The following is a 224,120-nucleotide window of genomic DNA, read 5'->3' as shown; positions in this document are numbered from 1 at the left end:
CAGGGGGGTGTCATACAAGGCTCCAGCCTGCCCCATCCTGCAGCCTGCTCCTCTCACAGTGTGCTGTGGAGGTAAATCCACAGTTACTGCAGGGAAAAACCCAGGAGGAGACAAATGTGGTGGCAAAGGAGCAAAAAAGGGGTTCTGTGGATGCATTGTTGAAACAGATGGGAATTTCCTGCAGCAGGAGCAGAGCCCAGGCAGCGGAGGGTAGGGAAGGCTCCTGCGCGATGGCTCACGCTGCCCACCAGCTGTGTGGGCTGAGCAGGGGACCAGGATGCCCATTGACTCCTTATGGCACTTTCAGTGACTCATTTGTCCAAGGAAGCAGCACACCCACAGCAGCTGAAGCAGCCTGTCCTCCTCCCCAGGCTGCTCTGGCACAGCAGGGCCAGCCGGCCCCTTCTGCCTGGGGATGAGAGGCTGGCAGCAGCCCAGAGCACTCGGCTCATCCTGTGCCTCGTTTCATCTGGGGGAAGAAACGCGCTGTCAGAGACCTTGCACTGCTCTTTCTGCACTGCCTGACAGCCCAGCCTGCAGCCTGAGCCTGCCCCTCGCTGAGCAGGGTCGGTGTCCCCCCGTGCTGCCCCAGAGCAGCCTGGCACAGGGCACCAGCCAGCCGTGGCACCGGTGGGAGCTGCACCATCCGCTTCGTGTCCCTCGTGTCCCTTTCACTCTGGCTGAGCTCGGCTTTCCCACAGCTCTGGCAGCTCTCACACTGTGCTGGCAGCGTCTGTCACAGCCCATCCATGTCACCCACCAGCCTCTCGCTGCCCCCCCTGCCTCATCCCTGCCTGTAGAGCTGCCTCCCGTGCTGGTGCTGCTGCCTGGGCTCCCTTCACTGCCTGACCCTGTCTGGCAGGACAGTGCCAGGAGCTGGGGTATCTCCTGAATTCCCACCATCCTGCTCTCAGGAGGAGTGAGGGGCACTGGGGTGGCCTGCTGAGACTCAGGCTGGCCTCATCCTCCTCTGCTGATGGCTCCAAACAGGGCAACTCCTCCTGCCTCTCCCTGGAGGCTGCTCAGTCTGGGTGCATCTCTTCCTTTCTCTGATTTAGCTGCCTCGTCCCTGAGACGTGCCATGATCACCAGAGCAGGCCCCGATCCTCCTGCACCAGCAGAGCTGGCCAAGGCAGCGAGCAGTGGAGGGAGACGCTTTGGATCTGCAGCACTGCTGAGCAAGGACTTGCTGTTCCCCAAGCAGCTGTTGCTGGCAGGGATGTCCATGGGCATCTCCTGGCTCGTGACTCCCAGCCTGCCAGGCTGGCTCTGTCTGTCCCTGGGCCTCCATCTCACAGCACGCCCTCCTCCCTTGTCACCAGCTGTCCTCTGAGCATCCCCCACAGTGAGCGGCCACCCCTGTGCCCAGCTCCTGCAGCCCTGGCTGGGCACGAGTGGTGGGAAGGGGCTGGTGCTCAGCTCCTGGCACCCCCTGAGCACAGGCACTGCTGTTAGAGCAGAAACCCCTCTGCAGGTGTTCCCCCCTTCCAGAGCAAAGCCACCCTCAGCACTTTGGGGAGTTGGGGGCTCAGTGGGGCTGGATGGTGGGGGGTGGGCAGCAGGCACTGGTGCACCCCCAGCCCTGTGCAGACACTGCTCTGCTGCTCCTCAGTGCTCAGCACTGTCTCCCTGAGCAGGAGATGCTTCAGCTCCAGCCGGTGCTATAAATAAAACCACATTCTTTTATCCCGCCAAATAGGTTCTCATTGATTTTACCTATTCCTCCTGCTCCCCCCTGAATCCCTCTGGAATGTGAACTCAGCTGTGGAGGAGCTTGGGGAGCTGCCAGCCCGGCTGGGGAAATGCCACCCCCTCCAGCCCCTCTTCCTGGGAATAGCTGCTCTCCCCTGCTTCTCTCTCCCTGAACAGGCAGCACCACTGGAGGAGAGCAGACGAAGCTCCCTGGTGGAAGTTTGCCGGCTGATTATTTATTAATGTCCTGACAGTGCAATCGCCAGCAGCCAGGCAGCCCCTGAGCCCCAGGAGAAGGATGAGGAGGAGGATGGAGAGCTCTGCTGCTGGGGCTTTCTTGTCCAGGAGCTCGGGGTGGGCTGACACCGCTTCAGAGTCGGGCTGCTTTGGTTACCCACGGCTGAGATAAAGGGGGCCCATCCCAGAGACCCTGGGAAGTGCTCAGGGCTGGTCCCAGGGCAGCCCCCGGTCCCTTGTGGCTGGTGGCAGCTGTGGGGCTCAGCCTCCCGCAGAACAGGCAGTGTTTGGATGCTGACTTGCTGCAAGCAGCTCCTCTGCACACAGGAGCTCCCCGTGCAGGGATAGCAACAGAAATAATGCAGCAAATCACAGCTCGCACAGCCTCCCTGGCACTTGAAAGCATCTCGAGAGCTTAAAAAGCTGCAAGATGCTCTCATTCCCATCCTCTCCCTGCCCCTGTGCTTTGGGCCCCCCTTGCAGAGGACGGGGGGAGCATCAATTTCCCCGGCAACGGGGCCCGGGTCGGGCTGGGCGGGCGCTGCCCGCACGGTGCGGGAGGCAGGGCAGCCTCGTGCTGCCCGAGCGGGGCTCCGGCTGACTCATCGCCATGCAGTATGCAATTACCACGGCAAGTGCAGGCCCCTGCTGTTCCGCACAGGTATCTGTGTCAGCCAGGGCTATTTCCAGCTCTCCCCGCACTCCCGGCTCCGGCGAGAGGTAAGAACACAGCCGCCTCGCTCCTCCGCCTGCCACAGGGACGGGCACGAGTTTCCCAGGAGCGGCGAGCCGGGGAGGGTTGGGGATGGCATCCCAACAGCCCGAACTGCACAACTGGGGGAGGACAGAGAGCTGTGCCACTCGGTGCCCACGCGTTCCGTGGTGCTGCGGGCGCAGGCTCGGGCTGGGAGCGGCCCGGGGCTGGCAGCCGTGGGACCAGGCAGGCAGGATTTAGGGCTGTCATTGTCAGCGGTGCTGGTGGCGCTGGAAAAGGAGCAGCAGGGATGGGATAAAGCACAGTTTGAGCAGCGCTCTGGCCTGGAAAGGCAGGGCAGGGATAAAGGGAATGCAGCAGTGAGCAGCAGCGCCTTTCCCTGGAGGGGCAGTACCCGGGAGCTCCGCGGGGCAGCGGCTCTGCCTCCCCGCCTGCACACCGAGTGCCTGCCGTCCCCACCAAGCTGTTGAGCCAAACCGCTCTCAGAGTGAGATTTTTGGATTCCCAAAATGTTTTGATTTTGCTCGCTGCATTTCCTGCTGGTTGCCGTGAGCTGGGAGTGCGGAAAGCTCCGGTGCTGGGCACATCCTGGACAAGCTCTGAGCAAGGATGCAGCCCTCCAGCCACAAACCTCGATTGTGGCAGGGGGTTTACAGCTGGGGCTGTCCCAGCAAGGCAGGAGCTGCAGCCCAGTCCCCATGGCCATGAGCAGAGGCAGCTGTGCCATCACCCCAGTGCTCAGACTGGGAAGGACTGGTGTCCCTTCCTGGGGAGCCTGGGCGGGATGAGTCTGCCCAGGGGGAGCAAGCCCAGCCTTGCACAGCCTTTGGGGGTTTTCCCGAGGTGCTGGAGGTTTGCTCACCTTCATCTGGAGGCTGCAGAGTGGGAGAAGCCTCCAGATGTGCTGCAGATGTGCCTGGCATGGGGCTGCCCAGGGTGGTGACACGATGGATGTGTGACATCCCCGGAGCCCCAGGGTGGGGGCTGTGTGTCAGGGAACATTCTGTGTCCATTCTCACACTGAGCTGTGTTCCCCACCCAGCTGGGCTCAGGTGGCCGGGCCTGCTGGGGGCAGGTGTGGGAGATAATGGAAAATGAAGGGATGGATACATCCAAGGGGCTGAGGGGGCTCTGTGCCTCAGCATCCCTTTGGCCTTTGCCTGACCTGTGCCCACCAAAGCCCAGACTGGGAGGGGGTGAGGCCACAGCCAGACCTGTGCCCAGCGTGGGCTGTGCCCCTGCTCAGGTGCCAGGCTGAGAACAGCACCCAGCACCTTCATCCTTCCCACACCCATCAGCAGAGCCCGCAGCACTGGAGGACTGCTACAGTATTTCACTGGAAATATCACATTAATCATCCTCAGCACCGCCTCCCTGGCCTTTGTCACAGTTTGGTGCCCCAGCACCAGCTTTAAAAGCATTATTTATTTTTAATAAAAGCTGATCTGAAGAGCGGCGTTGGCGGGATGATAAAAATAAAAATGCAGTGGTTGTCACAACTGTCAGCATCCCTGGGAATGGGGCCTGGCAGTGCCCGGCTGCCTTCCCCTCCAGCCCGGGTGGCTGCGCAGGGAGGGAGGAAGCGGCCAGCAGCACGTGCCTTGGGCAGCCTCTGTGCCAGGAAAACAGCTCCAGCTCCTTATTCTAACACACAGGTGCACTTCTCCAGTGTATTTGTAATTTTCTGAATGTTTAGTAACTTTAATTTCATTTACTGCATGAATAAATGAGCAAATAGGACATATATAAATGTGGGGAAGTAAATTAGCTTAAGTCGCTTCATTAAAAGAACTGTGTGTTATTAAAACATCTGTGTTGCAACATGCTGATATCACATTAGCAACAGGAATAAGAAATCCTGTTTATCCCTACAAAACTAGATTTTCAGGGCATGGATCTGGCAGCGTGCACCAGGGCTGAGGCTTTAAACCACAGTGCCTGGCAGCATCTCCATTTCCCCAGGGAGCCGTGGAGAGTCACGAGGCAGCATTCCGTGTCCAGGCTCCAGGGACAGAATTCCGTGTCCAGGCTCCAGGGACAGAATTCCGTGTCCCAGGCTGCAGGGGCAGCATTCCGTGTCCCAGGCTGCAGGGACAGAATTCCGTGTCCCAGGCTCCAGGGGCAGAATTCCGTGTCCAGGCTGCAGGGACAGAATTCCGTGTCCCAGGCTGCAGGGCGAGCTGAGAGCTTCATCCCTTGGCTGTCCCTAGAAAAGTCTGCCTGTCCTGCCCAGTCCCACGGCGGGGTCCGTCAGGCAGGGGGAGAGGGAAGTGTGCAGGAATTGTGCAGGAGTTGTGCAGGAATTGTGCAGGAAGGATGCAGGAAGGATGCAGGAAGCACACCTCACTCACTTCCTGACCATCTCTTCTCTTTCCATCACTTTTCCTTCTGGCAGACGGGAACAAAGCTCGGCTGGAGGCGCTGGGAAGAGCCCACCCCAGCTGCTGCACATCCCTGCTGCTGGCTCTGCCTTCACAGGTTTCTCTGCAGAGCAGGGTCAGGGTGCTGCACAGGGCTCCTCTCAAGCTCGGGTTTCTCCCTGGCTTTTCCAAAGGAGCTCCATGTGCAGAGCCCCGTGAGCAGCAGGGTTTGAATGCTGCCTGGCCGAGGCAGAGCATGGCCATGGCTGGGACAAAACAAAACCAGCATTCACGGGCGGTCATTTAAATTCCCAGCAGCGGTTCCCTCCCAGCACACTCAGGTCTGCCCTCCTTTGCTGTCCCCGGGCACTTCCAGGGACGTTTTCCTGTGTGGAAGGGGAACAAGTTCACCCATGGCCAGCATCCCTGTTCCTCCTGCTGATGAAAATAAGCCCTGGTGGGGTGGCACTGCCTGGTCCAGTGGTCACGGAGGGCCAGCCGGGTGCTGCTCCCTGGCAGGACACCCCACGGTCACCCCCAGCCCTGCCCCGTGGGTCCCCAGCCACCTCCCTGGCTCCAGCTCATCCCCAATCCCTGCCTGAGCCCCTGAGGCCGAGCAGGGCTGTGGGGGCGGCTGCCCAGCCTGTCCAGCACCTCCCCAAGGGGAAGGGAACCCCCGGAGAACCCTCTGGGCTGGGGCTGCGGGCCAGGCGCAGCCACAGCCGCACAAGCAGGGCCTGAGCGCTGCCCCGGGCGCGGCTCTCAGGAGGATGAAATTGCTGGGGCACGGGTTTGGTCTGGCTGGGCTCACCCCAGGCCTGCCTGGCCGTGGGGCAGGCAGGGGCACGCCGTGCACGGTGCAGGAGCCAGCGCACTGCAGTTCCCAGAGCAGCTGAAACGCTGCCTGCAGCCCCGGCACGGCTGTGAGCACAAACGAGTTTAGTGGCCTCAATTTAATTCCCATTTGGACACGGTGAGGAAAAAATATATAAAAAGAGGGAGAGGAGCAGAATCGGTGCTGGGATGGGGATGGTGAGCCACAGACACGTGGGAGGCACCAAGTGCCCAGGGATGAGCCCTGGGGAAAAGGGGGCTGTGCTGGCAGCAGGGATGGGTGGCACAGGGACAGCAGAAGGTTGTCACTCCCACTGGATGTGCCCAGTTGAGCTTGGAGCCACAAGCACGGGGTCCCCCATGCCAGGAAATCCATGGACTGCCAGGACAGTGCCCTGTCTCCTTCCTCTCCTCACTCGGGGTGCCCCTGGGGCTGGAGCAGACCCAGCCAAGGGAAGGCTGGCACAGGGAAGGTGCCACTTCAAGCCCTCGGGAGCCAGGGCTCTGATTTCAAACAATAAAGTGAGGTTTTCATCTGTATTTGCTTAGCGAGGTAATGACTTTATTTCTGATTTGATGCTTTTGTCCCCGATGACTCAGGCACGAAAAGGGAGAGCTGATAAGAGCGAAGAGGCCCGGCCAGAGGGATGCTGGTGGCTGCTCTGTGCCTGGCATTCCCCACCTGGATCCCTTCCAGGGGATTCCAGAAATGCTGTCAGCTCTGGGAGCTGGACTGTGGGCACGGGGAGGGCAGCAGCTCGAGGAGATGAAAGCAGCAGCAGCCAGCCCTGATAAGAGCTGGGCTCTGCCCTGTTATGGCTGTGGGGAAGGCACTAAGAGCAGCACAAGGTATTCCATACTTGGCCTGACCTGCCTGGATCACACTCTACCTCTGGCCTCATCCTCTTGGGGAGAAACAAACCTCTGTGGTGGGGAGGAGAGGAGTTATGCCCCCTCCCTGGCATCCCTTATGCCCACCCCACATCCCTGGGTGACTGCTGGGGCCTGGCAGGCAGCAGGGAATGCCCATCCTTGGAGGATTTAATCACTCCCAGAGCAACCCAGCTCCATTTCTCCATCACAAGAAACAAACTGATGTGTTTTGCCTGAGGGAACTGCTTTAGATTGGGAGAGCAATCCCAACTCCAGTGCATCCTGTTCCCCCCAGCCTGAACAAGAAGCTGGGAAAAAGACACATTTTCTTTTTTGAGGAGGAGGTTTCTCCTCTCCCCCATCACTTGTTCCAAGTTTGCCAGTCCCACAGAGACATGAGCAGAGCTCTGTGCAGCTGCAGGGTTAACATCTCAGCTCTTCCAAATAAATAGAAAATGACCCAGTTTCTTTATTTTCCTCTTTTCCCAAAGTCCAAACACCCAAAAATGAGATGGTAAGTGGAAGCCACAAATAGATTTCATGTATCCTGGCAGAGCTGGGAGATGAAAGCCGGGAAAACAGCTCCTGCCTCCCCTGCTCAGACCTGGGAATGGTGCAGCACATCTTGCCAGGGGTTAGTTTCCCTGGGTCAGCAGAGCAGAAGAGGCTTTGGGTCTGATCCCAGCTCAAATCCTCATCCCTGGAGGACCAGGCTCTTCCCAAGCTCTCCCCAGTGCTGCTCCCATCTGCCTTGTTCCAAGCACTAAGGTGAGTGGCAGAACGTGCCCAGCCTTCAACTATTCCTATCACGTCCCATCTGGAGACAGAAATCTGCCTGCTGGCTTTACAATTAAAATTGAAATGATTTGATTATGGGGCTTCATTAGTAAAAACAAACACCAGGCAGCCTCCCTCCCTCCCTCCCTCTCCCCCCACGTCCCCGCCCAGCCGTTCCTCCCCGGGGCTGTTTTAGGTAAATCCCAGCCGGGGATGCGGTCGGGCTCACAAAAGGGTTTGTGTCTGCAGCTTGTAGCTCCTGTGGGGAGCAGCCTAGAAGAGGCAGATTTCAGACCCACAAACCTCCTCCTTTGGGCAGGGATGAAGGAACAGCCCCAATGGCTTGATGGGCTGCATGGAATGCCTGGCACAGCGAGGCCTGGAGGGGAGCAGGATGTGTTCCAGCCCCTCTGGATGCTCGTAGACCTTACCAAGGCGTTCCTGACTGGACTCCATCCCCTTCGCTCCGTGGGTCTTTGCAATGGGGGCGTTTGCACCTCCACACCCCCCTGGCCTTGGCATTGCTCGCTCCGTTTCCCTTCCCTGCAGCTGGCACATCCCATGGGGAGGGCTGAGCAGGCACAGCAGGCACGGAGCAGGCACGGAGCAGGCTGCCCATGGTGTGTGCAGATGCTCCAGTCCCTAAAGCATTGGCAGTTCTGGGGGAAGTAATTCAATTAACACTGGGGCGTTGGGAACAGGCTGTGCAGGCTGGGAGAGGAGGAATGCCAATGAAGGAGGGCTCGGGAATGCTGCTGGGTTAGGGTGCACTCCCCTGGCTGCTCCTGGGGACTGGCTTTCTCCAGCAGGACAGGACAAGGGGAATGGCTTCAAACTGACAGAGAACAGGGTTGGGTCAGATATCAGGAAAAAACTGAAGTGTCACCAAGCCAGTGGCACTAACGGCATTGCTGTCCAACCCGGGCTTGCCTTGTGGGCTGAATCTTTAACCAGATCAAGGGTTTAACTTTATCAGTAGCTGGAAGAACGTGGCACCACTTCCCTGGGGCAAAGTATCTTGAGCCCTGCAGAAATCCCTTTTCCTGGGCCTCACTCTGCAGCTCCTTTGGCATGGGGACCCGTGGGACCCTCTGGAGCAGGGAGCACCCTGTGCCCTATGCCAGACCTGGGCTCCTTTTCCTCCAAAAATCAGCTGCTTTTTCCTCCAAAATCACGATTTGCACAGCCCTGAGGAGCTGGCACGTCCCATGGCAGGGTGTGTACCTGGTCATGGATTGCCCTCCTGGTGGGCAGTGCAGGAGGGAAGCCACCACCAGAGCAGAGGCTTCTGTGTCCCCTCAGGAGAGCCCTCCCCAAATCCCCCTGCCAGCCCCACCAGCTCCTAACCCTGGAAGAGCTTGCACATCCCCTGCCCAGAGCAGGATGATTGATTATTGTTATTAGAGGTGGAGAACAGTTTCTGTGCACAGCCAGGTGCCTCAGGAGCAATTTGTCACCCACCGGCGAGGGGGCCGGGCTGTCCCTCTGTCCCTGCCGAGGTGGAAGCTCTCTGCAGCCTCGGGAGGGTCCGAGGCGGCTCCGGCACGGCCGGATGCAGCCCTATCTGATGGGCAAGGGCAGGGCTTTGGCAGCGGCACAGCCCCAGGGCAGGGCTCCGACCTGAGCTGATCCCGCAGCCCCGGGGGCGTCCCCCGGGGTAAGGAGGAGGGAGGGCAGCCCCCGGCAGGGACCCAGCCCCACGGCAGGGATCCATCCCATAGCAGGGATCCATCCCACCCCATAGCAGGGAACCATCCCACCCCATGGCAGGGATCCAACCCATCCCATAGCAGGGATCCATCCCACTCCATAGCAGGGATCCATCCCATAGCAGGGATCCATCCGACCCCATAGCAGGGACTCATCCCACCCCATAGCAGGGATCCATCCCACCCCATAGCACGGATCCATCCCACCCCCTGGCAGGGATCCATCCCACCCCATAGCAGGGATCCATCCCAGCCCCACAGTAGGGATCCATCCCACAGCAGGGATCCATCCTGCCCCATAGCAGGGATCCATCCCCACAGCAGGGATCCATCCCACCCCACAGCAGGGATCCATCCCATCCCCTGGCAGGGATCCAGCCCCTCTGCAGGGCTCCCCCACCCCGGTGCTGCCCCCTCAGCAGTTCGTGCTGTCCCACAGAGCAGGGGCCGAGGGGCAGGGAGGGGACACTGGGGAGCACCCGCAGCCCCCGGCACAGGGGTCCCGGGCAGCCCCCGGCACAGGGGTCCCGGGCAGCCCCCGGCACAGGGGTCCGGGCCCGGCCCGGGGCTCAGCTGGCACAGCGGGCACGGCGGCAGGCGGCGCGGGCGGCGAGGGGGGGCCGTAATGACGGTCCAGCTCAGCAGAGGTAGCAGAGCATGAAAGCAATTTCACACTTTATTAGACAATTCAGGTGCCAGCTGCATCAGCCTGGAGCCAGCGCTGCTGCTCACACCTCCCCTCCTGCTCCGCAGCCCCAGGCTGGCTCTGCGGGGGGCTCAGCCCTTCCTCGGGCCACGCTGCTCCTGCCTGGCACACGAGGGGCCAGCAAGGGTGGCCGGGGGCTCGGGCTGCCCCTCGTGGGCCACCTTGCTCATACACGTGGGCAGGGAACATTGCAGCACAGGCTGGCTGTGCTGGGAGCCAGCTCAGCCTGGCAGTGTGGGGAACTCGAGCTCCGTGCCTAAAGCCACTCGGGTTGGCTGTGCCCTTCAGCCCAGGGCAGCCACCCTGCTCCTCCTGGCCCCCCTCTCCGACCCTTTTTGCCCTCTCCCTTTCTGCACCCCGTGGTGAGGGGATGGGTCCGGGATTGGGAGCCTGGGCTTGGGGCTTGGCATCTGCTTTTTCTCAAACCTCCCTACTCCGGGGGTGTCCCCGCAGAGCCGATGGGCACATGGACACCTGGGCACTCTGCCGTCCTCCTGCCATCCCGGGATCTCACCTGGGATGTGTTTTGTGGCCCCGCCGTGTCCCCAGGGAGCAGCAGCCACGCAGAGCAGAGCCGGAGCTGCCCCGTCCTGGGCTGGCACCCGTGCCTTGGGGACACAGCCGTGCGCTGTCACACCCCGCGGGTGGACAACATCCAAATGCCTGCACGTCCAGGATATGAATCAGCCCGGACAGGAGCGCAGCAGCCGCTCCGGGACAAGCGGAGCTGCCCCGGAGGCTGCTCCGGCAGCCGGGCAGCACCGGTGCCAAATTCCCCGCGGGCCGGCGGGCAGGTCGCAGGCAGCAGCGGCTGCCTGGCTCCGCTGCCACCTCCAGATCAGCCCTGGGCACGGCAAACCCCTGGCCTGGCATTCATTCCCCCGCTTGCTCACTCTGTTTCCCCCGTGCCAAGCCGTGGCACAGTGGCACTGGGCCAGGGCCGTGCCTAACCTTGACCTGCCCTGCCAGCAGCAGCCGGCGCTGCCCGGCTGTCCCCCCGTGCCCCAGGCACAGGCATGTTCCACCGGGCCAGCCAGAGCATTCTTCCCGGGAGAGCCTGTCCTTGACGGGCTATTTAAAGGCACACTTGTGCCCTTTATCCCCCCTCATGTTTAGGCTGGAAGAGCCCCGTGCCTGCCCGTGACTCCAAGCGGGCACTTCCAGGCTCGGGGCAGCAGCAGTGCCAGAGTTTGGGTGAATTCATGGGAGAAAGGAGGGATGCAGGCACACACATCCTGCAGGCAGCCTGTCCTGGGGACAGTCCCCCTGGGAAAGGTGCCCTGGCCATCGAGGCTGGCAGCAGGGCTGGGGGGGGCCCAGCTCACCCCGTGGGATCCAAAGACTGCAGAAGCCACATTTCCCTCTTCCTGGCAGGAACCACCTGCTGCTGGATGTCCCCAGATCTCCTTCCAGTGGGAAGGTCGGGGCCAAACCAGCAGCAGCGCCAGCACCCCTTGTGCCACCGTCACCCTTAACCCTCTGAAGGGTCTCAGGCACCGAGGGCTGTGCAGCAGGACCTGCCATGGCCTGGCACAGGGCTGGCTGCTTGTGCACCCCACTGAGCTGGCAGGAAGGTGACTCGGGAGGGAAACCCGACCTGGAGTGGTTTGATCAGGGATAGAAAAATCCAGAGGAGCCATCTGCAGGGAGCTGGAGGAGTGAGCCCTGTGGCTGCGGGGCCTGGGCTGGGTGGGCAAGCACAGACACACAGCCTGTGCTCAATGACCCTCGTCCCCCAGCCTGCTCATTTTCCCTCTCTTAGGAACCCACCAGAATTCCCCAGGCTGGGAGCATCCCCAGGATGTGTCCCCAGCTCTGGCACTGCTGTCCCCTCCCAGGTTTTGTGCAGCTGAGCATTTCCTCGGGGCTTTCAATGGCACCTGGGCAGAGGTGGCTGCCCCCAGCCAGGTACGATGGAGGGTCAGCCCCACTGTGCCTCAAACCAGACCCCAGCCCCACACGTGGGGTGCACAGGGCGGTGCCTGGGGCCCGTCCCCACCTGCCTGGCACCTGCTCAGGGTTGGGTGAGGTCGTGCCAGCCCTGCCTCGCTGCCCAGCCCGCAGCCACGGCCGCACTGGGGCCCGCGGGGAGCCCGTGGGTGGCCGGGCTGCTGCTGCCAGGGCAGAGCAGGGCAGGGCAGGGCCCGGCGTGCCAGCGCTCCCCAGCCGGCATGGGCACCTTTGATGTGGGCAGCGCCAGGAGCCCAGGGCAGCCGGGGCGACGCCAGCCGGGTGCCCGCTGCCCGCGGTGGGTGGGTGATGGGGCAGTGTGCTCTGCCAGTCCCGGGGGGCTCCCCGAATCCCCTCTGGCACCGTGGCAGGGCTGCCGTGGGCACGGCTGCCCACCTCAGCTCCATCAGCATCTCCTAACAGTGCAGCCACGGGGAAACTGAGGCACGGAGCTGGGATAGCTCGGGAATGGTGGGAGGGAGGCCGTCTCCGTGCTCAGACCTCAGGAACAACACGGATTGATTCTCCCAAAAGTGTGTCAACCCGCCGGGGATCTCTGCGGGTCGCAGGGGGACGGGGGGCCCCGGGAGTGGCGCTCTCCGTCCCTCTGGGCGGTGCTGAGCCCCAGGGCTGTGTCCCCGCAGTCCCCGGGCTGTGTCCCCGCAGTCCCCGGGCTGTGTCCTCGCAGTCCCGCACCAGCGCTCCCAGTACGGGCCGAGCGGGCACTGGGAGCTGGCGCGGGGCTCCCTCTGGCGGCCGCAGCGCAGCGCTGCCAAAGGTGCGCCGTGCCCGAGGGCTCCGGTGCCCAGATAGCCAAATTCTCAGGTACTCAGGTGCTCAAAGTGCCCAGGTGCTCAGTGCCCAAGTGCCCAAGTGCCCAAAGTGTTCAGGTGCTCAGTGCCCAGGTGTCCAAGTGCCCAAAGTGCCCAGGTGCTCAGTGCCCAAGTGCCCAAAGTGTTCAGGTGCTCAGTGTCCAGGTGTCCAAGTGCCCAAAGTGCCCAGGTGCTCAGTGCCCAAGTGCCCAAAGTGTTCAGGTGCTCAGTGCCCAAAGTGCCCAAGTGCCCAAAGTGCCCAGGTGCTCACTGCCCAGGTGCCCAGGTGCCCCATGCCTGGCTGAGGACCCCTCTGCAGTTCTGCTCCTCTGCTGCTCAGTCCTGCTCTAACCAGGGACGACGCTGCCTCACCACCCCCAGGACACATTTGCCACGTGCAGGGGTTTCAGTAAACCCCTGGATAACTGCAGCCACCTGCCCTCACTCCCTGCTGCTGCTTTGCTTTGTGCCAACACACACACGGGGCCCGGCACCCTCACACCTCCCGTCAAAAGGCGCCTCCCGAGTGCCATCCTCGTGCCCACGTCCCTGGGCCGTGTCCCCCAGGTGCCTCCCACCACCTTCCCAGCCGGGGGCTGCCTCCCTCCAGCATCTCCTGCGGGGTGCCCTCGGTGCCACGCTGGCTGCTGCCACTCCGTGCCCTCAGTGCGGGCTGGCCACGCTCACACGGGCAGGCTCCAGCCCGCGGGGTCCTGCACGGGCACGGTCACCAGGTAGCTGGAGGGCACATAGCCCCTCTGGCCGTTCACCTCCACCAGGCTCCACTCCGTGCTCCCCTTCTTGTCGTGGGGCTCCAGCAGCAGCACGGGCTGCCCTGCCTGCAGGGTCACCTCCTGCGGGCTCCTGGCTGCGAAGGAGAAGCCGGCGACCACCTGGGGAAGGCAGGGAAGGAAGGAGGGAGGAGGCCCTTGCTGGAGCTGGGAGTCAGCAGGGGAAGGATGTGGCAGGACAGGCAGTTCTGAGATATCTGAAATCACATCTCGAGGCAGATGCACTGCTCGGTCCTCAGGTTTATCACGAGGAGCGTCTCCTGCTATTTGGGCCATTGTGAGGGCTGCATTTGGACAGCCCCAGCAGTGCCACGGACGGAGGGGCTGGGGACCCACCAAGGACAGTGCTCTTGCCCTGCCCACCCTGGTGCCAGCAGGGAGGACACCTGGAAAAGCAGGTCCACCTTCCCACCCACACAAGGACGAGCAGGGAGCCGCTGGGGTTGCTAGAAATGGCCCCGGGGGTGTCCCCCACTCTCACCTGGAAGGTTGGGGTGAAGGTGGCCACCTGTGGCCTGGGAGCTTCAGGGAATTGATAGGAATGTCTCCTTTTCTCTGTGCCACTGTCCAGGGTCAGCAGCTGCAGCTCAGGCTGCTGGACTTGTGCTGGGCTGTAGGGCCGGAGTTTGGCAGCAGGAACAAACCCTCGGGGACCTGCAGGACACGGACACACACAGATCACGGGCCCTGCTGCCTGGCACACGCAGGGCTGGCTGCAGGAGGCAGGAGTGACATTTTGGCTGCTGTCTGGCACAGCACACCAGCCCTGCTCCAGCTAGGGGATATCCAGGAGAAATCCCTGTCAAAAAAGGAATCCCACATATTTCTGTGTGCATGGATTCTCCTTTCCCAGCCACGACACTTCACCAGTGCTCCCCTGGAGAATCAGTCAGGGCACCTGAACCTCAGAGCTGATGGCAAAGCTGAGGTGGCCCTGGGCTGAGCACAGCCTGAAGGGAGCACCCAGGAGACCACGGCTGCTGTTTCACCCAGGGGAAGGCAGTGACTCAGGTGAGTCTGAGGCCAGGGTGAGGAGAGGCTGCCCACGGTGCTCACAGTACCTCCAGCATCCACCAGCCACCTGCTGGTGTTGCCCTTGGTGTCAGCGCCCTGCAGCAGAGCCACGATCTGCCCCCTCAGCAAGGTCAGGTCCAAGTCTCTGCTGCCACTGATGTTGCTGGTGACCTGGTAAAGCTTGTCTGGGCCGTGCTTGCTCACCAGGGAAAGGACCTTCCTCTCCTCAGCAGGGGTCAGAGGCTGTGGGGAGCACGAGACACAGCATGAGACACAGGGCACTGAGGCCCTGCAGGTACTCCTGCTCTCCTTTCTGCAGGATCACAGCCCAGCTTAAGAGGAGAAACTCCTTCACACTCCCTGCTCCACCCCCAGCTTTGGGGATGAGTGTCCAGAAGCAGCAGAGCTGAGCTCTTTCATCCCTGGTTATCCCCAGCCAGCTGCTCTCAGGGGCTTGGGGGAAACGCTGTGGCAACCCCTGGGCCATGTTCTGAGCCATCCTCCCCCAGCAAGAGATTCTGTGCACGGGGGAGCCACAGTCCAATCTCTCTCTATTTATCCAGCTGGCCTAAGACGTGCCCTGCCCTGCCCAGCCCCTACCTGTGTGCCAGGGCTGGGGGTGACGGTCTCAAAGGCCTGGCAGAAGGCACGGAGCTGAGCACCCGACTGCTGCAGGGCATCCTCCACCACCTTCCAGAAGCTGGGCAGGGGCATGTGGCCGTGGGGCAGCTGTGGAGACACACTGGGATCAGGGAGGGCCCCGGGAGAGGGAGAGCTCTGGGTAGGGGCAGAAAGGAAGCAAGAGGAAGAAAAGGGGTGAGGAAGCAAGAGACCAGACCTGACCACTAAATGCACCTTGCCCAGGGGATCAAAGCTCTCTGGCTTTGAGCTGCACCTTGTTCTCCTGCTGGTCCTGGCTCAGGCCAGGGCTGTCCTCCACCCCAGGGCTTTTGACAGCCCTCACTCTCAGTATTTACAAACATCAGGCTCGGAGTCCCGAGCAGTGAGGAGTTGTGGGAGGTATCTCCCAGGGGATGGGGCTGGGGGAGGCTGAGGAAGGAGCTGCCTCTCTCCTCCCTGCCTTCCTGGCACGGGGCTCTCAGGAGCTCTGAGTTCACACTGATCTCTCAGACAGCAGCACATCAATAAATCACCAGCAGTGTCCACAAACACAAAGCAGGACAGTTTCTGACAGTGCTGAAGAGAAAATTTGGCTTTCCCCAGGCAGGAAGGAAGGGAGATCCTTACAGACCCTTACAAATGTGTGTCTGCAAGGGCAGCTGGGCCACAGCAAACCTTCAGTGCCCTGCTGTCTGAGAGACCTCCCAAACCTGGAGGAGGCAGTTCTAGCTCAGCTCATGTGCCTGAGGGGTCCCACTCACCTGCTCCAGCTCCTTTTCTGCATGGTGCAGCACCTGGGCAGCCAAGTCCAGCTGCAGGGCACTGAAGGAGCGCAGGATCTGCCCCAGGAGCTGCACGGACACCTGGTTGAACCGGGGGAGCTCGGCCACCAGCAGGTCATTGATGGCCAGGTAGGTGTTCATGGCTGCCTCCTCATCGTAGCTGACGCTGCCCACCTCGCTCTTCCTCTCCTGGATCTCCTCGTAGTCCAGCAGCTTGTCCAGGCGCTTCTTGACCAGCTGCTGGGGCCCCTCCAGCATGTCTGAGAGGCTGCAGAGGGGCTGCCACACCAGCCTGTCCACACGCTGCCTCTGGGAGGTGAGAGAGCCCCGGCTGCCACGCGGGCCCCAGAGAGGAGCAGCTGCCAGCTCAGGGGCAGGGGAGAGGCCTGGGGAGCTGTGGAGGGGTTTGTGAGCAGTGGGGAGCTCCTGGGACATCTTTCCCTGAGGGCACACGGGATGCCAACCAGCTCAAACCCCTGGGAGGGAGCAGTCCACAATTCCAAACCTGTGCCCCATGGAAACAGCCGGGCAGGACCCTGGAATGGCTCAGGGCAGTCTCAGCTGTGTCTGTCCCATTTAAGGGCCCTCTGCCCTGCCTCGGGGTGTTCTGCTCCCCTCCCCATCTCCCTGGATGCACTTCAGACAGACCCTGCAGCTCATGCCAGCCCTGGATGGGCTCAGGAGCTGTGCTCTTGCCGTGTCTCTGTCCCTGCCCTCCCTTCTTCCCTGGAGCTGCTCCCTCACTTCATCTCTCAGGCACTGCAGGTGGATCTCGTGGCTTGCTCCTGGCTCTGCTGGGCTCTGGGGGACTGTGAGGGCCCTGGGGTGCCCTGGCAGGAGGTGGGAGGGCTGAAGGAGGCGTGCAGGGAAGGAGCACTCACAAACTCTGGGAACACGGTGCCCTGCAGGAGCTCTGCCAGGCGGCGCTGCTGCTGGGCAGGTCCCTCGTCCATCTGCAGCTCCCACTGCTGTGGGGTGGGCAGCAGGAACGCCTGCAAGGGAGGAAGCACCACACTCCTTTCCTCGTCCCCAATAACCCTGTGTGGGCCCAGCCCTTGTCAGTCTTTTCCTGCAAGGTCTTTCCAGCCCAGGAATTGCTGCTGAACCTTGGCCACTTCCCGAGGTTTCCCTGATAATGCCGTGTCTGGGGATTGCATGTTCTGCCAGCGCTCAGACTTTCATTTTCCTCAGATGCCCCAAGGGATTTCCATGAGAAAATCGTAGCAGCTGCTGACCCAGGTGATTTCAGAAGGGCAATTTGTTGTCAGGCCTGATCTGGGGACGTTTCTGCCTTATACACGTTATTAAAGCAAGAATTCCCAGGCTGAACAACACCCGGCCCTTTCAATCATTTAAGACCTTGAAATAATGATAACTTTAAGGACAGATTATTCTCAAGTGACACCAGCTCAGACAGTGTTGTCAAAGCCTCAGCTTTGCTTTAAACCCTGGACCTGAGCAATCCTTGGATGTTGTGCAACTCCCTGACACAACAGCTCAGCTGCAAATCCCTGAACATCCCCAACAGCTCCTGGTTTGCACAGGGCTTGAAAGAATTCCACAATCCCAAGGAACAGCTGCCAACCCCTGGCCAGTGGTCAAGGTTTTACCTCTAAATGGCCCAGGTAGGATGCCATGTTCTCCTTCAGCGCGGCCACACTGGATGCCACACACTGGAACTTCTCTTCCAGGTCGTCATATTCCTTGTCCTCGGTCTGCAAGGAGAGAGGCAGCTGGTCACCAGCATGGCAGGGCTGATGCCCATCACTGGGGGCTGAAACAGCAGCCAGGCACCTGCCCGGAGCTCACAGGGCTGGGACAGGCAGAGCAGACTCTGGGGGGCTCCATGAATCTGGAAAGGTGCAGGCAGCAGCAAGGGCTCTTGGTGTGGTGGTGGTGGTGGGGAACACTGGGGTGTTTTTCCTGTTGCTGGGGGGACCCAAGGGTCCTGTAGGTCCTTTGAGGGCTGAGTGCTGCCCTGCAATGCTCTGGGCTGGGGGCTGAGGTGTGTCCCTGCCTCCCTGCTATCCCACTGGTCCTTGGGATGATGGAGGAGCAGGAGGCAGCAAAGGCCCTGTGCTGCTACCGAGGCACTTCAGGAGCAGCAAAACGCCCCAGAAAGGACCCAAGGAGGGGCAGCAGGTCTGGGGGTGAGGGCAGGGGGTGAGGGCTGCCCACCTTGGCCACGATGCCGGCCTCGTGCAGGAGCAGGCGGCTGAGGCGCGTGGTTTTCTTGGCGATGGAGTGGGTGTTGAGGCGTGCCAGGCGCTCCCGCAGCGTCAGGTGCTCGGCCTTGTTGTACTTGGTGGCTGCCTCGGGGGTGGGAGGGCACAAAAATGGGGGAAAAACCATCAGAAGAGGAGACTTGGTGGCTGAGCGTGCAACGAAGTTGAGCAGCACGAGGGGCTGAGCAACAGGATAAGCACAAGCCACATCAAAGGAGGAAAGGACTAGGAAAAGCAAAAAGAAGGGTGAGCTCCCATCCACGGGGAGCCTGATTTCTCCTATCCCAAGGGCAGCACTGTTATTCCCTGTTCCCCAGCCCTAGGAATGTGGACAGACTGGTTTTGTCCCCAGCCCCCCCCATGCCACCCTGCTCCTGCAGCCTTCGGGTCTTGCCCAGAGTGGCCTTTACAGCACCAGAGCAGCTCCAGGAGCTGCCTGCACAGAGTCTGCAGCTCCACCGGGCAGGACTGAGTGGAGGGCAGGAGAGCTTTGAAGTGACTGAAGTGGGGATTAGGGCCCAGGAGGCCGCTGGGGCTGGGCTGGGTGCTGTGTCCCCACCTGCACCAAGCCCTGGGCACTCACCCACTTCCCGGCGCCGTTTGTACTCGTTGATGTTGGCATTGACCTGGGCCATGGCACGAGCCGCTGCCTGCAGGGCTGAGTGCGCCCTGGCACTGCTCGGGGTGTTCTCCAGGATCTTCCCCAGCAGCAGAGGGTATTTGGTGACCCTCTGCACGGGCATCACCAGGAAGAAGCTGAGGTCTGAGGCGCCCGTGTGAGGCCTGATGGAGAGGGGAGTTGCTCAGGGTTGGAGGGCAGGGCTGCCTTCCTGCCCTGCTGCTTTCCAAGGCTCCTCTGGCAGTGTTTTGGGGAGAGCAGCCCAGATGCTGCGGGGCATTTCTGGCTGTGAACCCCATCTCCCCTCCAGCTGCAGGGGGACTCTGTCCCTGCCAGCCCCGAGGGCAGTGCCAGTCCTGGGTGGGTGTCCTGCCTCCCTGAACAGAGCTGGGCTTGTCCAGCCCTGGGACACGGGGTCAGAGCTTGCTCCGTGGGCAGCAGGGAGGGAGCTGTTGGCAGTGTCTCCCTTCCCACCCACAGCGAGGGCATCTCTCTTTTGGGAATCACATCGCCTGTGCCCTAAGCAGAAAATGCCAGGAGCTCCTCCACTGCCACTCCTGCTTCTCCTGGCTCTGACAGTGTTTGTGACCCCCTGATAGCCCAGGAGGGGGCTGGCATGTCCCCCAGGGCCAGCCTGTGCCTCTCTGGTCAATCTGGGGATTGGGGACGCAGCTGCTGTGGATGTCAGCCATCCCTTATTTTGGGATCCACCATAAAAGATTGTGAACCAAGGGTCCAGGACAGGCTGCCAGGGATTACACCAGGAAATGCCACAAAGGTGGTGGCCGTGAAATGACACCCAGCCTGGTGACACAGGTCCATGCAGGCAGCTTGTCCAGAGAGGAGAAGGGCAAAGTCAGGATGTGAAACAGGGACAGGGGGGCGGTGGCTCAGCAGCAGGGACCTACACGGTGGCATTCAGGGTGTCCAGGATCTCCTCCTGCAGCCGGGGGTCCCTGCGGTAGCTCTCCACCAGCTGCAGGGCGTGGTCGTAGCTGGCACAGTAGGTCTTGTAGACAGTCTCCATCTCTTCCTTGAACTCCTGGAACAGGGTGCCTGGGGAAGGAGAGTGGGGCTGGAGAGGAGGCTCCTTTCCCATGGGCTCAGAGAAGGCAGGGGTTTCTCCCCAGCCTGCTGCAAGGGTGAAGCCAGGGGAGCAATGCCAAGCGTGCCAGGGCAGGGCTCTGCCCCCCGGGCACCCTGCTAAGCTGGGCCTGGTGCTGTCCCCATCGCTGTCTGCAGGCTGGGCAGCTCAGCCTTGCCAGGAGCAGGAGGTGTCAGGGCAGGGGTGGGCACGGGGCAGCCACTGGCACTGCCCCACTTACTGATGCAGAGCAGCTGCTCCTGCCCCTGGCCCACCGTGGCCTCCAGGCCCTCCAGGAACCTCCTGGAGACATGCAGGACATCGTCGATGTTGGAGAAGAGTCCTTCCAGGTCCAGCTCAGGCAGCTGAAGGGAACAGAGATGTCCCCGGCTAAGCCAGACAGATCAGAGATGGAACAGGGGGTTTAGAGGCACTGCTGCTGACCTTCTCTCTGCCCCATGGGACACCCCCATGGGAGCTGGAGTGATGCCCTGCTTGAGGAGGCTTTGGGAATGCTGAGAGCTGTCTGGGCTCCCGAGCAGGGCAGGGTTAAAGTCAGTTAAAGTGGCTGTGCTGGGTCAGAGCCAGTGTGCATCCAACCCCAGAGTGTGGCTGGCAGGGGGAGCACAGGAAGGTGCAAGGAGCACCTGCACTGACTTGGGCATCTCACGGCTCTGGCCAGATTCCCCCTCCAGGCCCCAGCCCGGGCAGGGGGAGGTGCCCGTGTCACCTGCTTCCCCTGGAGGTGTGCCCGGATGTCCCACACGCAGAGCTGGAGGTTGTGGACGTAGCTGGCCTCGGTGGTGATGAGCTCCTCCACGGCCAGGCGCTGGCTCAACTCCATCTTGTCACAGGGCATCACCTCATAGACGGCCTCCTCTGCCTCAGCTGCATCCTCAGCCTCAGCTGCATCCTCAGCGCCGGGCTCTGCACTCGCCATCTCAGCAGGGCACTGCAGGGGTGGCAAGGGCAGCCCTGGGACTGCTGCTCTGTGCCCAACCCAGCTCAGTGCCCGAGCTCCCTCCCCTGTGCCACAGCACATCCCCAGGGACACTCAACCCATCTGCATTTACCAGCACACTCCAAAACCAAGAAGTGCTGCGGGGCAGGAGCAGGCTGGCTGCAGACAGCCACGTGTGGCAGGCAGGGACCTGCCACACACACGTGCCCACACTCCGGTGACCACGTGTGGGGCTGGGGTGCAGGCAAGGGGGCCAGTGGGGGCCTGGCAGCTGCCACCCAGCACTGGGACTATGTAGGGACCCGTCCCCACGGGCAGAGCAGGGTTTGCCACCTCCCCTCCAGCTCCTTGCTGCCAGGGCCAGTTGTTCCCTCCCTGCCTTGGCTGTCGGTGCCTGGCACCTCGCCTGGAATTGAAAGGTCCTGTTCAAAGCACAAAGAGAGGTTCTGCAGTGCTGGAACAAGAGATGTTTCTGTGACAGCAAGAGCTGCTTTAAAAGCCACTGGGACGAGGGGAGAAGTGGGCAGAGCTGCTGATGCCTCTGCCAGATGCACTGGAGGCCCCTGGCACGCAATGCCAGGCCCTGCGTGGCACAGCACGCTCCCTTCTCCTCTCTGCCGTGGAAAATCCCAGCTGATTCCTGACGTCTGCTTCTCAGGAAACACGCTCTGCTCTGACTGATAGCAGGGAGGACGAGCAGCATCACAAACAGTGCTGGGCTCCTGGCAGGAAGGCCTTGAGAGAGAGAGGTGTGGCACAGCCCACAGCGGCACAGCTGGGCTGGATCCAGACCCCGGCCGGGGCAGGAATGCTGCCAGGCCTCCCGCCTGCCTGCGGAGGAGGAGAGGAGCCAAGGCACGGCAGAGGTGGCCCGGCAGGGTAAAAGCCAGATGGCACAAGCAGCGGCACAGACTTTGCCCTGCCCTACCTGCCCAGCCAGTGCCAACCTCCGCAGGCAAACTCCAACATGCCCAGTGCCCACGTCGGAGGCTGCAGCCCCCCTGCCTGTCCCCACGGGCTCCAGGTGACAAGGGGCTGCTGCAGCTGCGAGCCGTGGGCAGCTGTCCCCTCCTGGCACACGCCCAGCGCTGTGCTGGAGGAGAGCTGGGCCTGGCACAGCGAGCAAGGAGAGATGGCATCGCACCTCCACCTGCCCGGCAGGGCTGCGTCACCCTGCGGGCTGTCATCCCCGCCCCCGGCTGCCTCCCCTCCTGTGGCGTGGCATTGGCTGTGATGGGACACGGGGAGGTGGAGACTTTTCTGCACCCCTCTGGGAGCTTCCGAGGTGTCCAGGCAAGATTGCCACCAAGGACTGTCGGGCAAACCCAGTGTCCTCTGCCTGGCGTGACAGCAAAACCCCAGTTCAGCGGAGGCAGGTGGACAGCCCCGATCTGAGACAGCCCCTGAGCCCTGGAGGGGTGCCCTGCAGCTCAGGACATGCCAATATTGGGGTGTCCCTGGCCCCTGCAGGGCATCCCCCGAGCACAAAGCTGCTCTGGGGGGTTCCCCCAGGCTGCGGAAACCTCACTGCCTCCCCCCACCCCTGGCCGGAGACCTCCGTGGGACAAGGGAACACTGCAAAACTAAACCGCGGGATTTCTGGGCAGCGTCGGAGCAGGCAGACAGCGCAGGAGCAGGTTTCGTTTTCCCAGCCCCCTCCTGCCAGGCAGCTTCCCGCATTTGAGCTGTCACTGCTGCCTCGGCGGCTACCAGCATCCCTGTCCATAACGGAGGGTCTCCGGGCATTCCTGTCCTTAAGGGGGGGCTCCGGACATCCCTGTCCATAACTCGGGGCTTCGGGCATCCCTGTCCCCAAGGGGGTCCCGGGTATTCCTCTCTCCAAGGGGGTCTACGAGTATCCCTGTCCGTAACGCGGACACCGGCCCGGCTCTCCCCGCCACCCGCGCACAGAGGTCGCCGGCTCCGGGCCCGCGGCTCCCACCGCGCCCCAGGAGTGTCACCCCCTCTCCTCAGCCAGCCCAGCCTGCCCCTGCCCCCCGAAAGCCCCGCCGCGGCTCTCACCTGCCGAGCGGGCGGGGTTGCGCAGGTCGCCGTGCCCGGCCGCGCCGCCGCTCCTGCGGGCGGTGACAACGCGGCCGCACCGGGCGGGCAGGGGGATCCCGGGCAGGGGATGATCCCGGGCAGGGGATGATCCCGAGCGGGGGATGATCCCAGCAGGGCTGAGCCCGCCCAGGGGGCCCGGCCCCGCCGGTCCCGGCCGCGGCAGGCGCAGGCGGTCGGTGGCAGCCGAGCGGGGCGGTCCCTGCGCACGCCCGCCGGGAGGGGGAGGCTGGCGGCCGGCCCGGCTGGCACCGGCTGGCCCCGAGCGCACCGCCCCCGCCCGCACCGGCACCGGCACCGGGCTCCCGCCCGCCAGAACAGCCGATCCCACAGTCTGCATCGGCCCCCGGTGCCGCCCTCCCTGTGTGCCCCGTCCATCCGACCCCCGGTGCGCTGTGCCCGCAGCAGCTGCGGGTGGAGGGCAGGGGACACCCCGGGAGGGCAGGGGACACCCCGGGAGGGCAGGGGACACCTCGGGAGGACAGGGGACACCCCGCCCCTGGCCACCAATAACAGGGACAGGTCCCCCATGTCTCCCGGGCATTGTTGTGGCTCCGATGTGCGGCCCCAGGGGTGCCCCGGTGGTGCCACAGCCCGTCCCCAAACGCACAGGGCTCCCGCCGTGTTGTGCCAAGGTCAGGCGCGTCCCCGGCACTGCCCCTCTGCTCTGCCGTCCCCTACCAGCTGCTCGGCCTCGGGAATGGGGGCAGAGAAAACAGAAATGAAAATAGAACCGAGGAAGAGGTTGCCAAGATTAGGGCATGGGGAACCAGCGGCTACTTGACATGAAGTTGTTTTTTTTCTTCTTGGTGAGGTGTTTACGTCCTTATAAACAAGCTATTGAGAAGAGAGAGGCTGAGGGCTGATCCCTTGTCCTGACCACAGGGAGGGGATGGCAGCACCGGGGTTTTTCCAGGCTGACCCACAGTGCAGAAAGTGTCGCTATGAAAAGGACTCTGAGTTTTTCAGTGACTCATGCAGGACAAGGCAGTGTCTGTCACTGGATCCAAAACTCCCCACGGGCCAGGACAATCTCTCTGGCACTTCCAGCCCTTCCCTCTGGGTCCATTTGGGGGACCCTTTCTGATATGGGCTGGACAGGCAGCACAGGGACCCACATGCACCTGCTCCACTGGCTCCCAGCCAGTGCTGGTGCCACAAAGGCCATCCCGTCCCCCTGCCTGCATCCCAGATGTCCTTCCTCCCTCGCAGGTGGCAGCAGTCCTTGCCCAGGTGCTTTTTTCAGCAGCAAGAGTTCCTTTGGGCTGGCATTGCTTGATGCCAGGAGTTCTCAGCTCCATCCTCGGGCAGGAGCTCTCACTGCTGTGTCCAACAAAGCCATCGGGACACATCACAGCTGCTGTGCTCCCCTCAGCACATCGTGGGTGATGCAGGACAGGAACCACGAGGGAATCCCGACAGGACAGAGCTCCCTCCTCCCCCAGCATCTTCATCTCACCGGGCAGCACCAACTTCCCCGGCCAGCTCACACCACGGGTGTTCCCTCAGGCATATTTCCCATTCCATTCCGGTTTTTCAGAGGCTGGCTAGCCTGGCTCCAGCGAGTTCCTTGCAGGATGGGCTTGTCCTCCTTCCTGACAGCTCCTTCCCTCAGCACAAGCTGTTTCCTTCCTGCCCTGCTGCTGGCACCGCACACCTCCTGCCCAGCACACACACCTCCCTCACCTGGGTGGCCCGGGGAGCGCAGGGTGACAGCGCTGTCACCGCTCCAGGGCTGCCCAGGGGGTGTGACAGTGGGCTGGCTGCCCTGGCCCGGCTCTCCTTACACGGGGAAAACAAACAGGCGCCGGCTGGTCCGGCACGAGTGTTTGTGTGCAGGGCTGTGCTCAGGTGAAGCCGGGCTGCCCCTGGCACCGCGCTGGGTGTGCGCCCACCCTGCCCACACCAACCTGGCGAGCTGTGGCAGGAGTGGGATCTCCCGTGGGTGGGATCCCGTGTGGGACCGGCTTCTCCTACAGCACAGCCAGCTTTGTGCAACCCCATTGCACAACTGCTGCTCACGGAGCAGGGTGAGCCACCTCCACAGCATTGCCCAGCCCTCTCCGTACCCCTGCCACAGCAGGAGTGCTCTGCCAGCCCTTCTCTGGCAGTATTTAAGAAAAAACCCAACCCATGGGGCTGGTGGGAGTAGATCCCCCGTAACACTCCTTGTGTGATGAGCTCAGCCTCAGTCCCGGGGCTGGGGCAGCTCCTGATGATGGTTCTGTGTTCTGGCCCAGAACAGGACATGGTGAAAGCCTCAGGACGGGAGGCAGGGACATCTGGCAGCCCAGCAGCCAGCAGAAGGTGTCACCTCACCCTGGAAAGGGGTTATTTCCACCCTACATCTCACCCTGAACTTGCTGGCTCCTGCAAAGCCTTCTGCTGTTCTGCCTTTTCCCAGCTACTCCAAACATCGACGCTCAGGATATCGGGATGAAAGCTAAAGCCATCAGGGGGCTCTCTGGGAACGCTCCAGACAGGCTGTGAGTTAAACAGGGCTTGCTCAGAAAATAAACACAGCTCCCAGCCATGCAAAGCACCAAAGTTCAGGCTAATAACAGCAGGCAGGGGGGCTCGTCTCCCAGCAGCACGTTTGTACAGGAAAGTTACATTTCCTCTATTTAATCTCTTCCATTCTTACTGTTCTTTGGATTTCTTTCCCATCTAGGAAGGAGCTGGTGACCACAGGATGGAAAGGAAAACACGGGGAGAAAAACAGCAGCTCAAGAATGTGCTGCCAGGTGAGTCCTAATCACAAAACTTCCTCCCACACGGCAGGGCTTGGAAGTGGACTTTGCCTGCAGCCCCGCTGTCTGTGCTGTGCAGCTCCAGCCACTGGAAAGGAGGAAAAAAGCCTGTGAAATTAAATGTTTTCATTCTGCTGAGCTTGCCACCAGCATGAGCAGCTCCTGAAGAACCACAGGGCTGTCATTCCTTCCCCTTCCTTCTTCCCTTTCCAGCTAATGTGCTTAAGAGGGAAGGAGGGCTGTGCCTGCCTGCTCAGGATAATCCCATCCAGGTACTCAGCCAGGGCTCCCAGGCAGGTGGAAGTGGTGTCAGCTTCAGGGTCAGGATGGAGCTGCAGGCTCCAGCCACATGCCTGCACCACGAGGCAGAGCACAGCCTAAAAATAAGCAGATAGGATTTGATCTAGGCAGAATAAATGAAGAGTCAGCTCTTTATTGCCAAGAGGGTTATTTATGGGCCTTGCAGAGGCCTCCTTCATGGAGGAGGCTTCAGCCCCTCTTGGCCACTCTGAGCCACAGCAGCCCAAGCCTCTTGGATCTGTGGGTTTGTGGCTGAAGCTTTACATCCACCAGCCTCCGTGGTCCTGCCCTCTCCCCTCTGCTGCCCTGCCTTGCTTTTCCTACCCCAAGATCTCCATTTCTCTGCCAGGGCTGGTGACTCTGGGCCTCTCACCCATTTGTCACAAATCCCAGTAAGCCAGCTGAGCCAGCTGCTGGTGACAACAGCTCGGGGAAAGCCAGAGGCTGGTGAGAGGGCACTGAATTCTGAGATATTCGTATTTCTGCCCTGACAGAGGGTCCTGCTCTCTCAGGACCAGCATGGAGAACGCAGAGGTGTGCACAGTTCAAGGGCACCCGAGCTGGAGTGCAGAGGTGTCTGCAGCATCCTGCAGCTCTGGGAGGAAGGACAGATGTCTCCAGGCCAGTCCAGCCCCAGACAGGGCCACCCACACCCCGTCACAGTGCCAGTGACAACACTCCCTGCCCAAAGCACCCCACAGGACACCCCACCGAGCCCCTTCTGCCTGCAGCAGGGAGGCAGCAAGACATGAGAGAAGTAAGAAGAGTTCAGAAGATTCTGGTGGCTTCTGCTGCTTACTCATTTCCACTGATCCAGTACTGATCTCCTCCCTGCCTGACTTTGTGGGATTTCTGCTCCTGCCGCGTCATCACCACCACCCACCCGTGGAGCTGGAACTCCACGTGAGCCCCTCCTCCTCCTCCTCCTCCTCCTCCCTGTGGGCACCCCCGGGCACCCCCTGCCCATGGCCACTGCCACCCTCCTGTGTGAGGTGAGGGCACGAGAAGCCAAGCAGAGGGGCATCCCCTCCAGAGTCACCTTCCCCTTTGGGACACCTCTGGAGTCCCACCAGCTCCTCCAGGCAAAATCCCTGCAGGAGTGGTTGTTCTGGAGCTGCAGCAGCCTGCGCAGGAGGAGCTGCAGGGGCTGACTTCTCTTGCTGCAGGCAGAAAAGAGGGGTGCAGGGAGGCGAGAGCCCCTTCAGGCTGCTGAGCCAGTCCCTGCCCCTTCTCCCCATCCCTTTTTCCACTGGTGCACACAGGAACTGTGCCATGGCAGGGCTCGAGTCTCTGCCACAGGCACGAGTAACAGCTGCCCCTTGAGAGGAGCACTGGGTGCTCATTTCAGTGCTGGGGCAGAACCCCAGCCCAGGGGGCTCAGCTGGGTCCCACAGCACGCTGAGGACACCTAAAGCAAAGACCTGGCAGGTCACCAGCTCCAGGCTCTGCTGGGCAGCCCTGAGCTTTGTGCTACAGGCTGGGGAAGTTCATGGCCAAGAGCTTTTTCATGGGAGCAGCCAATGTCTGGCTCCCCCTTCATTTTGGGAGAAATTATCACCAGAGGCTTCGGAGAGCTTGGACTGGTGGGGCTGCCAGATGCCAGGGCTGAGAAAACAGGGAGATGTGGCTGAACAAAGAAGGGATGAAAAGATGTGGAGGTGAAAGAAGAGCTCCAGAGGCCCCTGAGCCTCAGCAGCAGCAGAGGGGCTGCAGGGCCAGCTCATGGTGTTGCCCACACATCCTCCTCTCCCCACCACGTCACATCAGAGCAGGGAGGATGTTTTACTGAGGAGGAGTTTGTTGTGGAAAAACCCCAGCAGCTCATGCCGTGGAATATAAAATGATGGCCAGGAATCGCAGTTCTGATGGTGCTGAGGTCTGGCAGCTCAGCCTGATTCCAGGTACAGCCCAGAGCCCCCCACGCCTGTGGGGCTGTCCCAGCTCTGGCAGTGTGGAGCTCCCTGCCACAGTGGCAGTGCCTGCCCAAGGTTGCTCTGCCTGCCCACTGAAGGCAGAGCTCCCCTGTGTGTCAGCAGCCATTGCTTCATGCTCTTCCCCCAGCCTCAGGATGGCTGCAGTGTCAGAGGGAGGTCTCCATTATTAATGTGTCTCCATTATTAATGAGATTCCAGCTCCTGCAGCCCTGACTCACCAGCCCACGCCCCAGCTCCGGGCCGTGCTGGTGAGAGCCACCAGCCAGGACACCCTGTGCCAGGCCTGGCTCCTGCTCCTGGCCAAGGGGGAGCACGGGGCCATCCTGCAAGGACTGGGGAAGGAAACCTGGTTTGTGAGATGTCCTCCCACCAGAGCCCCTCAGGGACACAGGAGGGAGAGAGGAAAAACCTGCCAGGCAGAGCAGTTGTTACAGGCAGGAAAGGAAGGACTGGAATAAAGGGTTTGTTTTCACAGCTAAGGGGTGTTACCTGTGGGGAGCCATTGAGTGTGTCCACAAATTATCTGGAAAAGGGCCGGGCCAGCACAGTGACCATGTTTGGCACCAGCACCGAGCTCTTTGGAGCTGCTGTGTCCATGTCCCCGAGCAGGGGACTGCAAGGCAGCCAAGGGAACTCAGGAAAAGGCAGGGAAAACACACAAAAACCAGTCCTAACAGTGGCAGCCCAGTGATAGACTCTGACTGGTGCACCTCCTCCCAGGAAGGGAATCTTTGGGGTTGTGCTAAATGATGGTTCCAAAGTGCCTGGAGCAGAGAAAGCAGAAAACTGAATGTTGGAAAAGAGCAAGGAAGAAGCAGAGGATGAGAAAGGAAGCACTGGCACTGTGGATGTGCCCACGCTGAGGATGCTGCCTGCAGCTCTCTCCATTTCCTTGTCTCCAGAGGGATGTGGAGAGGCCCAGAGAAGGGAAGCAGGACTGCCCCAAGCTCTGCAGCAGCCCCTGCACGAGGAATGGCACGGAGAAGGGATGAGGCAGGGGGTGTGATGCAGACTGCCCTGCCCTGGGAGGCGTGTGAGGGCAGGGAGGGTGATTACTCACGGCTCTGCCCCTGCAGGAGCACAGGCTCCAAACAAAACTACCTGGAGGGAAGCCTGGGACAAGGAAAAGGAAGTGGTTCTTGGTGCAATGTATGGCTAAACCATGGAGCTCCTCGCCACAGGATGTGACAGACGCAAAGCGTTTCAACAGGAACTGGATGAATTCATGGAAGAAAAATCCTTTGGGTTATTAAAGACAAAGAGCCACCACCTCTTGCTTAAGGCTGGAGGTCTTGGGGGAGCCTAGGGGATGTTCTTGGGACAGGAACACTGCAAACATCTGCTGTGAGCCAGGGTGTGGGTGAGCTGTCCCACGGCTCTCACGTGTTGTCCTGAGAGGGAAGCAGAGGTCAGGAGCTCCCCGGGAACAGGGCACACCACGTCCTCACCCCAGGAATGCTGTCACCTGCAGCAGGTCCACCCTTATGTGAACACTGAGCACCCCTTCCTTCCCTTCTGGACTGACCCTTTTTTTTTGTCTCTCTGCAGAAGGGAAGCAGATCCCACATGTCTGAATTTTCCTGAGAAGTTTCAAAGTGAAAAACCTCCTCAGGTGGGATCCCAGTCCCAGGAGTGTGGCTCCACCAGCTCAGGGAATGTGGGGAGACACTGTTCGGTCACCACACACTCTGTCCCTCTGGAGGCAGGGTCACAGGACACCTTGGGACACCACAGGCCCTGCCTCACTTAGGAGAGACGTGATGAGTCTTGGGCCTGAGTCACACGAGATTCTGATCTGCTCCCCAGGTACTAGTGGGGTTTGGAGTGGGCCAGCAGCACCTCATGGGGGTGAGGTGTCCTTGCTGGGTGACATTTCTGTGCCAGGCATCAGCCACCACCTCACAGCCCCACAGGAGCTGCTCAGGAAGGAGTGTGGGTATGAGAGCTCATGCAGTACAAATAATTCTGTCTGTATTTCCAGCCAGTCTCGGTGCCATGAGACCAGCACAGGGCAGTGACCAGCAGAGCTGTGCTCTCATCATGAAGCCACTCTGCAGCCAGATCTGGTCCCTCCAGCTCTGGGACCAGCCCTGCCAGGACCTGCAGAGGACGATGCAGAGGGAGCCTGTGCCATGTGTGCTGGGGCTGCAGTCGGTGCAGAGCAGAAGGGAGGGTCATCCTGGGCTGGTGCTGCTCCCAGATTTGATTCCAGGTGTTTGTAGAGCACCCTGCTCTTCAAGGCACCCAGCTGCTTCCCAGGGCTGTCCCTCTCAGCAGCAGGTCAGGCCATGAGCTGTGTGTCACAGAGCCCCAGCCTGGCTGTCCCCACAGGGTCTCAGAGCCACGCAGCTCTGGGGCTGGAGCTGGATGTCCATGAGACCCCGCAGAGCCACTCCTGGGGTGTCCACAGGGACAGGACTGCCAAGCATGGCCCTGCTGAGTGCTGTGTGCTGTTCATTAGTGCTGAAATTCGCTGAGGGGCCATCAGTGACTTGTCAGGGCTCATTCCCAGGTGCATCCAAGCAGGACAGCCCCGTTCCCTCCTCATCTGCTTGCTCTGCTCCTCAAGCCCTCAGGTGGGACCCACAAGTCCCGGCTGCTGCTGCAGAGGGGTCATGGGGCAGGGCCCTGTGCTGATTGATTCATTAGTGATATTTCCAGTGCTGTGCTGACAATAACATGTGATGAGCCTTTCCCCTTATCTGGCACTTTCCACCCTGTGCTCTTCACAAACGCAAATGAACCGGAGCTCGTGATGATCTCTGGAGGAGGGGAGGGGAAAAAATTCAGGCATAATCAAACAGCATCTCTCAGCCCATTGTTGGGCTTTTTTTAATCTCAGCAAGCATCAGCTTTTGAATGACCTGAAAAGCTCATCCATTGAGTAGAGATGATGTTCAGGCAGGAAGGAACTTGCTTTAAAAAACAAGTGGGAAATGTAATGTCCTGACAGGGGAGCCCAGCCTCTGCTCCAGCTCCATGTAACTTCTCCCCCAGTGTGTAAAGAGATCCAGAGCACCCCAAAAAGAAGATGATGGGGCCACACAGAGTGTGCTCAGCTGGCTCCTGCCACTGGAGAGCAGCAATGTCCAGCAAGCACAGCCAGAGCCTGCGCTGGGACCAGCTCAGACACTGCACTGGCTGCTTTTGTTCTTCTTATCCTCCCTGCCATCCTAAACCACAGCACACGACATGTATAGAACCCATATTCCCTAAAATGGTTCAAGAAATTGCACTTAGGAGGATGATTTACTCCCAGGTGAATCAGCTGTCATCCAGCAGCTGAATTATTTTGTGTCAGAGCAGACTCACCTCAGCGATTTGAACCTGACTGATTTAAGCAGCCACAGAGGAAATGTGCCTTGGCTGCTAAACACCAGAACTCTGCACACCAGCAGGGTAATTAATTCAAAAGCACCAGAGAAGCTGCTGCTGAAGGCTTCTCCACAGCACTTGACATGCAGTGAATCAGCTGTGCTGCCATTTCCATCTTTTTGGGTCCATGACTTTTTTTTCAGACTCTCTTTCCTCACCTCCCAGTGCATCCTCTCAAGCACTCAAAGCAATTTCAGCCCTGACATCACTGGAAAGTTTGGGCCTCAGCTCCACATACTCTGAAAGTCTTCCAGGGAACAAGTTCATTGGTGAAGCTTCAGCTGTGCACTAACAACATTCCTGTGAATCATCCAAATTGCTTGAAAATCCCCCTTTTCCTCCAGTACTTTTTTTTAAAAAGATCCTCTCTCCAAACAGCCAAGAATGTCCCAGACTGCAGAATTCCCCTCTGGCTTCTTTTACAGGCTTGGAAGTGGCACTGTTGGCTCCTGGACACCTTCTCCCTGGACACAGACACCTTTGGTTCACCTTTGTGTGCCACTGTCCCTGCCTGCTCCAGGCTCTGTCCCAAAGCCCTGTACCATCTCCAGGGCGTGTTGTGTCCTTTCCCTGCTGCAGGATGAGCAAGGCACAATGGCTGTGGGTGCTGGGATCTGCCTGGAGACACGATAAGGGCAAATATAAAGATTTGGCATTAGTGGGGGAGCCTTGTCCCAGCCTTGTCCCCAGTGAGTCCCCTGCAGCAGTGCTGGAGATGAAATCCCACAATTTCATGGCTGCTCACATCCCTGCTGAGGCAAAAAGGCATCGCCTGTGCTGGCTGTAACTACAGGGGCTGACAACTTTCTGAGGGTTGCGTGCAAACACTTAAAGCAGATGCCCTTGCCAAAAATAATGGTGCCTCTTGCCTCGTGCCAGCTCTGGCGTTGAAGCTCTGCACTGAGATCCAGCCTGGCAAAGGCTGCCAGTGTCAGACTGTTCCGGAAAAACGGAGTTATTTTCAACCTGGAGCAGTTCCCTGGGCTGGCTCCCCACAGCCCTGTGCCAGTGCAGGGGAGGGCAGGGACTGGTGGCTCTGGCAGGGGTGGCCAGCAGCGCCTCTTCGGGTGCCCTCGGCGTGGGTGGGTGTCAGGCAGGACGCAGCCCATGGAATGTGGAGGGACTGGATCCCTCCTGCCACCCTGCCACGTCCTGGTGAGCCCCACGTCACCCAGCAAGGGCCACCCGAGGGCCAGCAGGGTTTGCCAGATGGGTGGCAGAGCCACCTGTCCTCGGGCAGGAGTGCCCCAAGGTGAGCTGCCCCACGCAGGGGCCCAGAACAAACCTGCTTTGGTTCCTGCTGGCACAAGCTGCTCCTCTCCAGCCGTTTTCCCAAACACCATAAGCTCTGCTAAAAATAGCTGCAAGGGGATGAGCTGAGGTCAGCTCAAAGCTGGAGGCAGGGGCTGGGCAGGGAGGGCACAGGTCCCTGTGTGAAGGACACGCTGCTGCTGTGAGGTGAGGGCAGGTGCCAGAGCAAAGAGGATGTCCCAGCCCAGGACCTGCTGGGACTGCACACCTCTGACCACGTCTGACTGACACACACAGCCCTCCGTCATGCCAGAAGCTCACTTGCTCCTCCTGGCAAAGAGCAAAGGGATTCTGAGGTGATTTTGGCAGCCCTGGACTCATCACTACCCACTGGTTGTGTCTTGGTTCCATCTGCACCTGGGTTTTGCTCACTTACAGGGAAAAAGGGGTAAAATTGTCTTGGGGTCTCCATATCTCTGAGACAATAAACACTTCAGAGAGCAGATCAGAGCTCGGGCTGAAGATGAGGGCTGCTCACACTGGAGCCTTGCTCATGCAGCAGGACTTCTGGCCTGGCTTTGGAGAGGGAAGAGAGAGGATTTATTCCTTTCACTCTCTCAAGTGATGCAGACACAAAGATATTTTCATTGTCTCTGTGGCTCTGAAAGATGTGAAAAATAATAATGGACAGGAGGTTGGTGTTCTCCCTGTGAGCAGGGAATTCACAGATTCTCCTGCTCTCTCCTGGTGTCTGCAGAGCTCCTTTCCAGGCACTGGGAGAAGTTCCTTCAGTTTTCCAGCTGACACCTCCCGTCTGTTGTTCTGCCATGTCACTGCCAGCCTGGGACAACCCTTGCACTGTCCCCTGGAGCTGCTTCAGGGTCACCAACCTGGCAGAACATTAACCCAGAGAAGGGACCAGGAGAAACCATTTGGAAAATTTTCTGTAGATTTGGAGGGCTGAGTTGACCACGCTGACCTGCCAGAGCTGGGCAGTGAGAGGGGGCAGTAGGAGGGAAAGAGGATGAAGAAGAGAGACAACCCTGTATGAGCAGCAGTGAGACCCTGGGTCAGCTCAGCCTGAAATTCCCCTCCCAACTTACATTTTCACTGCTATTTAATTGGAGTTTGAAATCCAATCAAGGAGCTATCATCCACACACAGCGCTGTCCCCTGGACACAGGGCTGTCCCCTGGACAAGGAGCTATCACTCACACACAGCGCTGTCCCCTGGACACAGGGCTATCCCCTGGACACAGAGCTGTCCCCAGGACACAGCGCTGTCCCCTGGACACAGAGCTGTCCCCAGGACACAGCGCTGTCCCCTGGACACAGAGCTGTCCCCAGGACACAGCGCTGTCCCCTGGACACAGAGATGTCCCCTGGACACAAGGCTGTCCCCTGGACACAGCGCTGTCCCTAGGACACAGAGCTGTCCCCGGCAGGCAGGAGGTGGCAGCATTGCCCAGCCCAGCAGATCCTGCTCTCCTGCATACCCAGGCACGGGGCTCTTGCCGGGGCCAGGAGCTCCAGACCTGTTTTTCCAGCTCCTCCAAGGATACGTGACTCAAGCCAAACGCCTCCCAAGCGCTCCGATCCCATCCCGAGCAACCATTAAACACAACCCCAAAGGACAGAGGCACATCAGCCCTGAGCTGTCTGCAGATCACAGGGGGCACCTGAGGACACGGGGCTCTGCTTGCAGGAATGGGTGTGATGTTCCAAGATACCTCATTTGCCCTTGGAGCTCCAGCCCCCTGAAGGAGCGTGTGATGCATCCCAGATCCCCCACACGAGATCCACAATCCCTGTGAGTGACAGGAGTGCTGAGATTCTTGCCTGCACAAATGCTCCCTGACAGAGCCGAGGTGGGAATGAGTTGGAGGCCAGCTCGTTCTCGGAGCATCCTTTCCCTTCTGGTGCATCTGGCTGATTTTGAGTCATTTGCATTTCAATCTTTTCATCAGAGACGCAGGGAAAGCTGTAGTAAAACCTTGGATTTAAGCTCCCTGAAACACAAGGGGAACTTGGAGATGATATTTGCCATGCAGGGCATTGCTGAGTGCCAATCTTCCCTCTCCAATCCTCCTGGTCTCTCACTGTGGAGTCATCTGGAGCTCACTGAGTCCACCACAGGAAGAAAAACTCAGGAAAATCACAGATTTCCCTTCCTGCCTCACAGCCAGATGGACACAAGCCAGGGCTCTTTTGCACTAGTGCAGGCAGAAAGTGTTTTTACCAAGCTAGAAAGCAACATGATGAGTACAGGAAGAGCTTCTTCCACCGTGTGGATGCTGTTCTTTGAGAGAACTCCTCCACCTTCATATCCTACTGTTATATCCTAACCTGGACCTCTCAATCACACTTTTCTCTAACGCAGTCAGCTATTAAAAAAAAAAAAAATCCATGCATAGACAGATCTTGAAATCCATATTTTCATTATTTCCTTGGCTTTGGGTGCACCAGGCAAGCTGGGAAGCAGTTTCTGCCTGCCTGTCTTCAAAGCAGACACCCTGAGTAGGCTTTCCTTCTACTTCCATGAGCTACATTACCGGAGGAGCTTTCTCTCTCCTGCAGACTGAATCATTTCCCAAATGCAGCCCTGCACGGCAGAAGACGCCGCTGTGACAGGGAGTGACGATGAGTCACCGGGAATTCACAGTTTGGTGTTCCTGCAAAGGGAAAACTCACAGCGCCAGGGAGCGAGGGGGAAAGGCAGGAGATTTCACTTTTGCCAGGCGGAGAGGAGCAGCCCCTGGAGCACGAGCTGGGGCAGGGTGACCCTGGCCAGGATGGAGCCGGGTGCAGGGGACACGTGAAGGTGGAGACCGCAGGGATGTGGAGTGCTGGGTGGTTCTGGTGGCCGTGTCCTTGTCAGGGGGGCACGGGCTGCTCCTGGCGCCTCACCTGGAGCGGACACCTGGGCCCAGGGTGAGGGCTGAGGGTGGGCTGTGGAGCAGGGACAGGTGATGGAGCACGGTGTGTGCAGGAGTGTGAGCAGCTCGTGCCCGCCGTGAGCAGCTCATGCCCACTGTGAGCAGCTCAAGCTTACCGTGAGCAGCTCGAGCCCACCGTGAGCAGCTCGAGCCCACCGTGAGCAGCTCGTGCCCACCGTGAGCAGCTCGAGCCCACCGTGAGCAGCTCGAGCTCACCGTGAGCAGCTCGTGCCCACCGTGAGCAGCTCAAGCTCACCGTGAGCAGCTCGTGCCCACCGTGAGCAGCTCGAGCCCACCGTGAGCAGCTCGAGCTCACCGTGAGCAGCTCGTGCCCACCGTGAGCAGCTCAAGCTCACCGTGAGCAGCTCAGGACCGCCGTGAGCAGCTCGGGCCCACCGTGAGCAGCTCAGGACCGCCGTGAGCAGCTCGAGCCCACTGTGAGCAGCTCGTACCCGCCGTGAGCAGCTCGTGCCCGCCGTGAGCAGCTCAGGCACCCCGTAAGCAGCTCGGGCCCACCGTGAGCAGCTCGGGCCTGCCATGCCCCTGCGGATGTGGGGAAGGAGGCCATGGATTTCAGAGAATCACGGATTTATTAGGGATGAAAGGGACCTCTGGAGCTGGTCCAGTCCTGGAAGGGGGCCACGGGAATGCATCCAGGTGGGTCTGGGATGTCTCCAGAGTGGGACTGCACAGCACCCCTGGGCAACTGTTGCAGCACTTTGCCTCAGTGGTGGAAATTATCACAACATGCCAGGATCATTGGGGTTAGAATACATCTCCCAAATCATCCATCCCAACCTGTGACCGACCCCCACCTCGTAACCCAGACCAAAGCACTGAGTGCCCCATCCACCCTTTCCTTAAACACCTCCAAGGAACGAAGTTGTTGTGTATTTATTTATCCACAAACCAGCCCGTTAATGTACACAGAGGTTAGGGCCTGGGCTTTGAGAAGAGCCTGGGAACAGCACCAGATGTGGGGTGGCATCTCAGTGGTGGCTGACCCAGCTCCAGCCCCTGTCCCTGTCGGGGACCCCCCGGTGCCTCAGGGCCCAGGGCTGTGTGGGCACCGCAAAGAAACCCTGGCCCCACCCCCGCCCGCTGCTGCCGCCGCCTGCCCCTTTAAGAGCGAGTGAGGGCACGTCCGCTTCCTCCGCCCTCTTCCGCCCGGACTGGCATAAAGGCGCTGTACGCATGCTCACGCCCGCAGAACACCCAATCACCGCCCCCGGCTGGAGGGCGGGGCGACGAGCGAGGGCGGTGATTGGCGCAGCGTCGCGAGGGGCGTGGTCGGCCCGGCAGCGCCCCGCCCCGCTCCCAGCGCGCCCCGCGCGGTGAAGAAGCGGCGGCCGCGCGCCGGGGGCATTTTGTGTCGGCGGCGGCGGCTCAGGCACAAGATGGCGGCGGCGGCCGAGTGAGCGGCCGGCGGCCGCCGCGACCCCGCGAGTCCCCCCCCCTTTCCCCTCCCTGCTCTCACAAGCACTTCGGGGGTCGCTTCTCCTGTTTCTGGAGCGCGCCGAGAGCCGGGGAGCGGCGCAGAGCCGCGCAGGGGGGGCGCCCGTCCGAGGGCCCCGGCTGGAGCTGAGCTCGGGGACCGTCCTTGGCTGCGCCGCTCTCCCCCCGTCCAGCCCCTTTCCCCTCCTCGGGGGCGGCCGTAGAGGCCTCGTTGTCCCGCCGAGCCGGCCGGGAGGGCCCGAGAGCCGCCCCTCGCCATGGCGAGCAGCAGCGGCTCCAAGGCCGAGTTCATTGTCGGAGGCAAATACAAGCTGGTGCGGAAGATCGGGTCGGGCTCCTTCGGGGACATCTATTTGGCGATCAACATCACCAACGGGGAGGTAAGGGCCGCTCGCAGTCCCCCCTCAGCTCCCCGGGGGGCGCCGGGCTCCAGGCAGCGCCGCTCCGAGCCCCACCTGCCCCGGGCTGTGCCCTCCGTGTCCCCGGGGTGGGATCTTCCTTTCCCCCTCTTTTCCCTCTTCAGAGCCTTCATTCTCCTCCTTTCCCCCGAGGGTCTTCATCCCCCCCTCCCCACCGAGGGTCTTCCTCGCTGCCCCTTCCACAGCAGAGCCCTGCTGTCCTGGGCTCCCTCACCCAGCACTTGGGAGAGGAGAAAAGAGGAGGAAACCATTGTGGGAAAACGTATTTAAACATATTTGTGTTTTGTGAGCGGCCAAAGTCGTCGTCCCTCGGCCGCCATTCATCTCCTCCTCTGCCTCAGCTGGGGAACACTTTGTATCTCGTTTCATCAACACTAATAGAAACAAAGAAGATCCCCCTGTTTTTCCAGCTTTTCCTTTGGTTTTTTTTTTCTTTTCTTCCTCCCCCTCACGGCTCTGAGCTGTAAAGAAGAAACACCCACGTATGTTCTTCCTCACTTAAGTGGTTCTGAAGACTCCACATCTCTAGCTCAAATACACGACCCGGGATGGATATTTACGTACAAATCACCGCGATGTGGATTTTATTCGAAGATGCGACAAAATGCAGCGCGTCCAGCTGGGAAATAAATAAATATAATACCCGAAAGCGTTTGCATCGGGGGTGTGTGGGGGATGTGGAGGTGCTGTGCCCCTCAAAGCTCGGTGCAGCCCTGACTCCCTGTTCCCTCTCACTGCAGGAAGTTGCTGTGAAGTTGGAGTCTCAGAAGGCTCGGCACCCCCAGCTGCTCTATGAAAGCAAACTCTACAAGATCCTGCAGGGAGGAGTTGGCATCCCACATATACGGTAGGACTCGGCCGTGTGTGCCAGTGGCGTTTCTGTACGCATGGCATGACTTTTTGTCATGCTTATTACTAGATATTGGCAGCTGTTTTATACTTCTTAGTGTGAGGCAGGGCACCACCGTGAAAAGAAATTTATCCGTGCAGGGCTGATAAAGGGGGAGATGCTCCGTTCCAAGCTCTCCAACTCGCTGGGTTCCTCTGGCAGGCCTCCTGTCTTTATAGAGAGCAAGACACCCAGTGAGAAATTCTTGTGGCCCTTCGAACAAAGTGTGAGGAGGCTGTTTCTCCGAGAGGCAGAGAGTTGGGAGCCGGCCCTAGAAATGGCTGCTTTCTTTTGTTGCCTCTCTCTCTCTCTCTTTTTTTTTTTTTTTTTTTTTTTTCAACATGTCTTCCTGCTCCGCTCAGAAAATGGCGGCTGGACGTGATTAACCCTCCCCCTTCTCCTGGTGGGACAAGGGACGTGCTCGGGCTTGTGCCTTTTTCCTTTCATAGTTACGAGCCGCCAGCCTTGAGACTGCGGAGAACCTGGAGCAGGAATGAAATGGCAGCAGCTCCTTTCTGCTGCCCGCAACAGATGCGTCACCAGGCTTTGCTTACGGGATTAATCCCTCCCAGTGCCTCATTATGCGGCTCCTTGCTTCGTATTCCAGCTGAAACTTTCGGCAGGGTTTCAGAATTTCCTGACCTGGAAGAAAAACGCTGGTGCAGGACTCCTGAAGGGGTTATTCCTCCTGGGATTATCGAGGTGTTACCCTGGGGTAGTGCCCAGCTCTGGAATCTGGGCATCAAAGAGTTACATGAAACTTCAGTTTGCTCCAGCCAGACTTTTTACAAGTTGTTTCCTTTTTTGAAACTTTGTTAATAACTGTTTATAAAGTTAGTGGGGTTTTTTTGCCTTGACACAATGGCATAAAGGGTTTTTGTTCCTTGAGCTGCACAAACTATTTCAGTTTAGGTTCTGTGTCAAACTGTGGATTCTATTTAATTTAACCCTTCCTGACTTTGTACAGGTTCAATAATGACATTTAGTGTCTGCTTTAAAGTTCTCAGGATGACATAGCCAGGATTCTGTATTAATTTGGACACAGCCTAGTACAAATCTGCATTTCTGAGGTTAATAGCTCCCTCCTCCTTCCCCCCAAACACGACTGGCTGTGATCCTGAATGTGAGCTGGAGGAGACAGTGTTGTCCTGGCCATCTGTCCTCATTCACTCCAGCCTTTTGCAGGGATACCATCAGCATACCTGAATTAAATACTTGCAGCTTCAGCAGAGTTGCTGGTGTGAAAACAGATGCAGCCTTTCTTTGAGAATACAGTTTCCTTCTTTTCTGGAATGTGGCTGCCTTTATTTCACAACTGAAAGAACAGGAATTGCATTTTGGAAAGCTTTCACTGTATAGCTGCATGCTAAAACAGGGATAACTGGGAAAACAGCCAGAGCAGGCAGATATCAGGTGTTTCATCACAGAACTGGAAAAGCAGGCATTCTTGAACTACTTTTTTGAAAAGTAAATGAGTGAGTGGTGCTATAATGAGGCCCAAGTCGCAAATTTTTGGCTTTTCCACTGAGATACTGTTTAATTTCTTGTATTTGGTTAAAATGCCCTGAGAAATACTGATGATGAGAAACTTGCCTCTAGCTTCAACTACAACTGTCCTCTGTATTTGATGTTCTTATACCCCCTAAAAATAATGCAAGGTTACAAAAAAAGTTGAGAATAGATAAATGAGGGAACACTCAACACATTGATTCATACACTCATTGTGCTAAAGATGTGAGATTATTGGATAATGTCAGTGCTTTCAGGTCCTCACAATGTTAATCTTTGTAGTATTTTTCTAGAAAAGTGTCTTTTTGGAAATACTCCTTTTCTTTTCAGAAGCAGCATTTATTGTAAATCTGTTTTTATGTTGCAGATGCTCCTTGAGAGCTCTGGGCTGTTGGTATTGGTTTGGTGATGCTTGAGAAAATCTAAACCAGCATTCTTAGATTTATTTTCTTTTAAGAGGAAGCTGAGTAGGGGACAAATATTAAAATGTTCTGTGATTAGTAGAAGTAGAATCCATGGTGCTCTGAATCCAAGTCAATACTTAGGTCACTTTGCATGTGTCATTGATAATCCATGTGCCACCATTGTGTTATAATAATATGCTGTCACATTGGAATAAGCTGTTCCTGGCTCAGTGTATTCACAAGGATGAATCAAGCTGAAGGAAAGTCAATACATTTGGAAAAAATTCTGTAATGTGACACCTTTAAACAACAGCAGCACAAGAATTTGATAGGAAGTGAAGGGATCATGCCAAGATTTCCCCATTGCCATGCTTTATAAAACTCAGTCCACATCTTGGACACATCAACGCGAAAATTTGTGTTCCTCATTTGAGAGTCAGGGACTTTTGCTCTATTTATCACCTACTTAAGTGATGCACTGGCCAAGATCAACTTCCTGGAAGTTGTGTGATGTGACTTTGCCTCTCTCAGTGGTCTCTGCTGCGGTTCTGTGACTCAGAGCTGAGATAATAAATGAACTCTGCATTGCTCATTCACTGGGGCTCTTGTTTCTGACGCGAGTTCAGCCTGTAGATGTGATTGCAACTTGGAATTACCAGAACACATGTCCTGAGTGTTACTGAAGTTACCTAGAACCAAGCAGTTCTTTTTACAGCCTTTAAGCTTGGTTTGAGGGATTTTCTGGCTCATTGCAAGAAACTAATGAGGAAAAATCTCAATTTTGGGTTCAAGAGTTTAATATTTCTGTGGGGTCAACAGTGAGCCTTCACCTGTCAGGGAGGTTGCACAAGGGGCCTTGGTGCTTAATTCCACTGTAATAGAAGATATTATTTGCACAGAAAATAGCAAAAAAATGAGATTGGTGAGACTGAATTGGAGAGTCTATTCTCTAAATATTCTAAACCCTTTTAAATCTCTAAATTTGCTGCTTATTGTTTCCTGGAAGTGCAGCAAAGTTTCTGAAATTACCCCTAAAGTTTCACAAAACCTTCGTTAATACTCCAAAAATTTTTTAAGCTGTGTTTTCTTCTCGATGTCCAAATTTTGCTTAATTATTACCTTAATTTTTCCCAAAAGGCTCTTGAACCAAGCTTAACATTGTGCCAGTCTGCTGTGCCTTTAGGACACAATGGCCAGGCCCCAGCATTCTGCTGGGCTTATTCTCATTGTTCTCCCTCGTCAGCTGCCCTTTGCTTTTTTTCCTTTCTTTTTCAGTGACAAAGCATTTTGAGCTGTAATCTTGTTAACTGGGCACTGATCCTATTAGTTGGGACTATCCACCTTTATTCCCCAATTGCTGCTGCTGCCTTGGAGGAATGCAGCAGAGAATTTTTGATTTTTTGGGTGTTTGTCCACAGTGTAACTCTGGTAAAGCTTTATTCACAAAAGCAATTATTCAAATTACCTGGGACAGCCACTCTTGATTTTTTTTGCCATTTATGGTGTTCATCAACTATTGGTTGTATCCTTGATGAAAATCAGCTGTTTGTAAGCTTAAAAACAAAAAGTTACTGACTTAGTGTTTTTTAGTTCTTTTTTTTTTTTTTGCAAAGTTCTCTTGCAAACTGAATAAGTCAGTCTCTACATTTTTCATTTTCTGAATTTTTCAATGCAGTACTTGCAAATATTTTGATGCTGAGAAGTTCATAGAGAAATTTGCAGTTGAGTTTTCTGGAAAAAATTAAAATATTTTACAATATTTGTGGTTCTGGTTGATTACTGCCATGTTGCTGGATAATTATTAACAACAGTCTGCCCTTATAAATCTTCATTAAATGCTACCTGTAATGGAAAAATGTGGTCAAGGTTGGTAATCTAAGAGTTATCACAACCAAATTTGCCTTGAGCGTTTAAAATGGTGATTTTTTTTTAGCAGTGGTTAAAAAGCTGTAAACACACCTCTCAAACACCTTCATTTTTAACTTTCTCAGTAACTTCCTGCAACATAAAACCCCTCAACCAGCCACCAAAAAAATCCAGACTACCATGAAAAAAACAGAAAAACACTCACTAAACCCACAAGAAACCCCCCTCCCCCCTCAAAAAAAATTCTATCAATAAATCCAACTATTAATTAACTCTGTTATTAGTTAGTCTGCATATTGAAGGGTAGAACCATCTGATAGGTGAGCAGAAGCCTCTTCTTGTGCCTCTAAATAAAATGGAAGATAATATTTGAAATGAATACCTATGGTTCCTTTATTAAGAAAATAAATATATTGCAATAACATTTATTTTCTGTTTTCCACCAGTCTAAACTCTTGTTTTAGTTGGTCTTTGTGGACTCTGTCAAAGCAGCCAGGAGAGACCACAGTTTGAATTTTTTCTCCCTGCCTTAACTCAGTTTTTGGAGTTTGAGGCCAGTGTTGCTGTTGTTTGAAACCAATGAGCAGGGATAATATTAAAATACTCTTTTTCTCAGTGATGTTTGCTGTCCCCAGTGTGGATTAAGGGTTCACCTTCTCACTGCCTTCTGCAGGGGAAACTCAACTCCTGACTTCCTCGCAGGTGTTAATGGAGTTTATTCAGCAGCCCAGCAGAACAGGGAGGCAGCTGCGTGTTTGCAGCATCACACTGGACAGCTGAAACCACCTCCTTGCTGAGGGGATGAGTTGTGCTGGCATCCCTCATGTATTGCTCTCAGAACTGTACAAAAAGTGATCCAGAATTTTATTTATAGAGTGGAGCCAGCTCCGTAGCGTAGGGTGTTCATGGCTGTTTCTTTATTTAGTACTTGGGTGGCCTAATTCATGCTCTCCATGGCAACTAACGTTAGGTGACATCTGCTAAATATTGCACTTCAGGATTTCAGTCATGCCACATTATGTGAAGTTCATTTATATTACTCCTAGCTGGCTAACAGTTAAGTGCTTTTCCAGATTCAGGGGAGAAGAAGCAGAAATATAAAATATGACAATTTAGAGATGAATCTGTGATGGATTACCTTTCTCTTATGCGTTGCTTCAGTGTCTGTAAGACTCAGTGCATTTTTACAGGCATAATTCACTTTCCAATTTGTCTGCACTGTCATTATTTGTCAGGAGCTGTCTGTGCTGAGCACACGGGAGCAGAAGGGTCTGAATCAGTCAGGTGCAATGTGACAACTCCCTAGGCCAGCAGGGCAGTGCCCATGCTTGTGTTACTGCACAGAGACAGCCAGAGAGCTTCTGTGCCTGAAGATAATGCTTGTACCCACAGGCTGTCAACTGCCAGTTGGTTTTTCTCTGATTTTTGTTAATAAAGTTTTCCTTTTCCCCTTCTCGCATCCTCCTGTATCTATAAGGAATAATTGCAGAATTCCATAACTGCCTTGCTGAACTGCTTGAGTAAATGATTGCACACAGGTCACAATCCTCCCATCTTTCCTGAAGTCTCTTTCCTGCCCTTGTTGGGATTTGGAGTTCCTTTCCTGAGCTGGTGACAGGGCTTGCAGCAGTGATCCCAATTCACAGGTTCTGTGTAGAACAGCTGCACTTTTCCTGGTTAGGATAACTTGGTATTTGTCAGGGATATCAGAACTATGGCATTACAGGGAGGTCAGTGTTTTCTCTTCAGTCTCATCATCTGACTAATGCCCCGTTCAGAGACTTTTGTGTAAATGACTTGGGGCTGGCAGGATTGGAATGCAGTTCCAGAGTGTTCACCAGATCAGTGCCTTTTGGATTTCTGTGGGATATCTGAGTCCTTTGTGTCCATGAGGCCTTCCAGACTTGCATATTCCCCTTCATGTGCCTGCTGACTTGTCAAATGTACTAATTAGGTGATCTCAGGTAATTATGTTAGCAAGCTCTTTCCAGCTTACTTTCTCACCTTACATTTTGTTCTAACAGCTTTTGTATCCACCTTAGTTCTGACAATCCATTTCTGTCACGAGAACTCTTTTTCACTTGTTGCTTGAAAACCCAAGTGCTGGGAACTTAATTACATAGGATTACACAGAGTAATCATAGGGTCACACACCATCATTTATGAAAGTGGCAAAAGTTTATGTAATGCCAAAGAAGTCAGAATCACCCTTTTTGTAATGGGTGTATAAACGTTTCTGGAAATGTAAAGGTTTGAGTTGAAATATTCCAGTGTTGGAAGAATTGTCCTTCCCTGCAGTGAGGCACCAGGAGATGTTTTTGTCTGACAAAAGCCCAGCCTCCTGTAGCTCTGTTGGTAATTCCAGGTTGCCAGAGCCCCTGTGGGAATAGTCAGTGATGGAGCTGACAGAAGCCTTTAGTGGAGGATGAGTTACCTGGGAAGGCAGGTGTTGATTGAGGAGAGCTTTTATTAAGTTGGAACAAAATGGTTTGTCTGATGATGGGTACAGGTTTTTTGTGACATTGAGCTCATGTTCTGGTTTTTTGTATAAGCTGTAGGCAAAGTGAGGTGCTTTTATTTCCTTCAGAATTCTGAGATATGGGATTTCTTTACCAGTGCTTTACAGCTGTCATCTACTAATTTCAGTAATTTCCTTCATCTTGATCTGAATTTTGTTGTTGTTGTTGGCTTTTTTTTTTTTTTTTTTTTTGGTAATGTGAATCTTCTGAATTCTTTTATTTCTCACACATTTTGGGTACTTGTGCCGGGTTTGTTACCTTGTAATTTATAATTGCCACTGTGTGAAGCTTCTGGTTATTGACTGGAATTTTGTGAGTGACCCAGCAGTGTGAAACTGGGCTGGAATTTCATGGCCTGTGTGTGATTCTGTTAGCCCTTCACCCCCTTTCTCTGCTAGTTGATCTAGTTCTGCTTGACCCTTTCAAAGGAAGATGTGAAAAAATACTATTAATAACCAAATGAAATGTTTTCTTAGGTAAAACAAATAAAAAATGCAAACAAAACCAAACAAACTATTAACAAGCACTTCCTCAAACATTTCTTTTGTCCTTGACATTATTTACAAAACATGCAGTTGCTGAAATAGAAATTATTGATTTTTTGAAAGATGCAGCTCTGAAAAGGCAAAAGGATTTTAAGTTTGGCTAGAGCTGACTGCAGTGTTTGCCACCAAGTACTAGATATGCATCAAGACTTCACTTCCTTGTCTCAAGGTTAGTCAAGAGAATTTAAAAACCCACCCCATGTCAGTCAAGTAAACATCCACTTGTCATATGACCTGACATCATACCTGCTTCACTGGGGATTATTTAGAATTTAAACACTTTCAAACCCCTGTGTGCTGTGACTGAGATGTTCCCACAGAGCTCAGAGACTGAAATCCAAGATGTTAGAAAATTTCAGCGTTGTGTTTGTGCTGGGGTTGTAGATGGGGCTCTCAAACCACATGATTTGGAAACTTGGTGACGTGGCCAGTGTTGGTCTTTCACAGACAAGTCCCTGAAGTCAAATTAAGGTCACTGTGCTCAGCCTTTAACCATGCTCTGATAGAAAGCTTCATAAAAGAGCTTTACTTTATTCTGACTAATGGGAGTCGTTTGATTATGTAGCTTAAAGCAGATGAGGGAAAGGGGAATGATGAAGCATTTTCCTGCCTGCGAGCTCGGGCACACCTTGAAGTTTAAGTAGGTTTGTGACATTTGTATCAGATGTTTGTGTGACACTGCCTGTTCAAGGGTAAACTCAACTATTCCTCATGATTCTGTCCTGTTAATGTTTTGTGTAAGGAGGTAACACACACTAAGAATCAATTAGAGAAAGACTAGGAGAACTTTCTCTAGTAAATTAGCTTCTTTTCTTGAAATAATACATTATATGTAACTAAATCAGAGTAATTACCCACCCAGAATGGCTCTCAAGTAGTTCAGTCTCTTGATCCCACTTGTCACTCCCCTCCAAAACCCTCCCTTACTTAAAATGTGTTGCTTCCTCAACTTTATTGTGAGGGGAAGGACTTTAGGGGTGCTGACAGAAGTCCATGGATGTCTCAGACATGTGGGCACACTTGTATTCTGAGATGCCAGTGTCACCTAATAATTGCCCAGGGCTTCGTATGGATCATTCCTTCATATTGGTACATAATTCCAAATTTCTCTGCTGATGCAGTGCCAGAACTTGTGAAGATCTCTTTTTGGGACACCAGCCTTTATATATCCTAATATCCATGTTTTCCTAAGAAAAACCAAGACTTCTAATGTTCTTTCATTCAGAGCTGCCAGTAGTAGCAGCTCCTACACCTTGAATGGACATGATGTTGCTTTGCTTCTTAATCCCATTTTCCCTGGAAATGTTCCAAGGGGAGTGAAAACTTCCTTGGAGTGTTAGCAAAGTAAATAAAACACACTGGTACCTTGGAAGAAGTTCCAGTAGTGAAATGAATTGGTGTCACAGTCTTCAGTGAGGAATTACAGGCAGGTGAACGTGAGAATGAAATATTAAGAGGTTCTGCCTTATTTCTTTGTCTTGGAGAATTGAATGTGCTTTCCACCAGTGCAGAATGGTCAGGAAATGAGAATTTTCTTGTTCATATGTAGAAATAGGCCAAGCAGGGGTTGTGCAATCATCCTGAATTACTGCACTTACTCAGCAGACAGATCCCTGTGGAGGAACAAAAAGGTTTTTAAAACGAACCTTCCAGGGTGGGCTTCCTTTGCATCAGCTTCACCTTGTCTGTGAGGCTGTGACTAAATTTTCTCTGCTCCAGTGAAGGCTGATCTTTGATCCTTTTCCCTTCCACTGCATCTCTTGGGCACTGAACCATTGCTGTGCTGAACCATTACACTCAGCGTCTCAATTAGAATTCCATCCCTTGAAGAAAATAGTACTTTATCTAGATCTTCATTTACCCCTGAGAACTCTTCATTTCAGCCCATTACTCTAGTTTGTGTTTTTTTTTATTTTCACAACAAACCTAAATTTCATAGGACAGAATGCCTGGGCAGGTAATTTGCTCCAATTTTCATTACTTTAGGTGACCATAATGTCTCATTTTCACTGTGACCCCTGGAGTTGTTTACAGAGCTGTTCTGTTGGTATTTCATCTGAATGGTTGCTCTCAAAATACATATTTTCTGCATCCCATCTGGATGCAGGGAATGAATAAAGGACTTAGACTGATCTGTAAATCAAGGAGTGTGAGCCACAGCTCATAAATAACTTTTATCAGATTTATAACAATGCAGGAATGAGGGGCATGGTTTCTCCTAGAATCCAGACAGTGGGAAGGTACAGGCCAGTAGTTCCTGAAACAAATCCAAATATAGAATCTTTTCTCTCTGGCTTTGTAAACATTTTATTTTACTACCCCAGCTAAGCTAAGCTTGGAATCCTGTGAGTAGCTAGGAATTTGTTGACTTTATCAGTGGTAACCATTTTCCAGACAGCCATGCATGGGTGTACTGGAGTCATTGCCTAAAGTGGAAATACAATGTCTGTTCAGATATTTAAGCCCCATCTGCTGCTTTAGCTGAATCTTGAGTTGTTTTTTTTTATTCTGCATGCTCTTCTTACGAGGCACATCCTTGGGGTACCTTGTCTATGCCACTGTTGTTGGGAACTTGAAGGGAATTCTCCCTGGAGTGCTGGCAGTAGGTCCTTGATGTAAGGACCAGGAGCTTAGAAAAGGCAAAATTGCAGCCTTCTGATCAAACAGGTGTCATGTCAGCTTCAAAACAGTTTTTCACACAGAGCTGTCACTTGTCTGTAGTTATCTGGGACGAGCAGAAGGACTGGAGAGGAGAATATTGCAGCCCTGGCTCTGAGGTGTGGAGATTCACAGCTGAGATGTGCAGGGGTCCAGGTGTGCTCAGGAGCTCAGGTGGGGAGACACCACCCCCAGCTGCAGATGCGATAAAGCAGGGCTGTGATGGAAATGTTGAACATGGATTGGAAAGGAAAATATCCATGGAAGGACTTCTGCTTGTTCTCACAGCATTGTTAGCCTTTACTTTTGCCCAAAATTGATGTATTAGGCCCTTAAAGATTACTATCACAGTATAGCTGCAATTAATATTTTGTTAGGTTTCTACTTTTGCTTTTCTGACACTTAAGTACTTCTTTCTCTAGGATATTAAAAGTCTGATAAAGAGCCTTTATGTTCAACTTAATTGGACAATAGAACTTGATTGTCATTTTTTAAATTGAGAAATAAATTAAAATGTGTATGAGTGAGCTGCTTTGGTCTGGTGCAGAGAAGTCAGAACTGAAAACAAAGCCTAAAGCATGTCAAGATGGTTTTGTGAAGTGAAATGATGCAGGAACAATGAGAGTAAGGTGTCCTGCAGAGGAATTTCAGTCCAGGTCTTGTACACACCCCTCAGTGTAAGGACACTGCTGTTTTGGTTGCATTTTCATTCTGCTGTTTGGTATTTTGGTTGTTGAAGAGGAGTAGTGTTTTCTCTTCAGGGAAAATTGCCAACTTGCGTGTTCTGGTTTGTGCTCAGACTTTTGTTTCCAGGAAAAATAAGATATTACCAGCATTAATTCCTCATTAGCTTTCAAGATGGAACATTAGTCAGCAGCGTGCCCTTGCATCTGAGAGCACTGAGGGTATCCTGGGCTGCATCGGGATTGCTGCTAATGCTGGATCATTTCCTTTCTTGCAGGTGGTATGGTCAAGAAAAGGACTACAATGTTCTAGTCATGGATCTTCTGGGGCCCAGCCTGGAAGACCTCTTCAACTTCTGTTCTCGCAGGTTTACGATGAAAACAGTACTTATGCTAGCAGACCAGGTACGTGCACACCTTGTGGGAGCAGCTCCAGAGCCCTGAGGGATGCTCTGCACAGTGGGTTAAATAATTGATGCAGTGTTTTATACACAAAGTGAACACTTGACCTAAATAAGGACAAAGTAATGGTGGTTTCTGTGTGCTCTGCCCTGCAAAATGCACTGCAGCTGCCATCTCCTTTGTGCTGCTGCTTTAAGGGCAACTTCATTAAAATATTCACACTAAATTGGGTGGATTCACTGCCAGTATCACCACTGGGGTTGTGGTAGGGGGGCTGAAACACTCTCCAGTTGTGATGTGATTGAATGGGACCAGTGGTGACAGCGTGCAAGTCTGTCCCTGTGCTCTCACACCCTCCTGTAGCCTCCAGGACCAGACAGTGAGCTAATAATAGCTGCCTTGCTTCTTTGGTCCTCACAGACACTTCTTAAAGCTGTGAGTGGAGATGCCACTCTACCTCCAACATAATCAAGGCCTCTAAAGCTCTCTGAAGTCTTTTTTTATAGCAGTTGATACTTTTCCAACTTGGTCATGAGAACCCAGCATTTGAAGTGAGCAGCCATATTTATTTCTTGCTGCTTAATAAATGGCTTGATTGTGCTGCCTTCAGCTCCTTGAAAAGCAGTGAGGGTTTTTCAAGTTGAATTTTTCAGTGGTAGTTGAAATTTCATCTAATATTACGTAATTGATATCAGTACCAAGTTGTCACTTAGCCAGATGCTCGTAGAATCCCAGGCTCCTGGCCAAGGAAGCTCAAGGCATTTGTCTGGAGACAAGGTCAGCTGTCCCTGTTCTCAGCTGCCCTGAGAGGGTGATGTGCTTGCTTTAGAGAGCCATTTGCTCACTCAGCCAGAGGCTGGGTGTGACAGCATCTCTGGGGAGTCCACAAGGGCTTTGTGCAGTATTCCTGTGGATGATAAACATTAATTAGCTGGGAAACAGGCAGAAATGGGGGATATCAGTGCTCAGAAGTGGCTTTTAGGGCACAGTCCAGCTGTCAGGGGTGTGATGGAACAAGCTCAGCTCAAGCCTGCAAGAGGAGCATTTGAGGAGCTGCAGAGCTGTGCCACGTAACCACGGGCTGTGATCTCACCCACAGGAAATGGGCTGGCCCTGTGTGATGACACAGATGTGCCAGGGTTTCTCCATGTCTCCAGATATTCTGAAATGGGTTGGCCCTGTGTGATGACACAGATGTGCCAGGGTTTCTCCATGTCTCCAGATATTCTGGCATCAGGGTAGCCCAGATCTGACAGGATGGGCCACCATCAAGTTGTGACTTGCTCCATGAAAACTGTTACCTGGAAAAGGGATGTTTGATGAATGAATAACCAAATGAATGAGTAACTGGGACAGGGGGAGGGAATGAGCTTTAAAATTGGCTTGTGGTAGCTATAAAATCTTGAAGTAATGAAAAAAAAATTACTTTTTAATAGAATGCTGTAGTTAGAAACATGAACTTAAATAGCCGGGAAATGTTCAGGTGTTTAATCTGCCAGGTTCTGACCAAGATTATGGAGTTTTAACATGGAAAAAAGATATTCAGACAGCATTTTAGAAAATTTGTTTTCATTAAGCAAATGCATCAACTGAAGTGGTAGAGGAAAGTAACACTAAAAATTCGTGCTTTCACTGAAGGTTTAATGAAATGTTTTTGCTCTCTTTGAAATCTTACATGTTGCTGGTTTTTTCTTACAGATGATCAGTAGAATTGAATATGTGCACACAAAGAATTTTATACACAGAGACATTAAACCAGATAACTTCCTAATGGGTATTGGGCGTCACTGTAATAAGGTTAGTCCAAAGCTCTTTGTTTCCAAGCTGCAGAGGGAATGCCTGTGTGATTTGTTTCCAGCTGCACAACTTGTGTAAAATGCATTGCTCAAACTGCTATTTTGGATGCTGAACCACAGTTCTTGGGTGTGAGAACTTGGTTTTCTTGGTGTCCGCTTGTAAATGCTGTGGGTCTCTGACCCGCCCCCGGAGACGTACTTGATTGCAAGATGATTTCTAGACTTGCAACAAGGTTATAAAGTAACCCTAGAGAATACTTTACTTCTCTCAAGATGTCTGTTGTCCTAGCATTTTATTCCTCTGTGATCAAAGTCAAATCCTGCCTTTGGCTTTGGGGCTGAGTTCCTAGGATGAAACCAACGTGTGCCAACGTGGGAGCTCCTGACCTGCCATCAGCAGGGCATTAAATCTTGCAGTGACAGACTGCTAAAGTCTCTTCAGCCATCAGAATTGTGGATAAGACCAAGAGCCAACATGCAGATGCCTTTAGAAATAAAAGAAATGATGGAATTATGTGGATGGAAAACTGTTAAGCTGTAGAGTACCTGCTGTACAACAAAAAAAATTGTCTCCCTTTACTTTGTGGGGGGAAAAAAAGCTGGGGGTGGGTGGGGGGTGGGCTGAGGTTGTTACACTTTTTGGGAAGGGTAAACATAGTCAGAAGTGCATGTTTCCTGCCTAGAAGGCAACTTTTTCATTTTATTTTTAGTTTTCTTGAGTGAAATATGCTTAATCCTGCAATTTGTATGTCGAGCTCGGGCAGACAGGCAGCATTGGCAATGCATTAAGCATGCTACTGATTAGAAATTAACTTCAGGACAAATGTACGTGATCAAGCTGTTTATTGGAAGCAAGATTCCCACTTATCTTCTCTAGAGGCCATCCCAGGATGTCTCATCTGGTTAGGCACTACCAGTAATCAAAATGTTTACCTTTGTTTGCCTGTATGAATGCCAACTTCAAGGCCATGAGCATTAGAAGGGGAAAGCTTGGATAATGTGAGATAACAGCTCTTGTCTGAAGAGGTGCAATGCACTGAGTGTTTAGAGACAACCATTGTTGGAAAAGCTTGTAATTCCAGCTGAAAGGCAGTCTTTTATGTAATCCTGTTGCTGTTAAACTTTGTTTGTTCCCAAGTTTCATACTTTCACTCTGTACAGCTCTATTTTTCTCTGCTGTGTTGAGCAGTTTAGGCTCCTTAATTTTCTGGCATGACTCAAAGTAGAACTTGAAAACTTTTATTTTGGTTTTTCCTAGTTTTAGTTTCTGATTTCCAATTGTTCTTTTTGGGCCATTTTTCTATACTTTTGCACAGTCATGCTAGGTTGGCATTGCTGCACTCCAGTTCATCTTGGTGTGGATTAATGGCCTAGAAATTGCTGCTGTGCTTACTTTAGAGGAGGAACACATTAGATTTGCATCAACTGAAATGAAAGACAAAATTGCCTACAAACCATTTGATTTTTTCTCCATTAGTTAGGAAGCCATTCAATGCTGTGGTGGTAAAACACTGTGGGCATGGGCTTCACTTACGTGTCAGGGGAGGTAGTTCCTGACCCAAGTGCAAATTATTAGTTTTACATGAGCAAAATGTGGAATGGGTTCCTTCAGTTGGAATCAAGTGCTTTGTCTAGGAAACACATGCCACCATGCAGTATTTAATGTTTCTTTTTGTAACCAAGTGTAGTTTTGGGGTTTTTAGACATGACTCTACACAGTTCAAAGAAAATCAGCCACAAAGATTAGAACAGCATGGTAATCTTGTTCCAGTAGCTTCCTGTCAGTTATATTTTAAAAAAAAATTGATTTTTTTTCCAAATTTTAAATTGGTGATTGGGAGAAATTTTGCTCCCACCTTAAAAGATGAATTTCCAGCTCTGCTAGAAATAAGCCCTGCATGCTTATGAAAGTAAACTTTAAGGTGACTAAATGCCTTCTACCTCTTCCTTACTGAAGATTTACTTTTTCTAAATGTCTTTTGGGGGAAGGGCAGTTTGTGGAACCAAAGGCTGCTTTTGTAAGCAAAAACTTGAATTTCCTTTTTTAATAGAGCCAAATGTCACCATTGCTATCCCTGGTTAAGGCAGTGCCATTTTGGAGCGGCTCACAGTTGAAATTTACCTTGTCCCATCTGTCAAATTTTCTCCTTGCAAAAAAAAAAAATAATACCATAATAAATAATCAAACTATTACTCAAAAAAAAAAAAAAAAGATGGCAAGATAGCAGTTTTTTTGAAAAGTACAGTGCTTGGTGGAAGAAGGATGGCATTTGGCTACCCTGTTCTTTCTCGAACGCCTCGGTGTTGCCTGTCTGCGCCGGCCAATGTTACAATGTAAGCAAGACTGTTTGATGCACTGCCACCCTCTATTGTTTGTTCAGTGTTTAGAATCTCCAGTGGGGAAGAGGAAAAGAAGCATGACTGTTAGTACTTCTCAGGACCCATCTTTCTCAGGATTAAACCAGGTCTGAACTGTCTCCTATTCCAACCTCAACCCCAAATTCATGTGCTTTATTTTTGTTTTGGTTATTTTTTTTTTTCCGTTTGGTTTGGTTTCTTTTTTGTTTTTATTTCGTTTTTTCTGGAGAATGTAGACCTTGCAAAAGCACCTCTTATGTTGGCATTATTCAGACATACTTGGCAAACATGTAACATTACTAAGATGTTTCCCTGTGGCGCTTGTTTAAATTGTGGAATTATTTCTAAACTTTGATAGGGATAAATGTACGTGCTTGATTTCAGGTGCAGGTTTTATGTGTGCTTTTTCCAACTCAGAAGGCAATCTCCCAAAAATGTGGTGAAGGATAGACATGAAATAGCAGGGCTCCTGCTTGCCTTGCTGGGGCTTCCTGCAGTTCCTGTGGATGCATGTGGAGAAGTTCTGTTATCACTTCTGCCAGACTCCTCCCCGTGCAGTTTCTGTTCAAAATCACCCTAAATGTATAATGAAGACTTAATATTTTCATCCATTGTGCTTAAAAGCTGAAATTACTCCAACAAGCTGTGTCTTGGAGAAGCAGGAGCTTTATCTTGTAGTGTCTAACATTGTATTTCTGACTCTTGAAGAGAAGATGAATTGCAGAGAGAGGAAAACATTTGCCAGTTGGTAGCAGGACAGCTGGAAATTGCTGAATATGAATCACTGCTCAGGAGCTCGGCCATTGGTCCACAGCTTTCCATAACAGTCTCCATGGATTGCATCCCAGGCGGGTTCCTGCTGTACACAGGCTGACAGGCTTCTGTTGTCTGCTTCTGAAACTTTCTTATCAGAGGCACAGCCTTTGATCTACTTCTCTAGTTGCTCTTGGCAAAAATCGTGCCCTACTTCTCCAGTTTCCTGCTGATAGTGCAACAAACAGAGTGAAGGTGGTGTGAGGTTATCTGGGAATGTGTTCCTGAGGGCTGGCACCGGGACGTTCTGTGCTCATCCAAACTGGGCTGTGTCTCCCAGCCTGATTCTTTCCAGGAGGGACTCACTCCCTTGCCTTCAGCCCATCCACAGGGAAATACAGACTGATCCTGAGCTAGGGAACAGAGCAAACTTCCCCAGGGAAGCTGCTGCTCTAAAATAATAGCCAGTTACAGGTCTGTGTTGTGGACCAAATCAGAAAATGAGGGATTGCACTCCAGCTCAGGCTTTGCTTCTAGGAAAGTTGCAGCATAGCAATCACGTAAAGCTTTATATTATCTGCTTTGGGATTCAATATCAAATATTTCCTAGCATATCCAATGATTTCCTGGTAGCTAGGGAACAGATCCATGCTCACAGAGTAGCTGCCTGTAGTGGGTGCAGCCAGCCAAGACCCACACCTTGCTGAGCTGTCTGAGCAGTGGGGTTGATTTAAAAACTTGGGTTTATGTCCCTTGCTCCAGGCATTCTGGGCTTTCAGGGACACTTTCACCTGAACAGCAAATGTGGCACTGCAGTGCTTTGTGTTTGCATATAAATCATGGCAGGACTTCAGCCCCAGGTTTTCTCCTCTGACACCAGTAGTTTAAGAGGATTTTAGCTTTGCTTTTTCCTGTCTAAGTTACTGTAGTTGGTAAATCTTCTTGAATCAGAATTCTGAACCATAGCTACTCTGCAGTTCAGAGACTTTCAGTATCTTGGATACTTCATATGGAGTTGAATTTCCTGGTTCACAGCACTTCCAGTGTGCCATTTCAGCCTTGGTTGTATTGTAGTCTCCAGTTTGCTTTTAAAGCTGCATCTTCAGCTCTGGAATCAGCTTTAAAGTGACGATGAGTTGGTTTTTACTGAGACTTTATCAAACTTGAAATGTCTTCTTTCCATCACATTCTGCCCCCACCCAAGTTACTTTTGCAGCATTGATCAGTCTGTAGGGATTGCAGTCCTTGATCCTGTAGCGTTAATCCAGTGTTGGAATCAGGATTTGTAGCCTGAAGTCTGAGTGCTAGAATTTAAAAAGTTCTTTACGTACTTCTTTCTGCCTGGGCTGTTTTTTGCCTAGTCCTGAAATCTTGCCCAGGAAGGTTCAGCCTGGCTGACTCTTTGTAGGTGGGCTGGCTGGCAGCACTCTGATTACCACACACTAATTTTACCACACATTCAGGTTGCTAAATACCCAATTATTGACAAGCTTGGTTATTAGAAACCCACATTGGATCTATTCCTTGGCTCCAGCGTCCCGGCTGGGTTAAAACCAGCGAGTTTTTCCTGCTGCTGTGGCAGTGTTCTGGGAACCTTCAAATGAGCCAAGAACAAGCTGTCTTGTTTTGTGGGGAAGGTTTTGGCCTTGTGCTCTGCAGAATGGCCACTGTTCTTTGAGACAGGAGGTTGCAGGATGTGTCTCCTGTGTTAAGCTGCCATTAACTCCGTGTGTGTGACCTGCTCTGGTGCCAGTGGGGTTTGGGATGTGCTTTCACCATCTTCCTCCCTCAGCTGTGCACTGCAGTCATCAGATACAGCAGTGATAGAAAATAGTGGTAGAACTAAGCTCCAGGGCTGAGTAGCACCATCTAATCCATCATTCCAGGGGGTTGAGAAAAGGCTTGAACTAATTCACCATTGAGTTTTTAACTGACTAGTTAAAGCTGGTTGCGCCTCCGCACTGTTACTTTGCTTCTTTTAACTGTAGGCTGTTACATTGTCTGGGTGTCTTAAAAACATAGCTAATGCCTAGTGAAAGAAGTTGGGAATTTGGGGAATTGGATTGGAATCTAACCTATTTTCATTTTTCTTGAAGTTATTCCTTATTGACTTTGGTTTGGCCAAAAAGTACCGGGACAACAGGACAAGGCAACACATACCCTACAGAGAAGACAAAAATCTCACTGGCACAGCTCGATATGCCAGCATCAATGCACACCTTGGCATTGAGCAGAGGTGAGTACAGCGTTCTGGAGGGTGCAGGGTGATCTTTGGAAACTTCTGAGCTCATTTTATGTGAAAAGTGTATCCATCCCTTTGCAAGTGTTGTTGCTTTTGGCTGCCCGTGCAAGGATAGGGGGAAAAATCCGAGCACCTAATTTGCTTCTTGAAGAGACTGTGTGTCTTGCAGACATCAGGTGGATGCTCTGCATATTATTTTGGCTTTTTAAAGGCTAAGCCTTACTTTGATGTGGGTCTGTCAGAGGCCCTTCACACATAAAATGGTGCACTTTGCTGATGTGTTGGTACCTGTTGGCACCACTTTTGACTGGCTTGAGAGGCCTTTCTCTAAGCAGGAGAAAAAAAGCTGGTGTCTGGCCTGTTTTCTCACTCTCTTCAAGATAGTAAACCATTATTTCTCCTTTTGCCTGCAGACAAGACTTAAATACCTTCAGTCACACTGTATTTTAGTTTCTGGTGTAGTGATGTCTGTAGGTATGTACACATGTGTGTGGATATATTTATATATTTGGGCTTTGCTTAATCAACAAACACATTTTTATCTTCTGGATCAAAGGCATTTTGTTCCTACAGAATCCTAGCATTTTCCAGTGCAGAGAGCACTTCAGGTTGTTTGGGAGTGTTAGGTACTCAGGGGATATCAAGGGATGCCTCTCTTCCTTACACTTGTACTTAAATATTGTAGTGAATAACTGCAGACTCTGGCTTTACCTCTCTTGGATAGTTAAAGCTTCCAGGAATGTCTGTGCCTCTGACCTTTGTGTTAACCAGGATGGCAATGACAGAATTTCTCGTGGTCAGCTTCAGCAGAACATGTAACCCACAAATGATTCTTTAAAACGCTCCATGTTTCCTTTTTCTACTTTAATTTCCTTAAGGTTCCTTCAGGGTATTTTATTGTCTGGCAGTGTCATTATTTAAGCCAGCTTGGCATGTGGCTCAGGGAGGTAAATGACAGGTGTCACTTGTGAAGTAAATGCATTTCATTGATCCCAAGCAGTTCTGGTGAGGGAATATCTCTGCTTGACCTGAGAGTGAAGGAGGGATCTGCAAATGATGTTGCTTTTGAATTTAGTTGGACACCAGAAATTGAATTTAGTTGGATTTTACACCATTTCTGCTGGTAGTGGGAATTCTGTTATAATTAGAAATGTAGGTTGGTGCTTGCTAAAAGCTGCTAAACTGTCTAGGTCAAGCCAGCAGTGAGGCAAAGAAGTAATGCATTCCTGTAATCAAGAGAAACCAGTTCTGGAGCTTATGGCAGAATATTTCAACCTCTAGTCCTGTACTTTTAACTGTTACAGAACATGTTTTCCTACAGGTAATGACAGCTGTGCTCAAGGAGCTGTTTGCAATGTTATTTATTTTAATAATGGAGAGGATTGTCCTGTTTTCCAAATCCTGAAAACTACTATCAATATATTGTAATAATGTACCCATTATAGATTTACAGAACTAAATGTTTCCTACTGCAAGATCTTGACATTAAACATTAAAACAATGAGCTGGGTGGGGGATGGATACTCTTAATCCCTTTATGCATCTGAATTTATCGCTGCCTTCTCAGAAAACAGAATTTCATGTCATGGCCCTGTACAGGTTCACTGAATGCTGTTGGTGATTAAAATCTGCAGTTGTAATAGAATTAGCAAGTTTTGCAGGCTGGAATCTGGGCTCAGTATCATTTTTCAGCCCTTTGTCTGTGGTTTCATGTTGCAGCTGAGATGATCTCAGAGGTAGCTGCTGCTGAGGGGAGGGAACCAATCCTCTCTTCCCTGGGCACGGCAGAGCTTTTCTGGCCTTGTGCTAAAAGCTTTAGAGAGCCAAGCTGATTTTCCCCTGGGATAGCTTTTCCTTTGTTCCCCCAAGGGTCACAGAGCTGCTCCACGAGGGAGGGGCTGTTCTGGTCATATTGGCTGGGCTAGAACACAAAACATAGAACACAAAACATCACCAACTTCTTTCTTCTCCTACCAAGATGTGCAGATAGATCAGGTTACAGCCTGTTCCCACTTCTGGGGAGCTGTTTTCCCTCACCTTTGTGTGTAATCCTGTTTGCTATACCACTGTCAGCCTTTTGATCCCTGGTTGGGGTAGGAGGTGTAGAGTCAGTCCTGCCACCCTTTAAATCCTTCTCTGGGTGGCAGAGCAGCAGCAAAACCCAGCAGGTTGTCTCCAAAAGGGAGCAGGGAGGAGAAAAAGAAGTTATTTTTCTGCCTCATATTAAATAGATGTCAGCTGCAGAAGGGCAGTCAGAGGAAAAATCTGATTTTACCACAGCTGGGAAGAGGCAACTTTGCCAAGAGGAAAAAAAAAATCCTGGATTGTGTTTTCCACTCCAGTGAACTGTGCTGGTCTTGGTGCTCAGGAAAGCTGGGAGCAAAGTACAGTGGTGTTCATGTGGCCAGAGTGGGGATGTGGAACATGTGCAGGGCAGAAAGCATTTGAAGCCTTTTGTACAAGTCCTCAGTGAAGTCTGTGGCTGGATCACTTTGGAGTTCTCCAGCTGCCTTGGAACAGACTTCTGTGGGAAGAAGGCAGAGGCACCTCTCAGACTGATTCATGCTCCCTTATAAATATTGCTGCCTTTTAAAATCAGAGACAGCCCAGGGGTTTTGACAGAAGGGAAGGAGGAAAGAAGCAATGCCCTTCAGGGGCCAGGTGGTCGGGATCGACCCTGACTGAGCCAAGGTTCAGGGAAAAAATTTACTGACATGATGTTACAGCTTTATTGACCTCATTAACCTCATTCTCTCTTACAATACATTCCATGGTTCCTACAGGAAAATCTTCAGTTTCTACCCACACTGCTTAATAAGGCAGGAAAGACATTTCATGTTTCTTTTTTTTTTCTTTTAATTTTCCAAAGTTTTTTGTTTCAGTGTAACTGCAGATTGAAACTTAGAACACACAGTACCTACAAAGTATTCCTTGCTTAAAAAATAGGACCTCTTCCTATCTTAAGGTTCTCTTAGGGTTTATTTCTGAATTATTTTTTTAATTTAAAGTTTTGAATGCTAGCACTGTGGAATTAAGTAAGAAATGCGGGAATTTGTAATTCCTTGTGTTTTTCCTCCTGCAGCCGTCGGGATGACATGGAGTCTCTAGGCTATGTATTGATGTACTTTAACAGAACCAGTCTGCCTTGGCAAGGATTAAAGGTAGGTTATGATGCTTTTTTCTTCCCTCCCCCACCCTTTTAATATTTTGTTTCATGTTTGGGTATCATGCATCTGCCTGTCAGGTGGGTTTATATAATGTTTAGCCTCAGTTGCACAAAGCAGCTTTTCCCAAAGCTCGATATTTATAGACTGTGGATTCTGCCTCTTACGCAGCAGGCAAAATGTGCATTGTTGGACTCTCTTAATATTTATGCTAAACAATAGCTGACATCATCTTTGCCAGTTATTGTCCTCTTGCAGGCCGAGGCCCCTTTGGGAAATAGAAAATAACATTGTTAGTGGCTTTTTGAATTGCTAGAGAGAGGGTGGAAATAATCTCTTGCCTGGCAAGTTCAGTCTCAGTGGTATCTTCAGTCCAGATTATGGCACAACTAAATAATTATTAACTGCAGCAGGCTTGTTCAGGATTTCCATGTATGGGAGCCAGCTACAAACGTGGCAGACATTTATTTCACTTATTTAGACTCCAGTGATTGGTTTCCATGTTTTAATTGTTTTTCTTCCTCTGTGTGAGAGTTGTGTAATTCCAATGGTGTTGCAGCTGCACAGTTTCTGAAAAGGCAGCAGCTTGTGGGCCACTGGAACTCTTCAGCTGCAGATGAATGTAAGGGGTGCTGAAGCAGCCCTGAATGGGGCACTGAGTGGGAATTAATACAACTTTGGCAAATGTAGCTGCAAGTCTGGTGTGGTTAATGGACAAAAGCAGCAGCTAGAACTACACGAGCTGTGCCATGTGATGGAAGCATTAGACTGCGACAAATGGTATTAAACTGTGGCCAAATCTTAATACCAGATTGACCTTCATTCTCTTTGCAATAAGTGTGTGGGACTTGGAGATTTCACATAAAATACTTACGGTTGACCAAAGGATTTTTGTCATTTTTTTTTTACTGCTGTCCTTGTTAATCCAGTGTTGCACAATATCTCTTATATTGTGACCTACATGTTCCACAGGCTGCAACAAAGAAGCAAAAGTATGAAAAGATTAGTGAAAAGAAAATGTCCACTCCTGTTGAGGTTTTGTGTAAGGTAAGAGTTTCCAAATGATGTCACACTGTGAAATGGAAATTCTTTTCTTGTTTGGTTTGTTGTTGTTTTTTTCCTGAGCTTGAGCCAATATATTAAATAGCCTCACATGGCATTTGCTGCTGAATAATGCTGCTTTGGCAGGCACTGGGTGCCTTGTGTTTGGCCACCCAGCAAGACTGGGAATTGTGTGTACAGGGCAGCATTTGCTGCTGTTCCTTGGCAAAGTTCATGCCACCATCATTCAGGTCTTGCTGACTGTTGGCTGTGCAAGCTCCCAGCTCCCTTACGTGAGGCTTGTTCAGTTCTTCAACATTTACAGTGCAAGACTGACATCAGCAGTAAATAAGTAACCAAGGTGGAGCTGGCTGGTTTGCCCACACGCTCCTCCTGTCTCTCCAGGAGGGTTCCATTTGTCTGCCCCAACTCAGGTATTTGCTGTAGTGGAATTGGATGCAAGTGATCTTGGTTTTTCCAAGGTTTTCCTTTGAGTCTTAGGATTCCTCTCACGCTGCGGCATCCTCTTAACAAAGATCCTTGAGAACACTGCAGGGTTTGTGCACCTCAGATAGCAGCACCAAGGATTGCACTTTCTAGTCCTACACATCTCTATCCCAGAGTCCGACAGCATCTCCCAAGCTGTGAATTGTTCATGGAATGGTTTGGGTTGGAAGAGAACTTAAAAATCATCCAGTTCCAACCCTCCACCAGTCCAGGTTGCTCAGAGCTAATTCTGTACTCTGTGTACACCATCCAGTCCTTGAACTTCCAGGGATGTCACACCCTGTGACTGTTTTACAGCACTGTTCTGTCTGCTCTTACCTATTACATGTAGCCTTTCATACAGCATTAAATGTTTAAAAATGTAAAGCAGAAAATATTGAGAAGAGGTTTTCATGATTTGAGTTTTCACACTTAATGCTTGTTAACTGACCTTGTCTCTACTATGTTCAAGCAGACTATCAAGGAAACAAGAGAGAATCTGTTACCAGATAATTATCATTATTTTAGAGACTTAGTCAATAAGAACAGGCTTTAATTAGGATGAACAATATGCTTTATAAATAAGTTAAATGTTAAAGGTTCTGGTAGCAGAGAGCTTATGATTGCAAACCATGCATGAGGTAACAGTTCTGGGGAGGAATGTGTACCTGAGCCAATCCACATTCTGAAATACAGAATAAATGAACAACTAGGGGCAAAGTGGAATTAATTCATACATCTTCAACCAGTTCTCCTCTGTTGTTAGAGAGAGATGTACATCTTTTTGCCTTTGTTAGAAGGTTTTTGCTGCAAGCCATGGCTTGATTAACACTGTTGATTTACAGGGGTTCCCTGCAGAATTTGCCATGTATCTGAACTACTGTCGTGGCCTGCGCTTTGAAGAGGCACCAGATTACATGTATCTGAGGCAATTATTCCGTATTCTTTTCAGGTCAGTCTCCAAGTGGAAAAGTACAGAAACTTCTCAGGGATCCAGTTGGGAACTGCTCTGTGGGACTGGCACTGCAGAGAGCAGCTCCTGTGTGTGTGGTGTAGGGAGTTCTTCTGGGACTTCCTTTCATTTCAGAGCTTCAAAAGCTGTTTAAAGGGCCTGAAAATTATTGTTCGATGTTAAACATGAAGGGAAAAGATTCTCTTGTTTTTGCCTTGTGTGATGTGACCACAGGGTTTAGCCCATGCTTCAGGTTCTGTTGCAAGTACCTTGACCCCTTGGTGTAGAAGTCTTTGAAGCTTTTTATGTTTGGAGATTGATGCTGGGCCCAGCAGTGGTTCCCGGGAGAGAAATTGCAGTGGAGGAGAAGAGTGCTGCTCCTTTGAGCTCATTAGAGCAACTGGAACATAAATTCCACCCTGTGCAGTGAGCAGCACCTGTCAAAAGAAGGGCTGCTACTGATCTCTCGAGTCTCCCCCCAGGTTTCTGGAATCCAAAGAATTCCTATTCAATGATGTACAATACTGCAGTCTCTCCTTGAAATTATATTATTATTAACAAAAAAAAAAAAAAGGCTCAGTGCAGGCTGTGGGTGAGCTGGGCTGGGAGGAAGTGCTGCTTGCACGAGTGCAGACTTTTGTGTAAGCAGTGAGTAAATGCTGCTGGCTGGCATTTGGGCTTGCTGCAAGAATCCCTTTAAGTTAGTAATACTTAGCATTTCTATACCATTCATAATCTCTAAAGCAGCTTAGAGAAGGAGCTATCCCCTAGCTGTGGGATTTGAGGCAGAGCTTGGTGCTAGCTCTGATGTGTTACAGCAGAACATTTCCCTCTTTTGCAGGACCTTGAACCACCAGTATGACTACACATTCGACTGGACAATGTTAAAGCAGAAAGCAGCACAGCAGGCAGCCTCTTCCAGTGGGCAGGGGCAGCAGGCCCAAACCCCCACAGGCAAGCAAACTGACAAATCCAAGAGTAACATGAAAGGTTAGTAGCCAAGAACCAAGTGACGTTACAGGAAAAACAAAAATTCCACGAATTTGGACAACGGCAGCAATTCCAAGTGTTAGATCAAGGAGGTGGTTTAAAAACTACATTTGGCTCTTAAATTCAAAAGCAAAACCAAAAGACGTCCTTGGAGAATTTGACTACTAACTTTATACCAAAATGTCCTTGTTATTCATATCATTTCTTCTGGGGATGTTGGGTCATTTTTTAACCACTGCATCTTTTGCTCCCGCATTAACCACTTTCCAAAAACAAGAAACTGACTTGGTGTTGGGAATGTGACATTTTTATTTATTTTGATTTATATATATACATATATATATGTCCTTATATATGTATAAATATATAATGCAATCCAAAATCCTAGACCTAACACTTCTTAAGGGATAATTCTCATTGACTAGGCAAGGATCTAGAGACTTTGGGTTCTGCTCTGTGGCAGCTGGTACAGTGCTGTGGGTTTGCTTCTGTTCTGTATGCCTCAAACACTGGGAACAGAAAATTGTGACTGCTCTGGCTTTCTCCAGTGGGTTTACATTGAGACATTTGGTCCAGAGTTCAACGAAGGGACCAGTGAGCTCAAAATGCCTTGTCTAAATCAAGCAGCAACCCCAAACTGCTGTGGATTGCCAACTCACAATTTTCTGAAGTATCTGGGTGCTCTGGGGTGGGGCTTCAGGTTTCCTGATGGGTTTTTGTGATGTTTCTAGGTTATGGTTTCAAAGGGAAATGTTGTGACATGTTCAAATGTAATTGTGTAATAACTGAAAACTGAGTTCTGAAAAGACACATCCATTTTTTTCCCACATGGTCTAGAAGCTTTTAAAATACTTTTTATTTTGTGATGTAAATGTGCTGGTGTGAGTCTGGTAAGTCCTTAGAATGAAACTGCCACATCTGTGCATTTTTAAGCCAGTTTTGCCATGAAACCAATTCCTCCAGCTGAGCTGAGGATAAAATTCAAACTAATGAGATTGTGTCACTGAGAATAGAGAAGCAAGGTTTAAATTCTGTAGTGAGGCATTGCTGCTCTTCAGTACCTCTTGTCTGTCATTTTTATATGTATAAAATTATATACTTAGCTAACATGACAATCGTGGAAATCAAATAAATGCAGAAGTGTTTACAATAAACTTAAAAATTGTTCTTCATGTATTGTGGCAGCATTCAAACCTTCGCAGGTGTCTTTAGTCAAAATAGCTGTCAAAAAACCACATTTCATCCAGAATAAATGAAGTAGTAAAATACCTGCTGCTTTTCCCAAGATTGAAGTGGTTCTTGAAAAAACCCCAAATTCATAGATGCCATTAAATGTCAGATTTTTGGCATAAAGAGTGGCTGGATCTGACTCAGGCTGGAAACCAGTTCCTTCAGCTGCTACACCAGTAGCAGACTGGGTGATTAACACCTGGGCTTGGATTGCTTCCTGAAATAGAGAAGCTCTGACTGAAGTTCAGAACCCAGCCCAGTTTGGGTGTGGGGAGGTTGGCTGTTGGAGCAGAAGATAATTCGAGCAGAAATGCACATTCCTCAGAAGAGCTCATGCTCAAAGTGAAGGCAGTGATGATCTGTACGTGGAACCTGCCCTGAAAATCAAGTTGTGAGCTGGTGAAACACAGTTTTGCTGAAGTGTTCTGAGGTTTAATGTGCTGCTCTCATGGATCAGGCAGTCTCTGCCCAAGTGCTGTGTGTGAAGAAAGAAAAAGTCATTAAAGTGATTATCTGCCTGCACCTTGAAGAGAAGCTTCAGTGCCAGAGAGCAGGGCTGAGCTCACTGCCAGGCACAGGGAGCAGGGAAGCTTTGCTGTGGAGCCTTAGACCATTTCTATTCACTGATTTGCATTCCTCATCACATTGTCCTTTGGTAGAGACCCCTTGCTAGAGCTCAGATGAAATTCCTCGTGTTTTAGCACAATTTCTTTGGGTTTTTTGGGGAATGAGTCTGCTCTTCCCTCCCTGTCACCAAGAAAGGCTTGTGACCTTTGGATCTATCAGTCTGTAATGGCAGCAGAGCATTAAAGCAGTACTTGGCAGACATCTGAAGACTTCAGAGGCTTCATCTCTTCATCAAAGTACAGATTTCCAGATTCCTAAAATCCTACAAGTTTGTTTTTTTTTTGTGGGAAGATTCTGCCTATGAATGAAGACCATTTTGAACCCAGCTAAGCTGATGGAGGAGGCTGTATGGTTTGGATGCCCTGTCACATAGGAGAACATGAAATACCTGGTTATTTCTCCTGGAGTTCAGTTAAATTCTTGTGTAGTTGCTGTAGCAAAGCCTGTGTGGAAGTGGCTTAAAAGCCTTCCTGGTATCAAATGTTACCCCTCTGGTAACCATATCCATTGAACTGGAGTCCTGCAAACAGCAATGTACAGGTGCAGCTTTTTATAAAGGGCTGTTGAAGATGTGCATCTGGGCAGGGTGGGCCAGAGAAGTGCAGACTCAGATTGTTTGTCCAGTGAGCTCATTACAGATATTCCTGACTTCCTTAACTCAGATCCATGTTAAATCATCAATGAATCCTAGAGTTTATCCAGGCTAAATGTTCTGCTTGGTTCCAGAATAACCTGTTCTGTCCACGGCCTTTTTTTCTCTTCAGTTTTTTTTCCCCTGCCCCTCTCTGGAACTCTGTGCAGTGTCTTTTGTAACAGCCAGATCAGCTGGTTTGGAACTTGGGAGAGGTGAACTGTTCCAGCAGACAGAGCTCTGCTGACTCGGGGAACTTGGGCTGGCTCTCTTTTGCCAGTGCAGCAGTTGTTCAGGTGTGATTTGTGACTGTGCTTACACTCAGCTTCCCTCAGTCATAAAAGTGACTCAAGCACTCAATCTGCAGGATAAAGTTTACCAGTTCCATTTGGGAGAGGTGTTTTTAATTCCTGGCAGTGGAGATTCTGCCAGGCAGTCAGCAGGTCCATTAATACTTGCCTGTGGTCGTGGCAGCATTGCTCAGAACAGAATGAGGCTTCTCTGCTTGAGAATTAGAATTATTGGCAACTGAATACTTCTCACTTGTCTGGAGAAATGGAGAATACACAAAGTTTGGGCATTTCAAATCGAGGAGGTTTTTAGGGAATTACTCAACAGTTGCTGCTCCCCTGTCAATCCCATGTTCAGCCATGGTAATAATAAAGCAATTTGAGGATCCCTCACACAGCACAGAGATTTTTCAGAGGTTTGGGCAACACCTCAGAGGGACAAGGAGTGATGATCTGGCCCTGCATGGAGTGAAGATCTGTGGAAGAGGTGCCACCATGAGCTCCCCAGCGTGTTCCTCATACCAGCAGTGCTCTGTGTGCTCTGAGTGTGCCCATCCTACCTGACAGCTGTGGCTGGGCTGTGTCTTAACAGGACTTTCAAGGGACATTTTGAGTTGAATCCAGTTCCCTGTTGCACTCTGTAGCCATAGCTGGACATTCTCCTGCCCATATTACCTCGGGTTTGAGGAGTTCTAATAGCAGCAGATCATTTAGTTGGATGTCCTTTGTTCTCAGGTTCAGGCTCCCATTTCTTGTGAAATCTTCAGACTTCTGAAGCAATGAGTTGATCTATTTCTTTCCACACTCTTCCTTTGTTGACTTTGTTTTGGCTGCTTTGACGGAGAAAGTGGTTCAAAAGATGAATCAGTGTTCTCTGCTGAACACACTCGATGGAAAAAACAACATAATTTTTGGTTGTGTGCATCAAGTAAGGATTAGGAAACTCGGGAGTCACAGGGCTTTCTGTGGGAATTTGCACTCAAGTGGGAATGGCTGTCTTGATTCTGGTGCAGGATTCATTTTTTTAATATGACCAGTGTAGATAAAGAGGATTGTCCTCCAGTGCATTAACACTGGGTTTGAAACAAGATGTTGAACCTCGTTGCTATGACCTGTAGCCAGTTCTGGAGAAGTTTAAGCCATTTTCTGGGTGCTCTCCAGATACATTTTGGACAGAAAGTCAGACTAGTAAGACTTGTTTGCACTTGCTTCTCTCTGGATGACAGCACAAGCTCTAGCTGAGGTCAGCTCTGTCTGTATTTCACCGAGAAGAGATTTCTGTTGCAAAACCTCGGAGCTGTTGCTGTGATGAACTCACCCATGGCCAGAGCCGTCCTGTCTGGAGGGCATCCAGAACGGAAACTCGCTCGGCGAAGCCGCCTTGGGCTGGGGCTCCTGTCCCTGTGCAGGGCACAGCTCTGCCCCCCGAGTCACAGAAAGGAGCACGCAGGGAGGACAGGCTTAGTTTGCAGTTACTGCTTCCTGGAGATGTGTGTGAATTCCTGTTCTCTCCCTATCCATCCCCCAGTGTCATCTGGAATACCGAACATGAACAGAACTGCTGTGTGTGCACCACCTCCTGTCATGTGAGCCCGCACTTGTCCTTGCAGAGACTGGGCTGTGCTGCTTCCCCAGTGCCTGTCACAGGTTGTGCCTGCTGTTGTGGCTGCCCAGAGCGTGCTGCTGTGGCTTTGTGGTGGCACCAGTCACTGTAGGGTGAGGTGTCCCCTGCCTGTCCGTGTGACACTGCCGTACTGCGTCTCTGGAGAGCACCCTGCAGTCAGATGACAGCTTGACATTCAGGGATATAAACATGAGCCACTGCAGACAAGCAGAAAACAATCCTATGAAATTACATCCTGTTTCCTAGTGGCAATAACACAGCTTGTTTTCAAACTGCTGGGCTGGATCCCTGCTGGAGGAATGTGGCATCCAGCTGGTGCATTAAGCCCATTCCCAGTGCAGCAGTAGGTGTGAGTGAGAGGTGTGTGAGCTCCAGAGTTGTTGCAAATGCTGGTTACCTTTGGAAATGGACACCAGGAACTCTGCAATTCTCAGATGGAGCAGCATTTTCCCCTTTGAATGACCATAACTGCTGGTTAATTCTCCTCCTGTGAAGGCTGTTGCTCGTTTCCATCCCGTATCAGTAAGTTTCCCCTTGTGTTTATCTTGCAGGTTTCTGAGCATGACGAGGATGGGACAAAGCAGAGCAGATCGGAGCAGGACTTGTCACTCCCCAAATCCTAGAAATTTTAGTTCATACACTTGCCAGTGGCTGTGGGCAACCATTTCCTTGGTGTAAAGAACTTAATATCAGTATAAACTGGCTCTGGGCAGTGTCAGTGATGCTGCACTTTGAGTTGTAGCAGCTGTAATTGTGAATATTACTGAGATAGTGAAACATGGTGTCCAGTTTTCTATTGCATTTTTTTCAAGTGGAAAAGTTAACTAATGGTTGACACACAAGTGGAGAAAATTGTGCATATGCCAATTTTTGTTACCTTTTTACTTTGAACTACACTGCTTATGAGATCTCATTGTTTTGGAAGAATGGCATGAACAGTCTTCGGCAACAGTTGTGATAATTGTAAATGCTCACAATTGTGCACTCTTTTCTGGTTATTCCTCCCTGGGTTTTGAAAGTTGTACACTTAAAACATTCTTAAAGTTGTTGGCTTCTATGTGCAACATACCAAGCCAGCTGACATGGTAGTAACCAAAGATTCCAGTTTTTAAGCATATGAAAGACTCTGCCTGCTTACCTGTGCTAGAAATAACAGCATCTAAAGTGAAGACTTAAGAGAAACTTAGCGACTACTAGATAATCTTTAGGACTCTGCATTAACTCTATAATGTTCTTGGTATAAAAGGAAAAACAGCATATTTGTCACGAAATTTAGTTAACATCTTACAACTGAACCTGTATGTAAGTTGCTTAGATAAATGTAATCACTGTAAACATCTATATGATCTGGGATTTTGTTTTTATTTTGAAGCGGGAGCTTTTTTGTTTACAAGTTCATTAAAAACTAAAAACTGTTTCTGTAAGGAAATGAGATTTTTTTAATTTGCCTTGTTAATTCAGTTTAAGAAATTTCCATTACCCTGTTTTTAAACCAAGTTTTAAGGCCATTTGTTAAGCAAAAGAAGTCATATTTCTTTCTAAATCATTTTAGATTTAGTGTTGTAACTCTTCCTCATTTTGTTTTTAAATAAATTTTGTATTTTTTCCTTGAGGGGGAAGGGGCAGTCTTGCATTTTTATAACCTGTTGTTTGAGACCAGCCCTCTATAATAAGATTGGAATTTTTTAAAATGAAATGGCATCTTTTGCAGACCCGGGATTGGCAGCCTCCGAGCATTGCCGTGTCCTGCCTCGGCTGGACTGGCTTGTGATTGCTGCTTTGGAGAAAAAATTGGAATGGTTTGAAAAAAAATTGGATGGTTTGAAACCAAGGCATTTTCTTTCAAGTTCTTGTGAAGTGGATATGACCAGATTTCCTCTTGTTCTTGGGGGCAGCCTCGCACCATGCAGAGTTCACATTGGTTACTGCCCCAGGCTGTCTTCCTTCTCACTCCTATTCTAGCCCAGCTGAAAGAAAGAAATACTTTTATTGCTGGTAATTCTTTAACAGTGTAATTTATTCCTTTATAGCATGTCAGAATAAATTAAAAAAAATGTCTGAAAATGCTGCCAGATGCCTATTGTGTAAATGTTGTCTGTATGTTTGCTTTTTAGACAGTTTGCATGCATGGAGCAGAGTTCCTGCTCACAGGCCATCTTTTTTACTGTTGGAAAAGATCTCTCTTTCCTTTTGGAAACCATTTCTTCAGGATCATAAGACACTGTGCACTCCTGGAATGGTGATGATGCAGATCAAGGCTCCCCTGTACTCTGTCCAAGAAGAATCTGCCCTGAAATGTTAAACTTTAGGTGGAGAACACTGCGTGCTAAAAAAAATAATAAACACAGGGGTAGATAATGTGGGAGGACAGGGAGGCAGAGAGGCTGCTGGGCTTCAGAGATAGCAGAGCACACTGGGGAACTCGTGAGGCACAGCAGGCTCTGCTCCCTGCCAGGTGCAAGAGGAAATTCAGCTCCTTCTGGCCAGGATGGTTTTCCAAACTCCTCAGTATTGCCCCATCCAAATAAGGATGGTTTTCAAGCAATGCCTCCTATGAAAACAAGTCTGTTTGTAAGAGCTGGTATCTAGAGCACTGTGAGATGTCCTTATCCATGATTTCTGCTGTCTAGGCAACGTGTCTGACAACACGTGTTGGCAGGAGGGAAAGAAGCATCAATGAAATGCCTTCTTGGCAGCTGTTCTTGGAGAGGCTGCTCGGAATTGTTGTGGCATCGCTTTTCATGCTCTGACATGAGATACTTGCTGAAAAGTTGGAGAAAATAATTTGGTTTCAGGAGAATAAATTATTTTCTCTGTTGGTTAAATTTGCTCGTGACTTTGAGGGGGTTCTAGAAACAACTGCTTTTGAGCTCTGTAAGAGAGAATAAATACATCTAGGGTGTCAAAATGCATTGGTTTGTAGTTTGGGAGCTGGAAGTGCTGCAAGACTGAGCCTGGAGCTCAGTCAGCCTTGCAGATGTGTGGGAACAGGATTTATTTCTGCACAGGAGCATGGGCCAAGTGTTTTGCATCAACAGCCTGTGCCAGATGTGCTGGCCAGGGCATGAGATACCCACCAAACACCCGTGTGCTCTCCCTGGTTGGTAACAAAGACTTCAGCCTGAAGGATTAGAACCCTGTGGATCCTGATCCTGCTTGCACCTCTGCAAACGTTCTGTGTTGAGAGAGATTCACCTGCAAAGTCCAAACCTCTGCGTGCAGTCCCAGGCCCTTGATAAGGAATCTTCGTTTGGACAAGAGGCCGTAAAGCTCAAGATCTGCAGCCTCGTGCCCTCTGGAAAGTGCCAGAATTCGGGTAATGACATTAGGCTGTGACAACAGCTCCTTAGTCATCTCACTAAGCTGCGTCCAGGGTTTCAAAGCAATTTATTAACCTCCTTACAACGACTCTGAGAGGCTTCCTAAGGCCACCTTTTAAAGGATTGCTTAATTGGGAGCACGGAGTGCTCATGTGCAGAGTACTGCTTCATTATTTTTAACCTATTTAAGCCATTCCTTGTTAGAAGCAGTTGAGAGCCTTTTTCTCTTTGCCATAAAAGCTCTGAAAAGAGACAGCTCTGGCTCTGCCAGCGTCACTCCTTGGCTGCTCCTCTGTGTGGTGTTGGTAACAAGTGACAAACACAACCCCTGGCTGTGTTAAAAACATTTGATGTGTCTGGTGGGTCTGGAGCCTGTCCAGCGTGTGCCACACTTTTTTTTTTTTTTTTTCTGATTTCTGTGCAGTTCTGTCTTTCTGGGGGTTATTTTTCAAGTGTTGCAGTGTTGTGCCTGTTCCCTCCTGGCTTTCTCAGGTGTTTTTTGTTGGGAACCTGTCCCTGCTTTGTGCTGGGATTTTCCTGAGCTGTGGTGCTTCAGTCCAGCCCCGCTGCTCTGACCCACACCTCGGGCTGGCTGCCTCCGAGCAGCCCCTCCCACGTGGAATCTTCCTGCCATCCCAAGTTGGCTTTTTGCACGAGGCTTTAATTTCTCTTGACAGCGTTCTCCAATTTAGAAGATTTGTTGCTTAGCCAGCTCCATCAGCCCCATCTGCTCCTGCCGTAATTGCAGTGAAATCACGATGATTTCACATCAGCCTGATGTTGTAACACACCGGTGAGCACAGGCAGAAAGGAGAAGTGGCCTGGCAGGAAGAGCTGTCTGCTCCGAGCACTGATGCCTCTGCAAGGATGACACAGAGGAAGTGCCCACCCTCCTAATGGGGCCTGAGTGGAAGGACTGCGTCCCTAATGTGGAAATGGCTCTTTAATGTGATCCTTGTTAGCAGGAACGGGGCTGTCTGTGAGGAATTGACTCGTGCTGGGCCACAGCCGCCTCAATGAACCCTTCCAAACACACCAGCTCCCTGTCCCTCTCTTTACCTGTACCACAGCGAGCTCAGCTGCTTTGCAAAGCTCAGTACTAAAGGTGTAAAATCCATTACTTTGAGATGCTAATGTGACTTTTTCACATTACGTGAGATGTTCTTCGATGTAGGCAGTGCTGGATTTTGGTAGCTGGAAATCGGGAGGAGCCAGGGAATCTTCTCACACCAGACTCGGGTTGATTGGGTTTTCAGGTTTTTGTGTTGATAAATTACTGAATGTTGATGCAGCTCCTGTCTCAGAGATGAGCTTGGTGTTTTGGTATCAGTGACTGCTCCTGAAGTACCCGAGCACGCTCAGCCCTCCCCATTCTGCCTTCCCTCCCCCAAAGCCTTTTGTTCCTGTTGATAACGTGGGTTGTTTTTTTGTAAACACAGCTGATTAACTGCATTTCTTTCCCCGTCTGAGTTTGCAGGAAGGCATCGATGTGCCTGGCTGCAGGAGAAGCTCTTCCAGAGCTGTGTGTGCACCAGCATATCCCAGGAGCTCCAGGGCTCCCCGTGTTCCCTGTCCCCACCCTTGCAATAACACCCAGCCTTGGGCTGTTTTGCAGGTGGCAGACTTTGAACTTCTTCTGAATGGAAGCAATTTGAGCTGGTAGGGAGGCTTTGAAGGAGTGTACGTGTTGTCCTACAGGGTGGACTGGCTTGCGAGCTTCCCTGCTGCTCTCCGAGCCCCTGCCTGCATGATGAATCCAGGCCTTCGCTTTACAGCCCTCTGCGTGCCCAGGGCAGGGGCCTGACTTGGCACAATCCTGTGCCTGGCAGAGGTGGGGCAGGGAACCTGTGTGACTCAGCTTTGTGGGACTTCATGAGCCACCAGAGCAGGGCCACGAGGACCAAATCCTCCCTGCCCCTTCCTCCTACCTCGGGCGAGTCCCTGGTGTCGCTGTGGCCAAAGCAGTGCACTGGGACCGTTCCAAATGAAACCATCGTGTGTTAACTGGGAACCTCCAGGGCCGGGCCCTCTGTGTGTGATTCTCCTGAGCTGCTGCACTTCCTTCTCACGGGTTTTTTAACTGCTGCTCAGCTCTGTGGGTGAATTAAAGGTCCTTGAGCCCGTCTCTGGTGGCTGCAAGGATTTCACAAATCCAAGGGGGCACAGGAGCAGCCCGGGGCTGGCAGCTGGCTCTGGTGTTGAGCAGCCAGACCAAGCTGGGTGGCCGTGGGCAGGACTTTGCCCAGATGGGGCAGAGAGCAGCAGGGAGCGTTTTCCTGCCTTGGCAGCTGCAGCCAGGCAGTGGAGGAGGAGAGCAGAGAGGTAAAGCCAGAAACTGGTGCAAGTCCTTTGAGCTGAGAAAAACCACTTAGGCAGCAAATAGAATCATTCTCATGTGCCGACAGCTTCCCCCCGGCACAGCCCTGCCTCGTGCTGAGCTCTGGGTTCCTCCTCCTCCTCCTCCTCTCCAGATGGAGCTGGGCCAGGGCTGTTTGTGCCACTGGGTCAGGGTCACCTGGAGAGGCAGAGCCTGTGGGCAGCTCCAGGAGGGTGGGCACGGAGGGTCGGGGTGTTGATGCCCCTGCAGGGCTGGCATTCATAGTGCCACTCACCCCTGGAACAGCAGACACAGCCAGAAATCCCTGCTGACACACCCTGCAAGTGCCTGCCTGCCTTCCCAGACCCCCTTTTCTTTGGGGAGGAAAGGGGAGGAGCAGGCTGTGGCCATTCTTTCCTTCCCAAGCCCCCTTTCTTTGGGGAGGAAAAGTGCAGAATGTGGCCATTCTTCCCCAGGAGGTGTTTGCTGCTGGCTTTCATTCGGGTTTGTGCTGTTTGTTCCTGGGGAGCTGGGGAGGGAGGAGAACCCTGCCAGAGTTGCACCCCTGGGAAGGTGGAGCTGTGCTGACGCCGTTCCCAGCCAGCCTGAAGCTGCTCGCAAATCCCATAAACTGATTATGGGTGTTAAGTCCCTGCTCAGTGACCTTTCTCCCTCTCACTGACAGCTTTTAACATCGTGCCCCTCCCCGAGGTGCTGGGGGGGTTTGGGGACAGCAGGGTGGGTTTGAGGCGGGCATGGTCTGAGCTTTGCGTGCCAGCTCTGCCAGCCACTCCCCAGGAGATGCAGCACGGCCTTGGCAGCTTGATGCTGATTGGAAGTGGCTTGTTTGTGCTTCCCAACATGCAAACAGCTCGTGGGGTCCGAGCTGGCTGTGCTCAGCCTTCCCCAGTGTGAAGCTGCTGGCGGGGGCTGTCAGCTGTCCCCACTCCTGTCGTGCCTCCCGAAATCGCAGCTCCTGGCAGGGCGGGGCAGGAGCCCGCGGTGGCCGTGCAGGGGTGGGGTGATGGCACTGGACAGACTGGCTCAGCTGTGGCTGGCAGCTCTGCCTGGGCTGTTCCAAGGAGGAGCTGATCCTGTGAGACAGGGAGCACCTGGGTGTCCGTGAGGCACAGGGCGTTTCCCTGTGTTTCCCTGTGTTTCCATGTGTTTCCATATGTTCCATGTGTTCCCATGTATTTTCATGTATTTCCATGTGTGTATTCCCATGTGTTCCCATGTGTCCTCATGTTTCCCTGTGTTCCCATTATTTCCCTGTGTTCCCACATATTTCCATGTGTTCCCATGTGTTCCCATGTGTTCCCATGTGTCCCAATGTGTTCCAATGTGTCCCCATGTGTCCCCATGTGTCCATGGCCTCCCCAGGGTGGGGAGCAGGGGCAGGAAGCAGTTGCTCTGACACAAGCCCCCTCCCAGTGCCCAGATCATGCAGGAACCCCCCTGTCCCTCTCTCCTGGAGCCTTGTGTCTCCCTTGGGAAGTGCCGGGGGAGCTGCCTCGTCCCTGTCCCTGGTGAGGGAAGGTCTGGCACCCCCTGCCCTGCTGATGCCGGGGTTCAGGCTGTGCAAGCAGAGCCAGCAGGGTCCTCCTGTCCCTCTCATGCTCAGCAGGTTGCTGGGTGACAGATAAACACAGCACAGGCAGTGCCAGGGGGGCTGGGTGCCCTTCACCCCTGCCTGGAACCAGGGCACAGCTGTGCCCAGCAGGGCTCAGGTGGCACTGAGGGACCTGCCTGCCACAATTTGGGACCCACTGCTGACCCCCTGTGTGCTCCCTGTGGCTTCTTTCTGACCCCAGCCTTCATTTTGGCTGCTGGGGCAGCTGCTGAGGCTCCCTGGGGCTGGCCAGAGGGTCCCAGAGCTGCAGCATCCCCGTGGCCACGGTGCATCTCAATCACCTCGTTCCTGCTGCTTCCTTCCAACCTGGAAATTCAGGATTCTGCAGCAAGCAGGGCACAAAAGGCCTCTGTGGCTGTTCCTCAGCTTCCTCCCAGGGGGGAGCCTGTGAGGATCTGGGCTGTGTGGGGAGCAGTGGGACTCACCCCAGTGCTGGCTGGGTCTCTGGCGGGTTGTGGGAGAGGAAAGCAGCGCTGGGAGCAGTCCTGCTGCTCGAAATAACTTCCCAGCTGCTGGTGTTTGTTAACGCGGCCGAGCCGAGGTCCTGCAGGAATGTGAGGTACTCCCGGATCAGTGTCGCAAGGGGAGCTTTGTGGGATGGGAAGGAATCCCAAGTGCCAGGATACACTTTCCAGGAAAGAAGTGTTTATGCCCAAACCCCACGTCTGGAAGGTCAGGGCAGCCTCCTCTGTGGCTCTCTGGCTGCTTTTATTTTTGCTGTGGTAACAGAGCTGGGGTTGGAGTCCTGCTCTGAGCCTTTCTGGGAGCTAAAGGCTGAGCCAGCTCTCGCACTGCTCTGCACTGCTGGTCACTGGAGGGTGAGCCCTGCTCCAGACACCTGCATATCTGCTCTGGAGAGGATTCAGAGGTGCTGGCAAAGCCCAGAGCTCCGTCCCACCTGCACCCTGCTCCCCCCTGCCCCCTTGGGTCCTCACCTTGGTGTGGAGGAGCAGCAGGGAGCACCCCTATGTGGGGACAGCTGCTCTGGAGGTGGCACTGAGGGTGGCACTGGGGGTGGCACTGACAGCTCTGTCTGCCCCCAGCCTGCAGGGCAGCGTGCCCAGGGGAGTGGAAAGCTGGGCATGGTTCATCTTGACCCTGCACACATCCCTGTGTGCCAGCACCTCTGGGAAAAGCCCTGATTGTGCTAAACCTCCCCAGGGATGATCCCAGGTGAACACGAAGCACCCTGGGGTCACCCCGGGCCCGTGACAGCCCATGGAGTGTGCCCAAAGCAGGACAGCTGCTGAGGAACCTGTCAGATCCTTTTTCCCCCATGGAAATGTTCTCTGTGGTGCTTTGAGTGCAGAGGGGGCTTGGAGGGGCAGCTGTGCCAGGCTGGGGTGGTGCTGGAGCTGCTGCAGGGATTCAAGAGCTCCTGAAGGAGCCAGGAGTGGTCTGGCAGCACGGGCAGAGCGTGGCAGGACCAGGCCAGGGCTTGCACCCTCTTGGAGTGTGCCAGGTGAGCTGAGGGCCTGCCTGCAGAGCCTGTGGCTGCAATTCGGGGTGCAGGCAAGTGCCTGTGGTGCTCTGCACATCAGTTTGAAATATTGGTTTCACATCTGGATAGCACAGCTCAGCTTGGCTGCCCTCTCCAACCCACCCATCCAGTTCCTGGGCCCCTCTGCCCAGCTCCAGCAATAACAGCGCTTTCCTTTCAGCTGGGCAGGGAATGAGCTGCCCCCTCCTTCAGCTCCCATCAGGAGGAAGCGTGACACATCCCCAGCGTCTCGCCCGGCTCTGGTAGCTGCATCAGGAGGTGTTGCTGATGGAAGCTGAGCGCGGTGTGGGAAGCGCCTTTGGCTCCAAGCACACGAGCTGCCAGCCCAGCTCCTTCCTGCAGAGCCTGCAGGTGCAGCGTCAGCTCCTGCCGGGGTTGGGCAGGGACAGGCGGCTTTCCCAGGCTCGGCAGAGGGGAGGGAGGCTGCCAGCCCCGGGGGGCAGAGCTCTGCAGGCACAGATACGCCTCTGACTTGCACGTCCTGTCAGATAAGCTCTTCTCCTCTCAGCGTGCTCCCTGGGCACGGCCAATGCCTCCTTCCCAAAGCTGCCAGGGAGCTGAGGCACGGCTCAGGATCAGCAGGATCTCAGCAGGACAACACGTGCTCTGCTCTGCCGCCACCTGAGCACTGAGAGCCCTGGCAGGAGAGGGGCTGGGAGCCCCCAGGCCCTGCTGGCCCACCCTGAGCCTCTCTCCTGTCCCTCCACCTGCCCTCGGGTCCTCAGGGCTGGCTGGAAATGTCCCCTGCCTGGTGGGCTTGGGAAGGAATGTGCAGCCTGAGGTTCTTTCCAGATTGGGCTTCTCCTTCCCAGCAATAAAAACTTTTAGGGCAGTTTTTAAAACACTCTGAGCTGTCTTCTCTGTCCCGAGTGACTCTGGAGCTGCTGGGCTCAGGCTCTTTTGTGCCACCCCCAAGCAGCCGGTCCCAGCTCCTCCATCCCACTTAGCCCAGATTTTCTTCTAAATAGGTCACTCGTTAATTGAGGGCAAGTACAAAGTTGCTCTGTTTCTCCTTGTTCTGCGAGGCTGGCCAGACCCACTTCAGGAGCTGCCAGACCTGGGGCAAGGCTGGGTGCTGGAATCCTCGTGGACTCAGGGGCTGACGTGTGCAGGGCAGGTTGGGGCTGACTCTCCCTCCGAGGCCGTGTGAAAGCCCAGCCCTGGCTTGTTTGCAGGAGGAGAGGCCAGTAAAGTGTGGGCTGTGGCTGCTGGGAGGCAGGGAGGGAGCAGTGCCGGGGTGGCAGGGTGGGTTTGTACCCTCCATGGTGCAGGGAACAGGCCCCGTGCGTGTTCCTGCCCCCAGAACTGCTCGGGCTGGCTGCTGGTGCCAGCCCCGGCGCTGGGGAGGTGACCCCGGGGTGCAGAGCCCAGCAAGGACTCAGTGCTGGGGACAGGGGACAGTGTGAGCTCTGTGCAGACCCCAGGGGTGCCCCCGCTGCAAGGGGATCCCACAGGGCCCATCCCAGCAGCTCCCTGCTCCTGCCCCGTGCAGCCTCTGTCTCCCAGCTCTTGCCTTGGGTGTGCTTAGCTTGCCCTGCTCGTTTCCATGCAGACCTGTGAGGATGGAGCCAGCTGCAGCCTCTGGTTCCCAGGAACACCGACCAAAGTCCAGCTGGGAGCACAGGCACAGCCAGCTGGAGTCTTGCTGCTGCCCAGGGAGGATCTGGTGGAGCAGGACGAGGTGTGGCACTGGGTCCCACCACCTTGGCCATGGCACTGCCCTGCTCTGGATGGGCCTGTGCTGGTTTACCCTGCACAGGAGATTGTCCCCAGCCCCGGGGTGCGGTTAATTCATCCCCAGGACCCGGTGGAAGGACTGGGGCTGCTCCCCCAGGGCAGGAGGAGATAACTCCAGAGCCAGGCCCGTGGCGCCGAGGTGCAGCCCTGCCTTGAGTCAATATTGGCGACGACAGCCCGCGGGCACTGTCACCAGCACAGCAGGGCCCTCTGCTGTGTCCCTGCCAAGGCAGGGCCAGCCCCAGCAGCACCCAAACCCCCGGGGCCGAGGGAAGGAGGGAACACGGTGGGAAAGCGCCCTGTGCTCCCCGGCAGGTCCTGCCTCCCCCGGCTGCACCAGGAGCGGGGCCGGGCGAGCAGGTTTGGGGCTGGAGCTGCTGACAGAGGGGTTTGGGAGCGGGGTGGGCGGGCAGGGCTGTGCCTGCCCCGGGACGGGCCGGGCACGGCTCTGGGCACGGCTCTGGGCACGGCTCCGGGCACCCTGGGGCTGTGCTGGGGGCTCCCACTGCCACCCTTCATGCTGGGTATGTGGGGCTGGTGAGGGGGATGCTGGCAGTGCCCAAAGTGTCTCTGCTGTGCCCAAAACACCTCTGCAGTGCCCAGAGCGCCTCTGCTGTGCCCAGAGCTCCTCTGCAGTGCCCAGAGCGCCTCTGCAGTGCCCAGAGCACCTCTGCAGTGCCCAAAACACCTCTGCTGTGCCCAGAGCTCCTCTGCTGTGCCCAGAGCGCCTCTGCAGTGCCCAAAACACCTCTGCAGTGCCCAGAGCTCCTCTGCAGTGCCCAGAGCGCCTCTGCAGTGCCCAGAGTACCTCTGCTGTGCCCAGATCACCTCTGCAGTGCCCAGAGCGCCTCTGCAGTGCCCAGAGCACCTCTGCAGTGCCCAGAGCTCCTCTGCTGTGCTCAGCCAGGCGGGGTTTGGCACGGCGGGCACTGGGGTGCGCCGGGCAGGGCTGGGACACGACCTGCCGCTGCTGACTCAGCAGGGTGGCGGCTGCCAGCCCGGGCTGGGTGGCTGCGGGTGCTGGGCAGGCTGAGCCCCTGGGCAGGGACAGCCCGAGCCCCTGGGCAGGGACAGCCCTGCCACGCTGCTCCCTGCTCCAGGGCTCCTGGGGGCCATGGCTGCCCCTTCCTCTCCCCCTGCAGCTTCCCACACCCATGCCATGCCATGCCAGGCCATGCCGTGCCATGCCATGCCATGCCATGCCATGCCATGCCATGCCGTGCCACCCCACCCCATCCCCCTGGAGCAGCCAGGACGGCTCCTCCCTGCAGGGCTGGCTTTGAGGGGCAGCTCCCGAGCTGGTCCCTGGGTGCTGTGAGACCCTCGGGGCCCCCACCCTGCTTGGATGGAGCTGGCCAAGCCCCATTCCCGTGTTTCCAGCAGAGCTCGGGGAGCCGGGGCTGGGTGTGATGGGCCCCGGGGGGGCTGTGGGGAGCAGGGAGGAGCAGGGACCCTCGGGACAGCCCTGGGGACGCAGCTGGGCCCTGGGCTGTGTGTGTGTGCACGCTGTGCTCCAGCCCTGCTGAACCCGTGCAAAACCTGTTCTCCAGTTTTGTGTTTGCAAAAAGCCCTGATCCAGGAGCCTTTCCCCAGCCCAGGGGTGCCCTGGCTTGAACTGGGGTGCTCCAAACCATTCTGGGGCCCAGAGTGACACCCAGAGCTGGGCACTCGGGGCTGGCACCTGGGCACGGCCACACCATCCTCAGAGAGAGGGAGTGAGCTGCCCTGCTGGGGACACCCGTGGGTGCCAGTGCCACCCAAAGGCTGCCACAGCAGCCCCTGGTTTAAAATGCCCTGCAGGGCACTGCCAGTCCCCCGGAGCCCCGAGCCCGGGGCCAGCGCGGGACACACTTGGGGATTATTTTTAAGCCGATTGCTGCCGCTGACGAAGGGCTGAGGTACTGGGCTGTGGGTCACGGGGGGAGCGTGGCCACCGTGGGGCTGGCACTGCCCCCGGGCCGGGGGGAGGTCCTGGCCCTTGCCCAGTCCCTTTGGGTTTGCCAAACACCGCCCTGAGAGCCTCTGGGAGTGAGGGGAACCATCCCCTGCCCCGACACCCAGAGCCCCCTGGGCATCCACAGGGACAAACCTCCCTGCCTGGCACAGGGAGGGCTCTCAGGGATATTTTTTTCTAGGAGATGTATTTTCTAAGAGATAAAGTTTTGGAGGGATGTGGCCCACAGGAGATGGAGAGAGCGCAGGGAAGCACAAGCAGGCAGTCCTGGGGCAGAGGAGGATTTATGACCACTGAATTTCTGCAAAATTGGGGGCGGCTTGAGAGCACCAAAGGCTTTCAGGCACCTGGGAGCCACTCCAGCACCCACCACCCTTTATTAAAATCCCAGTGTTTCCCTGCAGAGCCTGCAGGGAGGCATTGCCAGGCAGCCCTGAGTGTGGGGCAAGCTCGGGACGTTTATAAGGGAAAAAACTGCCCAAAAAAGGGAGCGTGGCAGCTCGGCCTCCCCTCCTGGTGCTTTGCAGAGAGCAGGGAGCTTGTGGAGCTCATCCTGCAGGGAGCAGGGAGGCGAGGAATGAGCAGGGAAGCGGCCCCGCTCTGCCGCTGCTGCCACCTCCCTCCTGCGTGCCCGGGGCGCTGCCAGCGGCGGCTGCTCCCAGGTGGTGCCGGTTTTGCCGGCTGAGTCAGGACCGCTCCCTTCCCTTCCCGGCACGGCACGGCACGGCACGGCAGCCCCCGGCACGGGGGTGACCCCCGGGCCAGCCGGGGGGGGGGTGAGGGATTCAGCAGGCTCAGCGTTCCCCAGCCATTCTGTGCCAACCGCGGGGAAACTGAGGCAGGCAGAGTGCGGAGCCTGTGGCGGGTGCCAGGCTGGCATCGTGCCCGGGGCATCCTCACCCACTCCATGCTGGGGTGGAGCGGGGCCCTGGCTGGGTTGTTCTGGAGGCAGGACAGCTGTGCGTGCCTCAGTTTCCCTGGCAGGTGGCGGGGGAGCTGTGGGTAATCCCCACGCTTGGAGCTGGAAAATTCCACGGGAATCACCCGGCTGGGAGCTGAGCCCCAGCCCTGCCTTGGTGACTGGAACCAGACTGGAACCAGGCTGGAACCAAACTGGAACATCCCTGCAGAGGCTTGGGCAGCTGGTTCACAGGCAAGCTCTGGGCCATCAGGAATTCTCCAATTAAAGAGATTTTCTGGCCAGAAATTACTGATATTGTCCAAACCTAAATCTCTCTCAGGGACAGGGTAAACCTGGATGAGTTTTCTGGCCGAAAAAAAAAGTGGGGGGAAAGAGCGAAGGAAACAATCAAAGCTCCCTGAGCTGGCATTTCCTGAACTAAGTGCCATATTTTTTTAATTTGGGTGTGTGAGAGCCATGGCCTTCCCTCCTGCCCCGGCATGTCCTGCAAGCCCCTAACAACCAAAATCAAAACAAATGCTTGGAAAGTGTTGAAACGGAGTGGTCGGAGCCATGGCAAACCAGCAGTGCTGTCACGGGGGGGAGCGGGGCTGGATTTCAGCTTTCCTTTTCCACAGAGCTTTTGTGATTTCCACTTTTCCTTCTTGTGTGGGGCAGGAAGGACTTTCCCCATCACTGCCTTCCCTTGGCTGGGTTTGGGGTGTTCTCCTGGGGTTCTCCTTGCCCATCCCAGGCACCCCAAACCCCACTGTGTGCCCGTCCCACCTCCCCAGATGAGCTTCCAGATCCTGCGTGGGGCATGTGGGGGGTCCTGGCCTCTTGTCACTGTCCCCCAGCTTGGGGACAGGGGGACAGCTCTGCTGCTGCCAGGGGTGGGGGAACCCCTGTGGGGCAGCCCGGGGGGCTCCAAGCTGGGAACTGGGGAGTGTGGGATGGACTGGGATGGACTGGGATGGGATGGGATGGGGATGGGATTTGGGATGGGATGGGATGGGATGGGATGGGATGGGATGGGATGGGATGGGATGGGATGGGATGGGATGGGATGGGATGGGATGGGATGGGATGGGATGGGATGGGACGGGGTGGGACGGGATGGGATGGGACGGGGTGGGATGGGACTGGGATGGGATGGGATGGGATGGGATGGGATGGGATGGGATGGGATGGGATGGGATGGGATGGGATGGGATTTGGGATGGGATGGGATGGGATGGGATGGGATGGGATGGGATGGGATGGGATGGGACGGGGTGGGACGGGATGGGATGGGACGGGGTGGGATGGGACTGGGATGGGATGGGATGGGATGGGATGGGATGGGATGGGATGGGATGGGATGGGATGGGATGGGATGGGATGGGGTGGGATGGGATGGGATGGGATGGGGTGGGATGGGATGGGATGGGATTTGGGATGGGCAGGGCAGGGCTGGCTCTGCCGCTCCCATCAGCCCAGCAGTGCCCCCTGCCGGCCCGCCCGGCTGCTGCCTGCACCTGCCCGTACCCGCACCTGCCTGCACGGCCAGGGCAGGCTCAGGGTGGACAGCAGCAGGAATTTCCCCATGGAAAGGGAGCTCAGGCCTTGGCACTGCCCAGGGAAGTTTGGAGTGCCCATCCCTGGAGTGTCCAGGAAGGGCTGGAGGTGGCACTGAGTGCTCTGGGCTGTGCCCCACAGGTGGTTCCTGTCCCTCCTTGGTGCCCCACACTGTGCTGGCACCACCCCTCGGCTCCCGCCCTGCTCCCAGCCCCAAAGCACCGGCCGGGACAGAGTCACTGGGGAGTGGAGACCTTTATTGAGCCTGGGAGGCCCGGGCAGGGCAGGGGCAGTGTGAGGCCACCTGCCCCTGAGCCAGCCCACCTGGCCGTGAGTGGTGACCCACAGGGACACCCACAGGGACACCCACAGGGACATCCATCACCCCCGTGTGGATCTCCAGGGGCTCCCCCTCCCCTCCTGCCCCTCCCCATGGCCCTGTACCTCCATTCCCAGCTCCTCCGCAGGCTGTGGCTCTGGGATGGGCTGCCCAGCCGTGGCCCCAAGAACAGTATTTCCAGGAATCCCCAACCTAGTGCCTAAGGGATTCCTGGGAAAACTGGACCCTGAGGACACGGCACCCCAGGCTGTGCCAGCCCCGTGTCCTTGCCGCTGTCCACGCTCCGAGTGTGGCTGATGGGGGAGAGCCACCGCCGTGTCCCTGCTGTGCCCCCACCCCTCCCATCTCCGTGGGACCCCTCCCTCTGGTGCCCAGCGCCAGGCTGGGGGTCCTGAGCAGACACAGGGGTCCCTCTGCTGCACAGAAAAACCTCCCCAGCTTCCTCTCCCTCCTTGGGAGCTTTGGGATGAGCCCTTTTCCTGCAGCCTGGGCTGAGCTCTCCGTGTGTCACCTGTGCCAGCGGGTGGGGGGTCCCCAGGTGCGCAGTTCCTCCCTTCCCGAGCTACAGTGCTTCATCTCAGACTCCCAATTGACCAGAGATGCAGCACTGCACCTTGGGCTGGGAGACATGGACGTGTCCGTGGTCCCCGTCGCTGCGTGGCCGTGGGTGGGAACACGGCCAGGCTGTGTCCGGGTGCTGGCAGAGGTGTCCCCAGCCTCCAGGGCTGTGTGTCCTGTCCCCAGCGTGATGGCAGGACAGGCCTGGGCTGGGTAGCTCAGCCTGGCCCCGGCTCTGCAGGGACACACAGGGACAGGGGATGGGTACGTGGTGGGGCTGCAGCTAAATCCCAGATGTGTCTCCCCAGAGAGCTGGTGCAGAGCTGGGCAGGAGGGTGAGGGTGATGGGGGGTGAACAGGATGGTGTGGGGCTGTGGGGGACACACAGCACCTCCCTCCCCACCCCACCCTGGGGATGAGGAGTGTGTGAAAGCTCCTGCTGTCCCTCCCCACCCGTGCCCCTGTCCCTGTCCCCAGGGGAGCCTGCAGCTGGGCCAGCACCTCGGCTCCCCATGCTCAGACCTTGGCCTGATCCATTCCCAGGCTGGCAGAGCCCAGCCCAGCCCTTCCCACTGGCAGAACCCAGGGGCTGTGGGATGGGAGCTCCTTGGATCTCGTCCCTTGTGTCTGGACAGGCTTCAGCCCACCTGGCCTGGAGAGTGAAGATCCGGGGGGAAGCAGGAGGCGAGGGAGGATGGAGGGAGCGGCCGAGCCCAAAAATATCTTTCTCAGGCGAACACTAACATCCTGAGCAGGGCTGAGGCTGATAAACAGACCATCTATCACAGCCCCAGCAGCCCCAGCAGCCTGATGAGAAGCAGATGCTGCATCTCTGCTGGGAGCCCCTGCATCCGGCCCGGCCCCCCGGCCACGCGCACCCAGCTGGGACCCGAGCAGGAACCACTGGGCCGGGCTCCCCCGCTGCTGCCCCTTGTTCTCTGGGGGGAAAGAGGGCAGGAAAGAGCCCTGTGGAGCCCCAAGATTGCAGCATCCATTGCTCAGGAACAAGGGTTTGGGTTGTCTCTGTACCAGCCACGGCCAGGCCAGCCCTGAGCCCTGGCCAAGTGTGACAACAGCCACAGGCACCCAGAAGCAGGGGAGGTGCTGCAGGGACCCTGCTGCCTTTGCAGAGCCTCTGCCTGGCCCCCTGCTCCTCCCCAGGAAGAGGCTGCTGTGCCTTCTGCAGAAGGGATGTGCAGCACTGCAGAGTGCCCTGGGATCCACGTACTGGGATTCAGCCCCTGGGAGCCCATCCCTGGGATCCATCCTCTGGGATTGAGCCCCTGGGATCCATCCTCTGGGATCCAGTCCCTGGGATCCATCCTCTGGGATCCAGCCCCTGGAAGCCCGTCCCTGGGATCTGTCCTCTGGGATCCCTCCTCTGGGATCCAGTCCCCTTTGCATGACTGGGCAGGGGAAAAGAAGCCCAAGGAAAAGAAGCCCAGAGAAGGGCCCGTGGCAGTGCCCGTGTGGCAGGTGGTGGCACATCAGCTCTGCCCATCTCTCTTGGTGGCCATCTCGAGGGCTGTATCATCCTCTCGTGTGTTCAGCAGCTTCCAAAGCCCAGGGACAGCCACAGCTGAGCCTGTAAAACACAGAGGAGGGAATCAGCAGGGCGGTGAAGAGCTGAGTGTGGAGCTTTTGGGTCCTGTCCTGGGCAGATGCTGTGGGGCCCCTTTGGGTGCTCAGCACCCCCTGGGCCCGAGGACAGCAATGCCAACAGCTCTGTGCACGTAACAAACCCTACAACAGTCACTCAAAGTCCTCCCTTTGTTGCTCAAAGCCCTGAGAGCCCAAAGCCCACAGGTGTGGGACGTTTCCTCTCCTAGGAGTGGCTTCCAGGTCCGCCAGGTGTGCGGGGAGCCCTGCACCGGGCCTGGGGAAGGCCCTGTCCTCGCCTGGTGGGAAAAGACAGGACAAAGCCGGCTCTGCCCCGTGGTGCAGGGCTGGGAGAGCTCAGCCGCCGTCCCCGGGGAGGTGCTGGCGGGGGAGAAACGCCGAGAAAGCCGTGAGGAATGCGCCGGGCTGCGCATCCAGCCGGGATGGAGGCAAAACATCTGCACAGCTCGCCCAGCCCTGCCCGAGAGAGGCTCTCAGGGCAGGCAGACACCCCAGTCCTGCCTTCAGTGTCCCCAAAACGGGGCCAACCCCAGCACCGCGGGGCCGGCCCTGGCCCCCATGATTCCACTCATGGTTTTCTCCCAAATCCCACTCGCGGTTTTCTCCCAAATCACCGAGGACAGACCACTGCCACCAGCACGCCACTGGTCACCACACTCACACTGCTGCTGGGCTACCTCCCCGTGGGGACACCAGTGTCCCCTGAGCCAGCAGAGCCACAGCCCCAGGCTGCTGCTCTCCCTCGAGCGGTGTGAGCGCCGCATGGATTCGGAAGGCTCTGGAATGGCTGGATCGAGGTCCTGCCAGCACCGGGGATCCCCCAGCCACTGCCACATCCCCCTGTTCATGGGGGCATGGGGGCATGGCCAGGAGAGTCCCCTGGCACCTTCCATGGCCACAGCAGCTCTGCTGGCACTGCCCACGCCCCGAGCCGCCGCTCACCTCCAGCCTCGCCTGTCCCAAGCTGTGTCCCCATGTGTCCCCTGCTGCTGCTGCTGATGCCCGAGGAGGAGGAGTGGGCGAGTGCTCCGAGAGCTCCGTGGCCACCCCGAGCTGCTCCCGGCAGTGCTGGGCTGAGTCAGAGCTCGGCCCTCCCCGTGGTTACAACACAGCGCCCTTTCCCCTCTCCAGGCAGGCCTCTGCTGCAGGAAATGTCCTTTTTTAATAGCACTTGGGATTTGTTCCTCCTTGAAATTCCCCAGCCCTGCGAGGCCGAGCTGGGGCTCCTCAGGGACGCCTGAGCCCCCTGGCCAGGAGGGTTCTGCTGTGAGCAGCTCCCCACTCTCTGGAGGGTGGAAGGCACTGGGTGATGCTCCATCCCATCCAGGCCCCCAAAATCCTGATCTCCACCAGCCAGCAGAACCCCAAACCTGCCCCAAGCTTTAATCCATCAGCTTCCCAAACAGCCCTGATGCCACCACCAAGGTAAATCTTGCCCAGGAACCCCCTCAGATGCCCCTCCTGGTTGCTGAGGACTGGGGTCATGTAGGAGAACATGCCCTTGCTGGAAGGACTCACTCAGCTCCAGAAATTTAAGGGGCTGAGCCCAGCAGCAGCTCCTGCTGCCTGTTGGGTCCCTGCAGGCAGCGCTCACACGGGGATGCTGCTCCCTGGCACTCTGCAGCACGAGCTGGTGGCAGGACGGCTCCAAAGCTCCTTCCCACCGGGGCCTTCCAACTCTCCCAGCATCTCCATCCCGTCCCCCACAGACCACGGTGGCCTCTGTGGAGGAGAGGTGCCTCCTCTCTCCCTTCCTCCCTCCCTCCCTCGCCAGCACTGGTATTAAATCAAAGGTTTATGAGAAAATGGAGGGGCCAGGGGAGATCCTAATCTGGTCACAGGCTGATTAACCCCGAGTTCAGGCTGAGGTCCTGATGCTCGGCTATAAATAGCTCTGCCTTCCCTTTCCCATCCTCCTGCCGGGGCTGCGTGCCTGGCCTTTTATGGTCAAAAAGGCAGATTTGGAGCCCGAGCAGCCCCCATCTCCCCCCATCTCCCTTGCTGGGGACGAGCCAAGGGGGCCCAGGGGGATGCTGCTCCTGCTCGCTGGGCTTTGCTGGGATGAATTACAGTGCCAAGAACAAAGGAGCAGGTCTGGGGGGCTGCGAGCAGGGGATGGGTGCAGAGGGGGGAGCGCATCTGCTCCGGGGGGCCAGAGCGAGGGAGAGATCACCGAGTTTGGTCTCTGCAGAGCTGGGGTCCTGCACACTGCTCTGCTGGTGGTGGCATGGCATGGCATGGCATGGCATGGCATGGCACGGCATGGCACGGCACGGCACGGCACGGCATGGCATGGCATGGCATGGCATGGCATGGCATGGCATGGCATGGCATGGCATGGCATGGCATGGCATGGCATGGCATGGCATGGCATGGCATGGCTGTAGGGAGCCCAGGGACAAACGAGGCCTCTGCCACCTCCCTGTTTGTCACCCCAGGGAAGGGCAGAGACCCCACTGTCCCCGCCTGGCCGCCACGGTGCCCAGTTCTGCCACGCAGAACCTGCTGGTGCCAGTGCTGTGCTGAGGGGCTGAGGCCCTCCAGCCACAGATCCTGGCCTGGGGGTGAGGAGTCTCCAGAAGGGGACGAGCAGCAGAACAGGGACTCATGGCTGGAAGAAGCCCTGGAAGCCACGGAGGAGCCCGGGCACACAGGAGCCTGGTCACTGCCATTCCCACGGCCTCAGCTCTTCCCCGCTGCTGCCGGATCACCATGTCCCCAACCCCGGCTGCTTTCCTGTCCCCGAGCTGCTCCCTGTCCCCAGCCCAGCCCTGGAAGGTTTTGGGGCATGGGGATGGCACCGGGGCCAGGGCTGGCCCTGGGGTACGGGAGCGTGGGAGCCCAGCCCGGCACCAGCCTTCCCCCTTTGTTTACACGTCACATTCCCGGCTGCAGGAAGTGGTGCAGGGGTGAAGTCCCAGAGGGGACAGGCCAGCACGTCACCGCCCTCCAGCCCGCTCTGGGAAGGGCTGGTGGGAACCCAGAGCACTGCAGGGAGAGCTCCCCATGGATGCTGTTCCCAGCAGTGCGGGGAGGCTGCTCCAGCATCCTCCTCCAGCATCCTCCTCGCTCCCGGCTCTGCTCCTCACCCCGCCCGTGCAGGGCTCCTGATGGATCCCTGGCATGGTGGGCGTGCAGGAGCTCCCAGAACCTGGAGCTGGAGCGGGCAGGGAGCTCCTCCTCGGGCACAGGCACAGCCTTGGGTGCTCCTTCAGCTGCCACAACTTCAGCTGCTTCTCCGAGTTCTGTCACCTTATCTCTGCAGGTTGTAATTCACATCCCTCCCACAGGCTCCCAGCTCTCCCAGCCCTGCTTGCTGTCCAGCCATCTAAACAATAAAAGACAATGAAACAAAGTGCCCTAAATGGCTGAAGTTCTCAGCACTCAGGAGATGGGATATGGAAAAACAGGGAGCATAAAACCAGGACTGGTGTAAAAGGCATTGTTCCCCTGCAGAGCCTCCAGTAGGAATTGTGGGGCTGGAGACGGGAAAGAATCAAAATGAAATTTAAAAAATAAGGTGGGAAAAGGAGAGGGAAAAAACAAAAGACAAATCTGCAGTGAGGGATCCCAGTTGAAAAGGCCAAGCTGGGAGAGAGACACTGTCCCAGGTACCAGTGGCCACCGAGCTGGTCCCACAGTGAGATCAGGGTGACCTGCTGGAGCATCTGCCCCACATGTGGCACATCAGACCCCACAGCCCCGTCCCCAGGCCTGGCTGCTGCCATCCCCTGTGCACGGGGAGCTGCTCATCCCAACAGTTCAGCCCAGGGAGAGGCGGTGCTGCCCACAGCCCTGTGCTGCCACCAAGGCAGGGGTGTCCCGGCAGAGTGGGGACACCTGCTCAGGGCAAAGACAACAGCACCAGCCCCCAGAGATCCTGCTGGCCCAGACTGGGAAGCCTCCAGCACATCCCAGTCCCTGTCACCACACTCTGGCACTGTCACAGCCCATCCCAACACAGACCCAGGCAGGGCCGAGCCCCCTGAGACCCACTGGGGCAGGTGGCACTGGTGCCCTGCAGGGCTGGCAGAGCCTGGGCAGCCCCAGGACCCCCTGCACCTTCATCCCCTGCAGCTCCAGCGCTGCTCAGGCCAGGTTTCAGTGATGGTAGGACAGGGAAGATGCTCAGGCAGAAGGGCTGAGATGAGCCCTGGGAACACACACAGGCCCGGGCAGGAAAAGGGGTTTGGGATCCAGGGGCAGTGAGCACCCCCAGCACCCACCGGCCTTCAGCCACAGGATGTGAGCTGGGCTTCACCCGCCCCGCCTGGAGCCCTCCCTGGGCAGGATCTGCTCCCATCGCCTCCTCCGTGCTCCCAGCCAAGGGCAGGGCACGGTGAAACAGCCCCAGAGCTCACATTTCAGCCTCTGGCCTCATTGCTGAGCTGTGGCTGCCTCTGCCCCGCACAGCCTCCGCTGCTGGGGCTGTCCTGGGACAGCCGGGTCCCCAGCCTGGCACAGCCCCGTCCCCAGCCTGGCACAGCCCCTGCGCTGCCCGTGCTCCTGTCTGTGCCATGGCACTGCCAGCACCCTGTCATGGCACTGCCAGCACCCTGCCACGGCACTGCCAGCACCCTGCCACTGCATGGCACAGCACCCTGCCACGCCATGGCACTGCCAGCACCCTGCCATGGCACAGCACATCACCCTGCCACAGCCAGAGCTGTCACTGACCAGCAGACAGCAGTGCCGTGGGCTGAGGGACAAACTCACACCCGCCCTGCTCTGCAGGAGCCACTGCAGGATGATCCAGCAGGCACCGAGCACTGGCTCTTCCCACAGCCCCAGGAGAGGAGCAGGATGCCAGGGAGCAGCAAAGGCAGGTTACCCGGGCTCTGTGGAGGAGCAAGCCTCGGAAAAGCCTGGCCAGGGACAAGGGTAGTTGTTGGACAGAAAAGGAGAGCAGGAGGGGAAAAAAAGGGCTCTAAATCATCTGCAGACTCTCTCTTGACAAGTGTGGAGGGAAATGCCACTCCATCCAGCAGCCACCCAGAGCTGCAGCCTGTCTAGACACAGCCTTTCCCAAATTCCTGCTGATAACTGCTTGGGAAATCTTTGGCAGAGGCATCAACTTGTGTTTGTTGGAAGTTGACTTCTCTCCCACCGGCTGGCGGTGGGGAGACAATTCCAATGTCCTTTGGGGGGCTCCCTGGATGGTGCCCAGGGTCTGGGGAGGCAGGCTGGGCACAGGCAGGGTAGCTCTGTGCCAGGGACATTGCCACTGGGATGGGGACACAGCTCATGTCCCACCAGTGCCTCCCCAACCCCATGTGCAGCATCCCGGTGCCAGGATGCTGCAACTTCCCCAGGAGCAGCCAGCAACAGCAGGAAGCTCCTGAGGAGCAGCAGAGTGGGGACAGACGGTGGCCACGGCTGCCCTGACAGGCACTGCCACTGTCACTGTCACTGTCGCTGTCACTGTCACTGTCCCATTGCAGAGGGACACAGAGCCCATACACAACCTGTACCCCCAGCGATGGCACCCTGTCCTTGTGCTGGACCTGAGTAACCCCTGGCAGTTGTCCCTGCAGAGGAAGGAGGCAGGAGGACGTGGCACCTTGCTGCCACTGGGCACAGTGTCCCCAGGTGACCCACTGGGAGGGGACAGCTCCTGCTGCTGCTTTGGGAGCAGAGCAAGAGCACAGAGCCAGCCATCAGCCCCACAGAGGCAGCCCTGAGGGACGGGGCAGCACCCGGGGAGCCTTTGCAAGGCTGTCAGCCCTGCTGGCCATCACCTGTGCCCTCCCTGTGCCCTCCCCTGCACCAGGACAGGGCTCAGCTGCAGACCCCACACGGTCACACGCTGTGCAGCCACCACTGCAGCCCTGGGGGTTCGAGGATGCAGCCACCATTCCCCAGGAGAGCCGTGGAGCAGGGGAAGTGCCCCAGGCTGAGATAACACCCGCGGGGCCGGCTGGGGCCATTCCCGGAGGATGGAGAGGGGCAGAGCACAGGCTGGGTGGCCCCGGGGTCCCAAAGCCACGGGCAGCAGGATGCTCCAGCTCTGTGAGTGTGCTTGGACGGCGGCTCCAACACCCCTGAGCCTCAGGCACTGAGCCCCAGCCCCGTTCCCTCTCCAGCTCGTTTTCCCAAAAGTGACACAGCACAGGGGCCGGAGGAGCCAGGCAGGGTTCCCTGTCCCCGCTGTGTGAGGAGCCGACACGCCCAGGCTCACCTCCGGCTCCCCGATTTTACCATCCTGAACATCCACAGAGCAGAAAGCAATTCCTTCCCCATCCCCACCTCTGAAAAGCTGGGCGAGCCCCACCGAGCCCAGCAGCAGGACGGAGCTACAGGGACAGATTTTGGGGCACCCCTTTGCCCAGATTCCCCTGACCCTGAGGAGGCTTCGGCCACTCCTTGCCAGCTCAACGCCCGGCACATTTCCCTGCTCGTGGCTGTGCTCCGCTCACCTCCCGGGCTGCAACCCCGAAGCTGCTGAGCTGAGCATCCCGGGATGAGCACCCTGGGCTGAGCATCCCGGGATGAGCACCCCGGGCTGGGCTGGCACAGGGGATGCTGGAGGAGCTGTGCTCCCCGCCGCTGGCACGGACAGCGGGCACAGCCGGAGCTCCACACCGCCAGCACCAACCTCCCCATCCCCGCTGCCCCACGCACCCACCCGTGCCCCCTCCCGCTCCCTCCACCCGTGCCCCCCTACCTGCCACCCCACAGCCGCCCTGGGGCACCGTGGGGACACGGCCACGTGCCTGCCACCTCCTCCCGGCGCATCGTCACCCGCCACTGGCACCACGGCCACGCCGCGAGGGCCTTTTTGAAGCGGCCGGCATGGGAGCCCTGGGTGCAGAACTGCTCGCAGGCTCCTCAGAAGCTGGAAAAACCTTTTTGTTTTTACCTTATATGAGCTGTCGGGGGAGGCCAGGCCGCGGCGGGCAGCGCTGTCAGGGGCGCCGTGGGGATCCATTGGCTGGGGGGCCGTCACGTGGGGCCCGCGCCGCCACCGCCGCCGCGAGGCCCAGTGTTGCTTTTACCCCCTAAGGAAGGGCCGCTTGACAATTTTCATATTTCTTCTAAATTTGGAGATTTCAGACAATGCTGGGAGGCTTGGCTCGGGCTGCCAGAGGCCCATGTGGAAGTCATTAAGGAGGAGAGGGGGAGCGGAGGGAAGGAGGGCTGGGGGAAGCGAGGGGGAGGAGAGCGGCCAGGGCTGCCAGCGGCGCTCCTGGGAACCCAGGACGTCCCGGCCGGAGAAAGTTGTTTGGAATAACTCACTTCCTCCCGGCATTGTGCACGGGGGGAATGAGCATCCCACAGCCCCTGGGGAGGGGGTCCGGCAGGGCTGGGTGGCCGCGGGGAGCCGGGCGGTGTTGGCCGGCCGAGGAAGCGGAGATGCTCCCTGGCCTGGCTGGTGACTGCCATGACTTTGAAAAGCTCCATCTGGCCTGGGAAAAAGGCATAGCAGCAGCCCTGGGGCTCTGCTGGGAGACCGGGGTGAGGTCCCTGAGTGTCCCCAGGGTGGGGCTGGCTGTGCCTTTGCCGTGGGTCTGTGTGGGAGCCATGGCAGCGGTGCTGGGAGCACCGTGAGGCCGGGCATGGCCTCCAGCCGGCTCTGGGGCCCCGCAGTGAGCAGCAGCTGGGATGGGGAACACCCGGCACAAAGCACCCTCATCCTCTGCCCCCTGAGCCCCCGGCGTGGCAGGGAAGGGGTTTGTCCCTGCCCCGCACACCGCAGCTCTGCCGGGCGACACAGGGCTGTGCTGGGCAGGGAATGCAGCACGGAGCTCAGCTCTGGAGCAGCAGGACAGCCTCTGCCACATGGAATAACCGAGGGAGAGGCAGGGAGCACCGGGAGACACCGCCAGCTTCAGCTTTCCGAGGTGGTGGCATTCCCTGAGGGGAGCACAGAGGTGGGCTGGGGCTCTCGTGTCCATCAGAGTCCTGGCTTGTGGGAAGGGGGCTGGTCCTGAGCCGTGCACAGGCACAGGGGTTGCTCTAACCTCGGTGGGGACAAGGGTGGAGTGAGAGCCTGGCAGGGCAGGACTTCCACCAGAAACACATCCCAGAGGGGGTTCCTACCATCCTGGGACCCCTGAGCCTGTTGGGACAGCCCCAAAGCCAGGGACAAGGCCTCTCTGCCATCATGCCAGGCTTTGTACAGGGATGGTGTGGAGTGCCTGGCATCCCTGAGGCTCCCCCCGGACTTAGGGACCAGCTCAGCACCAGAGCCTGCTGCAGGAGCTGAACATCCCCTCAGCACTGCTGCGTGTGTCCTGGGGATATCCCTCATCCCAGAGGGAGCTGCCCTGCCAGCTGCAGGAGAGGAGAAGCAGGGAATGAGCCTGTGCTGGATGAGGCACCGGGAAACTGCCCAGCAGCTGCCAGGGGAGCAGGGATGGCAGCAGCAGTGCCTGGATCTGCCAGCAGCATGCCCAGGCCTGGCAGGGAGAGGCAGCTGGTGGCCTCCAAGGAGCCAGAGCCACCAGCCAGGTACCTGGCCAGGAAAATGAAGCACTTCCCAGGGGCTGCTCAGGAAGAAAAACCCAATCCTTCTTTGGATTGCTGCACACACAGAGATGCAGCTGCCCCTGGCAGCACAAGCTTTGGCTTTGCCCCAGGAGCAGCCAGCTCCCAGCAGGGCTGCCCGCTGTCACCAGGGCAGAGACGAGCCCGGGCTCACTGAGCTGCGATGGGAACTGCACAGAGCACAGCCCAAGCAGGACAGCCCCTTCCCCTGCTGCAGACAGCCTTGGGACACGGCACTGAGCTGGGACAGCACCTGTGGGACGTCCCCAGGACACGCTGGGGCTCTCCCTGGGCACAGACCCTCCCTCACTGCTTCCAGTCCCCAAATGCCTCACTGCCCCCGGTTTAATCCCCATCCCATGCCCTGGGAGCCCACAGGGAGATCTCCCAGCCCTCTCACTCCCCTCTCGCCCTGTTCTCGGGGGGCTGGCTTCAAGTGAGGCACAACCAAGGGCTGCCATTAAACAAACACTATAATTAGAAACCAGGTTCCCTAAATGAAGTGAAAAATGTAACGTTAGCCTCTGTTTGTTCGCTGGATGCTGCGCTCTTGTTCCATGACCCAGAGGGGTCGTGCCCTGTGGTTTCTGAGAAGCCTTAATAAGGTAATGTTTAGGAGGTTACTATCTTTACAGCTCTTGTCTTATTACAACTCCATAAGAAAAACATTTGGGGCAAAGCAGGATTCCTTGGCGCTGGTTTGTTTTTGTTACTCCTTCACTAAGATGCTGCCCAGCCATCCTTCCTCACCACAGATTCAGTTTCAGTATCTCCACAAAAGTGACATTTTTTTCCCACCTCCCGGTGACCTCCAGCCTCTGTGGCTGGGTGTAAGGGCAGGGGTCAGGTGGCAGTGGCACTCTGTCCAGGCAGGTGGGGTGCTGGCTGCACACGGGGTGATGCCACAGGGCAGTGATGGAAAGGGAGCCCCTGGGCTGCTCCCACCTTCCCAAGAGCCTGGGACGTGGTAGGAGAAACCGTTCTACAAGCCCTGTTAACAACATCCAAACACACCAAATTTAGAACCTTTTCATCTGCTGCCTCACATCAGGGGGGCTGCTGGAGGGCAGGAGGGCATTTCTCAGCCCGTATTTCATTACAGCCCCTGCCTCCCTCAGCCCTTGCAGGAGCAGGACAGTGATTCATGGGCGAGCTGGGCTGCAGCAGCTCTGAAGGTGACCTTCAGGACTGGCCAGGGCTGCCCTGTAAATCCCTTCCCTCCCTGACTGCAGCACACAGGAGCAGGGCAGGAGATTTTCTGCTCTGCCTTCAAGCCCCCAGTTCCCTCCTGGTGATGATTCCCCAGCAGTTTGGGGGTCCCTGCATGGGATCCCTTGCCCAGGGACACAGAGAGCAGTTTGGTTTGATCACAGCTCTCCAGGACAGACGTCAGTGCCACTGCCCTTCGCCTTGCCCAGGGAACTGGGAACTTGGACTCCTGCCCACAGGAAAAAGCCACCAAAGCCCTTCAAATGAGAGGCTTTCTCCTCACAGCCCCAGAGGGCACTGCTGCCCGGGCAGCACGGCCCTGGGGACATCCTCCAGCCCCCTGGCCTTGCAGGGAAGGTGCGGGGCTGGCTCCAGGCTGCTCCATGTGTCCCACACGGGGCTGAAGGACCAGCCCTTCCCACAGTCTAGGATGCAGAGGGCACCCTGACAGGACTGTCTCCCCTTTGCAATCCAGCACAAAATGAAACCACCCCTCCAAAGCACTCAAGGGTTGGTGTCCAACTGTCTTAGGCTTCAGGGGGAAGGAAAATAGAATTATTTGGAAAGCCAGCATTGCTCCCCCATGCTCTGTACTGGTGGGCAGGGGGACACAGGCTGAGGCCAGAGCTGGAAAAAGTCCGAGGGCAAAACCAGGGGTCACGGAGGGAGCAGGGCACGGGGCCAGGCAGGATGAGGGGACACATGGCCAGGTGGTGCCTCAGTGGTCCCTGCAGCCTCCCAGCCTGGAGGAGACCGTGGTTCTGTCCCCCTCTGTCCTGTGGCGCTGTGCCGGGCAGGGACGGAAGGAAGCGGCTGTTCCCAGCCCGGGGAGCGGCAGGGCAGGCTTTTTCCATCAGGTGCTCTGTCTCCAGCAGCAGGAGGCGAAAGAAAACAAAAGGCACGAGAGGAGCGGGACAGGAGGAACCTGCGCGTCTGGATCGTGTAAGCAGCGACGTGCTGTAAACGCGGGGCGGGTGATGGATGTGCCGGAGGGGCCGCGCAGGATGTGCCGGACGCGCATCTTCCCCCGCCCCGCCCGCCCGGCGCTGCCGGCACCGCTGGCCCCGCGCCTCCGCTCCCCCCGGAGCCTCCTGCCCCGGGTGCCGCTGTCCCCCCGGAGCCTCCTGCCCCGGGTGCCGCTGTCCCCGCAGCCCCAGAGCAGAGCCCGGCTCAGCTCTGCCTCCCGACGCCCAAGTCTGGCTGCTGCGGGATGCAAAGGGCGATTTCCAGCCAGCCCCGAGCATCGTCCAGCTCCCCGCCCGGGCAGGCAGAAGCGCCGCCGGGAGAGCTGGATTAGGGCTGTATAAATAATATTGTGCAGTGATGCAGAGCCCGGGCCAGCGAGACCTCGGGCTGTCACCCCTCCTGCCTGCGGCACCCTGGCACCACAGCCGGGCAAATCCCCCTCCCTTCCTCCCTCTGGAAAACCCGTCCTGCCAGGATGAGGGCTTTGGGGACAATGGGGACACAGAAGAGGATGGGTCCTTGTCCCACAACAGCTGCTGGGGGGAGAGCACCCATCCCTCTCGATGCCAGCTACAAATTCCTGTCCAGCCGTGCCGTGTCTCTGTGTTTATGCAATGGCAGGAGCCGGCAGAATTAAGCACTTTTTGTTTTTCCCTTTTTTGAGAATGGGGAGTTTTAATTCCCACCAAACAATGTTCTTTTTCCAGCAAGCTTAAAATAAGCCTTTTTGGCTCGGGTGTCTCTGGAGCCGTTGTGCAAATAAGGATGTGAGCTCCGTGCTGTGGCTGGGCCAGCACCACCTGCCAGGGGGGTTTTGGGGGGACATGGGAGGCCCCCGGGCCTGACCCTCCTCCCACCACGGCACAGGGCTGGCTCTGGCCAGGACGGCTGGCTGGAGCTTTCCTTTGATGAGTGGAAAATGTTGCTCACACAGAGATAGGGATGAGGCCGTGCTGGAGCCTCCTGCCAGAGCCGCCTGTCTGGCCCCGGCGTGGGTGTGTGCTCAGGTGTGCTGGGGCCTCACACACCCGTGAGGAGCTGGGGTCTGGAGCAGCCTGGTGCCCAGAGAAGTGGCCGTGCCCTGCAGAGTGGCACCAGCAGTGATGCTGCCCATCTCCCACTGCAGATGGAGGGGACTGCAGACCCCACACAGCAGCTCCCACCCCACCTACGGGGACATTCCTGCTTGTGGGAAACTGCACTAAGATATTTTCTGCCAGCGTGGGGCTGTGGCCTGACTTCCCCTCATTCCCTTACCTGCAGTCCCTGTGGTGTGCTCTGCCACACGATCCCTGCCCAGCACATCCCTGCTGCCAAGCACGGGCATGGCATGACACGAGTGCCTGCATCTCCTGGGCTGGGGTGGGTTCCATGAGCGTTATCTGGCAAATAAGCACCTGGGTTTGCTCAGGGCAGGTGCAGCTGATCTGCACAGCCTCTCCTGCCCCATTTGAATCCTTGTTCCCCATCCCCAGGCCCTGCTCTCCACCCAAATTTCCCATGGCAGTGTGGCAAAGTGGTGACAGCAGCAGAGGTGAGCACGTACAAAACCCAAGCACCTCTCCTGTCCCCTGTGGGTAACACAGAGGGGTTTCCAGCACTCCAAGCCCAGCACACCCCACTCACTCAGGGGTGGCACTGCAGCCAGGACGGGCACACGGAGCCCTCCTGTCCCTCTGGAGGCAGAGCTGGCCATGACCCAGCCTCCCCATCCCAGCCCCTTCCCTCGGGCGAGGCCGGTGGGGAAAAGCCTCCCGCGCCCGCCCCCGCCTCCCCCAGCTTATCAAATTTGGCCATGTCTGAAAAGGCCTGGTTTCCTTTTCACCAAAAAAGATCAAAACTGGGTAATTGGCTGCCGGCACAGATGCCTCGGCGCCTCTCTCATGTGTAAACAGCATTGCCGAGCGCTGACACAACGCAGGCGGCCGCGGCACACGCAGGCGCCCCGGGGCTCCCACCGGCCCTGCCGGGGCTGCCACGACACGGGGTGAAGTCGCTGGGTGCAAGCAGGGGTTGGCTCAGCACCCCAAGAAATGCTGGCGGCCAAAGGCCGGGTGCTGCCATACACCTGAAGCACAGGCAGGTGGTTGTGGGCTCCTCTGGCAGGTCCTGAGGTGACAAACGGGACACTCTGTGCTCAGGTCTCAGCCCAGGGGACAGCAAAGCTCTGAAACGCGGTGCTGGGCTGTCCTTGTGGGCTGGGGTGGGTGAGAGCAGCCAGGCTGTTCCCTGCTGCATCCCGGAGCTGGCAGGAGGAGGGGGACAGTGTGAATTGGGGGTGCAGAGACCTTTACCCTATTTGTGGGGTTTTCTAGAGGCCCAGTTCATGGACTGGGAAAAGGAGGTGGAAATTTCCCTCCGCCCTACAAAGCTCAAGAGCATCCAAACCCCTGGGGATACACAGTGAGGCGGGAGGAGCGGGGAAAGCAACATCAGTGCTGCCAGCAAAGGAGCGGGGCAGAGCTGCTGCCCCGGAGCGCGGGGAACAGGCCGGGCACCCGCTGAGGCTGCAGGGGACGAGAGAGGGATGCACGGAGGGATGGAGGGCGGGATGGAGGGGCGGAGGGATGCAGGGAGGGATGGAGGGAGGGATGGAGGGGCGGAGGGATGCGCGGAGGGATGGAGGGGCGGAGGGATGCAGGGAGGGATGGAGGGGCGGAGGGATGGATGGGCGGAGGGATGCAGACGGGAAGGACGGAGGGCTGCGAGCGGTTGGGTGGCGGACAGCACCATCGCGTGGCCCTTGACCGCAGGGACAGCGACAGCCCAGAGCAGCGGTGTAGTGCCAGCCCCTGTCCCCTGGACGGGGAATTACAGCCAGCACCCCCGTGCCTCGGTTTCCCCCACCGCAGCACCCTGCACAGCGGTGCCTGGCCCCGGAAAGCCAGGGCAGCACCCACCCACACCCAGCACGCCACAGACCCACGGGCGGCTGTGGGCACAGCTGCTGTGTCCCCACGGCAGGAGCTGGAGGACGGCAGAAGGGGAAGGGTTTGGGGACAGACAGACCAGGGGTACAGGGATGCCATCATCTCACTGCTGGCCAGAAGGGTTTGGGGGCTCCTGGGGACAGCAGAGCTGCTGGTGGTAGCACATGGTAGCCCCAGGTCACCTGCTCACCTTGCAGGACACAGCCACCCCTGCTCCTCCTGTGAGCCCCTGCTCCACCAGCCCAGCAGCCGTGTCCCTGCGGCCCTGTCAGGGCTGTGACCGTGCTGGTGACCCCACCAGAGCCCAAACTCCCTCAGACCATGTTATTGCCAAGAGAACCCCTCAGGGCTGCCCGGTCCAGAGGGGACTCGCCACTGACCACAGCGGCCACTGCCAGCGGAGCCAGCGCCCGGGGCGGCGACGGGTGGCCGAGTCCCAGACCACGCTGGCCCCCTGCCCTGTCTGCTCCGAGGCTCCCTGGCACCTTGGGGACCGGACACACCTCTGGCAGGGCACAGCTGGGGGCTGGGGCTTTCCCTTTTTAGCTGCCCAGCTTGCAGGGACCGGCCACACTGCAGGACAGCGGCCGGCACCCTCGGCGGCCATGGAGCGGGCTCCAAACCTGGTAAGGTGCCTCCCCGGCAGCTCAGGGCTTGCTCCTCATTTTGCTTCTCTACTAGAATTATTTGCATGCTTGTTTACCTGGGGCTGTTTGCTTTGGAGGTGCCTGCTGTGGCCAGCCATCGCTCCCATGCCTGGCAGGGTGAGGATGCAGCAGCCTGGGAGAGCAGAGCCACGCCAGTCCGGCCGGACAGTCCGGCACCGGCTGGGAGAACAGCCCTGGCCGAGCCCTCCCTGCCCCAGGGCGCTGCACACCCACGGGCAGGGGCTGGGGCTGCCTGGGCCACTGCAGGGACACGAATAGCAGGGAGCAGCACTACAGAAAGCAACTTTGTTCCCTGCTGGGCAGCCTGCCGGGTGGCAGCACACGGCTGCTCGGCCCGGCGAGGCCAGAGGGAGAAGGGAAGGAAAAAAGCATCTTTTCTCTCTCACCGTCCTCAGAGCACAGAGGGAGGGAGAGGAGGGCTTGGATAAAGATCCCATTCTTGACTGTCTCATCTCTGTAAGGCTCCTTTTAAACCAGAGGCTGTCCAGGTACAGCCTGAGCTGGGTCCCTCCCAGCAGCTGCCTCAGGGTGGGCAGGGAGGGCACCGGGCACAGCTCGGGCAGCACAGGCAGGGGCACTTTGGGCAACACAAATTGCCAGCTGCAAGCAGGGTGAGGGGCAGCCACACACATCAGCTCATCGTGACCGTGTGCCCACCATCCCTGCAAGCCGCCCTCAGGTGTTCCTCACCTGCAGGCCAGCACTGCCTTTGGGCATCGAATGTGCCATCTCAAAGTCAGTGTGGTCCTGCCATCATCTGGTGACCCCTGGGAGGAGGGAGAGCTCCCCTTCCATGGCAGTCCTGCAGCCCAAGCAGCCACTCACCATCCTCCTTCTTCCTCAGCTTCTCCTCTGCATCTTCACCTTCGCCATGGTCCTGGTTCCCGAAGCCAAGGACCAGAGCAAGGCAGCCAAGGGCAGGAGAAGGGGCCTGGCACGGCCACCAACAGCTCCCCCTGCGCTGGCCTGGGCCCCGGAGGAGCCCTACAGCAGCATGGCAGAGTACGAGCTCAGCATCCAGGACATGGTGCGCCAGCTGAGGAACGGCTCCGAGCCCGGGGACACCAAGTGCCAGGTGAACCTGAGGCTCTGGAGGTCCAACCGCAGGAGCCTGTCCCCCTGGGCCTACAGGTGAGCTCGGGGCAGGCAAGGTGGCTCCGTGCCAGCACAGGGCTGTGGTGGGGGCTGTGGCAGGACGTGATGCAGAACCCATTCCACCCCGGCCACCCACTGCTCCCATCACCACTTCTGCAGCCTTGTCCCGCTTTCCTCCCGCTCCAGGATAAACCACGATGCCGCACGGATCCCAGCAGACCTCCCCGAGGCGCGGTGCCTCTGCACGGGCTGCATCAACCCCTTCACCATGCAGGAGGACCGCACCATGGCCAGCATCCCCATCTACAGCCGCCTGCCCGTGCGCCGCCTGCTCTGCCCGGGCCCGCCCGAGGCGGGGCACAGGCCCCCGGGCAAGAAGCAGTGCCACAAGAAGTATCAGATGGTGATGGAGACCATCGCCGTGGGCTGCACCTGCATCTTCTGAGGCTGCAAAGCCACCCCCCTGCAGCTCCCCGTGGGCACCTAAGCTTGCTCTCGCTTCCCGAGCTTGCCCAGCCCTTTGGGAGAGGCCACCTGGCTGGGCATCGGGGGGAGGGGAGGTCCCTGTGCAAGAGCTCCTCAAAACTCCCCTGCAGGCTCCGGCAGGCTCAGCCCCAGCAGCCGCTCTGGGGACACCCAGGGCAGAGGCAGCCCCTGCGAGTCACCCAGCCCCAGACATCGCCTGCCCCCAGGGAGGAGCTCGGCTGTGGGCTGGGGGAGACAGGGAGGCAGCTGCCCATGGTGCCTCTGGCTGGGCAGGATCGGGATCAGGATCAGGATCAGGATCAGGATCAGGATCAGGATCAGGATCAGGATCAGGTTCAGGATCAGGTTCAGGACCAGGATCAGGATCAGGATCAGGATCAGGATCAGGCCTCCTCCCTTCCCAAAGTCCCCACTTCTCTTTGTTGGCTCCGTTGCTGCAACAGCCCCAGCAACACCCAGCCCTCCCATCCTCCCCAGCCCTCCCTCAAGTCCCTCTGTGCCAGGCCGGGCAGTCCAAGGAGCGGGACGAGCTGCTGGTGGTCTGGGCAGCTTCTGAGGTCTCAATAAAGCGCATTGCTGGCCCTGGTCTGAGCTGCCCCTGCCTTGGCCCCTCACGCTGCCCCCCTGCCCTGCCCAGTTCTCCCACTGAGGCTCTTCTGCCCCCCAAACATGCGGACACCCCCAGAAACACAGAGCACCCGGCAGGAGCTGTGACAGCCCTCGCTGTGTCCCTGGGGCACAGGAGCAGGGTGAGGCTCCAGCCACGGGAGAGGCCGTGGGATCTCCAGCCCTACCTGGGAGTTTCCCAAGGGCAAAGCCAGGAAGGCGGGAGAGACTGGTGGGAGCTGGGAAGCTCGGGAGGGACCCATCTGCTGCCAATGCCAGCCAACCTCACCCCTGAAAGCCCCCAAGACCACTCCCAAACACAGTGACCCTTTTTCAGGAGAAGGCACAGGCTCCTTTCCAGCAGAGCCTGAGGTGATGGAACAGGGAAACTGAGGCACACAGCACAGACACAGCGACACTGGGCAGGAACTGTATTCCTGAAGGCCTTCAAGTCACCGGGACACAGCCTGTCCCTTGTCCCCCAGCCCCCCAGGCCTCCCCCCAAGGCAATAAATACTCCCCAGGCTACCACACACCAAAGCTCCTGGCCCACCACCCCTGACAGGCGTCACAGCTCCGTCTTCACCTTGTGCATCAAGTCCTTCTGGTCGATCTTCTCCAGCTCCTGATGCCAGCGGTTGTAGGCCAGCAGGGCCACGTTTTTGGCAGCCACGGCCACCATCTCCATGGAGCTGGCCACCCACTCCACGCCGCTGAGGTAGAAGAGGTTCTCGTGGAGCACGATGGGCGGCAGCGCCTTGGCGGCGTCGTAGCGGGGGTACGTCTGCCACTCCGTCACCTGCACCGAGTAGTAGGACCTGAAGAGGGTCTTCAGCTGGTGCTTGTCCAGCGGCTGCGGGGACAGGACGCGCCACACCGCCGCCTCCTGCGGCTGCTTGCGCCGGAACGCCGCCGAGATGTTGACGGGGCAGATGTTGTCCATGGCGTGGAAGAAGAGGTCGGGGGTGTCGGTGGTGAGGACGCTGGTGAAAGGGAACAGCTTGGGGTCGGGGAAGCCAAAGTAGGAGGAGTTGAGGTAGCCGTGCACCACGGAGGTGACGGAGGGCTGGAAGGCTCCGGGGAGGTCGGCCACGGGCGGGTCGAAGTTGTCGAAGGTGAAGTTGCTCCTGCCGGGCTGCAGCGGGGTCGTCACCACCACCATGTCGTAGAAAGCCGAGCCTTGGCCTTCGGTGCTCTCGTAGTGGACCTGGTACAGGGCTCTGCCCTCTGAAAAGAGACAGGGCACAGTCAGGAGCAGCCCTGAGGCCCAGCTGGTGCTGCTCTGACCCCCTTTGTTCCAGCCTGACCTCCATCCATCCCCTGAGCAGCACACACCGGTGCTGACCACAGCACCTGATGGTTATGGGTGAGGTGCTGATGCCTTAGGGTGGCAGAAAGGCTTCATTAAGACTCTGGGAAAATGTTTCCAGAGAAGCCCAGCCTAGTGGGGGCAAAGAGGACTGGGGGAACACAGCCCACATCCCAGGCCCCTGATATTCTTCTGCTGTGGTAGAAGGGGGAGCAAGCCTGCAACGAGGATGGTGCCACAGCAGGACCTGATGGACCTCAGGAGGGAGGAAGGGCAACCTCAGGGCTGAGGTTGGTGCTGCAGGGTCCCCACTGGATCAAAGGGAGAAGGACAGACCCTCAGGCCCTCTCCCAAATGCCTCACCAGGACCAGGATGCCCTCCAGCCACAGCATTCCCACGCTGCCACCACCAACCTCCCACCCTGGCGCCCCCAGAGCCAGGCTCACCCGAGCTGTGCAGGGAGATGCCCGTCACCCTGGCTGAGATGACATTGGCTTTGGTCAGCTTCAGCAGACCCGAACACACCAGCTTATTCCCTCCTTCCACCGCCCACGTGCTGCCCTGGGCTCCCGCCAGCGACATGGCCCCTGCAGAGAGGAAGACGAGGGTAGCTCCATGTCCCAGCTGCAGAGGGGACACCGAGGGGTGTCACAGAGCAAGAGGGGGTGGCTTCACCTGCGAAGGCGGGCACCAGCACGGACTGGCCGTAGCTGGAGCGCAGCACGGCGGCGATGACATCGTCCACGAAGCGCTGGGTGACGCCCACCTCCAGCAGGGACTCTGCCACCGAGCGCTGGGTCATGTTGACGAAGGCCTCGCCGCCCAGCGAGCGCAGCAGCTCCTCCAGGCTGGAGAAGGCGTAGCCGTGTGCCTGGTACTTGTAAATCCTGCAGGGGACACGAGCGGGGGTGACGCCCTGGTGCCAGGGAAGCCCCCCCGGCCTCGCAGGCTCTCCTACCTCATGAACTTCTCCATCACCTCCTCCACCCACATCTGCAGGCGCAGGAAGCTGATGCCATAGTGCCACCAGAGGCGGAAGAGGTTGAGCAGGTACCAGTCGGTCTCCTCCAGGACGAAGTGCTCCCCGCTGAAGATGGCGCTTTTCCCGGCCACCTCGCGCCGGTGCTTGAGGCCTGCGGGAGCAGAGGCACGGCGTGGCTGCCCCTCCCTGGGGCTGGCTGCCTCCTGGGAAAGGCCAGCGCTGGACACGTGCCAGCCCCAGGGAGAGATGGGCAAAGATGCTCTTGGAGGAGCAGCAGGAATGGGAGAGCCCAAGGTTCCCAGCCACATCACACTGGGCCATCTCACAGAGCTGCTTCTACTGGGACACACTGGTAGGAGTTTGTGAACAACCCCCAACATTAATTCCACCACCTGATGGTGACCACTCCATCCCTTTCTCTCTCCAGGGCACAACAGGGTGCACGGACAGCAAGAGGATCACCTCACACCTGGGGTGCCAATGGGGACTGGCAGAAACCCTCCCCACTACCCCAGGCAGCGAGGGAGGCCATGCAAGCGCTGGGACGCCCAGTCTCACCCAGGATCTTGACGAAGTCCTGCATGTGGAGGCTGAGGGCGTGGATGGAGGCTCCGCGGCTCTCATACTGCTGCTTGTTGACGGTGACGGTGGCCAGGCGCCCACCCACGCCCGCCGCCTCGTACACGTCCAGCTGCACCTGCGGCCCGAAGTGCTGCTGCAGGAAGTACGCGGAGGCCGAGCCCCCCAGCCCGGCGCCCACCACGGCTGCGGGCGAGAGCGGCGAGAGGCCGGGTCAGCGGCGCCTCGGGGGCGCGGGGGTCCCGCGGTGCCCGCGGTGGGGATGCGCGGGGATGTGCAGGGATGCGGGTGCAGGGGTGTCCAGCCCCTCCAGCGCGCAGGGATGCGGACCGCTGTGTGCCGGCCCCGGCGGGGCAGGGAGGCGGCCCGGTGCCTCCCTGGATGCCCCGGATGCCCGCCCCATCCCACCCCCCGCGTACCGATGGAGCGCGGCGCGGCGCGGGCGGCGGCCGCGGCCGGGAGCGCGGCCAGGAGCGCGGCCAGGGCCGGCAGCAGCGGCAGCGGCAGCGGCAGCGCGGCGGGCGGCGGGGCCATGGCGCGGAGAGCGGCGCCGGCAGCGCCCGCCCCGGCCCGCCCCTCCCGCAGGCTCGGCCCCCGCGCCCCCCGCCCCGCCCCGAGCCCGGCGCGGGCGGGGGAGGCGGCACCGGCCCCGGGCACCGCGGGGCGGGGAGCGGGCACGGGGAGCCTGGCACACTGCCGGCATCCCCCTGCCGGCATCCCCCTGCCAGCGTCCCCTGCCAGCATCCCCCTGCCGGCATCCCCCTGCCAGGATCCCCTACCAACATCCCCCTGCCAGCAACCCCTGCCGGTATCCCCTGCCAGCGTCCCCTGCCAGCATCCCCCTGCCAGCATCCCCTGCCGGTATCCCCTGCCGGCATCCCCCGCCCTCCGCTCCTCACACAGCCCGCAGCTGCCCTGTCAGGGCAGTTTTCCATGCGCTCCGTGCGCGCACGGGCGATGCTCACAGGGCTCGGTGCCCGGCTGAAGGGAGCAGGCTGGGCCCTGCCTGCCTCATGCGCCCGTGCAAGGGCGCTTCAAGCTTTCCGTTCGGATTTTGTGCCCTGGGCAAAACAAGGTGCCTGGCAGCGAGCGGTTTGTGCCAAGGGCATCCCACGGGAGCCCGCTGCTGCTCGGGTTACAAAGGATAGCTGAGCAAAAACTCCCGAACAGGTTGGACATGTAATTACAGACCCAGAGCCTGCTCCAACCCAGCGCTGGCTCCTTCCCAAGGAACAGAATTTTCTTTGAGAATCCCTCACTTTCTCTCCGGGAAACACAACACAAGCACAGGCCCCTTCCTTTCCCCAGCCAGGAACCACTTCAGGCTTCCTGCACGGGGAGCACGTACAACCCTGAACCTCAAATGTGAATACCTGGGGTGGGCACAGACAAAAATGACCCTTGCTCTGCTCCCCCTCACAACGGGCAGGATCCCACCGGGATGGGGAGACCACGATCCCAAGCAGCTCAAATCGCAGCACACAAATATCTTTGCAGCACGTCTCGGGTTTTAACAAGCTCTTACTTAACCAGCCTGATTTCCCCGGGGCTGTGGGCGACAAGGAATCTGCTGTGCACACAGCAGGGCTCCCAGGCAGGTCAGCACCGCTCCCAGTCCCCGCCCTGCTTGCAGGAATTCTGGAATATCATGCCATAAGGAAAATGCTCTGCCCCAAGCTCGAGGCTTTTCTGCACGTGGTGGTTTGAGAGCTCCCAACTCTCACTGATGCTGCAGAGAAAAACCAGCAGAGCCAGAAATTGCCTGTTGCAGCAGCAGGATTTCCTGGGCTGGGGTGGTTACACTAAACAATGCCCGTGCATTTTGGCAGGATGAGGAAAAGCCCCTCTAATGGGCCATCAACCCCTGCATCAGGCTGGCAGATCTCTAGCAGGGAAATATTGATCTCACCCCCATAAAGGCTATTTGTAAATGCTCTTTTGCAAATGCTTTTGATTGCAGGGAGAAGTGCCCGGGGGCATCCAGAGCTCTGTGAGAACAAGGCCCACCCACACAGCACCAAGTGTCACAGCAAAAGCAGGAATGGAGGCCCAGCTATTTTTGCAGAGAATGAGATCTGTTATAAACACACCCTTACAGAGAAAGCCTCGTCTTTTCCCCCACAAATCCCTGAAATCACAGCCTGCCTGTGGGTACCACAGTGCAAATGCACCCTGTAAATTAACCCACCCTACCTGCACTGCTGCACAATCCGCTGGGGCAAACAGGCAGCAGAGCCAGGCAAAGACAAACCCAGATATCCAGATCTCAGCTGCAGGCAGAGCTCTGCTGAACCAACCACCACCACAGGCTGGCAGAAAACATTTCTCCAGAGTCATCCAGGAACAGACACAGCAGAAGGTGTGGAAATACCCCGGGCTGACACACCTGGGCAGGTATCAGTGCAGGAATCGCTGGCACCAACTCTCTGCGTGCGTTTCTGGGAGTCCTCCTGAAGCATCGTTAATAAAATGTTCAGTGAAATGCTGCTGTGGCCTTTTCACAGACAATGGGATCAGGAACAGCAAGAAACCTTCCAGTGTGCAGTCCCAGCTGGCTGGAGTTGGAATGAGCAGCAGTTTGGGGCAGGGAAAAAGGCAAGAGTCACTGCAATTCTTCGGTTTTATTAGCAAATGGACAGAATCTGGACATGTAAAGGAAATCAGCCCTTTCCAACATCAACTCAAATGTCGTTGTCAATTCCTTGCACAGCTCCCACACATCTCTGTCTTTCATACAGTCAGAACCTTTGGGTAAACAGAGAGCACAAAAACACACAAAAAATACAATATATACATGTTTTCCTCCCACCTAAATAGCCTTAAGGTTTTTGGAGATTAGCAACGCTTTGTTCGTTTGACTTTGCAAGTAATATCAAAACACCTCGAGTTTTAAAATAAAAAAATACTACAATATTCACAATAGAAAACTTAAATACTTTTTTTTTTTTTAATTAAGGGACAGCTAAGAGCTGTTGAGTGATCACAGCTCTTCCAACAGAAGCTCTGCTGCTGAAGCACTGGGAAGTTAAGGTTCACAAAGCAACATCCATTTCACTCCACGCTGCTCCTGGTCAGAGTTCAGATCTTGCCATGCTCAGGACAGTGCCACTGGAGACTTGTCCAGGTGTGGAAATGACCAAAAGGTACAGGACACTTCCTCTCCTCTGCTATTCCTGCCCTGCTGATGTATTTCTGTGTTTTTTATTAAACAGCCACTGGATAGAGTGACTGCAGAGGAGCAGCTCATGGGTCAGTCCCCTCCCTGCAGGAGTTACAGAAACAGGGCAGAAAAGGCAGCAAGAACCAAGGGGAAATTCAACCCACCCTTCCACAATCTCACCTAGGACAAAAAAAATCATTAAATGTGCTCGAAAGGCAAGAGAATCAAACTTTACCTGGGAAATCTGGATTCTCTGATGGAATCCAGGCTTGGTTATTTCATTTTCACCTCACCTTTCCAAGGAAGCAGAAACTGGGGCAAACAACAGCAACAGGATTTATCTCTTTGGTAACATCTGTGAAAGAGTCTCTCAGCATTGGCTCCAATTCACAGGAATCATAAAACCTGGTAGGATCCTGTAGAGTTTTGGAGGTTTCACTGGGAGAAGAACTTGCCCCAGATTAAACAGAGGCTCTGTGAGGGTGGGAAGGACTGCACAGGAACTGGATCCCTCAAATTCCTGCTGCAGCCACACTGCAGTGCCTCAGTGAGAGCTGACCCCAGACAGACAAGCTGAATAAATCATCCCTCAGTACAGACAGAAGGTCTGGAGTGCATTTTAGGGTATTTCCTTAAGGCAGAAGTGGGTGAGTACTGGCTGAGGAGACAGGCAGAGTTGGCAAACCCAAGTTGGACTGAGTGGCTGTAACATTTTTTTTCATTTTCATTTTTTTCATTTTTTTCATTTTCAGAGTCCAGTGGCTCTGTGGGTGAGTTTAAAGAGGATTTGGATCCCATCACTCGTGGTCACACCCAGCTGCAGCCTCTCTGTGACAGCAAACTGTGCTGTGTAAAATGCCTGTGCTTCTGTTTGGTTCCTTACAAGTGAGGTTTCACTTTCAAAGTTGGTTCCAGCTCTTCCCTCATGCTGCAAGACTCAGCTGATACAGCAGGGGCTGAAGAGGCAGCAGAGACCCCACTGCTCCTTCCAGCTGAGGACATGGGTTCCTCACTTCTGAGGAAGAACAGCCAGATTTGCAGTGCCACATTTCATATTTGACCCGTTCTGCTCTGGAGAAACAGCGTACCCTGGTGACCTGCCCAGCACAACAATGAACAGGGAGTCCTGTTTATCTCTGAAACTTCCGAAAGCATCAGAATAATGCAAGACACTGAACAAGTTTTGTCCATGAGCTAAAGCTGCCAGAAGTGCTGTTTCAGGGCTGAAATCTCCAGCACCTCCCTCAGAACCTACTGCTCAGAGGCAGAAACCCACACTCCAGAAAGGATCCACTACAGAACCACAGCTGCCACGAGAAAAGGTCGCAAGGAGCAGGGTAGAAATGTGCAGATTGATTAAATTTCTGGGATGCCAACCCACTGACTGCACACAGTCTCCCCAGGTGAAGGACTGACAATATTAAAGGCTGTGACAATCTTGAGGTCCACTACAAAAAGGTTTTTCAGCTGAAGCCTGCAAAGGAATGGGAGAAGAATAAATTTTCTTCCAAATCAGGGATGGCTCCACTCTAACTAAAGCGGTTTTGGAAGTGCATTTGTTAGGTTATGGAACCAATTCCAGAAAGTAAAAAGGAAGGAATGAACAAATCAGTAAGAAACAATGTGGAAACCAACCATTCCTGGTTTTGTGGCTTATCTGTTCTGTCATTTGACTGCTTGCTGCTCTGCCAAGGGTTAAATTCTGATCCTCCTCAGTGACTGCATCCTTTCAGCTGAGATAAATGAACTCCCAGGCAATAGGGCCAGTGGGAAATACATATGTGCTGTGACAACAACATGCCTCCAACCAGGAGGACAGCTCGAGGTCAGCTTTCACTTCCTCAGCCTTCTGCTTCTCTTGCTTTCTTGTCACTGCTGCTAAAATTGGTTCAAGGGCACTTGAGACTTTGGAGAAGATTTTTCTCCTTGCGTCAAACCCCAAAAGGTTTAATATTTACCAGGATCATTGAATGTGGATTGGAAGTTGGTGTAATCTGAGGATCTCTACTAGAGAGCTGAGAAAATAGAACAGTCCAGATTTCCTGCTTAAGGGCACAGCTCCATTTTGCCAGCAGCTACAACAAAGAGCACATAGTTTATCATGCTTGAAAGCTGCACAAATACCCACCAGGGAAGAGAAATTACTCTCCTCTAAAACATACATTTGGGCTGGAGATTAAGAGATGTGAGGACAGTTTTCTGGCTCCACCACAAATCACCATTCCCTGTTTTACCTTTGGGAACAAAGAGTCAAGCTGGAATTGTACCTGAAGAAGGAATATTAACATTAGTCTGACCTAACAACTGAATTCTTTTTAAACCCTCATCTCTATTCAACCCTAGTACGACAGAGATTCCATGAATTCCAGATTGTTTTCCTGAAGCAACATAAGAAAAAGCTGCCCCTAAATGTCATTTCAAGTGATCATCTTCACCCCATCCGCGGGGTCTGGGGACAAGGGAAGACATCAAATGCAGGTGATAATAATACTCATCCCTCTGGACTTCTCCCAGTGCTTTGCACATGAAAAGCCTCACCACATCCTTGTGAGGTAGGTCAGTATTATTACAGTCCCTTAATACAGCTATGGAAAGTGAGGCAGAGAAGTTCCTTTCCTGGAGGACACTGCAGGAGTCTCCCTCAGAGACGGAACAGAGATTCAGGAAGAGAATTTCCCTTTCTCTCCGTATCTCCTCTCTTCCCCACACAAACCTTCATGTAGAAATAAGCAGAGAAAGCACAAATATTCTGACAAACAGCAGGACTCCTACTGCTACTCCACGGACTCCAAGAAGGATCATTAAATACCCAGGTACCTCAGAACGAACGGCGACACCGCCGCGCCCGCCAGCCCGAAGCCATCACACGACACAAACCCAGCTCAATAAATAAGTAAACACGCGAAGCTGTGACTGTCCCCAGCTCAGGAAGGTCCCAGGTGGGGCAGGTGAGGCCACGTCACTCCTGTGCCTCCACGGCCACGCCGACCAGCGCGTGCCTGATGGTGCGGCCGTGCAGTTTGTAGCCGTCCTGCGTGACCAGCGCCACCGTGCCCGGCTGCATGCCCTCGGCCGGCACGTGGCAGATGATCTCGTGGTCGTAGGGGTCGTACCTGCCCCCAACAGGGTTCATCTTGTGCAGGCCGTGCTTGGCAAAGACGCTCTGCAGCTTGGCCTCGATGAGAGACAGCCCCTCGTAGATCTTCTTCAGGGCGGGGTTGGGGTCGCTGGGCTCCGCGTGGCCCGCGGCGCTCTCGGCTGTTTTCTCCAGGATGTCTGCCACCTCCACCAGGTCCCTGCAGAAACTCTGGATCCCTGCGGGAAGGAGACGAAGGGCAGCTTGTAGAACATGCAGAGCTCCAGTAGCAAGGACAGACAAAGTCACAGTGGTTTGGAGGCACCTTTAAAGCTGCTCATTGATTAGAAGTTAATTTAGCGAGACCAGGCGGTGTCTTCTGATTCCTGGAACCAAAGCTTCAGCACTAAGAGACTAATCTAAATCTAATCTAAAGACTGCCAAAACCAAGGGATAAGCAGAAAATGCACATCCATACCACAAACATATATATATGTGGTATTCCTGACAAAGCAGAGCATTATTGTCTCACTCCAAACAGTTTTTTGCAACTGAGATTTGTCATTTAGGACTCTGCTCCAAACCCCCCGCTCCAGTCCCACTGAGATGATTTTGTCACACAAATGCCCATTCCACAGGGAACAAACACAATGAGGAGAAGCAAAAACAATGCACAGCTATTCTAAAGTACAAAATCCCCAATTCATTCATAGCTTAAAACCATTGGGAAAGGACTCGACCAAAACGGTCCTTGGGTTGGTCATGAAAAGCCAGGCAGGTCTTGTCATTAGAAAAATGGAGTAAGACTGGCTGCATTTCCAGCAGTGGTTTTTTAGCACAGTGCAGAAATTCCAGGAAAAGCAGCCTCCCTCAGTTACATAAATGTCATAACTCCCTGCCTGGAATGACACATTAGGGAAACAGAGAAAATGAGGCAATAGTCAGGTGCTGTCTGCAGCTGTACATGTGAACAGGCACAGAACAAAGGGAGAGGAAGGAGATGCAGCAGAGGAGCAGACAGGAGCCCAGCAATTACCACTCATTTCACGGAATCAGAGTCATTCAAGCTGCTCAAGACCTCTAAGATCATCAAGTCAGCACTGCCAAGGCCACCACTGTCACCGAGTTTTTTCAACACCTCCAGGGATGGTGTCCCCACCTCTTCCCTGGGCAGCCTGTGCCACTGCTTGGCAACGCTCTCAGTGAAGAAATTTCTCCTCAAATCCAATCTAAACCTCCCTGGCACAACTTGAGGCTGTTTCCTCTTGTCTTACCTCTCATCAGTTGGGAAAAGAGACTAATCCCACCTTGCTACGACATCCTTTCAGATTTTCCTCTTACCTACAGATCTCCAAGTCTCACTCAGTGAGCAATTTCTAATAAAGAACTTATTTTTTCTTCATGCTACATATAAAATCCCAAGAGCTCAAAAAACCCTCTCAAAATCAACCATCCTGTTGTTGATTATCCCCAAACTCAGCAGCCATTTTACAGCATCATGGGTGGAAGGTAAGAAAATCCAGCAGCTCTAATTTCAAGGCTGCTAGAATTAACTAACAATAAACCTCTTGAGATTCATGCATTATGGAGAAAAAGTTTTTCATTCTCAGAGATGGTTCTGGCAATGCCTGAACAGCACTTTCTTCCCCCTTCACCTGCTTCTGCTGCCAAAGCTACAAATCCAGCTCGTTTCACTGATACTAAAATATTTCTTTTAGAGGTTTTAAACATCTAATCTCGATATTGACAACTACTGCTCCAGGCTGCATCTACCTCCAGTGAACTGAAGCAGAGGAGGCTGTTAATCTAGTAAAGGAGATCACAACCTGATGACACAGCTGGGTATAAAATACACCCTGCCAGAGCCAATCCTCAGCACACAGCAGAGCCTGCATTTTCAACCAACTCAGCAGAACTAAACTCAGCTGCACTGACTGGGACTATTAAAAAAAAATAGTCAAAATTCTGTGGTTCTGTGGGTAAACCTGATAGGACAGGACACAGCTGGACACAGAGAAAAAATAGTGATTAAACCCAGATATCAAGAGTCCAGGCCAAACATCAGAGCAGGCTTTAAAATAAATGAGGGAGGGCAGGACAGGGGGACAGAAAAGCTGCTGATCAGCATTTTCTGCTCAGGCAGGCAGGCCAGTGCAGTAAACACAGCTCCTCTGCTTACCAAAGAGTTTGGCATCTTCCACAAACTTCTGTGTTCTCCTCCGCACGTTCTCGGAATCTGCCAAAGCTTTCCGGTACCGCTCCTGTAACCACAGAGGGGACACATCAAACCAGGGGGAAAATCCTTTCCTGACACTGGAAACCCCTCAGAAACACTTTGAAAAAGAGAAGGTTGTGCTAGACTCCTGCATTTTCATACACAGCCAAGCCCTTCTACATTAACCAATAACTGCAACTCCCTCAGAAGACCCAAGGAAGGCCAAAAATGCCCTGGGCACTGAATGGGTGAATTCAGCTGCACAGCCACTGTCAGGCTGCTGCTGAGATCCTCCTTTCTCCAGCAGGCAGCTCTGTGACAGCTGATTCCTCACTCAGTGCAGGATTCTCAGGGTGATTATCTCCAGAACAGCCCAGTGCTGTGGGATTTAATCCCCCTCTCAGTCACGTGTGTTCTTCAATATAGAACCTGATTCCCACCACACACAGACACTTAAAGGACTTCCCTTCTTGGCTAATCTGGATCCAGTGTGACATAAAGCTATTAAGGAGTGTCCAAAGGAAGGGCATGAGGATGATGAAATGCCTGGAGGGGCCACGGAGGAGCAGCTGAGGCACTGGGATTGTGCATCTGGAGGAGACTGAGGGGAGATTTTTGGGGTCTGCAGCTCCAATCTCTGCTCTCTGTGACAGGGACAGCTCCCAGGGCAGGGCTGGAGCTGTACCAGGGCAGGTTTAGGTTGGATTTTGGGGAAGGTTCTTCCCCAGAGATGCTGGGCACTGCCCAGGCTCCCCAGGGAATGGGCACAGCCCCAGAGCTCCAGGAGAGCTCGGACAGCGCTGCCAGGGGTGCCCAGGGTGGGATTGTTGGGGGTCTGTGCAGGGCCAGGGGCTGGGCTGGATGATCCTGTGGGAACTCAGGATATTCCATGGTTCTGTGCCAACCCGTGACACTGATGAGCACGAAGCTGCTGCCACAAGGCTGTGGAAGAAGTAATCAGCTCCAACACACAGCTTTTCCTGCCAGGACCCCACCATCAGTGCTGACAGATGGTGCTCTGGGGAGGGCAGGCTGGAATTTCACCCTCTCACACTCAGGGCACAGCTGCTCTGGAGCTCTGTGTGTGTCACAGCATTTAGGGAAAAATCCAGGGCTGGAACCCACACCAAGCCAAGGAGACTGAAGCAATGGCAGCCAGCACACTCACAGTTAAATCTCGGACTTGCTCCTCCAATTTGATGGCTTTGTGCTCCAGGGCACAGTCAGAGAGGGGGTGCTTGGCCTCGTCACTGGGGTCCTCTGGGCCACACTCGTCTCCTGTACTTCTCTGCTGAGCTGCAGCGCTGAAAGCACAGGGGGACCCTCTGAAATGCAAACTAGGGACAAAGAAACAAAGTTGAGTAACTTCAGGGTCAACGAGAATTCAAGATTAGTGTCGTTATTAAAAGCAGGCTCTCTTAGAAGAAACACACAGAATTCACACAATTTTAATTCTTTCAGTTCTTTCCAGAAAACACAGACAACTGGCAAAGAAACACAAAGAGGTGTTTTTAAATTCTTTTATTTTAGACTAACATGGCACACAGAGGCTTTACACCACGTCTTTGGCATACCTTGAAAAGAGTCAGATTTTCACAGAAACACAGAATAAATGAGGTTGGAAAACACCTTCAAGACCATCAAGTCCAACCTGTGCCCAATCCCCACCTTGTCACCAGCCCAGAACCCTGAGTGCCACATCCAGTCATTCCTTGAACACTTCCACCACCTCCCTGGTCTTTTCCAACATAAATAATTCTGTGGTTCCCTGATTGTGTTTCACTCATTCCTGCCAGCATGAGTCTCATCTCCACCTCCCTCTCACACCTTACACCAGAACAAAACAGAATTTACTTCCAAACCAGCTCCATTCTGGAAACATTTCAGTACACACCTAACAAGGAAGGGTGTATTCTCCTTTTTTGGGAATACCTGGGCTCTTCCTCTGAGCAAAGCTTTCAACACCCCCTTCATGCAATGTTTTCCATACATTAAATGTACATTTATCCTGTGAAAGGCAGCACAGCCCACAAATCCCCATGCTGGCACCAACCCCACTCCCTGTGTTTTTACAGAACAATTCCACTCTGCACAGAGACGCTAATTTAGACCTCAGAATGGATTCAGCTGAGTTCACACTACCAGGCCTGCACCATTAAGCATCCCTCCTCTTCAGCAAGGCTGTATGGCTCAGGTTCAATGTCACAGAAGTGCACAGAGTTTGTTCTGGGGTCTATCATGAAGCCTCAGTGCTGTTCAGACGTTTTGCCCTCCTTATTCCAGTACTGGAGTTGAGCAGAATTCATTCTCAAGGAGTTAAACAAGCTGAAAAATAACCCTATAAAACAAGAGGACTTTTCTCTCAGTGTCCCTGAGTGGGTCTGCTGACAGATGAGATCAGTGCAAGTGCCAGTACCAAACAGAAGCAAATATGTGAGACATGGGGCAGGGAGGAGGTGTCCCTGACAAGCCCAGCTCAAGAGATCTGCATCTGCCCAATGACCACCAGGCATCTCCTCCCACCCCTGTTAAGCAGCCCAGATGTTTCCTCATTTAAATCCTTAATACCAGGTTGCTAAATGTCCCACAGCGCTAATGACAAACTTCCTTTCCCCACCTGAGCACATTTGCATGTGCAGTTTTTATTAAGTGGGTACTTAAAACATCATCTGTATGTCAAGCCACTCCTTTTCAACAAATTATGTGCCAAGCACAAACCTTAAAGTGTTTTCTCTACTTACATTAGCTCTAGAGTAGGATGTTCCTCAGACTAATCTTCAAAGAACCATCTGGGTTCCAGGAATACCAAATACAGGAAAAAACCCCCCCACATTTCATCCCTGGCTGCTGTTTGGGGCACAAGACCCCATCTTGAATGATTTTTAAGAGTCCTTTCACATTTATTTTATTGACTGATTAACAGCACTTTATCAAAGGTAGAGAAAGTAGATTAAACTAGAGGGGAGGACAGAGCAGGACCGCTTCACCAAGCCTTCAAAACTCAATCTGAGGCTTTCTTTGCACCTAAAAATGTCCACGGGAAGCACCAGCTACAAGCTTCATCCTTTGTCATCTCACATTTCATTTCAAAGAGCTGCGGGGATGGAAATCAGCCATGCTACAGAGGAACCAAAGAACCTGAAACACAGCTGAGAAATCTCCCTGGGCCCCTCAGAGGCGAAACTCCTGTGTTTTAAAAATAGGCTGTGCAGCTCAGCGAGCTCCTGTGCCCCCCAGACGCCAAAGCTGGTGAGGCATTTCCCTCTGCCGGGGGTTTCAGTGCAGGGTGGGTGTGTTTTGTGTGGGAGAGGGGCACGGAGGAGCCGGTCCCAGCTGCCTACGTGGAGCAGGGAGCTGCTTGCATGGACTCCTCTCTGCAGCCTCTGATCCCAAATCCCAAACCCCAGAGCGCTCCCCCGAGCAGGGACATGCCCTGGCTGTCACATGCTGCCTGGAAAAGTCACGGCCAAGAAATCCCAGCCTGGCTCCAAAGGGAATTTGTCAGGTCTTGAAAACGCCGCTCAATTTGCTCCTTCGTGCAGGATGAAAGGAATCCTCCCCAACATGTGGCAGGAGCTATTTCCAGGCTGTCCACTGACTGGGCTCCATCTTCTGAAGGCTGGTTTGATCACAGCTACCCTAAAAATAGGCATGGATCCCACGGGAGGAAGCTGACACATCCCAAAGTGACAGACCCGTGGAAGTCACAGGGCGTGTGGAGGGGATTACACAAATTGGTGTTACAGAAAGATTTACACAGTGATGCCACAGAAAGCCAAAGAGATAAGAGAGAGCAGAGAGCTGATTGCAGCCATATGGCTCGAACCAATTGTCCTTCAAGATTAATATTTCCGTGCTGAGAGAGGGTTTCTGGTCAGAGGTACAATGGCATCACCTCCTTCTGGGGCACCCAAAGCGACAATCAGCTCTCTCTAACGCAAGGGTCCTTCCCCACCCCTCCCGGAACGCTCCCTCCTCCTCTCAAACCAGCGTGACAAAGCACTCGAGTGCTGAGACACACAGAAACATCTGCCCTGGCTTCAGCTCCGATGAGCCTGCTTCGGAAGGAAATCTAATTACTCCCAATTCCTTCGCGCTGTTTCATCAGGGAGTGACTGCGGAGATAATCCAGTGAAGGAGGGGATTGTCCCGGGCTCTGCACCGGGCTGGCCTCACCTCCAGTCCTGCGGCAGTTTTGGGTGCCAGGATGTGAGAAAGACCTAAATCTCTTCCAGATCATCCAAAAGAGGGACACGAAGACGGTGAAAGACTCATTGCACCTTTTTAGGGGGCAAAGCAGTTTTCACCCGCATAAGAGGGAGAATTTCCTGACATGTATCTACATTTAGTCCCAAACACAGCTGCCTCTATTATCTGCTGTAAATTTATTAAATTACATTTAAATAGTCTTTTGGTGGTGCTTCTCTTTTAGACAAAAATTTAACAGGCATTTTGGCTCTTTTTCTTTTCACCTGCCCACACTTCACTCAAATAACCAAAGCACCTTTATGGATTTCTCTTTTATAAGCCATATTCCATGATGTATAAAAGCATCAGCAGGCACTGTTCCTCCGTCCAAATATTGACACAATTAAAAGGATTCTCTTCCTGCGACCACCCAAATCACACTGATAGCACATGTGCTGCCTCGCCACCAAAAACAAAACCCGAGGAGCACATTAAACCCGTAATTAATGAATAAATGGTTCAACCGGGCGAGACACAGAACCCACGCAGGAAACCATCTCCCAACGTGACCTACACCGAAACGCTTCGCCTTAAAAAGGAACATTAATTTACGCCCCAAAAAGTCACTTTTCGGGGAAAAGAGCTTGGTTATGGGGGTTATTTCTGCCCCAGGGCGTTTTGAGGAGCGGAGAACGGCAGCGCGGGGTTTTTTCGGTGAGATGGGAGCGGCGGGGATGATGGAGACCGGCGGGGGATGATGGAGACCGCCGGGGGATGATGGAGACCGGCGGGGGCCGGGCCGGGGTCTGCCTGTGGGTTCGGCTCGGGGTCCAGATCCGGGCCGGGGTCGTGCTTGGGGTCCCGGTCCGGGTCTGGAGCCGGTCCCATTCCCGCCCCCGGCGCGGCGCCCGCCCGGGCCCGGCCCCGCAGCGCTGCCACGTCCGTCCCCGACACCGCCGCGGGTCCGGGCCACCCGCGTCCCCCCAGCCCGGCCCGGCCCGCCCCACGTACCTGCCGGTGCCGGCCCTGCCGGCCGCGGGCAGCAGCGCCCCGAGGCGCCGCAGGGAGCGGGCGGCCATGGCCCCGCACGGAGCGGCGGAGGAGGCGGCGGTGCGGCCGCGGCAGCGCGGAACTACAGCTCCCACACGGCCCCGGGAGGCGGGCGGGGCGCCCCGGGGCTCCGCGCCGCGAGGGCGGGAGGCGGGCGGTGAGGGACGGGCGGTGAGGGGCGTGGGCAGGGGGATCGGCCCGCCGTGCACACGCGGCTCCGGGACCCCGGGACGCGGCTCCGGGCACAAGAGCCGGGACAGCGGGGTTTGGCTGCGGACACGGCTCCTGGCACCCGAGAGTCGCGTCTGGACACGCGGTACCCGCCCCCGGGACTGGGACCCGGACACAGCTACGGTGTCCCAAGGGTTGGACCGGGAGCTCAGGCTCAGACACAGCTCCGGTGTCCCAAGGGTTGGACCTGGAGCTCAGGCTCGGACACAGCTCCGGTATCCCAAGGGTTGGACCTGGAGCTCAGGCTCAGACACAGCTCCGGTGTCCCAAGGGTTGGACCTGGAGCTCAGGCTCGGACACAGCTCCGGTGTCCCAAGGATCGGACCTGGAGCTCAGGCTCGGACACAGCTCCGGTGTCCCAAGGGTTGGACCTGGAGCTCAGGCTCGGACACAGCTCCGGTGTCCCAGGGATCAGCCCCGGACACTCAGCACCGGTTCCCTGGAGCTCAGCCTTGGATACAGCTCCGGTGTCGCAAGGATTGGACCTGGGCATGTAGCACTCGTTCCCTGAGCTCAGCCCCGGACACAGCTCCGGTGTCCCAGGGATCAGACCCGGACACACAGCACCGGTTCCCTGGAGCTCAGCCCCGGACACTGCTCCGGTGTCCCAGGGATCAGACCCGGACACACAGCACCGGTTCCCTGGAGCTCAGCCCCGGACACTGCTCCGTGCCCCCAGGACTTGGTCCTGGCTGCTGCCCCCAGCAGAGCTCAGAGCTGGACACAGGGTACACAGCTCTGCTCCCCTTGTCTCGGACATGGGCACACGGCTCTGTCCCCGGGGCTCGGACATGGGCACACGGCTCTGTCCCCCGGGGCTCGGACCTGGTCCCCACAGGGAGCCCCTGGTCACCCCAAGACACAGAGCTCCTGCCACTGGCTGAGTGGGTAAGGGGTGATAACAGGACAGGTGGGCTACCCAAGGGGATCCAGCATGAAGGATGAGGGGAATGGCTTCAAACTGCCAGAGGGATGGATAATGGGAAGGAATTCTTCCCTATCAGGATGCTGAGGCTCTGGCACAGGGTGCCCAGAGAAGCTGTGGGTGTCCCTGGAAGTGTCCAAGGCCAGGGTGGATGGAGCCTGGGATAGTGGAAGGTGTCTCTGCCCCTTGGAACGAGATGAGCTTTAAGGTCCCTTCCAACCCAAACCAGAAAATCCCAAACCAGTCTGGGATTTTCTGCTGTGCTTTCAGGGGGCTGCTTGTCCCAGCAGCTGCTGCCACAGGGTGCTATGCCCACCCCAGCCCTTTCCCTGGGAGCAGGAGTAGCATTCCCACCCTGTTCCCTCAGCCAGAGGACCGGGCGGGCCAGTGCCAGCGTTTTTATTAAAAGCTGCTTACCTAGGTACTAACACAGGGCTGTGGAAGAGCGAGCTCCAGAGGTTAATTGTGGCAGTCCATAGCATGAGAGGGTGATGGTGACTCCCTTGTTCCCAGCACTAAAGCTGGGGCCTTTCCTTTCCATTCCTGTCCCTTGTTTCTGCCTGTGCTGAATGACCTTACTCTATTTCGCTTTTCTGCTCCATTAGCCCTGCTGGTTTGATTTTTTAAAAATAAAATTTAGACTTCCCTTCACTCCATTTTGATCACATGCCTTACCAGTCTGTGTCTGAGTGCAGCAGCCAGAGTGTGAATGTGCTGTTAGCCAGGAGACAGCCCTGTCCCCTTCCCTGCTCCCCCCAAAACCAGCATGGGACCAGGGCAGAAAGCTGGCCTGCCTCCATCCCCAGCCCTTTGCAGCACTTCTAAGCTGTTTAGCAAAGCTAAAAGATGTCCACTTTTGTTAACTTGCTTTCCAGTGCTGACACTTGAGCTTCCCTCATTCCAAGGGGAGGCAGCATGCCCTCACCCTTACTGCCTGGAGAACAAGAAGGAAATACTGGACAAAGGCACTTGGTTGAGGCACAGCAAGCTCGAGCCATGAGGAACCCTGAGATGAGACCCTGCAGAGCTGGGAGCAGGGTGAACAGTCGGCATCTCCGAAGTGGCTGGTCCTGAGCAGCTCCTGAATCCCAGTGCTGAGGGGGCCAAAAACCCCAATGAGTCCACGCTTGCTTTGGCAAATGTTAGCCTGGACACACGCTGATCCCGAAAACTGGAGCACCTGCTGGGCAGTGCCAACTGCCAGCCCAGGCTCTCCCCTCCTTCCTTCTGCGCCCAGAGTCTGTGTCAGAGTCCTGGCTCTGGGGCAGGCTCCCTCAGAGCTGGGTTTCCCAGCAGTTTGTGATCCTGATCCACAAGGACCTCCCTTTCCCCACCCGCCTCCCAAATCCCCTCCCGCCCCCTTCCCGGGTTTATTGTGTTGGCGGTGCCGCAGTGGTGGGGGCTGGCAGAAGCTCTCTTCCCACCACGCCTTCCCAGCACCTTCCCAGTGTCTTGGAGAAAGGGGGCTGGCAGCTCCTCCGTGATCCCCAGTGTGTGTTCGGGGCTTGCCAGGCTGACCTAAGTCTGCTTCTTTTCCCATTCCTGCAGAGAAAGGATAGAGAAACAAACCCAGATGAGGTGACATTGCTGGAAAACAACACTTTAAGGCATCCCTCCCTACTGGGGCTTTGGACCCAGCATTTTCCAAGCATTTTCACTGCTGCCCTGGCCATTGTAGGGGTGATACTTTCCCTCTCCCACCCAGCCCTGCACTTCCATGATTTCATGGTTAAACGAGGGGCAAAGACTGAGATTTCCCGTGGGGCCAGGGAGGAGAGGGAGAGCTAAGCAGGACCTTGGCTTTCCGCAGCACGCTCCCCGTGTTGGCAGGGATGATGGAGGGACTTCTCTTCCTCAGCTCTGCCGCACAGTTCACAGGCACCAGGTGCTCAGGGGGGCTCCCGTTTGCCTTGTTTGTAGTCTCCTGTGGAAAAGAGGGAGCAAAAAAGCTTAGGAAACCCAGGAAGCATTGACAACCAGATTTAAAAGATTAAAAAAAAAAAAAAAAAAGGATGAACTGTAATGAGATTAAAGTTGAGGTGACCAAATTCAACTCACACACCTCTCTTCACAATGGGAGAAAGCCACAGGGATGTCCTCTTTCCCCTGTGCTGCTCCCCAGAATAGCCCAACCACTGTTTCTTGCAGAAGTTGGAGCTGCGAGTGAGGAAAAAGGGATGCATACCCCGTTCTCAGCCTTGCTGGTCACGGCCAGCCCCAGGGCCGGCCCTCCTGCCAGCGACTGCTTCAGCTGCTCCTTCACCTCGGTCAGCTTGAGCTCCAGATCGACCCGAGACTGCTCCTTGTGCCGGCAGCGCTCCTCCAGCACCGCCACCCGCTGCTCCAGCTCCTGCAGCCCGGGCCCTGCGCCACAATCACCGCGCTCAGCGCTGGGAGCATCCACCCATCCTCCTGCACCGGGACACTAGGTGGGGCTGCCAGCCCGGCTGAGCGCTGTAGCCAGCCCAGCTCCCGGCCACACCGTCCCTGTGGCCAGCCCGGTGTCCCTGTGCCAGCTCAGCTCTGTCCCCGAGCGTCCGGCAGCGCCCGGACTGCCCCGACCTACCCGTGCTGCCCTTCATGGCCTCCCGCAGCTCCCGCTTCTCCTTCCGCAGCAGCATCAGCTCGCTGCGGATCGACGCCTTCTCCTTCTCCAGCTTCTCCTTCTCCGTCAGGAATCGCCTGGCGTCCTCCTCGGCCCGGTTCTTGCCGTACCTGTACTGGTTGGCACCTGCAGGCACCGAGAGAGCCCATGAGGGGCTGCACCCCTGGTCCAGCCGAGCCCACCCACCAGCCGTGCACATCCCCCTGGGGAGCAGCCCCCTCCCGCTCCGGCCCGGAGCCCTGGCGGGGTTTGTGGCCCGGGCACTCACTGGACGCGTGTCTCTTCACTTTGACTTGCGGGTCCACCCGCCGCGATTTCTCGCTGCAGGACGAGGCGTGGCGCTTCACCTGAGCTGCCCCCGGCCTGCCCGGCTCCTCCTCCGCCTGCTGGGAGGAGAGAGAGCGAGCTGAGACACCCGCAAGGCCATCCCAGCCCGGGCACGGCTCCCTGGGCCGCTGTGGTGGGAGACAACGAGCCGTGAGGTGGTGCTCACCTGAACCTTCTCATAGGGGACATCATCGTACACGACCCGAGAGGAGTCCGCCCGGTGATCCTGGGAGGAGCTGGCCCACCTGCAGAAGGAGAGGTGGGGTCTTCCTTTCCACAACATCCTTGCCAGCCCCTCAGAGAGCCCTTCCAGCATCTCACTGCACTACCCTGCCCTGCCACACCCTTCATCAGCACCGATGAAACCCTTTCAGCTTCCCATCCTGCCCAAGGGAACAACCCCTTGAGCACTGACTGTCCCTGAGATCACAGGCCCACAAGCCACAGCCCAGCCTGTGCCCGTTCCAGGGAATCCACAGGGCCAGGGATCACCATGCCCAGCCCCGCACTCAGCCCCTGGCAGCAGGGGCACAGCCTTACAGGTAGGAGTGTCTCACAGCCGTCACGATGTTGGCAATGGTCTCCACATCCACGTAGTCGTAGTGCAAAGCCTCTGGGGCTGTCTGGGAGCCTGTTTCCACCAAGAGGAGACCCAGCCAGCGGCCCAGGTCTTCAGAGCAGCTTGCCTGGAGGACAGAGGAAGAGTTGGGGTGCATGCCCAGCTCCCAGCCCCTCTTCCTTGCTGCTTCCCAATGCAAATCCCTGCTGCGCACAATCCCCCTCTGTTCACAAAGCTCCCCTGCAGCTGCCCCAACTCGCCCAAAATATGCCCTGAGCTTTCCAGGGGAGGGCCAAACAAGCCCCTGCACGCCTGGGATGTTGATCATCCCAAGGATTGCTCCCCCAGCCCGGCAACCCCGTCCTCACCAGCCCGTCCCACCCTGCTCACCTCCAGCGCCGTCACCTCCTGCCCGTGGCGCAGGATGCGGAAGGCAAAGGGGTGCTTGGGGCCCAGGCCGGGCACCACCTCGCAGCCCCGCAGGACGATGGCGTTCACGTGCGTGCGCAGGTCCGTGCGGTCCTTGTGGAAGTAGAGCGTGTTGCCCTTGAGGCGGCACCAGCGCTCCTTCCAGCACTGGTTCACCAGCACGCTGAGGTAGCCTGGGGTGGCAGGGGGAGGGAAGGGCATCAGCTCGGCTGGGCCTCGGGCAGCCTTTGGCAAGACAGAGGTGACAGCACCTACTCATCAACTGTGCCTCAGTTTCCCCCAGATAACCAGCTGGGCCCAGGAGAGCTGCCAGCTCGGTACCACGCAGTCCCCCTTGCCTGTTTTTGGGGACATGGGTGACCCCTTGCCCTCTCATCACTGGAATTTGCAGAGCCAGGCTGGGGCAGCATTTCCCAGCCTGTGGCAGTGTCACAGCCTCCAGTGAGCTCATCCCCACCCCTCCCCTCTACAGCCACGTGGGGGGAAGGATGTCACTCCCCACTGATCCCACTCCACTCCCAGTCCCTCTTTGCCCCCAGCCCGCACGAACCGCAGCAGGGGATGTCCTCCTCGGTGGAGGAGGTCTGGGTGTCCTCGGGGGATGGCTTCTTCTTGGAGAAGCTGATGATCCTGGTGATTTTCTTCCCCGCTGCCCGGCTCATCGAGCCCTTCAGGTCAGCCAGGCCACTCTTTTTGCCTTTCCCTGGAAGGACAGGGTAGCTGTGTGACCCCGGTGCATGTCCTGGCATCCCAGCTGGCTGCAGGAGCTGCTGCCCAGCAGTGGGCACACAGCTGGCCCTGGCTGGGTGGGCAGTGGGGACAGGGACGGTACCGTGCTCGCCGTGCTCTCTGCGGGTGGCCGGGGACCCGGTGTCACCCATGGCCACGCTGTCCGAGTCCGAGGTGTGCTTCTCCTGGGACAGCCGCTGTGGGAGAGCAGAATCCCATCAGCACCGTCCCCCAGCCACTGCCAGCCCTTCATCCCCCTGCACAGGGCTGGGGGACCCAGCTCCTGCTCCCCTTCCCAGCCCTGCAGAGCTGCTGTGGGAATGGGAAGGGCTCCTCATGCAGCCCCAGGAATTTGGGGTCCTCCAGCCCTCTGTTCCCCAGGTTTGTCCACAGGAACCCCACCGAGCCCCTTAGAAACCATCACCTTGTCCAGCTCCATCTTGCACGGCATCACTGGGGAGGTGGGGGCTTCCATCCCGCCTGCTGCTGGACTGCTGGCTTCCTTTATCACCTGCAGGGACAGCCCCAGGTGTCACTTCAAAATGACCCCAGGGCCAGGGCTGTCCTCCCTGGCTCAGCTCCTTCACTACCAGAGCCAGGCTGAACCAGGGGGACAGGTCCTGGTCCCCACAGCTCAGGGCAGCAAACCCAGATCCGCACTGCTCACACCTCAGCCCCTTCCAAACTTCAACCAGTTTTGGGGATTTTGTCAGGGATTTTGGAAATCTCACAAGGGAGAGACTTAGGTGCCAAGCCAGCATCACCCTGCCAGCACAGGACATCTTGTGACCCCCCTGTTTTAAGGCGTGGCGTGTCCTGGGTGTGTAGAACAACCCTGTTCTCCCACATTTGGGGTGACAGCTGCCTCGGTGCTGTGCTCAGAGGCTCCTTTCCCACCCGCCGCCCCTTCCCCGCAGTCCCCGCTTCCCGGCCCCGAACAAAGGCAGGAAAGGGCCCTGGGGAAGAGGAAGGGGAGAGCAAACATCCCCCCAGCCGGGGCTATCAGCGCTGGAGCCGCCCAGGCTCTGGGAAGCGGCCGATAAGAGACAGGAGCAAAGCCCCCTTCCCCTTCCAGGCCGTTCCCAGGGCAGCCCCCTCCCCAGCTCGGGCAGGGAGGATGCCGAGGGGAGCCTGTGGATGCCCCTGGGAGGAGCAGTGGTACCTTGAGCCACTCCTCAGCCTGCTCCTTGCTCTGCACTGCCAGCACCAGCGCCTCGGCCCCCGGCAGCGAGAACCGCAGCTCGTGCTTCTTGCGCCGCCCGTCCTTGGGCACGTAAATGACGTTACAGGTGCTCAGGGGCACCTCCACGTGTGGCTGTCGGTCCTTGGAGCTTTTGTAGCACTAAGGGAAGCAGAGAGAACTGCTCAGGGCTCAGCCAAACCTGCCTGCCTGGCAGCCGTGCTGGGGGGTGGCACAGGGTCTCAGGGTCCCTCGCTGGTGGCACAGATGGAGGTGGCTCAGGCCGTGCAACTGCCCTCTCACTCCGTGGTGTCCCAAAAATGGGGAGCCCTCTGTTCCCTTGTGAGGTAAGCGAGGGCAGCTGCTGCTTGGGTGGCAGCCTTGGGGTAGGGGCTTGGTTTGGACTGTGCTTTTTCCCTTCAGCTTGGGCTCAGCCACCCTCCTAACCCCCCAGGGGATTTCTGTGCCCCCCAGGCCAGGCTCACCAGCAGTTTGCCATCCCGGATGATGGTGAGCTGCTTGGCCCACTGCCCAAAGCGCTTCTTGCGCAAGAGGAAGGCGCAGATCCGGCAATCCTTCACCAGGTTCATGGAGGCCTCCTCCGAGGGCCACTGGTGTGTCAGCTGCTGGCTCTTGCCCTCCTCCTCCTCCTCGTCGTAGGACTCGTAAGAGCTGCTCATGGCATCTGAGTCATTGTCTGGAAGGAAGCAGGGGAGTCACCCTAAAAGGTGCCACACACCCTGCCAGGGCTCCCCGTGGAGGCTTCAGACAGAGCTGGGCCGGGTGGATTCCCTGTCATCCTCTGGAAACAGCAGTGTTTGGCACCAGCCATCTCCATTTCCCTTGGAATCCCAGCAGGATGCTCGTGGGCCGAGCGCCAGCCCCAGGTGCACCTATCCAGAGCCCTGGGCTGATTTATTTCTTTGCAAGGCTCACACTTTGGAATCCTGGTTCTCCAGCCTCAACCCCAGCAGCCCCCACCCCATTGCTCAAGCCCCACCTCAGGCTGGACTTTGCCAAAGTTCTCCCCTCCCTGTCGAGGAGCCCCAGATACCTACAGGAGTTTTTTTGCTCCCCATTTATCCTGGTGACGGGGTAGTTGCTGTCTGCATCCTCGTAATAGCCGTCCTCGATGGAGTTGGGGGGGCTGGAGCTGTCTGCAGGGGAAGCAGAGGGAGCTGGGGCTGGTGCACCCGTTTTTCCCTCATGGATGTTTAGTGGGGCACAGCCAAGCACACCCTCCCAGGGCATCCCAGCACTGGTCCTCCCACAGCTCTGATCCCTCCCCCATCACCTCATTCCCAATCTGGCTGGAGCAAACAGCTCCTTGCAATAGCAACTGGGATGGGAGGGAGCGGGACAGGAGTGATGCTGGTGGGAGCAGCGACAACTCCTTCCCCAGGATGAGCAGCCAGCCCACTGAGAGCTGCCTGGATTTTCAGGCAGGTGAGGGATGCAGTGTGCAGCTCGTGGGGCTCCCCCCACCCTCCTGCTGGCGTGGCTGGAGCAGGACTCACTGCGGGAGGTGATGTACTCGGGGGCCTTGCCGGGGCCCAGGGGCAGCGCTTCCTCGTAGTAATCCTCAGGAGGGGGAGTGGTGGGCAGTGGAGGAGCGGGATCCACAGGAACCTGGAGCAGGAACGCCTCCAGCATGAGCCAGGCAGCAGCAGGGCCAGGAGCCCCAGCAGGGTACAGGGAGGGTCCCATCCTGGCCACTGCCACCTCCCCGTGCAGGAGCAGAGCAGCCCCGGCACAGCCGGGCACTTACAGCTTTGGCTGCCTGGCTCCTCGCCAGCTCCGGGCCAACGCTGTCACTGGTGTCCCCCTCCTCCTCCTGCATGTCCTGCAGGTCCCGCAGGTCACAGTCTGCACGGGGTGAACAGAGGGTGAAGGGAATGGGAAGGCAGAGCTGGACACCCCCCCAGCTGTGCCCTGCAGGGATCTCCCTCCATGGCCTTTCCCAGGGAAGGTGCTGGGAGATGGGAATCACTGGTAAACACAGCTGGAGCGTGGATTCCCTCATGGCTGGCCCCCAAACAGCTACGAGGGAGCAGGAACAAGCACCCAGAGTGATGATGCCCACTCTGGACACAAGGATGTAGCTGTCACCCTTCTTCCAAAGACCCCTGGACCAGCATGCACCCAGCATGACCCCCAGGGCACCCCTCCAGCTCAGCCACACGTACCAAACCCCTCAAAGAGGGACTCAAAGGTACCAAACCCCTCAAAGAGGGACTCAAACCTACCAAACCCCTCAAAGAGGGACTCAAACCTACCAAACCCCTCAAAGAGGGACTCAAACCTACCAAACCCCTCAAAGAGGGACTCAAACCTACCAAACCCCTCAAAGAGGGACTCAAAGGTACCAAACCCCTCAAAGAGGGACTCAAACCTACCAAACCCCTCAAAGAGGGACTCAAACCTACCAAACCCCTTAAAGAGGGACTCAAACCTACCAAACTCCTCAAAGAGGGACTCAAACCTACCAAACTCCTCAAAGAGGGACTCAAACCTACCAAACTCCTCAAAGAGGGACTCAAACGTACCAAACTCCTCAAAGAGGGACTCCACGAAGCTGGTGCCATTGCCCAGGGACGCTGTGTTGACGTACATGTAGTCCACATCCTTCCCTGGAATTGAGGAGGATGCTCTGAGCCTGGGGCAGGCACTGGCACCCCCTGTCCCCCAAACCCCAGCCCGGGGACACAGAGCAGGCACTGGGGCTGGAGGAACCCCCAGGGATGCTGCAGCTCCTCCAGGAGAGCAGGGATGGGGAAGGCTGTGAAGCCCCAGGTGCACAGCGCCGGCCTTCCCGCGGAAACCCCTGCGCTCAGCACAAACCGGGGCAGGAAAAGCTCTGGGAAGCAGCGTTTCCGCAGGGAGCAGCCCTCCTGCACCCACGGCAGCGCTGACGCCAGCCCTGCTCCCGGGGCAGGGCGGAGCTGGGAAGGGAAAGCAGGAGCAAAGTGCCCTGAGGGGGCTGAGCAGGTGCTGGGCTCATCCCTGCCCTGCAGAAGCTTTTCCCTGCACTGCTGGGGACACCCACTGCCTTTGGGGACAGCCACAGGCCACCAGGAGAGGGACACAGACCTGCAGGTGGCTGCAGCTTCTGCAGGATGCTGGAGACAGCCAGCTTCTTCTCCTGCGTGGTGGCACTCAGGTACTCGTGGTCCAGCAGCTTGAGCAGGACGCTGAGCTCTGGCAGGAGCTGGTCCAGCACTGAGGGGAGCAGGAAAAATCCTATCAGCCAGGGGGATGCTGGGGTTGAGACAAGGCAAAATGCAAAAAGCCTAAAAAAGCAAGATTTCCCCTGTCCAGCCAGCACCTACAAACATCCAGGGAGTCACGCACCCTCCTGCTGCCCCAGCTCAGCCACGAGCTCCCACAGAGGGGATGGGGACTGTGCAGGCTCCCTGCACTGGCTTTGCTCAGCTCACCAAACCCCAGGCTGTGGGGTCAGCAGCATTCCCCACTCCCAGGACACCCCAAACCCCAGGCTGTGGGGTCAGCAGCATCCCCCCTCTCCTGGGACACCCCAAACCCCAGGCTGTGGGGTCAGCAGCATCCTCCCACTCCCAGGACACCCCAAAGCCCAGGCTGTGGGGTCAGCAGCATCCCCACCCCCTGCCACATGTAGGACACGTCCCGTCACAGCCACAGCTCCGTGTCAGGGCTCTGGGCCGGCCAAGGGCAGAAGGGCAGCCTGGTTTCTATTAATAGTGCCAAGGCAGGCAGGGAGGGGGCGAGGGGACCCTGCTGGGCACCGCAGCCTGGGGTGCCCGATAAGCCAGGGCTGCTGGCAGGGCCTGAGCTCCGCAGCAATGCCCCGAGCCGGGCACACTCAGCACGGACAGAGAGCTCTGAAGGCGCCTTTGTTCCCCCCAGCTGAGCTGTCCCCTCCGTCTCCCTTGTTAAACATCCTCCAAAATACAAGGGGGGGAGGGAGGGGGCAGTCAAAGAGGCCTGTGATCCCAGGAGGGCATGCTGAGCAGAGCCTGGGGGAGCACAGGGAGGCAAGGAATTAATTTCCTATGCTCGTTAGGCTTCCAGCCTGCAGGAGCTTAATGGGGGGCTGCAGGAAGCGAGGGGAGATTGCTCCAGGGGGGCAGCAGGGCATGGTGTGACACCCAAGGCCACCTGGCACGCAGGGACCAGCACTGACACTTCTGCAAGAGCGGGTGGGAGTGACACAGACCCGCAGAGCTGGCCCAGGGGACAGGGGACACCTCTCCTGTGCTGGGGGTGGGCACTGGGGGCTCTGAGCCCGGGGACAGAGGCAGCAGGGCAGCAAAGGGCTCCTGGAGAGGAGGGGGTGTGACATCAGAGTGACCACAGGTGACACAGCTGAACATGGACCCCGTGTCCCCTGCCCTGGGACACCACCACCCGCTGCTCTCTGCTGGGGCTTCTGCACCCAGAATCTGTGGGATCACCCCAGTGTCCTGTGTTTGAACACAGCACCCCAGCACAGAGCGGGACACGGAATCTCCCTCCTCTGCACGTCTGCAGCCTGTCCGAGGCAGAATGGGAGATGTCCATGAGGTCTCTGAGCCTGGGAAGGCCGGGACCTGTGGCAGCAGATGGCTTCAGCATTAACTACCAGGGCTGGATGGGCTGGGGGGACCCAGGGCAGCTCTGCTGGGATGGGGTGACCCAGGGGACAGCCCCAGGACACTGCTGCCATGCAGGACACCGGGGCAGCGCCTCCCAAATCCTCCCCTGGCAGCAGCACCGAGCACGGTGCTGCAAAGGCGCTGCACCCCCTCCAGCCCCTCTCTCCACCCCACACCAGGCCAGCTCTATTTTTAGAGCCCACAAGTGCTCCCCTCCTCAGGGACCCTTTTCCCAGCACAGAGATAAGGTCTGCACACAGCCTGCAGCTGCAGAGCCTCCCTGCCCCTCCCCAGCTCTGCTCAGCACAGCAGCGAAAATCAGGTCCTGCCCCAGTAACCTGCAGAGAGGAGGAAGAGGAGGAGGAGGAAGAGTCTGTGGCCAAGCCAAAGCAGGAGTTTCCTGGTGTAGAGACCCAGCTTTTGCAAGGGGAGAGATAAGAAACCCCCCCGGAGTTCTCACTCCAAGAAAAGCCCAGCCTGCAGCTTGGGAGAGCCCCGGGGAGGGGAGATGCTGAATCACAGCTCTGAAATGCAGTGGGAGGTGCGCAGGGACCCCTATCCTGTGGCCACAGCTCTCCTGCCTCCGGCCACGCTTCCTCCTGCGCCAGGTGATGGCTGGGGCCGAGGGGGGCCGGGGGAAATCGGATGCAGGGAGTAACAGCCATTGTTTGTAGCTAAAATAAAACGCAGGCACAAATAACTCCTTCCTGTTGGCACGGGCAGGGCCCTTGGCTGCTCTGCCTGCCGGCACAGGGCTCCTTAGAGCTGCTGCCCACAGCAGACAAACGCTGAGAGCTCCTGGGCAGGTGGGGACAGCACCCAGTGACCCCCCAGCCCCCAGGGGAGCCCTGCAGGGAGGTGCCTGTGGGACACACAGACACAGAGGAGCTCTCTGCAGCGCACGGACCGTGCTCACCTGTCCACAGGTGGATGTGGAGCCACCTGCAAGAGCCACACAGTGCTGGCACGTGTCCCCACGCCTTGCTGGGTGCCCCAGCACGGGCACCACCATGGGGGTGAGATGCTGGCAGCCCCAACACCGCTGCTCCTTGAGGAAGCCACGGCCTCCTGGGGGCTTTGCTGAGCTCCCGGGGCAGTTCCTGTTCCCACTCCCATTCCCAAGGAGGTTTCTTCCCGCCGGGGAGCAGGAAGTGCCTCGGTGGGGGAGGCTTGGCGCTCCCAGAATTGTTCCTTTGTGCAGGGGACAGGAGGACAGAGCTGCCTGCACCCTGCCTGCAGCCCCTGCTGCGGCACTGCCCTGCCAAGCGGGCAGGAGAGGGGCAGCACTCGGCCCCGGAGGTGGCAGGAGCCAGCCAGGCTCTGCTCCCATCACTCAGCACCTGCTGGGTGTGGGGCAAACTGGGATGGACTGGTATGGCCAGGAACAGCAGCCTGGAAAACACCTCCTCCTCCTCCTCCTTGTCCCAGTGTGTCCTGCTCCAGGCTGGAGGGGTTTCAGGGAAAAGCCAACCATTAATGATCACACTTGAGCCCTGGCAACATCCTCTAGGAGTGGAAGATTTGCTGAGGGGCCACTCGGTGCACATGAATCATCTCCTCCCTGCAAACAAGGGCCCCTTGAGTGGGGCGGATGGGGGGAGCCTCTGGCTCTGCATCCAACAGTTCCAGCAGGAGCTGAGCACTCGGGGCTGGCTCCTGCCTGGCTGGGACCCTCCCTGGCCCTCCAGGTCCCCCTCAGGGATCCCTCACAGGATCCTGCTCCCAGTTTGGGTGCTGCAGCACCCCTGGGTGTCGAGGAGGATGAGGCAAGCTCAGATCTCGGGTCTCAGCATCTCCCACAGCCCCAGGCAGAGCAGCCATGCACAGCTCCTGGGGCCCTCACCACCGTGGCCTTGCAGTAATTAATATCCTTAGCTGATAGCCTTGGAGAATCAGTCTGGGGAGATGAACTTGAAACCTGATTGCTTGAGGGGGCACAAGGCCCCCTGGTTCTGCCTCCCAGAGCAGCGGCCTCTGCCCTTCCACAGGGAGCCTGCAGGGTTTGGAGGGCTCCTCTGCCTGCTCCAGCCCCGGAGAGGGGCAGAGGAGCCACCAGAATGGTGAAAAGGCACAAAGGGGGCCCTGCCTGTGCCTGCTGAGCCTCCTCCCTCAGTGCCCCCCTCTGCCCCGACAGCAGCTCTGGGGATCCCTGTCCCAGCACAGCTCCAGGGGCAGCAGTGTCCACAGGGCTCCAGTGTCCACAGGGCTCCAGTGGCACCAGCTCCAGTGGCTCCAGTGGCACCAGCTCATCCCAGCAGTGCCCAGGGAGGGTCCTGGGCCTGTCCTGGTGCCTTTGCCCACACAGGCTCCTCTCCCCAGGACAATCAGCCCTGCTCAAAGCCTTATCTCATGGCCTGGCTGCAGCCACTCGCCCACCCCAGCAGAGACCAGCCAAGCCAGCCCAGGGCTGCTCCCTCAGCCAGGCTCTTCCCAGTGCCCTGCCTCCCCCTGGCCCTGTGCACAGAGGGGTTCTGAGTCCTCTCCACCTCCCAAAAAGGGGAGAAGGGCAAAGGGAGCTGTGGGGCACTGCTGGAGCCACAGCTCTGCCCTGCAGGAGGGGACTGGACACAAACAAGCCTCCAAACATCCCCCTCCGAGCACACTCTTTCCTGGAGGAGACATCAGGTTCTCACATCCTCCTCCCGGTCCTTAACGAGGAAACAGGAGTCCTGAATAGAGGGAAGTGTAATTACAGGCTGATAGAGCATGCAGAGGGCAGAGATTATCACCTGCACTGGTGTCCCTGGCAGCTCCCGCACTGCAGGAGCCATCACTCACTCAGAGAAACCTCTTCCCTGGTAATTACACGGAATGGGAGATGGAGAACAAGGGGATCCCACCCAGCCCGGTGCCAGGACAGCCCAGAGGGAGAGGTGCTGGCTGCAGCTGACCCCCAGGATGGGTCCAGGCTCTCTTGGGTGGGAAATCTGCCCCTCACCCTGCACCCTGCCCTTGGCCTTGGGCAGGGACTCCTCGGCACAGCCATGGGGCATCACAGGGACAGAGGCTCCCTGAAGTGACATCGCTGCTGGCAGAGCCCCTGCGACAGCCCCTGCTGGGCTGCAGGGAATGTCCTTCCTCACAGCAGCTCCAGGTAATTATTAACAGGCTGATTAAATCACCCACAAGCACCTCCTTGTGACCCAGGCCGACAGTGACCCCCCAGTGCCCCGTGCTGTGGCAGGACCCCTTCTCCAGGGGCTGTCCCCTCCCTCTCTGCCTCCTGCAGAAGTTTGTGGCTGTTTGCTTTAGCTCACCCAAAGCAAACTTCATCCCCCTGACCTGGAGGCTGCAGCTGCCCCCACCCAGAGGAGCAGGGGCGGTTTCTGGATCTCCCCTCTCACAACTGAGCACAGCGAGAGGCTGAGCAAATAAAATCACCAAGGTGAGAGATCTTTGAGTGACCCTGCTGTGTCCCCAGAGAGCCAAGGGCAGCCTCCAAACTCTGCTCCTAACCCCAGGGACTGGGAGTTTCCAGCCCCAGCTCAACACAATCAGCCCTGGAGCAGGTTTGGTACTCCCAGGCTCCATTTCAGAACTCGGTGCCAGGCTCAGCAGGCTCACGGCAGGATGCTCCAGCCTGGGAGCAGGGCTGGAAAACACATTTAAATAATGAATGAGAAGGAGAGGTTTGAGATGCCCTTTAAAGGAATAGTCAGGCAGGGGTGAGACCTGCTGAGTAATGTATAAAAAACAAGCTTCAGGCAGAGGGGAGATGTTAGGATTACTCAGAACCCAGAATAAACTGTGTTTCCTCCAACCAAAATTTTGGTGTCGGCCTTTTCCAAACAAAGTCCAGCAACAGGTTGGCCTGGGCTCCTCTCCAGCGCTGGGAGAGGCCCTGGGATGGTGCCCCAAGCCTTTGCCCACCCCCGTGCCCACCCTCCCTGGTGGGCAGAGCAGTGGGAAGCCTCCCTGGGTCACACCTTCCTGCCTGTGGGCACCTGGAGCTGTCACCTCTCTGCAGCCCTTGGTCTCCTCAGCCACCAGTAAAGTCAGAATCCCAGCTAATTGCAGGGATTCCAGCTAATTGCAGGAATTCCAATGAATTGCAAGCATTCTGGTGGGAAATCCCAATTCCCACCAGTCCATGCCACCACCCAGGGCTGGATCCAGGCCCCACATCCCCAAAATCTCCTCTGGTGGGGGTGGAAAGCTCTCTGCACCCCAAGGGACTCTTCTCCATGTCCCATCCATCCCCATTCCCCAAAGCCAAGTTCCAAAATGCCTCGGATACAATTCCCAGCTGCAGGAGTGAGGCATGGGAAGGCCACCAGAGCTGGCACTCTTGGGGAGTGCCACTCTTTCCTCTTCTTGGGAGGAAAAGTCACACGGGGAGGCTGTGACAGGATCCTGAGAAGGAGAGGAGGATCCAGAGCCTCACCTAGCAGGGCACAGGCAGGGATTTGCAGGAAGGAGCTGGTGGATCAGCCTTCCCAAATCCCACTGCACCTTCCCAAACGCCTTCAAGAGCAGGATGTGGATCTTCTTTACAGAGCTGGTGGCAGGAGAAACCACAGATCCCAGTGGGGGAAATGTCCCTGAGGACCTGGGGCAGGGAGATGTGCCCAGGCCCCAACCTTGGCATCCCTGCCCTGACCCCGACAATGCCCAGGGGTTCCAGAGCTGTGCTGGACACGAGTTCCCCTGCCTGGTGAGGGGCTTGGGACCCTCTCAGTGGCCACCTCAGCCGTGTCCCCGTGTCCCCAGGCCGGGGCACAGCAGAGGGTGTCCGTGTGGGGGCTGTGTGCCCCGGAGGACCCCTGGCCAGCAGGATGAGCGTTATTTGCTCAGCCCTTCCCTTTCCTTCCCTTGCCGAGCTCCTCTGGGAGCATCAGGTGCAGCGGCAAGGCCACCATGCGACAGCATTTCCGACCCGTTTAACCCCTGCACGGCAGGGCTGGAGGGGCAGGAGAACCGGGATACGCCAGCGGGAAAGGTGACAAGGTGTGACCAACTGCTCTGGTCACTGCCGGGGGCTCCAGCAGTGCTGCCACTGGCTTTTACACCAGGACACCAAAACCAGCTCTCAAACCTGTTGCTACTTCGGTTCTGTTCCTTGTTCTGTCCTTCACAACCACGGTTTCCCAAAATTTTGGACCACATGAAATGAGCAGCTGTTCCTCCATCACAGACTGGGGAGGGTTTGATGCTCAAACAAACCCCGGGAGAAAGCCAAAGCCATTCTACAAAGTGCTCCTTGCACATCTCCTGCTAATTGCCAGCAATCAGAGCATACCGGCATCTCCCCGAGCTCCCTCTTATCACTGCCAGGATCAAACGCACATGAAAACCACTTCAAAAAAAGAGAAAAAGAAAGCATTTTGAGCATGGAAACCCCTTGCAGCAAAGCTGTTTTTGTTCCAAACTGTTACGAAATGTCAGTGTTTTCCCCGCCTGCCAAAGAGCCGGCTTTGATGCCACGGGAGGCTTTATCAGGAGCAGGAAAGGAAGGGGCTGCAGCAGCCCTGCCGCGGGGGGAGGCTCAGAGAGGTCATTTTGTCCTTCCCCGCTGCAGATTGTCAGCCCGGAATCCACACGGGGGCCTGAGCTCCCCAAATGCTGCCTCGGGGTGGTGACAGGCGGCTGCTCCCTGCTCTGTCACCCCGGGGTGCCCTGGCTGGGGTGCCAGCCCCTTGTTTGTGCAGGGCTGGCACTGAAAGGTTTCCAGCACCCTTGTGGTGATGCTGGCCTGGGACAGTGACATTTAATAAGTATTTTACAGAACAGAGAGTGGTGTTATTAATTTTCAGGTTCCCTATAGGCAGGAGGAGATGTGTTCCTCAGGGGGGAGTTTGAGCCGTGCCAGACTAGATAATAGGGAAGGGTTAAGGGGTTAGGACATGAGTCTGGGATGCCAGAAACCACTTCAGGCCTCCACTCTGCTCCACTGTTATCTCCTGTCCCCAGCAAGTGATTTGGCCACTGAGCAGAGCTTGGGTCGAGCCCAGTGTTCCCCTCTGAAAGGGCTTCCCACTGCTTGGGACGAGACAGCTTCTTCAAAACCCTAAACAAAGTTTTCCTGGGCAAGGATAGGAACCTCCTGCAGGCCCAGGGGAGCTCAGGCACTGCTCCGCAGCAAAGGGCAGGGCAGCCTCGCAGCTCAGCACGTTTGCACAGGAAAAGAGCATTTCCAGGTCAAGAGTGGGAAAGAGACAGGTTTCCCAGGCAGTGCAGGCAGACAGGACAGTCCCCAGCGCTGTCCCACAGTGTCCTTCCCCTCTCCACAGCCCCTCTGTGCCCCTCCAGAGCTGCCAGGGGGCTTCACACGGATCCAGGGTTTCCCTGCTAAGGCCAGCTCTGCGCACAGCAGGATATTGGAAAATCCAGAGGGGCAAACAACTCCAGTGCCTCATCAGCATCCCCGGGGCCGCCCTCCCACCCTGCTTTAGCCACCCTGGGGGGCTCAGCCCCCTTCCCCTCCACCCCCGGGCCAGGAACAGGCGGTGGCTGAGTCTCCAGCGGAAGGAATGGCTGCAATGCGGAGGAGAGCTCGGCACTTGCCCGGCGCTAACAGCTGGCCCGGGCCGTGCTTCTCACCAGCCCAGAGCCCTTCCTTCCACCGGCAGGATTCCTGCTGCCGGCTCGCAGGAATGATCCCGGCTCCCTCCCACCCGTCCTGCAGCCTCCCCATTCCTGTGGGCGAGCTGGAGCCAAGTTTATCCCCGACACATCTCCGCTGGCTTTGCTGGATTTAGAGCCCAGATAAGTTTGGGGCAGGACCTGAATTCTGGTGGCTCAAAAGGTCAGGGAAGAGACACTAATGAGGGAGGAGAAGCCATGTGTGAGCACAGGCGTGTTTGAGCACAGGATCGCCTCCCAAATCACACACTGGGAGCTGGGCTCTCCATCAGCACGACCCAGAACAACTCTGCCAACAGCACCATTCCCCCAGTCAGGCACTGGGGCAGAGCTGGGCCAGCCTGCTGGGCAATGAGGAAAAAGTGGCAGATGATAAAACCAGGATACAGCAGGGCCTGAGCAGAGCTCCAGGTGAAGAAAGGGGCGCCCAGAGAGCAGCCAGAGACTGGGAATGGGCACATAGCTCCTGCTTAATGCCAGACCCACCCCTTCACTGGGGAAGGGAACCTTCCCTCCAGGAATCACAGCCCCCAGAGGGTTCCAGCAGCTCTGGCTGATGAGCAGGAGGGGCTGGGGGAGGTTTACATTAGCAAAGAGCCACCCAGGTGCCAACAGCAATTTATCACAAACACTCAAAACAAAGCAGGCAGGCGCTGCTGTTGCTGCCATGGCAGGCACCAGCGAGGGAGATAAAACAGCTCTTCCTTGGCAGGGTCAACATGTGGAAAGGCCAAACCATGCCCAGACATGGCTCCCGCAGCTGGGCACCCCCTCCTTCCCTTCCATGAGATCCTAGGTTTGACTTTTGGGGTGGGCTGAGGGGCAAAGAGGGAATTTCCCATCAGCTCCACAGCAGGAGAACGGCAAAACTGCGATTCTCTGCTCCCCTGTCCCCAGCAGTGATGTCCCCTGGGACCCTGAGGGACAGCTCTGGCATCAAGTGTCACTTGCCAACACTGCCCCTCCTGCCACAGCTCCCTCCAGAGCTGGCAAAGCCGCCCTGGCTGGGCACAGCCACAGGGGACGGCTGTCCCTGTCACCATCCCTGTCCCCTCCCGGGCTGCAGGCTACGGCTCCCTGAGCACTGACACCGTGCCTGTGCTTCCAGCAGTCCCAAACTCCTCAGAGCTGTTTCCACTGCGGAAACGCCACCCCATCCTCTTACATCCACAGGGGGAACTCTTGACCCCTGGGTGTCTGCGGTGCTGATCCAGGGCTGCAGACACAGCACTCCTGAGCCGCCCTGGGACCTGAGCGTGGAGCAGCCCGTGCAGCCAGAGAGGCCCCTGGCCACTCTCTTATCGTTTCTGGCCAGTGTTTCTGTAGCACCTCCAGGCACAGGTCAAGGGCCAGGACCCCCGTGCTCCGTCGTGTCACCACCTGCTCCTCCTGTGCAGCCTCAGGCTGCAATCAGCAGCAGCAGCAGCAGCAACTCCCCTGCAAACCTCCCTGTGCTCCCTCCAGGGACCTGGCAGCCCAGCAGAGAGCCAGGACCTTCCCTGTGGAGCTGGCCCAAAGCCCTGGCAGGTTTATACAGATCCCAGATCAAAGCCCAGGAGCTCCGTGAGCCCGATGCCACGGGCTGCAGGCAGGAATCCCACACGTGTGGGGAGGCAGCTGCTCCCCAGCAGGGCGGGGATCCGGCCCTCCGTGCCTTTACCAGACTGCCGGCGTTTTCCCCGGACAGGGAAACCTCTGAACCCCATCAGCTCCATCGGGGAACGTCACCTCCCTTTCCACGACCACAATTTCCCCTAACAAGTGCTCACACCCCACAGCCTCCCTTGCAGGCTCCTGGTGTTTCACCCGTCCGACCAGCAAAGAGAAACTGGTTCCAGTTCGTGCTCCAGGCGGCCCTGCTGGAGCACCGGGGGCGAGCAAAGACGCGCTGGGAGCAGGGTCCCGCACGGGGCCGGTGGGACGCGCCCGCTCGCTTGGGACGGGATGCGCGACCCGCGATTCCCTGCGCCTGGCACGGGCATCCCCTGTGCCCGGCACGGGCATCCCCTGTGCCCTCCGCGCTGTGCTCCGGGGAGGGGATGCGCGCCCCGCTCCCATCCCTTCCCATCCCATCCCTTCCCTTGCCATCCCCTCCCGTGCCGTGCCGTGCCGTGCCGTGCCGTGCCGTGCCGTGCCGTGCCGTGCCGTGCCCTCACCGCTGAGCCGGTCCATGGTCCGGAGCCGCGGCCGCCGCTGCCGCCCCGGGAGCTGCGGGCGGGCGAATGTCGCGGGCAGCGGCCGCCCGGCGGGGCCGGCTCTGCCTCGGGGCGGCCAATCCCTTCATCCGCCCCTCCCTCCCCGCCCGGCTCGGTGCACGGCAGCGCCGAGCACCGGCCCGGCACGGCACGGCACCGGGGACAGCCCCGGGGACAGCCCGGCCGCGCCTGGGGCCCGCTGCCACCCTGCGTCCCCCGCCACCGCAGCTCCATCGCACCCAGAGACCCCCCTGGGAAGGGTGGGGGTCTTGAGTGGGCCCCCTCCACCTGCCCGGCTCGGGCAGCTTCGGTTTAAGGGAAAATCCCGAATTCCCACACGCAGCAGCAAGGACAGCTCGCCCTGACCCCTCGCTCCGTGTTTCCCCCTCCCCGAAATCCCCCCCATCCCCGCCCCCTCCTGGTGTCCCTCCGTGCCCAGCGCCTCCCTGGCCGCGCCACTGTCATTGTCCCTCCGGGCGGACCCGGGCTGGGGAGCCCCGTGGGACGTGTGGCAGTGTCCCAGGCGTGGCAGCGAGGACAGAGGCTGCTGGCACTCCCAGGACAACCCGGGCTGCAGCTGAGCCCTGTGGGGACAGGGTTGGGACAGAAATGTCATGAGGTTTCACATCTACCCAATTATTATCGCTTGGGAAAGAAATAATTGCAATATCAGATGTGAATTCGCAGCTGGCCTGGAGAAATTCCCCTTTTTGGGCAATTTCAGCCCAGGAACACTCAGCCCCTTCACCCCCCCATGCCCAGCTGGGAACCAGCTCCTGCATGGATGGTGTTTGATGGTCTCTCCATTCTGGATTTAGCCCCGGTTTTCTTCCACAACTTGGGATCACCTTTGTGATTCCTGCCCTGTGGTTGGGCCAGAATCTCAGTCCAGGGCTGCCAAGGCTGCTTTGGGAATTGCAGAGCAGCCAGGGACAGCTTCCAGGGCAGGTGGTGGCACCTGGGGTGTCCCTGCACCCCCTCAGGGCAATGGGACACCAGCAGGGACCCTTGGAGTGGCTGCTGCCCCAGAATGGAGCTGGAGAGGCTGCCCTGGCTCTGAGAGAAAAAAAAAAAAAAAAAACAAGCCCTGCCTCAGTTTCCCCACCTTTGCCATGCAGGTCCTTGTGGAGGAGAGTTGCTGTCCATAAAATGCTTTGGAAATGAAAAGATCCTGCTGCTGTGTTATTATTGTTATTAACATCCCCCAGGCTTTATCACTGGAACTGCTGCTGGAGAGGGAACGTTCCTGCAGCCACAAGGAGCTGAGTTTGATTCAGAGAGCCCTGTTTTCTATGAGTGAAATAATTATAAATAAACTCAGCTCATTTGCTGCTGCACTAAAGCAGATGAGCAATTCCCAGGTCAGTGTTGCCATCCTCACCTCAATCCCAGCCCTTCCTCCTGGCAGAAAGCTCCAGAGCTGGAGTTGCTGCTGGTGGGGAAAACTCCTGCCCTGGGCCCCCTGAACTCTGGCAAATCCCTGCAAGGGGAACCTGCTGATGGATTTTGGGCAACAAACTGGGCAGCTTTGGATGGCGGGGAGGGCATTGAACCCACTCTGTGGGGACACCGGAGTTTCAGAGGGGACCAGAATGTGGCCCATGGCACAGGGAAGGTAAAACCTGCGCTGTCCCCTCACAGAAGCTCTGCACAGTTCCCTGGCCTGTTTTTGGGACTGTTCAGTCCTGCTGTATGCCTGAAAATCCTGCGGGATAAGCAGACAGGAAAGCAGAGCACCGCAGACACCAGGGAAGATGTTTGTGTGGAAACAACCTGATTTGTTTTATGGAAAAAATAAGCCAAAAAAAAGTTATCCCGTAGAGTTTGGGATACAAACATGTAGAGTTTGCAGTGGAGGGAATCGCCTTCATTCCCAGAGGGACTCGTCAGGGACTCAGGCAGCTGTGATGGGGAGTTCAGGAAAACCCAGGAGAGGTCCAGCAGGCAGTGGGACCTGCATTTCCCACTCCTCTCCTCTGGCTCCCAGCTGGAATATCCTGGAACACTCAGCCCTGGACAAACCTGAAGAGCAGCAAGAAACTGCACAAGGCAGGAGGTGGCTTTGGCTGTTCCACTTAAGAAGGGCTGGGTTTGGGGATGGAAAGTGGCTGTTCTGGGACCTTGGGAGGATGAACTGGCTCTGGAGCAGCCCAGGCTCTGCAGGGAAAGCCCCCAGCCCAGGAGGGATTGGGACTCAGGGTCTCACCTTGGCCCCCTGGGGTCCCCACCACTTCCATCCCCTGCCCCAAGCTCTGCATTTCAGACCCTGAAGTGCCCCCAGTCCTGGCCATGTGAAGGCAGGGGTGGATTTAAGGAGCCTGGGGTGAGATCCCACTTCCCTGCCCAGGGCCTTTTCCACCCCTACCCCAGAGCCCAGCGGAGCAGAAGGGGATGGGACACCCCCAGCCAACCCCATCCCAGACCCTGCTCTCTGCCAGCCCCAGCACCGTGGCTGCAGCAGGAGAATCCTCCCTGCCCTGGTGTCCTGCAGGGCAGCAGTGACACACACAAAGGCTGGGGAGAACCCGGGGATGGGCACAGAAACCAGGCTGGAAAAGGAAAGCAAACACAGAGCATCAAACGGTCTGCAAGACTCCAATTCACTCTCAGGGGTGCAGAGAGGGCCCCTGTGCCCCGTTACAGCCCCGAGAATCATACAGAGCTGCCATATAGAGGTCTCTCTATGTATATATTTATAGGTATGTATATATTTATAGTGCACTGCATTTAAAACAGCCGGGCCTGCTTCTTCAGCTCGTTCCTCTTCCACAGCGCCAGGCGGTCGAACTCGGCGATGGTCATGCCGAAGATCTGGTAGAACTCCTCCTGGGACAGGTGCCTCTGGGGACAAATGGGAGGCTGGGCCAGAGCTGGGCACCTTCCCGGGGGTCTGAGAGCACCCCCTGGTCGCTGGGACAATGGGGGGACACTGCTCCCTCGGGAAAGGGGCAGGACCTGCCTCCCTCTGCCCCTGCCCAAGGCACAGGGGACAGCTGTGCCCGGCCAGGGGACAGTGACAGTGCCTTGGCACTCCTGTGCTCCTGATGGAGATGCTCCTCACGTGGGCACAAGCCCCACACGCTGCCAGGGCCACCCCATGGGATCAGCTCCCTCTGTGCCCCGGTTGTCCAAGGTGAAAAAGGCTCTCCTCACCTCTAACCGAGTCCTGTCCACGTCTTTGGGCAGCTGGTTCCTCCCCCTTGTCTTCACCAGGAGCAGCTCGTAGGGGTAAATCTGCACAGGGGACAGGGACACGGCGGGGCAGCCACGGGACACTCGGGGCACGCTTGGGAAGGAGGGCAAGGCCTCCTGCTGAATTCAACAGGGTCTGGCTGGCACAGCTGACCCCAGGGCTTGGGTGGGACTGGGAGAGGAGGGAATTGCTCTCGGGGTGACTCTGATCCACTCTGGTGGCTCTGGAATAACCTGCTCACTCTGCAAAACCAGGGATGAGCTGGGCAGCAGCATTAGCAGGAACCCAGCAGCACAGGCCCCTGCTCTGCTCCTCACCCAGGGGACAACCGGGACCCGGCAGCAGGGGAGGGACTCTGCTCTGAGCCCCACAGTGCTGGGATGGCGCTGCCAGGGCGAGGATGGAGGGGAACAAAGGCAGAGGGCAAAGCTCCCCTCTGGACAGACACACGGACACACCCCCGGGACTCCCACCGCTGGCTAGTGGCCACTCCTGGCAGGAGGGTCTTACCTTGTACTCTGTGGGGAGAGAAAAAAGCGAGACGTGAGCCACCGGAGCCCTCTGCTGTCACCCCCTGCCCCCCGAGGCTGCGGGGACCCCGCCCGTGTCCCCCCGTTCTCCCTGCAGCCCCACAGCCTCTCCCCCGTGCCCCCCGTACCTCGCATCCCCCAGTTGACGGCGTTGGTGCTGTCGTAGTGGAACAGCTCCGCGCTGGGAGGCTGCGGGAGGGATGGAGAGAGGGGGGCTCAGGGGGGCTCCTCCGGACACCGCCGGTGCCACCTCCCGTGTCCCCAGGGCAGGACACCGCGGTCCCCACCCACCAGCGGGGACACAGAGATGAAGCGACAAGCCCGGGTCCCGGGGAGGCAGGAGCAGAACTGATTCCAAGGAATTCCCAGCCCAGGATGTAAAGAAAAGCTCTTCTGCTGGAAGGCAACACCAGCAGCCCTCTGGAAATTGTCCTGTGGGAGTTTCAGGACAGGCACTGCCTGGACAGGGCACTTTGGACCCCAGAAAGGGTCATTTTGGATTGGCACAGGGCAACTTGGACAGCAGGGGTGCAGGGAAGGGGAAAACAGAACATCCCAGTCATGGAAAGGGAGCACTGAGGGCTTGGAGGAGCCTGGGAAAATGAGGAATGCCTGGGAAAATGGGGAATGCCTGGGAGAACGGGGAATGCTCGGGAGAACGGGGAATGCCTGGGAGAACTGGGAATGCCTGGCAGCAGCAGGAGGCACTCACCCTGTGCAGCCCGTTCCTCCTGTAGGCAGGAAGGGAGGCCGACTTAGAAATGAGGGGATCTGCAAAGAAGCCACCAAGGGGCATCAGGGAAAAAGCAGGAATGAGCCTCATAGCCCAGGACAGGCCCCCCGGGCCACCCTCTGCCTCTGTGCTCCCAGCTCCGGTCACCCAGCTCTGTCTCCTTCCAGCTCCAGCTCATTTCCAGCCTGGCTTCCTCCCGTGCTGATATTGCTCTCCCCAAAATCCCTTTCCTGTGGGAGCCCTCCCACCTCACCCTTCGGAGCAACACATCCTCCTTTCTGTTTCCCTGACTCATCCTCTCTGCCCTGCTTCAGCTCTAGCCTAACCCAGGCTTTCGAGGGCTCCTTCTTTGCTCCCCTTCTCCCCTCCCTGGTCCCAGCACCTCCTCCGGGCTCGGGGGAGGGCTCAGGGCGGGCACTCACCGCTGTCGGCCAGGTAGTGGGTTCGGGGAGCTGCAAGGAGAGCAGAGCCGGCCGTCAGGGAGGGCCAAGCACCCCGTGCCATGCAGAACTGCCCATTCCCAGCCCCACAGACCCTCCTCAGGGCTGGGGGCTCCCTGAGCATCCCCAAACAGCTCCGGGAGGGCAGATGTGCCATGAGGAAGGACAGCATGGAATGGACAGGGCCACCTGAGCTGCCAGGCTCTGAGGTGTCCCCCAGTCCTCCCGTGGCCCCAAGGGCAGGGCTGGGTGCCCTGGGGGCTCTGTAGAAGAGCAGTGCAAGCCAGGCAGCCCTGGGGTGCAAAGAGGTCCCAGGGGTGCCAGGAGGTGGCAGGGGTGCCAGCCCAAAGCAGGTCACAGCAAGCTCGGCATGGCTGTGCTGCCAGATTCCCATGGGATCCTTCAGCCATTCCATGAGGCACTTCCAGGCTGCCCACACACCACCGGGCAATGCCCCGTGCCAGTGGGGCACAGGGAATGGATGGAGCCCGACTGTCCCCATGCCAGTGGGGCACAGGGAATGGATGGAGCGTGACTGTCCCCATGCCAGTAGGACACAGGGAATGGATGGAGCCCGACTGTCCCCGTGCCAGTGGGACACAGGGAATGGATGAGCCTGACTGTCCCCATGCCAGTGGGGCACAGGGAATGGATGAGCCCGACTGGCCCCGTGCCAGTGGGGCACAGGGAATGGATAGAGCCCGACTGTCCCCATGCCAATGGGGCACAGGGAATGGGTGGAGCCCAGCTCCATACCCAGCACCTCCCTGAACCCTTTTCTCCTCCCATCCTTCCCTCTCCAGCGCACAGACTGCCCCAGGGTGGGACAGAGGGACAGGGACAGCCTTACAGCCGTTGAGGGAGCCCTCGTAGCCCGCTGTGTGCAGGGCCTCCCTGCTGCTGGCCGAGCTGCGAGGGGGTGTCCAGGGGTCTGCGTAGGAGTTGGACCGAGCCTTCATCTCCTCCCTCAGGATCAGCCTCCCGATGCCACTCTGGATCTGGCAGTGGGGAAAAGCCACCTCGCACCCTTCCTCTCCCTGCCCAGCCCTCTCTGGCACAGCATCCCTGGCACGGGCTTGGCATCTCCTGAGGATGAGGTGCTGGGGTGGGGGTGCCTCGGCAAGGGGGGGCTCTTCACCGCCTTCAGAGCCCCCTCTGGGGGTGGCCAGGAGGGGACAGATGGCCCAGGGGCAGCAGGGATGGTGGTGGCACCTCCTCGGGTGGCAGGGCTGGGCTGAGCCCTCTCCCCAGAGCCAGCTGGGGACAGTTTGGTGCTGGCACTCACCTTGTGCATGCCCCGGTCGTAGCCATCCTCCTCGCCACCTGAGGAGAACCTCCGGGCCCGGGGAGCTGCCAGGAGACAGTGAGGGGTCAGATGGGGACAGGAGTGGGGACAGGCAGGGAGGAGGGAGTCCCCAGCTGTGTGGGGACAGCCGGCTCCCTGAGACTCCTCGGGTGTTTGTAGGAACAGAGTAAAAAGCTGGCCTGTCATTTCTACTAAGTGCAGACAACGAGCAATGTGTAAGTTCACCTATGAAGTTATTTTGAGAATGAGAAGTTCCTTTAAGACAACAATTAGTTCTGAGGGTGAAAAATAAGTGCGCCTGTAGCAACAAGGGATCTGTCCCATGGGAATCAGTAAAATAAATATATAAACAATCTAAGAATAGATAGATTTGATGGACAAGTAAAATACCTTTCACTAACCAATAGAATAATTAACAAGAAAGCTATTAACCAATTAGAAGGTGCCCTTGAGGTTTGTAAAAACTGCATAAAAGAGAGCATGGGGCCATAATAAAGAGAAGATTTTACCGTGTCACTCTGTGTGTCATGTCTGCACAAAGACAGGTTTGGGGGTCACCTTGACAGGTATCTCAGCCCAACCCCACGTTTGTGTCCCAACTCAAAACGGCGTTTGCTCCCAGAAAATCTGGAGGCAGGAATGTGCTTCCCTTTCTCCCAGCCCGGTGGGAATGTTACCTTTGGGTGAGCCTTGGAAGGACCAGTACTCGGACTCGGAGTGGTAGTAGGGGTCCGGGGAGTAGGCGGGGCTGTACTTGGATGAGTGCGCGATGTCCTCGCTGGTTTTGCTTTTCGTGGCTGCGGAGGGGTCTGCAAAAGGAGCGGGCGGAGCATTGCAGAGATCCACCCCAAACGGAGGCAAATCCCTCCCCAGGGGCTGCCAAGGATTTGTGCCCGGGACAGCACGGAGCAGAGCCGGGAAGAATCAGTTTTCCAGCTGCTGGCACCTCCTCAAGGGGGCTGAGGCAGACGGTGGGGACGGTGACAGGCAGGGGATGTCACTGGTGTGGCTGGGAAGGGACCCAAATGGCTGAGAGCCCACAAGTGCTGCCTCCTGCACTGTGCTGGTCCCAGTCCCACCAGTGGCACCGAGCTCCCCGAGCTGTCCTGTCCCCAGCAGGCGGGACAGGGGACGGAGGGAGGTTCAGACCCAGCAGGGACGGGGCGCTCTGGGTTCTGCCAGGGCAAGGTGGCAGCAGGGAGGGAGCAGGGACACACAGAGTGCTCAGGCTGGGGACAGAGCCTCAACAGCACCCGGGGGAGCCCAGGGGACAGTTCTGCTGCAGCAGAGGCCAGGAGAGTCACAGGGGAAGGAGCACCGGGGACAGGAGGTGGCAGAGCCATCCCACCACCTCGGCAGGCACGGGGGGCCCAGCGGGTACTTACAGCAGCAGGAGCAGCAGCAGCGGGTGGTGGGAACGGGGCAGGAGGGAGGGAGAGGAGACACAGTCACTGCTCAGGGGGAGCTGCTGTCCCCCCGAGAGCAGAAACAAGAGGGGACAGTGCAAGCCAGCCCCCCTGAGAGCCACCAAACCCTGAGAGCCACCAAATACTGGGAGCCACCAGACACTGAGAGCCACCAGCCACCCTCCCCAAGCTGTAACACGCCCAGGCCTGGCCTCCTCCCGTGCTGATATTCTCTGTTCCATGTTCCACCCTAGAGCAGCCACCCAGGATGGACTGGGATTTTTCTCCAGAGAAAACTCCATGTGGAACTGCAAATCGCTTTTTTCATCCCTTTTCTGAGGCTGCTCCGACTCCCTTATCCCATCTGCCTCCACACCAAGGCCCTGCTCTCCCTCCCACAGCTCTCCCTGGTGTCCCTGCCAGCCTTTGCTCCATCCCTCATGGCAGGGACATGGTCCAAAGTCACAGCTGCCCCTCACTGAACCCACCCTGCTGCCCAGAGCGGAACCAGGAGCATCCCACCGAATCCCAGCTCCCAAACCTTGATGCCTGCCCCACCTCCCGCCCAGCCCCGGAACACACCGGTCCCCTCCCCGCGGTGACACGGGGACAGGGGCACAGCAGCCAGACCCTACCATGGCGCTTGTAGATGGGGGGCTTCCTGTAGATGTTACTCTCGCCAGCAGCTGGTGGGAGAAGAGAGAGAGAAAGGGAAGAAAGAAGGGGAGAGGGAGGTCAGTGCGGGCGTGCTGAGAGCGCACAGGACGCGGGTCCTGCAGGAGCCACCCCCCGCGCGGCGTTTCCATCACACAACAGCCTCCAGTGCCCCGGGAGGGCTCCGGGCCGCGGCACGGGCATGGGGACACTGGCACGGGGACACGGGGACACGGGGACACGGTCCCGGCTGCCCACGGCGTGACAGGACATGCAGTGAGCGCCCAGCGACAGCATGCACCGGGCACAGCCTGCCAGCCGGCAGCCAGGCCGGGTTCTCGGGGTGCCGGCACCTGCAAGAACCGCCTGCGAGCTACCTGGGCGAGCCAACATCAGCCAAAGCCTCTTTCCGCAGCAGAGAGAGAAAAGAGCGAGTCGGGAGGGAAAGCGAGCTGGAGCCTGGCGCTGGAGCAGGGAGGGGCCATCCATAAACCACCGGGCGGCAGCGGGAGGGCAGGGATGGGGCGGGCAGGGATGGGATGGGAGCCGAGCTGGGGGAGCCTCTGGGTGTCCTCAGGGCGTCAGCGATGCGCTGGGGAGGGTGCCACGCTTTTGGGGCACGGGGAGATGCCAAGAGCTGAGTGGAGGGTGCGGGGCTGTGACCCCGCAGAGGGGCCATGGGCTGCTGTGCCTGCTCCCCAACCCGCTGTCCCTTCCTGCCCGCTCCGTCCCCGTCCCCGTGGGCTCTGCGTGGCCGGGAGCGGGCGGTGGCCCTTACCTGGTGTCCCCCTGCAATCCCTGCAGAAGGGGAGCGGGCATCTGGCAAGCCCAGAAGACTCTGGGGGGAGGGAGCGGCGGGCCCTAGGGGGGTATAAAATAGTCATCTGTAGCGGATGGGTGTGGAAAGGCCTCTGGCAGACACGCTCCGGCGGGTGACCCTGCGGGGAAGGCACGGGAGGGGACAGGCTCTCACCAGGGGACTCATCCTCGTGTGGGGAGTGGAGGGAGGGCGGGGAAGAGGAAGAAGAGGGATGTTGCAAGGATCAAGCAGACTCCGGGCGGCTCTGGGACCTCCGGGTGGTGACAGGGAGGGAGAAGGAGGAGGGTTCAAGCCGTAGGTCCTGTTTATGGATGGCCTCTGCCGGGGGTAGATCCTGCTGCCAGCTGGCCCTAGGCAGGCGGCGGAGCTAGGCATGCGACACAGCGGGGACGGCACATGCGGGCATGCCACGGACACGGCGCTCCCCGGGCGGCGGGGACGCTCCGGAGCCTACCTGGGATGTGGAAATGCTTGGGCGCTTGGTATGAGGTTGGAGTGGAGGACCTCACATCTAACTGGCTATAGTAGGGGGAGCTGCGCCCGCTCTCGGTGCCTGCGCGGGGCCGAGCACAAGCAGCCGTGAGTGACCGAGAGAGAGAACAAGAGGCAGAAGAAAATGGGTGTTAAATGCAGCGGTGTTAGAACAGCAGGGGCCACCCGTGTGAGGCGGGGAGTGACGGGGGCGTGCAGTGATGGAGCGTGGGGAGATTTCCCGCATCTCCGGAGGCGGACGGGATGCGGAGGGAGCCCCGGTGCAGGGCCGGCCCGGGGCTGCGCCGCCCCAGCGCTGCCGGGAAAGCCGAGCGAGCTGCGGAGGCAGGCGGTGCTGAGCCCGGGGCGCTGCCGCGGGGCTCTCGGTGGGCTCCGAGTGTCCCAGCCCTTCGGAGGACAGGGGACACGGCGCAGGCACACGCTGCTCCCCGGCCGTGCGTGCCGCTGTGCAGGAGCTCCCCGGGCACAAGCGCTCTCCTGCACACCCCTCCAGAGCCACCAAGGCAGCTGAGGGGTCTTCACCAGAGGCCACCTGCCTCCCACCCCATCCTCCATCAGCCTCGGCTCGTGCCTGAGCCGCAAATCCCCCTTGGCCTCTCCCTGCTGCTCGCAGGAGTTTGGAGAGCAGAGGATGCGCAGAGCCAGGCGCTGCTCCCACCATGGGCTGCCCCAAGCCTGCTGCTGCCTGCCAGCTGAGAAACCACGGCAATCCCGGAGATATTTCTGTTATCTCTCTCCACTTGGTGCTGTGAGCTCAGCCCAGCCTGGGGGTGCAGCCTCAGTGCTCACCTGAGCGGTAGAAATGGTGGGGGGACCTCGGGATAGTGGGGGACATGCCCTGGCGGCTGTAGGTGGGGGAGTCGATGTAGCCGGGGCTGGAGGCTCGTCTCTGCCGCGTGTCAAAGCTCTCGTAGATGTCCTGGGGGCGGGGAAGGTGTGGGGAGAGTGGTTAGAGCTGGCAGGAGGTGTCCCACGGGTGGGGGTCCCTGCCTGGGGCAGCCCGGGAGGTGCTCGGGGTGTGACCCTGGGCACTGTCTGAGAATGGAGGGGTCCCCAGCCTGCCCTGCCTCCCCGCTGCCAAGGCACAAGACCAGGTGACAGTGTCCAGGCAGAGGTTTTGTGCCTGGGGATTTTCCCCTTCCCTTGAACCAGTTCCCAGTTACTGGTGTCTCCCTCCACGGGGCAGAAGCTGCACCCTGGGGCCATTCTGCCAGGGAGGGCTTTCCCCCTGCTCTCTCTGGGGCCTGAAGGACACGAGAGTTCCCCCATCTCCCCACACCCTGGGGCAGCCAGCAGCCCAGGGGGACGACCAGCAGAGCCCCTGGGCAGAGGGACATGGTGTGGCAGCAGCAGGTGACAGACCCCAGTGCCCACAGGGGCATTACCTGTGAGTATGGGGAGAGGGTCCCCAGGGACTGGAGGCAGCAGGAGGCAAAGTGAGGAGGAAAAAGAGAGAGAGAAAGAGAGAGACAGCACATGGTTAGGAGGAGCAGTGACAGACTGGGCTCCCACAGCAGCTTGTTTTCCGGGCACTGAGGGGCACTGGTGGTACACATGGAGCTGAACTGGGGTGGGACACTGGGCAGGGAGCCCCTGGCCAGGAGAGGAACTGGCAGCTGTCACCTCTCAGAGCTGTCACCTCTCAGAGACCTCAGTGGAGAGGGGGAGGCACGGAGGGCCACGGCCACGCTGCCTGCAGGACATCAGGCTTGTGACAAAACCTTGGCATGGGCACGTAAGAGATGCTGCTGCCAAATCCTCTTCCAGCACCACTTCAGGCGGCCCAGCTGTGTGAGCTGCTCAGACCCTCCTATTCTTCCGTGGGCTCCCTGAAGCCAGGCAGCAGCCCCGGCTGGGCAGGCAGGACAGTCCTGCCTGAGCACCCCTCATCCTGCACTGCCCCGGCCCCTTCCCTGGCTGCAGGGCCAGCCCCCGACAGGGCACCCCTGCTCCAGAGGTGCTCCAGAGGTGCTGTGCTGGCTGGGCTGCAGGATTGCCTGCCAGGGGCCAGGCTCAGGGCTGTGAGGGTGAATTCCCTGCCCATCATTCCTCTCACACAGACCTCTCTATCCCTGCACACATCCTAAGGTCACTGGGATCCCTCTGACCCTACAGCAGCAGCAGCAGCACTTCACCTCCATCACAGACCCTCCCCAAGCCTCTGGGAGGGGTCCTGCCCCACTCCTGCCTCTCTGCACTATTCCCAGTGGCATGAACAAACCCCCACAGAGTTCTCCCCCAAACTGGGGCCGTTCCTGCCATCCCAGCCAGGGATTTCTGCACTCAGTACCTCCCCATAGCTATATCTCTCCAGCGTCTCATCCGACGTGTATCTGTGATAGGGCTCGTAGGAAATGAGGTCAGGGCGCTGCACTTCATAGATGGCTTTAATCTTGGGAAGAGCTGCCAGGTCTTTGTAATTAAGGATCTCATTATCCACTTTAGCCTAGGGAGAGGGAGAGACAGAGACAGAGAAGGAAAGGAAGAGGAGGAGAGAAGGGAACGAAGGCTGGAGCGCACAGAGTGGAGCCAGCACGGGGCAGACAGAGCCCACTGTCACCCCAGCAGCAGGGACAGGTAAGAGGAGAGGCCTGAGAGGCGGCAGTGGGAGCTGGGAGGGCAGGACTGTGCCCCTCTGAGTGCTCCTGAGCTGTGCCATGGCACTGGTGGCACAGCGCTCTGCTGGGACAAGGGGATTTGTCCGTACTGTCCCTAAATTGTGGCCTTGTCCCAGTGAAGAGCAGCACTGGAAGCTGCTGTTCCCATCCCCGGGGCCCTGGGGCAGGGGCAGGGCTGGACTTACGCAGATGACACGGTTTGGGGAGCCGATGCTGGAGCCAGGGGGGGAGATGGAGGTTTCCGACGTCCTTCTGTGCTGTGGAGGCACAAAGGGGGAGGGCAGGTGAGAGCCGGGCAGGGAGGGACCCCTGAGCAGGCAAAGTGTTGGTTTGGGGGCTGAATTTCACTTTCACAGCCTCAGCCACGGCCACCCATCATTGTCTGGGCAGCCTCAGGACACCAATCCAGGTCTGGGCACTGCCAAAACAGGCCAGTTCCAGCAGGGACTGGAGCACAGCGGAACCTGGGATGTGCCACCCCTCGAGGTGCCCCTCACCCTGCTGCCTACCTTCAGCTTCTTCTCTGCTCTGGCTGCCTGCTTGCAGATGGGGTGCCACACTTCAGAGCCTGCAAGGCAGCAAAGGGACAGAGTTTTACCCTCCTGGCGGGGGTCACAGGTCCCCCTGCCACGCCCCTGCCACCCCCAGCAGTGCCACAGGAACGTGCAGGGCAGTGGGGACTCTGTGTCTGATAAGGAATGGAAGGGAGGAAGGAATAAGGAAGCTCTGAAGCGCTGAGGGCAGGGCCAAACCTCAGCTGGGACAGCAAACTCGGGTGGATTTGGGGTGGCCCAAGCAGTTCCTGCTGGTTAAACTGGGGTGCCACTGAGCTTTGGGCATCACAACACCTCCACCCTTTGGGCTGGAGTGAGCAGATTGGGCTTTGCCCAGGTGTGCAGGGAGATAAAAAGCTCCCAGCTCGGTGGCAGGGAAGGTTCCATGGAGGGCAATGATGTCTGCACACAGAGCAGTGGAGAGAGGGATCTCTGGCACTGCTGCACAGAGCCCCTTCCAGAAGAACCCGAACCCCAAACGCCCCCTGGCCGTGCTGGTCACAGCCCTACCTGTCAGGTACATCTCCTCTCCCTCTGAGAACATCTGGTGGCAGCGCACACATCTGGCACAGGTGGGGTGGTAGTGCTTCCCTCCTGCCTGCACGGGCGAGCAGAGAGCAGCCCCTGAGCAAGGCAGGACACGGTGACCTGCCCCTGTCCCTGGGTGACCCTGCCAGCCCTGGCTGCTGCAGACGGTGACAGGGTGAACAGACACTCTGGGGTGGCCTTGGAGACCTCCACGTCCCGTGGAGAAACCCAGAGAGTTTCATCCCTGTTTCCAACCTGCTGGGCTACCAGGAACCTTCTGCTCTCCTTGGAACCTTCAACACCAAGCAGAGCCTGGCACTGCCCAGGGGAGGAGCAGCAGCAGCAGGGATTTGATGTCAGAGCTCTGTCCTGCTCAGATTTGCTGACCCGGTGAGCTCGCCCAGGGCAGCCTGGGCAGCTGCTGCAGTGCTGAGCTCATGTCCCAGCAGGGCTGGGCCTGCTGCCGGAGTCTGGAGTCAGCAGAAAGCCTCCACACAGCCCTCAGGATGGGCACAGGTCCTGGAAGCCTACTGGAAGTTTGTTGCAGCTCCAGGAGAGGTTCCTTGGGCGGGCTGGAGCTCCCAGGCCAGCAGGAGCAGGGAGGGTGAGCCCTTCTTGGGCTGTGAGGGAAACAGGCTGGAGACATCCTGGGACAGCTCTCAGCAGGCTGGAGACCCACAGAGCCACTGCCAGCCCAGCCCAGAGCTCCTGCACAGCCCTGGTACCTCTGATTTTGGGGTGCAGCTTCTGTCACTGCAGCCTGGGCTGGCAGAGGTGTGGGAGCCCTTCCCTCCTGCTCAGCCACGTGGAAGGGAGGTCTCAGGAGTGACAGAGCACAACTCCAGCAGTGCCGCCCCTCTGTGCCATCACAGGGTCTAAAACCCACACCAGGCTTCCTTCTCTGTGCCTCCTGAGCCCTTAAATCCCCCTCAGACCGGATTTTCTGCCTTGTTTTTTTTTTTTTTTTTATTTTCCTTGTCAGCACTGGGACAGAGCAGATTGCATGAGAGGACACAGGAGCTGGGAAGGACCAGCCCTGATGGACCTCTCTGTCCTTCCCCCAATCCCTCACTCTCCTCACCAGCTGTGCAGCCCCACCACCGCCAAAAACTGTCCCACAGCCATCTGCACCCGTGGTGGGATCCCTGGGTGATCCCTGGGTGATCCCTGGGTGATCCCCGGGGGATTCCTGGATCCCTCCCGGCTCTGCTGCAGCACCTCCTGCTGCCCAGCCGTGCCTCCCCCAAGGAAGGGGACCCCTGCTCCGGTGTCTGCCCTGCCGGGGGGGTTCCACGGGGATCTCTGCCGCCTGGCACGGTGCTGCAGCCCCTCCCGCAGGCTCCGCAGCGGGCAGCGGTGCGGGAGGAGTTTCCACGGCAACAGGCGGGGATGCACAGGGATGCGCTCCGGGGAGGGCGAGCGGGGACACCGGAGCCGGGCACGGCAGCAGCTGCTCGGGGCTGATGTCCCCACACCTCCAGACGTGTCCCAGCGCCGCTGTGACTCTGGTGTTTCCCTTTCTCAAGGTGTGGTGTTGTTTCCCCCTCTCCCATCCTCCGGAGGAGGTGGTCAGGCTGTGACAGAGCTGCTGCAGGACGGGCCACGGCTCCAGAGACGGAGGGTGGCACCCTCCCACACCTCCCCAGTGACAGGGCACGTCCCTGTCCCTGTCCCTGTCCCTGTCCCTGTCCCTGTCCCGGCAGCCCCGGACTCACCTCCAGGACGCGGCCGCTGATGTAGCGGTCACAGGTCTCGCACTTGATGCCGAACTGGGCGTGGTAGTCGGACTCACAGTACGGGATGCCATCCCTTGGGAGAGGGACAGGAGCGGGGAGTGGCGGGGAGCCCCTCGCCACACCCCCAGCCCGGGGACAGCCCGGCAGTGTCGCAGGCTTGGCACTCACTTGCTGATGTACTCGCCGGTGAGGATGATCCCGCACGTTTGGCACTTGAAGCAGCTGACGTGCCACTGCTTCTCCAGCGCCAGCAGCGACTGGCCCTGCTTGATCTCCTCCTTGCAGCCGGCACAGTCTGGGGGACAGGAGGGGACGTGGGACACGGCAGCGAGGCAGGGACACCCAGCCCGGCTGTAGGACCTGGCACTGCCCTCACACCCAGCCCAGGAGGACTTTTCCAGGGATGATGCTGTTAGCAAACCCCCTGCTCCTGAGACAGCCTGGTGGGGATCATTGTGTTATGGAAATCTGTCACCTCTGCTTGTCCCCAGCACAGGAACCAGGAGGAAAGCTGGGACCCCTGAGGCATTGCTGGCACCACAGCACAGAGCTGGGTCTCCCTCGGGGTGATGAGACTGAGCCAGGCCAGCTGGACATCAGGACAAACCCTTATCTGAAAGAGTGACTGGGCACTGGGAGGTGCTGGAGTCACCATCCCTGGATGTGTTTACAGAGAGCCTCCGTGCCATGCTTTGGTTGACGAGGAGGTGTGGGGTCATAGGCTGGACTCGATGATCTAAAAGGTCTTTTCCAGCCTGGTTCGTTCTGTGCTGAGCTGTGGGAGGGCCCCACTGCCCTGGCAGGTGCCCAAGGGTGGGCAGTGTCCGGCAGAGGAAGGGCTGTGCTGTCCGGCAGCCGCGTCCGGCCCCGTGCAGAGCACCGGCCTCCCTTCCTCCCTTCCTCCCCTGCTTCCCCAGGCTGCCAGCAGGAAGCACACGGGCCTCGGAGCCCTGACCTTGGCTCCTCCTTGTCCTCTCCTCCCCTGGGCACCAGGTCTGCTGCAGGGGGGGTTCTTTAACCCCCTCCCTGCCGCGGGGGAGGCAGGAGCAGACAGCCCATCCCAGGCTGCTCTGTGCCAAATCCCTGCCTGCTCGACTGACAGGGATTTCTGACCCCTGGAGAAAAGCAGAATCTGTTCCCTCATTCAGCTCCTGCTGGTTTGGGGTTGTTTGCCGGGCTGGGGCTGCAGGGAGAGGCTCAGCATCCTCCTCCTGGGGATGCCTTCCCCACGGAATGCGCCTGCAGCCCGCACGGCTCCCCTGCCACCCTGCTGAGGCAGTGCCAGGGCCACGGGGGTGAGGGACACGTGCGGGTGGGACAGGCTCCGTCTGCCTGCAGCTGCCATGAATAAGGCATGGTGTCCTCAGGAAACCCCGCCGCAGGGCCGGGAAGGGGATGGGCAGGAGAGGAAGGCGGGAGGGAGGCAGAGCCCGGCTCTGGGCAGCTCCGGGAGCCCATGGAGGAAGATGGGGGAATTCCTGTCCTTTGGCTCAGTCCAACCCTGCCACATCGAGGGCAGTCTGGGGGGCTCACAGGGGGTCCATCAGCACCAACCCTGCCACCAGCAGTGCCACCATGGTGGCTGGGGGACAATGGCCATGGGTGACACCCAGCCCTGGCTCTGGCCCTGGCTGCAGGACTCTCTCAGGCACTGACCTCCATGGCAGGAAGGGAAAGTGCTCCTGACCCCAAACTGGGGTCAAAAGCAAGGCCAAACCCACCCGAAGGAGCTTGTCCATCACTCCAGCTGACTTCTAGGGGTTCCCTGGGGTTCACCAGGGCATGAGGGGATGAGCAGAGAAAACCTTTCAGTGCTTGCAGACCCAGCAAGGAACGCCGGTGCTGTGAAAGTCCCAGGAGCATTCCCAGGGCAGCCACTTGGGCACAAGGCAGCTGACTGAGCAAACCCAGCTCCAGAATGTCCCCAGGAGCTCAGACAGCGCCTGTCAGGGTGGTGGCACCTGCCCAGGTGACAAACAGGCCAGGGGAGTTTCCGAAACCAGCGGTGAGCTGGGTGGAGCCGCAGGACTGCCCTGTCCTTCCTCCCAAAGCTCTGTGACACCTGTGGCTCTGCAGAGCTGCACAGTGGCCCCAAAGCCTGTCCTGCCACCCTCTCCTGGGGCACAGGGTCCCTCTCTTTGTCCCCATCACAGGACAGCAGTCAACTTACGGCTGGGCCCGTGGATCTTGATGGGCTTGGTGCTGAGCAGGGTGTGGGAGCAGTTTTGGCAGACGCAGTCCTTCCCACTGAACGTCACCTTGTCTCCGATGGGGAACGGCTTCCTGCGGCCAGGGAGAGGCGGGGAGGGCTCAGCTGCTCCTCTCCCTCCACGCAGAGCCCTCCTGCTTCCCTGGGCCAGCAGGGAGCCCCAGGCGAGGGTCACCAACCCTCGGTGACAACCCCCACTCACCTGCAGGTGCTGCAGACAAAGCACTTGGGGTGGTAGGTCCTGCCCAGGGCAGAGATGACCTCGCCGGTGATGAAGTCCCCACAGCTGTCACAGCGGGTCCCGTAGAGCTGCTGGTAGTCCTGGGTGCAGATGTACTCCTGGTTCTTGAAGAAGAAGCCCGACTGGGCCAGGTCGCAGCCGCACACTGGGGGAAAGGACCCGCAGCCGTCACGGCAGCCCCAGCACCCCTGAGCAGCCTCCGCCGCCTCTCCGGCTGCCCGCAGGGATCCCCGAGGGTTCCCCTTCCCAGCCGGGCTCCAGGCAGCCCCCGGCTCCACAAGATGTCAGTGTTGGGCTGTGGGATGGGGCCACTCCCACGGGGAATCCCATTGCCGGGAGGGAGCCCTGCACTGCAGCGCTCCTGCACCATCACGAACGGCTTGGCACGGCTTGGCACGGCTTGGCACGGCCTGGCCACCTCCTCCCAGACCTGCTGCACCGGGCTGGGCTCAGCCCCTGCGTTTGGCACCCTCGTGGTGTCAGCGAGATGAGGACAGGGCTGGCAAAGAGCACCCTAGGGACAGTGGGGAGAGGTCCTGTCCCTGCCCTGGGGCGCGGCTGTGATGAGCCACCTCCCCTCCCCGGGCGTGGAGCCGTGCCCTGCCGGGAACAGCTCCCGGGGACACTGGGCCTGGAGCTCTCCCTGCTTGTTTTTCCAGCGGTGTCCAGCCCAGCCTCGCTCCCTTCCCTGCTGTGGAAGTGTGGGTGGTGCACAGCCCATCACAGGAATCCAAGCAGACGTGGCCAGCCCTGGCCTCAGCATCATCTCCCTCCCTCCCTCCTACGGCTCCTCCAGCCAGAGGGACCTGCAGAGCAGCACAGCCTGGCAGTGGAGTGGCACAGGGTGCTCCTGGGGCCTGGGCACGATGCCCATCCCCTGTCCTGCAAGGTGACAGGGTCAGAGGGGACTACAGAGCTGGCACAGCCCACCTTGGATTCTGCTTTGTCCTTCAGCCCCTCTGTCCTGTCCCTGCACCTGTGGGCCAGCCCTGGGTGACAGGGGACAGCTGGACCTGCTGCTGCTGGGCCCGTGGGGGCAGAGATGCAGCTCCTGCCCTGTGCAGCATCCCCTGGCAGAGCTGGGGGTTCCCAGCAGGGGAATTTGGGTCTCCCAAACATCCTGTCAGTGACGAGGGACAGGCCAGCAGCTCGGGGGCAGCACCAGGAAGCAAATGCAAGACAGAATGAGGCTGCTCTGCACCCTGTTTGCTGTGGGAACAGCACATCCCATGGCATCACTCCTGTGCCAGCTCCCGGGGACACACCAGGGACAGGCAGTGGGGCTGGAGCCTGCCAGAGGCGGCAGGAGGTGAGGGCTGCGAGGGAAGGTGAGACAGGAGGATTTCCTCTCATTATCTATTCCCTTTCACTTGGAAATGGGGCAGTGAGCACTGCCAGGCTCTCCGTGCTGGCTGCCCTTTGAAGCTGGCTGAGCTGAGCTCTTTGTCTGGATGCTCAGCTCCCGCTGCATCCTCCAGGGCCGAGCTGGGACAGGGCAGGACGCTCAGCACGGGGCCCTGCAGCTGCAGGTCAGCCCTGAGGGCATCCCGGGACAGATCCCCCTTCCCAAAACCTGGGGCTGCCCAGCCCACGGGGGACAGGGTGGGGACAGCCCGGGCAGGTGTCACCTCCAGCCAAACCCTCTGGCAAGGAGCAGAGTGTGTCCAGGGGGATGGGGATGGTGCTTAGCGCAGGGAGCTTGGAAGACCTTTAGAAAGGGCTGAAATGGGGAATTTTACAGCCTGCAGAGGCTGGTTGAGAGCAGCTGCTCCAATAAAGGAGCCGAGGAGCCCTTCAGCAGCAGCAGCTCTGCACCATGAGCTTTACAGCCCTGCAGCTCTCCTCTGGTGCTCCAGGAGGATCCAAACCTCTCTGCTCCACTCCCACCAGCCCTGGGGGCCACCAAGTGCCAGCTGCATGCCACGGGCAGGTGGCAGGGATGTGTCACCCAGCCCCAGCTGTGTCAGGAGCTGCTCCCCACCTCGCTGCCTCTCAGCCAGGCTGGCAGTGCCTCCTTCCCCTTCTCCTTCTCCTCCGGGAGCAGCTGAAGGGCACGGTGACCCTCCCAAACACCGATGGACACGTTTGGGACCTGCAGGCTGCTCCAGGCTGGTGACATTGGACACCCCTTCACCGGCTCTGGCATCACCCAGGGGCTCTGCCTGCCCCGTGCCACCCGTGCCACCCCAGGCACATGAGCACACCTCAGGGGGGCAGATAGGTCTGTCCCCAGCCTTTTGCTGTGCCCCCAGGGCGGTGGGACAGCCTGGCCACCAGCTTTTTGGGGGTGCCCATCCTACCTTGGCAGGTGAAGCAGCGGATGTGGAAGTGGTTGCTCTGCACACGCACGACCTCGCCCTTGCAGGTGTCCCCGCAGCGGTAGCACTGGATGGCAGAGGAGCTGCTCCCAGCGGGGTAGGGGTTCTGCTGGTAGGGAACTGCTGGCACAAAGGAGGCAGAGCAGAAGGGGACAGGGGAAGGGTCTGTTAGGATCTGCCAGCACTAAGGGCAAGGGACAGCACCCAGGGACTCTGAGGTGGGCACCCAGCCCTCTCTGGACCTGGGATTTCCCACAAAAGAGGCTCACGGGTCTGCAGTCCCAAACTGTGCAGGGCACCCTGCATGGACAGCCACGCCACAGCATGATCCCAGAGCTCCCCAGGTGCTCTCCTGTCCCCAGAGCAGGCGCAGGAGGACACTGCAAGGGCCAGCCCGCCCTGCTGAGCTCAGCCCTGGTGGCTGCTGACCCTCTCCAGGACAGCCCAGCCAGCTCCGGGCTGGCAGCAGCACGGGAAGGAACTGCTGAGTGTTTTTGGAGCTCCCACTTGTTTGCTGAGGAACTGGAGGAAGAAGTCATTTGTCAAGGAGCTTTCAAACATGACAGCGAAGGAGTGCTTGGCCCTGGTGACACTGTCACCTCCTCAGCAGGGAGCAGCAGCCCGGTGCCACGGCTCCTTCCGGAGCAGCCCCACAGTGCGTGGGGGCTCTGGAAGGGGCTGGGGGCTCTGGAAGGGGCTGGGGGCTCTGGAAGGGGCTGGGGGCTCTGGAAGGGGCTGGGGGCTGCAGGGCAGGGCTGAATTTCTCCTGCTGCAGACAGTGCTGGGATTCACCTCCACTCCTCACCCCTCCAGGGAACACCACACAGGTGATGCCCTGCAGCAGCCTCACCCCACGCTCCAGCATAAAACCCTCCTGCAATTCCCCAGCACACGGAGAGAACAGAGCAGCTCCTGCTTTCCCTGCTCCAGCCAGGCTGACACCACCCCAGCCACTGCAGGATTTATTTGCTGTGAGATTTCCGAGAAGGAGTCACAAACTGGGCAACTCAAGCAGCAAAAAAAGAGGATTTCAATGGGCCAGAGCTTTTCTGACCCGGTGCTGAACTGCATTCCCAGGAACAAGAGAAGCAGCTGATTGAAAGCCGGCCTGTGAAGTCCCTGCAGAGCAGGGGACAAGGGGCACAGGACAGAGGAGATCACTCATCAGAGGCTCCTCGCTCACCGAGGGGCAGATCAAGTGACAGGGAACAGAAACAGCCCATTATTGGCTTCAAAAGCCAAGCAGGAGAAGTCAAAATGACATTGAGACTGTGCCACAGTCCAATCCCATTCCCTGTGCCAAGTGCCCAGAGACACAGCGCTGCTTCCCTCAGGGAAATGGGCTGAACTTCCCAGAGCACAGCTCCATCCCTGGAGCTGCTGGGAACGGGCTCTGAGTGCCCTCCTGCAAAGCTCAAGCTCCAGCCTGCACTTCCAAGAACTTCCAGGAGCTGCTGGGACTTCCCTTCCCTGCAAGCCAAGAGCTCTCAGAGGTACCTGAGGCACTAAAGGACACCAGAGTGACAAAATGGGAGCCAGGCCTGGAGCTAGCCCAGCAGAGACTAATTAGTCTGGACCTAAATCACTCTGAGGTCCCAAACAAAACAAAGGGAGCAGGGAACCCCCACCCAGGAGACACCAGCCCTGGAAATCCAGCACCTCCCTTGATGGTTACTGGTGGTAACGGGTGCCCAGGAGCTCTGCAGCTCCCTGAGGGGACCAAGAGGATTTCCCAAGGCTGTGATAAATCAGGGATCTTCTCTGCAGGGGTCTCCAGCAGAGCAAGAGTTACAGAGCTGAAACCTCCTCCCACGCACCCACTGCTCACACCCTGGCCCAGAACGAAGCCAAGCCCTGGGACACAGCCATGGAAATCCACCAAGCTGGGAGAGGAAAGCAGGACAGAGGCAGGGTGGGGGGGAAAGCCAGGACTTCATCCACACCTAAACATCCACAATAAAGAAAGGGGGAAGACAAAAATAATAACAATAATCTGTGTCAGAACATGCAGGCATCGCTTAGTGCGGGCTTCTGGTCTCCAGGGAAAACTTCCTGGTGTCCATAGCAACACATCGCCAAGGCCCTGCTCGGTGTGATGGGAGGAAAAGGAGCTGAGGATGGGAGAGATGCTTTTAGCCGTGCTCCAGCACGGGCATGGCTGGATCTGATCCATCACTGCTGGCTGTGCCCGTGGGGACGGGGCAGGAGCTGGCACAGGGCACCACCACCCCCCTCCCGCTGCACCCAGCGCTGCCCAGAGCTCCCCGGGCCGTGCTTAACCTCAAGGCCGGGCTGGAATTCTGTGCAGGAACATTGGTGCATTGTGTGCCTGTGCTGCAGGCAGCAGCTGCCCGCCCCGTGGCCCTGTGCAGGAAGTATTACACACCCCAGAGCCCCGAGCACAGGGCCAGCTGAGCGGGGCAAAGCTCATTACACCCAAATAATCCACTAATAATGTAAGTAGCATTAGCGGCCCGGCAGGCTGGGCTGCAGCAGGCATGCAGAGGGGGTGGGAGCTGCCCAAGGAATGCCATAATCTGCCCCCAGTTTGCTCGGAGCGGGTTTGGGCCGACAATTCCCGCGTTTGTGCTCCGCTCTCAGGGCAAAGCGTGCCCAGGGCCAGGCTCCCGTGGGGCTGTGCCCGTGCCCTGGCTGGTTCTCCACGGGCCGTGGGTGCAGCCAGGCAGGGACCTGCCCGCGGGGCTGCGTGGGCACTCGACAGATTTGCCACTGATCCGGATTAAGGTGGCACCTCCGGTCAGGGACGGGGTCAGGCTGTGCACAGCCAGGGTGGGACCTGGGCAGGGGTACGGCCCCAAACAGCCCCCACGGCTGCTCTGTCCCCTGGGAGGGGCAGGGAGCCTGCCCGAGGGCTGCTCCGAGCTCACAGTCTGCAATTCCCCCTGTGCACCCCTGTGCACCCCTGTGCAATTCCCCCTGTGCAATCCCCCTGTGCAATCCCCCTGTGCAATCCCCCTGTGCAATTCCCCCTCCTTCATTTCGGGAGGGTCAAGGACCTCGTTTGTTTTCCTGTGCTCTTCCTGCCCAGAGCCCAGCCCTCACCGGGCAGCAGCAGCAGGATGGGGAAATGCTGAGCCTCTGGAACACTTTGAGCACTTCAGGAGTGGAGGGGTAACGGGGGATCATTTCCATCTGCCTTGGGGGGTTTGCTGCTCACCACCGACACAAATAACAGGGCACAACCCCCAAGGGGGCTCAGAACGAGCTCCAGCAGCAGCTGGGGTTCCCCCCAGGCAGCCCCACGGACCCAAGCCACAGCTAACCTGGAGCAGCTTTCCACGAGCACCCAGAGGCATTTTTAAAGATCCATCCTTCCTGAGTGGCCCCAGAGCAGGTGATGCTATTTTCCGAGCTATTTCCCCCTTCCACTGGCCCTCCAGGAAGGTCTGTCAGGGAGAAGCTGCTCCAGGTGGGGTTTGGATCATTATCCACAGGCAGCTGGAAATGCCCACCCAGCCCTGCTGCCAGCATGTTTGTGACACAGCATCTCCACAGGAAGACGGGCGTGCCTGGCTTCATTAACTGCTGGTAATTAATATTTACACAGAGCTGGGAGAGCCACAGGTGAAGGGGACTGTGCAAAAGCAAATCATTCACCCTGAAATTAATGAGGAGAGGCAGTGCCACCATGGGAAACTGAGTCTGGTGGGTGCCAGGGGTGATGCAGGGACTGAGAGCTGGCACCTACAGCAAGGGGGTGCCAGCATAGGATGGATCCAGGCCCTGGAACGTGTAGGGAGCTGTGGCTGTCACCATGGGATGGATCCAGCCCTGGAATGTGTAGGGAGCTGTGGCTGTCACCATGGGATGGATCCAGCCCTGGAATGTGTAGGGAGCTGTGGCTGTCACCATGGGATGGATCCAGCCCTGGAATGCTGGATGTCAGCTGGATGCTGGGGGAGCAGTGCAGATGATGCTGGCAGTAAACTTCACATCTCCATGGGGCTGAACTCCCTTCCAGCAGCTTCCCACTGCTTTCCAGTGCTTCCCAGTGCTTCCCACTGCTGCCTGGCAGAGAGCAGATCCCCTCCCCACTCCCTGCAGGGTCCCTGAGGCTGGAAATCCCCTTCTCAGAGCCCCCCAGTGCAGCACGGGCTGGGTGGGATGCAGCTCCGGTGGGGAGGGTGAGAAAAGCTGGGCATTCCCGGTGGGCATTCCCGGTGGGCATTCCCGGTGGGCACGGCTGGCAGGGCCCGGGAAGGGCCGATCCCACGTCTCTGGGGCTGGGAGAGGGGCTGGCGAGGCTGAGGAAGAGGAAGCCCAGCCCTGCCAGCACCGCAGCCCCGGAGGCGTCAGGGCTGAGGGGCGGCAGTGACTGGCCAGGAAGGAATTCTGCTGGAAGCGCTGGAGCCTGAGGGAGCGGCCGGGGTGAAGCGGGGATGGGACACGGCGTGCCGGGCTGGGGGCACAGAGAGAGCGAGAAGAAACCTCTGCTGGGGTTTAGGGACAAGAGGGGGCACCCCAGGAACCTGCACCCCCCAATGCCCCCGCTGGAACAGGGATCCAGGGGGGCTCCAAGGGGGAGGTGAGGGCGAGCGGGAGGATTTCCCCTCCAGGCAGGAGCTGTGCCGTGTCCCAGGGGTGGCCGGAGAGGAAGGGTGGGAACTCCAGGGCCACGGGATATGGGATTCTCATCAGCAGCAGGGCCAAAGGCTCCTGCCTGCTGCCCTGCAGCGGCCAGAGCTTGGCTACAGCCGTGCAAACGCCGTGGGAAGGAAGGGAGGGTGGGCTGGCAGCCAGATGATGCTGGTCCTTCAGCAAGGAGAGCCTCAGCCTGTGCCCGGTGGGGCTGCCGTGACCCCGGCGTGTGGGAGCGAGCCAGACACAGAATCAGAACTGACCAGGTTGGAAAAGACCTTCGAGGCCATCGGCTCCACCCCAGATCCCTGCTGAGGAGGTGACACTGGGGGTGCCAGCAGAACAGAGAGGGTGAGGGAGCCGGGTAAGGGATCAGGCAAATCACCCCTGGAATAAAGGAAGGGGGCAGCAGCTGGGATCTCAGCTCTGGTGGTGAATCTGACCCTGCACAGCCATCTCAGTGCTCAGGCCGTTGCTCCCCGTGGAGCTCCCACAGATAAAACCCATTTCCATCAAGGAGAAGATGCCAGATTTACCTTTGGACAAAAGATTGTCTCTCCTGATCCTCCCCCTCAGTAAAATCCAGAAGCATCATGTGGTTCCTTATTGAATATTTACATTTTTGAGCCGGGCTGAGGACAGGGACCTGCTGTGGGGCAGTCTGAGCCTGCAGGGCTTCTCCCATGGTTTGCACTGAATCCATGAGGACTGGGCTGGGACAGGCCCTGGCAGTGGGGGACACTGGGCTGGGGGCACTGGGGACCACCCAGTTCACCCTGGGCTGTTCCCAAAGCTGTCAGCCAGCTCAGAGTGTGTTCCAGGCGGGATTATGAACCCCCTCAGTCCCTGCCAGCCTCTCCTGCCTGCCAGCCAAAGCCATCTGTGGCTTACAGCTAAAAACCCTCCACTGTCACAGCTCCTAATCCCGCCCTAATTAGATCAGGACCAATTATTGCCCCCACCTGCCTCAGGCTGGCCCCTTGCCCTGCACTGAGGGGGACACAGGGCTCACACAAGCCGTGGGGGCCCTGAGGATGGCACCAGGAGCAGGAGTGGCACACGCCACCATGGGAGAGGGCACGGGGCTGGGGATGCTGGGCCAGCACTGGCATCACAGGAGGGAGGGGACACCCTTCAGCTGGAGCTGGAGGCAGGACTGGAGCGAGTGTGGCTGCATGTCACAGGTGCCCAAAAAGGTGCCAAAGCACCCTGAGGGCATGGCAGGGCACTGTGCCAGAGTGGGAGCTGGGTCACACGGGGACACAAAGAGAGGAGGGAGGCCAGAAACACTCAGAGAGACAAAGGAGGGAAGGAGACAAGGGGAAAAACCAAGAGGATAGAAGGAAAACAACAACAACAAAAACAAGCCAGGGTCCTGCCTGCACAGCAGAATTTGCTCCTGGCTGCGTTTGTGGAAATTATTCCCCAAATGAGTGTGGAGGAAGCCGTGATTGCCTTCCCATGCTGACCTGGCTGCAGGCAGCTGCCCGTGCCTGCCTGCAGGATGTTTACTTCCCACACAGGCGGGGCTGGAATGTGCCAGGGAAACCCAAAATCCCCTCTGGGCCCTGGCTGGGTTCACCTCATGCCCTGCTGGAGCCCCCAGCCCCGTTCCAGCAGCACCCTCGGGTGTCCCCAGTGAGGGATCTGGGATCAGCCTGCTCTGCTGGAAGCACTGACTGCTGCTGTGATTTTCCCAGATTCCTGAGAAAAGAGAGGGAGAAGTTGTTTCTCCAGTTCTCAGAGCTGCAGGGAGGTTTGATGGTCTGAGTGCAGACACCAGAAAGGCACAACAGGGCTCCTGAGCTGCCCCAGCCTGGCAGGGACACCCTGGGCTGTGCAGAGCCAGGGAACACGCTGGATCCCAAGAGTTCCACTGGATCCCAGGAATTCCACTGGATCCCAAGAGTTCCCAGCCTGGCAGGGCCTGGGGAGCACCATGGGAAGCTCCTGTGCACATCTTCACACACAGGGCTGCAATGACAGAGGAGGGTGAGTGTCCCCTTCAGCATTCCCAGCACCTCCCTGGGCAGTTCCAGTGCCTGAGCTCCCTTTCCATGGGGAAATTCCTGCTGCTGTCCCCCCTGAGCCTCGTCTGGCCCAGCCTGAGGCCGTTCCCTCTCCTCCCGTTGCTGTTTGGGAGAACTGACACCCTCCCTCTCCTGGAAGGACCCAGCGTGGAGAGTGGAGGAGGATGAGGGGACAGGAGTGTGGCTCTGCACCCCCAGGTGTGGGAATTTGGGGGGCCCAGAGCTCAGGAAGGGGCTGGAGCAGGGGAGGAGACCCTGGGTGTGTAACCCTGTGTGCTGACTGAAAACCACAGGTTTTGTCTCCTTTTGTTGCTAGTGGGAAAGTGAACAGTTTGTGAGGAGGGAGAAGAGTTTTTGAAAGTTTCATTTTGATTCCCATTCCCTTCTTTCAGTGTGTGTTAAGAAATCTGCCTTTATACCCTTCGAGTTGGAGCCTGCTCTGCTTTTCTCCTAATCCTCCCTCACAGCAGGAAGGACACTCAAACCTCTCCACCCTGCAAGATCAGAAGTTCAGTGTTCAGTTCCTTGCACCAGTGATTCCCACAGGATCCCTGTGCTGGAGCCTTCCTCCCATCCCCGAGTGGATCTTTTTTTTCCTGGATAACTCCTGTACAGCTTGTCATGGCAACAGGATCCCCTGGAACTGCAGCTGCAGCCAGGGCTCCTGCTGCTCACACGATTGGCACTCTGCAGACACCACGGGAGCCACTCCCAGCACAGCTCTGGGCTCCACAGCCCAGACTGGGAGTGACTGGGAACCCCAAACTGGGAATGGCTGGGACCCCCAAACTGGGAGTGACTGGGAACCCCAGACTGGGAATGGCTGGGACCCCCAAACTGGGAATGACTGGGAACCCCAGACTGGGAATGGCTGGGAGCTGCAAACTGGGAGTGACTGGGAACCCCAGACTGGGAATGGCTGGGACCCCCAAACTGGGAATGACTGGGAACCCCAGACTGGGAATGGCTGGGAGCTGCAAACTGGGAGTGACTGGGACCCCCAAAAGAGGCTGCTGCCTGTCTGCCCATGCCAGGACCCTCAGCCAGGATGGAACTGGGATTTAGGGAAAAATGCTCCTGGCTGCTGCCCAGCTCTGCTCCTGACACTGTTTGCACCATGAGTTGCTCTCTACAAGGATTATCCACAGAATTCCAGAATTATTTCAGCTGGAAAAGCCCTCTCAGCCCATCCAGTCCAAGCTGTGCCCATCCCCACCTCATCCCCAGCCCAGAGCACTGAGTGCCACCTCCAGGTGACACCTCCAGGGATGGGCACTCCAAACCTCCCTGGGCAGTGCCAAGGCCTGAGCGCCCTTTCCATGGGGAAATTCCCCCTGAATTCCCAGCAGTCCTGGTATTTCCAGGCTGTGGGGCTGGAGATGGAGAGCCCGGCAGGCTCTGGGAACAGCCATAAATCTCAGACAGGCTGTGCTCAGATTTCCCAGGAACTGCTCAATTCCCCTCCCTATTATCCCTGAGAATGTCTTAGCACTTCTCGGTGTCTTGGGGAGAGGATGAGAAAGGATAGATTGCATTTTAATTAACGATTGCTGAAGTGCACGGCTGCCCAGGGCAGGAGCCCGGAGCAGGGGGCTGTGCCCAACAGGAGGGGACAGCACAGCTGCCACAGGAGCCACAGGGGTGGCAGGTCCTGTGCTGGGGGGGTCCCCAGAAGAGCTGTGAGCAGCCCCCTGTGCCACTTTCCCACTGCCCCTCTGCAATCCCCTCCTGAAACCTCTGCGAGGGCTTCAGCTGCACCCAGCCCTGCGCTGGAATCCTGCTCTGACACCAGCTCAGGCTCACGGGGCTGTCCCACAGGGGACAGTGCCACCAGGTGTGGCACAAACCCAACCCTTTGCACATAAAACCAGCACCAACACTGCCAGGAGCAGGGCAGGAGGCACAAACCCCTTCCTGCCCTCTCACCTCCCACGTTTGCTGCAGCTGCAGCAGCTCCTGCAGCCCTGGCAGATGTGCAGCACGCCCCAGATCAGCGCTTTGGGCTGCAGGAAGGTTCAGTGCAGGCAGCTGAGGAGGGGACCCTGCCGAGAGGCTGAAGATGGGATTTCCTCCTCACATCTGGTGCAGCTTAAAAACTCTGGCCTGAGCTGTTGTGCATGCAAGCAAACAGGGCAGGAGTGAGGGGAACATGAGGGGGGTGATGTGCCCAGGGACAAGAGCAGGGCTGGGAACAGGGACACAACACCCCAGGACAGGGATCTGGGAACAGGGACACAACACCCCAGGACAGGGATCTGGGAACAGGGACACAACACCCCAGGACAGGGATCTGGGTGAGCACAAATCCGTCTGAGCAGTCAGGGTGACACGTGGCTGTGCTTGGTGGCCCTCTGTGGGTCCCAGGGGCTGCAGGAGCAGCTCTGGAGGACCCCACACCGCAGCCAGTGTCCGGCCAAGTCCCTGGGAGCAGCTGCCCTGTGCCCTGCCACACGCAGGGGACACAGTCCCAGCCCCACACCTCCAGGGCAAGAACATCTGGAGGGCATCCCCCCATGCCCTCCTGCACTGTGCTCACCCCATGGTCAGGCTGGGTGGGGCTTGGAACAGCCTGGGGTAGGGGAAGGTGTCGCTGGCCATGGCAGGGGATGATTTTTAATGTCCCTTCCAACCCAAAGCATTCAGGGGTCCTGTGACATCCCCCACTGCACCCCATCCTCGAGTGTGGGGCCAGACCTGAGCTGCCACTGCCTGCAGGAGCTCTGGGCCACCCCAGCCTCCCTCCTGCTGCCCTGGCAGGGTGGTCTCGAGGGACACAGCCCCCCTGGCAGCCCGGCTCTGGCCAAAGTCCATCCCCTCCCCTGGACTGGATTCCTGAGCTGTGACAAGTGGGGCAGCCCCAGCCAGCTCACCCAGCCAGAGCAGGAGGGGTGGCCTTGCCGGAGCCTTGGACACAGCCCCAGCCCACAGGATGCTATTTTCAGCTCCAGCTGAGCTGGACAGGTTTTGGGGGGTCCACGCAAGGGGCTCCACTTGGGTCCTGAAGTTGAGGGATGTGCGGAGTAGAAGAATCTAAACTTGAGGTCCTGGCCAGAAGCTGAAAAGCCTGAGCTCATCATTTTGCTGAGGCCAGATTTCCTGCTCAACAGAGGCTGTGTTCAGTGCTGGGAGCCAGTCCTGGCTGTGTGGGAGTGCAGGGGGCCCGGGGGGACTGTCCCCTGCTGCCAAAGCCACCCACCACCACCTCCCCCAGCCACAGCTGCAGCAGCCTGGGCGAGCTGGAGCACAGGGGACCCATCCCAGCTGAAAACCCCCTAAAAACCCCAAAGAGAAAGCAGCAGAGGGGCTTTCTGAGGGAGGGAGAGGCCAAAGGAGCTGTCAGATGGTGGCATCTCCTGCTGGGCACCGTGGAGGCAGTGCCAGGGCGGCCAGGACGGGAGGTGACACAATGGAAACATTCAGGCTCGCTGCTCACATGAGCACCGGAGACAGGCAGGGCAGAAAGGAGCTTATTCCCGGCTGCTGCAGGAGGGATTTGCTGTTTGCTGCTGCTGTGTTTTGTGTTTGCAGCTTCCCGTGTGGAAATGCTTTTTCCCCTTAACCTCCACCCACCAGCCCGGTGGATCTCGGCGCCGTTTCCCAAACATATGGTGCATCCATCAGAGACATAAAGGCTGCTATATTTAAAATATTACAAAAGAAAAGCCAGGAGCTGACTTTTTTTTTTTTTTTTTTTTTTTTTTTAAACTAGGGCAGCGTCTGAGAGGGAGAAATGTGGGGATTTAGGATTTTCTGTGCCAGATCAGAGCGGCAGCCCCGTGGGATGAGGCAGAGCCAGGCTGGCACCTCGCCACCTTGCAGCAGACTGTTGCTTCCAGAGTCTGGGAGCACTTTTGGGAGAGGATCCGCCTGCTCTGTCCCTGCCTGCACCCTGCAGCTCCCAGGGAGTCTGGATCCAGCACAGCCCTGCCCTGCTGGCCGGGTTTGGTGCCCAGCTGAGCCTCGGGGAGCTGCTCCCAAGCAGGATGCACTGAGCTCGTTCCTCCCTGCCTTCTCCTGTGGGTTCCTGGGGGCTGAGAACCTCCTGGGTTCCCCCACCAATCGCTCTGTGTGTGCAGCATCATTTCCCTGGCCACAGGCACTGCAAGGGAGACAAACTCCTGCCTGTTCCATCCAGGGGCTCCTCAGTCCTCTCTCCAGGCTGGAGCTGCCTTCTCCCCTTCTGCAGAGTGCAGAGCACTCCCTTGTTTTATTTTAAACCCTATTCCTGTCGGCATTGTAACTCCAACCTGGGAGACTGCGTCACAGCCAGGGAATGAGGGGTGTTGGATTTGCTATTTTTAACTCTTTCTGCTCCGGGGAGCCAGCTGAAATCAAATCCCCATCCAGAGGCACTGCGTGGATATCAATGCAACCAAATGGGAATTTGGGCTGGGGGTGACAGCTGGCAAAGCAAACCCTGGCGTCACCCAGGGGACAATGTCCCCAGAAATAGGCTTCAGGGCAGGGATATTTGTTACAGAGCCCTCTCAATGCCACCAGCACGAGAGCAGCAGCCCCCAGCCAGCCCCATTCCAGGGGATGGATTACAGCTCAGGAGCTTCCCTGGCTGCCCCCAGATTCCTGCAAGTGCTCTCACAGCCTGGGAAGGTGCTCTCTGAAACAACTGGGAGCTCTTTCACATCCAGGCACTGCCTCATCCCCCTGGAGCCCTCCTGAGCCAAACCCTGCAAATGCTGGAAGAGCTGGAACCCACCCCTGCAGCCCCCTGGCACAGAGCATTCCCAAAATGGAGCAGAGCCCTCAGAGGGGGGCTGAGCAGAGCCTCCCGGGGCCCTGCAGGAGGTGTTTACTGCTTCTTAATCTGCAGTGATCCCCTCTCTAATTCTGTTAAAGGCGGCAAATGGAGCCCGTAATGGCCCTAAAAAGATTGTCCCCAGCCCCCAGGGAGTTCACTGGAGACACCTGGCCTTGCATGTGGGTGGCAGAGGAGGGTGCAGCAGGTGGGGTTGGGGTTAGGGTGAGGGTTAGGGTTTAGGGTTTAGGGTTAAGGTTAAGGTTTAGGGTTAGGGTAGGACCCTAACCCAGGCAGCAGGAGCTTTGCCATGCCCCCAGCAGGTCCCCAGCATGGAAAAATATCACCAGAGCTCTGCCACAACCCCCCAGCTCTCTCTGCCCTCCCCGAGGGGCACCTGGTACAAAACCAAGGAGATGGAATCAATCATTGTGGCCCCAACAGCAAACAGAGCCCAGTTCATGGCTAGAATCCCCTTGCAGCTCCAAAGAAAGCTGGTGGCACCCTGTCCTGCTGGTGGCACCTTGTCCTGCTGGTCACACCTTCTCCTGCTGGTCACCTCCTCCCTGCAGGATGTCCCCAGCTCTGAGCCCTCCACCTGAGGCTGCAAAAGTCACTTCAGTGGCCCATAGCTGGCCAGGACTCCAGCAAGCCCAAGCCAGTCTCAGTTTCCACCCCAGGCAATGCTGCCAAAAGCCCTCACGTGGATTTTGGAGATTTTGTCTCCCTGCCTGGGACGTCTCCTCGTGGTGCCCTCACTCCAACCCAGCTGGGCAGAGCCAGGCCCAGCGGTGTGGGAGCAGAGCAGGATGTGCTGGGATGTGCTGGATTCTCCCCGTGGGACCCCGGGAGAGGAGCTGTGCTCCTCCTGGGGCTGCTCTGCCTTGGCAAAGCCCACTCTGCTCTCAGGCTGTCTGAAAAACAGACTTGAGCTTGCACATCCCCAGACATCTGCCCCAGGCGAGCAGCAGGACACACGTGCACAAGCAAATTTGGCAACTTGATGTGAGTTAAATGTGCATTTAATTGAGATTTATAGGGGAACTTGCAATAGCAATTGATTATCAAAATCAGATTATTTATGGAGGTTTAGCAGCTATACAGGAGATTAATGCTGGTTGCAGAATAAATCCTTGGTAAATGTATGTTTCCCCAGTAATCAGCTAATAACACGTCATCCTAATTATCTCCTGAAAGGGGCCCAGCAATTCTGACACTGCAGGGAGATCCTGTCATCTGCAAATCGCCACCAGAAGGCCACAAGCAGCTCTGCCTCCACACCCACAGGGACTCCCTGTGCTGCAGCAGCTCCTCTGTTTTCCTCCACTCGTGTTTGCTCCTTAAAAAAATAATTTATTGAAGGTTTTATTGGCATGTTTCTGGCAGCAATAAAGCTGTGCCACGCAGCCAGCCCTGCTCCCCAGCTCCATCCTGAGCTGCTGAGGGCCACCCCACGCTGTCCCCTCCTCTCCCCACATGGATGTGCCACAGAGATGTCCCCCAGGGAATTCCACCCCTGGCAGGAGGGGGCAGATGCCCCCTGGGAGGGGCAGGAGGGTGCCCTGCCTCTCGCCACGGCCAGGGCAGGCACAGGACCACTGCTGTGGGATGCAGAGATGCTCTGGCAGTCACCATGGCAACCCCAGTACACAGCCAGGAGAACAAAGCTGCCAGCAGAGAAACAGCAAAAGGGAAGAGAAAAGCAAGGTGGGGTGGAGGGAAAAAAAAAGCAGGGAAGGCAAAGAGTCATGGAGCAAAGGCTGGGGCAGGAGGGAGCCATGGGGAGGGAAAGAGGCTGTGCTGGAAGATGGAGCTGCCTCGAGGCTGCTCCCCTTGGGATGACCTTCAGCACTGCCTCCCTCTGAGAGCAGCACTGAGACATTTGCTGTCCCCTCCCACTGTCCCAGCAGAGGATCCCTCCAGGACATGGCCTGTCCCCCTGCCAGGCTGAATGTCCCACTGTGGCACAGGAGGTGACACCTGCCAGAGAGAGCAGAGGAGCCCCAGGCAGCCCTCAGACCTCAGAGAGCCTCAGGGGATGGAGGGATGGAGGGATGGAGGGATGGATGGATGGACGGAGGGATGGATGGAGGGATGGATGGAGGGACGGATGGATGGATGGATGGGTGGGTCAGGTTATTCAGCACCTTCCCCTTCCCCAGCACTGGCAGGTTGGTTCGGATTTTGGGTCACAGCACACACATCACACCAGCTCAGGGCTCTCCCACTCCAGCCCAGTTTTGGCACGTTTGTGAAGTTCAGAGTTTTGTACCAATGCTGAGCAGAATCTGGAAAAGAAGAAAGCTAAACCTGAAGGCATCACTCCCTCCTGGGCAGGGCGGGTTTAGCCCTCTCCATCCCACCTCTCCATGTGTGAATAATCCCATCTGTGTGCAGGAAAGCACCAGGGATCCTCTCTGACCCTCGCTGCTGCCGAGTCGGGGCGCGGCGCTGCCCCCCGAGCTGCGGGCACAGGAATTGGAGCATTCCTCGTTAACAAACCCATTCATGCAGCTCAGCTCACCCACGCCGAGGTCGCGCCTGCCTTCCCCGCTGAGATGTCCCTCCCAAGCCGAAGCGACAGTCTGTCCCCAGGAGCCTCTGCATGCCACTTCGACCAGCTCCTCATTAGCGACAATTAACAGGCAATCAATGGGCCCGGCAGGGCTGGCACTTTCCAGGGAACAAGTCCCCTTTCAGCGGGGGAAAATGAGCGCTGGCTTTGTTGTGCTTTTGGTTAAGTGAGCCAAAACCTGCCTGCTTTGAACAGAAGGGAACAGAACTGTGGCCCGAGCGGGACCCTTGCTGCCACCCGACCAGCCAGACAGGCACAGAGGGCTGGGGCTGCTGCGGGTGTCCCCTCCTGGCCAGCCCCAGGTGTCCCCTCCTGGCCAGCCCCAGGTGTCCCCTCCTGGCCAGCTCCAGGTGTCCCCTCTGGCCAGCCCCAGGTGTCCCCTCCTGGCCAACCTCAGGTGTCCCCTCCTGGCCAGCCCAGGTGTCCCCTCCTGGCCAGCCCCAGGTGTCCCCTCCTGGCCAGCCCTCCCTCAGGACACCCATGGGATGCTCCCAGCCAAGGGCAGGCAAGGTGGGAGCAGGGGTCAGGGGTAGAATCATGGTTGGGCTTGGGTTGGAAGGGGCACCTTAAAACTCATCTCGTTCCACCCCAGCCATGGCAGGGACACCTCCCATTGTCCCAGGCTGCTCCAAGCCCCCTCCAGCCTGGCCTTGGGCACTGCCAGGGATCCAGGGGCAGCCGCAGTTGCTCTGGGCACCTGTGCCAGGGCCTGCCCACCCTCCCAGGGAAGAAATTTCATCCTAATGTCCAGTCTAACCTCACTCTGCCAGTGTGAAGCCGTGCCCTGTGTCCTGTCACTCCACTGTAAATGAACTCCACTTTCCTGGCAGGCTCCCTTCAGGCACTGGAAGGCCACAGCTGGGTGATCCCAAAGCTTCTCTTCTCCAGGCTGGACAATCCCAATTCTCCCAGGCTTTCCTGAGCTGGGAGCCCAGAGCAGGATGCAGCACTCCAGGTGGGGAGGGGGACGGACGCTCTCCAGCCAGGATGGAGCTGCTGCCTCAGAACCACCCACAGGGATCAGCCAGGAGCTCCCCACCTTCGCTATTCCCTGGAGCTGGGCACTGCTAACCCTCCACAGCCTCTGCTGCCCTGGGCTCCTGTCTAGCTGAGGGAGGGGAAAAAAAAAGATAAAAAAGACAGGAAAGCAAGAGGGAGATGGCCTGGATGTGACAGGCTGGCGGCTGTGACAGAGGAGCCTTGTTAGCAGCATTTTGTCCCTGCAGTTGGAGCAGAGGCAAAGCCAAGAGGGTTTCCCAGCTGCCTGCACCAAACAGAGCCACCTGCACGGGGCTTTTCCTGCCAGGGGCAGGGCTGGGGTGGGCAGCAGCACCTCAGGGGTTTGGGAGGGCAGACAGAGCAGAGCTGATGGCCCCTGCCACATTCCCAGCATGGGGAACTCTGGTCATCCCTGCAGCCACCCTTCCTGCAGCACAGGGGGAGCATCTGAGCCCACACTGTGCCTGCCAGGGGCTGGCTCTGGGGGGTTTCACAGCCCAGAGAGGGCACAGTGACTTGGGACCAAAGGTCCAGGCCAGCCTGGTGACAAGGGGGGACCCGGGGATGTGGGGATGAGTAGTGGCCACAGCAGGCTCCACCAGCTCTCCAGGGGCTCCAGAGGGAGGATCTGGCAGAGCTCTCAGCTGACTAAGAGCCCTTTGTGCCCAGTGGCTGTGCTGTACCCAGAGAAGCCAAAGCAATTAGCATTTCTTGGAGACACTCTGGAAAATCTTCCCCGAGGGATGGAGAGAGCTGCCACAAGCACAGCACAGGGTCTGGAGCCACCCCCCAGGTCCTGGCATTGTGCTGGCAGTGCCACATGGCAGGGCAGGACTGTCCCCCTGCAGGGCTCTGTGTGCTGCAGCCAGCCCGGGGAGCTGTGCCCTCCCTGAGCCCCGGCCCGGCCCCAGCACCCCAAATGTCACCCCTGGGTGAGATCCCAGGCAGCACAAAGCCAGGGCAGATGCAGCTCCAGGCACCTTTCCCGGAGCACAGCAGGGCAGGAAAAGGCACCTGAGGGAAATGCAGGAAAAGGCACCTGAGGGAAATGCAGGAAAAGGCACCTGAGGGAAATGCAGGAAAAGCCACCTGAGGGAAATGCAGGAAAAGCCACCTGAGGGAAATGCAGGAGCCTCCTCCTCGCCGAGCCCCGGGAGGCGGGGAAGGAGCGGGGATGCGCTGCTGGGGAATCACGCAGGAGCAGCAGCTGCAGCTGGCCCGGGCACGGATTATTTTTAACAGCGACTTGTAGAATGCAGCGAGCGCCTGCGGGGGACACGGCCCGAGCTGCTGCCCACCCCGGGCCCGTCCCCAGCACGTGTGGGGCACAGATCCCCCCGGCTGGCTTTTTATAGGGTTTCCTGCTACTGCCGGGCACGCAGCTCAGCGGCTCGGTATGGCCACACCACCCCCGCCCTCAGCCACCGCTCACATGCCGCTCACCAAAGTCTTTCCATTCCCTCTCGAGCTGTTTCCTCTCCTCTCCTTATTAGGGATCCACCTACCTATCCATCTTCTCATTCTCTCCCCCTCTGTGGCTATTTTTAAGATGCCATAAAAGCTTTCAACGAGGAGCATCCTCAGGGAGGCAAGGGATTTTATATGTAGCCCATCAGAAGGAGTCATCACCACATAACTCACCACACAGGCAGTGACTTTCCTTTTTTTTTCAAAAGCAGGGGAGGGGAGAACATCCCCACTCCAACATCAATGCCTCAGCTCTCCCTGGCCAGCTCATCCAGGCACCTCCTTTTCCAGAGGGGAAGGATCACATCCAGCCCACTCCTCCTTTTCCAGAGGGGAAGGATCTCATCCAGCCCACTCCTCCTTTTCCAGAGGGGAAGGATCACATCCAGCCCACTCCTCCTTTTCCAGAGGGGAAGGATCACATCCAGCCCACTCCTCTCCCAGTGGGACAGCTGGGCCAGATGGGGGGGACACCAGTTCAGGTTCTCTCAAGCCACATCTGGGGGGATGGAGGGATGGTTTTGCTCCCTGATCCAAGGCTCCAAGCTGGGATCATCCAGCTTCACACCTCAGCAGCTGCCACCAGACGAAGGGTGGCTCCTTGCTGAGAGGAGGGCCCTGGCGGTCCCACACCCCTGGAAGCTGCTCTGCTTCTTGGTTCATGGTCAAAAGGTGGGGAAATTCCAGCAAAACCGCCTCCAGAGGCACAGCCTGGACAGACAGACAGGACCAAGGTCTTCCTGATGCTCATCACCCCACAAGCCCCTCTTTTCCCTCCTAACTCTGGTTATCCCATTTGGAATAGCTGCCATCCCCTTCTGTCCCAAAATCCGGCCACAAACCTGGCCCACACCCCAAAGACACCCCACACATGCTGCCTGCACCCTGGCACAGCCTGGCACGAACCAAAAGCAGGCTGGCACATCTGTGCCACTGGGCAAGGATGGCTTTACCTCGCTGGCTCCAGTGACAGGTGTCACTGCCAGCCAGGTGTGGGGACACTGATCCCGGTGCCAGCGGGGCTGGGGCTGGGCAGGGCCCGGGCTGTGTCCCCGCAGGGCACTGATGCCATGCCTCGCCCCGTGCCACCGGCAGCACCGCTCCCCCAGCCCAGGCGTGCCCGGGACGGACGGAGCCGGTGCCCAGGAGCCCGTGCCGGTGCCCAGGAGCCCGTGCCGGTGCCCAGGAGCCCGTGCCGGTGCCCGTGCCACGCCGGGCTGGCGCGGTCGGTGATTTATAGGAGCTGAGAGCGAGCTCATCTTACCTTGCTCCACCTTCTCCATCCTCCGAGCAGCGCAGCTGGCGCGGGAGGCGGCAGCGGGGGATGGGCACGGGGGAGGGACAGCCCCTCTCCCCGCGGGGAAGGAGGGTCCAGCCGCCCTCCGGAGAAGCCTCTGCCCCATCCTCGCTGCCACGGGAGCAGAGAGAGGGAAAACCCGCGGCAGAGCTGCACAACCTCACCTGGCTGCCCCACCCGGGCTGCGTTTGGGTTGGTGCTGACAGAAATGGGATCTGCACCGCCCTGGAGGGGCTCCGGCACCTCTGCCCAGCCCAGCCCTCATTTCTTTGGGTTGGGCTTCAAGGAGAACCTTCCCGTGGCTGGGTTCAGCACCTGGCTGCTCTCCACAGGGACTTGCTGCAAGTCCTTCCTGCCAGTCCAGCACCTGGATGGTGACATGGCCACCACGGGCATCCTGCCTGGTGCCGTGGCCACCACGGGCATCCTGGCCAGCGCAGAGCTTGCAGCCACACCAGTCAGAGAGATCTGACAGTGCCCCAGCCACAGCCAGAGCAGCTAGAGGGGGTTTTACTCCTTTTTTTTTCCAAAGAGCCCTCAAGGATTCAGTGCAGAGGAGATGGGCAGGGCAGGGCAGCCCTGATCCAGCCCTGCTGCTGGCCAGGGAGAGGAACCCCCTTCTGCTGGAGCTCGGGGCCTTGGAGGGGCTGCAGCTCCCGCTGTGCCTCAGGCATGGCTTCACACACAGCTTTGTTCCCCCCTCCTCCTCCCCTGAAGCTCGAAGGGCTTGGCCAAGGGGTGAAGCAAAGCCACCCTGGGCCTGCCAGGACCCTCAGGGAATCCAGGCTGGGAGCAGCTGGGGCTGGGAGATCCCCACCACATGTCCCAGCAAGTGAGGCAGGCAAAGACCCACCCAGTCCCCCAGAGGATTCAAAAATAGCTCCCATTCTCCAGCAAGAGCAATCCCTGGAAGTGTCCAAGGGCAGGTTGGGCAGGGCTGGGAGCACCCTGGTCTACGGAAGGTGTCCCTGCCCACAGCTACGAGAACTTCAAGCCCCTTCCAGCGCTGGCCATCCTGTAATTCCATGGAAATTCCATCATCCCCAGGGCTGGCAGCACAGCTGGGAGGATGGGAAGGACAGCAAGGTGCTTTCACAAGCGAGGTGTTTCTGAGGGGGGCTGTTCACAGCGCCTGGCACGTGGATTTGGGAGCTCACAGCGAGCCCTGCTCTACATTTGGCTTGTCTGATCCTGTTTTTCTGGGAAACAGTCACGTAACTCCCTGCTCTGAGGACAGGTCAAACCCTGGAACTCCAACTCAGGCTGGCTTGAGGAAGGGTTTTTGAGGCTGGCATTGGCACCAGCAAAGCTTTTCCTGCCCCACAGCTCTCCAAAATGTGCCACTTGTTGCCAAGAAAAACCAGAAGCCTGTGAGATGGCTTCAAACCTCGAGCACCTGCTCCCCTCTTGCACTGCTGTGCTCCTCAGAGAAACCTTCCCACAAGGACTTCCCCAGCTCTGAGCCTTCTCCAAGACTCGGAAAGAAGCTGATTCAAAATGGAAGTGGAGTAAAATGTCCACGAACAGAAAAACAAATGATCCTTGGGGCTCTGCAGACCTTGCCAGGCCAGCAAGGGTAAGAAGAAAGGAAGGTCAGACAGGCTGGCTGAGGAAACCACAGCAGCAGCTCCTTTTTCTTCCTGCTCTCCGCCCCAGGCAGTGGAGAAAGCTCATCAATTCCCAGGCCAGGGCTTAGGGCTGATACTGATAAAGCATTCAGAAAACTCCACCTGAGCTGAAAAATGCACCGAGAAACCGGGGCCTATCAAATACCTGAGCCACCAGCAAATAAATGGGACCTGTGCAGCCCAGTCTGCTCCTGGGAGGGATCACTCTGGGCCAGTTAAACCTCAACCAGCCCTTCCCTGAAAGCAGCAGTGCCCATGGGGGCTGTGGGAAGTGCATCCCAGCTGCTCTCATCCCCCAGGCATGCACTGACCTCTCTGACTCCAGCGGTGCTGGGCACAGGAGGACTTGGCATGACCAAATTCCCTGCTCCAGGCTTCCATCCCGCTGCCAGCCTTGTCCAGCACCAAAATCCCTGAGCCCGAGGCACCTGGCCCTTCCCTGCACGCTCCCTTTCATCCTGCCAAACTCTCCATCATTCCTCACCCCGGTTCTTGCCGTGACCACTCCACCCCCAGAGGCTTTCTGGAGGTGCTGCAGCACTCACAGCTCAGGCACTGCTGTGTTTAAGGACTAAAAATATCGCATGAGGTGTCCCAGCCACTTCGTGATGGCCCCATCACGATGGGGCTGCGGGGTCTGGCAGGAACTGGGTGGGTTTTTCTTCCCCCCTTCCCAGCAAAGGCAGCAGCACACAGACTCGTGCCATCAGCCTGCTGGCATCCCAAATGCTGCTATCCTGCTAAACCAGTCATCACTGGATGATTAGAAAATGTGCTATTTATTTTAGAGGAGCACGCTGGGCCCCTGAAAGAATTCAATCGCTTCCATTGACCTTCCAGCACGCACTCCGCTCTCCGTGGCTCCTGCTCTTCCAAGGGCCAGCTGCCAGGAAAGAGGGTTTGAAAGAGCCTGGATGAGGCCTGGAGAGAGGACAGAGCCCATCCACCAGCCCGGGGACAGAGCTGCTGCCTGGGATCGGAATTCTCTGGCAGCAAAGCGAATGCAATGGGCGATTGTCCCTCTGCTAGGCTGCCCGGGAAAACAGGGAATGGTTTGTGTCTGGTTGTTTGTCAGAGTCTGGGTACTGAGGGGACTAAAACGTAGGCAGGGAGTCTGGGAATTCCCCTTGGTGCCCAGATTCTGGAAAAACACCCTGCTCATGATGACATCAACAGGCTGATCCCTCCGGGTTCCCTGCATTTCTGAACTAAGGGAAAAACTTCCTTCAGGACCCTCCCAGATGCTGCCCCGCAGGGTGGGGACACCTGTGAATCACCTGCCTGAGGAGCAGGGCTGGGGCTGCCAGGGATGTGCAGCACCAAGGGATTCCTCTTTAATTACACAGGGCCTTAATGGAGTTTGCTGGTAAACACCTTGTAACCACATGTGCCTGCAGATTACGGGGTAATTACGCTTAGAGGATCACGATCTAAGAGCGAGCATGATTTAGGGAAGACAAAAATAACCAGGCAAACATGCTGCATTCATCAGGATCTGTTGGGAAGCCTCCCTTCCCGAGTGTCCAGCCTTTCCTCACAGCTCCTTCTCAGAGCAGGGGTGCCTCTCTGCAGGAATTCGAGGGGTGGCATGGGCAGGGATGAAACTTTCCACTTGGCATACCAAACCTTCTTCGGGAGCTCTCCGTGCTCCAGCAGGCTCCCAGCTGCTGCAAGGATGGGGAGAAATGGCTCAGCCCACCCCGAGTGGACTTGCCATCAGATCCTGGCCTCCTTTTTCCGGGGTGCACGGTGCAGACAGGAGGGACTCTGGAAGGTGCCAGGTCTGGGAACCAACACCAATCACCCCACGCTGATCCAGGTCCTGCCAAACCCAGCTCAAACCAGGAGCTCGGCAGGGTTTCACCTCCCCAGGAGCTGGGATGTCCTTTGTGGGTCCCAGAACAAGCAGGGGCTCCCCTGCTCCTGACAACCCCAGTGCCCAGACTGGCAGCAGCCCCTCTCCCAGCCCAGAGGAGCCGGGCCAAGAGGGAGGATGTGCCAATCCCACGGGTGACTCACAGACACTCCAGGGACCTGCAGCACCCAGACCTGCTGGCTCCCTCCAGAGCAGCAGAAGGGATTCTTCCCACTCATTTCAGAGGCTGAAATCCTCGGGGCAGTGGCAGCTTTAACCCTTTCAGCACAAACACAGCGTCGGTCACGTCAGACCCCCTGCCCGGATTCCGAGGGAGGCTGCAGGGAGAGGAGATTCCAGGGGGTGATTTTTAGGGATGTTCTCTTGGCCAAGGGTTGGTCCTACAAGCTCCAGCTCCCATGGAAATGCCAAGCACCACCACAGACCTGTTTGCTAAGGTAGGGATCCATTTGCAACCAATTAGTGAGAGGCAGTGATAGACTAATGAATGTAAACACCAGCACTGTGCCCTCCAAACCCTCACTGCACACCTGGAACCCCGGCAGCAGCAGAGGACACCTTCCCACCCTGCCACCCTCAGGGCCACCTGAGCTGCTCTGCAGCCTCAGGACAGGAGTTTATGCCTGAGATCAACTGGTTTCATCTCTTCAGCTCAAATACAAAATTTTCATCTGGCTCTGCCTTCATCAGGCGACAGATGACAACATGGGGTCTTCAAATCCAGCGTGACAAGCAGCCCCCTGTCCCCTCAGCAAGGGCTGGTGAGGCTCCTGAGTGCTGTGCACGGAGCATCTCCAGAGATAAACCCAGCAAATCCTGCCCAGAGCTCCTGGAGGCCTCACAGATTTGCTCAGCAGCATGGCTGGGGGCCAGCCGTGGCCCACAGCCACAGGTTTCCTGCCTCACATCAGCTCCAGGCAGGAGAGAGGCGTTAACAAAATGCAGCCAGCGGAATGGGAAGCAGTGGTGGGAATTCACAGATCAGATGGTGGCATTTCATCCTCAGCTGTGCACCTCCTTGCTGTGCCAGCCCCAAAATTTTAGCCCCGCAGGCACAGGCACACCTGGGCATCATAAATTTGCGCACAGTCTGCTCTTGTCCTGGGGGAAAAAACGGCCAAAAAATGAAAGCAGCAGACCTGCCCATGCTGGGAAGCTCTGACAAGTGGCACAAACTCCACTGAGCCACTGGCCACCAGCAGAGGGGTCAAAAAGCCATGGCAGGTCAGCGCCAGGTGGCACCAGGGGGGTGAAACAGAGGTGGCAGTGACACAAGGCTCCCAGGATTTGTTATTTTGTGCCTCATGGGCAGATGGATTTGAGGGCTGGGGAGGGTGCCCAGAGTTGGGCCAGGCGGATTTTGGCAGGGTTCACAGCAGTCCCAGAAGGTGCTGATGGCAGAGATGGCCCCGCACCCCAGCCTGGCTCACAGAGCCACTGCTGGGAACACAAATGAAGCGGCCTTTGGGCATCCAAGCCCTGCTCGGGGCATTCCAGCTGCTGGGAAAACACCTGGGAGCCCAACAGGGCAGAGCCAGCGCCCGGCAGGGTTTGCACAGCCCTGGGGTGATCCCAAAGGGACCTGGAGTGGCCCATAAATCACCAACCCCCAGCACAGTGAGCGACCTGGAGAGGTCACAGAGTGGCCAAGCTTTGACTAAAACACGTGGCTACTTAAAACGGGGTAATGGCAACTTAGGCAAAGAGTGCAAAGCCCCCCAAAGGGCTTGGCAAGAGCCCTGGCAGCTGCTGGCACTGCTGGGTGATGTGCCCAGGGCCCCAGAGCCGGGCAGTGGCAGGAGAGGAGCAGCTCCCAAGGGGCTCGTGGCTCTGCCCGATGGCCTCTGCCGTGAGCCAGGGCACAGCAGCACGGGTTGGCTCCCTGGCACCTCGCTGCATGTGAGTGAAGGAGTTTTGCAGCACAATCAGCTCGCTGGAACACGCCAGTGCCATGAACAGCCCTTATCTCCAGCAGCAGCCAAGCCAGCTATTAAGAGCTGGCAAGGAATCCCAAAAGGAACCAACAGGCATTTGGCAGAATTGGCTTAGAGGAAGCTCAGCGGTCCCACCTGACCACGGCGGCCACTGATCCCACCAGTCCTCTGCAGCAGACCCGAGCTGCTCCCCCAGAGGAGCGGAGGGAGGACCCTTTGTTATCAGGATCCTGCAGGCTCGGAAAGAATCAGTCCCTATTGTTTCCCACCTAGGCAGCGCCGGCCCCGCTCCCCCGGGAGGGGGGCTCGCTCCTGTCCCAGGTGTGGCTTGGGCAGAGGGCACCTGGAAAGTTTCCTCGCCTCTGACACAGCCCAACAGAGCTGGAATCACCTGTTCTGTTGCCTCGCAGCGTGCCAAGGCATTTTTCACGGTGTTTTGCTCGGGAACCACCCCAAGCCCTGGGATTGAGAAACCTCAGCACGCCAGTGCAATGGAGAAGTTGTTGCTCTGCTGTTTTGTGCTGGGGGGGAGGGCTCTGCTCCTCACACAGCTCCAGGACCCGCGGGAGGGGCACGGGGGCTTCCCTGGGGAGATTATCCCAGGAGGAAGCCCCTCAGGTGGCCATCAGTGCCAAACTCCTTTACCAGGGACTTGCTGCTTTTAAAGGAAGGGATCAAAGCCGTGCCAGCAAGGTGGGCACAGCTGTCACACAGCACGTCAGGTAGAAAAAAGAAATTGAAAGAAAAGAAATTGATTGTGGCTTGCTCAACCCCGATCAATCTTCCCAGACTTTCCAACAAGGGCACAGAGCAAAGTGAGCAGCCTGGTGCCAGTTCTCCTCTTATGCAGCACATTTCCGAGCTCTGCTCCTTTAGAAATTCATCCACAGCGCATGAGTGCCTCTGTCCCTGTCTCACACGCACAATAGGAACACCCACACCCCCAGCTGCAGAGGGTTTGGGGTTTTTTTTCCCAGGATTGCACCTGTGCTTTGCTCAGGTTTCTGGGTCTCTCCTCACCCTTCTCCTCCTCCCCTCACATCCATTTCTTCCCAGGCAGAGGCAGCAGCAAGTGAGGCTGTGCCTGTCAGAGCGCTCCTGGCTGCCTCTCACCATGTTGCGTATCGACATTTCAGCCGATGCTCTGCCCTCCAAAACCCCAGAAATCCCAGCCAAGAAAAGTACTCCGTGGAGATAAGCACCGTGGCTCAGCCCACATCAAACACCGCCGAGCCAGAGCCTGTCAGAAGGCAGGCAGGAAAATAACCCCGAATTCCATCCCGCTAGGCTTGTCAGCGCTGTTATGACATTTTCTTTCCGATTCCTCCCAGCCAGCTCGGTGCGGTATCAGCCCCGTTCCCACAGCCAAGGCGAGAGGACGCCGTACTCACTGCTAGTGCTCATCCTGCCGCTCCTTCCCCGTCCTTCTCATCCAACAAAGGGGCAAAGATGCTCTTTAAATCCGCTTTTCCTGCCGCTCCCCTGCCGCGGGAGGAGGCTGCCGCGCTCCTTCTCCCGGGAGGAATATTCCCGTGCGATCCGCCGCCTAACGCATCCCACGGCGGCCGTCCCCAGGGCTGTCCCCGCCGCCGGCGGATGCCAAGGTCACGGCTGGCAGCGGCGGGGAGGGAACCGGCCCAAGGGAGGGGACCGGCCCGGGGGAGGGGACCGGCCCAGGGGAGGATCCCGGCGGAGCGGCGGGGGCCGGCCGGGGCTTGGCCATGCACTGCGGAGCGCGGCCGCGGCCGCCCGCTTATAGCGGCTGGGAGCGGCGGCGGGGCCGCGCAGCACCGGCACCGCCCCGGCACGGCCCCGGCACGGCCCCGGCACGGCCCCGGCACGGCCCCGGCACGGCCCCGGCACCGCCCCGGCACGGCCCCGGCACCGCCCCGGCACGGCCCCGGCACGGCCCCGGCACCGCCCCGGCACGGCCCCGGCACGGCCCCGGCACCGCCCCGGCACCGCCCGCAGACCCCGAGCGGCCAGGGAGACACGGGCGGGGCAGGGCGGGGCCGGGTAGGGCGTGGCCGGGGCGGGGCAGGGGCACGGCAGGGCGGTGGCCGCACGGACACGGATCCCTGCAAGGACCCGGAGGCGGCTGAGGGATGCTCAGCCTTGGCAGTGCCCTGCCCTGCCCTGCCTTGCCCTGCTCTGCCCTGCCCACTGTCCTCTTCTGCCCACTGCCCTGCCCTGCCCGCAGTCCTGCCCTCTGCCCTGTCCTGTCTTGCTTTCAGTCCTGCCCTGGCTGCAGTCCTGCTGGCTGCCCTGCCCTGCCCTGCCCTGCCCTGCCCTGTCCTGTCCTGCCCTTCCCTGCCCTCAGTTCTGTCCACAGTCCAGTCCTGCCCTTCCCTTCCAGCTGCCCTGTTTTCAATCCCCTGCCCAGCCCTGGGTGCCACCGCTGCTTGCCTCACACTGTTTGCTCTGCAGCCTGGCCGTGGCTGAGCATCCAAGGAACGCTGTCCCAGGACAGAGGGATGCAGTTTATGCAGTGGACTGGATTTCCTCCAGTGCCAAGATTCCCTCCCGCAGCTGTCCTGGCAGCCTGGGCGTCTGTCCCACGCCAGGATGGGGAAGGGAGCTGAGGGAGCTAAGGGTGTCTGCACGGCTGCAGGATGGAGAGGGGCTCTTCCCTCGGGATCAGAGCAGCCTTCCCTGCTGGCAGCACCTCAGGATCCCTGGGAGAGCTCCAAAGCCCCTTGTTTTGTGGGTGAAACGCTGTCTGTCAGAACAAAGCCATGCCCAGGCTGCTCCCCCGGTGCCCGCAGAGCCGGGGCCGTGCCCGCCCGCCTGCGGAGCCCCCGGGAGGCTGTGCTGGGATCCCGGGCTGTGATCCTTGCTGTGATTCCAGGATCTGAGCTCCAGCCCTGCCGCTAATGAAAGAGGTTTTTCATGCGGCGTGACAGGCGTCCCTGGCGCTGCCGGGGCTGGAGAGCAGCTCAGAGAGGCCCTTTGGCTCTGCCTCTCTCTCGCTGTTTTATTTGCAGCAGATGTCGGTGCTGACGTGACAAGACAGGTAGCAGGTCGCGTGAGCAGGGCTGGTGCTGCCAGCTCTCTGCAAGCCCTGCCGCCTGTCCCCTTGGGCTGTCCCCTCCCCTGAGGGGTCAGGGAAGAGCAGGACGAGCAGGGGGAGTGGGAGCCTGGAGGTTCCTGCAGGGCTGGGGGGAGCAGAGCTGCTGATACAAGGAAGATTGAGAGATGCTGTTTACAAGAGCGTGTAGTGACAGGACAGGAGGGAGTGGCCTTAGAGGAGGTTTAGATTAGATACTGGGAAGAAATTCCTCCCTGTGAGGGCGGGGAGGCCCTGGCACAGGGCGCCCAGATGAGCTGTGGCTGCCCCTGGATCCCTGGGGTCAGGTTGGATGGAGCTCTGGGCCACCTGGGCTGATGGAAGGTGTCCCTGCCCATGGGGTTGGAACTGGATGATCTCCAAGATCCCTTCCAACCCAGGGCATTCCATAATTCTGGGGTGATTCTGTGACACAGCACAGTGGGATGGCTCAGGCTGCACTCAGTTTGGCCCTCTGTAAAGTTTCCTGTGCCTGATGAGTGTCCAGGTGTCCCCTCCTCAGGGAAGGTCCCCACCAAGCCAGACTGACGTGTGTGGTGTCAATGACACCCATCTGAGGAGTCAATGAAGCAGCCACGACGTGAGCTGGTCCCCACGGTTCAGCAGCTAATTGAGCTCCTTCCGCTGACCTGGTTTCCAAATCTTGTTAACTTGCTGCCTTTAGAGCAACTTGAAATTTCCAGCGCAGACAGGCTGGGGCTGCAGAGGGCTGCACAGCAGGATGGGGTGCCCTGGTGGAGCTCAGGGGCACCGGTGCAGAACCTCTGCCCTTCCATCCCCTCTGCAGCTGGGGGGTCCCAGGGGTGGGGAAGGGGAGCGGGCACGGCCGGGTGGGCAGGGTGCCAGCTGCTCCCTGCAGCGGGGTCTGTGAGTTTTGGTGCTGAGGAAGCGGCAGGAAGCAGCTCGAACCCTCATCACCCCCCAGCGCAGCTCCTGGGCGCTGCTCAGAGCCCCTCACCATCCGCGCCGTCCCAGGGCGATTTGGAAATCCCATTTCCTTTCCTTTGTCTGAGGGAGCCGCCTGCAAGAGCTGCCGTGAGAGGATGTTCGGGATGCCTGAGACGAGGAGTCAGAGAGGAGGAAATGTCGGGATGTTAAGGCAGCCTCCTTTCATCCCTTTGTGTCTGTGTGCTGCAACGTGAATTTTCACAGCAATTATTGGATGTATTTTTCCCACAAGGCTCCTGCTCCGTTCAGCACCCGCGGGTCCCACAGAGCTCAGGCTGTGCAGGAGAAGGGGAACCCTGCATCCTTCAGTGGGAAGGGACACGGGAGTGATGGAGATAAGAGGACAGAGAAGAAAATTTGCTAATTTCATTTAATTTTTCTTCCCGGGACACTGGGATTTTTATCCTTCCTCCATGCCCTGGTAAGATGCTTCCCCCACCTGCTCAATCACTGTGTTCCTTCTTTCCCTGTGCCTGATACCAGCTGGAGAGCTGGAAGTTGCTGGTTGCACGTGGAATCACCGGGAGCTGGCCTCAAACACACCTCGTGCCACACCTGCACCAGGAATTCTGCGAGATCAGGCTCGGTGCCTCTCCGTGTGTCTCTGCCGCGTTTCCATGTGAGGCTGTGCTCGGCTGCTGGCCCTGGGGAGGGATTTTTGTCCCCAGTCCCCACCCAGAGCCCCCAGGGAAGGGGATCCCTGCTCCCTGCCATGGGACAGATGAGGAATGGTGAGGCTGCAAAGGGAATATCGGATGGCAGCTCCCAGAGCTGCGAGAGACCGAGTCAGGAGAGTTAAAAGATCACACAAACCCCCTTATCCTGGAGGCACAGGGGGATGGTCCCTCAGCAGCCCCAGCTCTGGCGTTCCTGGTTGATTTGGAGCCGGACCATCCCTTCCAGCCCACCTGGGCACCGCACACACACCCGTGCTCGCAGGACCGGCTCCCAGCCCTCCCTCTGCGCTTCTCCACCCGCCTCCCTTCCCTTCCCTTCCCCCGGGAGTCACTCGGGTTCATTCAGCCTCTGCTGCCGGGCCCTGAGAGTCCCGGGGGGCTGGAGATGGCAGTGCCGGGGATGGCAGCTGCAGCCCCCGCCCGCGGGCGCTGCTGCACGGACGTGTCCGTCTGTCCCCGGGGCTCCAGCTGGCGGAACCCGGCCGTGCCGGCCGCGGGGCGCAGCTCCTGCCCTGTGCTGCCAGCACAGCCTCTGCTCCGCGGGCAGGCAGAGCCGAGAGCAGCGAGCAGCAGGGAGATGCCCGTGGGGACAGCCCCACGCCTCGCACGACGCAGTGGGCAGGCTGCGGAGAGGCACCACTGACTCATCGCAAGCTGGTGACATTTTCCAAAAAAAGCCTCTGAGTCCGGGGCTGTGATGTTCCCAAAAGGCAGCAGAGGAGCCTAAGGGGGCTGGAGACCCCATTCTACCACGGCACATGGGCTGTGTCATGGGATGGAGGAAATTCTGCCTCGCTGGGCAGCTCCCATCCATTTTCCTCTTGTCCCTGGTTCCCCTGGAGGTGGGATGTGGCAGGGGTAAGGTCAGCAGTGGTCAGATGCTGCTGCCCGCTGCCCCGTGCAAAGCCAGGCACTCCTAGTGATGACAGAGTTATTTTCTGTGTGATGGTGATGAACATTTTAATTTGTGGGGCCCTGGACCACAGAGCAACAGGGACCAGGAGCAGTGAACTGGGCAGTGGGGCCCTGGTGCTTCATCCAGCAAAGGTCCCCTCTCATCCTCCTCACAGCCACCAAGGCATTTGCCAGTGGTTTGGCTTTCTTCCAGATTCCCCAGCAGCCCTTCCCAGCAATTCCCCACATCAGCAGGAGGAGACACAGCCCGGCAGAGGCAGATGTTCCCTGGGCTGCCTGCATTAAAGCGATAATCAAATGATAGATTATTTTCAAGCAAACTCTCATTTTCAGGCATTAATTTTAGCGCTGTGCAAAGAGAGGCAGCGAAAGAGGCAATGGAGGATGGGTGGGAGCTGGATGTGCTCCAGGGAAAGCTGAGGCACCACAGCCCATCTGCACCTGTAGCCATCCTGCAAAGCCACCAAGGGGTGGCTCCGTCCTTTGGCTCCATCCTTTGGCTCCATCCTTTGGCTCCATCCTCCTGTGTCCTCCTTCCTTCTTATCCTCACCAGGGCTGTCTCTGGGTCAAATGCAATAAATATTCCCAAACCAACAGCAGGTGAGTCAAAGCAGGTCCTGCAGAAGCTCTGCACATCAGGAATGTTCACATTTCCTCCTGAAAGACACCAGGAGAGGAGAGGTGCTGCCTGTCCTGGAGTGATGGAAGAGGTTTAAGGGCATTGGAAGTCAGGGGTTTTTCCTGAAACCTGCAAATCTTTCACCCTGGGGCCCTCTGGAAAGGTGGAGGAGCAGTTGTTGTGTCACACGGCAGGGCTGGGGCTCCCAGGCTCTGTCAGGGCTTCATGCCTGAGCTCAGGGCTGCCTCATTTCTGTGTCACACCCTGCGTGTGACACAGAGGGACCCTTTTTGGGGACAGCCACCCTGCTGAGCCCAGCTGGCAGCTCCTGCCTGGCACGGGGAGCTCAATTCCAGCTGCAGCTGGAGGTCCCTGCCCTGCTTTCCCACCGCTTTCACCCCACTAAAGGCCAGGGGAAGTCGGGGTTAATTTTAGTTTTCTCTTTGAAGTTGCCCTGGAGTGGCAAAAGAAGGAATTCCTCCCCTTGGGCTGGGATCATGAGATGTTCCTGGACAGCCTTGCCCAGCATGAACCACCTGTGGGAAGCCCAGCTCTGGGATCTCTGCACTCCTGGAATTTGCCTGGAATTCCTCTTGCCTTCCTCAGGGAGCAGCCCCTGCTCAGAAGGAGCGATTCACCTCAGGAAACACTGCTGCTTCCTCATTGCTGCGGCGGTATCGTCACAATAATTCAGTTTTCCTTTTCTTCCTCCCATTATTCCACGGGAAAGCTGGGAATCAGGGTGATTCTGGGGGAATTCAGGGCACCTCCAGGGTCTGGAGCTCAGGCCAGGTCTCAGATCCTCAGGAGGAGGCCAAGTGCTGTAATTAAGGAGAGCTAATTTCTTTTTCCACCTCTGAGCTGCAGAATGGCTCACCCCAGGTAAGCAGCAGGTTATCTCTTTCCTAGGAATCTCACTCTTTTTTTGTTCCTCAGTCTAAAAATGGAATGCAGACCCTGAAAATAAATTCCCAGAGAACACCACTGTGCAAACATCCCTTTGATTTAAAGTGTTTGGATTAATTAGCTTAAACTGAAAGCTTTCATTCTGATTTCAGCCTCGGCTTTATGGACAAAAAATTAAAGCAGCAAAGCTTTGGAAGTTGAAAAATCGAAATGTTCCACCCTGGAAATATCAAAACAAGATGCTGAGCCTAGCTGAGCTGCTTTGTTGCTTTCTAAAAGGAAATGGCATCGACACCAACACCTTTACAAGAAGCTTGGATCATTAAGCACTTCAAAAAACCTCCTCTAGTTCAGCATAAGCAATTAATTTCTTAATTAGATTTTCTCCTTTTCTTCCAGAGGGAAGCCTAAAAATATTGATTTTTTCCATTTTATCCAAAGATTTCTTTAAATATGATCCCCTCACTGGATGGTTGAGCTGGAGCCTGATCTGTGGGAATTATATGGGGTGGTTCATATAAATTCACTTTGTCATTTTTCCTTGTCCTGTTTATTTCTGTTCCAGTGGCAAAACAGGAGCTGGGTAAAATCAGAGGATAAAACAGAAAATGAGAGACTGGAAGGGAAATTGAACATGAACATAAATATTTTGGGAGTCCCATTTTCTAAAGTTAAAACACATTTCCTTTGGAAACCTCTCTGAGGAGAACAACCTTGATGTCTGGAGCAGTTTCTCCTCCTGATTTTCAGTCAGCTCCATTCAAAGCAGCACCTGGATGAAGCTGCACATTCCCATCAGGATTTGCCAGAGCATTACCTGACCTGGGGCATCGTTAACTCAGGAACGATAAAATCCCTGCTGGAATTTCGTGTGGCCTCTCTGACCACTCACTGCTGAGCCATTCCCAGCTGGGAGCTCCCCAAATCCCAGCTGGGAGCTCCCCAAATCCCTGGGAGAAGGGCACTACAGGGTTATTTTCACTGGAGATGTCCTCCAGACCCTCTGGTGTCCCTGTTGCTGCTCAGGATGCCGCTCCCCTATTTCGGAGGATTTCCCGGCCAGCCCAATTCTGCAGCCCCACAGGGCTTGGGGGTTTTTTTGCCAGCCTGTGGAGCTGCTGGTGCCCGGGGCTGGGGACAGCGGGGCTGGGGACAGCAGGGCTGGGGACAGCGGGGCTGCAATCGCGTTTTTCCAGTGCCGGGATGCTGTGGAGCGGTTCCTGCTGCCATCTAATGGCTCTGACAATTAATCTCCGGCAGGGAGGGCCCAGCTCCACCGAGTGGCGAGTCCAGGAGCTCTTCCGAGCGCTGCAGGAGCCCCAAACACGGCACGATGTCCCTGAGGTGACACCGGGCACAGGGGCAAGGGCAGGCACAGACATTCCTATTGCAAAGAGTAGGACAAGCTCCTGAGGGATGATGCTCCTGGTGCCAGCAGCCCTGCCCTTCCCGGGGCAGGGTGAATGCACCTCACAGCCTGGAACACATGGATAAGGGAATATCCCAAACTGGAAGGAGCTATAGGATCATCAGTGCAGCTCCTCACCCTGCCCAGCCCCAAATCCCACCCTCTGCATCCCTGGGAGTGTTCCTGGAGCTGTGGCAGCCTCGGGGCTGTGCCCATTCCCTGGGCAGTGCCAGCACCCTCTGCTCCTCCTGTCCTCCCTCCCACGCCCCATCCGTGGCCTCACCTCCCTGGCTCTGTGTCACAGCCTGGAGGCTGCCCTGGGTGGTGACACTGAGCTGCCACCCCTGGAGCGACAGTGCCAGGCAGGAGCAGGGAGGATTCCTGGGATTCACACCCCAGTGACAGGGAGGAGGCCTCAAACCACAGCTGCTGGTGTGGCAAAGGCTGGTGCCAGCCTCCAGACCCGCACGGATCCATCCACCACACCCACACAGCCAGTTCACCAATTTTCCCATTTTCCCATTTTTCCATTTTCACTTTTTCCAGTTTTCCCATTTTCCCATTTTCCCATTTTCCCATTTTCCCATTTTCCCATTTTCCCATTTTCCAGTTTTCCAGTTTTTCCCATTTTCTAGTTTTCCAAGAGGGTTCATTTCCTCCTCTGGCTGAAAACAATGCGAGAGGAGCAGGACTCAGCATTTCCGAACACGAAGCGCTGAGTTCAGCTCGGTTCAGCCCCGGAGCCCTCTTAACCCTTTCACTGTGGGATGGAGCAGAATTCCCAGTGCAGCAGCAGCAGTGGATTTGGGTTGCCTTGTGTTGAGAAAAGCTGGAGAGGACTTGGAGGTGGAGGAAAATTCCTGAAAGTTCCTGAGTGAGGGCCATCAGTGAGGAGAGAGATCTTAAAGCCAGGCCAGTCTGGCTGCATTCAGGGACTGGCCACACCAGTTTGGCTGTGAAAGCCTGGAGATTTCCCTGTGTCCTCAGCCATGTGTGAACCCCCCTTTCCCAGAGCCCAGCTGCCAAAAAATCAGTGGGAAAATGCTGTCCCAGGCCACGCAGTCTCGGGATGGAGGAGCCCGAGGCCGGTTCTCCAGGTGTGCAGCCCGAGGATCCCTGCAGGTGGCACACCTGGAGGGGACAGGTGCTTATCGCTGCCCTGTGCCCATTTGCACGGCGTGACAGCAGAGGCGGAGCGTTGGAATGAGGAAATGTCCCCAGGAAATGTCCCCTGTGCTCCTGCCACTGCCCCAGCCCTCCCCCCGGGATTCCAGAGGGAGGGAAGGAAAGCTCTGCTCCATCTCACACCGAAGTGGGTGCCCCCACCCATGCCAGAGGATCAAACCGTGAACCGAGACTTTCTTTGGCCTCGAACGAGACCTTTCATCTTTTCTGTTTGCTTTTTCCTCCGGCGGAGCCGGCTCTGGGCTGACTTCCTTTGCTTTCAGGTTCAGTTAGAAATAACAAGCTGAAAAGCCACCAGGCTTCATTTTTGAACCTGCCAAGGAACGGCCGACTTCAGAAGGAAACAGAAATATTGGGAAAGCCTGATGTTAACTGCTTCATTGTTCCCAAGAGGAAAAAAATCCCCTGTGACTCCCTCAGCCGCGGGCTCCGGCCGGGATGCACAAATACTGCTGGGTCCACAGATCTCTTGTTCTGTGCGCCCGTGTTTGCGCTCTGGCAGGGGAGAAGGGGCTGGAATTCCCGCAGGGAATGCCTCTGCCGGGATTTTGCTGTCGCACGGAAGGTGCCCAGCCCCGAGGGGCGGCCGGCAGGACACAGGTGAGGCCGGGAAGGCTTTGGGGCCGGGCCGGGCACACGGAGAGCCTCGCTGGGAGAAGGAGGCGCCTGGGAATTCCGGGAGCTGATAGCGCAGCCCCGGGTAACTGATTGACCTCTGCTGGCAAGCCGAGGTTCCCAGGACGATAAGGAGCTCTTGGAAGGAATTCCTTCCCTCGTGTGAGGGAGCGGCGGCCCCGGGCACGCTCGCAAACACGTCCGCAGCCCCGGGAGCTCCATCCCGGCAGCGCAGCGTTTCCCCGGGGCTCGGGGAGGCTGGAATTTCATCCAGGAGTTCTCCGGGAGGGGAGAGGAGCTGGGAGCAGGTCAGTGGAGCCGCTGGCTGTCCCCGGGGCTGTCCCCGGGCTGTCCCCGGGCTGTGCCCTTTGTCCCAGCTGAGCAAACACGGCCGGCAGCGCTGGTGGCAGGCGGCTGGAGCGATCCAGCGCCTCTGGAATTCCAGGTTGGGGCGCGGGGTTTGGGGTTTGGGGAGGTTTGGCCTCTGAGCTGGATCGGAGGCTCGGCTGTGGCAGTGACCAGCACGGCGGGGAGGGACAGGTTGGGTTCGTCTCCTCTGGGGGCTGACAGGAGAAACCGGAGCTGGGTTTGGGAAGGGGGATTTGGTGCCAGGGCTGGGTGCCAGCCCCGGGGAGCTGCAGGTGTGTGGCAGGGCTGCCCCCAAGGGGTGCCCGGACAGCCACTCTCATCCCAGGGCAGGGAAGTGTGGCCGGCTGGCACTGGGCTTGCAAAGGGAGCAGAGAATCCCCTCTGGAACAGGCCGAGATCCCAGGAATTATCCCATCCTTATCAAGACAGGGCTTTTCCAGGGAGGCCAGGCTGCAGCAGCAGCAATGGGGGCTCTCCGGGGGAGATCCAGGGTTTGGTGGGAAGCAGAAGGGAAGGCAAAAAAAGTGAGAGGTTTTCAGCTTGCTGGCCACAAGGCAAATTCCAGCTCAGGTCAAACAGAGGGTGACCTCTTTGCTTTTACAGGGATGGGTTTGGCTGCTAAGTCATCAAAGTAGACTTAAAAACAAAAAGACATTTCATAATCACAACGAAAGACATTTGTGTTCAAAAAATTCAAAAAATTAATTTAAAAAAATTACCCCCCCCCTTCCATTTTATTGAAAAAAAAAGAATTGGTTTGGCTTCACTTTTGTGGGGATATTCCCGGCCAGCTCCAGGCAGGTGGGTTCCACCCTGCCATTCCCACAGCCAGGTGCTCCTCAGGCTTTGCTTTAGGGGCATTCCAGTTGTGCCAGGTGTGGGAATGTCTGGTTAATGAATTCCCTCTCTGGGTCATGGAATCATAGAGACCACCAACTTTGGGATAGAAAGGACTTCAAAATTACCTCTGTTCGTGGGCAGGAACACCTTCCATAGCACCAGTGTGCTCAGAGCCTCATCCAGCCTGGCCTAAATCACTCCCTGGATTAATTATTCCCTACTCTGGAGAAGTTCAAGGCACTGCCATGGCCTGGGAGAGGCAACAACGCTTCTGGAGCAACCCCAGCACACAAATCCCTGCAGTGGTGGCACTGGAGTGAAAATCCATCCCTAAAGCCCCTCCCAACCTGCAAGTTCTCTCACTAAACCTGTTGGGGTTTTTTTGCAGGGGCTGTGTTGCTGTTGCCCAGGGATGCTCTGCAGACCACCCACGGTGCAGTGAGCCCCCAGACACCCCAAATCCTCACCCAAGGGCTGGGGAAGGCCTGAGGATGTGAGTGAGGAGGGGATGAGGCTCCTCCTCCCCCTGGGATGCCCGAGGGGCCCTGCCCAGCAGCCGAGGCAGGTCTGGGGTTTGGGTAGCGCTGAGCCCGCAGTGCCTGCGCTGCAGGAACTCCCCTGGGTGTAGCCGGCAGAGATGCCCGCGGTGCTGCCCGCTGCCCCCGCGGCCACACGGGAAAAGCACCGGGCAGGAACGGGGTCCAGGATCACAGACAGCCCTGGATGGAGGATGCTGGATGGGCTGGACGTCCCCACAGGTGAGGGAGGTGCTTCAGGAGCAGCTCTGCCTTTGGGACGGGGGAAGATCAGCCGGGAGCTGGGGCAGCCTTGGCAGAGCGAGGGATTCCCGAGGAGGAACGCCAGGAATGTGCCGTGTGGGATGGGCACTGCCCGCCTGAGGCAGAGTGGAGAAAAGGAGGCTCAGGGGGACCCTGTGGCTCTGCACAACTCCTGACAGGAGGGGACAGCTGGGGGGTCGGGTTCTGCTCCCAGGAACAGGGACAGGAGGAGAGGGAATGGTCCCAAGTGCACCAGGGAGGGTTTGGGTTGGATATCAGAAAAAACTTCTCCATGTAGAGGCTTGTCAGGCACTGGCACAGCCCGTCCATGGTGGAGCCACCATCCCTGGGAGGATTTACAAGACAGATGTGACACTTAGGGACACGGTTTAGTGGTGGCTTTGGCGGGTCCGTGGCCAGACTTGATGACCTCAAAGGCCTTTCCAAACCCACCTGCTGCTGTGGCTGCAGCCCGAGCCCTTCCCGAGGCCGTGCCCGCCGCCCCCGCCGTGCCAGTGCCCGCTCAAAGGGGACATTGTGCATTGTGGCCGTGCCCAGGCGCCGTGCCGGGCGGGCAGCGAGCAGCCCTGCCCCTGCCAGCCCCCTGCCAGCCCCTGCCAGCCCTGCTGCTGTCACTGCACGCATGGGCTGCTGCCTGGGGACCCCCTGGCACCAGGACCTGGCGCTGGGATGCACAGGTAAGGTGCCTGTGGGTGCTGTGGCAGGGGGAGCTCCTTCCGTGGGAGGGGACCCCTGGGGACACTGTGGCGCTGGGCACTGGCCACTCTGGCTCCTTGCCTTTTCTGGGATGGCTCCTGGTGCTCTCTCCTCTTGGATTAGGGTGGGTAGGGAGTCAGGCAGGACATTTTGGCCAGGGAGGGGATGGGATGGCTCGAGGGTTGGTTTATTCCCATGCTGTTGGTTTTTCCCCTCGCCACCCTCCCTGCCCAGGAGCCCTCCAAGCACAGCCCATGGGGTGCTGGCATCCCCCAAGGCACCATCCCTGGTCCAGCACGTCCCAGTGACCTGGAGGAGGGACATGGCTCAGGGCCAGCACCGTGGCCACGTGTCCCCCAGCAGAGCCAGCGCCAGAAGGTGCCCTGAGCACCCAGCCCTGGACCAGGAGTGCAGCCCTGAGTGCTGGGACCTGCTCCTGGCTGGGGCTGGAGCTCTTTCCTGCCCACTGTTACAAAATATTTTGGCACTGAGGAGGTCAGTGAGTCACTGGCACGGCCGGGAACAGCTCCCCAGCTGCAGTTTCAATTGGTCCCTTGAAAAAAAAAGCCCCCAGTTCCCTTTCTGAGCCTGGCTCAAATGAAAATAAACACTGAACCCGTGAGAGCAACCGGAGTGAGCCCTGGCGCCTTCCTGGCTCTGGGGACCCATGGACAGGCTGTGTCCTGCTGCTGGCACAGGTGGCACGAGCAGTGTCCCACCTGCCACCTCCTGTGGCACATCCCACGGGCACCTCCTGGGCAGGGAGAGCCTTGCCAGGGGTCTGGACTCCTCTGCCCACGCTCCGTGTTCCCCAGGTGAGGAGTGTGAGTCCTGCTGGCCCCGCTCCCCCGAGCTGCTGCCCCGCTGGGACCACCAGGGACAACGGTGGTGGGACACGGCCATGGCACCTGGGACACACCCTCATCCCCAGGGAGTGGCACCAGGGACCCTGCTCCAAGGAATGGCACCAGGTACCTGTCCTCATCCCCAGGGAACGGCACCAGGGATCCATCCCCATCCCCAGGGAATGGCTCCAGGGACCCTGCTCCAGGGAATGGCGCCAGGTACCCATCCTCATCCTCAGGGAATGGCACCAGGGACCCATCCTCATCCTCAGGGAATGGCACCAGGGACACACCCTCATCCCCAGGGAATGGCACCAGGGACCCATCCCCACAGAATGGCACCAGGGACCCATCCCCACAGAATGGCACCAGGGACCCATCCTCATTCCCAGGGAATGGCAGACAGGACCCATCCTCAGGGAATGGCATCAGGGACCCATCCCCATCCCAAGGGAATGGCATCAGGGACCCATCCCCATCCCCAGGGAATGGCACCAGGGACCCATCCCCAGGGAATGGCACCAGGGACCCATCCCCAGGCCCTGCCAAGGTCTGCTGGGGCACAGAGAGGGGAGGAGGACAGGGAGGAGTGCAGCAGTGGCAGGAGCTGGCTCAGATTGAGTTCTGCCTCCTCTCACTTCCCCTTCTCATTTCCCTCATGTGGAAGAGGATAAAATGTAAGACTTTGTTAAATGTAGACTTTTCTTTCAAAGCAAAACTTATTCATGACCTGTCCAGCTTTGGGCTGTTCTTTTCTACTTGCTCGCTCTACATAGGAATTTTATTTCTCTAAATAAGAATTCTATTTCTGCATGCAAATACCAGTTTATCAGAGTGACTTAGCAAATAGCAATTCATTTGAGTGACTGGCAAAGCTGGCTCAATAAAAAAACTGCAAAGCAGCATTCTGATCAAAGAAGTGACTTTAAAAAGCTGCTGCACATTCCAACTCCACACCTCCAGGTACATGTTTATCTTACAAATCCAGTCTGATTACTGACAAAAATTGGGGTTTAATCTGGTTATCCCTCCACCGCCAATGCAGCTGTGGAAGAGCAGGGCTGGAGTTTTGTGTGCCTCAGCTTTCATTAACATAATTAACAGCTCAAGTTGCAGGCCCTGAATCCTTTATGGCAATAGTTGATGAAGATGAGCAGGGAGAATGCTGCTTGGATTTTGGATACTCACCAGAGCAGGCAGGGGAGAAAAATCTCATTTTGATTTTCAGATTTTTGAACAAAGTTTTGCAAGGCCTCGGCTCTCCTGTGCTCGGGAGGTGAGGCATCCAAACAAATCTCTGTTAGGGATTCACCCTTTTAACAGATCTGCTCATCTGAGGGTCTGGCCAGGAGAAAGGAGGGAAAATCCCCTCACTCCAGAGCCACTCCAGCACTGGAAGAAAAGCCCAACACCAAGGGAACGATGGAGTTAGACCCCACCAATCCCATGGGTCCCTCCAGCTTTGAGCAGGACTTTAGGGTGGTTCCAGATTCACAATCCCCAGCCAGACCTGCAGGGCTGTGGAGCTCCCCAGCTCGGGCAGGACACCCAAGAGCTTTTCCACGACATTTTCCAGCAGCTCTGCTGTGTCCCCTCCTCTCCAGGTAAGGCTGGGGTGACGGAGCAGAGCAGCCCCACTCCCGAGGCAGGACACGGCTCCCCGGACCCCTCTGTGGTGCTGCTGGCTCCCAGGGACAGCTTTCCACCAGGTAGGATCCTGCAGGACCTCACGGATTTCCTGCAGTTCCTGCAGTGGCTGAAGGACGAGGATGGGCTGGGCTTGTGTTGTGTGAGCGTCACAGCCAGGCTGGAGGCTCTGGTGGGGCTGGCAGGGGTGGCTGGGGGTGCCACAGGGCTCCTCCTCCCCTTTAATCCTCTTCTCCTTTCCAAGAGGTCTCGCTCTCCTTCTCCGTGGAGAGCCGCTCCTCGCGGTGCCGCAATTCCCAGCTCCAGGAGGCTGCCAGGAGGAGGCTGTGGGCTCTGGAGAGCGAGGACAGAGCTGCCTGTGCCCTGTTCAGGGTAGGAACCCCGTGCCAGCTGCTGGAGCTCTGGGCTTTGAGAGTTCCAGGCTCTCTGTGCTCACAGGCACTGACCCCCAAACAAACCCTGCACTGACCTGGGGCCGTGGAGAAGCTCCCAAAATTGAGTGACAGCTCTGGGATTGTGGGTGTGGAGTTTGGATAGAAATGTGTGAGATCACAGGGTGCAAAACTCAGAGTTTAAGGGTTTAGAATACAGTAATATATAGAGAACAAGGGGGAGGATTAGGGCAGAGGCCAGTCCTGCTTTTTCACCTTCTTATCCATGGTCTGGGTGGTGTTTTGTAATTGGGTAGAAAAATCCGCATTGCTGCCACTGGTGGTTGGTTATTGGGTTAAAAGTAAAAATAATTTAGGTGTCATTTCATAATTGGACAGTTTATGCTTAAAAGATCTTGGAAAGAGTTATAGACAGAGCCCTTTTCTACTTTGCTAGCTACAACTCACAACTTGTGAGACTGTGCTACAGATAAGAATTAATAAACATCTGAGTCTGAACACAACCTGCATCTCCTGAGCATTTAATCCCAGCTCTAACAACAGAAAAAGTGAAGATAACAAACCCACAGCCAGCATGCTGGGATGCTCCTGCAATGGTGGGAGGCGTGCTGGGGTACCAAACCCAGCTGAGGAGTTCCTGCAAGGCCACTGCAGGGGACTCTGGAGGGGACTGCAATGATGGCGAAGGTGAACTGATGGCAAGAGAGAGGCAAAGCTGAGCTTGTGTTGTTTCAGAGGATCTGAGCCCAAATAGCCAGGAATTCACAGGGATCACCAGATCCGTGTCCCTGCTGGAGGTGACAGCTCTGGACAGGCACAGAGTTCTCAGGCTGGGTTTTGTATGAACAAATCCCAGCTCCAGGGAGGAGGCCTGGGCTGAACTCTCCTTCCCTGCTGGGTTTGGGGGCTCCAGGACTGTCCCTTGATGCTGCCTTGTCTCCCCCGTGCAGGAGCTGTCAGCCAGGCTGGTCTGCATGCAGGCACACGAGGATCGCTTCCTCCTCACCTTCAAAACCCTGGAGGAGGTCTGGAAGTTTTCCACCTATCTGACTTTAGGTAATGTTTCCAAGGTCTACACAGACAGTGTGAGAAGGGGTTTTGGAGAAGGCATTGCCTGACACTACAGAACTGTAATGTTCAGGGTGGACAGTGAGAACACGAATTGGAAAACTTTGCAATCAGTTGTTTATGAAATCTCTGTTTGCATCAGTGAGAATCAGGAGGATTCCTTTGGGGAAGCTTTGGAGACAAAATTAGAAGATTGTGGCTGACATTTGGAAACCCCCAAGACCCTTCCTGCTGCCCAGGGAAGGAGGTGCTGACCCTGGCCCCCTCTTGGCTTCTCAGGGTACGTGGGGACCTGCCTGGAGCAGCTGCTCTTTGCCCAGGAGTTCTGGCTGGACTGTGCCCTGGTGGAGGACACCGAGCTCAGGGTCACCGTGGATGAGGAGCACCTGGCCACCATCTACATGGATCTGCTCCTCCAGGAAGGTGAGATGGGAATGCATGGGTGGGGAATTCCTGAAAACCCCCCAGCTGGAGCCACTGATGCAATCTCTGACTGTCCTGGTTTGGACAGAGAGGTGTCTGCCAGGGAAAAGCTGGAGCTTCCTTTGGAATGCAGAATGCAAACCACCTCCCTCTGAATTATTATGGTTTTGAAATTAAGGGGCTTTCAGGCAAAAATATGGGAATAGGAATAACAGTTCTTTACTAGGAAAATTAAAAATGTAGTAGTACAAGAAAAAAAAAAAAAGGCAAATGAACAAAAAAGAAAAAGAAAACACTGACAGAGTCAGAACACGACCTGACCCCCTGTTGGTCAGGGTGTTGGGAGCAGTCAAATCAAATCCTCCTGCAGTGACAGAGGTGGTTCTGCTGGAGCAGAGAGGATCCTGTAGAAGGGTTTTGTGGTGGTGAGAGGGGTCTGGTGTTCCTCTGGGAATGCAGAGCACACAGGCTGTGCTGGGCTCTGAATGCCAGGGTTTATCCAGGTGGGAATGCAGAGCACACAGGCTGTGCTGGGCTCTGAATGCCAGGGTTTATCCAGGTGGGAATGCAGTGCACACAGGCTGTGCTGGGCTCTGAATGCCAGGGTTTATCCAGGTGGGAATGCAGTGCACACAGGCTGTGCTGGGCTCTGAATGCCAGGGTTTATCCAGGTGGGAATGCAGAGCACACAGGCTGTGCTGGGTTACAAATCCCAGGGTTTATCCAGCTGGGAATGCAGTGCACACAGGCTGTGCTGGGCTCTGACTCTCAGGATTTATCCAGCTGGGAATGCTGGGCTCCTCCCCTGGGTGCAGCATCTCCCATGGATGATGGAATTGGATCAGCCCTGCAGGGAGCCTCGATGGCCCCTGGACAGCAGAGATCCCCTGGAGGGAGGATGGGTCCTGGAAGGGATAAGAACACTGCCCCAGCTGGTTTAACAGCTGCCCATGAACAGAAGGCACCCACCCAGAGTCCTGAGATAAAGAAAAACACCTCCCCAGCTGGTTTAGGGAATAGAATACATCTTACATTGCAAACCAAGACTGACTCTTTCTGTCTGCAGGGAACTTCTTCTCCAGGGCAGTGCCCGGTGTCTGGAAGTCGCAGCAGGAGGGAGAGGAGGGTCTGCAGCTCTGCAGGAACGAGCTGATCCATGTGAAGAGTGTTGGACAGGATTCCAAATGGGAAGGGATGTCCCTGCTGACGGGGCAGCGAGGCGTGGTGCCCGTGACAGCTCTGGAGCCAATACCTCACCCCTTTTACCAGTGAGTGGGGAATTAAAGGGCTCAGACCGGGATTCTCCCCTGATCCTCATCCATGACTGGCACCGAGGCTGGCTGGGAAACTCCTCTTGCCTCTGGGAAAGGGCAAGAGCCTCACAATTCCATGGGGATATTTCCAGGAGGATCCACATTAGGCATAAAGGCTGGAATCAATGCAGGTGCTGTCCATGGGACACAGCAGGGACTTCTGATGTGGTTTTGCAAGATATTGATTTAGGTCATACATGAATTTATCATGAGATTAACAGATGAAGAAGTGTCAGAAAAAAAATGAGGCAATGCCAGCCAAAGTGGGGCTTCCCATTTGTCACCTGGCTGAGCCTTTTACTTGCAGAAATCTTCCTTAAAGATGGCAAATTTTTCCTGCTCTTCCCCCGTGGTGTGACACCGTCCCTGGGGCTGGCCTGAGGTCAGGAGTGCTCATGGAGGATCAGTGAGGGGCCCTTTTGCCTTGCAGGTGGTTCCTGAGGAATTATGCTGTGGGGTTTGGCCTCTCCCAGGAGATCAGCGGGACGAGCTCGCGGGCCATTGGTGAGTGACACTGTCCCAGGGGTGGGCACAGCTCAGAGCCCGGGCTGGGCCACAAATGACCACAAATCCATTTGTTCTTCTGGGCCTGGCCCCGCTGCAGGGGCTCCAAGGGAATGCTGCAACCCTGAACTCTCTGGAATGATCAGACCTTGCAAACCACGTTCTGAGGAACACAGAGAGAGCAGAGAGCTGCTGGTGGCACCCTGCTGCCACTGGGTTTTCCCTGTCCTACCTCAATTTTATGTTTCTTTCAATTCTTTCTGGAGTGAGGTTTCAAATCATGAGGTCCCCACCTTGTGTTCAAGTGAAACCTGTGCCCAGCATCCAGCCCTTGAGCCCAGTCCAGTCCAGTTCAGCCCAGTTCAGAGCAAGCTGGACACAGGAGGTCCCTGTGGCTGTGACTTTGTCATGCAGGGATGGACCTGCATGAAAATTTGCCCAAGATTTCACTCCTGGCTCAGCTGAGACAGGGCAGTGTCTGTGAAAATCCATATTTCCAGTCACCTTCCAGGCTGCAGCTGGCAGAGGCGTGGAGTTTATCCATCCCTCTTTTATTTTGTATTATAATCCACTTCTCAAGGAGAAATGCCAGAGAGCTGGATCCAGGATCCCAATAGATCTTAGGGGAGAGAGAGGCAGCCCTCTCCAGCTGGAACCATGGCCTCTCCTTGCCCAGCTCTTTCCAGTGAGGAGGTTTCAGCAGGGATCCCACTGAAATCCCCTTTCCTGCCGTGGTTTCCCAGTCAAAGGCAGGTGCATCGCCACCAAGGACCACAGAGGAGCAGCGTGGGACGAGCTGAGCTTCTCCAAAGGAGACCCCATAGAAATCATCGGCTTCTTCATCCCTGGACTGCCCTGGTTTGTGGGGAAATCCCTCAGCACCGGCAGCATTGGCTTCGCTCCCACCCGACACGTAAATCCCGAGGACTGTGAACCTCTGTGAGTTTATTTAAATTAAATTCTGGAGAAAAGGGAGGGCTCCAAGTCCCACCTCAAGGCTGTGTGAGAGCCTAGGGCAGGTGATATCCTTCGCAGAACCTTCACAGAGGGGGGGTTTGAGGTGTGAGCAGAAGCCTTGGCCGGGCTCTGCTGCAGCCCAGACAAAGAAATTGTATTTCACCTGCCTCAGGCGATTCTTGGAAAGGAACAGATCCAGCCCTGGGCTAATCTGGCTTCCTGCAAGCTGGCTGCCCACTTTGTCCTAGAAATGTTTTCAGTTTGTGGCTCTGGGGGCTGGGAGCCTGACAAGGGTGAGGAGAACATTCCCTAAAACCAAACCCTGCTTTCCTCCGTGCTGCCCCTGGATGTGGAGGCAGAATGGCCACTGGCACAGAGCAGAATCCCACACCCTCCCAAGGACACAGCAAGAGCAGTGCAGGCAGGGAGGGTGGTAAATCCCACCCTGGCTCAGGCAGATCTCTCTGCTGGTGGCTTCCATTCGATGCCCATCCCAAAAGCCTTCTCCAGGAGTGGGTGTGGGAGGACAAGGTTTTAACCAAGGTCTGCTGGGCTTGTCTCTCTCAGAGTCTCTCAAGGTGTGTTGTAGCACTTTTCTCTGGCACTCCAGAAGGGACAGAGCAGATCAGGTGGTATCCTGTGGCTTCTGGATTCCACAAAAGACCAATAGATTCTTTTCTTTGGTACCTTTCTGTTCCTTCATGGAGAACCTGGATGGGGAAGGTGTCCAAAATCCTGCGTTCATCTACAACAGAACTCTCGTGGTGGGAGGAAGAGAAGGGACGGGAAAACATCCCATCCCATCCCATCCCATCCCATCCCATCCCATCCCATCCCATCCCATCCCATCCCATCCCATCCCATCCCATCCCATCCCATCCCATCCCATCCCATCCCATCCCATCCCATCCCATCCCATCCCATCCCATCCCACCCCACCCCGCCCCACAGGCCAGCTGCAGTGCCAGGGGCTGGGACACGCTGACTCTTTTCCCCTGCCCCACCCCAGGGGAAAGGGCTTGGTGTTCCTGAGCGAGGAGGAGAAGTGCCCAGTCCTGCACCTCCCCTGCGATGGTGACGAGCAGCACTTTGCCACCCTCCTGGAGGACCTGGCACACACTGACATCACCTCTGTGTACAGGCTGGGTGAGTGTCCCCTCTCCTTATATCCCAGCCCCTGAATCCCCTTGGAGGGCTGGGCAGTGCCGGGAGAGCCCCAAGATCACAGGAGTGCAGTGGAGGAAACTTCTGTGGTGGAGGCAGCCCCAAGCCCGTGCTCAGCCTGGTGATGGAGGCTGGAGGTGTCCTCGGGAGGTGACTCTGCCATGCTGGAGTTTGTGGGGGCCTTCTCTGCTCCCAGGGCAGCTCCTGAGCTGGGATTCACCCTGGCAGATGCAGGGCCAGGGTTTCTGGGGGCTCTCAGTTTCTCTGTTCTGCTGGGTGGCTTTGTGACTTTGGCTGATTCCTGCACATTGACACCGACCCAGGATGTGGGGTTTTGTTTTCTGCTTGTCTCTTTGTACAGCTGGTTTTGAATCCACAGCAGAGTTCCCACAAGTGCCACCAGGTGAGTATGAGGAGGGGACAGAGGGGGAGGGTTTGGCGATGACTTCTGAGGGTGAATTTGGATGTGAGGAAACATCAGAGAATGGTTTGGGTTGGAAGGAACCTTAAAGATCCTCCACCCCCACCCCCTGCCATGGGCAGGGACACTTTCCACTAGCCCAGGTTCCTCCAAGCCCTGTCCAGCCTGCCCTTGGACACTTCCAGGGGCAGCCACAGGAAGAATTTCTTCCTGATCCCACTCTGGTTTCCCTGTCCCTTCCAGAGGCAGCTCTCCCCGGCAGCAAAGAAATCCAAGTGCTCCAGTCTTGGGAGGAAATCAACGACTGGGCTACCAGCAGCACCTCAGAGCTGTCCAGCCCAGGCAGTGAAACAGCCCCTGCCACACTGGAAGATGTTCTCCTGGAGAAGCTGGACGACCTGGATTATCCCAAATTCTTCATCGACCTCAACGCTGGGCACATGGAGGACGCTGATGTCTTTGACCCCATACTGACCTTCCTCAACCAAGACAGTTTCGTGCCCAGTTTCCAAAGCTTTTACGATCTCAGCTTTTCCTTTCTCCACTCCACCTTTTATGGTTTCTCTGATGAGGACGAGCTGGTCCTGTACCTCGAGACTTCCCGCAACTGGGCCAAGAGGACTCGTTCAGTTTGGGCTCACGTCAGGCTCTGTTTCCTCTTGGGTAAGCTCTGCATCAAGAAGGTCAAGTTCTCCCAGGCTCGGGTGTACTTCGAGGAAGCCATGAGTGTCCTGGACAGGGGCTTTGGGGACCTGCCCCTGCTGGCAGCGCTGCACGTCAGCCTCGCCTCCGTCTACCTGAAGCAGAACATGAAGCACAAGTTCTCCTCCCTGCTGGGGAAGACGTTGACCTTGCTGGTGTGCCTGCCCGGCCGCTCCTTCAGCTTGGAGAACGAGCTGGAGCTCCTCACCTACGTCCTGCGGGGATCCATCGCTGCGGGCAATGCCCCGCTGGAGGCACGCGCCTGCTTCCTCACGGCCAAGCTCTTCCTGCAGCTGGGCAGGACCGAGGAGGTGCTGCCTTTCCTGGAGCATCTCCAGTGTCTCAGCAGCGCCTGGCCCAGCCCAGGCAGCCGTGCCGGGCCGCTGGATGCCGCCGCCACCTTGGGCTACCTCTACGACAAGAAGTGCCTGCCGAACCTGGCGCTGGCCTCTGTCAGGTCCTTCGTTCCCAGCGGCGCCAAGGGGACGCCCACGCCCGTCTGGAGAGCTGGCTTCATCCTCCAGAGCGCTGCCAAGCTCCTGGGGAGGCAGCCGGACAGGAGCAGCATCCCAGCAGTGGCCTGTTTGTACCTGCAGCAAGCGCTGCAGTTCTGCTGCGAGAGCAGGGCCGTGCCCATGCAGAGGACACTCTGTGCCGTCCTGTCCAGGATGCACCTGCAGCACGGGGCGCAGCTGCACGGGGCTGCACGTTACGCAGCCAGGGCTGCGGCCCTGGGCGCGCTGCTGGGGGACGAGGAGGCCTTTGAGTCCTCGCTGTGCCTGGCGTGGGTGCACCTGGTGCAGCGGCGGCCGGGCGCCGCCGGGGACGTGCTGCGGCGGCTGCGGCGCTCGCTGCGCGGCACGACCAGCGAGACCCAGCGCGGGGCCGTGCACAACCTGCTGGCCATGGCCCTCAGCGGCCAGGGGCACGTCCAGGAGGCCGTGGAGAGCTTCCTGAGGGCCCTGCACAAGGCCAAGGAGACGGGGAGCAGGAGGAACCAGGCCGTGTCGCTGGCCAACCTGGGCCAGCTGAGCCTGTCGTGCGGGGCCGCCCAGCTGGCCGAGCTGTACCTGCTGTGGTCAGTGCGGCTCTACGCCGAGCTGCAGGGGCGCCAGGAGCTGGACACGGAGCTGGCACAGGTGCTGCTGTGGCTGGCGCAGGCCATGGTGGACAGGCAGAGGATGGAAGACGCCAAACTCTGCTACGAGCTGGCGCTGGGGTTTGCCCTGCAGTGGCAGAACCTGAGGGGTGAGTGCAGAGGGGAGCAGGGCGGCGTTGGGCCCTGCCGGGTGCCCAGCGCTGTCCCCTGACCTGTCCTTGTCCCCCTGCCTGTGGCACACAGGTCAGCTGCACGTCACGGAGCGTCTGTGCCACTTCTACAGCAGAGTGTGCCCCGACCTGCAGACCTGCATCACCTACCACGAGCACTGGGCGTCCTTGGCACGGCAGCTGCAGCGCAGGGAGCTGGAGGGCAGCGCCAGGCAGGCCCTCAGCCAGCTCTACCAGGCTCTGGGCACACCTGAGTGAGTGGCCGGGGCCGTGGAGGCTGCCAGAGCGCAGTGGCTTTGCTGGGGTGTCCCTTGGGCAGGGTGGGAAGAGGTGTGGGGACAGCTGGGAGCCTCCTGTCACCCCTCTGAAGTGGCTTTTTTGCCATCACAGGGCTTGGAGACAATCCCTGGACTGCACCAAGCAGAGCCTGAGGATCTTCATCGACCTCGAGGAGGCTGCTAAGGCAGCAGAGGCCTGGCTGCAGGCAGGAAAGCTCTATTATCTTCTAGAGGAGGATGAGCTGGTGGAAATGTACTTCCAGGTATGGAGGAGCTGTCCCATGCATTCCCATCACACACCTTTGGGGCTGGAAAACCTAGAAGGGAAAGTTTGGAGCACTGCAAACCTCCTGCTGGAAGGAGGAGCTCTTGCCTTACCCTCAGGCACTGAATTTCCTGTCTTGCTTTCCATCCACTGAGTTTAGAGGATTTTGGGGTGAAAAATAAGTGAATTCATTGAGTCAGAAAGTGATGTAGGAGTGCCAAAGGAAGCTGGAGGTGCCAAGTGACCAGTTCCCATTGAAATATCCATAAATAGGGGGTAAGTGCCAGGGAAGTCCTTGGAGTTGAAGCCTTCTGGCATCTCTCCATCTCCAGCATTATTTTATCAGCTGAACTGTGAAGTGGAAGAGCAGCTCCTGAGATCTGGGGTTTATTTAATCACACCGATGTCTCTGCCTTTCCAAATGTCACTCCAGCCCCTTTTTCCTTCCAGGCAGCCATCCAGACTGCTCTGAAAGGGGACAACCTCTCCCTGGCCATGGATCTGTACGAGAGGGCAGGTGACACCTTCTTCAACGGCAGCAGGAGCAGGGCCCGAGCAGTGGAGTTTTACAGGGTATGGAGCCCCCTGAATTCCTGCCCCTGTGTCCCCTGTGCTCCAAAAGGATGGAGGGTGGAGAGGCACGGGGTGATCTGAGGGTGCCGGGGTGGGAGGTCTGGAGCTCAGGTTTGCAAAAAATCCCAGAAATCGTTTGGGATTGGGAATGGGCTCCCTCCATTCCACATCCCGGTGGTGTTAAGTGTGAGCTGGTCACTCCTGGGTACACCCAGTCAGATTCCAGGCACCCAAGGAAGGGCAGAGAGGTGAGGCTCAGGCTTTGAGAGCCCTGCTCTGGGATTTCAAAGTCATTTCCAAGGGAAAGAAGGGGTTAAACCTAAACCTGCAGTGCCCATCCTTACCTTGGTCCTTGTCCTGCTGCTGTCACCCCTCTCAGGCAGTGCTGATCCCTCCAGGAGCATCCTGAACCCACCGTTCTCTCTCCCTAGGGAGGTGCTGTGCCCCTGGCCAGGAGACTCAAGGCCACGCAGACAGAGCTGCGGCTGTTCAACAAACTGGCAGAGCTGCAGATCAGCCTGCAGGGCTACGAGAAGGCTCTGGAGTTTGCCACGCTGGCAGCCAGGCTCAGCCTCAGGGTCGGTGAGTGATTTACACCCAGAAGGTCCTGGGAGTTACTGGTCAGTGGGTGATTTTCACCCCCAGGGCACTGGGAGCCACTGAATCTTGTGGATGAGAACAATATCCGTGTAAAAAGGGGATCTCCTGCTTTCCTAACGCTGCTGGACCTGTTCTTACCCAAAGTCATGGCAGCTTTTTAAGGCCACTTCCCCTTTTATCAGCTGTGTGACAGCAGAGAAGTTTTGTTACCCCAGAGCACAGGAAGTCTGGTGAAAGCACAGGGCTGAGCAGTTCCTCTCTGCCCTGGTTCTGCTCAAAACCTCACCCCTTCCCATCACAGAAATAGTTTGAATGGGCAAAATGCCAGCTTCAATGTCTGGGGTGGGACCAGTCCTGTAACAGCCCCTTCCAGCACCCCCAAAAAAATCCCCTGGCTGAATGATGCTCCTGGGCCAACCTGTGCAGCTGTGGCATCACCAACCTGTGGCATCACCAGCCCTGCCCACAGCTCTGTTTTCTCTTGGAGGTACCCATGCCCCCAGGCTGTTGAGAAAATGCATCCAAAGTGGCTCAGCAGAGCTGGCCATGGATTGAGCTGGACCAGCAACTTTCCCAGGAGATCCGTGGCAGGAGCTGGTTGATTCCATCCTCTCTTTTACAGAAAATTTATTGTAGGAGCTGCTTGATTCTGTTCTTCTCTTTTCCAGGAGATCAGCTGCAGGAGCTGGTTGGTCCCACCCCTCTCTTTTCCAGAAGATCCATTTTAGGAGCTGGTTGATTCCACACACACTTTTCCAGGATATCCATGGCAGGAACTGGTTGATTCCCCCTCTCTTTTCTAGGGGATCAACTGCAGGAGCTGGTTGATCCTGTTCCTCTCTCTTACAGGGGATCAGCTGCAGGAGCTGGTTGATCTTTTACCTCTTTTCCAGGGGATCAGCTGCAGGAGCTGGTTGATCCTGTCCCTCTCTCTCACAGGGGATCAGCTGCAGGAGCTGGTTGATCCTGTCCCTCTCTTCCAGGGGATCAGCTGCAGGAGCTGGTTGATCCTGTCCCTCTCTCTCACAGGGGATCAGCTGCAGGAGCTGGTTGATCTTTTCCCTCTTTTCCAGGGGATCAGCTGCAGGAGCTGGTTGCCTTCCACCGCCTGGCCACAGCCTATGACCTGCTGCACATGTATGAGATGGCCGAGGATTGCTACCTGAAGACCCTGGCCATGCATCCCCCCGTGCTGCAGAGCTCAGCAGAGGCCCTGTACTACTGCAAGGTCTACTGGCACCTGGGCAACCTGGCTCTGCACAAGCTGAAGGTGAGAGAGGAGCCTCCCCGTGGCTTGCATGGAGAGCTGAGGGCGGAGGTCACATCCTCTGGTTTGGAAGGGGGGAGGTAATTAGGAAAGGAGTGCTGGTTCTTAGCACCATCGCAGTGAAATCAGGTGTCCCTGGCTGCTGCCTGGAACCCCCAGGCTCTGCTCCAGTCCCCTCCTGCCCCGTGACCCCCAGTGCAGCCCCTTCCTAACGCCTGCCCCGTGCTTTCTGCTCAGGATGAACAGGATGCAGCCACCTACTTCCTGCTGGCCCTCGCCGCAGCCGCCGAGCTGGGAGACCAGGAGCTGCAGGCCCTGCTCCATGCCAAGCTGGCTGCCATACCCGCAGCCCCGGGGGCACCTGAGGGCACACCAGGCCGTGCCATGGACCGGCCCCGCTGGCTGAGCCAAGGTGGACACGTGGTGTGACCTGTGTGCCACCCTGGGGACACCGCTGGGAGCCACCCAGTAGCACGTGAGAGGGCTGTGTGCTCCCCAGAACCAGGAGAGCTCCTGCATCGTGTCCTGAGGAGCTGCAAGGGTTTGTGCTCCCCAGAGCCAGGAGAGCTCCTGCATGGCATCCTGAGCAGATGGATGCTGGGGTCTGCCCTGAAGTGGCCCCAGTGGCGGAGCCAAGGTGGCTGCGTGGTGTCACCCATCTGGACCCTGGGGACACCAGTGGGAGCCGTCCAGCAGAGCTGGGAGAGGTCTGTGTGCTCCCCAGAACCACGAGAGGTTCTGCATTGTGTCCTGAGGAGCTGCAAGGGTTTGGGCTCCCCAGAACCACGAGAGGTTCTGCATTGTGTCCTGAGGAGCTGGAAGGGTTTGGGCTCCTCGTCCCAAGCACTTGGGACCCTGCCCTCGTTGTTTTTTGGGAGCAGGGCTGTGCCCCAGGCAGAGGTGGCACAGCCAGGGCAGGGTGAGGCCCCAGTGGTGGTGCTGGAGCTGCTGGAGCAGGGCTGAGCTCCCGGGGGTTCAGAAATGCCCTGCCCGGGATGGGCACCGGGGAGTGCTGCCACTGTTCCCACAGCTGCCCCACACCTTGGAGCAGCTCAGCCCCACCCAAACGTGTCTGAAACAGCCACTCCTTTATTTATGCCTGGTTTTTATCCTCCTCCTGCCAAACCCCTCTCCTGTAAGAAGCACCACCAAAGCTTTCGGCAGTGAGAGACACAGAATGAGGGAGTTGAGGAGGGATAAAGGGGCTGGTCCAGCCTCATCTGGGGGCAGAAAAAAACTGCCCAGGGGGAGGCAGAGCCCACCCTCAGCCCAGCCCTGCCATCCAGGCTCCGGGTCTGGAGCAGGAGCACAGGAAAAGAGCTCTGGAGCGGGGTCCCCATCCCCGCAGGTGTCTGAATGCAGATGTGGCATTTGGGGACACGGTTCAGTGCCGGGGGAATGGTCGGGCTCGGTGATCTTGGAGGGATTTTCCAGCCTGAGCAGTTCTCCGGGCCGCACGGCAGGAATGCGCAGCTCCCTGCTCAGCCCGTGTCGCCACCAGGGAGCAATAAATGCCCATCTTTGCAAGCCCCGGGCTCCGCTGGAGCTCAGGGAAGCAGGAGCGCTTTTCCCAGCCGCTCTCTTTGCTTTGACAACCAGCGGCCATCTGGGGCTTCACAACCACACCGTGCCCCCGTTCCCCCTCCTCCCTGGCCGCGCTGCCCTGCCCGGGATGGTTAAACGCAGAATATTTATTTCCTCCCCGCTCACCGCAAAGGCCGGGCTCAGCTTCCTCCTGCAATCCCTCCGAGGCGTTTGTCGCCGGGGCGATGCTTATTTACCGCTTGTTTACCGAGCATCCCTGCAGCGCTGCCGGGCAGCCTCGGAGCCCAGCCCGGAGAGGGAAATCTTCACCCTGGGTGAAACACAGCCAGCTCAGGGCTCCCGAACCCCTCCTGCCCACCCCGGCACCTCAGGGCTGTGGTTGGTGCTCACACGCCAGGGCAGGATGTTTTCTGCAGTTTTTCAGTCAGTTCACCTTTTTATTTTGGTCTGGATGGTCCTGAAGGACCAGTCCGTCCACTTAACATTCTCTGGATCTTCTCACGCATGGGAAAAGCACGGGCTCAGACCTTCGAGGAGGATGGACAGTTGGAAATTGGGCTGTGGAGAGGAGCTGGGGTGGCTCTGGAAGCTCCGAGAGCTTTGTTTAAATGCACGGGCTCAGTGTCTGAGCTGGACTAACTCAGGAGTCCAGCAGAGATGTTCTGATTTGCAGGGACTCTGGAGCTGCTTTAAACCACGTGTGTCCTCCCTAAATCACAGCAAAACAAATTTGTGGTGCCTGCAGGGGAGTGGGGAAAAGTCTTCCTCCTCGGGAGCATCCTATAAAATATCATTTTCCCTCTCCCCCATCTGCCTGTCCACTCCCACACGAGAGCTCAGGGTGGCCAGGGCTAATTGAAATTCATAACACAGTGAAATTTAAAGCTGTGTACCAACTCCTGGGTCAGTGCCCAAGGAAGGATGAGGACCTTCCACCCCTCCAGCCACCAGTTTTGTGGGCAGAGAAATTTGGGGGCTTTGTGCCAGGGTGGTGGCTCAGCTCCTGGAGCTCCTCTCATCCTCCACCCTGTGCAGGAGGGGTTGTCCCCCACTCCTGGGGCAACCTTTGGGACACAGCAGGAGGGTGTGCAGGGCTGCAGAGCCTGGCCAGGGCTGTGCTGCTGCTCCAGGAGGAGCAGGAATGTGGGAACACTGGAATTATCCTGCAGAAGGCATCGACCACCAGCGCGCCCCTCCATCCCAGAGGCAGAAATAGGGCAAAGGGAAGGGCTGGATCAGATCTCCTCTGGCACCAGGTGTGCCCTGGCTCGTGACTCCTTCCCCAGCCATGGGACTGCCTGTTCCATGCCCAGGCCAGGAGTTTTCCTTCTCCCTGCAGCCAGCCAGGCTGGAAATTGTCCTGGTGGGAGCCACGTGCAGCAGCTCACGCTGCCCAGAGCAGCACCCTCCTTCCAGAGCTTCCACAGGGTGCTGGGAGCTGCAGGAACGTCCCTGCTGAGGCTTTGGTGCTCCAGTCCTTCCCCAGTCTGACCTTCCAGGCACCAGCACTCCCAGTCCTGAGGCAGCACCAGCGCTGGCACTGTGATCTGAGTTTGTTCAGTGCCTCAGGGGGGCCATTTAAGGCCTGGAGTAAAGAGGGGCTGGATTTCTCTCACATATGTTCATTCTTGGACAGTGGAAATACCACGACAGGAATAATTCTTGCATCATCTGGGCTCTGGTGTGAGCCTGCCGTGGAATAGGGAGAAAGGAAAAGCTGAAAAATGAAAATACAGATATGGACAGAGAGCTGGATTGGTTTGGATTTTCATGGAAATGACTCTTTTCTGCAGAAATACAGCACCCAACAATAACAGACATTTTTTCATCATTCCTTCGTGGCACAGTGGTGCAAACTGGGCTGGATGAGAGACCTGAGATGGAGGAGCAGAGATAAACCTCGGGCTCAGCTTATCTCAGAGCTGCTCTCTGGGCAGCATCCCTGGTGTTGCCAGGATCGGTAATGAGGAGTTGGTAAACACCAGCTGCTCTGCTCAGCAGAGCTGGGGGGACTGTGTAAACTGGGTAATTTAGATTAAAAATCATTTATTTGCACAGCAACCTGCTTGTTCAGTGATAATTGAGCTCATAAATATGTATGGCAGGAGGAGGAGCAGGGACTGAGCCAGAGCCAGGAGTCACCAAGTGTGGCTGCAGGGGATTAAATAATCTCTGCATGCCTGCACTGGGCTGTGTTGGGATGAAAACACCTGGAACACTGGGATGAATCTGGCAGGAAAAGGCAGGAAAAGGCAGGAAAACTGTGAGGAAACAAGCAGGAAACTGAGAGGAAATGGGCAGGAAAATTGGGAGGAAACAAGCAGGAAACAAGCAGGAAACAAGCAGGAAAACTAAGTGGACAGAGGCAGGAAAATGGGAGAAAACAGGCCAGAAAACTGGCAGGAAACAGGCAGGAAACTGGTGGGAAACAGGCAGGAAAACTGGCAGGAAAGAGACAGGAAAGAGGCAGGAAACAGGCAGGAAAACTGGGAGGAAACAGGAGGAAAACTGGGAAGAAACGGGCAGGAAAACTTGGAGAAACGAGGCATAAAAGTCTCCTCTCTCCCCAGCACTGGGGACAAGTGTGGGAAGCAGCACAAGTTCCAGCAATTCCTGCCACACTGCAGGAGAGGGGAGGGAAATGAAAAAGGCTCCACATTTGGCCGTGGAGACTCTTGGAATGCAGTCCAGGAATCAGGATGAATGCACAGAAATGAGCTCCTGAGCAGCAGATGGGCTCTGAGGAAGGAAGAATAAATCCTTACATAACCAAACTCCCTCTGTGCTCTGGTTATGGGATGGCTGTTTTCTTTTTGGTTGTTTTGTTTGGGTTTTTCTTTCTTTTGCACCTGCTCTGACTGTGGCACTGGGGCCACACAAGAGCATAAACCCCTATTAGTTATAAATATTACATCTGCAGGATTTATGGGCTGGCTGTGGGGTTTAATCCTCCCTGGGACACCCTCAGCTCCTTGCAGCTGATTGTTTAATGGCAGCAGGATTTTTTCTTACCCTGTCTGAAATTTAAACCAGGCTTGATCCCAAAGTATCCCTACAATATTAAAAACACCCTTCCTGCAGTGCTTTGGGAAGGGTTTCATGGATTCCTGTATGACTCCAGAGCATCAGGAGGCTCTCCCAGATTTCCCTGAGCCATCAGCTGGGTTTGGCCGTTTTTATCTTGTGGTGTGGCACAAGGATGAGCTGCGTGCCCTGGTGGGGGCTGTGCTGGGCAGAGCACCTGAGGGCAGGGATGCACCCAAGGGAAGCCAAACCTGGCACCTGCAGAGCCACCTCTGTCCTCTGTGCCTATTTTAGGAGTTGTTTGGTACCCCAGAAGATTTGGGGATTACAGGACCTGTTTTACCCTGTCCTGCCTTCTCTCAGTCCTTCCTGCATCTGCTGAACTCCTCCTTAAAGACCTTTCCTGGACTTGACAGATTTTCTTCTGAAATCTTCTCTCTACTGTTTTGATGAACTCGCAGGCATGAGCTGCTTTGTGCTCAAATTCTTTCCAAACCTGCCAAAAAACCAGGCACAAACTACTTTTGTGATGTGTTCTCTCTCTGAACTCATCTCTGACTGGCAATCCCTTCATCCTGATGTATTTCCACCTGGAAAAATAAAACAGCCTAAGGAACACTAAGGAAAGTCTCTGCTGGACACCCTGCAAATCCTGCTGGACCTCTGGTGATTGATTTTTTGGCAGGAAGGCTGGAATTCAGCAGGTGATGCCACAGCAGCTAAAAATTCCACCAAATTTTGCCCTGCTCACGAATTTTTTGGGTGACCCACATCTCCTGGCCCCAAACCTGGTGCAGCGTGCGGGGTGTGGGTGTGAGAGGAACTCGGGGCTAATGAGCAGCTCGTTAATCTCGTTAATCTCATTAATATTCCCTGCTCTCCTCCTGGAGCAGCCTCCGGACACCGCCGGCTCCCGCGGGCATTCCCAGCCCATCCCCGCCAAACCGCAGCTGCCATTCCCGGGATTTAGGGAAAGGAGCCCTTCCCTTTTCCTTGCCCTCAAACAAGGGCGAGAGGCCTTGGCTGATGGAAAAAAAATAAACACAGAGCAAAAAATAAACACGCTGGGGACAGAGGGGTGTCCCCGGCCAGCTGCTGTGTGGGAGTGCCTGTCCTCCCTCCCGGGATCTCCTGAGGATCCTCCTCATCCCCGGCACAGAGGGATTCCTCCAAAATCCTGCATTTCTGCCTTGTTTTGGGCTCCTTCCTCCAAAATCCTGCATTTCTGCCTTGTTTTGGGGGGTGAGGATGGAGAGGGAGCAGCAGCAGAAGGAGGGCTGGGGGTACTGCTGGCAGCCGTGGGGATGTGAAGCTGCTCCAGCATCCACCCACCCGCCAGTCCTGCCCTTCCTGGGCTGTCCTGTTTCATCTTCTTTTTGCCAGGGGCAGGATTAAATGCCAGACAGAATTTCTTGTTCGGGCTCAGATTTTATAATAAGAATAATAAGAATAATAAGAATAATTTCTTAATAAATAAGAATTTATTAATTCTTATGTTTATTAATTCTCTATGGTGCTGCCATACAGAGACTCCAGTAAGTGACAACCATCATCAGGCTCTGACACTGGTTTAAACACCTCAGTCACCCTCCTGGAGCTCCCAAAGCTCCTCCAGCAAGGCTCAGGGAGCTTCTGAGCCCAGACTTTGTGTCCTCACTCCTGGAGAGCAGCCAGCAGCTCCTGGAGTTAAACTTGGAGGTGCCTGGGATTGCTCGGGGGTACTGCTGCCTGCCCTGCTCCCAGGGCTTGATCTCTTCCCTTCATTTATTTGCCAAAATTCAGCATTTCCCGATCCTGGCAGGAAACCACAACCACAGAGGGAAGCCGGCACTCTTGGCCCCACCAGCCCTGGAGGAGGACACGAGGAAATCTGAATTTGCCTTTGCCCAAAACAACTGGAAAGGTGGAAGATTTTCCTGTGAAATTCCCAGCAGAGCTCTCCCCCTGCAGCCCCCACGACGGGCAGGAAAGAGGGGCAGGAGCGACTCCCCCATGACAAAAGGCACTCAGGGCTTCCCAGAATTGGCTTTTCCATTTTTACAACTGATTTTTCAAACCTCTCTGCTGGTTATTTACTGCTGAGCTCTACATTTTCAGAGTATATTGTACCTGACTCATTTTCTGGCCTGCCTTGCCTTTTATCTTGCCTGGCTATTAATTTAACCCGGCAAATCTCTGTGTTTGTCAGCTCTGACTCCTGGGGTACCACAGGACTTCGTTTGGAAATTGATTTGTGCTTCCCGATGCCTCAATAAAACCATTTGGAATAAACACAGCTCTTCATTTCCCTGGCAGTACGTGGGGAACAGGCAGGGGCTGAGCACAAAAATAGACATTAATTTCACAAGTGGAGCAAGGGGAGGGCAACAGGGACGGGGTTGCCTCTAAATAAGGTGAAGATTGCAGGGCAAATGGACCTGGTTTTATCCAGCGGGAGCTGCTGGGTGCAATATTCTGATTTTTTGGTCTCTGCTGTGCCCAGGGAAGGAGTTCTGGGCCCTGCTGAGCTCCCCCAGCCTGGCACTGCCCTGCTTGTCCTGGTGCTTCCCAGCCTTGGGTGTGCAGCACTCTGGGGAGGGGGAGAGGGAGGGTTGGCCAGGAATCCAGGGAAAACAAGGCCAAACTGGGAATGGGGTTGGTCCCCCACCTTTGGGGAGGTCACAGACTCCCTGCTGCTTCTCCCCACTGCACAAATCCCAGTTTTCCATGCCCATTCTCTCCATTCCCTCCTCACACCTGATCTCCCACCAGTCAGGAGCCCTCAGCGGGGCAGGAGAGGCCAGGGAGGGTTAATTTAAATTCCTTTTTCTTTTTTTTTTCTTTTCTTTTTGGCCAGCGACCTTTCCTCTGTGCCATCCTGCCAAGGCTGCAGCTCGGGGAGCTCCTCATTCCCACCCTGCCCACATTTTCCAGGGAGATGGGCACCAGGCTGAGGTTTGGCCAGCTTGGAAGGGACCTCAACCATCCCTGACTTCCACGAGACAGGGAAATTTTATCGTGAAGCCAAAGAGGAGCTGAACAGAGAGAGGAGCTCGAGTGGCTGCTCTACCAAAATGCTCCATTTTCCTCTGAAATTAATTAGCTGAACCCTGACAAAGCCCATTATTAAAAGAGCACCCTTGTCTTTTTAATCATCTGAGCTGTTTATAAAGCGCTGCCAGAGGCTGGAAATCAAACCCTCTCCCCTGGCTCTTTTGTTCATCTCTATCCGGGGGAAATTCATTAAAAAATCACTGGCACCCCTGAGGCAACGGCAAAAGGCACCTCAAAAGTCCCGTAATGAACAAGCACTGTCAAATGGCCAAATAAAGGGAAAAATGGGACAGCAAACAACGGCTAGGGCAGGCTGCGAGCGGGGGCTGCAATTAGGAGCGCTGTGATTCACACCCAGCGCTCGCCCACCGCTGCTCTTTACGGGATGATTCAAGGATTGCATCACTGCAGCTCCCTGGGACTTTCCTTCTGGCGGTGGGAAACAAAAAAAAAAAAGGATGAAGGAGGTTGGGTTGCTCTAAACCTGCCAGTGCAACTGCAAAGGTGAAAGTGGAGTTGTGTCGCTGCTGGCACGGGCCCAGCACGGGTCAGAGGCTGCCTGTGGGGTGGGCAGGGGGTCCAGGTGAGAGCCTGACCCTGGGAACGGAGGCTGCAGAGGGATGGGGGAGCATCCTCTGCTCCTGGGTGAGGAGGCAGCAGGGGAGCAGAGGGATGGAGCAGCTCTGCTGGGAGAGCTGGGGTTGCTCACCTGGAGAGGAGAAGCTTTGGGGTGAGGTCAGGGTGGCCTTGCAGGGCCTGAAGGAGCTGCAGGAAAGATGGAGAGAGACAATTCCCAAGGGATGGAGGGACAGGACACTGCCAGATGGGATATTGGGAAGAATTCCTCCCTGTGAGGGTGAGGAGGGGCTGGGATGGAATTCCCAGGGATGGAATTCCCAGAGAAGCTGTGGCTGCTCCCTCCCTGCAAGTGCCCAAGGATGGGGCTTGGAGCCACCTGGGGCAGTGGGAGGTGTCCCTGCCCATGGCAGGGTGACACTGGATGGGCTTTAAGCTCCCTCCCAGCCCATCCCACTCAGGGATCCCCTGGTGCTCTGGTTCCTGCTAGCAGCCCTGGAAAACCTGTGGGATGTGCTCTGTGCCACCACACCTGCCCTGGAGCAGCCTCCTTCATCTTTGCAGGGCATTTTTCCACAGCTGCCACCCTGTGGGGACCCTTCCCTGGTGGCCCATGTCCCATGTCACCCCCACGCGGGGCCCTGCAGCATCATCCTGCACTGATGTTCATCTCTGCGAGCACAGGCTGCTCCTGGGAGCCCCTCCAGATGATTCCCATCGATTCAGCACCGTGAATGACTCAATCCAATGTTCCCCAAACCTGTGGTTAACAGGAAAACTTGATTGCATTTGCTGTTGGAAATTGGGCTGGTTTCAGTTACGCTGCTGGGGATTTTTTTTCCCCCCCTTTTTCCCTGTGGAACACGGTGAGGTTTTACAAATGAGGAATTCCCCTGTGGCCTCCGAATGGAGCCCTGTAGCTCTGAAGGACTCACACCCTGTGTGACCACACTGTCACCTCCGGGGTCCCCACAGCCACCACGGGCAGAGCTACAGCTCCTGCAGCCCCGCAGCTCCTGCAGCTCCTGCAGCCCCGCAGCTCCTGCAGCCCCGCAGCTCCTGCAGCTCCTGCAGCCCCGCAGCTCCTGCAGCTCCTGCAGCTCCTGCAGCTCCTGCAGCCCTGCAGCTCCTGCAGCTCCTGCAGCTCCTGCAGCTCCTGCAGCCCTGCAGCTCCTGCAGCTCCTGCAGTTCCTGCAGTTCCTGCAGCCTGAGCTGGCCCTGCCCAGCAATCCCAGGCTGGAGGAGAGGGGACAGGACAGGCCCAGAGAAGGCAGGGGATCACAAAAATCCCACTCTGCCTGTGCATGGCATCCCTAGGGACAACCTGGCTCTTGTCCTGAACAGAGTTTCCTGCCTTTACAGAGGAATTCAGAAGACAAAATGCAGGAGGTGATGGAGCTGATGTCTCAAATTTCCTCTTGGCAGTGCTGGGAAGAAATCCCAAAAACCCCAGTGCAATGCAGTGCTTTGCCTTCCAGATTCCCATTGGGAATTCATCCATCCATCCATCCATCCATCCATCCATCCATCCATCCATCCATCCATCCATCCATCCATCCAGCCAGCCATCATCCATCCATCCATCATCCATCCATCCATCCATCCATCCATCCATCCATCCAGCCATCATCCATCCCTCCCTCCCTCCACCAATCCATCCATCCATCCATCCATCCATCCATCATCCATCCCTCCATCCGTCCCTCCATCCATCCAAACCCTGCCCATCCCTCTGGACCTCACATTTACTGTTAAATAAAAATCTCTACTATTGACTTTGGGTTTGTTTGCACCTTAATTAGGGCAGAGAAACCTCTCCAATAGTTTGATTTACCAGATTTTAACAGTGGTCACCCAGAGCTTGCCCCGGCCCTGAGCTCAGTGCCTGGGCAGCCAGAGGGGAGCTGTGGGCATGGAGATGTTCCTGCTCTCCTGTCCCTGTGCCTGAGAGAAGCTGGACAAACAAAAGTGACCTGGAGGTCCAGGGTTGAATCTGGTTGGGCTTAAAGAGATGAAATCCATTTTGGGATCTCTCTCAGCGGTGTCACTCTGCTGCCAGCATTTTAAGGACACCTGTCAGGGATATTTTGGGAAGCAGAGGCTCCTGCCTGGAGGAATGCACAGAATTCCATGTCAAATGAGGTCTGCTGGAGCAGGGCTCAGGGGAAGTTGTGGTTTAGTGGAAGGCCAGGGTGAGTGTTGGAAAAACCCTTTTCTGACCCAGCCATGGGGCTCCTGAGAGGGATTTTAAAGATTTTATTCCATTTTCAGTCTCGTGAGAAGGATGAGATGGTGCAGATGTCACAATTCACACCATCACAATCAGACCCAAACTATTTCCTAATTCCAACCCATGATAAGCGTTTTTTTGGGCTGTCAGCTTTTGCCACACCACGCTGCTAATGCCTCTAACACCAATCATGTATTGGAATCCTCAACGTGGGTCCTGCTGCAGTGCATCTGTCACAGTTCTATTTATCCAGAATATCTGGTCTGTTTGCAAGGCTATCATTTGTTTCCAGTTCCATTTCTCTCTCAGCAGTGTCTGTCCTGCCCCATGGCCTTTCCCAGCCAGCACAGCTCATCTCAGGGTTTGCATCTCTGCAAAACCACTTCCCACAGATGGGAAAGTGCCTCTGAGCCCCTGTCACACACAGGCCCAGCCTGGGCTCCGTGGGTTGGGTTTTGGCCTCCTCTGTGCCACTTCCACCTCCAGGTTTTGGCTGTGGTGGGGTCACCTCGAGCTCTGCCCACTCCTGGGGACAGGGCTGGGCTTTTCCAGGGACCTGCCAGGCTGGGAAGGGAAACAGTTCAACATCTGCACGTGGAGCTCTCCCCTGCCAGCCTGGAGCAGCTCCTGGGACCCTCTGGGGTTTTAGTGCTGGCAAAGCACCACATTCCCACAGGGGTTCAGGATGTCAAACCCACAGAGAGGCTGAAAACCCTAAAAAACCTGCATGGCCTGGGGGGTCCAGCCTGGCTCTGCCCCACCGCCCCAGGACAGGGTTTGCCCACCCACATGAGCTCATCTTTTATCTCCTTCATTTTTTATCTCCTTAATTTTTATCTCCTTCTCCTTCATGTCACAACTCCCCTGATTTTTGAGTGGCAGGACCTACACTGAGCACTGGCACCTTCCCAAGGGCAGCTGGGCTTTGGCTCCAGGCAGAGCAGAGATTTGCTTGGCTCTTGCTTTCCTTGGTCCAGGAAAACATGGGAAAAATCCCCAAACAGAGGACAGAGAGTGCTTGAAACCAGAAACTACATCCAAAAATGCACCAGCAGGAGGAATTTTTGCAGAAGGACCCTGCTGTGATTTAGGTCGGGATGAGCTCCTGGGGAGGGGATGTGGGTGTGCAGTTGCTCACAGGATGAGCAAACCTGGCAGCCAGGAACGCAAGATTGGGTTGCAATTAATGTGATTTAATGTCAGAGCTTCTTTATTGTTCTTGTGCCACGTCAGACTAAAACTTTCTCATTAGGAATCACAGAATTATGGGATGGTTTGGGTTGGAAGGGCTTTAAAAACCATCTCATTCCATGGGCAGGGACACCTTTCCCTGTCCCACCTTGCTCCAAGCCCTGTCCAGCCTGGCCTTGGGCACTCAGGGAATCCCTGGCATGGGGGGAATGACCATTTCCATTAATTTTATTTATTTATGGGAGGAAATAACTCCATAAAAAACTTGAAAGAACTGTTTTTCACTCCCAAATGCAATAAATGTTCCCCTTGCTTCTAAATTCTCTGCAGCAGCAGAAGTATTTGATGTTGCTGAAGGCTGCATTAATCATAAAGGACAGGAACCCATCTCCCACTGGGATTTATCCCTGTGCCTGGGCAGGGGTGAACTCAGCAGACACAACTCAGCTCTCTGGAAGGAAACTTCCTGGTGATTTTCCATGGTTTTGGTTCCAAACCCCTGAGGATGGAGGGGGAAACAGGGATGTCTGTGCAGGAGGGAGGAGGTCACTGGCCAGGCGTGAGGGACACTTCTGTCATCACAGAGACGCCTGCCCAGGGCAGGACGGAGTCAGGGCACTGCCCTGGGGGATTAATCCTGAAAAGCAGATGGAAAATCAGCCCTGCCTGGAGGGAACTGCAGCCGCAGGTGCAGGGCATGGGGAGCCAGGCTCTTTATTCTGCCCTCTAATAATGCCCTGAGAGGGGCCCTGGAGGCTGGGCTGTGTGGGGTTTGGGAGAGGTTTCCAGCAGAAATCAGAGCTTTAGGATCTCTGGAGGGCCTGGCTGAGTGTGAGTCCTGCAGGGGCTGGAGCAACGGGGGATTTACAACCATTCAAATGAGAAGGGAGATCCAGTTTGGGTTCAAGGAACACCCCCCAAAACCCAGGCAGAAGGGACATTTTCCAGGCACAGAAATCCCCACCTCAGAGTCTTTCTGCTCCAGAAAAAAAAGCCAGGCAATAAATCCTAGGAAAAGCCACGAAGGATAAATGGCTGCTGCAAAAAGAAATCCCTCCTGCCTGGCAGGAGCTTTATTTACCTCCCAAAGCCTTCAGTCCCTCCCAGGAGAGCATGGCCAGAGCTCCCATGACAAACAAACCAGAGAGCAAGAGCAAAGACAAGGCTGCAGCTCCCAGATTCCCCTGGGGACAGGAGGGGACACCTCATGCTGGCAGTGCCACCCAGGGGACAGTGTGACAGTGCCCCTGGGAGCTCTGCCTGCAGGGCTGGCAGTGAAGGGAAGATGCCAACAGGAGTTTGGCATCCCCTCCGTGTCCTGGTGATGCTTCAGAGGCTGCCTGGAACAGAGGCTAGACAGAATTAAAGGAATAAAGCAGGAATTTATTAAAAGAGCTTCAAAGGACTCACCTTGGGCAGTGCAAGAGCCCGGCCAGGGCTCCACCCAAGATGGACCCAGAGTCAGGAGTTTTCACACTTTTATGAGTTTTGGTCCATCCACACTTTGGGGTTCACTGTCCAGTTACCCTTCAGGGGATGCAGTCCCCTCCTCCCAGTTTGCTCCCCTCAGTTCCTGCTGTTTGCACTTTTGGGCCTGAGGCTGCAGCGGTGCCCTTGGTCCTGGGGCTGCAGAAGGATTGTTTGGTGTGACTGAGCTGGGAGAACTGGCTCACACTGGATGTGAAGTGCAGAGTTAGGAACCAGTGCAGAGCAGAATCTGGAAATTATGAAAGTTAGAACTGAGGGCATCGCTGGCCAGAGGGCTGGAGCTGGCAGCCAGGCTCCCATGGCTCCAGGTGAGCTCTGCCCCCCAGGACCTGGGTCTGTCCCTCACTTTGGGGACATCCCCCAGCTCTGAGCTCAGCACCACCCCACGGAGCCCCTGTGGATGCAGGAGGCAGCCGCAGCTGTCACTTGTGCCATCAGGTGCCCTGGCACTGCTGCTGGTGGCAGAGCGTCCCCCTGGGCAGGGCCAGGCTCCAGCAGGGGCAGTCACCCAGAGATGGACACAGAAATTCTGAATTCATCTCTCACATATCACAGAGGGTGAGCAGGACTCTCCAGTGACTCAGGCTCTGCTCCCCCTTTGCTGCTCCCCAAAAAGCTGAATATTCCAAGGGTCACAGGGATGGCTCAGTGTGATCAGCCGGGAGACACCGAGCTGAGCTGCCAGGGGTGTCAATCCAGTCACCAGCCTGGATTCCTGCAGCAGCAGGAGTTTTATGGCTGAAATCCACCTCGTCACTGTTGTATCCTCAGGAAGTCTTCCTCCTCCTCCAGCCTTTTCCCAGTGTCCCCACATCCTTCAGCTGGCAGAGATGTCCTGGGAGGAAAAGTGGAAATTCTCTCTTTTCTCTCCCTCCCCAGAGAAGCTCTCTGGGTTTTGTTTGTTTGTTTTTGTTTTATTTTGTTTTGGTTTTGTTTTGTGGGGTTTTTTGTTTGTTTTTTTGTTTTGGTGGGAGTTTTTTGTTGTTCTGTTTGTTTCTGATTACACTTTCCTGGGGGAGGCTTCTGAAACACGGAACATTTAATTTTGGATTGACGCATTCGTTTCGCTTTGGTTTGGATGATAAAAGAAAAGTGGAAAATTTAATTTCCTCTTTGTTTGCTCTGTCCTGGAATGCACTTATGGAGGTGATGCCGAGGGTGTTCTCATTTCTCCACCACCCCCCTCCTTTGCTGTTTAAAACCCATCAAAATCACAAAGCTTCTCCAGCTGAAGGAGGGTGGAAGGAGGAGCAGCCCCTGGGTCAGTGCACTTCCCTCTGGAAAGGGAACAAGCCACCAACCAGTGGAGCTGTGACTTCTTTGTTTTCTGGAAAGAAACATCTGAAATGGTTTTTCAAAGCTGACAAACAAAACACAACCTTCCCCCAGATCTGCTTGTTGTGGAACTCCTTTCTGGCTTTCCCCATGTTTCTTCCAAGCCCCAGTGTCCAGCCTGGCCTTGGGCACTGCCAGGGATCCAGGGGCAGCCACAGCTGCTCTGGGCACCTGTGCCAGGGCCTGCCCACCCTCCCAGGGCACAATTCCTTCCAAAATCCAGCCTAAATCTCCCCTCTTTCTTGAACCCATCCCTCCTCTGTCTGGCCCCGATGAAGAATCATCCTTTCTCATTTCCTGAGGTTTCCCTGACCTTGCTGAACCAGGAATCCCTTTGGAGGCTGTCGCTGCCTCTGCCCCTCTGCCTGTTTTTATCCTTTATCCCTTCCTGACCATTTAGATCCTGAGCTTCCAGGACCAGCCTCTTTTCCACGTGTCTTCTGTGACACCTGGAGACACCTGGGGCCACCTGGAGCCACCTGGGGCTACCTGGAGCCACCTGGAGCCACTTGGAGCCGCCTGGGGCCACCTGGGGCCACCTGGAGCCACCTGGAGCTCCCTGCTGGGTTGCCTGGTTGCCACTGCAAACACAGCTCATTGTCACCCTCCTCCCTGGACGTCCATCCAGCCTTTCCATTGGCTTGGGCAGCCTTGGGAGGAGGATTAACTCCTAAAACCACCGGCCCTCCGTGCAGGCTGCAGGCAGAACCTGCAGGAAGAGGTTAATGGTTAACAGCACTGGATGATTCCCTGCTTTTCCAGCTTCCAGCCACAGCCAGCCCCGGGTGCAGTGTGGATGAACCAGCTGGGCGTTTATAATGTCCAGATTTATTTGGATGGGATTTTTTGTGCTTTAATGACCGTGATTTCCCTTTTTGTAAGGCCCCTTCTTCCTGTTTTCTGTTGTCAGGTGACAGCCTGGGCTGGGCACGCTCCCGTTTTCATCGGGAATTTCACTGACACAAAAAGCAGAGCAGGGCAGCCCCCATCACATCCTCAGGATTGTGCAATCCAAAGGTTCCTACCAATTTCCATGGAGACCCACCCAGAGCATCTGGGAATTCAGCATTCTCCTGTAGCAATCGAAATGATGGTAACTCACCAGCTTGGAATGGTTTAATCCAACATTTGCTGGGATTTGTGCCTTTTGAATTGAAATAAACCTGGCTGTGAGACCCAGAAATCAGCTTGTGCTCCGGGAAGGAAAATCCTCAGGAATGATGTTGGGCAGCAGGGAAAGGGACACAGCCTCCAGGAGGGAAAAAAGGAAAGAAGGGAAAGGGACACAGCCTCCAGGAGGGAAAAAAGGAAAGAAGGGAAAGGGACACAGCCTTCAGGAGGGAAAAAAGGAAAGAAGGGAAAGGGACACAGCCTCCAGGAGGGAAATAAGGAAAGCAGGAAAAGGGACACAGCTTCCAGGAGGGAAAAAAGGAAGGCAGGGAAAGGGACACAGCCTCCAGGAGGGAAATAAGGAAAGCAGGAAAAGGGACACAGCCTCCAGGAGGGAAATAAGGAAAGCAAGGGAAGTACCTGCTACTTATTGTAAAGCAGGATTTTAAAAGGATGCCCAGAGAGGAAGGATCACCCCAAAGGGACGTGGCTGTGCCTGGGGTGACCGTGGCTCTCTGAGGGCACGGCCCCTCAATTCTCATGCCCAGAAGCCACAGGAAGGCATCCCACAGGGATTGCTGGGGGCTGGCAGCCCTGCTGACAAAACCACCTTAAAAATTGCAGCAGTCACAAGAGAAGCCCCCGATTCCTCTGCAGCCTGTGCTGTTTGCCAGGCAGCCCCAAATCCGGCCAGATGTGCAGGTTTTAGGGACCTGTTCACATCTGGAAGGGATGAGGCTGCCAGAGGTGATGGTGCCGGAGCCTCGGGAAGCCAACAGCACAGAAAACAAGGACCAGGGAATGGATCCAGGGTGGAAAAGGGGTCCTTGGATTCCTGGAAGGATTAAAGTGCCTCGTAAAGCAGCCTCATTCAGCCGGCAAGCGCTGACATCTCGGCTTAACAATGCTCTTAACCAGCCGCTGAAGAAAGCTGCTCCAGGAGGTTTAAAGCGGCCGTAATTCATGTTCGTACCTCGGACCATGAAAGGACGGAGAAAGGGTTTATTGCGGGGATGTGCTGCAATCGTCTCCTCACAGCCCTTTGCTCTCAAGCTCTGGGAGCTTTAGGAAGATGTTTGGACACTTCCCGGGCTGTCTGGAGCTGTGTGGGCTCTTGGCAAACAAGGCTCAGTCCTAAAACCCAGTCCCGAAAGCCAGGGCTGACCCCAGAGCTTTGTAAACCCAGGCAGAAAGGC

At 57.0% G+C, this 224,120-nt stretch overlaps 9 protein-coding genes across 29 annotated transcripts; 3 read left to right on the top strand and 6 right to left on the bottom strand.

Annotated features, from left to right (window-relative positions):
- Positions 1-13,344: 13,344 nt before the first annotated feature.
- On the bottom strand, positions 13,345-23,484 carry ARHGEF37 (Rho guanine nucleotide exchange factor 37). Of its 2 annotated transcripts, XM_063413142.1 has the most exons (14): positions 22,785-22,911; positions 21,907-22,101; positions 20,532-20,753; positions 20,043-20,166; positions 19,626-19,773; positions 18,682-18,881; positions 18,052-18,182; positions 17,484-17,588; positions 16,755-16,865; positions 15,853-16,182; positions 15,071-15,199; positions 14,518-14,713; positions 13,938-14,110; positions 13,345-13,558 (listed from the first exon to the last, which is right to left on the bottom strand). In XM_063413142.1, exons 3-14 carry the CDS (start codon positions 20,739-20,741, stop codon positions 13,349-13,351), a joined length of 2,067 nt encoding a protein of 688 aa, XP_063269212.1. In that variant the 5' UTR covers positions 20,742-20,753; positions 21,907-22,101; positions 22,785-22,911; the 3' UTR covers positions 13,345-13,348. The 2 variants fall into 2 exon arrangements, with proteins under 2 accessions (XP_063269212.1, XP_063269211.1); XM_063413141.1 differs by lacking the exon at positions 21,907-22,101 and having other exon boundaries at positions 22,785-23,484.
- Positions 23,485-36,691: 13,207 nt separating this feature from the next.
- CSNK1A1 (casein kinase 1 alpha 1) lies at positions 36,692-68,966 on the top strand. Of its 4 annotated transcripts, none has more exons than XM_063413807.1 (11): positions 36,692-37,204; positions 37,984-38,090; positions 48,595-48,721; positions 50,417-50,515; positions 52,896-52,979; positions 55,722-55,861; positions 58,950-59,028; positions 60,004-60,078; positions 61,404-61,510; positions 62,352-62,464; positions 67,454-68,966. In XM_063413807.1, exons 1-11 carry the CDS (start codon positions 37,082-37,084, stop codon positions 67,459-67,461), a joined length of 1,062 nt encoding a protein of 353 aa, XP_063269877.1. In that variant the 5' UTR covers positions 36,692-37,081; the 3' UTR covers positions 67,462-68,966. The 4 variants fall into 4 exon arrangements, with proteins under 4 accessions (XP_063269877.1, XP_063269874.1, XP_063269875.1 ...); XM_063413804.1 differs by having other exon boundaries at positions 62,352-62,500; XM_063413805.1 differs by lacking the exon at positions 67,454-68,966 and having other exon boundaries at positions 62,352-62,505.
- Positions 68,967-82,058: 13,092 nt separating this feature from the next.
- LOC134559145 (uncharacterized) lies at positions 82,059-91,171 on the bottom strand. The gene is made up of 2 exons (XM_063413682.1): positions 91,005-91,171; positions 82,059-84,305 (listed from the first exon to the last, which is right to left on the bottom strand). The coding sequence occupies exon 2, from the start codon at positions 84,206-84,208 to the stop codon at positions 83,237-83,239; it is 972 nt and encodes a 323-aa protein (XP_063269752.1). The 5' UTR covers positions 84,209-84,305; positions 91,005-91,171; the 3' UTR covers positions 82,059-83,236.
- A 3,654-nt stretch (positions 91,172-94,825) lies between these two features.
- On the top strand, positions 94,826-100,784 carry IL17B (interleukin 17B). Of its 8 annotated transcripts, XM_063413536.1 has the most exons (5): positions 94,861-94,978; positions 96,478-96,536; positions 98,494-98,558; positions 99,445-99,731; positions 99,882-100,783. In XM_063413536.1, the coding sequence occupies exons 2-5, from the start codon at positions 96,503-96,505 to the stop codon at positions 100,138-100,140; spliced, it is 645 nt and encodes a 214-aa protein (XP_063269606.1). In that variant the 5' UTR covers positions 94,861-94,978; positions 96,478-96,502; the 3' UTR covers positions 100,141-100,783. The 8 variants fall into 8 exon arrangements, 4 of the variants coding, with proteins under 4 accessions (XP_063269608.1, XP_063269607.1, XP_063269606.1 ...); XM_063413538.1 differs by lacking the exon at positions 98,494-98,558 and having other exon boundaries at positions 94,826-94,978; XR_010082449.1 differs by lacking the exons at positions 94,861-94,978; positions 96,478-96,536 and having other exon boundaries at positions 97,645-98,558; positions 99,882-100,514; positions 100,563-100,784.
- A 497-nt stretch (positions 100,785-101,281) lies between these two features.
- PCYOX1L (prenylcysteine oxidase 1 like) lies at positions 101,282-104,232 on the bottom strand. The gene is made up of 6 exons (XM_063413534.1): positions 104,078-104,232; positions 103,638-103,844; positions 103,056-103,230; positions 102,773-102,984; positions 102,544-102,684; positions 101,282-102,014 (listed from the first exon to the last, which is right to left on the bottom strand). Exons 1-6 carry the CDS (start codon positions 104,190-104,192, stop codon positions 101,356-101,358), a joined length of 1,509 nt encoding a protein of 502 aa, XP_063269604.1. The 5' UTR covers positions 104,193-104,232; the 3' UTR covers positions 101,282-101,355.
- A 2,028-nt stretch (positions 104,233-106,260) lies between these two features.
- On the bottom strand, positions 106,261-117,466 carry GRPEL2 (GrpE like 2, mitochondrial). Of its 2 annotated transcripts, XR_010082447.1 has the most exons (5): positions 117,309-117,466; positions 113,278-113,446; positions 112,074-112,155; positions 108,777-110,133; positions 106,261-108,292 (listed from the first exon to the last, which is right to left on the bottom strand). XR_010082447.1 is itself a non-coding variant. In XM_063413530.1 (4 exons), the coding sequence occupies exons 1-4, from the start codon at positions 117,374-117,376 to the stop codon at positions 109,778-109,780; spliced, it is 675 nt and encodes a 224-aa protein (XP_063269600.1). In that variant the 5' UTR covers positions 117,377-117,466; the 3' UTR covers positions 106,261-109,777. The 2 variants fall into 2 exon arrangements, 1 of the variants encoding a protein (XP_063269600.1); XM_063413530.1 differs by having other exon boundaries at positions 106,261-110,133.
- Positions 117,467-118,868: 1,402 nt separating this feature from the next.
- AFAP1L1 (actin filament associated protein 1 like 1) lies at positions 118,869-137,773 on the bottom strand. Of its 4 annotated transcripts, none has more exons than XM_063413655.1 (19): positions 129,862-130,507; positions 127,423-127,551; positions 126,879-126,962; positions 126,101-126,198; positions 125,850-125,961; positions 125,391-125,489; positions 124,818-125,029; positions 124,315-124,494; positions 123,577-123,663; positions 123,256-123,349; positions 122,974-123,126; positions 122,385-122,596; positions 121,976-122,121; positions 121,602-121,680; positions 121,377-121,494; positions 121,070-121,234; positions 120,689-120,867; positions 120,299-120,427; positions 118,869-120,045 (listed from the first exon to the last, which is right to left on the bottom strand). In XM_063413655.1, the coding sequence occupies exons 1-19, from the start codon at positions 130,490-130,492 to the stop codon at positions 120,022-120,024; spliced, it is 2,931 nt and encodes a 976-aa protein (XP_063269725.1). In that variant the 5' UTR covers positions 130,493-130,507; the 3' UTR covers positions 118,869-120,021. The 4 variants fall into 4 exon arrangements, with proteins under 4 accessions (XP_063269725.1, XP_063269726.1, XP_063269728.1 ...); XM_063413656.1 differs by having other exon boundaries at positions 121,377-121,491; XM_063413658.1 differs by lacking the exon at positions 129,862-130,507 and adding an exon at positions 137,684-137,773 and having other exon boundaries at positions 118,870-120,045.
- A 2,511-nt stretch (positions 137,774-140,284) lies between these two features.
- ABLIM3 (actin binding LIM protein family member 3) lies at positions 140,285-182,554 on the bottom strand. Of its 3 annotated transcripts, XM_063413477.1 has the most exons (22): positions 182,050-182,554; positions 157,483-157,620; positions 155,144-155,327; positions 154,903-155,015; positions 152,901-153,027; positions 152,712-152,805; positions 150,979-151,066; positions 150,424-150,482; positions 150,100-150,171; positions 148,086-148,215; positions 147,259-147,357; positions 145,966-146,016; positions 145,273-145,275; positions 144,602-144,733; positions 143,904-143,968; positions 143,469-143,616; positions 142,601-142,630; positions 142,158-142,216; positions 141,574-141,634; positions 141,426-141,433; positions 140,876-140,956; positions 140,285-140,563 (listed from the first exon to the last, which is right to left on the bottom strand). In XM_063413477.1, exons 1-22 carry the CDS (start codon positions 182,060-182,062, stop codon positions 140,450-140,452), a joined length of 1,869 nt encoding a protein of 622 aa, XP_063269547.1. In that variant the 5' UTR covers positions 182,063-182,554; the 3' UTR covers positions 140,285-140,449. The 3 variants fall into 3 exon arrangements, with proteins under 3 accessions (XP_063269547.1, XP_063269545.1, XP_063269546.1); XM_063413475.1 differs by lacking the exons at positions 140,285-140,563; positions 140,876-140,956; positions 145,273-145,275 and having other exon boundaries at positions 141,003-141,433; positions 144,602-144,721; XM_063413476.1 differs by lacking the exons at positions 140,285-140,563; positions 140,876-140,956; positions 145,273-145,275; positions 147,259-147,357 and having other exon boundaries at positions 141,003-141,433; positions 144,602-144,721.
- Positions 182,555-190,412: 7,858 nt separating this feature from the next.
- On the top strand, positions 190,413-207,821 carry SH3TC2 (SH3 domain and tetratricopeptide repeats 2). 4 transcript variants are annotated; one of them, XM_063413454.1, is made up of 19 exons: positions 190,413-190,984; positions 192,597-192,966; positions 194,520-194,675; positions 196,154-196,258; positions 196,441-196,568; positions 197,539-197,644; positions 197,936-198,079; positions 199,146-199,347; positions 199,823-199,896; positions 200,640-200,835; positions 201,863-201,999; positions 202,379-202,420; positions 202,682-204,388; positions 204,483-204,663; positions 204,800-204,950; positions 205,403-205,525; positions 205,957-206,107; positions 207,199-207,395; positions 207,630-207,821. In XM_063413454.1, exons 2-19 carry the CDS (start codon positions 192,846-192,848, stop codon positions 207,819-207,821), a joined length of 4,113 nt encoding a protein of 1,370 aa, XP_063269524.1. In that variant the 5' UTR covers positions 190,413-190,984; positions 192,597-192,845. The 4 variants fall into 4 exon arrangements, with proteins under 4 accessions (XP_063269524.1, XP_063269523.1, XP_063269525.1 ...); XM_063413453.1 differs by having other exon boundaries at positions 190,413-191,307; XM_063413455.1 differs by lacking the exon at positions 194,520-194,675 and having other exon boundaries at positions 190,413-191,307.
- Positions 207,822-224,120: the final 16,299 nt, after the last annotated feature.

Source organism: Prinia subflava, chromosome 16 (genome assembly GCF_021018805.1).
Source record: "Prinia subflava isolate CZ2003 ecotype Zambia chromosome 16, Cam_Psub_1.2, whole genome shotgun sequence".
In the NCBI taxonomy this organism is placed as follows: Eukaryota; Metazoa; Chordata; class Aves; order Passeriformes; family Cisticolidae; genus Prinia; species Prinia subflava.
The sequence above is the reverse complement of the archived record's forward strand: the minus strand, read 5'-3'. Positions and strand labels throughout refer to the sequence as shown.

Coding starts and splice junctions, on each gene's coding strand:
- ARHGEF37 (XM_063413141.1), bottom strand. CDS start 23,354: ATGGGGGACCTGTCCCTGTTATTGGTGGCCAGGGGCGGGGTGTCCCCT. Junction 19,774..20,042: donor GGAGCAGCTGCTCTGCATCA/GTAAGTGGGGCA, acceptor CTCCTTCCCCAG/GCACCCTGTTCCAGGAGTTC. Junction 14,714..15,070: donor CCCCCAGCCCTGGCACACAG/GTAGGGGCTGGG, acceptor TGCTCCCCACAG/CCTCTGACCCCTGCTGAGGA.
- CSNK1A1 (XM_063413804.1), top strand. CDS start 37,082: ATGGCGAGCAGCAGCGGCTCCAAGGCCGAGTTCATTGTCGGAGGCAAA. Junction 55,862..58,949: donor CACCTTGGCATTGAGCAGAG/GTGAGTACAGCG, acceptor TTCCTCCTGCAG/CCGTCGGGATGACATGGAGT. Junction 61,511..62,351: donor TTATTCCGTATTCTTTTCAG/GTCAGTCTCCAA, acceptor CCTCTTTTGCAG/GACCTTGAACCACCAGTATG.
- LOC134559145 (XM_063413682.1), bottom strand. CDS start 84,208: ATGTGCCACCACCTGCCACACGGGCACTGCCACGGGCCCTTCTCTGGG.
- IL17B (XM_063413535.1), top strand. CDS start 98,097: ATGGTAGCCCCAGGTCACCTGCTCACCTTGCAGGACACAGCCACCCCT. Junction 98,559..99,444: donor TGGAGCGGGCTCCAAACCTG/GTAAGGTGCCTC, acceptor CTTCTTCCTCAG/CTTCTCCTCTGCATCTTCAC. Junction 99,732..99,881: donor CTGTCCCCCTGGGCCTACAG/GTGAGCTCGGGG, acceptor CTCCCGCTCCAG/GATAAACCACGATGCCGCAC.
- PCYOX1L (XM_063413534.1), bottom strand. CDS start 104,192: ATGGCCCCGCCGCCCGCCGCGCTGCCGCTGCCGCTGCCGCTGCTGCCG. Junction 103,845..104,077: donor CGCCGCGCCGCGCTCCATCG/GTACGCGGGGGG, acceptor TCTCGCCCGCAG/CCGTGGTGGGCGCCGGGCTG. Junction 103,231..103,637: donor GGACTTCGTCAAGATCCTGG/GTGAGACTGGGC, acceptor CTGCTCCCGCAG/GCCTCAAGCACCGGCGCGAG.
- GRPEL2 (XM_063413530.1), bottom strand. CDS start 117,376: ATGGCCGCCCGCTCCCTGCGGCGCCTCGGGGCGCTGCTGCCCGCGGCC. Junction 112,156..113,277: donor AGCAAGTCCGAGATTTAACT/GTGAGTGTGCTG, acceptor CTGTGGTTACAG/GAGCGGTACCGGAAAGCTTT. Junction 110,134..112,073: donor GGAAGATGCCAAACTCTTTG/GTAAGCAGAGGA, acceptor TCCTTCCCGCAG/GGATCCAGAGTTTCTGCAGG.
- AFAP1L1 (XM_063413655.1), bottom strand. CDS start 130,492: ATGTGCACCGAGTGGCCCCTCAGCAAATCTTCCACTCCTAGAGGATGT. Junction 125,490..125,849: donor CGAGTACATCACCTCCCGCA/GTGAGTCCTGCT, acceptor CTTCCCCTGCAG/ACAGCTCCAGCCCCCCCAAC. Junction 121,235..121,376: donor AGTGAAGAGACACGCGTCCA/GTGAGTGCCCGG, acceptor CGGTGCCTGCAG/GTGCCAACCAGTACAGGTAC.
- ABLIM3 (XM_063413475.1), bottom strand. Junction 155,328..157,482: donor CCGCTGCTTCACCTGCCAAG/GTAGGATGGGCA, acceptor CCTTTCCCCCAG/TGTGCGGCTGCGACCTGGCC. Junction 146,017..147,258: donor CAAGCATTTCCACATCCCAG/GTAGGCTCCGGA, acceptor TTCTCCCACCAG/CTGCTGGCGAGAGTAACATC.
- SH3TC2 (XM_063413452.1), top strand. CDS start 194,372: ATGGACAGGCTGTGTCCTGCTGCTGGCACAGGTGGCACGAGCAGTGTC. Junction 204,389..204,482: donor GCAGTGGCAGAACCTGAGGG/GTGAGTGCAGAG, acceptor TGTGGCACACAG/GTCAGCTGCACGTCACGGAG. Junction 204,951..205,402: donor TGGTGGAAATGTACTTCCAG/GTATGGAGGAGC, acceptor TTTTCCTTCCAG/GCAGCCATCCAGACTGCTCT.